We start from the raw sequence: 288,358 nt of genomic DNA on the forward strand, positions 1-288,358 counted from the left end.
AAATAGGAGCACTCACAATATCTGTATGACGCAGGGGATATTGCCCCCTGGACTGATCTCACCTTAGGTGCGTGCTGGCAAGGAAGCAGTGTCAGCATTGTCCCACTTGTGCAGCATGGGGACTGAGGCTCAAAGGCGTGGCAGCTCGCCTCTGCCTGTCCATCAGATCACAGAGAGCAGGAAGCACCCCGTAAAAAATCCCCTGTGCACAGCCCACAAAACGCTGATTCAGCCCAGCAGTTACTCTCAGCGGCGTCCTGACACTACAGGCTTTTGCAAGCTGCTAGCTGTCTTGAGTCTGGGTGGGAATCCTCATCTTGCCACTCCGATGAGCCAACAACCCCTTTCACATGAGAAATCTTTACCTTTTCTCAAATAGATCATCAGGGAAGGTCTGTGTGGCTGATATTGTGGTGAAACCCCTCCCACAGTGTGATGTCATGACCATGGTCCTGACAGTGTGCTGTCTGTGAACCTCCTTGCATTGTGGGAACAGTGTTGGTATAACAACGGCAAGCAGCATCTCCCTCTGTGCATAGAACTCTCAGTAACGAACATTCCGTACACATCTCCTGGCAGAACTAAAGATGTTACCACCACCACTGTGATACATTTCAGAATGTAAACCAGGGAGAGGAAAGATTTTACAACGGGCAAACACTGACTAAATAATCTATAAATAAATATTGTAAAAAAAAAAAAAAAGCAAATGTATTCTTTATGTTATTTTCACTACAGTTCCTCTTTAAAGAGACTCTGTAACAAAATGTTCAGCCTTATTTCTTCTATCCTATAAGTTCCTATACCTGTTCTAATGTGGTCTGGATTACTGCAGCCTTTTATAGATGCATTTTCTCTCCAATATATCTAATCTTCTTTCCTTTGTCAAGCTTTGTCACCCCAGAGAGGAATGACCTGCCTCTGCTGTGATAGGGAGAAGTTATGCACGCCCCCTCCAGGCTCTGTGTGTGTGCTTTGTTTATCCCTCACAGACAGGTCTCTGTTCTCTGTTTCAGCTAGTCTGAGGGGGGGAGGGAGCTGCCCATGCAAAGAATCCTCTGACTAGAGTGCAGATAATTCACTATGTAATGAAAACTTGTAGTATATTGTAACATGATATATAAACACATACATCACTTCCTGGTTAGCGGCAATTTTTTTTGTTTGTAAACACTGCCTAAAACTGGCGATTAAAAGCCAGGATCGCGGCGGGGAGCGGCGGAAATGGAGAAGAGGGATCCAGGAGGTCACAGTGACTCGATTGGTATGTTTTTCATTGTACAAATCGGACAGTACAGATTCTCTTTAAAGTGTATATAACCCAGTATTTCTTCTTTGCTCTAAAAGATTATTTACAGCATATAATATATTAACACAATGGTTTTTTTTTAGTAAAACAGCATTTAAAGGGTTACATCACAGGACTGACTTTTTCTTCTGCAGGGGCTGCCTCATCCGAACTGGTGATTAGCTTATCTTCTGTATACATTCTTTACTTGATACAATTAAGTAAACATTCTCTGGCTGTGCAGAAACTTATGCTAATGAGTCCTGGAGTGAAACACAGGTCAGAAATCACTGATGGCAGCATTTACAACCAAATTCCAACAGTTATGAATAAAATGCACCAGCAGCTTTCAAAGTAAATAAACTGAACTTTGGGAAGTTATAATTTATAAATGAATTATAATACTTGTGCCCAAAAGCAAATATGATAATTGTATGACTAATGGATGTACAGAGGCACCAACAGGATAAAAAGTACTAAAATGTTTAAAATATTCGGGTGGCGGCGGTGGACCGGCCACTCAGAAAAAGGACTTGACGCTGTCACTTGAGAAACAAAACAATTTATTCACATACTCCACGAACAATATCGCAACGCGTTTCACGGGCACAATCCCGCTTCATCAGGCATTCAACAATGGGAGTATTACACATGTGCAGGTCCAGTAAACGCTTGGCACCTCTGTGATGAGACTCTGTGATCTAGACAGAGGTGCCAAGCATTTACTGGATCTGCACATGTGTAATACTCCCATTGTTGAATGCCTGATGAAGCGGGATTGTGCCCGTGAAACGCGTTGCGATATTGTTCGTGGAGTATGTGAATAAATTGTTTTGTTTCTCAAGTGACAGCGTCAAGTCCTTTTTCTGAGTGGCCGGTCCACCGCCGCCACCCGAATATTTTAAACATTTTAGTACTTTTTATCCTGTTGGTGCCTCTGTACATCCATTAGTCATACAATTATCATATTTGCTTTTGGGCACAAGTATTATAATTCATTTATAAATTATAACTTCCCAAAGTTCAGTTTATTTACTTTGAAAGCTGCTGGTGCATTTTATTCATAACTGTTGGAATTTGGTTGTAAATGCAGCCATCAGCTTAGAAGACAGAGTGTGACAGACTGTCACGTTATGATAAAATGTTATAAATAAAGCTATATAACTGAAAATAAAAATATGACACTCTTTTACTTTGCTACTAATGTCCTATTTCTCATGCGGTACAGACTAACCAGCAAGCTCATGGTGACCCAGAACTCATTGGAGTGTGTGAGGGACTACAATGGTCCTAAAAGCCCCCTTACTAAGATGTTAAGAAAAACAAAAGTTTGCTTTCCTAAAACAGAAAGAATTTGCGATAATTCAGGTTAGAGTGAGCTCGAGATGTCTCCCAGGCACCACTGCTGAATATATGCAAATTAACCATTCTACCCTTAGAAGCTAAACACACCTCCAGAACCGCTGGAATGCAATGATGTGTCAGCTTGTTAAATTGTACAGAGCCATAATAATCCAACATGCATACAGACTGTTTCGGATTGTTTGATCCTCATCAGTGCATGGCATGGATTAATTTGGCTCTATGGAGTAGGGCTTGTAAACCGAGAGGTACAGACTAACCAGCAAGCTATTTCTCATGCATTCATAAGTTTTTTTTCACTTCAGGTTTACTCGAAGGGCCCTCTATCCCTTTTGTCTCCTTATGCTGTGTAAGGGCTGGAACCCACAAGAGCGGTTTTGTGAGCATTTCTGGAGCGATTCAAAACGCTAGCATTTTGCCAAAACGCTCAGCTAATGTTAATGGATGGGGCAACTTCCACTGGAGCGATTGTGCTTCCTGAAATCGCAAGCGCAGGACATGCAGCATTTTGGGAGCGTTAGCACTTCAATGTTAAGTATATCATCGCTGGCGTAATCGCTCATCAAAACCTGCAGGGAGCGATTTTGCTAGTGTTTTAAAGTTACTGCACACTGTAACAAAATTAAAATTAATTGAACAAACCAATCAGACTTTAAAACGCTAATCGCTAATCGCTACACAACCGCTGGCAAATTGATACACTTTGTAAAATCACTTCCTAAAACGCTCATGAAATCACTTATAAACTGCTCATACAAAACGCTAGCGCTTGCGATTAGCGATAGAGTTTTGCAGTGGGTTCCAGGCCTAAAGCCGCATCTACACCATACAATTTTTTCTCCGATTCGAATCAATCTGACATGTCCGAACGGAATTCGATTCGCCATTGTTTTGCAATGGCAAATCGAATTGAATCGAATCCCGATCGGACATGTCAGATTGAATCGAATCAATGAATCGAATCAGACAAAAAAAATTGTATGGTATAGATGGGGCTTAAAGCCTGGTACACACAATACAATTTACCGTCAGATAAATGGGTCGAATAGATAATTTCCGACAAATCCGATCTGATTTCCGATTGTTTTTCTGATCAATTTACATAGAAGTGTTCATAAGATCGGAAATCCAATTGGATCTGTTGGAAATTATCTATCGACCCATCAATCTGATGGGAAATTGCATAGTGTGTACCAGGCATAATGGATACATTTCTCCCACCACTATGTAAAATCTGTACTTCCATTTATCAATTGAATCGACTGTAATCCACCATTGTCTTGTATTGTTAATTGCTGTATCGTTTATATTGTTTTGTTATACATTGTATTCTGTTGTACAGTGACAAGGAAGATAATGGTGCTATACAAAATAATAATAATAAGCATTAAACAGAGACGGAAGTCTGGCAAAATACATATTTTTCTTTTAAAAACCTCTTTAACATCAATGCTCTAACTGAAACCAGTGGTGGGCCGAAATTTCACATGTGCGAAATTTCGTATCAAAATTCGCTATTATGCATCGTAGTCGTAATGCAAAATTTCAGATAAAATCGTAATTCATTTCATAAGTAAAAGTAGCATTTCAAAATTGCGCGTAATTTTTCATGATTTTTTTCCATTTCTATCTTAAATTTCCTGTTAAGATGGATTTAAAAAAAAAAAAATTCTTAGCAAAATGTACTACCCAAAGAAAGCCTAATTAGTGGCGGAAAAAACAAGATATAGATAAATTAATTGTGATAAGTAGCGATAAAGTTATTAGCGAATTAATGGGAGGTGAACATTGCTCTGATGCATAAGATTTTCAACGCTGTAGGCTGAAGTGGTTAAAAATGCAAAGAAAAATATTTTTCAAACTGTAAATTTTCTAAGTTTAAAAAAACATTTTTTACTTGCATTTTTAAAATCGAGTTTCTCAAAAACTATAAAGTCTTTTTGGCAAAATTCATTTTTTGACTTGTACCCACAATTCTCCTTTTTGGTGTCAATAGCATGTATGGGGGCTTTGCTATTCACTGCTAAAGTCGGCAAGAAATTATGCAAAATTTCGAGAAATTTTATGCGGAATTACCAATGACTACAAAAATGAATTTAATTTGCAAATTGTAATTACGTATAAGCGTAATTGCGAAAATGTACGTGAAATTTAGCGAAATCGTAATTAGTTCATTACGATTATCACTAACTGAAACGCTGCATCCCTGCGGCTGAACACTCCATAAATCCCCCCCAAACTCCCCGGGGAACATTGCGGGGAGCGCTTCCGTATAGAGGCAGAGCTTTGGGCTGTAGCTCTGCCTCTACACGCGTCCATCAGTGCGGATCTCCGCCTCTCCCCGCCCCTCTCATGCTTCTTTCACTGAGAGGGGCGGGGAGAGGCAGTAATCAGCACAGATTGACATGCATGGAGGCAGAGCTACAGCCCAAAGCTCTGCCTCCTTAGGGCAGCAAAATCCACAACCAGGAAAGTCGTGGATTTCTGCCCGGCAGTTTGGGGCGATTTATTGAGTGTTCAGCAGCGGGGATGCTGCGTTTCAGTTAGGGCAATGTGGTTAAAGAGACTCCGTAACAAAAATTTCAGCAGTATTTCTCCTATCCTACAAGTTCCTAAGGCTGTTCCATTGTGCTCTGGCTTACAGCAGCACTTTCTACTTACACCATCTCTGTAATAAATCAACTTATCTTTCCCCTGTCGGATTTGTGGCTGTGTCTGGAAGGCTGCCAACTCTTCAGTAATGTGAACAAGTTAACTCCTTCCAAGCCCCTCCAATGCTCCTGTGATGATTTTTCCTCACAGACAATGTCCCTGCTCTCACTTTCAGCTTGTCTGCTATCTGTGAGGTTGATAAACACAGACTGATAAACTATGCAATGGGGAGAAAATAAAATGGTCGCGCATCTAACCAAGATGCACCTGATAGGTACTCACTGCATAGGGCTAAAAAGCCTCTCAAAGGCACAACTGTGCTCATAGCAGTGAAACAGGTGCATTAAGAACTAATGCATCTCACAATACAAATAATGGAAGCAAATCCATGCGTTACACATTATCCGGGGGCCTTACCCTTCTCTTATTGAGAGAGACATCTGTTCCACGCTGCAGAGCATGTTAGCAGGGACGGCTCGTGCAGCCTTCTCTCGGGGTCCCCATTGCATAGTATTGTATTTCTTTCGCTTTGGATTGGGTTGTGGTTGTGGGTGGTGTCCCTGGGCAGTGAGAGTTCCTGCGGCGCCGCCCACGCCACACCCCTTCCCTTTATATGGCCTGCTGCTCCCAAGTCAATGTTGCTAGCATGTTCCCATAATGTTGGGTGATTTTAAACTTAGATAGGGTGGGGACCCCGAGAGAAGGCTGCATGAGCCGTCCCTGCTAACATGCTCTGCAGCGTGGAACAGATGTCTCTCTCAATAAGAGAAGGGTAAGGCCCCCGGATAATGTGTAACGCATGGATTTGCTTCCATTGTTTGTATTGTGAGATGCATTAGTTCTTAATGCACCTGTTTCACTGCAATGAGCACACTTGTGCCTTTGAGAGGCTTTTTAGCCCTATGCAGTGAGTACCTATCAGGTGCATCTTGGTTAGATGCGCAACCATTTCATTTTCTCCCCATTGCACAGACTGATAAACTGAACAAAGAATAGCTGGCTGAGGAGGAAGCTGCCTGGCAGGCTAACACGACTCCAGGCTCTAACACAGCTTGTCATGCTTCATTGTCACAGAGCTCTTTCAAAACTTGCACATAACCTCTGGAGACTGAATTCAATGTGTAACTCACTGAATTCTCTGTGTACTCACTGTGTATTAACTGAGTTCACTGCTCTGCTGATGTACTTCCTGTTTTGGTGGCCATCTTTTCTGTTTACAAAACAGTTTATAAAACAGTTTTTTTATCCTCTTTATTGCAGCGGAGAGCAGCAAAAATATTACAGAGAGGGCTAGGAGATGACCCCAAACAGGCAGGGATGTTTGTTTATACTTCATTTTGTGAATACAGATTCTCTTTAAAGAGGTTTTTAAAAGAAAAACTTGTATTTTACGAGACTTCAGAGTCTCTTTATATAGCATCTCATTGTCATCGATTAATTTTTACTTTCAGGCTGCTTTCACAGTGGGATGTTACAGGCGCACGTTAGAGCAGCCTATAACGCAGCCCAACTCACAGTAATGTAAAATCAATGGGCTGTTCACAGTGCCCACGTTGCGTTACATTGTAACGCTGCTCGTTTAAATAAAGTGCAGCATGCTATGCGTTCTACGCGGTTTTAGCCGCGTTACACTGTGTGCACATGCTCAGTTATTTTTTTTTGTTATTTTTTGGGCTGGAGAAGAGGCGGGGAAAGTCCACTATTGTAGCCAGCCACATGGCTACTTAATATTCACTGCACTGCAGTGTTTACTTCCTGGAGCGGCCGCTGATTGGCTGGTGGGGCCACGTGATGCGGAGTGCTCCTATCACGTGGTCTCTGCAGCGCATAGGACACAAAAGGCGCACCAAGAGCTGCATAACGCAGCTCTAGGTACCGTCCTCCTCCAACACCACCAGGCGTTGCATTAGGGGCACGTTATGCGACCTATAACGTCCCCTAAAACGCAACAGCCTGGTGGGAAAGAGGCCTTAAGTCACTTTTAGATCACCCTTCCACACATGGTTATTTTGCAGTTTTTTAGGGTTTATTTCCACGTCACACCGCATCGCTCCGCCAGAAACAGGCCTTCAGGGAGGACTGCGTTAGTATGCAGTGTTCCCTGTCTGGCCACAAGCCAAGCAGGAAGTGACACGTGCTTGCGGTCACTTCCTGCTTCGGGGTATGCGAAAGTGCATGGAAGCGTATTGCAAAAATACGCTTCTGCGCTACAACATTGTGTTGATAATTGTTTGAAAATCCACGTGTCGCCATAGGCTAACATGACTTGTAGGCCAATGCAGAGCAACGCCCGAAACCGCGCGGTAACATAGTTTTGGACCTGCGATGGGGATGTTGCAAAAACATCACTTCCATCGCATCGCGTCGTAAGGTCAAAGTATGAAAGTCTCCATAGACTTTCATTGCATGGCAGTTGGATGCAGTAAAAATACCGCACCACCCCGGTGTGAAAGGGCACCTTAAAGTGAACCACAGATGAAACACCCTCATGTATTTTACCATATATATCAGTGGGAACATTGCAGAAAACACCTACCCTGCTCTCTGTTTCATCCTTCACTGCTCAGCCTGCCTGTTTTCAGCCCTGATAAAATCCCAGACTGAGCATTCAGTGTGGCTTTGCTCAGGAATCATTTATAGCTGAGTGTCTTCTCTGATGTCTTTTCAAGCCCAAGCCTGCTCCCTTGTGGCTCTGCTATAATGACTCAGCTATAATTATTCCCTGCAATGCCAGACTGAATGCTCAGTGCAGGATTCTTATCACAGCTGTAACAGACACTTTTAGCAGTGAGGATGAAACAGAGAGCAGGGTAAGTGTTTTTTCTAATGTTCCCACTGATTTCTATGGTAAATACATGAGGGGGCTTCGTCTCTAGTTCACTTTAAGGCCTATTTCACAGTGGCACGTTAAAGGCGCAGGTTATAAAAAATTATAACGCAGACTAGCGCACAGCAATACAAAGTCTGTGCGACACTCACAGTGCTCACGTTGCGTTGTGTGTAACGTGTAGCAATATTTAGATAGTGCTGCATTCTGTGCGTTTAGCAATACATTTGCTGCGTTATGTGTGTTGCACATGCTCAGTAATGTTTTGTTTTGTTTTTTTAAATGTAACGCATGCGCCGTTTTCGTTCCATCAGTATGCGACGAAAGCGGCGCACCAAGAGACACATAACACAGTGCAAAATAACATCCAATTTTATTACCTACATGCGCTGCGTTATAGACAAGTTGTGCGACTTTAACGTCGCATCAAACGCAATGTCCCACTATGAAAGTAGCCTAAGGCTCTGCCTCTGACACAGACGACCTGGGTTCAAATCTCAGCTGTTCCTGTTCAGGTAGGCCTGGTGCACACTAGCAATAAAAATAGTCCGATCGCAGTTCGTAACAGAACAGGTCCAATGTTAACCTATGGATCTGTTCACATTTGTCCGTTCGAAAGGATCCGTTGCACAGGCTCCTCTGTACGGACTGCAAGTTTGGTGCTGCAGCAAATTTTCCGGACAGCAGAGCCCAGTGGAACGGAAAAAGTGCTATACAAATATAGGAATTATTATTATTAAAGGTAAGACATATAAAAATGATAATGGTTAAAAAAATAAAAAAATCAAATAAGTCAGTCAAGATAAAGCCAGTTCTTTATTCAAGTTGCTGTAAAAATAAGTAAAGAGATTATTTCTCGGGGTTTGCTATTTTGGCGAAAAAGAGCACGGTTTTGCTGGCGTGGTCGTACACAGAGAGAATAAAGGGGTGATTAAAAGTAATAGTAGGAGGCAGGCTCATCGGAATGGCTTCCACCACTGTAGTTGCTGCAGCCTCTGTTCCTTTCTCATCAATGCTTATTTTAGCTTTGTGTATGGCCTGTGGAGGAGAAAGATCACAAGATTCAAATGTGGCCTGATTCAATTAAAAAAAATACTACAAATGGTGCATTTCAACTTAAAGGACAACTATCAAAGTTAAAGAGGAACTTCAGTCTAAACAAGCATACTGCCATTAACCCTCCTGGCGGTTTGCTAAAAATCCGCCAGGGGGCAGCAAATCTTTTTTTTTTTATTTGTTTTTTGTTTTTTCATGTAGCGAGACAAAGTCTCGCTACATGATAGCCGCTGCTCAGCGGCATCCCCCCAGCCCCTCCGATCGCCTCCGGCGATCGGCGATCAGGAGATCCCGTTCAAAGAACGGGATCTCCTGGAGGTCGTGACGTCAAAGGGGATTCCGATCCACCCCATAGAGCTGCCTGGCACTGATTGGCCAGGCAGCGCACGGGGTCTGGGGGGGGCGGCTGTGGCGCGACGGATAGCGGCGGATCGGCGGGTAGCGGCGGCGATTGGGCACTGCACGCAGCTAGCACAGTGCAGCAAAAAAAAAAATTATGCAAATCGGCCCAGCGGGGCCTGAGCGGTGCCTTCCGGCGGCATAGCCCGAGCTCAGCTCGGGCTTACCGCCAGGAAGGTTAAGTTACATTAGTTATGTTAATTAAAATTGATAGTTAATATAACCTCTTACCCACCCTGTTTTAAAAGAACAGGCAAAGCATTGTGATTTCATGCTGGCAGCCCATTTGAAAGGAGGTGACAATGAGCATGAGACACAGTTCCAACTGTCCTGTGTCTTGATCACCCCTCCCAGCTGCTAGGCAATGAGAACAACAACATCAGGCATCCCATCATGCTTTGCACAGCAGCAGGGGAAGAATACCCGGGCAAATGTCTTTGATGGGGAGGAGCTTAGCTTCTGTGCAGCTAAAAATGATGCTTTGGTAAGAAAAACAAAGTTCTGATGCTGTGAAAAGAAACACTAAGACTTTTCAGTGCTGCTGAGTAGATTTTTAGTCTGGAAGTTCACTTTAACTAAAATACTAAATGCCACATATATTTCCAGTAATTACTTGCCAATAGCAATACAAAGGCTTTTTTTCATCTTTTCATGTTTTATGTGAAGAAAAAAATGGCATTTACAGAGAACAGTTTTCACTGTGGGTGTTACTATTGAGGACCGTGTCCAGCACATCCAGCATACAGAAACAATCTTCACTGGCTCTAATACTGTGAGTAAAATGTGTTCAGAATGATAGAAAGCAGAAATATAGCTTCAAATGTGTGTAAATAATCAGCTGCAGCTCTGTGCTTCCGACCCTATGTCTCTCTCTCTGCCACGCAGTGTAAAGTAAACCATTTACAGCCAGGGAGATCTCATTCTAAATGGTGGGGGAAGGAGGGGCATTCAATTAAGGAAAAAGTACAGGTCCTTCTTTTCAGACCCTTCTCTATATCTAAAAATACCCCAGCTGTTCTCATATGATCTGTGAAAAAGCAGGCAGGGCAGAAACAAACAGTAAATAATTCCTCTGTGAATAGTGACATAAGTGAAACCTAGCTACATGGTATAGCTCTAGCCACACAAATTGTTACAAACAGCTGGCAAACAAGGCATTTTTTGCACAGGTTGTGATGTGAGACCTCTGAAAAGCTTTCTAGTGTTGCTGGCTAAAACCTCTATAGGTATGTGGGGTTTACAGAAGAAACGTTTCTTTGAAAGTTGTTCTAAAGAACAGTGGTCTGAAACTTAGCATTTCTTCTTTGCTCTAAAAGATTATTTACAGCATAAAAACTACTACCACAAAAAAAAAAGCATTCAAACAGTTAAAGGACAACTGAAGTGAGGGGGTAAGGAGGCTGCCATATTTATTTCATTTAAAGCAATACCTCTGCCTCTAATACTTTTACCTATAGACCCTGAACAAGCATGCAGAGATCAGGGGTTTCTGACATTATTGTCAGATCTCACGAGATTAGCTGCATGCCTGTTTCTGGTGTTGCTCTGACACTTCTGCAGCTAATAAATTAGCAGGGCTGCCGGGCAACTGGTATTGTTTAAAAGGAAATACATAGGGCAGCCTCCATACCCCTCTCACTACAGTTGTCCTTTAACCACTTAAGCCCTCAGTAATTTTCACTTTATGCATCCGAGCAATGTTGCTCACCTCCCATTCATTAGCCTATACCTTTATCACTACTTATCACAATGAACTAATCTATATCTTGTTTTTTCTGCCACCAATTAGGTTTTCTTTGGGGGGTACATTTTGCTAAGAGCTACCTTACTGTAAATGCATTTTAACAGTAATAATAAGAAAAAAACTGAAAAAAAATCATTATTTCTCAGTTTTCGGCCATTATAGTTTTAAAATAATACATGCCTCCATAATTAAAACCCACGTATTGTATTTGCCCATTTGTCCCGGTTATTTCACCGTTTAAATTATGTCCCTATCACAATGTATGGCGACAATATTTTATTTGGAAATAAAAGAGCATTTTTTCCGTTTTGCATCCATCACTATTTACAAGCTTACAAAAATTAAAAAAAAAAAATCATCTTTACAAAGATATTTAAAAAGTTTAGACCCTTAGGTAAATATTTTTTTTTTTATTATTGTAATGTTTTTTGTTTTTTTTTATTAAACATTTTATGTGGGTATTTTTGGGAGGGTGGGATGTAAACAGTGTTTGATTTGGGGAAATATATGTGTATTGTAATTTTTTTTTACTTTTAGATGTAGTTTTACTTTTTGTCCACAAGATGGCAACCTTGAGTTTGTTTACATGACGTCACTCTAAGCGTACAATGTACGCTTAGAGGGACATAGGAGTCAGAAAAAGCAAAGTTTCCGAGAGAAGCTGTCACTTTTTCTGCGGGGGAGAGGAATCAGTGATCGGGCACCATGGCCCGATTCATTGATTCCTGGGCTAACGTGGCCGGGAGTGCGCGTGCACGCGCTCGATCGGCCGAAGGAGCGCGCGGGAGCACACATGTCCTCCTTGACATTTTTATACATCTAGGAGGACAAAGGGGTTAAAGAAACACTGAAGCGAAAAAAAATATATGATATAATGAATTTGTTGTGTAGTACAGATAATTACTAGATCAGTAGCAAAAAAAAATACTGTATTCTCATATTTTTATTTTCAGTTATACAGCTTTTTTATAACATTGCATCATTCTCTAATATTTGCAGTTTACACACTACTCAGCATTCTAAATGATTTTACAGAGAGAGCCCGTTTCCACTAACGCGAATCCGCATGCAGACAACGCATGCGGATTCGCATAAGCAATACAAGTGGATGGGATTGTTTCCACTTGTCAGTTTTCATTTGCGTTTTTGTGTGCAGGATTTTTCTGCACGGTAGACCCTGCAGAATTCATCTGCGTGTGGAATGCAGGCGAATCGCAGACAATGTATTTAATAGGGAAATCGCATGCATTTTTTGCATGCGTTTTTCCCGTGATTTCGCGTGCGATTTCGCATTGAAAGTAATGTAAATTGACACAGGCAGTGACATGGTTAAAATCGCATATACCCTGCCTATGCGAAATCGCGGCAAAAAACGCATGCGGAATCGCATCCGCATGCGATTTCGTCAGCGGTGATATGCGGCGATTCTGCACCGCAATAGTGGAAACGGGCCCAGAAGGCCAGTGAACTTTTGACCTGTCCTGAACTGTTCTCTGCAGTTCAGATAACAACCTTCAGAAAACAGCTCTCTGCAACTTTGAAAGTCATAAAGCTCAATGGTAATTTGCATAGATAATAACTGGAGTTTCTTAACTCTTCCTGTACTGGAAACAATATTCGACTTATGTCTCTGTTCCTAATGCTTTATTTCGTAGCTGTACTACACAACTAACTCATTGTATCATCATTTTTTTTCGCTTCAGTGTCTCTTTTGCTGCCGCATCCATTATCTTCCCTTAACATTCCTTTGTCTGCTACAATTAGTATACATTCCTAGCTGTGCTGTAGAAGCAGAGAGAGCTGAGAAGGGATAACTAGAAAGATTTTAACCTCCCTGGCGGTATCATTAATTCTAGATTTTATTATCTAAAAGCGGTACAATTTTTTCATGAGCTTGTAGACACTAAAAGTCATACCGCTATGAAGTCATAGATCTTGCGGCAGCCCTGCACATTACACACCTCCCACGGTCCGTAGATCAGGTAGAAGTTAATATATAAATACAACAACTTTGCTATGAAATGCAATGGCAGCTTTCAGAGCAGATAAACTGTACTTTGGGAACTTGTAATTTGTAAACAGACGATATTACTTGTGCACAAAAGAAAATATGGTAACTGTATATGGGTAATAAAAACACTTGTTTTATTGAATGTTATGTCAGAGTTTTACTTTAAAGAGACTCTGTAACATCAAAAAGATCCCCTGGGGGGTACTCACCTCGGGTGGGGGAAGCCTCCGGATCCTAATGAGGCTTCCCACGCCATCCTCTGTCCCACGGGGGTCTCGCTGCAGCCCTCTGAACAGCCGGTGACAAACCCGACTGTAATTTCAATATTTACCTTTGCAGGCTCCAGGGGGGGGCGCTGTGGCTGCTCTCGGCTCCGAACTACACGGAAATACCTGATCTCAGTCGGGTCCGCTCTACTGCGCAGGCGCCGGAGACTTGCTCCTGCGCAGTAGAGCAGACCCGACGGCGATTGGGTATTTCCGCCTACTTCGGAGCCGACAGCCGTCAGAGCGCCTGTGCAGGAGCCGGGAAGGTAAATATTGACGTCATCGCTGCACGGAGGGCTGCAGCGAGACCCCCGAGGGACGAAGGACGGCGTGGGAAGCCTCATTAGGTTCCGGAGGCTTCCCCCACCCGAAGTGAGTACCCCCCCAGGGGACAGTTTGATGTTACAGTTCCTCTTTAAAGGGGAACTGTAGAGAGAGGTATATGGAGGCTGTCATGTTTATTTCCTTTTAGACAATACCAGTTGCCTGGCAGCCCTGCTGATCCTCTGCCTCTAATACTGTTAGCCATAGCCCCTGAACAAGCATGCAGCAGATCAGGTGTTTCAGTGGTTCAGACTTATAAGTCTGATCTGACAAGACTAGCTGCATGCTTGTTTCTGGTTTTAATCAGATACTACTGTAGAGAAATAGACCAGCAGGGCTGCCAGGCAACTGGTATTGATTAAAAGAAAATAAACATGACAGCCTCCATATACCTCTCTCTTCAGTTCCCCTTTAAGGAGAAAATTTAACCCAGGATTGATCTTCATCCCGATCAGTAGCCGATACCTTTCCCACGAGAAATGTTTACTTTTTCTTGAATACATCATCTGGGGAGGTGTGTGTGTGTGTGTGGGGGGGGTCTGTGTGGCTACTATTGTGGTAAAACCCCTCCCACAGTGTGATGTCAGAGAGTACCTGTGTTCCTGCCGAAAGACTCCCAGTGCTATGAATTTAGCCACTTTAGGATCCTTGATACGCATATCTACGCCCCTTTAAACTTCATGTGCGGATCAGAGGGGTAGATATGCGTATTGCTGCCTTACCATCGCGTTCACGATCCCCGCGCCGTTGTCGGTCGATGTACCGTGGCAGCCCCCTCCATCTGTGATCAGGATGTGAGAATCTTTTATTCTCAATCCCGATCACCGTTCCCGTGTCCTCCAAGAGCTTGATTAGGTCACACAAGCTCTCAGACCAGACACTTCAGAGTTCTCCCGTGTTCTATTAATAGAAACATGGTCTCAGTAGCACCATCTTGTGGCCAAAAAGTAAAAATACACCTAATTATGCCAGTATACTGCTTTACATAGAAAGTTTAATATTTTTTGTAATTACATTTAACCCATTCCAACCCTGCCCCACAGTTACAGAAATAAAATACTTGTTTAAAAATGATGTTTTTTTTCATTTTTTTTAAACAAGTATTTTATTATTACAAGTATATATTTTTTTACATAAATAGTTACCTTAGGGACTTTTCTAATATGGATGTCATGAGAGTAAATTACTGTTAATTTAGCAAAAAAAAGTCTTGTAATAAGTGAAATAGTATTAAAAATCCCTAAACGGAAAAATGCTCCTTTATTTCCAGATAAAATATTATCACCATACATTGTACTAGGGACACAATTTAAACGTTGTAATAACCTGGACAAATGGGCAAATAAAACAGGTGGGTTTTATGTATCTAAGCCCATTTTGTTTTAAAACTATGATGGCTGAAAACTGAGAAATAATCTTTTTTTTTTCTTTTTTTTCCTTATTATTCTCTTTACAATGTATATCAAATAAAATAATTCATAGCAAAAACTACCACCCAAAGAAAGCCTAATTTGTGGCAAAAAAACAATATATGGATCATTTCAGTGTGATAAGTAACAAAGTTATTGCTGAATGAATGGGAGGAGCGCTGAAATGTGAAAGTTGTTTTGGTTTTCAAGGGAAAAAACCTGTGATCCTGAAGTGGTTAACATTTTTTTTCACGAAAATTAATGCAAAATGAATATTGGCGTGTGGTGTGTGTGTGTGTGTGGGGGGGGGGGAGGGGGGGGGGACGAACTGCCACAAAAATGAATTTTAGCGTTCAATGCATTTTTTTTTCCTTTACTCTTAAAAAAAAACACTTTCATTTTCGTTTTGTCTTTTATAATCAGAAAACTCTAAAAATCAAACTTAGCAAGGGAATAGAAAAAAAAAATCATTCTCACCTTTGAGACCTTCAGATTAGGCGCCCCAGTGACACCGGTGAGATCGGCGCTGTCGGAAAATAGATCAACTATTCCAAGTTTCGCTAACACGTCTTTCAGCTCCAGGGACCCAGAGATAGAAAACCTGGGGATTTGTAAGCCCACAACCCTGTGTGGAAAACATGGGAAAGGGTTAGTGATAAATCCAAACAAACATAATTATCAAAGGATAGGTTTAGGATGGCAATGGACTTTTATGCTGTTACTATAAAAAAAGAAGTGTTGAATCAGGATGATACAATTTATTGGCAAACTGAGAGGTAAAAAAAAATAGTAAGCTTTCGGGGCAGCATGGTAGCGTAGCAGTTAGCGCTCTCGCCTTGCAGCGCTGGGTCCCCGGTTTGAATCCCAGCCAGGTCAACATCTGCAAGGAGTTTGTATGTTCTCCCCATGTCTGTGCAGGTTTCCCCCGGGCACTCTGGTTTCCTCCCACATACCAAAGACATACAGATAAGTTGATTGGCTTCCCCCCTAAAATTGGCCCTAGACTACAATACATACACTACACAATATATGTAGATATATGACTATGTTAGGGACTAGATTGTGAGCTCCTTCGAGGGACAGTTAGTGACAAGACTATATATATTCTATACAGCGCTGCGGAAGATGTCGGCGCTCTATAAATACTAAATAATAATATGCCTTCTTCAGAATTAGATGGAAGTCTGAAGAAGATATATTAACCGAAAGCTTACTTTTTATTTATCTCTAAGTTAGCCAATAAATTGTATCAGCCTGATTCAAAATGTCTTTCTGATGGCTAACACGGTATAATACTCTACTGCTTCTACTATAAAAAAAAAGAAGGAAACCTTTAGGGCTGGAACCCACAGGAGCGCTTTTGGCAGCGTTTTGGCAGCACTGTGATACGCTAGCAGTTTGCCAAAACGCTGGGCTAATGTTAATGGATGGGGCAACTTCCACAGGAGCGTTTGCGTTTCCCAGAAACGCAAACGCAGGACCTGCAGCATTTTTGGAGCGTTAGCGCTTCAATGTAAAGTATTGAAACGCTAGCAGAAACGCTCAGCAAAACCTAAACTGAGCGGTTTTGCTAGCGTTTTGCGGTTCATCACACTGTAACAAAATGAAAAATAATTCACAGGACCAATCAGGATAAATCAGGAAAATAATATTTCTGCTGGTTTCCATCTTTACTGCCAAAAGTGGCATCACTGCTGCCGGATTCTTTTTAACCCAACTCAGTGATCATTTCCCCTCCCTACTGCCAGACCTTACACTTCCAACAAGCCCGCTGGCACTGCACCGTTCCTGCTGTCAGGGCAGGCGCTACCATTAAGGCAAAGGAGGCAGCTGCCCCAGGGCCCCAGAGCTTGTAGGGGCCCCCAGTGGCTACAAGAGGAAAAAACATTTTTCAAATCGGCCTTATAGTTTTTGAGAAAATCGATTTTAAAGTTTCAAAGGAAAAAAAAAACACATTTAAAAACCTGCCGACTTTAATGGTTAATAGCAAATCCACCTTAAATGCTAGAACCCCTAAATTTGCTGGATATGTTAAGGAGATCATTAGGAATAAGAGGAAAAAACAATTTTCAAGACCTTATAGTTTTTGAGAAAATCGATTTTAAAATTTGGAAGGAAAAAAGTATAGTTTTAAATGCGGTAAATGTCACTTTTAGTAGCAAACCTAACGGTAGTGTAATTTTACATGCATCAAACGAAAGCGCAATAAATTTCCTGACAGGGTTTCCAGGGGGTCTATACGCAGCCGCAGCGCTTTGGCCAGGGATCGCTATACAGCCGCAATATGGCTGTATGAAGATCCCTGGCATTTTTTCCTATTTTCCCAATTTTTTTTTATGTTTAGAGCGTGGGAATTAAAAAAAAAAAAAAAATATGTGGGGTCCCCCCTCCTGAAACTTTTTAACCCCTTGTCCCCCATGCAGGCTGGGATAGCCAGAATGTGGAGCTCTGATCGATTGGGACTTCACACCCTGACTATACCAGCTGCAAAAAAGGTCCCCTAATGCCGATTTTCGTTCCGGGGTATATGTTGGGGGGGGGGGGCCCCCCCAGGTTTATTTTGCCCTGGGGCCCCATTGTTGCTTAAACCGGCCCTGCCTGCTGTTAGGCAAAGGCAATGAGACCAAGAAAAAAAAATAGTGACATACTGGGGCCAATTTTAGAAAAAAAAGGGTTTACATATTTTTGGGGGCAGTATTTTTTGGATTTTTTTTTAACTTCTGGATGATTCAACCCCTATAAATACTTGTGGGGGGGGGGTTAAAGGTTACGTGTGGGAGGATGCGGTTAAGGTTAGACAGAGGGATCGGTTAAGGCTAGTCACATGGAGGATGGTTAAAGAAAACCTGAACTGAAAATTAAAAGTCAAAATAACCATACACAAGTCATACTTACCTCCCATGTAGTCTACTCCTCAATCTATTTTTCCTCTCATGCGTCCAGTTTGTCCACTGAGATCAATGGAATTCTCTGTCCTCCATTTTGAAAATGGCCATTACCCCATAACAGCTTCCTGGTCAGCACACTGCTAAACTGTAACATCGCCCACTTGAGCGATAGGGAAACATGGACATTACCGGGCACATCAGTTGTCCACTCAGCTATAACTGACAGCAACTGATGTATAACTGACAGCAACTGATATATTTCATTTCTGACAAAATGTTGTCAGAACGGGAAGGGATCACTGTCAGCAGAAAATGGTGAGCTTCTGAGAGGAATGGATGGCAAGGTAACTATGCAATGTTCATTTGAAGTTACCTCATGTGTTTATTTTAAATAATTTTACGCAGTACAGGTTCTCTTTAAGGATAGGGCGTGGGGGAAGGGGGTTATTTTAGGCATCCAGGGGGTGTTGCTTAAAGCGGAATATAACCCTACATTTCAACTTTGCTCTAAAACATTATTTACAGTATATTATATGCAACCAGCATTTTTTTTTTTTTACTAGACCAGCATTGGAAGGGTTACACAGGGCTTTAAAGTTCCTTTAGATTTCTGCAGACGCATCCGAAGCTGAAATAGATACATTTTGTTTACATAATGTATTAGTGTTGAATGTGACTCATCTCTCTGACTGAGAAGGAACTTGGAGGACAGCCAAAGAGTGTGTAACTGCTTATCAATAGATACATGTAACTAAATAGAATGTATCTATCTGAACTTCTGCATATCTCTCCAGGACCTCTGTGTTTAACCCTTCCAATGCTGGTCTAGTAAAAAAGAAATGCTTTTTGCATATAATATGCTGTAAATAATATTTTAGAGCAAAGTTGAAATGCAGGGTTATATTCCGCTTTAGGTTAGGTATCATAGAGGGAGGATTCTGTGTGAGAATAAGGTGAGGTTTTGCTGTGGTAAAATATCTGTAAATATATATATATATATATATATATATATATATATATATATATATACACAGTATAAAAAAATAAAAAAGTACAACTATTAAATTAGTAGAATATCAGTAAAATACACATTTTCTACTACTACTAATTTCACGGCGCCTCTATTTCATGCATGTCAGAAACTAGAGAGGGTATAGCAGTTCTGAAGCGTTTTTTAAAACGCTTGCAGGGGTAAAACCGCTTGGCTAATGAAAGTGAATGGGATGGTGCACACCAGAGCGGCTCACTTTTTCCACAATTGCAAACTCGGGGGCTGCAGCATTTTTTAGATTTCTGAGGCGTTTCTGCCTCAATGTTGAAGTGTAGGAGAGTGGAAAACCGCTCTGAAAAACGCTAGATCAGAGCGGTTTTCCAGGCGTTTTTGTTACAGAAGCTGTTCAGTAACAGCTTTACTGTAACAATATATGAAATCTGCTACACAAAAACGCTCCAAAAAAACACTAGGCATGTTTAGAAGATCTCTCTAAACATGCCTAGAATCGCTCTGTAATCTGCTTCAAAAACTTCTAGCGTTTTGCAGATCTGCTAGCGGTTTTTGGGGCCGGTTCACATTACAAAACGCGGACGGCCACGCATGCGGAACGCAACGCGTACAAAAGCATGCTATCCGCGTTTGTATGCGTTGCGTGGCTGATCCCATCACTGAAAAGTGAATGGGACAGCCGCGCATTTTTGCAAAATCTGCGTGCAGCATGCGTTCCCGGACCGCACAGGTCCGGAACGCATGCAGTGTGAACATCAGACAGTGCACTCTATGCACTGTCTGATGTCGTGCGTGTCGGGCCACCCGCACGCGTTTCCAAAACGTGGCTGGAAACGCGTGCAGTCTGAACGGGCTCAAAGTTGGTGTGCACTGGCCCAGACAACTAAATTCTAAGCAAAAAGAGATTTTCATTTTAAATAAGACAGGTTCTCTTACATTTTCCTGTTCGACTTTTTATATTTCTTCACGGTATTTTGAAAGTGTCCTTCCACTTCCTTAATTTTCCCGTCTTTGGGTAAGATAAACAAGGCAGAGGCGTTCCCCTTGTAGGGCAGATTTACCACCGTAGCATCGCCCAAGAAAGCCACCTGGTAACGGCCGGTTCTGCTCATGAAAGGAACCTTCACCGTAACTTTGTCACTAACGTGAAAGTCTCCCTCGCTGGTGTACTCCTCCTCAAAAGGAACTTCCCACTTTCCTGGAAAACAACGAATAAATAATTATGTGAAATATACCCTCACTGGACACTTTATTATGAATACCGGTACACTCACTGATTCATGCATTTATACCAAGCCAATCACGCAGCAGCAGTGCAATGTATAAACTCAGGTAGATGCAGATCAGGAGCTCCAGTTCAGGTTGTAGTGAGTACATCTTTCTCTGTTGGTTTGCTGGATGTCTCAAACACGGTTGAACGTTTCTTATAGTGATCCTGAGCTGAAGCTCAGGTTCAAAATCAGATACTTACCCTGAAGAGAAGAAAAACTTAGAGTCCTATTGAGGCTTCCCTCGCTAGTCTGATGCCCCCCATAGCAGAGTGCAGCCCCCCTTCACATCGGGGCTGTGCAGCTCCATTTCCTAGCTCAGTAGCCACGCAAGCCTGCCCACGCATGCGCAGTAGAATGGAGCCCGTGGTGTCGGCTTACTGCTCAGGTGCAGACGGGCTCAATTGGCTATTGCACGACCATGATTCAGGAAGAGGACCTGCGTGGCCACGATGTGATTAGCGACAATGCCTTGTTGCTTATCTTCTGGGGGGCCGAGCTCAGCGCTGGAGGACAACAGAGTAGCGAGGGAAGCCTCAACAGTATCCTGAGGCTTCTTTCTATTAAGGTAAGTATCTTATTTTGTACCCGAGCTTCGGCTCCAGTACACTTTAAAGCAACTGTACAAACACCAGACTAACTCAGCAGATAAAGAGCGCCTTGACCTAGAAGCTAGCATGTGTATGGGAGCCCACCAACATTGCCTAAAAACCCAGCATGCTAGATCTTTAGCAACGTCCAATGTCTGAGACCACTGTTCTCCTCACTCACTCTCCACGCCCACTGACTTTCCTCCGCGTGAATGCAAATACAATGGGCGGCGGAGATAGCTGCTATAAAAATAGTGGCACATTTTAACACTATTTTACTATTGCCTAACCTGATCCCATACTCACTTCAACCCTCCCTCCAGTGGCATAACTATAAATCATGAGACCCCCCCAGCAAAATTCTGGCAGATTCTTTCGTAACTTTACTATACTAGCCAAATATCGCTCCCTACGTAATGCATGATGCAACAATAAAAGCTTTACAAAGCACTTAAACTAAAAAAGAAAAACAAATAGTATGCTAGACTTCCATTAAACAAGTGTCTTAGTAACATACCTCTGAAATAAATAAAATTCACAAGAAGCAAAGCTGCCTCCTTGTCCACACTGCTCAGTACATCAGTAAGCTTGCCATTGGTCTTCTTCTCAATATAACTATTAATTTGTTTCTTGGCCCCTTCATTATCCTGAAAGTCTACCGTGAAGCCTTCCGAGGCATAAAGGTTTTTGGCGTCATCAAGAAACTTGTCAAGGAGCTTCCATGCTTTGCTTATAAAGAGGCCATTTCCAGTATCAAGATGCAGGCCACTCTCATCATTATTCAGAACATCCAAGAGGTGGTGAAAGCCATCATGGATTTCCTTTTCAGAGATCTCAGAAATATTAAAACCAATGCCTTCTATGATCTGGTCATGGGTGTTGCCCCGGGCGCCAAGTGACAGGAGAGCCAATGCTGTTGATATACTTATCGGGGAGATGACAACGTTCTCTGATGGATGGTCTGCTGTCACCTGACGGAATATTTCAAAAGCAAACTGGAGGTTTCCCGCAGCCAGTTTATGGCAGGCCCATGTTTCGTTAGAATGGTGGTGGTCCTTGTGATCATGGCCATGGTTGTGGTGGTGGTGGTGATTTCCTTTTTTGCTGTGGTCAGGTTCATGATCATCTTTCTTCTTATGGCCGCCTTTGCTGCTGCCTTTTTTTCCATGGTCACCATGATGATCTGCAAAGACCAAGGAGCATAGCAGCGCTACACTCAACACCAAACACAGGAGGGCCCTCATCTTACTTAAAGAAAATAAGGGGAAAAATATGTGAGAGTCATCAATAAAAGAGAATGAAGACGTAACAGAAGTATAACATTTGCAAGCTTTTTCAATATTACTGCACTGAAAGCTTTAAATGGAAAAACCCTGATCATTAATACAGGTATAGTGGACTAGCTATGGGTGGGCAAGAGGGGACACATGTCCCTGGGCACAGCACTGGGAGGGCGCTCAGCACCCCCACATATGTGACGGGCAGCTTACTGGCCATCTGAAGTGCTACCGCTTCTCTCCTTCCCTCCCTCTGCAGAAAAGGGTGTGCCGGGTCCTCGGATTAAATCCCAGCTGGCGCACTATCTGCATGGAGTTTGTATATTGTCCCTGTGTCTAGGTGGGTTTCCTCCAGGTACTGCGTCTTCCTCCCACAGCCTAAAAAACATACAGATAAGTTAATTGGCTTCCCCACAAATTGGCCCTACACTACAATACATGCACTACACGATACATACATAGACACATGACTATGGTATTGGTAGGGACTATATTGTGAGACTCTTTGAGGAAAACAGTTAAGTGACATGACTATGTACTCATTACAGTGCTGCAGTAGATGTAACTGCTTTATAAATACATAATAATAATAATAATAATAATAATAATAATAATAGGGTAGGACATTAGACTATGTCTATGGTAGGATTAGATTGTGAGCTACTCTGAGAACAGTCAGTGACATGACTATGTACTCTGTAATGTGCTGCAGTAGATATCAGTGCTATATAAATACATAATAATAATATGGTAGGACATTACACTATGACTATGGTGGGATTAGATTGTGAGCTCCTCTGAGGACAGTCAGTGACATGACTATGTACTCTGTAATGTGCTGCAAAAGATGGCAGTGCTATATAAATACATAATAATAATATGGTAGGACATTAGACTATGACTATGGTAGGATTAGAGTGTGAGCTCCTCTGAGGACAGTCAGTGACATGACTATGTACTCTGTAATGTGCTGCAGAAGATGTCAGTGCTATATAAATACATAATAATAATATGGTAGGACATTAGACTATGACTATGGTAGGATTAGATTGTGAGCTCCTCTGAGGACAGTCAGTGACATGACTATGTACTCTGTAATGTGCTGCAGAAGATGTCAGTGCTATATAAATAAATAATAATAATATGGTAGGACATTAGACTATGACTATGATAGGATTATAGTGTGATCTCCTCTGAGGACAGTCAGTGACATGACTATGTACTCTGTAAAGTGCTGCAGAAGATGTCAGTGCTATATAAATGCACAATAATAAATAAATAAATGGACATGGTTGTAACACCTACACAATATTACCTCTGGATTTGTATATAAAATATATTTTTGTACAACAATATTTATTTTATTGCATCGTTCATACCTGTACCTGCATAGAGATCTTACTGGTGTACAGCCCCCTGCTCCAGCCACCATCATATCATTTCCAGCCTCCTCCCCTTTCCCATTTCTTCCCCAAGTTCCTTGTTTGTATATTTATATTGAGCTGATGAATAAGTATTTTTGTATTATTTTATTATACATGGGATGCAATGTCCCACTGTGAACCTAGCCTTAGGCCCCATTCACACCTAAAAGCGCAAAACGCCGGCAATTACCACGGGAAAAGCACTGGACACTGCAGTGATTTTTTTAGCGATCGCGTTTAGCGCTTCTATAGCATTGAAACGCGATCGCCAGGAAATCGCCTGAAAATGGTGCAGGCTACACATTTGCGTTTGGCGATTTGCGTTAAAAGCCGGCCATCAACGCAAATCGCTCAAGTAAGAACGGGCCCATAGGGTATTATTGCACTAGCGCTTGAGCGTTTTGCCGAAATCGCCGGCAAAACTCTCTAGTGTGAATGGCCCTAAGGGCTGGCAGCCTAAGGGCAAGTTCACAGTGTACAGGTTGCATTGCAGAATAATTCTGCATGCCGACTCACTGCCCATAACATTCTTTGGCCCTGTTCACGACTCTGCATGGTTATGGATCGCGTTATTCTAACTTCCCGCATAAGGGCTCTGAATTAATGTCCATGTCCAGTTTCCATTGCAAATCACACACTTTTCATGCTTGCAATCAGAGCAGGATCATCCACAAGGCAACCTTGGCAGTTTCCTAGGGCCTGGAGAGAGTCTAGGGGCCTGATGGATGCTAGCCCCCATCAAACCTTACCAAAAATGTCACGTGAGCATTATAATAATAATAATAACAATACAAACATTTGTATAGCGCTTTTCTTCTGTTGGACTCAAAGCGCTCAAGAGCTGCAGCCACTGGGACGCGCTCAAGAAGAGGCCACCCAGCAGTGTTAAGGAGTCTTGCCTTAAACTCCTTACTGAATAGGTAAGACCCTAGCCAGGATTTGAACCCTGGTCTCCCATGTCAAAGGCGGTGCCCTTAACCAGTACACTATCCAGCTACTGCATTACCAGTGGGAAAAACTGCTATCTTGCCCTATCTAGGTCCCTATTTCACCTTAAAGTGAACCTAAGGTGGAAATAAACTGATGAGATAAACAATTGTATTTATCCTCCTACTCCTAAAAATGATGATTTTAAGATATCCCAGGAGTTTATTTTATTTTTAAACATTTAGAAAGTAGATTGAATGTTTTGTTGTCTCTGCTCAGTTGCAGTCTATTAAGTGTCCCTAAATGAAAATACATGAACGATTGACCCTTTTCTCTCTCCCTTTGCTCTCAGAAATATGTAGAAATTAATATATTCTGCCAGGAAAACTTGTATGGCTGTAATTTGCTGATCAGTGATGTTTACTATATTCCTGACAAGGTACTGACAGAAGCTGTCACTTCCATTCTTAAAAATTAACTCTTTCAGGCAGCACAATAAAACAAGTAAAACACCCTGGTTATTAATATGTTTAGTACTGTACATACACATGTTTACCTCATCATGTCACATGCCACCTCGGATACATTATAATCCGTCTCTGCTTGTAATATGCAACCCATAACTGTGAATCTAGCCGCAGTCGCTCGTGTTTTGTAGTGGTGCTTTGTAAGCGATTTTAGAAGTGATTTCCGTGATCCAATACAATAAATAAGAGCAAAAACACTCACAAAATGCTGCATGTTCTGCAGTTAGGTTTATTTCTAATCGCAATCTAGGCCAGGGGTAGGGAATCTATGGCTCGGGGGCCAGATGTGGCTCTTTTGATGGCTACATCTGGCTCACAGACAAATCAGTAGGGGTTGATTCACTAAAGGCTCATACACACATCAGACTATAGTCTTTGGAAAATGAAAGATCACAGACCAATCTTACCACCCTTCATGTAGTACGAGAGCCATACTCTACACAGTCTTTTCTATGGAGCTGAACTCCACATCAGAAAAAAATCTTTGCAAGATGCTGCACACACAGATGCTGTACAGACACAAAAGATCAGTATCTGCAAAAGATCTGTTCCTGCCAAAAATCCATTCCTGCAAATTGCAATGATAGTCTATGAGATCTGCAGATCATCATACACACATGATTTAACTGACATTCATCTGCAGATCAAGCAATCATCTGCAGATCTGAAAATCCATCCTGGTGGATCTGATCTGCAGATGAATGTCAGTTAAATCATGTGTGTATGATGATCTGCAGATCTCATAGACTATCATTGCAATTTGCAGGAATGGATTTTTGGCAGGAACAGATCTTTTGCAGATACAGATCTTTTGTGTCTGTACAGCATCTGTGTATGCAGCATCTTGCAAAGATTTTTTTTCTGATGGGGAGTTCAGCTCCATAGAATAGACTGTGTAGGTGTGGCTCTCATACTACATGGAAGGGGGTAAGATTTCTGTCTGATGGGGAGATCAGCTCCATAGAATAGACTGTGTAGAGTATGGCTCTCATACTACATGGAAGGGGGTAAGATTTCTGTCTGATGGGGAGTGCAGCTCCATAGAATAGACTGTGTAGGTGTGGCTCTCATACTACATGGAAGGGGGTAAGATTTCTGTCTGATGGGGAGTGCAGCTCCATAGAATAGACTGTGTAGGTGTGTCTCTCATACTACATGGAAGGGGGTAAGATTTCTGTCTGATGGGGAGTGCAGCTCCATAGAATAGACTGTGTAGGTGTGGCTCTCATACTACATGGAAGGGGGTAAGATTTCTGTCTGATGAGGAGTGCAGCTCCATAGAATAGACTGTGTAGAGTATGGCTCTCATACTACATGAAGGGTGGTAAGATTGGTCTGTGATCTTTCATTTTCAAAAGACTATGGTCTGATGTGTGTATGTGGCCTAAGATACAGTGATCAGGCAGCCCTGCTTAGTGTGGCGGCACAAGTAAAAAAATTTTACTCACGCTCCCCCTCAAAACAAACAGCTGCTCCAATTGTTCCACCCTGGATCCTGTCAGGTCCAGCGACTTTATAGGATGAGATCCCCGCACTTTCCTTGGCCTAATAGGCTGTCTGTCACCTAACAGGCAGCCTATTGGGCCACAGTGCGGGGATCTCGTCCTACAAAGTGAATCGACCCCCAAGTCACCTAGCTAATTGTACAAGTTGTTAGTCTGTATTTCTCCTGCCTGGCTCTCTGAGGAAGTGCTGATGTTGGTGAAACCCAAGAGAAGCTGAAGACGTGTCTGACACTTCCGCTGCCAGGAGGATCAACCGTCTACACATCACCATGGCAACAGGGACATGAGCCCTCTGCTGCGCATGCGCACTCACTGTGCCAGTTTGAAACATATTGTATGGCTCTCACGGAAATACATGTTAAAATATGTGGCGTTTATGGCTCTCTTTTAGCCAAAAAGGTTCCTGACCCCTGATCTAGTGGGTTCACCACTATCCACTTTCATTGTCAGCGATGCAAAAACACTCACAAAAAAACTACTGGGTCCGAACCAAAAGAGAGCATTGCTCCTGGCTCATAGCCCACCAGGTTTACTACTACATGATGCAAGGTCTGGCTTCATTTGATTGATATTACATCTGAGAAGGACCTCTTCCCCTAAGGATGTCCCACAAACACTCCTGGTAACTAATACAGAGATATGATGGTAAGGTTTGCTCCAAGGAAAAATTAGAAACTGTTACTTACTTGCCAAGAGTCCAGGGATCCCAAAGCGTTACTGCCAAGAGTTCAGAGATCCCAAAGCGTTACTCACTGCCAAGAGTCCAGAGATCCCAAAGCATCATGAGCTAAGTCCACCCTGGTCACTTTTATAGAACTGGTCTGTAGGCTATTGTGAAAGCAACAAGCCTTGTAAACATTAACCATATGACCTTAGGGCCAATAGCTCATTTGCAGAAGAGTAAATATTGTTGGAAGTGCATTTATTTGGCTTCCTAGTGCTGCTTTTGATTTTGGATATTAAATTATACTACTTTTTGGTTTTACAAATGTTTTGGTTTTGAATGCATCATCATCATCGGGGCTTATAAAAAACCGAACTCTTCCAGATAGCTCCAAAACTCACATTTACACCGGAGTTTGTAATTCTGATAGTTTTTCGTAATGGAAACGAATCTGAATTTCGTGCTTAACGCTGAATTTGACCGTTCTCGAAATTGTGTACCAGCCCAGAATCCCAGTGACGTAGTTCCTGCTCAGCAGTCAGCAGGGAATATGTCAGTGAGGGGGGGGCGGAGCTATGCATATGACCCTGCCCTGACCAGTATGTCACTGAGCATATGACCCTGTTGCCGCACAGTGGTGGGATAGTGTATTGGTTAAAGGATACCCAAGTAGAGATGGCCAGAACGGTTCGCATGCGAACTTACTCATGCGATTTTCGGTGGTTTGCGTTTGCGGTGAACCGCGAACTATGTGCGAGTTTGACCCGCCCCCTATACTACATCATTAGGGTCAACTTTGGCCCTTTACATCACAGTCAGCAGGCACAGGGTAGCCAATCAGGCTACACTCCCTCCTGGAGCCTCCCCCCCCCCCCCCTTATAAAAGGCAGGCAGCATCAGCCTTTTCACTCACTCGTGTGGCTGCAGTAATTTGAGAAAGGAGAGAACCTGGCTGCTGACATAGGGAAAGCTTAGTTAGGCTCTTGTGTTAGGCTTGTTACGTTGCTCCTTCTTGCTGATCTTATTGCTAAAAAAAAGCACTCCTCATCCTCAACAGCTCTTCTAAGAGGTAATGTTGTTCTTGTGATCTATTTTTTTGTGTGTGTGTCCCACAGACACTTGTGTTGCATATACAGCCCTGTCTGTCAGTCGCAGCTGCTGGACCTTGGCCCCTTGGTAATTCCTACTATGCCACTGCCAGGCCCAGCACATTCAGTGACTACCTGTGTGTGACAGCTGCACATTTGTAATGCCAATCACTGCATACCCACCTGCTCAGTGCACCTACCTACCCACATGAGCGCACACAGTGTCAATGCACCTGTTGACAGTACCTGTGTGTGTGACAGATGCACATTTGTAATACCAATCACTGCATACCCACCCCTTCAGTGCACCTACCTACCTATGTGAGCGCATGCAGTGTAACTGCACCTGTTCACGGTACCTGTGTGTGTGACAGGTGCACATTTGTAATACCCATCACTGCATATACCTACCTGTTGTTCAGTGCACCCACCTTCCTATGTGAGCGTACGCAGTGTCACTGTACCTGTTCGGTACCTGTGTGTGTGGCAGGTGCACATTTGTAATACCCATCACTGCATATACCTAAATGTTGTTCAGTGCAGTGCACCCACCTACCTACGTGAGCGCACGCAGTGTCACGGTACCTTTGGGTTTGACAGGTGCAAATTTATAATACCAGTTATTGCATAATTTTTCACAGTACCTGTGTGACCGCACGCTGTGTAATATACCACTGCATATTGTATTGCAATACCAGCCACTGCATACCTTTCACTGCACCTGTGTGACTGCACATTGTATTAGTCAAGTCAGTGCATACCTTTCACTTCATCTCCCCCGATATGGACAAAACAGGTAAAGGCAGAGGCAGGGGCAGACCCAGAGGCAGGCCACTCAGCAGGTCTGTTCGAGGTCGTGCTCACGTGATTTCGTGCGGCCCTGGACTAAAGTATAGTGCTCAGAAGAAGGCACCTCCCATCAACTCTCAAGGTTGTCAGGACGTGGTTGACTATTTAACACAGAACACCTCATTTTCTGCAGCCACCAGCGCTACTACAGGCACCACATCCGCTGCATTTGACACTTTGCATGAATTATTTGGTGGGGAATTAACTGATTCACAGCCATTATTGCTACAACAAGATGAAGGCGCTAAGCAAGTTACACCACCTCATATGTCTGAGTTAGGCGACACTATGGACGTATCGTGTGAGGAGGAGGATGATCAAGCACCTGCTGTTGGTGCAGTTTGAGGTGTCTGAGGCAAGCGAAGCTGGGGAGGATGATGATGACAAGGATACGGATGCCACGTGGGTTCCAAAGAGACACAATGACCAAGGGGACAGTTCAGAGGGGGAGTCAGAGAGGAGTAGGAGGAGACGAGTTGCTGTTCTCCCTTGCACCTTCACAATCACAGCCTCCCTCCTCCACTCCGCCTCTAACCTTGAGCGGTTCCTGCTCCTCTGCCCACAGCAGCAGCCAGGTGTCCGTGAGGGAAAACTTTGAGCGGAAGAAGCCAATGTCTGCCAGTCACCCCCTTGCCCGGCGTCTGACAGCTGACTTGGCGGAACTGATATTCCGCCAGCTGTTACCTTCCGAAAATTTGTGGCCATTAGGACACCGCAGTGGAAGATACCAGGCCGCAATTATTATTCCAAAAAGGCGATACCCAAACTGTACCGTGAAGTTGAGAGGCAAGTGGTGTCATCTCTGGCACACAGCGTTGGGTCAAGGGTCCATCTGACCATGGATGCCTGGTCAGCCAAGCACGGTCAGGGCAGGTACATTACTTACACAGCCCATTGGGTCAACTTGGTGACCACTGGCAAGCAGGGAGTACGTGGCTGTGCAGCAGACCTAGTGACACCTCCACGGACTGCAGACAGGCCTACTGTCACCTCCTCTCCTCCTGCTACACCCTTTTTGCTGTCCTCCTCCTCCTCGGCTGAGTGGCAGTTCAACTTTACTGGTGCTGCGATCTCCTCTCCAGCTCCCCAGGGACTATGCTGCATGCCAGGTACGATGGTGTCACGCCATCCTGGACATGTTTTGCCTCAAAGCGGAGAGTCACATTGGAGCAGCTCTCCTGGCTGCACTTAACAAACAGGTGGATCAGTGGCTGACCCCGCACCAACTGGAGATCGGCAACGTGGTGTGTGACAACGGCAGCAATCTCATTTCGGCTTTGAATTTGGGAAAGTTGACACATGTACACTGCATAGCACATGTGCTGAATCTCATAATTCAGAGATTTGTGTCTAAGTACCCAGGCTTACAGGATGTCCTAAAGCAGTCCAGGAAGGTGTGTGGGCATTTCAGGCGGTCTTACACGGCCATGGCACGCTTGGCCGATATTCAGCGGTGAAAGAACTTGCCGGTGAGATGCTTGATTTGCGATAGCCCGACTCACTGGAATTCAACCCTCCTGATGTTCAACCGCCTGCTACAACAGGAGAAAGCCGTCGAACAGTATCTCTACAACTACTGTCAAAGGACACAGTCTGGGGATGTTCTGGCCGAAGTACTGGACACTCATGCGAAATGCCTGTAGACTCATGCGGCCGTTTGAGGAGGTGACAAACCTGGTGAGTCGCAGTGAAGGCGCCATCAGCGACTTGATCCCATATGCTTTCTTCCTGGAGCGTGCCGTGCGTAGAGTGGTGGATCAAGCTGTGGAGGAGCGTGAACAGGAACAGAAGGAAGAGTTGTGGGATCAATTCTCATAAGAAGAAGATGTTTTCTCAACATCTGCGGCAGCACAGAGGGGGGAGGAGGAGGAAGAGTCATGTGGGGAAGAGGAGGAAGAGTCGTGTGGGGAAGAGAAGTCATATGATGAAGAAGGTGTTGTTTTTGAGGAGGAGGCGGACGAACAACCGCAGCAGGTGTCGCAGCGGGCTTGTGCTGCTCAACTTTCCCGTGGCATTGTTCGTGGCTGGGGGGAGGAGGAGAACTTAGCTGATATTACTGACAGCAAGAGGAGATGGATAGTATGTCTGCATCCAACTTTGTGCAGATTACGTCTTTCATGCTGTCCAGCCTGTTGAGGGACCCCTGTATAAAAAATCTCAAGGGGTGCAGTGCGATCCATGGTTTTTTTCCCAGACCATAAGAATCGTGTTATAGCTTGTTCCAAGTCTTTAACGTCAGAGTGCTTTAAGGGTAAAGGGATTGTCTGGAGAGGATACAGCAGTAGTGTTGGGCAAACAGTGTTCGCCACTGTTCGGGTTCTGCAGAACATCACCCTGTTCAGGTGATGTTCGAGTTCGGCCACATGGCCGAACTAAGAGCGCATGGCCGAACGTTCCCCGAACGTTCGGCTAGCGCTGTGATTGGCCGAACGGGTCACGTGGTTCGGACCCGAACGCGCTCTGATTGGCCGAACTGTCACGTGGTTCGGGTAAATAAATACCCGAACCACGTCATATCTCCGCCATTTGTCTGTGGGTTTAGCTTTGGGTAGGCAGGCAGGGTAGTTTGCGCTCCAGCCACGCTAGCCAGGGTCCCCCCAGTCATTGTGTCGCTGCTGGGAATAGTAGTACACCGCTCGCTCAGTCACACTATATAGCATTCGGTTTACTGCCACTCTGTGTACCTCGCTCAGCCACACTATATAGCATTCTGTTTACTGTTCTGTGTCTGCTGGGAATAGTAGTACACCGCTCGCTCAGCCACACTATATAGCATTCTGTTTACTGCCACTCTGTGTACCTCGCTCAGCCACACTATATAGCATTCTGTTTACTGCCACTCTGTGTCTGCTGGGAATAGTAGTACACCGCTCGCTCAGCCACACTATATAGCATTCTGTTGACTGCCACTCTGTGTACCTCGCTCAGCCACACTATATAGCATTCTGTTTACTGCCACTCTATGTCTGCTGGGAATAGTAGTACACCGCTCACCCGCCACTGTATAGCATTGTGCTCTGTGTCGCTGCTGGGAATAGTGGTACACCGCTCAGCCACACTATATAGCATTCTGTTTACTGTTCTTTGTCTGCTGGGAATAGTAGCACACCGCTCGCTCAGCCACACTATATAGCATTCTGTTTACTGCCACTCTGTGTACCTCGCTCAGCCACACTATATAGCATTCTGTTTACTGCCACTCTGTGTCTGCTGGGAATAGTAGTACACCGCTCGCTCAGCCACACTATATAGCATTGTGTTTACTGCCACTCTGTGTACCTCGCTCAGCCACACTATATAGCATTGTGTTTACTGCCACTCTGTGTCTGCTGGGAACAGTAGTACACCGCTCGCTCAGCCACACTATATAGCATTGTGTTTACTGCCACTCTGTGTCTGCTGGGAACAGTAGTACACTGCCGCTCACTCAGTCACCCCATTACTATATAGCATTGCTGGGATCTGTAGTACTCTGCTCACCCACCCATACCATTGTACTGCCAGTCACTGTGTATATTGCTGGGATCTGTAGTACTTCACTCACCGTCAACCACTATATAGCATTGCGTACTCTGCCAGTCAGTGTGTATATTGCTGGGATCAGTAATACTTCACTCAACGTCAACCACTATATGAGCTCACCATGAGTTCCTCAGAGACCTCCGCTGTGAGCAGCACTCCCAACAACAGCAACAGCCAACGCCCCACGCAAGCTATAACATCCACCCCAGCAGCCAGTGGTCAGCAGCAGCCCTCCCCGGAGGAGAACGTTGTGTCCATCGGTCCGGCGCCAGAGCGATTATTGAGGGCTGCCATTGAGGAGATGATGGGGCCTGATGTGGAGGAGGAGGTCGGGCTCAGGCCAGCATCCCAAGTTAATGTTGAGGACGATGAGGGGTCTGTGTCTGGGGATGTTGGGGTGGCAGAGGTGGTGGGTGGGTCAGACTCAGGAGAAGAGTTGTATGATGAGGATGATGATCGGGACCATCTGTATGTCCCTCAGAGTCCGACCCCGGAAAACATGTTGTATCGTGTGTTTAGGTACTAAAATCTGCGTTCCCACTAGTTCCCAGTACTGCCCGGGTCCACGGATGCATATAATTTTTTGGGCAGCACTATCAAACTGTGGTACTATGAGTGAGTTGCCATGGTCCTTCTGTGCTGTCACACTCACCGTCTGTCTGCAGATGGATTGTTCAACACAGCTACGCCATTTGACATGTAGTCCTTGACCATCTTCTCGAGGCGATTGGTGTTGGAGGACGTGGAACTGCCCGATTGCTGTTCTGTGGGCTGCTGCATGGGTGTCAGAAAATGTTCCCACTCCAAGGACACTGCCAATACCATTCCCTTTTGGGCACTAGCAGCAGCTTGTGTTCTTTGCTGCCCTCCTGGGTTTGCTGAAGTCAGTCTGTCGGCGTACAACTGGCTAGAGAAGGAGGAGGATGTCAATCTCCTCTCTAAAGTCTCCATCCTCAAGGGCCTGCTGGAATTGTTCCATTTTTGACCTGTCTGACACTTTCTTCAATCAGTTTTTTAACATTGTGTTTGTATAAACTGGGTATAAACCCAGTAATTGGTGTTGTCCAGAATAATGAATAATAATGAATAATGAATAATGCGCGGGCCGCGTTCAATGCAGTCTAGCATGAATTGAGCCATGTGTGCCAGAGAATCCTGCCAGACTCCTCTGTCTTCATGTTCTTGTGAGCGTTGTGATTGTTGTGATGCACCATATTCGTCACCAGCATCACTTTCTTCCTCTTCTGCTGTCCATTCCCGCTAAATTGTGGAAGTCCAACGTGCACCGCTCTGTCCCTCGGCAGTGGGGGCATCCAATTCCTGCTCCAACTCCAGCTGTTCCTCGTCCTGTTCTTTGTCATAGCTGGGACCAGCGTTTCCTGAGGCAGGTTGCCTGATGTTGGTATCATCACGCTGATAGTTTTCATCTTCAGATTCTCCCACTTGCATCATGCCAGCAGTTTCCATCTTCAACAATGATTTCTTCAGTAAACACAGCAGTGGTATTGTAATGCTGACTGTAGAGTTGTCACTGCTCAGTCATAAGCAACGTGGATTGCTCAAAATTTTGGAGGACTTGGCAGAGATCCAACATGGTGGCCCAATCAGATCCACAGAAGCTTGGTAGCTAGCTGCTGGAATGCGCCTCGGCACTGCGCAAAAGCGTGCTAGCATGTGCAGCGTAGAATTCCAGCGCGTAGGGAGGGACATCACCCAGCGAGCGATGGTGCGCTAGATTGAAGCGCTCCTGCATCTCTTGGTGAGTCCTTCAGAAGCGGTACTGGACTTTTAAAAATGTTTTTTTTTTTCCTTCAACAGAAGATCTGCCACGTTGGAGTGAGGAGGACGCCGCCGACCCCGACACCAAGCTGAACCCCGGCGAACTCCAAGCAGAGGATCTTCAGGAACCCTCAAGGCTTTGAGCAAGCTGAGGAGGATCAGCAGTCCCGACGAGACCTCTCCTCATATGTGACTGTGTGCAGTGGAGTAGAGCTCCCCAGAACAACCTCTCACTTGTCACTTTGTCACTGGTCACTTTGTCACTTGCCACTTTGTCACTTTGTCACTTGTCACTTTGTCATTTTGTCAGTCACTTTGTCACTGGTCACTTTGTCACTTGTCACTTGGTCACTTGTCCAGATGATCTCGGTACACCTCCTGCGATTCAAATTCCTGCACACATTGCTCTGGGATTTGGGTGTGATGAATGATGCATCTAACTGGCCACCGGAGGCAATTAAGGCCTTCAAAACATTGAAAGCAGCTTTCTGTTCCGCCCCCATTTTGCGTCATGTTGAGTTGTTGACGTCATGTTCATCCTCGGCCTCGCCTTGCATTTCAGTGCGAGGTGCATTTTCCACAAAAAAAGGTTGTGAATCCGGGCACAACATTTGTGGCTGTTCCATTGACCTTTCACAGGTAGAAGATTGTGGGGGTGGGAATAGCTCCTCCGAATAGCCCATTGTGTCCTGAAAACTACTCATTGCATTGCTTTTTTTTGTCCTCATGCAAGGCCTGAGTTGCGCCTGAAAGCGTGGCCTTCTCCTCCTGCGCCTCCTCATGTTCCATCACGTCTCCTGCTGCTGGGTTAGCGTTGCCGGTCCCTGTTTGTGGAACCTCTTATCTTTATTACATTTATGACTGCATGGCGGTAAAAAGCATGCTATCCGCACGCTTCTTGTCCTCATGCAAGGCCTGGGTTGTTGTGTCTCAAAAAGCGTGGCCTTCTCCTCCTGCGCCTCCTCCTCCTGTTCCATCACGTGTGCTGCTGCTGGTGCTGGGTTAGCGTTACCGGTCCCTTTTCCTGGAACCTCTTCTCTGTATTACATTTATGACTGCATGGCGACAAAAAGCATGTTACCTGTGCAAAGAAACATGACATTTTCCACATTTAAAAGACAGTTTTTCCTTTGAAACTTTACAATCAATTTTCTCAAAAACTATAAGCTCTTTTTCAAATATATTTTTTTCCTCTTGTACCCACTCCCAAGGTGCACATACCCTGCAAATTTGGGGTATGTAGCATGTAAGGAAGCTTTACAAAGCACGAAAGTTCGGGTCCCCATTGACTTCCATTATGTTCGGAGTTCGGCGGCGCGAACACCCGAACATCGCGGCGATATTCGGTGAACGTTCGCGAACCCGAACATCTAGGTGTTCGCCCAACACTATACAGCAGCTTTCCAAATGTTACTGAGCGATTCAGATCTGTTTTCACCATAAGATTGATGGGTAAGTGTTTCCAATTTAGCAATTACTGTTTCAAATTTTGTAAAAGCGGAGGATAATTCAATGTGTATATAGCTGAAGAGTCTCTGGATATATCAATGCTTAAATATTTTATTTTTGAGGCTATTTTCACTCCTGTCTGCAAAATTTGGGGGAAAATTATGGATCTAGCCTCCTGAGATAAATCCTTACTAAATCATCAAAAGTGCTGCTTAAGATGGCGAGGCCTAGTGCTAGAGATCTATTGCATACGAGAGCCAATGTAGGGATGGCAAAAAGAACCACCCGGCAGGGCAGAAGAAAGGGGAGTAGAAGGAGGCATGTGGTAAGACGATCAAGCACACGGCGCAGAACATCAACCAGGCGACGCAGTGTCAGTGTGGTAAGAACACCAACCAAGTGTGGTAGGAAGAAGACGCACTAGGCGGCATAGAACACCAAACACACGGCGCAGAACATCAACTATGCGGCACAGAGCCAGTGTGAAAAGAAGATGCACTACACGGCGCAGAACATCAATCATGTGGCGCAGAGCCAGACAAAACCTTCAACTCCAGCATTAGGAATGTCCTCCCGAATGGACACGTTTCTGCGTAGGAACTGAAAAAAGTCAAACAAGCAGCATTAAAAAAAACAAAAACATTTTAACTGTAAATGCTGGTCTATAAAATAGGACAACAATTTAAAAACAGTCACATACACAAATTTGGATGCTTGAAAGGTAGCTTCACATTTGTATTATGCTTTATTACTATGGTTTATTACATCCTTTGTTACAGCAAAATTATAAAGTTGTGAAAAAGTTGTAGACAGTAAGTTTGTTTTTTGTTTTTTATTATTATTATTACCATGATCTTATTATGTCATGATTTTTTATAGAGTTAAAGAAACAGCATTCAATTAAAGCGGAATGAATTCCAGCATTTCTTCTTTGCTCTAATAGATTATTTACAGCATATTATATACAACCAGCATTTTTTTTTTACTAGAACAGCAGTCAAAGGGTTACACACAAGAATTAGAAGTTCCCTACCAGCAAAGCTGGACGCATCCGAACTGGAGATAATGTTATCTTGTATTTAACCACTTCCGGATTCCGGGTGGTTTGACTGATCTGTGCTGCGGGGGTTCTTCAGCCCGCAGCACAGATCAGAAATCAGGCAGGGCGATCAGACTTCCCCCCTTTTCTCCCCACTAGGGGGATGTCCTGCTGGGGGGGTCTGCTCGCCGCCACGCTGCTGTGCCCAGAGGGGGGGGCTCCTCAAAGCCCCCCTCCGCAGCGCTAGTCCCCCCTCTGCCTCCTTCCCTCCCTCTCCCGTCCCCTGTGTGCGGCGCAGGACGGAAAGCCGTCCTGCGCCGGATAGGATAGGCTTTAGCCTATCAGATGCCGGCGATCCCCGGCCAATCAGAGGCCGGGGATCGCCGATCTCCTCTACGGCGCTGCTGCGCAGCAGCGCCGTATATATGTAAACACCGGGGAAGATCTTCCCCGCGTGTTTACATTTACCCTGCGAGCCGCGATCGGCGGCTCGCAGGGTGTTCACGGAGACACCCTCCGTGAACTGACATGGAACGGCTGCTCATACGAGCGGCCGTTTCCATGGAAACCACTTCAGGATTCAGGGGCGTAGTTAAGCGTACGCAGAATCCTGAAGTGGTTAATTGTATCAAGTGAGGAATGTAAACAAACACTTCTCTGACACTGCAGACTCTCCTGAAAACAGTCAGACAATCAGAAAGCATTTCTGCTTACGTTAGAAGATGAATAAAGCAGTTATTAATAAAATGCAAAGTCAGCTCTCAGAGGAACATATCATTTCTAAATGAATAATAATACTTATGCACAAAAGCAAACATGATAACTGTATGGCATATACAAAGTAAGAAAACATGTTTTTATTGAATATTATGTCGGAGTTTTATAGCGCTTTAAGACAAAATTTAACAGTAGACATTTTACAAAATGTGATATTACCTTTAAAGAGACACTGTAACATCAAAAAGATCCCCTGGAGGGTACTCACCTCGGGTGGGGGAAGCCTCGGGATCCTAATGAGGCTTCCCACGCCGTCCTCTGTCCCACGGGGGTCTCCCTGCAGCCCTCCGAACAGCCGGCGACAGACCCGACTGTCAATTCAATATTTACCTTTGCAGGCTCCAGCGGGGGCGCTGTGGCTGCTTTCGGCTCCGAACTAGACGGAAATACCCGATCTACGTCGGGTCCGCTCTACTGCGCAGGCGCCAGAGACTTGCACCTGCGCAGTAGAGCAGACCCGACGGCGATCGGGTATTTCCGCCTACTTTGGAGCCGACAGCCACCAGAGCGCCTGCGCAGGAGGCGGGAAGGTAAATATTTACGTCGCCGCTGTACGGAGGGCTGCAGCGAGACCCCCGAGGGACGGAGGACGGCGTGGGAAGCCTCATTAAGATCCCGAGGCTTCCCCCACCCGAGGTGAGTACCCCCCAGGGGACATTTTGATGTTCCAGATTCTCTTTAAAATTGTTGATAGAATGTAGAAAGCATATACTTTTTTTCTGTTTATTACATAAAAAAAAAAAAACATGATGTATGGACTACATAATAGATCCTATGAGTTGAACCGTGCACCGACTTAACTATTTAGATTGTAAGCTCGCAAGGGCAGGGCTCTCACCTTTTCGTGTCATGGAATGTTATTAATTTAATTGCTTGCACTCTGTTATACATTTTAGTCATCATGTTAAATTTGCTATTATAATCACCTGTTCTGTATTTTGTACCAGTGTCCATATTTGATGTATATCATTGTCTGTGTCATCATGTATCTCTTGTTTGTTTTCTTACATTGTACAGCGCCACGGAATATGTTGGCGCTTTATAAATAATAATAATACCTATTGTACAACAAGGCAGCGTACACTGTCCTTGCAAAATAAACGGATTAGTAATAGGCCAGAGTTGTTTTTTTTTTGTTTATCAACTGAAATAAAGAAGATCACATTCAATGACAAATAGGGTTGTGTCTATTGGTTAACCTGCCCATACATGGCCTCAATGTGGAGCGTAAAAGAACAAACAATTTTGACGGTTATTATTTATGGTTTCTTATTTTTTTATTTATTAACCATTTCAGCCGCTTGGATGCGATTATCATGTCCAGGCGGCTGCTCTGCTGCAGTAGAGCGCTCCCGCGCGCGATCGCGTCCGTGTCACCGTGATGTTCCCTGGTAGCCAAGAGATCTAGGTCTCCAGTAGAAAAACCGACGGTCTCTTATAAGAGACCGCAGTTTTTCTAAAAAAAATGTCCCCGTCCTCCCTGTGCTTCCGGGAAGAGAGAAGCGCAAGGAAAAAAAAACTAAAACTCAAGGTGGTCATCTTGTGGCCAAATAGTAAAACTACATCTACATACATTTTTTCAAGCAATTTACACACATTATGACATTAAAAATTAACTGTTTATTTCCCAACACCAAAAAATTACCCAAATAATTTTTTTATTGGAAAAACAAATTACAATTAAAAAAACAAAAACAAAACATAAATAGTTACCTAAGGGTCTGAACTTTTTAAATATGCATGTGAAGGGGGTATACTACAAATATGTTTTAAATTATAAGCTTGTAAATGGTGATGGACGCAAAACTGAAAAAATGCACCTTTATTTCCAAATAAAATATTGGCGCCATACATTGTGATAGGGACAAAATTTAGAGACAAACGGGCAAACAAAATACATAGGTTTTAATTATGGTAGCATGTATTATTTTAAAGCTATAATGGCCGAAAACTGAGAAATTATGATTTTTTTTCTATTTTTTTCTTAATATTCCTGTTAAAATGCATTTATAAAAAAATAATTCTCAGCAAAATGTTTCACCCCAAAAAAAAGTTTAATTAGTGGCGGAAAAAACAAGACATAGATCAATAAATTGTGATAAGTAGTGATAAAGTTATTAGCGAATGAATGGGAGGTGAAAATTGCTCTGGTGCATGAGGTGAATAATCCCGGCGGGCTGAAATGGTTAAACAAATTTCTGATTAACTGGACAATTCGATTTATACCATGAATTCACAAATGAGATATATTCTATAAAACTTTTATTTAGTTTAATTAATATAATTTTTTTATTTACCTATTCCTCCAGATTGTTCTGGAATTGCTGTGGATAAAGTGCCAAATCCCGCTTATATACATATATGCCACTTCAATCCAATGAAAATGGGTGTGAGAGAACTTGTCAATAATTTTATGCCAATAATGTTTCTACTTATATTCTTTACCTGCCGAAAGTCCCCCCCCCATCTCCTTTTATTTTTTCGGTTTGTTTTATTTATTTAACCAATAGTGGTTAAATAAAAATATGTTTCTCAAATGTAGAAAGCTATCTGCAGTTAATACAAGAGAACATCTTAGGGTTCGCGCCCTTTAACCACTTTCCCACCACGGTAGTGTGTATCTACGCCCCTTTTAACATCCTTTCCCCACCAGGGGCGTAGATACACGCACCACTGCCGCTGACCGCACTCCCACGCTCCTGTACGCTGCCGCCCGAAAAACATTCACGTTTGTTGATCTAAGCCCCCCAGCAATGATCTGCTGCTTCTATCAGAAGCAGCGCGATCATTGTGAAAAAAAAAAAGTTTCCCAGCTTCCCAGTTTCCCAGCCTCATTGCACTTCCTGTAAGCGCACTTCCTACACTTACAGGACACATGCACAAAAAATTACTGTGGCCATCTTGTGGCCAAATAGTAAAACTACATCCAAAAACATTTTTCATATATAAATATAGTTTTATATTATAAATTAACTCATTATCTCCCACACTCCCCAATTTTGTTATTTTTGTAATAAAAAGAAAAAAGTTACAATAAAAAAAAAAAGTTACCTTAGAGGTTGAACTCTAATATTTATGTCAAGAGGGTATAACACTGTTACTTTATAAATTATGGGCTTGTAATTAGGCATGGACGCAAAACTGAAAAAAACGCACCTTTATTTCCAAATAAAATATTGTCACCAAACATTGTGATAGGGACATAATTTAAACAGTGTAATAACCGGGACAAATGGGCAAATAAATGTCATGGATTTTAATTACAGTAGCATGCATTATTTAAAAACTATGATGGCTGAAAAATAATGATTTTTTTCACATTTTTTCCTATTTTCCCATTAAAACACATTTAAAATAAAATAATTATTGGTATAATGTCCCACCTAAAGAAAGCCTAATTGGTGGCGAAAAAAACAAGATATAGTTCATTTAATTGCGATAAGTAATGATAAAGTTATAGACGAATCAATGGAAGGAGCGCTGAAAGGTAAAAACTGCTCTGGTGCCCCAGGGGTACAACCCCTCAGTTGTGAAGTGGTTAAGGTGACACAAAGTTGCTGCTCCACAAGCCTTCTGGGATGATAGGCAAAGGAATCTGGAGAAAGAAGTGGAAATGGAGCGCTCAATAGTGTATCAAACCTTTTATTCAGCAGAAAATAATTAAAATTGCACTTAAGAAAGTTGCAAACATCATTGCACATTACTGTGCTAGATCAGGGTCTCCTTCTGGCACTTCACTACGCACTACGCGTAATTTCTTATTTTAAGGTGTAGTTACGAAATGCCTCTGTAGTTGAAATCTGATTACGTAGTCGCAGTTCCGCTTGCGGAAAACTATGTGACGTTCCAGCATAGCGTAGTTTGCTTACTACGATCATCCTGGTCTGACAACCCGTAGTTTGTGAAAATCAGATGTGTGTAAGAAGCTTAACCCTCACCTATTTACCAAAGTAGTACATTTAGAACTTTCCCCACCCTTATCTTTGGGTATCCGCAATCTACGTGTGAAAACCGCAATCGTGTGAAAACCGCAATCGTGTGAACTCTTGCAAACATGCGCACGAGCACAGCGACCGTCACCACTACACAAATATTGACGCCAAGAGTACTAACATTTACATCCTCGAGGGATCAACTACTAAAAACAATTATTCACTGACCTGACATCACTAACTGGCCCTAACCCTTATACTACCTGATCAGCGTGTACACGCCGACGTTTGAAAGCACTTTCTTACACAAATTTAGAAATGTGATTTCTGATAAAAATTCAACTCAGTGTAAAGTACATATATTTTGGTGCAAATTTGCCATGTAGTCCCCTCCTGCCACTGTACAGGTTTCAGAACCCTTTAAACAACAACTCTTACATCAGGTTTTGTGGCCAAAAAAAAGTCCCTATAGGATTTAGCATTCATCTCCCCATTGAAGTGTATGGCAGCGTTGGCCGGTTCGTGAACTGATGCGGGATTGTTCGTGGACCACTGCCGAACCAATTTTTGGGAAGTTCAGCCATCACTGGAGTTACATAATACAGACAATGGTATGCACCAAATAGACATTGATACATAAAACAGGAATTGGTCATTAAGGTGACAAATGTAAAATTAAGAGTGAGAGAGCCCTGCCCTTGCAAATTTTGAAGGACATTTTTACACCAACTGCATTCCAATTAGCGGACGGGACACATTTTTTTCACAATGCGAGGTATCCCTCAACATAGGAATCATGTTTGTTTTGACTGCATATTTTTGCTTGATTTTTGCTTGCATAATTTTTGATAGTAAGTTTGTTTGACTGCATATTTTTGATTACATACAGGGAGTGCAGAATTATTAGGCAAGTGGTATTTTTGAGGAATAATTTTATTATTGAACAACAACCATGTTCTCAATGAACACAAAAAAACTCATTAATATCAAAGCTGAATATTTTTGAAAGTAGTTTTTAGTTTATTTTAGTTATAGTTATTTTAGGGGGATATCTGTGTGTGCAGGCAACTATTACTGTGCATAATTATTAGGCAACTTAACAAAAAACAAATATATACCCATTTCAATTATTTATTTTTACCAGTGAAACCAATATAACATCTCAACATTCACAAATATACTGTACATTTCTGACATTCAAAAAAAACAAAAAAATCAGTGACCAATATCAGCCACCTTTCTTTGCAAGGACACTCAAAAGCCTGCCATCCATGGATTCTGTCAGTGTTTTGATCTGTTCACCATCAACATTGCGTGCAGCAGCAACCACAGCCTCCCAGACACTGTTCAGAGAGGTGTACTGTTTTCCCTCCTTGTAAATCTCACATTTTATGATGGACCACAGGTTGTCAATGGGGTTTAGATCAGGTGAACAAGGAGGCCATGTGATTAGTTTTTCTTCTTTTATACCCTTTCTTGCCAGCCACGCTGTGGAGTACTTGGACGCGTGTGATGGAGCATTGTCCTGCATGAAAATTTTCTTGAAGGATGCAGACTTCTTCCTGTACCACTGCTTGAAGGTGTCTTCCAGAAACTGGCAGTAGGACTGGGAGTTGAGCTTGACTCCATCCTCAACCCGAAAAGGCCCCACAAGCTCATCTTTGATGATACTAGCCCAAACCAGTGCTCCACCTCCACCTTGCTGGCGTCTGAGTCGGACTGGAGCTCTTTGCCCTTTACCAATCCAGCCACGACCCATCCATCTGGCCCATCAAGACTCACTCTCATTTCATCAGTCCATAAATCCTTAGAAAACTCAGTCTTGAGATATTTCTTGGCCCAGTCTTGACGTTTCAGCTTGTGTGTCTTGTTCAGTGGTGGTCGTCTTTCAGCCTTTCTTACCTTGGCCATGTCTCTGAGTATTGCACACCTTGTGCTTTTGGGCACTCCAGTGATGTTGCAGCTCTGAAATATGGCCAAACTGGTAGCAAGTGGCATCTTGGCAGCTGCACGCTTGACTTTTCTCAGTTCATGGGCAGTTATTTTGCACATTGGTTTTTCCATATGCTTCTTGCGACCCTGTTGACTATTTTGAATGAAACGCTTGATTGTTCGATGATCACGCTTTAGAAGCTTTGCAATTTTAAGAGTGCTGCATCCCTCTGCAAGATATCTCACTATTTTTGACTTTTCTGAGCCTGTCAAGTCCTTCTTTTGATCCATTTTGCCAAAGGAAAGGAAGTTGCATAATAATTATGCACACCTGATTTGGGTGTTGATGTCATTAGACCACACCCCTTCTCATTACAGAGATGCACATCACCTAATATGCTTAATTGGTAGTAGGCTTCCGAGCCTATACAGCTTGGAGTAAGACAACTTGCATAAAGAGGATGATGTGGTCAAAATACTCATTTGCCTAATAATTCTGCACTCCCTGTATATCTGGACCTATAGAGAGTCTATTGTTGCTAGAGAGTTTATGTGGTACAACATATATTCTGCGTTTTTTATAATATGCTCCTTTGTATATTTTTATTCTAGTTGTTCCTTATTTTTGGAGTAAGAATTAAATGTCATTTGCATATTACACATTATTGTCTTTTGTGGGGAAGCAAGTCAACCATTAAAGGGAACCAGAGACGCCAGGAAAAATATTTTATACATACCTGGGGCTTCCTCCAGCCCCATACGCACGGATTGCTCCCACGCCGCTGTCCTCCGCTTCCTGTATCAGCCAGTTCCGGGTTCCGTAGTTTCCGTCAGTCGGCGTCAGCACGCGGCCAATTGTCCACATCACCGGTGCTCCCAGCATACCATTACGCGTGCGGCTGCATACTGCACAGCCGCACGCGTAAGGGTATGCTGGGAGCCCCTGTGATGCGGACAATTGGCCGCATCGGCCGGAAGTGACGGGACCCGGTACCGGCGGATCCAGGTAGCGGAGGACAGCAGCGTGGGAGCGATCCAGGCTTATGGGGCTGGAAGAAGTCCCAGGTTTGTATGAAATCTTTATTTCATTTTCTAAGTCCGGCGTCTCTGGTTCCCTTTAACTCCCCCAATTTTAAACAGTTTTTTATTTTATACTTCATTGGCGCCTTTGTTCCTCAAAGTGATAGGAATCATGGCAAGTATGTCACATCAGAGCGTTTCAACCTGAATCAAAGGGCAGACGGTGCCTCTGCTGCATTTGTCTTGCATTCAGTATTTATACGTATTTGTAGAAAATAATGCAAATGCCCCCCAAAAATTGCATTTGAATGCAATTACTACTAAAGGCTCTTTATATTTGCCTTCAAAGACCGGACAAAAACTAACAACATTTTAGGAGCAATTTTTGATTACCCAGTCTTATGTTTCTGGTTTGTATTTTCTTTTGCTAAAAATACAGGAGTTTTTTTTTTATGCATTCTAAGCACAGATTTCCATTACATGTTTGGCCAAATGTTGCCAAACAGATTCTACTGTTCAATGCGCAATCTGAGCCTTTGTAGGCAGGAGAGAACGAAAAAAGGTGTTTTCAAAATGTAGATGAGATTTATGTTACGTTACGTTTTTACGGAGAATCGTTCCAATAGATGCCTTCGATAGATAAAATTCCGACAAGTCCGATTTTCTGCTCTTTTCTTTTCCGCTCGATTTCTCATAGAAGCGAATGGAAAAAAAGATAAGAAAAACGAGCGGAAGATAAGAGAATTGAGCAGAGAATTGAATGGCTAATAGATCGTGCAGAGGATCGAATGCAAAAAACGTAACGTGTATTCCCAGCATTGGATTAATACTTTGCCCATTTGTCAAGAGCCAACATATGACGTACAAAGTGCACATTTATCTGCCACCTAGGTGAGTTTTATTTAAGATTTAAATGGAACCAGAGAGGAAGGATAGGGAAAAAATAGCAAAAGGTTTTACACATACCTGGGGCTTCCTCCAGCCCCATAAGCAGGGATCACTCCCACGCCGCAATCCTCCGCTTCCTGGATCGCCGGAACCGGGCCCCGTCACTTCCGGCGGACGCGGCCAATTTTCCGCATCACAGGGGCTCCCTCCATATATGGCAATGACGGGACCCAGTACCGGCGGATCCAGGCAACGGAGGACGGCGGCGTGGGAGCGATCCAGGCTTATGGGGCTGGAGGAAGCCCCAGGTATGTGTAAAACCGTTTCCCCAACGTCTCTGGTTCCCTTTAAGGGAACAAAAAAAATCTTCTCAGCTTTTAAACAGTAAACACAAATTTTTATATGTAAACTAATACATTTCACCCACATTCCACTCAGCCTCACTATCTACAGGGGTGCCCAAACTTTTTTGGCTTGTGAGCTACTTTAAAGGACTCATGAGGTGACATGTGACATGATGAGATAGACATGGGTAAGTACAGGGCCTGGCACACATAACTAGGCTGTGTTCCTTTTTTTTTCTTTCTCTGCCCGAAAAAGTCAGATATGTAATTGGCAGTTCCTGTCCGGGTCGGACTCTAGCTTAACCCTCACTGATGAGGAATTGCAGCCATAAAACACTTTTGTGACAGTAAATGGCTTCTAAAAGCAGGAAAGAGATAAAAAAGGTCAATAGTTCATATATTTTAGCCCTGGCATACCTGAATGAATGCGTCATTGAGAAAAGGCCATGAAACAGTAAAAGCTTAAAAAGTTGATTCAAATATAAAATAAAACTGCGGGATAATTTTAAAAGTCATTTTTAGAAGGAGGACGACAGATACAATTGTTTATCTCAGTTTCTTTTTTCGCCTCGGATGTCCCTTAAAAAATTAGCAAGTCAAAATGATCTACCTATGTACAATATTAGGAGCACATTTGTATATACATAATGCAAACTGTAGTGGGGTCGGGATCTGCCATGAAGTCCTTCGTGATCTACCTAATGGGCACGCCTGTACTAGGAGCTATGCTGGAAATGGGTCGTTATTTCCGATTTATTTTTGGGGAAAAAATATGCAACTTATCGTCTGTACTTGTAAAAAAATAAATAAAAAAAAAAGTGGAAGGTAAGTGCAACCATAACTAATAAGTGGCCATAACTAATAAGCCTGTGCTCTGTCCTTGTGATGTACTTAATTCCAAGCCCCATGTACATGTATTATTTTTAATTTGTATTTTTTTTTATTTTTTTAAATAAAAAGTTTTCTACTTGTTCAGTACATAAAAAGCAAAATATAACAGATTCCCAGATATAAAACAAAACAATAAAAAAATAAAACATCTGTTGTACAAAGAGGAAGGTATATGCAAACATTTACACAGCAGTGCTGGACCATAACTAATAAGGGCCGGTTCACACTTGCGGTTCTCTGCCAAACGGACCGGATGACCTGACCGGATCCGGATCGGATGCGGATCGGAACCGTACGGTTCTGATCCGGATCCGTTCCGGATCCGTTCAGGTTGCATCAGGTGTTCATCAGGATGCGATCCGGATCCGTTTGGCAAAAGATAGTAGAAATAGAATAAAAATGTTGGGGTCTGGGAGGTCAGCAGAAGGTGGACCTGTGGAATCAGGCCCTCCGCTGTTTAGCACTCACCTCCACCTCCGACATACTGCCAACATCTCCAGCACGTTTAAAGTCACTGCTGCTCCACTCCAAAATGCTTGCCCATGTGTCCCCATCCAAAATCGCCGCTACAATACGCATAGGAAGTGGGGTAGAACATCCGGATTTTTGGCCAATGTGTTGTGCGCTCTCCGGTTCTCATTGGTTTGTATTGGCCGGATGGTGCAGTCCGGCTCCGCTCCGGATACGTCTGCTGGAGGAGCCGGACCAAAAAATAGCGCATGTTGGGTCTTACGCCGGAGTCCGGATCCGTCCGTTCTGCATGCGGTCCGGCTCCGGCACGGCGATTCCGGACGGCGACCGCTAATGTGAACCGGGGCTAAGAAGTGGATCTCTGTCCCTCCGTCCTTGTGATGTACGCAATTCCAAGCCTCATGTAGATGTGATTTTTTTTTTTTTTTTTTTTTTACATAAAATTTTACAGAAAAAAAGTCAGTTTTCTACTAGATCAGTATATAAAGCAAAATAACACGATACCCACATCATTTTTTTTTTTAAGGTTTTCATTTTTACTTCTACATAAAAAAAAAAGTTTTCTACTTGTTCATAGTAGTACATAAAGCAAAATAGAACAGCTACCCACATACAAAACAAAACAAAAAAATAGATGCTATGCCACTAAACAAAGAGGTGGAAGATGCAAACAATGACACGGCAGTGCTGGACCATAACTTTTGTGCCTGAGCTCTGTCCTTGTGATGTACGTAATTTCCAAATACAATAGTAGACAGTGTTGTTTACATTTTGAATAAAGTCTTTCTATTTTGAATTTGAAGCAGGGTCTGTCTACTATTGTATTTCCAGTTTTACTTTTACAGTCCTATGCTCCCACCTAGTGGTTTTTCATAATGACTATACCTGTTGTGTTCCAGGAACTATCTATTTTCTTGTACGTAATTTCCAATCTTTTTTTTTACAGAAAAGTTTACCCCCTCCCCCCAAGTGTTTCCAGCTGGACTATGCAATCTTACAGTCAGTCCTCTTGTGGATTACAACAGTCTATTTGGACCTATGACACTGTATTGATACCAAATCATTAGCATGATCTTGTTTTGTTGTGAGTTTCCTGTATGTCCTACCTTGTATGGTAACCCATTTATCTCTTGTGCAGCGCTGCGTAATATGTTGGCGCTTTATAAATACAATAAACAATAATGGTCCCTCCTCTGTAACTATAAAAATATGCTGCAGTGCTTTACACAGTACATAATCCTATCACTGACTGTCCCCAGAGGGGCTCACAAACTAGTCCTACCATAGTCATACATTATTATTATTATTCAGTATTTATATAGCGCTGACATCTTCCGCAGCGCTTTACAGAGTATATATAGGCTCGTCACTAACTGTCCCTCAGAGGAGCTCACACTATAATCCTACCATAGTCCTATGTCTATGTATATATATCGTGTCTAGGGCAAATTTGGGGGATGACAATTAACTTATCTGTATGTTTTTGGGGTGTGGGAGGAAACTACAATGCCCGGAGGAAACACTGAATCATATGGCAATTTTTTTTTATTCTTTTTAGGGGAAAGCCTAAAAAACTGATGTGGAGGGCGATGAAGAGTGCCTGGGGGAAACCCACGCAGGCACATCTAGTATATTAATGACTGCCCCCAGTGCATCAATGCGACCCCCTCTGAATGGCAGATAATTATCTCATCCCTGCCTCCTGTATAAAGTATACATGGCTTCCTCCTCTGTACTGTGATATAAATCACTGCCCCTGTACATAATTCTACACATGGCCTATAAGCCTGGAATACAGTCAGAGTAATGAGGGGGGTTATCAGCAGAGATAATCAGTAATATGTCCATATACTGATGGAAATCCTCTGCATGTCCTGCATTCCCTGTCTGTGCTGTGTGTATCTCCCCTCTCTATTACACAATCACATGTATATCTCTGTATTATATCTCCAGCCTGTGCTGCTCTATACACCCCCAGCAGCAGCAGCTTGTCTCCCCAGCACTGTCCCTCTACATACAGGCAGTAACAGCTCCCAGTGTGATCCCCCCTACATGCATGCGTCCTGCCTGGTCTCTATACACCCCCAGCAGCAGCAGCTTGTCTCCCCAGCACTGTCCCTCTACCTACATACAGTAACAGCCCATAGTGTGATTCCCCCCCCCCCCCCCCTGCATGTGCTCTGCCTGGTCTCTATACACCCCCAGCAGCTGGTCTCCCCAGCACTGTCCCTCTACATACATACAGGCAGTAACAGCACCCAGTGTGATCCCCCCTCCCTACATGTGCCCTGCCTGGTCTCTATACACCCCCAGCAGCAGCTTGTCTCCCCAGCACTGTCCCTCTACAGACATACAGGCAGTAACAGCGCCCAGTGTGATCCCCCCTCCCTACATGTGCCCTGCCTGGTCTCTATACACCCCCAGCAGCAGCAGCAGCAGCTTGTCTCCCCAGCACTGTCCCTCTACATACCTACAGGCAGTAACAGCCCATAGTGTGATTTCCCCCCCCTCATGTGCCCTGCCTGGTCTCTATACACCCCCAGCAGCTTGTCTCCCCAGCACTGTCCCTCTACAGACATACAGGCAGTAACAGCCCATAGTGTGATCCCCCCTCCCTACATGTGCCCTGCTTGGTCTCTATACACCCCCAGCAGCAGCAGCTGGTCTCCCCAGCACTGTTCCTCTACATACCTACAGGCAGTAACAGCCCCCAGTGTGATCCCCCCTCCCTACATGTGCCCCGCCTGGTCTCTATACACCCCCAGCAGCAGCAGCTGGTCTCCCCAGCACTGTTCCTCTACATACCTACAGGCAGTAACAGCCCCCAGTGTGATCCCCCCTCCCTACATGTGCCCCGCCTGGTCTCTATACACCCCCAGCAGCAGCAGCTGGTCTCCCCAGCACTGTTCCTCTACATACCTACAGGCAGTAACAGCCCCCAGTGTGATCCCCCCTCCCTACATGTGCCCCGCCTGGTCTCTACACACCCCCAGCAGCAGCTGGTCTCCCCAGCACTGTTCCTCTACAGACATACAGGCAGTAACAGCCCCCAGTGTGATCCCCCCTCCCTACATGTGCCCCGCCTGGTCTCTATACACCCCCAGCAGCAGCTGGTCTCCCCAGCACTGTCCCTCTACAGACATACAGGCAGTAACAGCCCATAGTGTGATCCCCCTCCCCCCCTGCATGTGCCCTGCCTGGTCTCTATACACCCCCAGCAGCAGCAGCTCGTCTCCCCAGCACTGTCCTCTCTACAGGCATGCAGTGTTGTCCGGATCATGAACGATTCGGATCTTTGATCCGAATCTATTTTATGAGTCGATCATCCGAATCATCAAAATGAGTGATTCGGATCGCAAAAGGGGCGGGGCCAGGAGCGACACGCCCCCTCTCAGCGGGCAGCGGGGTCCTGGAAGCAGGGATCGCTCTGTTGGATGGGAGGCAGCCTTGCAGGGAGACAGGTAGATAAGAGAGAGGGGACATGGGTGCCACTGCCAGATATGTGTAGAGCACACATACTGGCTGCAATGTGCTGCTCATTATAGGCTGGCTGTTCCGTAGTGCTGCACAGTGATCACATTGGAAGCTTTTGGCTCAGCACAGCTCAGTAACTTTGCAGGCACTGTGATTGCTGGGCAAAATAATCCTCCTCCACTCGGCACTAAACAGCTGCACTTATCTTCTGGGAATGCTTTCCTTCACTGTGTGACGTTTGCATGGAAAGTACACAGATGAGCATATAGGTGAAATACATGTAAAGCATATGATTGCAGCATGTGGGAATTGTGTGCACAAACATTTCTGCTCTCTGCTCGTCCCTCCTCCCTTCTCTGTCCACTCCCTGCCCTCTGTCCATCTTCTCCCCTTCTCTCTGTGTGTCCACCCCCCTCCCCTTCTCCTGTCCACAGCAGGGAAAGACCTGTCCTGCTAGTCATCTCACCCCGAATGCTTCGGTAGTAAAATGATCCGAGATTCGGATCAAAGATCTGGATCTTTTCAATGATCCGATTCGAATCATCCGGATCATTGAAAAGATCCGAACTTCCCATCTCTAGAACATTCCCCACTCTGAGCTTCCTCTCCAAGCATCCCCTGCCTCACCCTCTGCTCTGTCCACCCTCTCCACCAGCACTAGAGCTCCCTCTGCTGCCTCTCCTGTGCAGCCAGGCCGGCCGCCATCTTGCCGAGGACCGGAAGTGCCATGCATGGCTATGGGAAAAGCCCTGTGACTGCAGACATCTCATAGAACAGCATCCCCCACACGCTGCACAGCCAATCAGCGAGCCCAGATCATGTCAGCTGACCTCAGTCATCACTGCATAGAGGTGTGTGTGTATGTAATATATCTAGATAGATAGATAGATAGATAGATAGATAGATAGATAGATAGATAGATAGATAGATAGATAGATAGATAGAAACAATCACTATGCATTACACTGAAATCATAAAATGGACATGACGTAGCTGCAAATAAAAATTACATACTAACCTCACTGTCAGTTCCTCTCAGAAGCTCACCATTTTCTTCTTACAGTGATCCCATCATTGTCAGAACCGAAATATACCAGTTGCTGTCAGTTATATATCAGCAGCTGTCAGTTACAACTGAATATGCAAGGTAATCTCCATGTTTCACTTTGGCTCAAGTGGGTGATATTACCATACCTCCCAACATTTTAACATAAGAAACCGGGACACTGGCCACACCCCTAACCACACCCCCTAACCACACCCCCAACACGCCTACCATCGTTTTTTGAAGATTTTTTTTAATTAAATATTTATACCCTTATATTTTGCCAGAGACAGTGTACGCGTGCATTAGCGGTAAGAGGACCCGACTGCCCGCTCCGCTGCGCTCACTCTGCCTACAGGAAGGGGAGGGGGGCACACAGACATACACAGGGGGGTATTCAGAGAGGGAGGAAGCAGTGAAGCTCCCGCATCCCTCATTACCACGGCTGGAGCCTCGATCAGTTTTTCCGCCTCCATTATCTGCCCAGCCGGCCGGGATTCAAGAGGGGGGGCCCGGGACCCCCCCCCCCCCCCAAATCGGGAGAATCCCGACCAATCCGGGACGGTTGGGGGCTATGATATTACAGTTTAACAGTGTGCTGACCATGAAGATGTTAGGGGGTCAATTTTTAAAATGGAGGACAAAGAATTCCATCAATCACAGTGGACAAACAGGACGCAAGAGAGGAGAAAGAGATTGAGGAGTAGAATACTCAGGAGGTAAGTATGACCTGTGTATGGTTGTTTTGACTTTTTATTTTCAGCTCAGGTTCTCTTTAAAGGAGTCATCAGGCTAAAATATGAAAAACCAGCTTTACTCACCTGGGGCTTTTTCCAGCCCATATCAGCCGACTGTCCCAAACCGTCACCTCCGCTCCCTGCTGCCGTCTCAGTTACGGTGACCATACGTCCCACTTTACCCGGGACGCGTCCCGCTTTCAGGGGGCGCTGTCCCAGGCTGCATGAGGTCCCGGGAAACGTGACGTCCCGCTTTTAGCAGCGGGACGTCCCGGCCTCGGGACTCTGGCCACCGTACAATGAAATAGCCACAGTGTCTCCTAGACGCTGCGCTAGTTCATTCCCCTCAGCCCCGCTCCAGCAGCCTGCATTGTCCTCCTCCGGCAGGCACAGGCAGAGCAGGGCTACGGGAAGATGGCATCCGGAGGTGGAGCCCTGTACTGGAGACTATTTGTGTCTCCAGTACAGGGCTCCACCTCCGGACGCCATCTTGCAGTAGCCCTGCTCTGCCTGAGTGCCTGTGAGCCCGGGGAGCTGCGCACACACACCAGAGGCCGGCCGGCTGGCTGACTGACTTATGTCAGGTAAGTAAATGCTTTTTTTTTTCCAGGTGAAATGTTTGCCCACATTGCGTACATTTTGTATTGACATGTTGCCCGCAGTGCGTTTATTTTGTACGGACATGTTTGCCCCCATTGCGTTAATTTTTTACTGACATGTTTGCCCGCAGTGCGTTTATTTTGTACTGACATGTTTGCCCGCAGTGCGTTTATTTTGTACTGACATGTTTGCCTCCATTGCGTTTATTATGTACTGACATGTTTGCCCGCAGTGCGTTTATTTTGTACTGACATGTTTGCCCGCAGTGCGTTTATTTTGTACTGACATGTTTGCCTCCATTGCGTTTATTTTGTACTGACATGTTTGCCCGCAGTGCATTTATTTTGTACTGACATGTTTGCCCGCAGTGTGTTTATTTTGTACTGACATGTTTGCCCCCATTGCGTTTATTTTGTACTGACATGTTTGCCCCCATTGCGTTTATTTTGTGCTGACATGTTGCCCGCAATGCGTTTATTTTGTGCTGACATGTTGCCTGCAATGCGTTTATTTTGTGCTGAAATGTTGTCCGCAATGCGTTTACGTTGTGCTGACATGTTTGCCCCCATTGCATTTATGTTGTACTGACATGTTTGCACCCATTGCGTTTATTTTGTACTGACATGTTTGCCCCCATTGCGTTTATTTTGTGCTGAAATGTTGCCCATTGCGTTTATTTTGTGCTGACATGTTGCCCATTGCGTTTATTTTGTGGTGTCTGGGGTAACTGTTGCTGCATTTATTATTTAATGGTCATAGTTGGCTGTGTTTGCTGCTTTGGAGTTATGGCATACTATTAAATAGCATCACACAGTTTCTGCACACCCATGATGTGAATCCTCGTTAGACCATATCATGGCGTAAACACTGCTTTCTTATGCCTCGCTGTTGCATCATTATGTTAGCTCCGCCCATAGAATGTTATGGCCACGCCCATTTTTACATTACAGTAAAAATCTGCCGATTTTAGCGGTTAATAGCAAAGCCCCTGTAAGTCCTAGAAACACCAATTTTTTAGGGTTTATTAAACAGAATCTTCTGAACAAGATACAAAAAAAGTTTTCAAAAAGACCTTATAGTTTTTGAGAAATTCGATGTTAAAGTCGGGCGGAATTTCCACGATTTCCGGCGGAAATCCGCCTACCACACTTGCATTATCGATTTCCGCATTCCGATGCGGAAATGCAATTTCCGATCGGAATTTCGGAAATTGCATTTCCGTGGAATCCGAATGAGCATCCCTAATTTATACAGAATTATATAGATCAGTATCCTAAATCCTGGTTTTGTCTAGTGCAGACACACCAGCCTTTTGTATGTGGGCTTCTGGTTTACCAACATCTTCTGTAGCGCTGCACATAGTACACAACAATATATTAGAGAGCATAGGCACATGAGAATCTCAAAACTGAACAATCAGGACTTCATCAGCAAATCGGGTGGTTTCGGCCGCCTGGACTAATGCAGTGGCTGGATAAGGACTCTTCCTCTGACACAGGTGACCAGGGTTCAAATCTCGGCTCTTCCTGTTCAGTAAGCCTGCACCTACTCAGCAGGAGACCTTGGGCAAAACTCCCTAACACTGCTACTGCTTATGAGCGCGCCCTAGTGGCTGCAGCTCAGCCAGGAGAAAAGCGCAATATAAATTTGTCCTGTCTATAGTGTGCACCCATCGCAAGCGTAATTTGGGGCAGACACTAAATTACTTCTTCCTCCGAGTTGCTACGACTCAGAGGGGGAATAGTATTTACCGTGGCTGCAGGGTGAGGCGTCATTCCGCTCGCTCTTCGCTCAGCTCACTGACGGTGACGGTGTACTAATATGTACGCTCCAGCAGCTGGTGTGTGAAAAGACAAAAAGGGAAATCAAGAACCCACGATTGTGTAATATGTTATGATCTGTGTGGTATGAAATTATACGCTCATTAGTACGATACTGTTAAGGCACCACTGTAACGGCAGGTGGGAAGATTAGACCCAACCCCACTCGGGTTAAAGGGCAACTGAAGTGAGAGATACATGGAGGCTGCCATATTTATTTCCTGTTAAACAATACCAGTTGCCTGACAGCCCCGCTGAGCTATTGAACTGCAGTAGTGTCTGAATAACACCAGAAACAAGCATGCAGCTAGTCTTGTCAGACCTGACAATGTCAGAAACAATAGACGTAATCTCTCAGCACTGCAACCCAGTGTATTCCAGAACCAGGGAGTCAACCAGTCGACACCCTTATCCACCTAAGGGCAACTTTATGCAAACAGGGGAAAAGGCTGGGGAGAAGCTGCATCAGTTCCTGCCTGTCTACCTGGATTTATGGCCTGCTGGCCAGTTTATTATAAGTACCACAGTAAAAAGCACAACGTTACAACCGGTTGGGTCCACTTGATAAAGACCCCACCAGCTTTTTACTGTGGTACTTATAGTAAACTGGCCAGTAGGCCATAAATCCAGGTAGACAGGCAGGAACTGATGCAGCTTCTCCTTCAGCCGTGGGTCTAGCATCAGGGTGATCCAGATGTCCTCCCGAGCATGCATCTGCTTCACCCATGGGTCTTTGCGCAGGCACTGCAGCATGTGCGCTGCCATGGGGAAGAGGGCTGCCATCTCTGCTGACCCATCATCTTCTGCCCCGCTGACAGCGCTGTCCTCCTCCTCTGATTCCTGATTCTCCTCCTGCTCTCTCCGCCCCTGCACCACTGCAGCTGCACTCCGCTATGCCCCCTCCTCTTCAAGGTCAGGGACCACCAACTCCTCCAAGTCCTCAACCTCCTCCTCCTGACGCACAGAGGTGGACTGTGCAGGTGGCTGCTGCTCCTGCTGGATCAATGCTGCCTCTCCCACTTCCAGCAGAGCATCGAGGGCCTTGTCCAGCATGCACACCATGGTCACCCATTCCCACAGCGACGCATGGTCCCGGCTGACCATGTTGGTGGCCTCCAGGAAGGGTGCCAGCACCAAGCACACCAGCTGCATTTTTCCCCACTCAGCAGGGTGGATGATGTCCAGGAGGGGGGTGTGCCGGCCCCGGAAAAGTTGGCCTCCATGGTGGCTTTGGCCAGGTAGAGATTGACAGCCCGCTTCTGTTCAACCAGACGTTCCAACATTGCCAGGGTGAAATTCCAGCGTGTTGGAATGTCTATGATTAACCGGTGCCGTGGGAGGTTCAGCTCCAGCTGCACGGCTTCCAGGGACGCTGTGGCACCACCCGAGCAGCGAAAATGACCCAAAAGAGTGTCCATCTCCTGGTAGGTGTGCAGGAATTTCTGCACCACCAGGTTCAGGACGTGGGCCAGACGGGATGTGGGTGAGGTTTCCCCGGTGGATGGCGGCAACCAGGTTGGCCCCATTGTCGGACACCACCTCTCTGACTTTCAGGCCTCTGGGGGTCAGCCAACTCCTCTCCTGCTCTCGGAGTTTGGCCAGGACGTGGTCTGCCGTAAGTTTGTTCTTCCCCAGGGTGACCATCTGCAGCAGCACTTGGCAGTGGCGGGCCTTCACGCTGCTCCTGAGGGGGGGGTATTTGGCGCGGGTTTGCCGGAGGATGGAAACGGATCAGAGCTGGAACCTGCTGCACGTCCCCTGACCCTGCTGCGGGGTGGCACCACCCACTTGGGTGATGATGCTGCTGTCCCCTCGTCACCCCCTTCCACCAAACTGACCCAGTGTGCGGTGAAAGAGAGGTACCTGCTTGTCCCAAACCGGCTTGACCATGAGTCCATGGTCACATGGACGCGGGCACCCACCACATGATCCAGCCCACGTTCCACGTTGGCCTTCACAAACCGTCGCAGTGCTGGGATGGCCGTCTGTGCGAAGTAGTGCCGGCTGGGGATTGGGCAATCCGGCACTGTGCACTGCAGGAGTGCATGCATCTGGCTCCCCTCCTGCACAAATGAGTACGGGAGGACCTGGGAGGACATGGCCCGTGTAAGCAAGCCGTTCAGCTGGCGCATGCGACGGCTGCCGGGAGGCTTAGCCCTGACCACGAAGGACTCGCACAGCAGGGTCTGGTGGCGTTTTTGGCTTGCCGAGGAGGGAGCAGAGGAGACCACTGAGGAGGACAGGCTGCCTGAACAGGCCTCAGTGTTGGCAGGAGTGGAAAGAGGGTTATGGTGCTCTGACCACTGCAAGGGCCAGTGCCAGCTTCCTTCAGCCTCTTGAATTCCTCATGCTCAGGTTTGTGCTTATTGGCCAGATAATTTATGAAGCTGGAGGTGCCATAGTTGGAGGGGTTAGACCCTCTGCTCATCTTCACATGGCACACATTACAAGTCACAAACTTGCTTTCAAGTGAGGGCAGATGAAGAAACTGCCATAGTGAGGATTTCAATTTGCCCTGCCCCGTACGTCGTCCAGAATGGAATGCTGCTGATGATTTTTTTCTCCCAGTGGTGGTTCGGGGTGGGGCCTGGGGTTGAGTGGTGCGGCTGGTGGTGGTAGTGGCAGATGAAGCAGCAGGCTGTGGGTCACGCATTCCATGCCCACTGCTGCTCCTGCCAATCCCTGCAGTGCTGACCCTCCATGCCAGACCCACTGAATCATCCTCCTCCTCAGATTCAGAGCTGACATGATCCCCCTCCTGTACATGGTAGTCCTGGTCCTTCATCTCGTCATCATCAACATCAAACTCCCCCTCCTCAAACAACTGCTGGGATGATGAGTCCGCCCCAAACTCCTCTTCTGCTGACACATCATGGAGGAAGGACTCCCCCCCCACACCAACAATTACTATCAGCATCTCAGACTCTTCCACAAAGCCCATTGCATCCAGAATGTGTTTTGTAGGGCTGGTGGTGGTGGTCTGCTCGTCATCCATCATCAGCTGCATCACAGGCGCTGCGTCTTTCTCCTCCAATTTGTGCCGCTGACCCTGCTTGAAAATGGCCGCTACACACTGCTGCGTCTTTGCAGCGTGACTCCCCCTAACAGCTGGACGGCCAGTGGGTAGTGGCGGAATGGAGACTGATGCGGCAGAACTGCTGACGGAGGCCGCAATGTTGCTTCCTCTCCTCTTGGCCTTGCTGACCCTCCCCCGGCTGCCAGTGCAAGACATAGTACAAGTTATATGTGATGTCACAGATGATGTGTGGGGTACTTGTACTTTATTAATAAAGCGGGCTTGGACTGTGAATCAGTACGGAGTGACAGACAGCAGAGTAGAACAAGACACACTGACACTGCTCAGTCAGCAGCACTGCAATAATCTGTAGTAGCTAACACAGTACTGCTCTGACTCTCTAACAACTATAGCACTGCAGCCAGTAACTACACAATAACACAGTAATCCTACCTACCTATACTGTAACGGGTCCATCTGAAAATGGCGCCTGAGAATAATGGCGCATGGTGTTGCCGCTAATCCATTTGCCGCTTATCGCTATTTATCGTTAAAGCCTTATTGTTATTTAGCGTTAAAGCCTTATTGTTATTTAGCGTTAACACACAGAACCCTCTCTGTACCTACCCCTAACCCATAAACCCCCCCCTGGTGGGGCCTAACCCTAAGACCCCCCTGGTGGTGCCTAACCCTAAGACCCCCCTGGTGGTGCCTAACCCTAAGACCCCTCTGGTGGTGCCTAACCCTAAGACCCCCCTGGTGGTGCCTAATCCTAACCACCCCCCTGGTGGTGCCTAACCCTAAGACCTCCCTGGTGGTGCCCAACCCTAAGACCCCCCAGTGGTGCCTAACCCTAACCTTGACAGTGTTACATTAAATCCATTCACCGTTTTGCAGTTAAATAACGTCTGCAGTTTGGCTTATGTAGGGCGCTATTGATAAATAACGTTACTGTGCACAATAACATCTGCTGTTTGGCAAATGAACGGCACTATTGATAAATACCGTTAGTGTGTGCCGTTTTTCTTCTTTTTTCCCTGTGCGCCATTATTATGCAGTACTAACGATAAATAGCGATAAGCGTATCTTTTTAATGCGGCGCCACTCTTATGCATAGGCGCTGTGCGCTATTATTCACTGATCCGACTGTAACTACTAGCTAGCTAGGGCTAATAGCAGGCCAGCCAGCAGCAGGAGGCCTGGACTGTGTGCACAGCACACACAGACCCAGGACCTAACTAGCAGGCAGCTTCTACAGCTCAAAGTCTGACTGACTGACACTAACAAATTACACAGACTAGCTAACTACAACACAATATAACAGTAGTGTAGTGAAGGTGTTTATGTGTAAAAACGCTGGGTTTATCACTGTGCTAATGCACTTGCTTAGCCAAACACACTGGAGTTGTCTCTCAGTGGCAGTCACAAAGCAAGGACGAGATTCTCATCATGGCCCCCCTCCTTATATACAGGAGGGACTGGCCAAAGTTCCCCTCTGTGATTGGTTGCTTGGGCTTAGGCTGGGAGCCCTCTGATTGGCTCAATGACGTCACGGACGTCATCTCCATGGTTACAGTACCCGGATTCGGATATCCGACTGGTATCCGCGGATATCCGGGTATGCAACCAAATATCCGCGGTTTGCTATACGGATTTGGGCCCAGGTATCCGGAATCCGAATCCGGTCGGATAGCTGAAAAAGTTCGGATTATCCGGGTTACCCGGATATCCGGAATCCTGATGAGCAGCATTGTGGGACACACACACACACACAAAAATAGATCAAAAGAACAAGATTATCACTTAAAAGAGCTGTTGGGGGGTGCTTTTTTTAGCAATAAGAATCAGCATGGAGCAAGCTAACAAGCCTACAAGAGCCTAACTAATCTTTCCCTATAGGTCTCTACACAGCAGCTCTCTTTTCTCTAATTACTGCAGGCACACAAGTGAGTGAAAAGCCTGACGCTGCCTGCCTTTTATAAGGGGGGAGTGGCCCCAGGAGGGAGTGCAGCCTGATTGGCTACAATGTGCCTGCTGACTGTGATGTAGAGGGTCAAAGTTGACACTCATGATGCCCTATGGGGGCGAATAGAACTTCCGGAAAAGTTCGCGGTTCTCCTGGAAACGCGAACCACGGAAGTTCACCGGGAACTATTCGCCGGCGAACCGTTCAGGCCATCTCTAGTCATATGGAGCTTTAAATAACAGGGGGTTATTTAATTTGGGCACTTTACTCTTAGTTAGTTTAGTCATTCGATATTACACTTGGATGGCACGGTGTCAAATTGGGATACATCAGAAAGTCCTCCCAGTCCAGGAGGTGGTGCATGACATCTTGGGTGAGGATGGGAGAATTCAGGGTCTTGAGGAGGGGAGGTTGAGTCAGGAGGAACGGCATCTGTTTTGGCAGAATATCAGGCCTCCTTGATTTGACTGAACTTTCTTATGGGTGAGCTAACTATTTCTCTTGTTCACTCTAGTTAGATTAACTAAATGTGTGGAATGGCTTGCAAGCATGGGAGGTGAGTGATTGTTTAGTCTTTCTTACTGTAATTATGTAAATATTGTAATTATTTTATATAGTGTGTATAGTGTTAATAGTGTATATATCCTCTTTCCCTGAAAATAAGACCTACCCTGAAAATAAGCCCTAGCGGAAGTTAAAGAGGAGGAAGAGGCAGCCAGCAAGCGGGGACACAGCGGTGCAGTGCCGATTGGGTACCGGTCCTGTCATCCCAGCACACAGCAAGCTTACCAGCTGTACACAGGGATGACAGGGCAAGTGCCTGATCAGTACAGAAGCATACCTTCAAATCCATGAACATCACAGTACAAAGGAACAGGAAATGTTCTGCTGGGAGACACTTCCTGATAGAAATATAAGACACCCCCTAAAAATAAGCCCTAGCACATCTTTTAGAGCAAAAATTAATATAAGACACTGTCTTATTTGGTAGTATAATTTAAAGCTGAGAAGGCTTGTGTTTGTGTCTTTCTTTTGGATTTCTTTTTTCCAGACAGATGGACTTTTTTATTTTGATATGGACTTTTCGATAAGGCAAAAACCTAAGATTTATGTTTTGTTGTGATTATTTATTTTGGTTACTTTTATAATTTTGTATAAAAGATGCTGAACTTTTAATAAAAGAATTTCTGCTGCCATGTCATTGCTATGGCTGCAAGAAATTTTTTTTTTCAAAAACCTCTCTGGGTGGTTTTGTGGCATTGTCCACTGTGATTGCTTTCCACGTTTGAAACCAATTATTACCAATTAATAGCCACATTTAAAGTGTTAATTTAGCTTTAACTTTCTGAGCGTTACGCCGCTCAGGAGGTTTTTGCAATTTTTTGCCCGCCAGCCCCCCCTCCCCAGAGATCCCGCAGCCGAAAACCCTCTAGCTAGCACTAGGCTAGCTAGTACAATTGCCCGGCACCCTCTGATTGCCGCCGCTCTCCCGTTTATACATTACCCCGCCTGGATCCAGCGATTGGCCCAGCCTCCCCAGACTGCTCTGGTCTTCACTATGGGGAGGATCGCATATGACGTCATGACATAATGCGCAAACCCGATCCTCCCCATAGAGAGACCGGAGCTGCGGCGGGAGGCTGCACGATCGCTGGATCAAGGGGGGGGGGGTATAAACGGGGGATCGGGGGGGATCGCAGAGGAGCGGCGGATGCCCAACACTTGAACTAGCTAGCCTAGTGCTAGCTAAAGGCTTTCAAGTCATTTGGAACAAAAATGTTATCATGGGGGACTCCTGGGGCCACAGAGCAGTATGCCCGACACAGTCTCGGGCATACCGCTAAGGAGGTTAAAATCGATTTTTTTCAAAAACTACAAGTTCTTTTTTATTTCTTTTTTTAAGTTGTAGCCCCTATTCACCCTTATAATCCATGCAATTTTAAAGGATTGTAGCATGTATGGGGACTTTGCTATTAATGTTTAAGTCTAATCCGTGATCGTGGCCGTGATTGCGGATATTACAGGCAATCATGGCAAAAATCCGCATCGAATTCGGAAGTCCGTTTCAAATACGGATCACAATAACGGCTAATCCAGATTTTGATTCCGCAGTGGCCGGATTTACTCAAATCCTTGATTGGCGGTATCCGAGCACCACTAATCCAGATTTCCCCAGAAGTGCCATTTTGAAAGCACTCCGTTGAAGAGATAGGCAGATTTGGGCTGGTTGAAAAAGGCTCTATTCCAGGAAAGATAAGACATATACAATGATGATGGTTAAAAATAGATAAAAAAAAAACTCTAATAAATAAGTCAATCAACATCAAGTTAGTCCTTTATTGGTGGAACTGTAAAATAAGTAATACCTAATACGCACAATGAGATTTTCTGGCAGATTTCTTGCCAGATCGCTTGTTTCCAGAATGTCTGAACTAATTTTCCAACTGATTTTCCATAGAAGTGAATAGAAAATCGTTCAGAAAATCGTTCAGAAATCAAATTGGACATGCTGGAAATAAACGATCTGGCAAGAAATCTGCCAGACAATCTCATCTTGTATATTAGGCATGAGAGATTATTTCTCTGGGTTGAAACATTTGCCGACAAATAGTAGGACTTTTCTGATCTCGTCATATACAGCGACAACAAAAGGGCGAATAAAAGTAATAGTAGGAGGCTGGCTCATTGGAATGGCGTCCACCACTTTGGTTGCAGCAGGCTCTGCTCTTCTGATACTTTTCGATTCTTTCTCATCAATACTTATTTTAGCTATATGTATGACCTGTGGAGGAGAAAGATCATAAGATTAAAATTTGGCCTGTTCCATAATATACTTAGGCCTCTTTCACAGTGGGACGTTGCGTTTGATGCGACGTTAAAGTCGCAAAACATGCCCCTAACACAGCGCATGTAGTTTATGAAATTGGCGTTATTTTGTACTGCGTTATGTGTCTCTTGGTGCGCAGTTTTAGTCGCATACTGATGGAACGAAAACGACGCATGCGTTACATTTAAAAAAAATAAAAAAAAAAACCATTACTGAGCATGTGCAACACACATAACGCAGCAAATTTATTGCTAAACGCACAGCATGCAGCACTTTCTAAATATTGCTACACGTTACACACAACGCAACGTGTGCACTGTGAATGTCGCACAGACTTTGTATTGCTGTGCGTTAGTCTGCGTTATAATTTTTTGTAATGTGTGACTTTAAAGTCCCACTGTGAAAGAGGCCTTAAAGGGATACTGTAGGGGGTCAGGGGAAAATGAGATGAACTTACCCGGGGCTTCTAACGGTCCCCCGCAGACATCCTGTGCCCGCGCAACCACTCACCGATGCTCCGGCCCCGCCTCCGGTTCACTTCTGGAATTTCAGACTTTAAAGTCTGAAAACCACTGCGCCTGCGTTGCCGTGTCCTCGATCCCGGTGATGTCAATAGGAGCATACTGCGCAGGCCCAGTATGGTCTGTGTCTGCGCAGTACGCTCCTGGTGACATCAGCAGGATGGAGGACATGGCAACGCAGGCGCAGTGGTTTTCAGACTTTAAAGTCTGAAATTCCAGAAGTGAACCGGAGGCGGGGCCTGGAGCATCGGTGAGTGGCTGCGCAGGCACAGGATGTCTGCGGGGGACCATTAGAAGCCCCTGGTAAGTTCAACTCACTTTCCCCGACCCCCTACAGTGTCCCTTTAAAAGTGAACACGAAATGAAAATGAACTAATGAGATAAACAAATAGATCTGTCCTCCTACTCCTAAAAATGACTTTTTTTTAGATATCTCAAGTAGTGATGAGCAGAAATGATTCCTATGTGTAATTACACATCATAATTCGCATTTAAGCATCATAATGGGAAATTTTAGGGAAAAGCGTAATCAATTTAATATGTAATTGAAGGCATTCATAATTACGCATGATTTTGTGCATAATTTATGTGTAATTTTGTGCCGACTTTGGCAGTGAATAACAAAGACCTTGTGGTTTTTGAGAAAATCAATTTTAAAAATACAAAGGAGTTATCAGCTAAAAATAAAAAAATGAGCTTTTGCTCATGCGTCTGCGCAGTGCACCGCGGACCGCATGGCGATGATTGACAGCAGCGGTTCGCGCAGGCGCAGTAAGGCCGACCCCGCGGTCGGCCTCTGCACTGTGCAAGGAGCCCGGAATGGGGGCGGAGAGTGGAGTGGTCGGCGTGGGACAGTCAGCAGCAAGGGGCTGGAGAAAGCCCCAGGTGAGTAAAGCTCTTTTTTTTTTTTTTTCGGCTGATAACTCCTTTAAAGTGTAACTGTCCTGCATAAAATCAAAAATCAATTCTTTATTTGTATCTGGTAAACAAGTAATTAGTATGCTAACCAGGCAATCCAAAAGTTAAAATCTCTATTACTTTTCTTGTTGATAAATTGTTTACCTGAGTCTTATTTGGTACACACAAACTTTGGTACACAAAAAGGAAGTTGCAGGGCATGCTGGGTCGTCATCTTTTGCTTCTCTACTTCTACTTCTCTACTAGAGAAGCAAAAAAGGACAACCCAGCATGCCCTGCAACTTCCTTTTTGTGTACCAAATTTTTGTGTACTAAATAAGAGCCAGGTAAACTGGGGAATGATCATTCATCAACAAGAAAAGTAACAGTGATTTTAACTTTTAGGTTGCCTGGTTAGCATTCTTATTACTTGTTTACCAGATAAATATAAAGAACTAGCCGACCCGCGTCGTAGCATACGCCGCATCTTCTATCTATCTAATAGTGTACGTGCCTCAACCTTCAAGCAAGAAGAATAAAGGTGGGTACACACATCAGATAAAAGTCTTTGGAAAATCAAAGATCACAGACCAATTTTACCCCCTTCCATGTAGTATGATAGCCATACTCTACACAGTCTATTCTATGGAGCTGCACTCCCCATCAGATAGAAATCTTACCCCCTTCCATGTAGTATGAGAGCCATACCTACACAGTCTATTCTATGGAGCTGCCCTCCCCATCAGACAGAAATCTTACCCCCTTCCATGTAGTATGAGAGCCACACCTACACAGTCTATTCTATGGAGCTGCACTCCCCATCAGACAGAAATCTTACCCCCTTCCATGTAGTATGAGAGCCATACCTACACAGTCTATTCTATGGAGCTGATCTCCCCATCAGACAGAAATCTTACCCCCTTCCATGTAGTATGAGAGCCATACCTACACAGTCTATTCTATGGAGCTGAACTCCCCATCAGACAGAAATCTTACCCCCTTCCATGTAGTATGAGAGCCACACCTACACAGTCTATTCTATGGAGCTGCACTCCCCATCAGACAGAAATCTTACCCCCTTCCATGTAGTATGAGAGCCATACCTACACAGTCTATTCTATGGAGCTGCACTCCCCAATCCCCATCAGACAGAAATCTTACCCCCTTCCATGTAGTATGAGAGCCATACCTACACAGTCTATTCTATGGAGTTGATCTCCCCATCAGACAGAAATCTTTCCCCCTTCCATGTAGTATGAGAGCCATACCTACACAGTCTATTCTATGGAGCTGATCTCCCCATCAGACAGAAATCTTTGCAAGATGCTGCACACAAAGCTGCTGTACACATGCAACAGATCAGTATCTGCAAAAGATCAGTTCCTGCAAAAGATCAGTACCTACAAAATACATTCATAGTCTATATCTGCAGATCTCATACACACCTTGTTTAACGGACCATCATCTGCAGATCAGATCAACCAGGATGGATCTTTGGATCTGCAGATGATTGTCTGATCTGCAGATGAATGTCCGTCAAACAAGGTGTGTATTATGCTGGGCATACATGGTACGTTTTCTACCGTTTTCTACTGTGTAATCGAGCCGCTGGCTCGATTCCTGCTCGTCCCCGCGGGAGCCCGGATCGATTCCCGCTCGTCCCCGCGAGCGCTTTCTTTTTTTTTTCACTCGTTTCTTCTTTTGTCCTGCCCGCCGGTAGCGAGCGCAGAATCGATCCGGCGGGGTATCGGACACGTCGGAAATTATCAATCGAGTCATCAGCGGCTCGATTACATGGTAGAAAACATACCGTGTATGCCCAGCATGAGATCTGCAGATATCATAGACTATGAATGCATTTTGCAGAAACTGATTTTTTTGCAGGAACAGATCTTTTGCAGATACTGATCTGTTGCATGTGTACAGCATTTTTGTGTGCAGCATCTTTTTATCTGATGGGAAGTTCAGCTCCATAGAATAGACTGTGTAGGTATGGCTCTCATACTACATGGAAGGGGGTAACATTGGTCTGTGATCTTTCATTTTCCAAAGACTTTTATCTGATGTGTGTACAGCGCCACGGGGAGGCTTCCCAATACCCCCTTTTTACACAACCCGGGGGAACCACGGGGTCCCAGGCTCTCTCACTGCCTGGGAACCACAGCGGCATCCCCCGCAGTTTGTATCCTTTGGAGGCAGGTGGTGGATGGCTTGCTCCGGTGGTGTGAGCCCTAGAGTTAGTTGTCTGCGCTTGTCCTCCCCCCCCCCCCCCCCCCCCGGAGTGTTGTATGTGAGCCAGCCCTGAGCTCTAAAGCTCGGGGTGACCCATGCTTCTCTCCTTTCTCATGTGGTGCCCCCAAGTTAATGCACATGTAGCAGAACGCAATGGACATTAAGGTAAGTGCCTGTTTTTAATATTGGGAGGTGGGTGCGGACAGCTCTCCCCGGTGCTGGCCACGCTTGGGGGGGGGGGTCGCCTGCACCACCTAGCCTCCCCCTCCGGGGTGCCTCTGTGGTTCCCAGGCAGTGAGAGAGCCTGGGACCCCGCGGTCCCCCCGGTTGTATAAAAAGGGGGCATTGGGAATCCTCCCTGTGGCGCTCCTGGATAGTGCTAATGTAGCATGTAGCAGTGTTGCTTGCAAATTTTTCACCTAAGTCATTTTCGCATCGAAAATTACGTTTTTGTTTTTGCCGAATTTTCACGAAAATCTTCAGAAATATTTGCAATTTCGACCAGCATCGAAAATTCATTGTATGCGGATATTTATGCCCTTATGCGGAAAAATGTCCACAATAATCCGCATGGAAATTCAGTCTATGCGGACGTTTATACGGAAAAATGTCCGCAATAATGCGCAAGAAACTTCTCTGAATGCGGACGCTAATGCCCTTATGCGTAAAATGTCCGCAATAATACGCAAGTAACGCGAAAATGACTGGCATTAGGCGAAAATTAACGCGAAAAAATTGGATGGAAAATTTGCCTGTCAAAACGAAATTAGGCGAAAATTCGGTAAAAATTTGTCAAAACAAATTTTTGCATTTTCGCTCATCACTGGCATGTAGCAGGGCGACCGCTTTGCGGTATTGTTTTTTTGACCCTGCATAGTTTGGCATGCAAAAGCAAATTTGCATGAGCATTGCCTCATGAATAGCCAATTAGGCCAGATTTGCAAAGCCAGACTTGCTAGGGTAGGCCTCTTTTCCACGGACAGTTGATAGGCAGTAAAATGCCTCTCAAACTCTTACAACTGCTCACTACTGCCTGGTAACAGCTTGCTGCTGCCTGGTAACAGCTTGCTGCTGCCTGGTAACTGCTTGCTGCTGCCTGGTAACTGCTTGCTGCTGCCTGGTAACTGCTTGCTGCTGCCTGGTATCTGCTCACTGATGCCTGGTAACTGCTTGCTGCTGCCTGGTAACTGCTTGCTGCTGCCTGGTAACTGCTTGCTGCTGCCTGGTAACTGCTTGCTGAGCACACAGCTCAACAGTCCGTGGAAAAGAAGCCTTAAACTTGGTGTTTGAGCACGCATACATTTTCTCATGCAAAGTACTTCTTCTTGCTCGAAGGTTGAGGCACTTACTCTATTATATATATAGATTGATTTTTTATTTTATGCCCGACAGTTACCCTTTAAACTGTCATTTTTGTGATTTTAATAAATATTTTTCTTTACATTTTTAAAATTGATTTTCTAAAAAAATACAAGGGGCTTGATTCACAATAGGGTGCTAACTTAGTTAGCACGCCTAAAAGCCCCTTAGCACGCCTAAAGCCCTTTAGGACGCGCAAAGATTAGCGTGCTAAGTTTAGCGCTGCGTGGTGCATTGCGAAACGTCGCACCTGGTGCGACCAAAACATTGCATCGGGTGCGCCTAAAACGTCGCACTGGGTGTGCCGGAAACTTTTCGGTTTGGTCGCACCCGGTGCAACGTCTCGCACGCACCGCGCAGCGCTAAACCTTGCGCGCGAACTGTAACTAACTGCTTAGCACCCTAGTTAGCACGTCCAAAGCTATTAGGCATGCTAACTGAGTTAGCACCCTTTTGTGAATCACGCCCCAGGTCTTTTTAAATCTTTCATCTCAGATCCGCTTTAAAGTATACGTCCAGAAAAAATATAAAGATCCACTTACCTGGGGCTTCCTCCAGCCCCTGGCAGCCGTCCTGTGCCCTCCCCGCAGCTCCGGCTGACCTCGCCAGGTTGGGTTCCTGGTTGGCTTTTTCTGCGCGCTTGGGTCATGTGGTCTCGCTGACGTCATTGGGACAGTACTGCACAGGTTCAGAACCACAACTACTATAATATAGCCAGAAATATCAAAACACACAGCAAAGAAGCAGAGAAGTGTAAGTGCTACTTTGGGGGTAAGTTAGTGTAGTGTTGGTGGTGGGGGGAGGGGTGAGGGTGATGCTATGCATAGATAAATAAGGGCGTGTTAGTGTAAGATTAGAGTTATATTGGGGAATTATAGAATATTGGTATAATTACCCATATTCTACTATCCGTTTTACTGTACGCCCATTTTACCGAGTGCCTGTATTAGTTGTACACATGTGGGGGGCATTCAAATTAAATGGGTTGAATCATCAAAATATAAAAAAAATGCCAAAAAGTAGTTAGTGCCCCAAAAATATATGTAACCCCCCCCCCCCTTTTTTTCACAAATTGGTCCCTAATGTCCCACAATTTTTTTTTTATTTGTCTCATTGCCTTTGCCTAAAGGTTCGTATACACGTCCGATAAAGATCGTTCCCAACGAACGATCTCTGACGTATGCACGATATTAGAATGAGACATGATTAGTCCTCAGTAACAAATGACTTCGTACATATGTGAATGATTTTAGAAGAACTAGTTAAAAACGAAAAAACACAGGGACACCAGGAGCACAGTATCGCGTACTAACGTCACTAAAAGATGGCTGACGTATACAAAATTATACTCACAATTGTGGGTTGCTTGTGAGAGCAACCACTTTCAGTGTATGTGGAGAAGTACCGTCTCCACTCGGACTTTCGGTCGCTGCTCCTCAAAAAAGCGCTCTGTGTTTCCGTAGAGGCGCTACCCATGGTAGTATCCAGGGGTCAGTAGTTACTGGATCATGCGGTGGGAGGCGCCCATAAAGTATATGTTAATCCACAAGACAACAATATATACAGGTAAGAATGTAATTCCTTACCTGCTATCAAGATCGGTAAAGAGTAACAGTAATTTATTTAACACCTCGACAACGCGTTTCACGACGTACAGTCGCTTCCTCAGGTCATGTAAAGTGCTCCAAAATTCAGAGACAGAAGAAAGAAGTACTGAACGACGACCGTTAATGTATGCATGCGCAAACAGAAGTGACGCAAAAATATATCCGACCACGTAGTACACACATACAGATGAATTTTTACAAATATAACGATTTCTGAGTTTTCATAATTTACATTAGTGGGAAGTACGTTATTTAACATTTGTATATAAATTGGGATGGGATGGGGTTAGTGATAAATTCAAATAAACTTAATTATGAAAGAAAAAATTAAATGAAAATGTATTTTTTTTTAAGTGATCAGAAAACTCTGAGAATCACACATAGCAGAAGAATGAGAAAAAAAAAATATCTCACATTGGAAACTTTCAGATCAGGCGCCCCAGTGATGCCGGAGAAATCGGCGCTGTTGGAGAACGCATCAACTATTCCAAATTTAGCTAATACGTATTTCAGATCCAAGATCCCAGTGAGAGAAAACTTGGGGATTTGTAAGTCCACAACCCTGTGTTGAAAAACATGGGATAGGGTTAGGGATAAATTCAAACAAACATAATTATCAGAGAATACAGTCCAGCTCAAAGAAAGCCAATGCACAGGATACCAATAAACATAGGAGTGCAGCTCACCAAGGCTATGGTTGTATCATCAAGAGGTAAGGCAAAAGCACTGGTGCACATCCAGCTAAAAAAATCTCTCTTATTTCTTTCATTAACCTCCTTGCCGGTTATCCCGAGGTCAGCTCGGGGTAACCCGCCGCGGAGGATTGCTCTGGCCCTGCTGGGCCGATTTACATCATTTTTTTTAAATCACGCAGCAAGCACTTTGTTTGCTGCGTGTCACCTGCGATCGCCGCCGATTCGCCGCTACCCGCCGCGTTACTGCCACCCCCCCCCCCTTGCCGAAACCACCTGCGCAGCCTGACCAATCAGTGCCAGACAGCGCTGAGGGGTGGATCGGGACTCCCGCTGACGACACGACGTCGGTGATGTCATCGCGATTGTCGACGATGGCGACGGGGGAAGCCCTAAAGGAAATCCCATTCAGAATGGGATTTCCTTATGGGCGAGTGCGCCAGCGGCGATCGGAGGGGTGGGAGGGACGCCGCAGGGAGGGGGACATCATGTAGCTAGCGCCAGGCTAGCTGCATGATAAAAAAAATGAAAAAAAAGTTCCCGGGGCCGCGGGAATTAGACCGGCAAGGAGGTTAAAAAGGTTAACAACTGCATGGCATATTCTTACATTAAATGGAGAGAGGTACGGGCAGCCTGAGGTCTACAGCCGTTTCGTGCCGTATACAGTGTGGCGCATCTTCAGGACAACCCGCCCAACACCCTGTCTCCCCTTAAATAGTATCTTATCCAAGGAGGCAGAGGACACACATCCTGGCGTTCCCGGGCATCCCGTCCTCTGAAACGCACGCCGAGCGTGTAATCAAACGCGCTTCCTGTATCGTGGGACGCACTTCCGGGTAAATTAGCGTCACATCCGGGTCACGCATATAGTGCAACCGAAAGGTCGCATGAAACTGGCATCATACTGCCACACTATGCGATGCAAACGTCGCGCCATGAGACAGAAACGTCGCATCAATAGTGTTTAATACAGCCGCGGCCCGAGACGTAACCAAACATGCGTCCAATGCTATCCCATGCAGACACTGCCAAACATGCGTAAGATACTATTTAAACCACTTAAAGGGACACTTAAGTCAAACAAAAAAAATGAGTTTTACTCACCTAGGGCTTCCAATAGCCCCCTGCAGCTGTCCGGTGCCCTCGCTGTCTCCTCCCTCCGATCCTCCTGGCCCCGCCAGCAGCCACTTCCTGTTTCGGTGACAGGAGCTGACAGGCTGGGGACGCGAGTGATTCTTCGCATTCCCAGACACATTAGCACCCTTTATGCTGCTATATGGTATATGATATATGCTATAGCAGCATAGATGGCGCTATTGTGGCCAGGAACGCGAAGAATCACTCGCGTCCCCAGCCTGTCAGCTCCTGTCACCGAAACAGGAAGTGGCTGCCGGCAGGGCCAGGAGGATCGGAGGGAGATGGCGAGTGCACCGGACAGCTGCAGCGGGCTATTGGAAGCCCCGGCTGAGTAAAACTCATTTTTTTTGTTTGACTTAAGTGTCCCTTTAAGGACCGGGCTATGTTCAGCTGATCTGTGCTGCGTGGGCTCTCCAGCCCACAGCACAGATCAGGAATCAGCCTAGGCGATCAGGCTTCCCCCCCTTTTTTCCCCACTAGGGGGATGTCCTGCTGGGTGGGTCTGATCGCCGCCGGCTGTATTTGCTTAGCGGGGGAGGCTCTTCAAAGCCCCCCTCCGCAGCGTTTTCCGCCCTCTCGCCCGTTCCCTCCCTCTCCCTCATTCAATGGGCTGCGCAGGACGGATGGCCTAGGATAGATGCCGGCCTATCAGAATGCGGTGATCCCTTGCCAATCAGAGGCTGGGGATCGCCGATCTGCCTTACTGTTTTGATGTAAACAGCGGGGATTTCTTCCCCGCGTGTTTACATTACGTGTGCGAGCCGCGATCGGCGGCTCGCACACTGTTCACAGAGACACCGTTCACGGAGCGGCCGTTTCCATGGAAATCCACTTAAGACCTGCCGACGCCTATTGGCGTTAGCTGGTCGTTGAGTGGTTAAGGGGAGACAGGGTGTTGGGCGAGTTGTCCAGTTGATGATTCGCCACACTGTATACGGTACGAAACGGCTGTAGACCTCTGGCTGCCCGTACCTTTCTCCATTTAATGTAAGAATATGCCACGCGGTTGTTAACTTTTTTAATGAAAGAAATTAACGTGATTTTTTTAGCTGGATGTACACCATCGCTATTGCCTTACCTCTTGATAATTATCAAAGAATATGTTTATGATTGCAATGGACGTATATGTTGTTATTATAAAAAAATAAAAAAATACCTTGAGGCCGGGTACACATGGCAGAAACGCTTGCGGAGCGTAAAATGCTGCGTTTTATTCAGCAATGGAAGTCTATGGGCGGCAGGAAAAAAAACGCATGTAAAAAACGTGTATGCGTTTTCCATGTGTATTTACAGTAAGCGTTCTGCAAACGCTTGCAATGTTGCATAATATGCAGACTGGCTGCCAAACGCACACAATGAAAGTCTACGGGAACGCATAAGTGTTGCAGGTTTTTTTACACGTTTTCTGCTGCGTTTTTAATTATAAACTAAGGATTTCTGATGTTTTTCCGCTTCCTGTTGTCTTCCTAATGAGTTGCATATATTTAAAAGTAAAAACGCATAAAAAACCTGTGTACAAAGCGCATATGCGTTTTCATACATTTAAAAACCGCAAACGCACCAAAAACGCGAAACCAAAACGCATCCGCACCCGCAGAGAACGCCAGAAAAAAACGTTATGTCATATGTGAACCCGGCCTTGTGGAGCAGAACTCGTGCACAGGAGGACAGGAGGGAAACATAGAGAAATGCACCCTGTATGTATTTAGAGAGTTCAGACTAATCTAATTCCCACTCCTCTGTGACTAATCACAAGTTGTAATTTGATCTCTCCGCTGTGTCAGCTGACTGCCATGGCATAGAGCTAATTGGTAAACACAGGATGTTAACATTATGGGTTCGACTCACAAAAGGGCGGCCGGTAACTCAGTTAGCATGCCTCAAAGGTTTGGGCATGCTAAATAGGGTGCTAAGCAGTTACCACGCCTAAAGCTTTTACTGATCGTGCGCAAAGTTTAGTGCTGCTCTGTGCGCGCGAAACGTCGTACACTGCAATGCTATAAGCTCTTGCAAGCTCTCAAATGCATTTCTGCAAGCTTGCAGAAAAGCATTTGAATGAGATGCGGCGGAATGCCTGTCTGAAGCGGTGTTAGGTGTTGTTGTGGGGTTATTTATATTTATATGATGCTTCCTCCAGCCCCATTAGCTGCGTGGGGTCCATTGCCACCCTCTCCAGCCACTCAGTTCTCTAGAACCCCCCCCCCCCAGTAGTGTCGGGCGAACACCTGGATATTCGGGTTCGGGAACGTTCGCCGAACATGGCCGCGATGTTCGGCATGTTCGGGCCGAACCCCGAACTCCCCGAACATCCCGCTTTTGGGGGCCCTATGGGGTCGCAGGCATAAGGGGGGAGCATGCCCCGATCGTGGGGGGGGGGGGGGTCGGAAATTCCCCCCACCCCCTCCGCTAGCACTCCCCCCTCTGCCCGCTTCCCCATACAAAAGTTTGACGAAAGTAAAATAGTACCGGTGGTAGTGGCTGGCAGTGGCACTGTGAAGTGATTGAGGAGGAGGAGTCCGGAGAGTGACGCGTTGAGGGAGGCCGGGCAGCGGGCGGTTCAGCGGTAGTACCCTTGTGGTACTTCCGCCCTTTCTCTGACCTCACGTCCTCTGCATACGAGGGTACGCGTCACGCGTACCCTCGTATGCGTCATCACGCAGAGGACGTGAGGTCAGAGAAAGGGCGGAAGTACCACAAGGGTACTACGGCCGAACTCGAACATCACCCGAACAGGGTGATGTTCTGCAGAACCCGAACAGTGGCGAACACTGTTCGCCCAACACTACCCCCCGGTAATCTGGCCGGCCACACTCCTCCCCATTGCGCTGCATGGGAGCATTCTGCGCCTGTGCAGCAGTACTGAGCAGGAGCAGTACGCTCCCAGGCAGAAGCGCACGACTGACTGGAATACTGGGGGGGGGGGGGAGCAACCGGAGAGGATAGCCAGGGACCCCACCCACCTAATGGGGCTGGAGAGCCTCAGGGAAATATAAATAACCACTTCAGCCTACAGGCCATTTTACCTTAAAGCCATTTCACCTGTCAGTGCTCCTCCCATTCATTTGGCCATAACTTTATCACTGCTTCTCATACCTTATATACTCACGTATAAGCCTTGTTTTTCAGCACAAAAATGTGCTGAAAATGTACCCCCTCGGCTTATATGCGAGCCAATGGAGCAGAACAGATGGTGGAGCAGGTTTTGTTACTGACAGAGAAGCGTAAAGATCCTGCACTAGTCACGAGTTCACTAGATCCTACTCTTGCCAGCTGGCTCCCTGCTGTGTCTGTTGCCCCCATCCCCTGCAAAGGTGTGCAGAGTGTGCTGCTCATGACTACCTGTGTCCCCTGGCTTGTGGAGGGGAGCGTGCAAGCAATGTGTCAGCGGTGCAATGATCGGGGATTCTTCCTGTGTGGCAATCGCCATGTATCATATCTATGACTCCATCTAGTGGCATCTTGAGACACAGCTGTATCATCCTTGGGGGTACATCTGGCTGTGAGGGGACTGACTTGTACTGGGGATACATCTGGCTACTGTGGAGGGGGCTATACAGGGGAGAGGGATTATACATGAGTCAATCACTTTTTCCTAGTTTCTAAGGGACAACTCAGGGGTACCTCAGCTTATATGCGGGTTGGCTTATATGCGAATATGTATGGTACTTGAATATCTTGAATATCTTGGGGTTTTTTGCCACAAATTAGGCTGTTTGTAGGCGATACTTGTTTTCAGCAATTACTTTATTTTTTATGCATTTTAAAGGCAAACACAAGAAAAAAAAAAGAAAAAATACACTATTTCTTCATAGTTTAAAAATAATTAATGCCACTATGAAACCCACCCAATGTTTTTGCCCATTAGTCCCTGCTATCACAAAATTTTAATTACGTCCCTAGTACAATGTGTGGCGTCAATACATTATTTGGAAATAAAGGTGTATTTTTTTCTGTTTTGGAGTTTTCTTGTGTCCTGTCAATTGTAAACCCTCATGTACTAAAATAACAGTAACATACCCTCATGACATACATATTTAAAAAAAAAGCTGAGTACCTAAGGCAACTATTTATGGATTTATTTTTTTTTACTTTTTTTAATGAATTATTTATTAATGAATTATTAATTTTATTGCTTAGTTAAAACTTTGTGGTGTCTGTAATTTAACTTTTCACCACTAGATGGCACTAGAAACACAATCCTGAATTACCAGGAAGTATTTACATATTTTTTTCACATTACGTTTGTTACGTTATTATGAACGGGATGGGCTTTCGAGTCCAGGAGGACTCGAATTTGGAATTCAAAAGAAGTCAAATGACTTCAGCTGTGAACACAGGCAGCGAGGCGTTATCTTACCCAGAAGTCTTCAGGGACATTTGAGTTCCATTACGCTTCATAGGCGCAATGAAAGCCGCATTCCATGACTCACTATTGCGCTTCCTCTTTTAAGCCGGAAGGAGGAAGCGCTTTAGTGAGTCATGGAATGCGGATTTCATTACGCCTATGACGTGTAATGGAACGCAGACATCCCCAAAGACTTCTGGGTAAGTTAACTCTCCGCTGCCTGTGGTCACCGCTGAAGTAGGCCCAGAGGCCCAAGGGCCAAAAGCTTACTCTTTTATATATACTTTTTAGTTAGCCAATACATGGTATCATGCAGATTCAAAACTTCTTGCTCTTACTCAGCTGAAGTAATTATACTTCATTTGAATTGCGAATGAGAGTCCGTCTGGACTCAAAAGCCCATCCCTGATTATTACAGGCACTGTGATTGGTTTGGGGAAGCCTCGCTTCCCTTCCCCAATCATTGAGACAGAAATACAGCAGGGTACGAGCGGCGGCTGTGCTCACATACCCGCTGCTTAAACACTGGATGTGAAAACGGATCCAAAGTTGTAATAATTGCAAGACTCCATACTTATCTGGGGCTTCCTCCAGCCCCATAAACATGTGCGAGTCTCTCACCATCCTCTTGCGGTCTGCAGTTCAGCCAGGATCAGCCCCGGTAACAGGCTCAGTCACCTCAGTTGTGGTCTTCTGCGCATGTGCGGGAGGTCCGTGCATGCGCAGAAGATCGTGACTGAGTCAGTTACCGGGGCTGATTGCGGCTGAATGTCAGACAGTGGAAGGAGGGTGAGGGATTCAAACATGTTTATGCTGCTGGAAGAAGCCATGGTTAAGTATCGAGTCTTGCATTTATTACAGCTCTGGTACACTTTAACTCCTTGCCAACCGCGTAACGTGATTGGCATGAATGCGGCGGCAGTCCCAGAACCGTTCCAAACCAAAAGCCCCTGGGGTTGGGTTTTGCAGGAGATCGCGCGTGCCAATGCGCGCCTGCATGAATGACGGAGCTCCGCTGTGCCATCGGTCTCCCATGCAAAACACATAGGCTGAAGCCTATAACAGCCGATCGCCCTGATTAGCTGGCGGGGGAGGAAGGAAGGGAGGGAGGGAGAAAAAAAATATTTAAAAAATAGTAAAATTTATTACAGAAAAAAAAATAATATTTATATAAAAACAAATAATGCAGCGATCTTAGCCCACCTACAGAAAGCTCTGTTAGTGGGCAGAAAAGGCAGGGGGAATCACTTGTGCGCTGAGCTGTACTGCCCTGCAGAGAGCCCTTAAAGCTGCAGTGGCCTTAATTGTAAAAAATAGCCTGGTCACTAGGGGTGTTTAACACCGTGGTCCTTAAGAGGTTAAGCAGCGCCTATGTGGACAACTATACACCATCCAGCAGTGATGGATGGTGTAGCAGTGCTGGATAGTGTAATGGTTAAGGGCTCTGCCTCTGACACAGGAGACCAGGGTTTGAATCTCGGCTCTGCCTGTTCAGTAAGCTAGCACCTATTCAGTTGGAGACCTTGGGCAAGTCTCCCTAACACTGCTACTGCCTATAGAGCACGCCCTAGTGGCTGCAGCTCTGGCGCTTTGAGTCCGCCAGGAGAAAAGCACGATATAAATGTTATCTGTCTTGTCTTGCCTATAATCGCCCAGATAGGCTGAAGTGGTTAACTGGCTCTTTTGTTAATGGTTGTGCATCCTATGCACAGGAAAAAAAGCAAGCTAGCTGAAATAACGTTTCTCACATATTCTTATAACATATGGAGATAAACTCGAAGCAGGAAATTTGGGCCCCTGCTGGCGGCTGAAACTTGGACGCCACCATAGGTGCAATTGTAAATAGCGGCTACACTGTGAAATTTAGTTGCCCACAGCACCCATTAAACAGTGGGTGCCAGGGCCGTCCGCAATGCAAAACACAAAATGTATCATATTGTGCACGATACAATATTTATCGTACTGTACATTGCAAATTTCACAGTGCAGTTGCTATTTATAATGGTGCCTATGGTGGCACCCCAAAATTATCGTTTTTGTGTCAGATGTCAGTTAAGGCTAGGTGTGCGGGAGGGGTGGTTAAGGTTTCGGCGTGGGGGGGGGGGGGAGGTTAAGGGCAGCTGTGGGGGATGGTTAAGGTTAGGTGTGGTGGGGTAGTTAAGGTATGCCGTGGGGGGTGGATAAGTTTAGCTTTTGCTGTAGTAAAATATCTGTAAATATAAAAAATATTTAAAAAAAATCCCACTCTGAAATAGTAGAATATCAGTAAAGTACCAATCTTCTACAATCGGCTATTCCTAGGCAGCCATATTTCATTGCACCTCTATTTCATGCATGCGAGAAACTGGAGGGACTGCTAAATTGTAAGCAAAGATAGACTTTCACTTTAAATAAGACAGGTTCTCTTACATTATCTTGTTCCTCTTTTCAAATCCCCTCATAGTATTTAGTACATTTCTTTCCACTTCCATCATTTTTCCATCTTTGGGTAAGATAAACAAGGCAGAGGCGTTCCCCTTGTAGGACAGATTTACCACCGCAGCATCGCCCAAGAACGCCACCTGGTGGGGGCCGGTTCTGCTCATAAAAGGAACCTTCATTGTAACTTTGTCACTAACGTGAAAGTCTCTCTCACTGGTGTACTCCTCCTCAAAAGGAACTTCCCACTGTCCTGAAAAACAATGAATAAACAATTATGTGAAATACTAGGCCTAAGGCTCTTGCTGCATAAGCTGTGCACGTGCGCCGTCACACATGCATCATGCGCACACGCCCCCACCCTCCCCCCCGGCCCCGTCCTCCTCCTGTCCCAACGGCTACACATGTGCAGTAGCCAAAAAAAAACGGACACAGGGACAGGAGGATGACGTAGGGTCACATGGGGTTTTATTATATAAGATACTCTCACTGCACTTTATTATGAACACCAGTACACTCACTGATTCATGCATTTGTAATAAGGCAACCATGCAACAGCAGTGCAATGTATACATCATCATCATGCAGATGCAGATCAGGAGCTTCAGTTCAGCTTGCTTTTAGTACTTCTGTAACTGTTGGTTTGCTGGGTCTCTCAAACACAGCAATTAATCACTAGATTAAACTCAGCAGAGGTGGCTGATAAAGAGAGGCTTGGCCAAGACTTTAGCACGTGTATGGGAGCCCACCAACATTGCCTAAACACCCAGCATGCCAGATCTTTGGCAACATCCAATGTCTGACCAAGACTACTGTTTTCCTCACTCTCCACGCACGCTGTCTCGCCTCCTCTTGCAGGGCAGTTTCTAGGCTAAATTTCACCCAGGATGAGGGTATAAAGATTGTGTGTCCTCAATCCCTCCACCCCGTCGACTTGTGAATGATGCAGTATTTAGCCTCCCAGTATAGGTAGCCAGGCATAGGTTATTCAGGTATAGGTACCCGCAGTATAGGTAGCCAGGTATAGATGTCCCCAGTATAGGTTGCCAGGGATAGGTCCGCACTTCATAGTAAGACAGGCATAGGTGCCCCCTGTATTGTAAGCCAGGCATAGATGTCCCCACTATAGGTAGCCAGGCATCGTTCCCCCCAGTATAGGTAGCCAGGCACCGTTCCCCCCAGTATAGGTAGCCAGGCATAGTTGCCCCCAGTATAGATAGCCAAGCATAGTTGCACCCAGTATAGGTAGCCAAGCATAGTTGCCCCCAGTATAGATAGACAAACATAGTTGCACCCAGTATAGTTAGCCAAGCATAGTTGCACCCAGTATAGGTAGCCAAGCATAGTTTCCCCCAGTATAGATAGCCAAACATAGATGCACCCAGTATAGGTAGCCAAGCATAGTTGCGCCCACTGAAGGTAGCCAAGCATAGGTGCACCCAGTATAGGTAGCCAGGTATAGGTGCCCCCAGTATAGGTAGCCAGGTATAGGTGCCCCCAATCTAGGGGATGGAGGGAAAGCCACAGCCACACTGGGACTCAGTCGAGAGGAGAAGGCCTGCCTCCCCTCCCCCCGTCCATCCATGCTCCCCCCTCTACTGAAGTGTGTTATCCCACTGGGAGACCTGTAGAAATAACTCACCTCTTTTCAGGCTCCGTGCCACGATCACTTGCAGCCAGGCTCCTCTGCCTGCAGCTAATTACTCTCACTACTTCCGCAAATAGGATCAATAACACTTCAGTAGATGGGGGAGCACGGACGGGGGGCCCAGGGAGAGGGAAGGAGAAGTTGTGCCCCCTTTCCTGCGACTGAGTCCCAGTGTGGTCCTGGCTCCCCCTTCATCACTGTGCCCCCCCCCCCCCGTTCCTGACTGCGCCCTGGACAGACACCCACCTTGTACAACCTTACAAACTGGGCGCCTAAGATAGCTGCTATTAAAATAGTAAAATAGGGGTACATTTTAACAATATTTTACCATCGCTTAACCTGACCCCATACTCACTTCAACCCTCCCTCCATGGCCATAACTATAAATCATGGGAACCCCCAGCAAAACTCTGTCAGATTCTCGCATAGCTTTATTATACTAGCCAAAAATCACTCCCTACATAATGCCGAGATCAACCCCAATCTCTTGCTCTGGTGAGAACTGTAAAATTGTGGAATTCAGAGACACAATCTTATATAATAATTTCCAAGTGTCTCTGCATCCCATGTCCCTGTTTTAGTGCTTTTGCGCTACTGCACACTAAAAGACGCTGGAGCAGGACGGGCCATGGGGCGGGCCGGGTGGGCGTGTGTGCCCGTGCACAGTGGGCGTGTGCACTGCGAGCACGCAGTGAGTCCGGGTGCGCACTAGCTAGCTGTAATGCTGCGGTGGAGGTGGTGACGGGCCTAGAGCCCATTTTTAAACAGGCTTAGGTCAACTAGTACAACAATAAAAATCTTAGAAATTGTATTTTTAGCAGCTTTACGAAGCACATAAACCAGGGGTCTCAAACTTGCGGCCCGCGGGCCATTTGCGGCCCTCGGTACAATATTTTGTGGCCCGCACCAGCAAAAGAGACACCGAAGCGAACTATTTTTGCCTATTTTACCTTATAGTTCGCTTCAGTGCTCCCAAGTAATCCGCCGCATCCCCGCCGCTGAACGAGGGCTGCAGAGCCCCCAAATCCCTCGGGCAAACATCCACGACTGCACTGAGGGGCATAGCTTCCAGCTGTAGCTTTGCCCCTCTTGACGTCAATCGCCGCACAGATCGCCGCCTCTCCCCGCCCCTCTCTGTGAAGGAAGAGTGAGAGGGACGGGCAGAGGCGGCGATCCGCCGCGATTGACGTCAAGAGGGGCAGAACTGAAGCTGAAAGCTCTGCCCCTTCCAGGAAATGCCGGCGGATTGCCCCCCCGGGGGATTTGGGGGCTCTGCAGCCCTCGTTTTGCGGCGGGGACACGGCAAATTACTTGTAATGGGAGCACTGAAGCGAACTATAAGGTAAAATAGGCAAAATAGTTCAGACTCTTCATGTTCAGAAGAAATAATTAAAACTGTTAATAATGACATTTGAGGACTTTTTTTGTGAAATCCCTTATGCGGCCCAGCCTCATCCTGACTTTGCCTCCTGCGGCCCCCAGGTAAATTGAGTTTGAGACCCCTGACATAAACTAAAAAAAAAGAAAGAAGTAGTATGTTAATCAAGTGCCTTAGTAACGTACCTCTGAAATAATTGTAATTCACAAGAACCAAAGCTGCATCCTTGTCCACACTGCTCAGTACATTAGTAAGCTTGCCATTGGTCTTCTTCTCAACATAACTATTAATTTGTTTCTTGGCCTCTTCATTATCCTGAAAGTCTACCATGAAGCCTTCCGAGGCATAACGGTTCTTGGCGTCATCACGAAACTTGTCAACTATCTTCCCTGCTTTGCTTATGAAGAGGCCATTCTCTGTGTCAACATGCAGCTCCCTCTCCTCATCATTCAGACTATCCAAGAGGTGCTGGAAACCATCATGGATTTCCTTTACAGAGATATCAGAAATATTAAAACCAATTCCTTTTATGATCTGGTCATGGGTTTTGCCCCGGGCGCCAAGTGACAGGAGAGCCATTGCTGTTGATATACTTATTGGGGAGATGACAACATTCTCTGATGGATGGTCTGCTGTCACCTGACGGAATATTTCGCAAGCAAACTTGAGGTTTACCGCAGCCAGTTTTTGGCCGGCCCATGAGACGTGGTCATCTCCTTTTTGGCTTTGGTCAGGTTTCTGATCATCTTTCTTCTTATGACCGCCTTTGCTGCTTCCTTTTTTTCCGTGGTCGCCTTGATGTTCCGCAAAGACCAAGGAGCATAGCAGAGCTACACTCAATGCCAAACACAGGAGGGCCCTCATCTTATAAGAAAACAAGTAAACAAGAAGAATATGTGATAGTCATCAATTAAAGAGAAGTAACAAAAGTACAAAATTTTCAAGCTTTTTTCAATCTCACTGCACTGAACGTTTTACAAAAAAAAAATCCTGATAATTAATTAATACAGGTATATTGCACCTAAAAGGAGATATTACAGACGGCAGAGCCCAATTGTTCGCAAAGAGCTCTAAGCAGGACTAGATTAGAGGTTTTCACAGCCCAAGGCCAGTCATCACCAACACCCCCCCCCCCCCCCACCCCAAATCATGGGAGATGTGGAAATCATTTTTAGAATTTGTTATTGAAATAGTGCCAGCGTCTTCCATAGAACTTTACATATATATCTCACTAATAATATACATGTGAAAGTTTGGATGTTTGTTACTCGATCACGCAACAATGGCTGAGGGGATTTGAATGAAATTTGGCACACACATAGTACATTACCTGGAATAACATATCGGATACTTTTTATTCCCATAACCAAAAAGTGGGCGGAGACAAATACAAATTTCACTGGGAAAAATTTAAACTGCAGCCATTCTTACACTGTTTAGACCAAGAGCTTCAACTTGTGTAACTTGCAAAAAAAGTCAAGGCATATTTACAATCAAAATGTTGTAGTGGCTAGATAGTGTACTGGTTAAAGGAGTACTGTAACCTCATCAAACCCCAAACAATATATGTACATCTTCCAAATGCTCCCCTGATGATCTTCCTTCATATTTCTCCGCTCTTCATCCCCATGCAGCCTGTATTTTTCCCCGTTTCTCCTGTCCCCGGTTTTACAAGATGGCCGCGACCCCCTGATCTACTTCCGGGGCCTTGCAGAGTTCCGGTGATTCAGGTACTTCCCCCAAGCGCTGTGCACGAGAGGTCGTCAATATCACGCATGCGCAGAACGTCCTCTCGTGGACTTCAATAATCTCAGAAGCTCAACATTTTCTTCTTACAGTGATCCCTTCCAGTTCTGACAATATTTTGTCAGAACTGAAATATACCAGTTGCTGTCAGTTATATATCAGCAGCTGTCAGTTACAACCGAATGTGCACGGTAATGTCCATGGTTCCCTATGGCTCAAGTGGGCGATATTACAGTGTAACAGTGTGCTGACCAGGAAGCTGTTATGGGGTAATGGCCATTTTTAAATGGAGGACGGAGAATTCCATTGATCACAGTGGGCAAACAGGATGCAGCAGAGGAGAAAGAGATTGAGGAGTAGATTCCCCGGGAGGTAAGTATGACCTGTGTGTGGTTATTTTGACTTTTTATTTTCAGTTCAGATTCTCTTTAAACTCTCACAACTGCTTGCTGCTGCCTGATAACTGCTCACTCCTGCCTGGTAACTGCTCAATGCTGCCTGGTAACTGCTTGCTGCTGCCTAATAACTGCTCACTGCTGCCTGGTAACTGCTCACTGCTGCCTGATAACTGCTCACTCCTGCCTGGTAACTGCTCACTGCTGCCTGGTAACTGCTTGCTGCTGCCTAATAACTGCTCACTGCTGCCTGGTAACTGCTTGCTGCTGCCTAATAACTGCTCACTGCTGCCTGGTAACTGCTCACTGCTGCCTGATAACTGCTTGCTGCTGCCTAATAACTGCTCACTGCTGCCTGGTAACTGCTTGCTGCTGCCTAATAACTGCTCACTGCTGCCTGGTAACTGCTCAATGCTGCCTGATAACTGCTTGCTGCTGCCTGATAACTGCTCACTCCTGCCTGGTAACTGCTCAATGCTGCCTGGTAACTGCTTGCTGCTGCCTGATAACTGCTCACTCCTGCCTGGTAACTGCTCACTGCTGCCTGGTAACTGCTTGCTGCTGCCTAATAACTGCTCACTGCTGCCTGGTAACTGCTCACTGCTGCCTGGTAACTGCTCACTGCTGCCTGATAACTGCTTGCTGCTGCCTAATAACTGCTCACTGCTGCCTGGTAACTGCTTGCTGCTGCCTAATAACTGCTCACTGCTGCCTGGTAACTGCTCACTGCTGCCTGGTAACTTCTTGCTGCTGCCTGATAACTGCTCACTGCTGCCTGGTAACTGCTTGCTGAGGACACGATTCAACTGCTCGTGGAAAAGAGGCCTAACACAGGAGACCAGGGTTCAAATCTTGGCTCTTCTTATTCTGTAAGCTAGCACCGATTCAGTCAGGAGAACTTGGGCAAGACTCCCTAACACTGCTACTGCCTGCCGAGTGTGCTCTTTGAGTCCATCAGGAGAAAAGTTTGATATAAATGTGGTCTAGTAGTTATTGCAAGAGTTACTTGAAAAGTCATGAAAGCGAACTTCCCTTTTGCATGTAACGCTTGTGCTCCTCGCGGTTGCCAGGGAACTGAATTGGTTGAACTTGCAAAATTCAAGCTCAACACTGCTTGCTGTACTCACCAGTCAATGCACCACAGCTGCACAAAGGCATTCATTTATTATATCTAGAAATTCATCGTTGATTGTAAACTGAACTTTAAGGCCACAGTCACACTTATTTGAATTGCATGCGTTTTAGAATACACATATAAAAACGCACATAATGATAGTCTACGGGCCACACGAAAACCACATGCGAGTGTCACTGTTTTTTTAGATGCGTTTTAAAATGCTCAACAAGTTCATTCTTTCTGCATACTGTACGCAGAACGCATGTGTTCTGCATGCAATGCTTTCCTATTGAAAAAAACGCATGTGTTCTGCATGCAATGCTTTCCTATTGAAAAAAACGCATGTGTTCTGCATGCAATGCTTTCCTATTGTGAAAAAAACGCATGCGTTCTGCATGCGTTTTTGCCCAAATAGGGTAAAAACTACATTTGATAATTATTTAAATGTACTTGTTATTATATATTATTACTAACTGATGACCCGGCGTTGCCCAGGTATGTATTTGGCTGGTGTTGGCGCTTAGGCAGTTTGGCGCTCAGGCATTCCAGTCTTCATTTAAGCACCTGTACTTGACCTGAGGAAGCGGTTTAAGCCGCGAAACGCGTTGTCTTTAGTGCTAATAAAACTTTCAACTCTTTATCAAGTGGAGTTTCTGTACAAAAAGCAATCACTGAACACATCACAAAGGGCGCCTCCTATCCTCCTCGTAATACGACGTCAAACCTGGTACAGTTGGTCATTGGGTCACTGGGGTTCAAATTCAGAAAAGGGGACAGAGCCACAAACGGTGAATCAGATTTGTTTCATTTCATGGGAAAATACAAATTATTGATGCCAAGGACCCCAGAGCTCACAAACTTGGTCATTGAGTAGTGACTTTGTTACAAAAAGTGAGCGGAGCCAAAAACAAATTTCACTGGGAAAGTGTAAACTGCAGCCCTTCTTACACTGTTAATGGCAGGGTTCACAAACTTTGCCCAGATGGTAACTGAGTGACTGAGATTAATATTCAGGGAAGTGGTAGAGCCTATAATAGCCAATCAAAATTCACCTGTTGATTTTCAAGTGGAATATTTAAATTGCTGCCATTTTTACACTGTTAATAGCAGATGCCTCAAACCTGCTATAGTTGGTCATTGGGTGACTGGGGTTCAAATGCTGGAGAGGGGCGGAGCCACAAATGGCCTATCTGATTTGTTTAATTTCTATGGGAATATACAAATTATTGATGCCAAGGACCCCAAATCTCACAAACTTAGTCATCGAGTGTTTGTGCGTTAGGGTTAGAAAGTGGGCGGAGCCCACACCAGTCAAATACATACCCGGGCAACGCCCGGTCATCAGTGGGTGGAGACAAATACAAATTTCACTGGGAAAATGTAAACTGCAGCCATTCTTACATTGTTAATGGCAGGGTTTTTAAACTTTGCACAGATGGGGCTCGATTCACAAAGCGGTGATAACCCAGTTATCACGCCTAAAAGACTTTAGGCGTGATGACCTTTTCACCACTGAGTTATCACCGCTTTTTCCTGCTCTTCGCGCGAAGTTACCGCGCGTACGCGCGTTCGCGCGTGAGAGCGCGCGCAAAGTCCCATAGGGCTTAATGGGAGCTTCGCGCGAAGCGGGGACGCTGCGCGCGCACGCGCGCGGTTGCGCGCGCAATACTTTGCGCGCGGCAACTTCGCGCGAGTTTCTTCTTATCATGCCTAAAGTGACTTTAGGCGTGATAAGGGCCTTTTCACCACGGTGCTAACACTTTGCACCGCTTGGTGAATCGAGCCCATGGTTACTAGGTGATTGGGATTAATATTCAGAAAAGTGGGTGGAGCCTACAAAATTAGGCTCCACCTATTGCTTTTTAAGGGGAATATTTAATTGCTACCATTCTTGAACTGTTAATGGCACAGGCCTCAAACCTGGTACAGTTGGTTATTGGGTGACTGGGGTTCAAATTCAGAAAAGGGTGTGGAGCCACAAACAGCCAATCTGATTTTTTCATTTCAATGCAAATTATTGATACCAAAGACAGCAAAGCTCACAAACTTGGTCATTAAGTAATTGTGTGTTAGGGTTAGAAAAAGTATGCAGAGCCAACACCAGCCAAATACATACCCGGGCAACGCCGGGCAATCAGCTAGTATATAATAATATTAATGAAAAACTGCAAACATGAACGCATGAGAAAAGGAAAAACGCATGCGCAGAAAAAAATGCAAACAACACCCATAGCAGAAAACTGTTGGTTTTCCGTATGGACAAGTGTGACCTTAGCCTAAATGTAGTTGATAATTTTACAAAAAGGTTTAGCACTTTTTTCTCCCCAACAAACGAGTAGTTACACTTTCAACGCGACTATCAGAGCGACAATACGTCGGACATGTGTATGTCTCATAAACCAGAAACGCTGTCTGTCTGTCACTTTATAACAGTCTAATTCCACCACTGATAACACCTCCGAACTCGCTCTGTAAACAGACGCCCCCCTCCAAAACCTGACCGTTTCCAATCCTGCGCACTCTACAAACCGCGTCTGGGGGGCCGTATAACCGCAGGTAATGCAGTTTCAGGAGTCTCAGTTGAGCGCCATAAAGTTTAGTTGCTCAGCTGTTTCTATGTTAATAGGGAACAGGTGGTACTAATTCCTCCGCTGCGTTGCAGCAGGTTTTTCTGAAGAATGCGATCTGGCCTCGAGTCCCTGAGAAAAGGAAGCAGAGGAACGGAATACAAAGAACAGAGCCCACTCTGGGAAATGCAAAGCCAACAGGCAATTTTTTTTAACATACCAACCCGATACCACATGCTGTATAGTAAAGAGAACAAGTCACAAATACTTTTAAAGAGAATCTGTATTGTTAAAATCGCACAAAAGTAAACATACCAGTGTGTTAGGGGACATCTCCTATTACCCTCTGTCACAATTTCGCCGCTCCTCGCCGCATTAAAAGTGGTTAAAAACAGTTTTAAAAAGTTTGTTTATAAACAAACAAAATGGCCACCAAGACAGGAAGTAGGTTGATGTACAGTATGTCCACACATAGAAAATACATCCATACACAAGCAGGCTGTATACACCCTTCCTTTTGAATCTCAAGAGATCATTTGTGTGTTTCTTTCCCCCTGCATCTCTCATGCACTGAAGTTTCAGGCTGCTCGTTTCTTCCTGCAAACAGCTGTGCCTGTATGTAATTCCTCAGTATGTGAAAGCCCAGCCAGCTCAGAGGACGATTTATCCAGCTTGTAAAAGATAAGAGAGCAGAGAGAAGCTGCACTAATCTAAATATCACACAGGCAGTGTGCAGAGAGGGGCCTGAAAGGGGGAGTTCATATCAGAACCACAACACTGAAGAACTTGGCAGCCTTCCAGACACAGGCTGACAAGTCTGACAGGGGAAAGATACATGGGGCTTGATTCACAAAGCGGTGCTAACAGTTAGCACGCTGGTGAAAAGCCCTTTATCATGCCTAAACTCAGTTTAGGCATGATAAGTTTAGGTGTGATAAGTTTAGGTGTGATAAGTTTAGGTGTGATAAGTTTAAGCGCCAACTGCGTTAGCACCGCAGTGCACAGCTGATCAAAAATTTTACGCTAGCAAAGACTGGTGCACTTCGTATAAAGTTTAATGGCGCTGCTTTGCGTGCGGGACTTTGCAAGCGATCTAAACTTATCTAAACTTAGCATGCCTAAACTTATCACACCTAAACTTAGCATGCCTAAACTTATCACACCTAAACAGGCTTTTCACCAGAGTGGTGCAATGGTTATCATGCCTAAAGTCTCTAACTGGGTTAGCACCGCTTTGTGAATCGAGCCCATTGATTTATTACAGAGACTGTGATAGTAGAACGTGATGCAGTAAGCCACAACACATTAGAATAGCTTTTGGAACTTGTAGGATGATAAAAAACAGGATGCAATTTTTGTTACGGAGTCTCTTTAATAACTATGAAACTAAAAGAAATAAATGTACAGTAAGTAGCCTTACGGCATTTTTAAATTACAGTCGGCATAATATACAATAAAATATACAATATAAAAAACTTGTCTTCAAACTCCTTTATACAGTTCTAATACCTGCCTTTGGACTCGTGAAAATGGCAGTCTCCCCAACTCCACCCCATTTACGGCACCAAAAGCTGGATGGAGCCATCTTCTGTAATAATGTCATATCCAGTTCAACCAGTAAGCACAACTCAGCCATTTTCCTACAGCGTTCTATCACTTTAGCTTGCACACAAAAGTTCCATGCTATAAATTAGCCTTATTTTCTGTTAATAGAAATAAAACAAAAAAAAACCCAAAAAACTCTTGTTGGCAGGCCGGAAAGCTTAGTGACTGATAAGGCTCTTGTAAGAAAATAAACTTATAGTAAACCTTCTATACTTTCAGGCCTTGTTCACATTGCGTTCGGCTCACGTATCCGTCCGTGTTGGGCAGTTTTTGAAGCGTGGTTTTTTTTCCGATGCCCGGTTCTTGGGTGGGCGATTCGTTTTTGTGCTTAGCGGTTTTCTAAGCGTTTTTTCCAAGCGGTTTTGCGATTCACTCCCTGACACAAGTCAGGAAGTGAACTCTATGACACGGAAAATAATAAATACAAGGGGCCTGATTCACAAAGCGGTGCAAACTGTTAGCACGCTGGTGAAATGCCTTTTATCACGCCTAATCTCAGTTAGGGGCCTGATTCACAAAGCGGTGCTAACAGTTAGCACCCTGGTGAAAAGCCCTTTATCACGCCTAAACTCAGTTTAGGCATGATAAGTTTAGGTGTGATAAGTTTGGGTGTGATAAGTTTAGGCATGATAAGTTTAGGTGTGATAAGTTTAGGCATGATAAGTTTAAGCACCAACTGCGTTAGCACCGCAGTGCACAGCTGATCAAAAGTTTTGCGCTAGCAAAGTCTGGTGCACTTCGCACAGAGTTTAATGGCGCTGCTTTGCGTGCGGGACTTTGCACGCTATCTACACTTATCTAAACTTAGCATGCCTAAACTTATCACACCTAAACTTATCACACCTAAACTTATCACACCTGGGGCTCGATTCACCAAGCGGTGATAACCCAGTTATCACGCCTAAAGGACTTTAGGCGTGATGACCTTTTCACCACTGAGTTATCACCGCTTTTTCCTGCTCTTCGCGCGAAGTTACCGCGCGTACGCGCGTGAGAGCGCGCGCAAAGTCCCATAGGGTTTAATGGGAGCTTCGCGCGAAGCGGGGACGCTGCGCGCGCACGCGCGCGGTTGCGCGCGCAAAACTTTGCGCGCGGCAACTTCGCGCGAGTTTCTTCTTATCATGCCTAAAGTGACTTTAGGCGTGATAAGGGCCTTTTCACCACGGTGCTAACACTTTGCACCGCTTGGTGAATCGAGCCCTTAAACTGGCTTTTCACCAGTGTGGTGCAAAGGTTATCATGCCTAAAGTCTTTTAGGCGTGATAACTGAGTTATCACCGCTTTGTGAATCGAGCCCTAGGGGCTCGATTCACAAAGCGGTGCTAACCCAGTTAGAGACTTTAGGCGTGATAACCATTGCACCACGCTGGTGAAAAGCCAGTTTAGGGGCTTGATTCACAAAGCGGTGCTAACAGTTAGCACGCTGGTGAAAAGCCCTTTATCATGCCTAAACTGAGTTTAGGCATGATAAGTTTAGGTGTGATAAGTTTAGGTGTGATAAGTTTAGGCATGATAAGTTTAGGTGTGATAAGTTTAGGCATGCTAAGTTTAAGCGCCAACTGCGTTAGCACCGCAGTGCACAGCTGATCAAAAGTTTTGCGCTAGCAAAGTCTGGTGCACTTCGCATAGAGTTTAATGGCGCTGCTTTGCGTGCGGGACTTTGCACGCTATCTACACTTATCTAAACTTAGCATGCCTAAACTTATCACACCTAAACTTATCACACCTAAACTTATCACGCCTAAACTGGCTTTTCACCAGTGTGGTGCAAAGGTTATCATGCCTAAAGTCTTTTAGGCGTGATAACTGGGTTATCACCGCTTTGTGAATCGAGGCCTAGGGGCTCGATTCACCAAGCGGTGCAAAGTGTTAGCACCGTGGTGAAAAGGCCCTCTTCACGCCTAAAGTCACTTTAGGCATGATAAGAAGGGCTTCGCGCGAAGTTTCCGCGCGTAAAGTTTTGCGCGCGCTCCCGCGTGCGTGCGCGCGAAGCGCCCCGCACTTCGCGCGATGCGCCCATTAAACCCTATGGGACTTTGCGCGCGCGCCTGTGCGGGTGCGCGCGCAAAACTTTGCGCGCGATAACTTCGCGCGAAGTGCAGGCAAAAACGGTGCTAACTCAGTGGTGAAGAGGTCATCACGCCTAAAGTCCTTTAGGCGTGATAACTGGGTTAGCACCGCTTGGTGAATCGAGCCCTAGGTGTGATAAGTTTAGGTGTGATAAGTTTAGGTGTGATAAGTTTAGGCATGCTTAGTTTAGATAAGTGTAGATAGCATGCAAAGTCCCGCACGCAAAGCAGCGCCATTAAACTCTATGCGAAGTGCACCAGACTTTGCTAGCGCAAAACTTTTGATCAGCTGTGCACTGCGGTGCTCACCCAGTTGGTGCTTAAACTTATCATGCCTAAACTTATCACACCTAAACTTATCACACCTAAACTTATCATGCCTAAACTTATCATGCCTAAACTGAGTTTAGGCATGATAAAGGGCTTTTCACCAGGGTGCTAACTGTTAGCACCGCTTTGTGAATCGAGCCCATCATGCCTAAACTGAGTTTAGGCGTGATAAAGGGCTTTTCACCAGGGTGCTAACTGTTAGCACCGCTTTGGGCTCGATTCACAAAGCGGTGCTAACAGTTAGCACCGTGGTGAAAAGCCCTTTATCATGCCTAAACTCAGTTTAGGCATGATAAGTTTAGGTGTGATAAGTTTAGGTGTGATAAGTTTAGGCATGATAAGTTTAGGTGTGATAAGTTTAGGCATGATAAGTTTAAGCGCCAACTGCGTTAGCACCGCAGTGCACAGCTGATCAAAAGTTTTATGCTAGCAAAGTCTGGTGTACTTCGTATAAAGTTTAATGGCGCTGCTTTGCGTGCGGGACTTTGCAAGCGATCTAAACTTATCTAAACTTAGCATGCCTAAACTTATCACACCTAAACTTATCATGCCTAAACTTATCACACCTAAACTGGCTTTTCACCAGAGTGGTGCAATGGTTATCATGCCTAAAGTCTCTAACTGGGTTAGCACCGCTTTGTGAATCAAGCCCAAGGGGCTCGATTCACAAAGCGGTGCTAACCCAGTTAGAGACTTTAGGGCCTCGATTCACAAAGCGGTGATAACCCAGTTATCACGCCTAAAAGACTTTAGGCGTGATGACCTTTTCACCACTGAGTTATCACCGCTTTTTCCTGTTCTTCGCGCGAAGTTACCGCGCGTACGCGCGTTCGCGCGTACGCGCGTGAGAGCGCGCGCAAAGTCCCATAGGGTTTAATGGGAGCTTCGCGCGAAGCGTCGGGTGCTGCGCGCGCACTTACTCGCCTACGCGCGAACGCGCGTACGCGCGGTAACTTCGCGCGAGGCCCTTCTTATCATGCCTAAACTGAGTTTAGGCGTGATAAGGGCCTTTTCACCACGGTGCTAACACTTTGCACCGCTTGGTGAATCGAGCCCTAGGCATGATAACCATTGCACCACTCTGGTGAAAAGCCAGTTTAGGGGCCTGATTCACAAAGCGGTGCTAACAGTTAGCACCCTGGTGAAAAGCCCTTTATCATGCCTAAACTCAGTTTAGGCATGATAAGTTTAGGTGTGATAAGTTTAGGCATGATAAGTTTAGGTGTGATAAGTTTAGGCATGCTAAGTTTAGATAAGTTTAGATCGCTTGCAAAGTCCCGCACGCAAAGCAGCGCCATTAAACTTTATACGAAGTGCACCAGTCTTTGCTAGCGTAAAACTTTTGATCAGCTGTGCACTGCGGTGCTAACGCAGTTGGTGCTTAAACTTATCACACCTAAACTTATCATGCCTAAACTTATCACACCTAAACTTATCACACCTAAACTTATCACACCTAAACTTATCATGCCTAAACTGAGTTTAGGCATGATAAAGGGCTTTTCACCAGGGTGCTAACTGTTAGCACCGCTTTGTGAATCAGGCCCAAGGGGCTTGATTCACAAAGCGGTGCTAACAGTTAGCACGCTGGTGAAAAGCCCTTTATCATGCCTAAACTCAGTTTAGGCATGATAAGTTTAGGTGTGATAAGTTTAGGTGTGATAAGTTTAGGCATGATAAGTTTAGGTGTGATAAGTTTAGGCATGCTAAGTTTAAGCGCCAACTGCGTTAGCACCGCAGTGCACAGCTGATCAAAAGCTTTACGCTAGCAAAGACTGGTGCACTTTGTATAAAGTTTAATGGCGCTGCTTTGCGTGCGGGACTTTGCAAGCGATCTAAACTTATCTAAACTTAGCATGCCTAAACTTATCACACCTAAACTTATCACACCTAAACTTATCACGCCTAAACTGGCTTTTCACCAGCATGGTGCAATGGTTATCATGCCTAAAGTCTTTTAGGCATGCTAACTGGGTTAGCACCGCTTTGTGAATCGAGCCCAAGGTGTGATAAGTTTAGGCATGCTAAGTTTAGGCGTGATAAGTTTAGGCGTGATAAGTTTAGGCGTGATAAGCTTAGGCATGATAAGTTTAGGCGTGATAAGTTTAGGCATGATAAGTTTAGGTGTGATAAGTTTAGGCATGTTTAGTTTAGGCATGATAAGTTTATGCATGATAACTATAGCACCAGCTGGGTTAGCACCGCAGTGCACAGCTGATCAAAAGTTTTGCGCTAGCAAAGTCTGGTGTGCGAAACGTCGCATAGAGTTTAATGGCGCTGCTTTGCGCTTGGGACTTTGCGATCTAAACTTATCTAAACTTATCACGCCTAAACTTATCACACCTAAACTTATCATGCCTAAACTGAGTTTAGGCATGATAAAGGGCTTTTCACCAGCGTGCTAACTGTTAGCACCGCTTTGTGAATCAAGCCCTTAAAGTCTTTAACTGGGTTATCACCGCTTTGTGAATCGAGCCCTATGTATTTATTCTTAAAAACACGAACTCAATCGCTGCACAAAGAAATTTTGTGAGAATTTTGTGTTTCTCCTATACTTTCCATTGAGGCAGAATCGCCTCGAAAATGGTACTTACCGAGATAGGTAAAAAGGGCGCTAGAGATTTGGGCGCCGCCATAGACTGTACTGTGAATTACGGCTATAGCGATGCTCGGAGGGTAATTTGGGCACTGGCAAAAGACGGAGCCCAAATTACGAAAAAAAAAAAAAAAAAAAATGTAAGTGTTTGTGTGTATGGTATGTGTGTGTAGGTGTGTTTGTATGGTGTGTGTGTGCGTGTGTGTAGGTGTGTGTGTGGTGTGTGGTGTGTGTGTGTGTGTCTGTATGGTGTGTGTATAGTGTGTGTGTGTGTGTGTGTGTACAGTGTGTGTGTGTGTGTGTGTGTGCGTACAGTGTGTGTGTGTGTGTGTTCGTGTGTGTGTGTACAGTGTGTGTGTATGTGTACAGTGTATGTGTGTTTGTATATACTGTGTGTATACTGTGTGTATATGTACAGTGTATGTGTGTGGTGTGTGTAGGTGTCTGTGTGTGTGTGTGTGTGTGTGTGGTGTGTGTGTCTGTATCGTGTGTGTATGTGTGTACAGTGTGTGTGTGTGTGTGTGTGTGTGTACAGTGTGTGTGTTCATGTGTGTTTGTGTGTTTGTGTGTGTGTGTGTACAGTGTGTGTGTGTGTGTGTGTGTGTGTGTGTGTGTAGACAGTGTATGTGTGTGTACACTGTATATGTGTGTGTGTACAGTGTATGTGTGTATACAGTGTGTGTGTGTGTGTGTGTGTGTTTGTGTGTGTGTGTTTGCATCGTGTGTGTGTGTGTGGTGTGTGTGTGTGTGTGTGTGTGTGTTTGTGTGTGTGTATACAGTGTGTGTATATGTACAGTGTGTGTGTGTGTGTGTATACAGTGTGTGTGTGTGTGTGTGTGTGTGTGTGTGTGTGTGTGTGTGTACAGTGTATGTGTGTGTGTATGTACACAATGGGCTTGATTCACAAAGCAGTGCAAACTGTTTAGCACGAGTGTGCTAAACAGTTAGCAAGTGAAGTGCCATTCGTGGACTTTTGCACGCGCAAAGTGCCGCGATTCGCTCGATCGCGGACTAATCGCAGCAAATTGCGCGCACAAAAGTCTGCGATCGCGCAAATCGCAGCAAATCGCGCGCCCAAAAGTCCGCGAACGGCACTTCACGTGCTAACTGTTTAGCACACCCGTGCTAAACAGTTTGCACTGCTCTGTGAATCAAGCCCAATGTGTGTAAATGTACAGTGTGTGTGTGTACAGTGTATATGTGCGTGTGTGCGTGTACAGTGTATGTATATGTACAGTGTGTGTGTGTATATACAGTGTGTGTATATGTACAGTGTGTGTGTATACAGGTGTTTATATGTACAGTGTATGTGTATGTACAGTGTGTGTATATGTGTGTGTATACAGTGTATGTGTATGTACAGTGTGTGTATGTGTGTGTGTGTACAGTGTATGTGTGTGTATACAGTGTGTGTATATGTACAGTGTATATGTGTACAGTGTATGTGTGTGTGTGTGTATATACAGTGTGTGTATATGTACAGTGTGTGTACAGTGTGTGCGTGTGTGTGTGTATATGTACAGTGTGTGTGTATGTGTGCGTGTGTGTGTGTATATGTACAGTGTGTGTGTGTATATGTGCAGTGTATGTGTATGTACAGTGTGTGTGTGCATACATGCGTGTGTGTGTGTGTGTACAGTGTGTGTGTGTGTACAGTGAGTGTGTGTGTACAGTGTGTGTGTGTGTATATACAGTGTGTGTGTGTGTGTGTGTGTGTGTGTGTGTGTGTGTGTGTGTGTGTGTGTGTGTGTGTGTGTGTGCGTGCAGTGTATGTGTATGTACAGTGTGTGTGTGCCTACATGCGTGTGTGTGTGTGTGTGTGTGTGTGTGTGTACAGTGTGTGTGTGTGTGTTGGTGTGTGTACAGTGTGTATATGTGCAGTGTATGTGTATGTACAGTGTGTGTGTGCATACATGCGTGTGTGTGTGTGTGTGTGTACAGTGTGTGTGTGTGTACAGTGAGTGTGTGTGTGTATATACAGTGTGTGTATATGTACAGTGTGTGTGTGTGTGTGTGTGTGTGTGTATGTGCAGTGTATGTGTATGTACAGTGTGTGTGTGCCTACATGCGTGTGTGTGTGTGTGTGTGTGTGTGTGTGTGTGTGTGTGTGTGTGTACAGTGAGTGTGTGTGTGTATATACAGTGTGTGTATATGTACAGTGTGTGTGTGTGTGTGTGTGTGTGTGTATGTGCAGTGTATGTGTATGTACAGTGTGTGTGTGCCTACATGCGTGTGTGTGTGTGTGTGTGTGTGTGTACAGTGTGTGTGTGTGTGTTGGTGTGTGTACAGTGTGTATATGTACATTGTATGTGTGTGTGGATAGTGCATGTACAGGGGGGGGCACACTTTGTTATCTCTGCCTCGGGTGCTGGGATGTCTTGTCCCGGTCCTGCCTGGCGGTGCTTTATCTCAGCTGCAGGCTTTACAGAAGCAGGAAAAGGAGATACTTTATGATAGATAAATACAGCAGTTATGCAATAAATGCAATGGCAGCTTTCAGAGCAAATAAACTGAGCTTTGGGAACTTGACATTTGTAAATAGAGGAAGTTACTTACTGCTCAAAAGCAAATATGGTAACTGCATGGGTAATTAAAGTAGCAAACTACATTTTTATTGAATGTTATGTCAGAGTTTCATCCTGCTTTAAAGGTCATCCAAGGTGAAAATAAACTAATGAAATAAACTTTTGTATCTATCTTCCTTCTCCTAAAAATGACTTTTTAAGATATTCCAGTTTTATTTTATGTTTAAATCTACTTTTTAGGTTTTAACTGTTTTATTGTTTTTGCTCAATGACCCATTCATTGAAGTGTGCCAGAGCTAAAATCTATGAACTATTGACCCTTTTTATCTCTTTCCTTCTCTCAGAAGCCATTTTCTGCTAGGAAAATGTTTTATAGTTGGAATTTCTTATCAGTGAGGGTCACACTGTAGTCACTTCCTGTCTGAGTCAGGACTGAGTCAGCCACTTACATACCTGATATTTAACTCTTTCAGACAGTGCTAGGCACTGTACATACCCATGTCTATCTCATCATGTCACATGTCACTTCGGGTATCCTTTAACTTCTCTAGGTAGCCTTCAGTCTCTCAGCAGCGATCACTGCTCGGATTCTGTTAGATGGCGAAACCGCCTCTTCTAGTTACCCAATGACAGGACAGTGCAAGAGTAAGGAGGTCCCAGGATACCCTAAGGACCCCTGGGAATCGGGGAAACACTATGAAGGAGACATTGGAATGTTAGGACATACTATACTTGGGAATGTAGGGGGGGGGGGGGTGTCAGGGCTGAGATATTCTGTGTGGGCAAACACTGGAATGCTGGAATATTTGGAATATTAAAACATTATAGTACACTATTAGGTAGCCAGAGGTAATCCCAATCATTAGGTAACCAGTGGTGCACATTAGATAGCCACTAGCTAGAGGTACCTCCCAGTATTAATAAGCAGTAGTGATGACCGTAATCTGCTAATTAAAAAAAATGTGCACAAATTTTCACAATTATGCCTATACATAGTTACATAGTTTGGTTGAAAAAAGACTTCCGTTCATCAAGTTCAACCAGAAAAAAAGAAAAAAAAAACACCCTCCTGAACCAGCACATATCCCAGTTGATCCAGGGGAAGGCAACAAAACGTACTAGGCCTGGGCCAATTAACCTTAAAAGGGAAAAATTCCTACCCGACTCCAGATGGCAGTCAGATAAATCCCTGGATCAACTCTTCTGGGACTTACCTAATAATTATAGCCGTGGATGCCCTTCAATGCAAGGAAAGCATCCAAGCCCTCTTTAAATACAGATATAGAGCTTGCCATAATTACTTCCCGAAGGTAAGATGTTCCAGATTTTAACCACTCTCACTGTGGTTAAAATAGATGACAAAAACGTTTTTCTTCCATACGCAGATCATGTCCCCTTGTATGTCGTACAACCCCAGGGACAAAAAGCTCATCTGCCAAGCTTTTGTATTGCCCTCTGATGTATTTATACTTGTTAATCAGGTCACCTCTCAGTCGTCCTTTTTCCAAGCTAAATAAGCTTACATAATTACGATTTGTAAGTTCAATTGATTTTGTGTAATCCTTCGTTTTGTGCCAACTCTAGCAGTGAATAGCAAAATCTCCCATACATGCAATAATTCTTCAAGAAGACCTTGTAGTCTTTGAGAATATCGATTTTAAAAATGCAAAGATAAATGTTTTTTAAACTAAAAAAAAAAATGTTTAAAAAGACTTTGTAGGTTTTGAGAAAATCGATTTAAAGAGAACCAGAGATGAAGCACCCTCATGTATTTTATTACATTTATCAGTGGGAACATGACAGTAAACACCTACCCTGCTTTTAGTTTCATTGTTATCTGCTTAATTAGTCTATTAGCAACTGTGATAAGAATCCATCGACTATTCAGTCGAGGTTTGACCTGGAATCATTATAGCTGAGTCACTCTTCTGTGGAGTCCTTTCAAGCCCAAGCCTTCCCCCTCCTGGCTTAGATCTTCTGCTTTGCATACTGAGAGCTGTGATGACTGGGAGGGGCTGCTGCTCCTGAGAGAGAAGCTCTGTGGCTGTAATATGATCCCTGTGTGCTCTGTGTGCACTAGATACGCATAGGAATGAAACTGCAGTTATTATCAGTGACACTTCCTACAGGCAGTACATCATACCAAAATGAAAGCACATAGATGAAAGGCTGCATTTAGCCTAGATAGCAGCATAGTCTCATATAGCCTAGACAGCACATCCAGAACAACTCATATAACCCGGAAGGAGAAGGGATATGAGCCGGCGGCCATATTTGATATTTCCTGGAGCAATAATGGATAAAAAACACTAAAAAAGGCACACCAGAGCGGCAAAATTATCAGGTAGAGCATTTATTCTTTACAAGCTATCAACTGATATGTTTATTTTGTGTGAAACGTTCATCTCTGGTTCCCTTTAAAAAAAAATTCTGACTCGTACCCACGATTCTCCTTAACCTCCCTAGCGTTCAACTTCTGCAGGATTTCTGTGCAAAAAGTGGTTCAATTAATTTTCGTGACATTTTTGCTTGCAACTTACTAAAATCCATCAAGCAAGGGTCTAGTATCCATTTTGAGTATGATAAAAGTTTTGAAACAAAATCATGTCACAAATTACATTAAAATTTCGAAAATAAACGTTTTAATCACAAATAGAAAAATCCTCCTCAAATATGGATGAAGAAATAAATCTACAGATGCAAAAATAAATACCGTCCAGTGTTTACCTAAAACATCTGTCTTGTGTGGTACAACAACTAAGGGCCAGTTCACACGTACACTTGCACATCATTTGCCGCTGTTTTTGCAAAAGCAACATTTTGATCTCTTTTTTTCCACTATCTGGAAGCAGCAGGGTCTGGTTGTTCTGGGGTCCATTCCTGTGTCCCCCTGCGGGATGAAAAATTACGCTTGCAGAAAAGCATTTGGATGAGACTCTGGGCAGGTGATTGACACATCCGCCTGAATCAGCCCTAAAGGTCCATACACACGCTGGTCTGAACCCTGAGTGGTGCACCATAATGACTGCCATGGCGGGGGTGGTCATTAAGTACTTGTACTATAGTGTGTGTACTGGTGTGCTGTAATGTGTGTGTGTGTGTGTGTGTTGTAGTGTGTCTCATACTTGTGGTGTAGTGTGTGTACTGGTGTGCTGTAATGTGTGTGTGTGTGTGTGTGTGTGTGTGTGTGTGTGTGTGTGTGTGTGTGTGTGTGTGTGTGTGTGTGTGTACTGGTGTGTTGTAGTGTGTCTCATACTTGTGGTGTAGTGTGTGTACTGGTGTGCTGTAATGTGTGTGTGTGCGTGTGTGTGTGTGTGTGTGTGTATGTGTGTGCTGGTGTGTTGTAGTGTGTCTCATACTTGTGGTGTAGTGTGTGTACGGGTGTGCTGTAATGTGTGTGTGTGTGTGTGTGTGTGTGTGTGTGTGTGTGTGTGTGTGTGTGTGTGTGTGTGTGTGTGTGTGTGTACTGGTGTGTTGTAGTGTGTCTCATACTTGTGGTGTAGTGTGTGTACTGGTGTGCTGTAATGTGTGTGTGTGCGTGTGTGTGTGTGTGTGTGTGTGCTGGTGTGTTGTAGTGTGTCTCATACTTGTGGTGTAGTGTGTGTACTGGTGTGCTGTAATGTGTGTGTGTGTGTGTGTGTGTGTGTGTGTGTGTGTGTGTGTGTGTGTGTGTGTGTGTGTGTGTGTGTGTACTGGTGTGTTGTAGTGTGTCTCATACTTGTGGTGTAGTGTGTGTACTGGTGTGCTGTAATGTGTGTGTGTGTGTGTGTGTGTGTGTGTGTACTGGTGTGTTGTAGTGTGTCTCATACTTGTGGTGTAGTGTGTGTACTGGTGTGCTGTAATGTGTGTGTGTGCGTGTGTGTGTGTGTGTGTGTGTATGTGTGTGCTGGTGTGTTTTAGTGTGTCTCATACTTGTGGTGTAGTGTGTGTACTGGTGTGCTGTAATGTGTGTGTGTGTGTGTGTGTGTGTGTGTGTACTGGTGTGTTGTAGTGTGTCTCATACTTGTGGTGTAGTGTGTGTACTGGTGTGCTGTAATGTGTGTGTGTGTGTGTGTGTGTGTGTGTACTGGTGTGTTGTAGTGTGTCTCATACTTGTGGTGTAGTGTGTGTGTGTACTGGTGTGTTGTAGTGTGTATAGTACTTGTACTGTAGAGTGTGTACTGGTGTGCTGTAGTGTGTACGTGTGTGCGCGTGTGTGTGTGTACTGGTGTGCTGTAGTGTGTACGTGTGTGTGCGTGCGTGTGCGTGTGTGTGTGTGTGTTCTGGTGTGTTGTAGTGTGTCTGTACTCAGGGCCAGGGATCTGGGTGCAGCGACGTGAGAGCGCATTCCTCTCTACTTTTTCTCTCCCACTGGCCCGTTCCTCTGTCCCAAGTAGTGGGGGCAGAGGTGCACAGTTAATGGCGAGTCCAGCCACTGCAATTAACACCCAGAGCCCACTCTCTCTCCCTGAGTAGCTGAGAGCGATCACATTTGAGTCCTGTTGATGGCCACGCCCATTTTCTTGCGCAGTGCGCTAAGCAGGACTCCAGTGGAGGTGGGGCGCAAAAACTGATATTGTCCCCGGGTGCTCAGAACCCTAGCTACGCCTCTGCTTTTTAAATGACACACCTGAAACAAGCATGCAGCAAATCTTGTCAGATTTGTCATAGACCTCGGTGCTGCGCTGGCTCCCCCGTTCGCGTCCGCCGCCGCAGGGACTTCGGAGGACTTTTTTATTTTTAAATTGGTAAACATTCACTTTAAGGTACTATACTAGGTACACACGATGCAGTTTTCTGACAGATTACTGTCAGATCAATTTTTTTCTAACATATCTGATTTCTAATTGATTTTTTTTATTTCCATTCACTTCTATGAAAAATCATTCGGAAAATCGATCAGACATCAGATCGGATAATGTAAATAATCGATCTGATGGTAAATCTGTCAGAAAATTGCATCATGTGTCCCTAGCATTAAATTGGATCCGAGATAAACTTTTACTCATTGCATAATTGTGCCCCTTACATACAGTTTATAGGTCATTCCTCAAGCCAAATACTTTTTTGTTTCAATACCCTAATTCCCTATAAACTAAACAAGCCTCGCCCACACCTTCTCCAGCGCCTAGGCTTTCTGAGTTCCTGTAGCAAGTGCTCATGGGAGCTCATTCTGGGGAGGAGAAGGCTTTTTCCCAAAGGAGAAGGAGACGGCATTACCAGCCAGAGATTTCAGAGGCAAGGGGGCGGAGAGGGGAGGAGAGAGGAGGACAGGGGAGTGAAGTTTCTACAGGCTGAGGGGAGGAGATGCAGAGCAGCTTGCCTGTGTGATGACAAGTAGAATATGGCTGCTCTAATTGTATCACAGGAAGAAATAATCATATACTGTTGAAGCTGTCTGCAGCTAGGTTTGCTGTGTAAACTATCTAAACTTTATATAAGATATATACAGTAGACAAGTTACTTGTTATAGTTAGTTTTTCATCTTGGATCCACTTCAAAGGCAGAGGATCAGCAGGACAGCCAGGAATATTGCAATATTTAAAAGTAAATAAACAAATCCCTTTCATCTCGTGTTCCGTGTAAAGCTCATTACATTCAGCCAATGGAAGCTTTGTGGCACAATGTGACATTTAGCCTTCTGGCTCCAGTTATGTTTGCTTAGAAGGCGTTTACTGTTTATTTACTCTTGGATTTATGAGGTTAATAATTGTATAATTACTTCTTCAATGAGTATTGATGTCAGAGATGTGGATTCCTTACGTTTTATCACTGCTGTTTTGTACGTGCAACTTAAGTTGAATAAAAAATAAATTGAGAAGCATACGCTACATTGAAAGGATGCTTCACTGGCACTGCGTTATCCGCTAAATTTACAGCCTGCTGTTGTTACTCCGAATGAACCTGCCGCACTGCATCCGATGGGAATGTCCCATAGAAATGTTATTGCATCACACTGGGATGCGGTTATATTGTTAGTTGCGAATTTGAGAAGTAGTGCAATGGACAAAGTGTGAAAGAGCCTAAATAAAAGCTATAGGTGGCTGACAAAAGAGAGAGATGGGAGTCAGTTCAGTGTGAAAGAAGCCTTATATCCTAGTATCTAGGCTTCAAAAAGTCAGGATATAAGAACGGGGGACAATACTGGGAAGCTATTGGCCTTCCTGATTGGAAAAGAGAGACATATTTCCCATATTTCTTCAGTTTTATCACTGCTGTTTTGTACGTGCAACTTAAAGGGACTCCGAGCAGTGCAGAAACTATGGAAAGATGCATATCATTTTAAAGCCCTCTTTCTCCTCTTTCCAATGATATATAAATCACCGCGCTACGCCTTTTAGTTTTTCGATATTTTCGCAATTGAAATTGCCGCGGCCAAGATTTCAATCGCGAAAATAGAGAAAACTAGAAATCGTAGGGCGACGATTTAGGGGTCGTCAGAAAGAGGAGAAAGAGAGCTTTAAAATGATATCCATCTTTCCATAGTTTTATTGTATTAAGCAGGGCGACTTTTTCTCAAAGTCAGCAGCTCCATTCAGCAGAAAAAGTCGCCCTGTGTAATACAATATAACTATGGAAAGATGGATATCATTTTAAAGCTCTCTTTCTCCTCTTTCTGACGACACCTAAATCGTTGCCCTACACCAGGGGTGTCAAACTCAAATACAAAGTGGGCCGACATTGTACTCGGGAACCTAGTTGCGGGCCGACCTCAGTGTCTACTGGCCACCTTCATCCCTTATAAAGTTCCCAGGTGGCCCCCCTCCATGCCCTATACAAATTCCTGGTGTTTAGTGCTTTCCCCCTCCCTCCCCCATATGGCTTCCCAGGTGTTTAAGGGCATCACCTCCAGTATAGCTTCCCTGGTGGTCTAGAGTGGGCCAAACATAATGCAAAGTGGGGAAACCACTTGAGGGCCAAATTTAATGGCTGAGGGCCAGATTTGGCCCACGGGCCGGAGTTTGACATGTATGCCCTACACCTTTTAGTTTTCTCTATTTTTGCGATCGAAATCTCGGCCCTGGCAATTTCAATCGCGAAAATAGCGAAAACTAAAAGGTGTAGGGCGGTGATTTATATATCATTGGAAAGAGGAGAAAGAGAGCTTTAAAATGATATGCATCTTTTCATAGTTTCTGCACTGCTCGGAGTCCCTTTAAGTTGAATTAAAAAAAAATTGAGAAGCATACACTACATTGAAAGGATGCTTCAGTCGTGTTGTGTCTGCTTGGAGGAGGTAAGTCCACCACTGCCTCCTCTAATAACCACATTTTTGGCTTTTAAGCTCCTTTAAAACCCCTTTTATCCTTTTGGCGCCTCTGTTCTCTCCTATCTGATATTGCCTCCTGATTTTGTACCTTCGCTCATCTGACCTGTTGCTGACTTTTTGCCTGTTTATCACTACGCTTTTGCCTGACGACTCTGTACTGCCTCCTGACTAATCTGTTACCGATATTGCCTGTACGACTACTCTACCTAGTGATAGTCCCAACAGCCAAGGGCTATCACATAGGAGTACTCCTGTGTTACTGTGCACTAAAAACACATGTGATCACACTCTGAATAAAGTACTGACTATCGTGCTGTTAAGAGCTGTTACTGATCATTACAACAGCCTGCTGTTGTTACTCTGAATGAACCTGCCGCACTGCATTCCGATGGGAATGTCCCATAGAAATGTTATTGCATCACACTGGGATGCGATTATATTAGTTAGTTGCGAATTTGAAAAGTATTGCAATGGACAAAGTGTGAAAGAACCTAAATAAAAGCTATAGGTGGCTGACAAAAGAGAGATATGGGAGTCAGTTCAGTGTGTAAGAGGCCTTAAATCCTAGTATCTAGGCTTTAAAAAGTCAGGATATAAGAACGGGGGACAATACTGGGAAGCTACTGGCCTTCCTGATTGGAAAAGAGAGACATATTTCCCATACTTCTTCAGAGCTCAATATCGAAATCTGGTTCATAACTTCATACCCCTAACCAGGGCCGGATTTAGGCCTAGGCCACCTAGGTCCAAGGGCACCAAAGCAGCAGGCTAAACTGGTGCAGCATCTGCAATATTGCAAATGCTGCAATACAGGGAGATCAGGCGAGCGCTGCCTACTGCCACCCACCTGTGCAGTGGCCACCTTGCTCTCTGTGCATGTTGGCGTTGTGGTGGGCAGCTAAGGACTTGGGCAGCATTGGAGACAGAGGGAAAGAGGAAGTCTCTGCACTGGAGACGAGCGGAGAAATGAGTGACACTGATGGCTGCTGCGGTGTGAAGGTGAGCTGACTACCTATACTGAAAGGTGGGTGGGAAATGGAGGGATTAAGGGAGTCGTCTGGCTACCTATACTGTAGGACAAGTGGGGAAGAGTCATCTGGCTACCTATACTTGTGGGGGGGGGGTCATCTGGCTGCCTGTATTGGAGGGAAGAGGGGAGGGGTCTTCTGGCTACCTATACTGGGGGGTTCATCGGGCTACCTATACTGGAGGAAAGGGGGGGGGGGGGGCATCAAGCTACCTATACTGGAGGGAAGAGGGGAGGGGTCATCTCGCTATACTGAAGGGGAGCGGCTGGCGACAGTGGCCTAGGGCGGTAAAGAGTACAAATCCGGCCTAGGCCCTAACCAAATAAATAAAGCCTTCCAAGATTACTATTCTCACTTATATGAATTGAAAATTGACTACTCGGTGGAACAACTAAATTCGTATTTAGACGGCATTGTCTTTCCCCAACTTAGCGATAACAATAAAAAAAAGTTTTGGAGGGGGACATCACCAGAGAGGAACTTGAAACAGTAATGAGCTCTATTCCGTCAAACAATCCGCAGACACTGAGGGACTCCCTATAGATTTCTATAGAAGATATAGTGAGACGCTGTTGCCGAGGCTACTTCAATTATTTCAACTGGCTCAGTTAGGAGAAAGTCTCCCTAAGTCTATGGCTGAAGCTTTGATAGTGGTTATTCCCAAGCCAGGTAAAGACCCTGTCGAGTTCTCCTCATATCGACCAATTTCACTCCTTAACCAGGATTGCAAAATTTTAGCCAAAATCCTTTCAATTAGAATAAACGCGATTATAACTAAGCTCATTCATCCCAAACAGTCGGGTTTTATACCTGGAAAAGGTACTGATCTTAACATTAGACGTCTTATGCTGGGAATACACGGTTCGTTTCTGCCGTGCGTTTTTGCTCTCGGTCGTTTTTGCCGCTTGATTTTAGCTCTCAATTCAGCTCTCGATTATGTGGAATGGCTATATCTGTGGGAAATTCTCCCTCATGGTTTCAGCCCTAAATTTAGGAAAAAATAACCGGTACACCGGGAGCCCAATCTCGTGTAATATCGTCAGGTCAAAGTTGGTGATGTATAGAAAGAAGTATATATACTCACAAAGGTAAGTTGCAAGCAAGGCAACCACTCGTACTGGGCTGGCATGTAATGAAGTACCGTCCCCAATCTGCCTTTATGAGAGGATAGTCTAGCAGTCGATGCTCCAAAAACAAAAAAGGGGGGAGTCTTTAGACCTTCAGGAGGTCTGGGACTCAGTACAGTCCTCTAGGGGAGCGTCCTAAATATGTTAGGCGAGGGTAGGAGGCGTCCAAGGTATAATAGTTCTAGTGGATCCAGGTTGTTGATGCATTATTTTTGGCCCCAATTGACTTATTCTACGGGCGATCCCCCTTTTATTAACGTATCGATATTACCTTTTATGTTCACTGCTGGATTTACATATTTTTTATATATTTTTTATCTTTTATATGTTTTTTTTATATATGTATATTTTCTATATGTGTATGTTTTGGGGATATAATGTCATGCTATTATGTTTTAAATGTGGATTGAGTCCTGAGCTCCTGTCAATCCTCTTTTAAAGAGACACTGAAGCGGAAAAAAAAATGATGACATTATGATTTGTTTGTGTAGTACAGCTAAGAAATAAAACATTAAGATCAGATACATCAGTCTAATTGTTTCCAGTACAGGAAGAGTTGAGAAACTCCAGTTGTTATCTCTATGCAAAAAAGCTATTAAGCTCTCCGACTAACTTAGTCGTGGAGAGGGCTGTTATCTGACTTTTATTATCTCAACTGTAATTGAACTGTTTACTTTTCCTCTGCCAGAGGAGAGCAGTGGTGCTCACCGCCAGGTCGTGATCACGCTTACACGTGGATTCACGACCATTTTGACGCATTCCGCCTCGGACACGAAAATCCGTGAATAGATTTTCAACCACGAAAATCTACTTCGGCTTCGCGTGAATCCGCTTCGGCTTCGGACAGAAATCCGCTTTCACGCTCGTGAAACCCGGTGCTGAAGTCGTGGTTTGCGGAAATGCGTCAAACAATGCGGAAGTGACACATTGCAGGCCAATCAGAGGGCCCCAGCTCTGTCTGTCAAATCAGAAGGAACCCCATTGGTCTGCTAAGGACCAATGGGGCTCCTTGGAGCCCAAATACAAAGATGCTTTTGGCCCGCCGGGACGCGGACGAAAATCCGTATGCGGCGGGGCCGAATGCGGATTTTTTTTTTCAACCACGCGGATTTCCGAATTCGTGGATGAGGCACATCCGAGCATCACTAGAGGAGAGTTCATTAGTTCACAGACTGCTCTGAAAGACTCATTTTGAATGCTGAGTGTTGTGTAATCTGCACATTATAGAATGATGCAATGTTAGAAAAAACACTATATACCTGAAAATAAAAGTATGAGAATATTTTCTTTGCTGCTAATCTTCTAGTAATTATTCATAGTACACAACCAATTCATTATATCATATATTTTTTTTCGCTTCAGTGTCTCTTTAAGGCACTTGAACTTGACCTGATGAATCGGTTGTAGCCGCGAAACGCGTTGTCTAATGTGCATAAAAAAACTTATATGTCTAACAAAAACCTTGCATTCTTGAAATTGGTATAACTTAGGTAAGATTTTCTCCTCCTACCCTCTCCTAACTATGTTATGTGTGCACCTACCCTAACTGGGAGAAATCTCTAATCCTTCTTTTAGACTCCATATCTCCTCCCAGGGGGTCCTCTAAGTACACTCATATGTGCAACTGAGATAAAATATCTTGGAATATGGTTCACTACTAATATCCATGATTTAATTAAACTGAACACCTGCTCCCTGCTCTGGATACACTCAAAGCTAAATGTAAAGCTTGGCAACGACTTCCATTGTCCCTTCTAGGCAAAGCTAATGCAATCAAAATGAACCAAAATCAAAATGAAATGTTTTTTTTTTTGAAAAACACCCATGTCCATTCCTAACTCTGCCTGGAATAGTATTGACACACACATCTTTTCCTGTTTGTGGAATTCCAAAATCCCTAGGGTAGCTCTCAAGACCGTACAACTTTCTAAGGATGAGGGAGGAATTGCACTACCAATATTTAAACTTTACTACTGGGCTGCGGTGTTAGTAACCACTCAATCAATCTTCAAAGAACCCCTCCAACAAAATAGAAGCAGCAGTAATAGGCTCCTTAAATGCCCTGGCTAGCCTTCGCTTTAGAGCAGGGGTGCCCAATAGGTCGATCGCGATCCACCGGTAGATCGCGACCGCTTATTTTGGTCACATTCAATTTTGCAGCCAGCAGTAGTATAACTTGGCTACGTCTCGTCAGACTCTGCTGGCCAATCGGGGGGCAGGTGAGGCGGTGCAGCTGAAGAGAAGGAAGCCGCGACTTTATGGCTGGGGGCGGCGCCGGGCACAATGCATCCACGCATGCTGCCGGCCGCCCCCTTCGACCGCCGGAGCGTTCCCTCAGCAGCGTCTGAAGGAGGGGAGACAAGGACGAGCCCCAGACACCGCCGTTGGAACTGGAGGGAGGTAAATGGCCAAGGCACCACTACCTAGCTATCTTTACTGAAGGCCCCTACACCTAACTACATTATAGCTGGCATATGACTATGGTAGGGATTAGATTGTGAGCCCCTCTGAGGGACAGTTAGTGACAAAACAATATACTGTACAGCGCTGCGTAATATGTCAGCGCTATATAAATACATTACATAAATAGCTGGCTGCTATGCATGCTGTACTAATCAAGTCTGTTCCTCAAACTACATTTTTTTGAAGTGAGAGATTTAAGCCTGTTGATCCTTTAAGATGTTTTCCATTTATTACGACAGGTTAAATTTCACAGGGCTCGTTGCAAGTCGCAATAAACAAACCCGTCATATCAAAGTCCGGCCCCATCACACTTTGTCAGCAAGGCCACCAAAAAAAAAAAAAGGTGAACTTTCTCTTTTTTTTTCAAAAATCTCATACTCTTCCTCCCCTCGCCCTCTCACTTCCCTTTTGCTGAAATGAACTCGGAACGCTCTTTTTTTTCACATCTGGAGAAACAAACTGACGCGTGATTCAATCACCAGATTTTATATAAACTTGTCATTTAGCATTAAACCCCGCGACCGGGCTGACGGCCCTGCCTGGCTGTCAGCTCATTACAAAAATATATAAAGAATCAAGTCTAATTAGACGTTTAGGAACAGATTAGCTGGTATTACGCATAAGCTGGTGACTCTTCGCTTCCCCGAGGTTAATAATGGGAGGGCGACGCTTAGCCTGACTTCCACTCTACCGCTGGCCACATTCTGTCAATTGTTTATTTAAAAAAGAGAAATCAAACGACCATGTTTTTACATTGAAACAGAGAGGTCGGTCTTAAAGAGGAACTTTAGCGAAAAGGGGAAGAAAATAAATGAATACATTGCAAAGCGAGAAATTAACAAATAGACGAGAGTTCAAGAAATGATTGATATTCACTATGTAATTTGTTCTTATTGTTTGATCCACAATCAGCTTGCAGATTATCATCTTTACTACTGGCGGACATGGAAAAAAAAGCACTAACTGCTATTATTCATAACCACACCCCTAACAATGCAATAGGCTAAAAGGTTGGGAATATATATATATATATATATATATATATATATATATATATATATATATATATATATATATATATATATATATATATATATATATATACACACAGAGGGAGATATTAGTTGCTTGGCAGTTGGAGAGAACAGTTATTTCCCACAATGCAAGAATGTTTCCATAGTGTGATGTCAGGACCTGAATCATGACATCACACTGTGGGTGGAGTTTCACCACAATACATAGACCCCCTGATGATCTATGATGAAAAGGTAAACAATGTATTAAGTGATAAAGATGCTAATCCTGATTCCTGCATTCAACACTTTCAAAACTTTTTCTGCTGTTATAGTTTGGAGTTATCACATACCTTAGGAGCACTGGCCCTTTAATTGCCATTGCCATCTGCTGGCAAAACAGATACATGCTGGGGGATCTTTTTATCTATAATATATCCCTCCTCTTCCCATTATTTCCCCCTCCTTCTAATGACATAAGACACTGCACTTATTAATATAGACCTCAGTGGGAGTGTCTGAAGACTCTGGGAGGAGGGCTGGTAACAAATTCACAATTAGCAAGAAGTGAAAAAAAGAGTGTGGGAGGAAATGATGTCAGGATTAGCTTCATTCAAATGTAACCAAGATGGAAACTGCCTAGAATAGGATGCTCTGTTTTTCCTTTATAAAATTCACAGGAATCATAATGTGGACAGTGCAATACATCTGTTATGTAAGTAGAACTAGTATTTATCTACTTATATCTGTGTTTTTTATTTCTAGGTTAGCATTGGTGTTAGCATTGGATTATTTGCACTGTTTTCTGATTGTTTTGCTGCTATGATGAATCTTTAACGTGTGCCACTGTCAGTAACAGTTTGGTTACCTCTGCAGCAGGAAGCGGTACAGCCGCCGCTCTCGCGTCTGACGTCACCACGGCTGCGGCCAGGTCCTCACGGGCGCCTCTTGCTCCTTCCGGTAGAACAGGCCTCTCTCCATTGCACCAACGTAGATCAGCTCGCGCGCACCAAGCTGCAAGATCTTTATGCGCTGAGGAGGCGGGTCAGCTGATCTGTCGGTCAGCTGACCACTGCTCGCCGCTCCTCAGTGCTGATTGATTGACTCGCTTAGGGAGGGTCATTTGGGGCTGCTTGTCGGTATTTAAGCTATGAGCTGTCAGTGGCTCATTGTCTGTTGTTGATGAAACTTCGCAGTGAAAGCTCTCAGACCTTAGTCAGATCCTTGTGTGCTTGAACCGGCAGGACCCCGGGGATTCGCACTTAGCTTAGGATTATTATTATTATTATCATTGTATATTGATTATTTCTGTGTATGACCTTTTGCCTGTACCTCTGATTACTCTCTGTCTTACGATTCTGTACCTCTGCCAATCTGATCTGTTGCCGACTTCTGCCTTAACACTCACTCTGATCTATTCTTACGTTTCTGTGCCTTTGCCCGTCTGACCCGTTGCCGACCTTGGCCTGTATACTCACTACGATTTTGCCTGACGACTCTGTACTTCTGACTGTCCGATCTGTTACCGACTACGCCTGTACGACCACTCCTTGTGAGTGATAGCCCCTGTCACTCAGGGCTATCACTCTCCAGTGCTCCTGTATGTTACTGTGCACCAAAACACTTTGAATAAAATACTGACTATTGTGCTGATAGAACTCATTTTGATCATCAGATATATCACTGATCATTACAGCCACGTATGTAACGCTACTGTGCTTTGCTCCATTTTTTATATGTGTGAACTGAAGTGTGTTACTTTTATGGGGGTTCCACCGTAGGGGCAAAAGAACCACTACTATTGTAAAAATGTAAAATACATGTGTACACATACATATAGAGAAGTGCACCATATTTGTTTTTCCCCCAATGTTGTTACTGCCAACAGTAGGCAGTAAAACTTTGACAGGTTATGGCGTACATTTTGAAATGGCCACGGCCAAATTTCGGCATAATTTGAAGCAGAAAGACACGGCTCACCCTGCTGCAGGCAAACTGCTAGGTGGCATTAATGCTTATTTACCCTTGTCATGACCCGGGGGAATACATAATTTGGGCATCGGCAATGGCCAGTGGCCGAAATAGCTCTAAGCACCACTATAGCTGTAATTCTCATTATGGCCTATGACGGCACCCAAAGGGCTGTGCTGAAATTAGCTGGTTTGAGGTTATTGACTAGTCCACGTCCTCATGGGGAATTCTCTGGGTTTCTTTTATTCTTTACAAAAGCACTTCCTGAAACAAATCTATGCATGGATGCCAGATACTTATTCATACCTCACAGCTTTTTAAGATGAAAAAGTAGGACACTTTAAGACAGCCCCTGCCCCACCTCTTAGCACACCCCTACCACACCCTTCACCATGCATACCACTATAAATTCATAAGCAAAATATACTAGCTGATGACCCGGCGTTGCCCGGGTATGGATTTGGCTGGTGTTGGCTCCACCCACTTTTTCTAACCCTAACGCACATACACTCAATGACAATGTTTTGGAGTCTTTGGCATCAATAATGTGTATATTCCAATAGAAATTAAACAAATCAGATTGGCTTTTTGTGACACCACCCCCTCTCCTCCATTTGAACCCCAGTCACCCAATGACCAACTGTAGCAGGTTAGAGGCATCTGTTAATAACAGTGTAAAAATGACAGCATTTTAAATATTCCCCTTGAAAATCAACAGGAGAATTTTGATTGGCCATTATAGGCTCCACCCACTTCCTTGGATATTAATCTCAGCCACCCAGTGACCAGCTGGTAAAAGTTTGGGAACCCTGCCATAAACAGCGTAAGAAGGCCTGCAATTTACATTTTCCCAGTGAAATTAGTTTTTGGCTCTGCTCACTTTTTGTAACCTGGACACGAAGTCACTACTCAATGACCAAGTTTGTGAGCTTTCGGGTCTTTGGCATCAATAATTTGTATTTTTCCAGTGAAATGAAACAAATCTGATTGGCTTTTTTGTGCCTCCACCCCCTTTACTGAATTTGAGCCCCAGTGACCCAATGACCAACTGTACCAGGTTTGAAGCTTGTGCCAGTAACAGTGCAAAAATGGCAGCGATTTTAATATTACCCTTGGAAATCAACAGGTGAATTTTGATTAGCTTTTTTAGGCCCCACCCACTTTTCCGAATATTGATCCCAGTCACCCAGCAACCAACTATGCAAAGTTTGAGAACCCTACCATTAACAATGAAGGGCTGCAGTGTACATTTACCCAGGGAAATCTGTTTTTGACTCCACACAGTTTTTGTAACCTTGACACACAGTCACTCAATGACCAAGTTTGTGAGTTTTTGGGTTCCTGGCATCAACATTTTGTGAATGGAAGCAGTTTATCCAGCAAAGAAATCTGTTTGGCTGTTTGTGGCTCTAGCGAATTTGAACACCAGTCTCTTAATGACCAACTGTAGCAAGTTTGAGGCCTCTGCCATTAACAGTGTAAGAATGGCAGCAGTTTCAATATTACCCTTGAAAATAAATAGGTGAATTTTGATTGGCTGTTGTAGGCTCCACCCACTTTTCTCAGTATTAACAACTGTGAAGTTTGAGAACCCTGCCATTAACAGTGTAAGAATAGCTGCAGTTTACATTTTCCCATGTAAAAAGTTATTTTTGGCTCCGCCCACTGTTTCTAACCTTGACATACAGTCACTCAATGACCAAGTTTATGAGCTTTGGGGTCTTTGGCATCAATAAGTTGCAATTTCCCATTGAACTTAAACAAATCTGATTGGCTGTTTGTAGCCCGCCCCTATCAGTGGTTTGAATGTGCTTATCTCAGTTGTGCTGCTCTGCCCTCCATTCCACAAAGAAACAGTGGATGCTCTGTCCACTCACGCTCCCTGCAATTTGCGCTTCTGCCCAAATGTGCACAGCACCCGATAGTGTTGTAGGCATGCATACTTGAGAACTGACAGTGATGTATGACCGGTACTTGTCAAGAATAAACAACAATGTCCGTCTTCCCTCGGGCTGCTGTGCACATCCGGAAAGGAGCGGGAAATTGCAGGGAACGCGAGTGGCCAGAGCATGCGCTGCTTCTTTGTCCTCTGTTTGCGACTGGCTGCAGTCGGAGCCACAAACAGGGGACAGGGCAGCGCAATGGAGAAAAGCTCATTCAAAACAGAGAACAGGTAAGCAGCGAACGTCCTGTCAAGTCCCCCTTTGGATGTTGTAATTAAAGCAGGGATGAGCAGAAACTACGCCAGTGCGAATTTACTCATCATAGTTCGCATTCACGCATCTTAGCTCATAGGCGAAGTTTCTAAACTACGCTTACGAATTTACGTGTAGCGAAGTACGCCCGCTACGCGTAGGTAACATGTGTATTGCGAAGTAAACTACGAATGCGTTACTCGCTCCTATTTTTCTGCATACGATTACGATTCGATGCAAAATTACGCAATGGAAAAGGTAATGTACGCATAGAAGAGTTCCCGGTATAAGCATTTAGAGAGGAATTAATGCGAAATTTTTCCGCATAAGGACATCAGTGTCCGCATCCAATACTCTTCACGCATAATTGCATATTTTAAGGCGTAGTCTACTAAATGCATACAAAGCGATTATTTGATTTCGAAGCCGTAGTTTGGCGAAGCGTAATTGTGTAAAAATACGCGTAGTTCCAGCGTAGCAAAGTTGGCGGACTACGACCATCCCTGAATTAAAGCATCTAAAGGACATTTTTTTTTATTTGCAGAAAAATCTATGCATCTCTTTGGAATGTTGAATGTCCATATAGATGTGTGCTCTAACTTATTGTCAGCATACAGGATCAAAGTCTGAAGAAAGTTTACTCTTTTTCTTTTAAGTCGAATCATCCTGATTCAAAACTTTCTGCTTTTGCTGATGGCTAAGATGGTAAAATGCTCTACTGCTGCAGGAAAGTAGAAAGATCCCAAATTACACACACTGGCATAGATATAGTGTCAGCTCAGATATCCTTGAAACAATGACATATAAGTGGCGTGGTGGTTAGTGCTCCCGCCTTGCAGCGCTGGGTCCCCGGTTTGATTCCCAGCCTGGTCAACATCTGCAAGGAGTTTGTTTGTTCTCCCTGTGTGGGTTTTCTCCGGGCACTCCATTTTCCTCCCACGGCCCAAAAACATACAGATAAGTTAACTGGCTTCCCCAAAAAATTGGCCCTAGAGTATGATACATGCACTACACGATACATACATAGACAAATGACTACGGTAGGGATTAGAGCGTACATCAAAAAAGGGCGTCGGAAAAAAAGGGCGCGTGGTGTAAACGATAAACAGTATTATCGTTTATTGAAATATTGTGTAGAATTTCGTTTACAAAGAGTGTTTTAAGAATTTATAAATCACTGAATAATGGGTATGAGATCGGCAATTCTTAAAACGTTAATCTTCCCTATTTGTAAACTGAAACTTATATTTACGTTTGTTAAAAACCCTCCCTGTACCTATCCCTAATCCCTAGACCCCCTGTTGGTGCCTAAACCTAAGACCCCCCTGTTGGTGCCTAAACCTAAGACCCCCCTGTTGGTGCCTAAACCTAAGACCCCCCTGTTGGTGCCTAAACCTAAGACCCCCCTGTTGGTGCCTAAACCTAAGACCCCCCCAGTTGGTGCCTAAACCTAAGACCCCCTGTTGGTGCCTAAACCTAAGACCCCCCAGTTGGTGCCTAAACCTAAGACCCCCCTGTTGGTGCCTAATGCCTAAACCTAAGACCCCCCTGTTGGTGCCTAAACCTAAGACCCCCCTGTTGGTGCCTAAACCTAAGACCCCCCAGTTGGTGCCTAAACCTAAGACCCCCCTGTTGGTGCCTAAACCTAAGACCCCCCTGGTGGTCCCTAAACCTAAGACCCCCCAGTTGGTGCCTAAACTTAAGACCCCCCTGTTGGTGCCTAAACCTAAGACCCCCTATGGATAATAATGTTTTACAGACATTAATAAATAAAAAATGTAAATAAAAAAATGTAATTCATTTTTTTGGGTGGATATTAATGTTTTAGAAATGTTTTAGAAATAGTGATTTAGTATCTTTAGAAACGTTATTCGTCACGGGCTCATTTTGTAAAGTTAAATCGTCACAAACATAGTTATAAATCCTTAAAAATCTCCAGGCGCCGTTTGTTAAAACGTTAATAATCTCCGGCGCCTTTTTTTCCCTGTTCGGCGCCCATTAAACGATATTTATAATGGGAGTGAATGGGGCGCCCTTTTTGTCCACTTGTCTCATGCGTCCAAATCTCCTGCTTCCGGGATTAGATTGTGAGCTCCTCTGAGGGACAGTTAGTGACGAACCTATAGATACTCTGTAAAATGCTGCAGAAAATGTCATCCCTATATAAATACTAAATAATAATAATATAAGCACTGAAAGAAAGCAATCAGCATTTTTCCCTGCAGTTTGTCCTGGTTTCTAATAGCTGTAGGAGATGAAAGACAGACCCTAAAATGAGTCAGGAAAGAGTTAACTAAAGCAGAGATCACTGCTGGCTAGCTGGGGTCAGTCTGACAGATGTAGGAGAGGGGGAGAGCAAATTAGCAGAGCTGATATTTGTGAATGTATGCATTAAAACCCATCCAAACTCAGTTCTGTCTGCTCTGTACTGTAAATCCTTGGTATTTCTAACAGCAGCTTATATGTCCATCATACAGAAGACGTGATCATTAGGTGACAGCAGATGCTGACTGTCCAGTCACTAAACACACCAGGAAGTGAGAAAAATGCCATGATTGAGGAATTCTGGAATTCAGGCATCAGTGGAGAGCTGGGCACTGTGCTGTGGACCAGAAATTCTTTACATTGACATATGGCTTCTCTCTCCAAGTCCTTCTAAAATATCTGATTTTATTGTGCAAGGCCATGGCCCTTGTGGCCTTTCCAGAAATAAGTATTTGATTTTGTACCCAAGGTTCACCCCAGGTACACTTTAACGAGGCCCCTTTTACGGTAATTGTTCTTGTTCCAGTGTTGGAAACCCTTCCTATATCTATATATTGCTGTATATTGGGAAGTAAACCCCCCAGCCCCCCCCCCCCCCCCTGCACTCCCTTTTCCTCCCAGTGCACTCTGGGAACCAGGTGTTGTTTTTACTCACTTTGGAACACTCAACAAGCAAACATTCCACAGTGATGATCCATGTCAGCAGTAAACAGGTCACCACCTGTGATAAATTTAAGAATGTAAATCGAGGTGAGGGAAGCCTTTACAATGAGCATTTTCTGTCTTCCTTTTGGTTCTGTTGGACATGCTGGATGTGTGGCTGAAGAGAGACCCCATTGGTGGAATGTTAAAAGCCGGTAAGTAACTTCTCCATGCTACGCTCAAAGCTCTGTATTGGGGAGGGTGGGGCCAAATCTGTCACCTGTACTGAGATAACTTCCTAATGTAACACATAAGCTACAGATATGTCCGGCACTGGGCAGGTCGAGGTAGGGATTAGAGAACAACACTACCAGGCAGTATAATAGAGTCTCACCTGTCTTCCTGCTGAATACACCGCTTCGCCTGGGCGTGCTCACTTAGAACTCAATGAAGCAGATAATCTAATACTAAACACCGTCCAAGTTACTATTTATTTAAACAAGCCCTGTTAGTACAAGCAATGACATGGAATTAGGATGTTCCCGCCTCCTTTCACCTGCCACATCCTGGTTCATCCTCATGGCTCGTACTAACCGTTTTGTTTGAATAAGCAATAACTAGGATAGCGGCAGGATCCTGTCTTTACTACAGTATTTAAGGAATACTAAGTAAGTTTTGTAAATGCTGTGTGTTAGGGCACACATTACCACAAGTACTAGGAGCAGTTTTCTTCCTCACACAGCTCTGTCTTTCTGCTATAAAATCCTCCATCAGTTTTAGATCTCTTAGAGGGCTAGACCATGTTCCTGCACAGGGGGGCTGCTGTCAACTCCTCAGTGTATAATTTATTAATCACCCAGCTGAAAGCATCTTATTCAGATGGTGGTAAGGGGTTAAAGATTCCAGCATTGTGTGTTGCTTGTCTTCTGTTCTCTGACTGATAAAGATCCTGATAAAGCCTTCATAAACAGTATCTCTCCCTCTCATAGCAGCCTAGGAAGTAAATGCAGCCTGGAATGTCACATGCAAGCCAGTCAGTCAGGAATAGTGTATACACATCTCCCTGCTAGTAGAGTTGGGCCGAACCTCCGATTTTAGGTTCGCGAACCGGGTTCGCGAACTTTCGCGGAACGTTCGGTTCGCGTTAAAGTTCGCGAACCGCAATAGACTTCAATGGGGATGCGAACTTTGAAAAAAAAAATAATTATGCTGGCCACAAAAGTGATGGAAAAGATGTTTCAAGGGGTCTAACACCTGGAGGGGGGCATGGCGGAGTGGAATACACGCCAAAAGTCCCCGGGAAAAATCTGGATTTGACGCAAAGCAGCGTTTTAAGGGCAGAAATCACATTGAATGCTAAATGACAGGCCTAAAGTGCTTTAAAACATCTTGCATGTGTATACATCAATCAGGTAGTGTAATTAAGGTACTGCTTCACACTGACACACCAAACTCACCGTGTAACGCACCGCAAACAGTGGCGGGTCCACTGAACAGAACAGGTATACAGTGGCGGGTCCACTGAACAGAACAGGTATACAGTGGCGGGTCCACTGAACAGAACAGGTATACAGTGGCGGGTTCACAGAACAGGTATGCAGTGGCAGGATCACTGAACACAATAGGTATGCAGTGGCGTGTTCACTAAACAGGTATACAGTGGCGGGTCCACTGAACAGAACAGGTATACAGTGGCGGGTTCACTGAACAGGTATACAGTGGCGGGTCCACTGAACAGAACAGGTATACAGTGGCGGGTTCACAGAACAGGTATGCAGTGGCAGGTTCACTGAACACAACAGGTATGCAGTGGCGGGTTCACTGAACAGGTATACAGTGGCGGGTCCACTGAACAGAACAGGTATACAGTGGCGGGTCCACTGAACAGAACAGGTATACAGTGGCGGGTCCACTGAACAGAACAGGTATACAGTGGCGGGTTCACAGAACAGGTATACAGTGGCGGGTCCACTGAACAGAACAGGTATACAGTGGCGGGTTCACAGAACAGGTATGCAGTGGCAGGATCACTGAACACAATAGGTATGCAGTGGCGTGTTCACTAAACAGGTATACAGTGGCGGGTCCACTGAACAGAACAGGTATACAGTGGCGGGTTCACTGAACAGGTATACAGTGGCGGGTCCACTGAACAGAACAGGTATACAGTGGCGGGTTCACAGAACAGGTATGCAGTGGCAGGTTCACTGAACACAACAGGTATGCAGTGGCGGGTTCACTGAACAGGTATACAGTGGCGGGTCCACTAAACAGAACAGGTATACAGTGGCGGGTCCACTGAACAGAACAGGTATACAGTGGCGGGTCCACTGAGCAGAACAGGTATACAGTGGTGGGTTCACAGAACAGGTATACAGTGGCGGGTCCACTGAACAGAACAGGTATACAGTGGCGGGTTCACAGAACAGGTATGCAGTGGCAGGATCACTGAACAGGTATGCAGTGGCAGGATCACTGAACAGGTATGGAGTGGCAGGATCACAGTACAGGTATGCAGTGGGCTGAGGGCTCACTGAACAGAACAGGTATGCAGTGGCAGGATCACTGAACAGGTATGGAGTGGCAGGATCACAGTACAGGTATGCAGTGGGCTGAGGGCTCACTGAACAGAACAGGTATGCAGTGGCAGGATCACTGAACAGGTATGCAGTGGCAGGATCACAGTACAGGTATGCAGTGGGCTGAGGGCTCACTGAACAGAACAGGTATGCAGCCAGGAAGAAGTTAAGCCTAACTAATCTTTCACTATATGAGAGACTGCAGCAGCTCGCCCTACTCTCACTAATGCAGGCACACGAGTGGCCGTAATGGCCGCCGCTGCCTGCCTTATATAAGGGGGGGTGGGGCTCCAGGGGCTAGTGTAGCCTAATTGGCTACACTGGGCCTGCTGACTGTGATGTAGAGGGTCAAAGTTGACCCTCAGTGCATTATGGGGCGAACCGAACTTCTTCCGCAAAAGGTTCGCGTGCGGTACCCGCATGCGAACCACCTACGTTCGCGCGAACCACGTTCGCCGGCGAACCGTTCGGCCCAACTCTACCTGCTAGTTATATTTCAGCAATATTACAGCTCATCTAGTTAACTCTTGCCTCCTCAGATCAGCCTCCTCCTCATGGCCTATATGCTGAGTTTTCTCCTAGGTGAAATGTTCAAACTTGTCAATAAGATGCCTTTTAAACCACCAGCAAGCAAACAAATACTCAAAATAAATTTAATAGTACTTTTGTACCTACTTTTTGGTACTTTTTCAGTTGCAAAGTGGTGAAAAGTTATTTTAAATAAAAGATGAAAAAAATGACCTCCTAGGAGAAAACTCAGGAGTAAAAAAATAATTGCATAGAGGCCCATGGCCCATATGCAATTCATTTTTTCTCCTGACTTTTCTTCCAGGAGATAATTTTTCATCTTTGATTTAAAATAACTTTTCAGCATATTTCAACTAAAAAAGTACCAAAAATTAGGTGCAAAAGTACTATCAAAATTATTTTGAGTATTTTTTTTTTTGCTCTCTGGTGGCTTAAAAGGCATCTTATTAACAAGTTTAAAAATATCACCTAGGAGAAAACTCAGGTGAAAAAGTGTGGCCCCCAGATGCAATTCACTTTTTCACCTGAGTTTTCTCCTAGGTGACAATTTCTCATTTTCTATTTAAAATAAATTTTCAGCACTTTGCAACTGAAAAAGTACCAAAAGGTTGGTGAAAATGTATTATCAAAATTATTTTCAGTAATTTCTTGCTTGCTGGTGGTTTTAAATATATTTTACTGACAATTTTGAAAATATCTCCCAGGAGAAAAAACTGGAGAAAAAATAAATTGCATATGGGCCCATGGGGCCATATGCAATTCACTTTTTCACCTGAGTTTTGTCCTGGGAGATAATTTTTCATCTTCGATTTAAAAAAGTTTTCCAGCACTTTTTCACCAAAAAAGTACCAAAAAGTAGGTGAAAAAGTTAGATAAAATTATGTTGAGTATTGTCTTGCTTTCCGGTGGCTTAAAAAGCATTTTATTGACAAGTTTAAAAGTATCACCTAGGAGAAAACTCACGTGAAAAAAGTGAATTGCATATGGGCCCATGTCTCCTGCATGCTTTGACACAGGGCCAAATGCAATTAATTCTTTTCACCTGAGTTATCTCCAAGGAGATCATTTTCATATTCTCTTTGCTATGTGGGGAGGATGTGGGGATATGTGTACTGTTATGGTGGGAATTTATTTATTGTCATTTTGTGATTTGCAAGTATTTAATAAAGTTTTGTATGTATATTTTTTTCACTATTGGTTTGTACTTAATCAGGTCATACCCCTCCTTTACTCTATCTCAAAGTTTTTTTACATATTCTCTTTAAATTTACTTTTCAGCAATTTAGAATTGGAAAAGTATCCAAATGTTGGTGAAAAAGCGCTATTAAAATTATTTTGAGTATTATCTTGCTTGCTGATGGTTTAAAATGCATTTTATGAAAATATCACTTTGGTGAAAAGGCCCAGGTGGTCATATGCAATTCACTTTTTCACCTCAGATTTCTCCTAGGAGATCATTTTTTCATCTTCTATTTAAACTAATTTTTCAGCACTCTGCAATTGAAAAAGAACCAAAAAGTTGGTTAAAAAGTACTATTAACATTATTTTAAGTGTTTTCTTGCCTTCTGGTGGTTTAGAAAGCATTTTATTGAACAGTTTGAAAATATCACCTTGGAGAAAACTCAGGAGAAAAAAATAATTGCATATGGGCCAGTGAAATATACTTGTGAGCTGTGTGAGGAATGAGGGATGATTTTTAAGCAGGGGGAGAGGGAGAGAGAACTGGGTGAGTAAATAAAGTGCCCCTAGCACTAGTTGTAATTTGTACCCTAATATAGAGTATTAAAAAAAAGTTGTTTTAATTGATAGTGTTCCTTTAAATGTACAGTAACTTGTTAATACAGCAAGACCCCTGGTATCTGGCACAGGCGGGGCCGAGGATTGCTTGATGCCGGATTCATGTGCTTGCCGGTTGCTTGACTGGCCAAAAAAAAGCACAAATCTCCAAACCCCCCCCCCCCCCCCCCCCAGTGTAGCTGAAAATACTTACTGCACCTCCAGTCTTCTACCCGTCCTCTAGCTCCTAGCGGCTTTCTGGTGTCCTCTTTGAATGGCTCCCGCTGGGTCACCTGACCTGCATCGGATCATGTGACAAGGCGGAAGCTGTGCATGGATGCCGGACAGCCGAGGGGAACTGCAGGAATGGTAAGTATTTTCTGGTCTGCAAACCCCCCAAAGCACTGTTCCAGTTATTCCCCTCAGGCATGCTGGTTAGTTGAGACTTCCGGTTGCCCGAGTTCCAGATAAAGGGGAATTTGCTGTACTTGGGGCACATCTGCTACCTGAACTTGGGCCAACCTGATACTGGGCGCACCTCTGTCTATATATACAGGGAGCAGGGACTACTTGGAGCACATATTGTATTATATACTGTATATCCATACAGGAAGCTACTTAACCATTTAAGCCACCTGGATGCGATTGTTACGTCAAGGTGCCTGCTGCGCGCGATCGCGCGTGCGCTCCTGTGCTGCTATAGTTCTCATTCATTGATGTAAGTCCTCGGTAGAATGACCAATTTTAATGAAAGTGAATGGGAGCAATTTTTAAAAATCATTCAGAAAGTGCTAATCAATATCAAGCACACAGAAAACCGCGTATAGTGTGGCTGAGCCCTAACGGTGTATTTTGGAGGGCAGGGCCAGTTCTAGTAGCAATGGGGACTACAGGCAAGATTAACCTGGGCCCCCGACAGACCTCCCCCAGCTAAAAAGTGTCATTAGGGACTCTTTGTTGCAACAAAATTTACCCCCAGGGCCCCTGAGCCGACTACTCCCTCTCACCAGATCACATCCCAACTTAACTGTGTCTTCTGGGCCCCGGCAGAATAGCTTCATGCCTTTCCCAACAGGCATAATCCTTTGTCAGTCCTTCATTGCTCCACTGTAGGGTTCCTGGGGAGCACAGGTAAGTTGGGGGAGGAGACACTTCAAGGGGCCCCTACTGGCTTTAGGACTCTGGGAGAATGGCCCCCTTTGGCTCTATGGAAGTGCTGGCCCTGTTGAAGGGCATTCCCATCAGGATTTGTGATCCAGATGTAGGAGGTCAGAAATGTGGTGCCTATAGGCCCCTATAAATCTAGGCCTGAGTATTGAGCAAATATTTTTTGCAAATCTCTTTGCCAGAATTGGCAGGAAAATGTACCTGTTTTTGCAAAGGCAAGAATTTTCCAGGCATGGATCAAACTGGGTGTGGCGTGAGAAAATGTATCCTTGCAAAGATATTTGTTTTGCTACAATTCTATGTAATTTCATGAAAGGTTCTCTTTTGACCCCCCCAAAAATTAGCAGATTCATCCTTAAGGCAGTTTCAGACTACTAACTGACGTTGTAGCTGTGCTGTGGTGCGATGATCGCATCACACGGCAATGCTAAATATAGACTTCGGAGAATTACCGCAGCAATGCGCGGTAATCTTCCTTCTGGCTGCAGACCCATCGCCTGGTATATGGGAGCATCGCTTGGGCTTTCGTCTAAGTAATGTTCTCTAACGATCGGCCATCGCATAAGTGAAACTCAGCAATAGGACTGGATGGTAATCCTCGTGCAGTGGCCACGTGATATACGTAGCTCACATCTGCAAGCTACTTATCACCTCGAATAGGATATGGCCCATACTGTGAAAGCAGCCTAATTAACATGAAATTGACTACCCTAAATATGACCCAGGTGAGAATGCAAAAAATGTAATTCATAGTTCATTTTATTCTGGAAGAAATGTAAATTTATATGTATGAATTTAAAAATTTACACAATTTTCACAATAGTTGTCCTATAAAGTGGTCCCAAGCTCTTGCAAAGAACAGACTGAAAAGTGTTCATTGCGCATAGAAATGCTGTAGAAATCAGCTGCACTGAGCTGTATTTGTTTATTTAGCTACAGTTGAGTGTAACAAGTGTGTAATCAGTAGGAATGACTCACAATGCCTGGGCGCTGGCAGTGCTGGCTGTACAGGAAAAAACAGATGCTTTAACCATTCATTTGCTCCCTGAAAGTTCATCCAGTAAATTGTCAGGGCTTTTGGAGGGATTTGTGTGCATTGTTTGTAAGAAAGATATTTTTTCCCTGATTGTTTTCATGCTGTGCCTAATCTTTTAGGCTGGTTTCACAGTGGGACGTTACAGGCGCACGTTAGAGCAGCCTGTAACGCACCCCCACCGCACAGCAATGAAAAATCAATGGGCTGTTCACAGTGCCCACGTTGCGTTACTTAGTAACGCTGCGCCATAAGACAACGTACTGCATGCAGTACTTTATAAGCGGCAGAGCCGCGTTATACTGCTTGCACATGCTCAGTAATTTTGGGGAGGAGCGGAGAGTGGCCAGGCACATGGCTAATTAATATTCACTGCACTCAGTGATGTGCAGTGTTTACTTCCTGGTGCGGCCGTTCTGTGCGGCGATTGGCCGGCGGGACCACGTGATGCCGCATGCGTCCAAGAGTGCGCATCACGGCATCATGGACGCCAGAGTGAGCTGCACAACGGGGCTCACTCTGACGTCCACATCAGAGAGCACCAGGCGTTGCGTTAGGAGCACGTTATGCGACCATAATGTCCCCTAAAATGCAACGTCTTGGTGTGAAACCAGCCTTAGAACAGAGAGGAAGTTCTGAGCTTAGATCCACTTTAACTAGCCCATTAATTAACATACTGTAGGTTGTCAGCTCCAAGGGCTTATTCACAGTACACAACATGTGCATAAACATGATTTTGTGTGCGCTTTTTTAGATGCATGGCTAGTGGGGTTATAACCAGTGCTGCTTGCCACTTTTCACCAAAGTCATTTTCGCATCGAAAATGCTTTTTTTCGATTTTGAGAAAATATTTGTGAAAATACACTGTATTTTTGCAATATGGTCAAAGGAAACACATTTTTCTTTCTGATGCAGAAAAATTTGCAAAGAAACTTGAAAAATCGTTATTTTTACTGCGAAAATTCTTGGAACGTGCGAAATGGTTTATTTTCCGCACAAAATACGCAAAAATGCGAAAGATCACAAACTTATTACAAAATGATTTTCGATGGCATTTTCACTCCAAAGTCAAATTAAACATTATTTTCATGAAAGAATATCAGCATTTTCACTCATCACCAGGCATTGGCTCAAATTCGGCTTCGGGTGATCTGGATAGTTACTATCCGGATTTCACCCAGTAATGCTGTGCGGGCTGGGCGGGGGGGTCAAGCTTATCTCTCTGACGTCTTCTTCGCTCATCCCTCGGCGCCTCCCATGATGCGGTCCACGCAGCGTCACGTGACTACAAACACTTCCTCCTTCAACCTGGAAGAAGGAAGTGTTTGTAATCACGTGACGGCGGATTGGACCGCATCATGGGAGGCGCCGAGGGATGAGCGAAGAAGACGCCAGAGAGGTAAACTTGACCCCCACCGCCCAGCCCGCCCAGCATTACTGGGTGAAATCCGGATAGTAACTATCCGGATCACCCGAAGCCGAATTAGCCCATGCCTGCTCATCACTGGTTATAATGAAGATGTTGGTGGCAACAATAAAATACGTCTGATGGAAAATCACATGCGTCATCCAATGAAATGACCCCAGACACATTGAGGCCTTGTTCACATCATAAACTGCAATCACTGACGCCAGCATTTTGCGATTTCATGCGCAATTTTTTTAGCGCCTCCCGGTGCTTACCTGCGTGTTAGCGTTTTTTTGTACAGTGCTTTTCTAAGCGCTTTTGCAGAGCAATTTGTTTTTTCACTTCCTGGCTAAACAGAGGAACACCAAGAGCCCCAATAGTGTAGTATGTATTGACAAAGGGGGTAATGACAAAGAGTAGTAGTTGTTATACTCACAACTTTGGTCACCAATAGGCAACCACTGTAAAGGCAGGTGGGGAGATTATCCTGACCCCACTCAGGAATAAGAAGTCGCTCTCTGTAGATAGTAGAAAGGGTCGCAACCCTCCACCAAGGGTGGATACAATATTATATAAGAGAGAACAGAGGCGCCAAAAGGATAAAAGGGGTTTTAAAGGAGCTTTAGGCAGAGGCGCTGAGTGTCGTTTGTTTTGCTAGATGCTGTAACTCCTTTTTCTATTGCCTGAGGAAGCGGGCACTGACCCGTGAAACGCGTTGCTTTGTTTTATCTGGAGTTCGTTGATAAATAGACTGAATGTACAGTCGTGTTGTGTCTACTTGGAGGAGGTAAGTCCACCACTGCCTCCTCTAATTACCAAGTTTTGGCTTTTAAGCTCCTTTAAAACCCCTTTTATCCGTTTGGCGCCTCTGTTCTTTCACTTCCTGGCGTTAGTCAGGAAGTAAAATCTTTCACCCGTAAAAGAATAAATACATTATATTTATTCTTAAAAATGTTCGGGAAAACGCTATACAAAGCGCCTTTTCAAGTGTTTTACGTTTTTCCCATACCTTCCATTACAGGCAAATCGCCCTGAAAATGGCACATGTATAAAGATGGCTCAAACCTCCGATTTTCGGTTCATGAACCTCAAACGCGAACTTGCGAAAAAGTTTGCGAACCGTTGAGCATCGCGAACTGCAATAGACTTCAATGGGCAGGCACACTTTCACAACTACAAACACTAATTCTGGCCACAAAAGTGATGGAAAAGATCTTTCAAGGAGCGGGGCATGGCGGAGTGGGATACATGCCTAAAGTCCTGGGGAAAATTACGGATTTGACACACAGCAGGGTTTTAAGGGCAGAAATCACATTGCATTGCTAAATTGGAGGCATAAAGTGCTTGAAAACATCTTGCGTATGTATACATCAATCAGGTAGTGTAATTAGTGTACTGCTTCACACTGACAGACCAAACTCACTGTGTAAAGCACTGCAAACAGCTGTTTGTGTAGCAATGGCCGTGCTGGACTGGTGCGCACCATGGCCAGAGTGCAGGCCATGGAGGTTCTCAAGCCCAGATGGTCGGGTTGCGGTAGCTCAATGACAGAACAACAGTGACTGTCCAGCTGATCGAATTTGGTCAGTCCACAATGAAGCAATGACATTATCATCTTTGGTGTCCCTCCCCAACCCCCCCCCCGAGACACAGCCATATAGCCGGCAGTCATTGCTTCATTGTGATATGCAAGCCCCTTCACCGCGGCAAGGTAATGATCACGAAGGGGAATGGGCACATGTAAATGCCTTTTGTTTTGTTGCAGAGAAGTGGAGGTAAACCTCTCACTCCGTCCAGGACAGTGCCAGGACCAGGACAGCCAATCCAAAGGTAAACGTCAAACAGGAAAAGGTCCGCACAATGTCCATAAAAGACAAGTAATTTTATTATGGACGTATCCAAATCACCACATCATGCAACTAGTTGACGTTTACCTTTTGTTTTGTTGTTGCAGCCCCAGTGCATCCAGAAAAATTAGGCAGGCATGTACACGCACCAGAAAAATTATTATTCTTTTTGTTCAGGAATCCACCTGGAGTCCTGGACCCTGTTGGTGGTGGTGGAGAAGGCAATCAAGCGGCCTGCAGGCAGAGATGCTGTGTGGGGACTGAATTAGTCTTGGGGCAGGCAGTCACACGGCGTGCAGGCAGAGATGCTGTGTGTGTGGGGACTGAATTAGTCTTGGGGCAGGCAGCAGCGGCCGGCAGGCAGGCAGAGATGCTGTGTGGGGACTGACTTAGTCTTCAGGCAGGCAGTCACACGGCGTGCAGTAGCCCTCCAGGATCTATGCCTCATTAATTTTAATAAAGGTGAGGTACTGAACACTTTTTTTGACCTAGACGACTTCTCTTCTCACTGACAATGCCTCCAGCTGCGCTGAAGTTCCTTTCTAGGACACTTGAGGCAGGGCAAGCCAGAAGTTGGATGGCAAATTGTGACAGCTCTGGCCACAGGTCAAGCCTGTGCACCCAGTAGTCCAGGGGTTAATCGCTGCTCACACTGTCGATGGTTCTTTCTCTACCATTGTTAAAGAAAGGGTGCGGCCGGGGAATCAGGGTTCGATTTCGGTCCGGAGTGGGAGCCTGAGAAACGGCTACTACCACACATCCAAGGAAGGCAGCAGGAGGTAGTGACGAAAAGTCGGGGAGGTAGTGACGAAAAATAACAATACGGGATTATTTCGAGGCCCTGTATAATGATGAGTACACTTGAAATCCTTTAACGGGAATCTTTTATGGAGGGCAAGTCTGCCATTCATTCAACTGTGTGATAAACTCTGAAATTGGAAGAGAAAATGACAGTACCTGGCACTAAATGCAGCAGGGCAGACACACCGGAGCTGGAACACGGAGTGTGCACATCCGCAGACTTGTAGTATCCAATGGAGTAGAAGATAAGACGGGGCACCACTTCTCTAAAATTCCTTTATTCCGGTGGGGGAAATAGCAGGTACATAGCAGTGGGGGTAAAAAGTGCCTGACAGCTGTTTCACTGGTTAAAACCAGCTTCTTCAGAGGCAGAATGTACCACTGCTATGTACCTGCTATTTCCACCACCGGAATAAAGGAATTTTAGAGAAGTGGTGCCCCGTCTTTCCTTCTACTCCATGTGATAAACTCTCTTTGGTACTTTCTGCACCATGATGACCATGGGTAATGGCCGGGGAATCAGGGTTCGATTCTGGTCCGGAGTGGGAGCCTGAGAAACGGCTTCCACCACACTGTATAAGTAATCTACCTGCCCAGACCGTGCTTTGCAGACCAGGCATCTGTGGTCAGATGGACCCTTGACCCAACGCTGTGTGCCAGAGATGTCACCACTTGCCTTTCAACTTCACAGTACAGTTTGGGTATAGCCTTTTTAGAAAAATAATTGTAGCCTGGCTGACTGCTGGTATAACACAATGTGTAGTCACACAGGTGCAGTGAAAGGTATGCAGTGACTGCTGGTATAACAATGTGCAGTCACACAGGTGCAGTGAAAGGTATGCAGTGACTGCTGGTATAACAATGTGAAGTCACACAGGTGCAGTTGAAATGGATGCACTGACTGCTGGTATATAAAACAGCGTGCGGTCACACAGATGCAGTGAAAAGGTGTGCAGTGACTGTTCTATAACACAGCGTGCGGTCACACAGATGCAGTGAAAGGTATGCAGTGACATTATAAAACAATGTGCAGCAGTCACACTAGGCAATGAAAGTGCTGGGCCTGGCACAGTATAGCAATTAGGAAGGGCCAGCTGCGACAGACAGGGCTGTATATGCAGTGTCAGTGGGCCACACAATAAAAAACACATCACAAGAGCTCAAAAAAGAGCTTTTTTTGTGGTGCTTTTCATCAACCAATATCAGCAAGGAGCAAGCTAACAGACCTCCTAACTATCTCTTTCCCTATCTCTCCAATGTCTCTCCCTTCTCTCACTAATACAGCAGCTCACAGAGTGAGAACATGGCCAACGCTGCTGCCTTATATGTAGGGGGCGGGGGCTCCAGGAGGGAGTGCAGCCTGATTGGCTGCCATGTGTCTGCTGACTGTGATGTAGAGGGTCAAAGTTTAGCCCAATGATGTAGTATAGGAAGCGGGTCAAACCACCTTAAAGTTCGCGATTCAACGCAAACCCCCATTGTTTGCGCGAACAAGTTTGCATGCGAACCGATCGGGCCATCTCTACATATGTAGTGCTTTGGTGAGCGGATCGGAATCGAACCACTCACATGTGAAGAGTCTCATAGGGAATCATTGCACAAGCGCTTTAAGGGCGATTTCTGAAATCGCCTGTGCTCAAATAACACCCGAAAACGCCCTTAGTGTGAACAAGTCCTAAAAGCCATGCCACGGGATAGCACATCTGTTCTTACAGTAACATGAAAGTCAATGGATTTTTATTTTAACATGGGCATCTCACACCATGGGCTTGATTCACTGAACTGTGACAACTCATATCACGGCCATTTTCCCGCACATAGTCGCGTTTGTGCGCAATCGCAAATTTTCACGCGAAGCTGTGGTCGTTTTCGAGTGACAATTTGCGATTGCGCACGCAAATTCGTGATCGCGCTCAAATGCGAAAATGCGTGCGAAACCGTCCATGATATGACTTATCACGGTTTCATGAATCAAGCCCTATGTGTTGTGCGCCATAACTGACTGTATCGCACATACATAGTGTGAATAAGTGCACCAGAGATGAATGCTTAGGGGCAATTTAGAAAAAAAAATGAAAAGGGCGCCTCCATAGACATGAAAGTTATTTCTGAAAATATCAGCTACGTGGCTACGTTCGGCTTTGTAACCGATATTTTGATTCATGGGTGCAGGGGAAGGGGGGGGAGGGGTTAGGAATAGGCATCAGAAGCGGGGGGGGGTCTTAGGGTTAGACACCACCAGGGGAGTCTTAGGGTTAGGCACCACCTAGGAGGTCTTAGGGTTAGGGACCATCAGGGGAGTCTTAGGGTTAGGCACCACTGGGGGTCTTAGGGTTAGGCACCACCTGGGGGGTCTTATGGTTAGGCACCACATGGGGGGTCTTAGGGTTAGGCACTACTGGGGGGGGGGGGGTTGGGGTTAGGGTTAGAGGAAGGTCCTGTGTGAGATTAGGGTGAACTTAGGTCATAGTAATCACCAGGGGCTGTCTTAGGGTTAGGCACCACCAGGGAGGGGATAGGGTTAGGCACTACCAGGAGGGGTTAGGGTTAGGCACCATCAGGGGGGTTAGGATTAGGCACCACCAGGGGCATTTTTTAAAAAAATCCGGATAGCTATCTGCGGATATTTGGCACATAACCCGGATATCCGCGGATATTGCGGATATCCGGATCCGAAATACAGTAACTTTGGAGATGACGTCCTGGAGCCAATCAGAGGGCTCCCTGCCTAAACCCTGGCACCCAATCACAGAAAGGAACACTGGCCAGCCCCCCTGTATAATACACTACTCCGAAACCCCAATCTGGTCATCAAACCTGTGGACAAGGGCGGTGGTTTAGTTATTCTCAATAAATCTGATTATCTTGATAAATCCCTCAGACTTCTTAATGATCGCAACCACTACAACCGACTCACTTCCGACCCCACAACAGCCCTTAACAATATTCTCAAACAGTTCATCAATCAGGCCTTCTTCCAGAACATCATTACAAAAAACTAACGCAATTTCTTCATTAACCAACACCCCGCTACCCCCTTTTTCTATCATCTACCTAAAATCCACAAACAGCTACATAAACCGCCCGGAAGACCCATCATTTCCGGTATTAATTCCATGACCAGTAATCTCTCCCGGTTTATTGATAAACATCTACAACCACTTGTCATCAACCTCCCATCCTATTTAAAAGACTCTTACCACCTCACACAACTATTATCCCAGATCACCTGGTCCTCTGAATACAGTTGGTTAACCTGTGACATTACATCCTTATATACAAATATTCCACATCAATTCGGCCTTTTTGCTATTCAATATTATCTCACCACTATTCCCAATATGCCCCCCTTACAACAACAGTTCCTTCTGCAGTGCATTGAGTTCATTTTGTACAACAACATTTTCACATTTAATGACTGTATTTATCATCAGGTTAGCGGTACAGCTATGGGGAGCTCCTTTGCACCCTCGTACGCTAACCTGACCATGGGATTGATTGAAACAACATTACTCAACAATGATCACCCGTTCAAAAACAATATAATCCTATATAAACGCTATATTGATGACCTATTTTTCATTTGGAAGGGTGATACCACCCTCATTCCTGATTTCATATTATTCCTCAACAGTAACAAAGCCCGACTCAATTTTACTGCCCAACACCACCCTACCACAATCAACTACCTCGACCTTACTATTTCCATAGATAACAACTCCATACAAACCAAAACATACTTCAAAACAGTAGACTCCAACAATTTCATTCATTTCAGCAGTTTTCACCACCGCCCTTGGACCCAGAATACCCCATATAGCCAGTTTAAAAGGATTTTTAGAAACTGTTCCGATATCAATGACTACAATACTCAATCCGATATTCTTGCAAAAAAATTCTCTGAGAGAAAATACCCCAAGAAGCTGATCCGCGATGCACGGCATAAGGCCAAAATCCAACCATGCACTACTAAAACCATCCCCAATCCTACCACTGACAATAACCCTCAATCTAGATTCATCACAAAATACTGCAAAGAACACTCAATCATTAGATCTATTTTACATAATCGCTGGGAAATCCTGCTCCAGGACCCCTACCTTAAACCCCTATTACCTACCCGACCGCAAATCACCTATAGGAGAGCACCCAACCTCCGCGGCCTGTTAGCTCCCAGTAAACTTTGCAACCATCCTCCCTCCGCCTTTTCCAGTACACTTCCCCCCGGCTCCTGGGCCTGTAACCACACCCGCTGTTTAGCCTGTCCTTTCATTACCAACACCGTCAGCTTCAGTTCTCACACCACAGGTACTCAATACCAAATAAAAAAACATATCTCATGCCATTCCAAATTTATCATCTATCTCATTTCCTGTTCTTGCCGTCTCCAGTATATTGGCAGAACCACACAAGAAGCCCGTAGTAGGATAGGACAACACAAAAGGAATATCCTCAAACACTTCCCTTTGCACAGTGTCTCACGTCACTTTCACCACGCACACGACGGCACCCCTGACACCTTCACCATCACTCTCATTGATCAGATCAACGACAGTTCCCCGGCGGCCTCTGTTACCCTAAAAAAACTGGAAATGTATTGGATACAGACCCTCAGGACTTTGGTTCCTGAGGGTCTTAATGAAGTACTAGAAAAAATACATTAAGCACTTTACCTAATCCGTTCAGTCTTTTAATAGTCCTCTCTTTTATCCTTCTAATAATGTATATGTTTATTCTAATTTTATGATATACAACTTTTATTTAGATTTTTATACATTTTATGCATTTTACATGTCTTTCTACCATTTTTATGTTGAATACTTGTATATTTGTTTGTTTTTATCATTGGTCTTACTCTGTTCAGTACAATGCAACTTTTTACATCCCCCCTCATCCATTCTAAAGCGGTCAAGCATACCTTTGAGACTTCCATCAGTTCGAAACTAATTTTTCTAACCTTTTCCTCTTTTTTTTTTTTCTTCCCCAACTTTATTTACAAAATTTACAAAGTATACACACATGATGGCCCCGCCCCCCTATGACACACTTCCGCCCGGAAGTACTCTCACATTCCTCATACTAATCCATGCTACTTAATGAACTCAGGTGTCCTCTGGCATTACAGAGGCGCCGAACTCGCTGATATAATACAGATGGTAAGTCTGCCTTCTCCTTATACTCTTGTTTACTTGCTGCCTAAAACACCCCACCTGTTTTTTAACCATTCCAACACCCTCCGTTCCTCCTCCTCCTCTAGACCACGTCAACCCTTTCTCCCAATCTCACCCACTATTCACTGTTGTTCTGCATGATGTCCACAACAACCGGCAGCAAACCCAGCCAATTTTTACTTCGAGTATTTGCATATTTGTTTGTATTTATCATTGGTCTTACTCTGCTCAGCACAATGCACCTTTAACATTCCCCCTACCCATTCTATAGCTGCCAAGCATACCTTTGAGACTACTATCAGTTTGAAACTAATATTTATAACCCGCGCACAACTTGTCACTAAAATGTAATGCAAAATGTAAATTTACGTATTCATATCAGCACTTTGACGATTTTATGCCTCTGGTTGTCTGTTTGTGTATTTTCTGCAGCTGTGACTCCTACTGTATTTTGCCTGAGGAAGCGGGATGTATGGCCCGTGAAACGCGTTGCATTGTTTTTTGGAGTTCCGAATAAATTGTTGACTGTCTGAATCGCAGTCCTTGCCTGTGTCTGTTTGGAGGGGGTAAGACCACCGCTGCCTCCTCTGTTTAACCAGTTGGTTTTTTAAGTTCATTTAATTACCTTTTATTCTTTTGGCGCCTCTGTATCTTGTACACTATATTGAGTCCACCCTGGGTGGAGGGTTGTTACCCTATTTTCCTGTCTACAGAAAGCGACTTTTTATTCCTGAGTGGGGTCAGGATTGTTCTCCCCACCTGCCTATACAGTGGTTGCCTATTGGTAACCCTGGTTTGTAAGTATAATTTTAACTTCTCATTTATTTTGTTGTCCCCAAGACGAATTACACTATTGGGGCTCTTGGTGTCCCTCTGCTTTATGTATAATAAGGAGGGCTGCCATGATGAGACATATTGTCTAAGCTTGCTGAATGCTCACTGAGAGACATGCTCCAGTGCTGGTGGCCTAGCAAGGGCTGTACGCAGTTGTAAACATGAAGCTGTTCAGTGATTAACCCCTTCACTACTATCACTACACTATTGTTAAATCATTAATTAGCTTGATGACATTTGTGTGACAATCAGAGTGTGTGCTGCAGGCAGCTGCTATGTGTCTGTGTGTGTGCTGTGCACAGGCCAGGCCAGCTGCTGCCTGCTGGCCAGCTATTAGCCTTAGGTATAGGTTAGGTTAGGGATTAGGGGATAGGATTACTGTGTTATTGTGTAGTTAGTACTGTAGTACTGCAGTCAGTGTGCTAGTAAGTTAGAGTAGTAGTACTACTGAGCTAGCTTTCTACAGAACTGCTGTGCTGTGAGCAGTGCCAGTGTGACAGTTAGTGTGCACTAGTGTCTTCTCCTCTGCTGTCTGACTGTCACTCGGCACTTGGCTAATGCCACGTGACACGTGGCAAGTGACACGTGACATATGCCAAGTGACACGTGCCAAGTGACACGTGCCAAGTGACACGTGGCAAGTGCCAATTGCCACGTGCCACGTCTGGCATGCAGTGGTGCTCACCGCCAGGTCGTGATCACGCTTACGCGTGGATTCACGACCATTTTGACGCATTCCGCCTCGGACACGGAAAGCCGTGAATAGATTTTCAACCACGAAAATCTGCTTCGGCTTCGCGTGAATGCGGACAGAAATCCGCATTCACGCTCGTGAAACCCGGCGCTGAAGTCGTGGTTAGCGGAGATGCGTCAAATTATGCGGAAGTGACACATTGCAGGCCAATCAGAGGGCCCCAGCCAGGCCCTAGCAACCAATCACAGGAGGGGAGCTATGCCCTCCCCTCCTGAATATAAAGCGGCGGCCATGATGGAAAAGCTCTGTCCTTGCTAGACTGTGGTGCTGAGAGGATTATCTCCAGGCCATTGTTGTTTGAGCAAGTGCATTTATTGTGTTAAAAACAAAGCGTTTTTTTTGCTAACACTGCTCTTATACTGTACACAGTTAGCTAGTCAGTGAGTGATTGCCGTAGTTAGTTGTAGTCAGTGTAGTGTAGTGGGAGTGTGGGAGTCTAGTGATTATTTAACTGTGTGTAGTGCAGGCAGGTTCAGTGCTGCAGTGTAGTCAGTGTAGTGGGAGTGGGGATTATCTGTGTTTAGTGCAGGCAGGCAGGTTAGTGCAGCTGCAGTGTTCACTTGTATATTCCAGTGACAGTTATACACTTGTACTATTTGCAGGCAGCCAGTCACACCGCCGGCGCCGCCACTCTCTGCCAGCGCTGTTCATTCATTCTGTCAGTGACCTTGTGCCGTGCCCAGTGCCCACTGCTCGCTCGCTGGCATATAAGCATCTCATTACACAGTGTGACATCCTTGTGTGCCCACTGCATCCTTCAGTGACCTAGTTGTATATCCAGTGCCCACTGCTGTGCCCACTGCATCCTTCAGTGACCTTGTACTGTGCCCACTGCATCCATCAGTGACCTAGTTGTATATCCAGTGCCCACTGCTGTGCCCACTGCATCCTTCAGTGACCTTGTACTGTGCCCACTGCATCCTTCAATGACCTAGTTGTATATCCAGTGCCCACTGCTGTGCCCACTGCATCCTTCAGTGACCTAGTTGTATATCCAGTGCCCACTGCTGTGCCCACTGCATCCTTCAGTGACCTTGTACTGTGCCCACTGCATCCTTCAGTGACCTAGTTGTATATCCAGTGCCCACTGCTGTGCCCACTGCATCCTTCAGTGACCTTGTACTGTGCCCACTGCATCCTTCAGTGACCTAGTTGTATATCCAGTGCCCACTGCTGTGCCCACTGCATCCTTCAGTGACCTAGTTGTATATCCAGTGCCCACTGCTGTGCCCACTGCATCCTTCAGTGACCTTGTACTGTGCCCACTGCATCCTTCAGTGACCTAGTTGTATATCCAGTGCCCACTGCTGTGCCCACTGCATCCTTCAGTGACCTAGTTGTATATCCAGTGCCCACTGCTGTGCCCACTGCATCCTTCAGTGACCTTGTACTGTGCCCACTACATCCTTCAGTGACCTAGTTGTATATCCAGTGCCCACTGCTGTGCCCACTGCATCCTTCAGTGACCTAGTTGTATATCCAGTGCCCACTGCTGTGCCCACTGCATCCTTCAGTGACCTTGTACTGTGCCCACTGCATCCTTCAGTGACCTAGTTGTATATCCAGTGCCCACTGCTGTGCCCACTGCATCCTTCAGTGACCTTGTACTGTGCCCACTGCATCCTTCAGTGACCTAGTTGTAAATCCAGTGCCCACTGCTGTGCCCACTGCATCCTTCAGTGACCTAGTTGTATATCCAGTGCCCACTGCTGTGCCCACTGCATCCTTCAGTGACCTTGTACTGTGCCCACTGCATCCAGTGATTCATTACTAGCAACATGTCTGGCAGGGTTTCGCGGGGTGAGAGGAAAGGGAGTTCAATTGCCTCAGCCACTTCTGGGACTGCTCCACGTCCAGGGAGAGGACGCCCAGCTGTACGTGGTCGTGATGCAGCAGAAAGGGGGGCAGCAAAGCTTGGGCCGAGTCAGCGGACGCCATTGTCCAAATATTTTAAAGTTTCTGGTCCCCGTGTGGTGGTTAAGCAAATGGAACCTGACGTACTCATGGACATCATGACTTCCTCCCAGACCTCTACTGTGAGCACCACTCCAAGCAGTAGCAGCAGCAGCCAACATCCCACGCTTGTTGTGACATCCACCCCAGCACCCACTGGTCAGCAGTCCTCCCAGGATGACAGCGTTCTGTCCCTCAGTCCGGCATCTGGGAACCTGCTGATGCAAGAAGCTCAGGACTTACTGGGGACTACTAGTCTACCACCAGTATGTTGCCATGGTCCTTCTGTGCTGCTGAATTGACCGCCCGCATTGTCCTCGTCCTCCTGACTCACTCGCTTCCACCAATGTACTCTGTCTGCGTTCACACTGCCCGGGTCACCGGGTGCATTTAATTTTTTGGCCAGCACTATGACGCTGTGCTGCTACTAGTACTACCAGTATGTTGCCATGGTCCTTCTGTGCTGCTGAACTGACCGCCCGCATAGTCCTTCTCCTGACTCAGTCGCTACCACCACTGCACTCTGCGTTCACACTGCCCGTGTCCACTGACTGACAACTCTGCTGCAATGTCATTGCTAATTGCTGCTGCTGCTGCTGCAAAAAAAAAAAAAATTACAAAAACCTCTCTGGGGCCTTTTTGGCGTTAGCCACTCATCCTCCTCCAGCGGTACCTTCGCCGCCAAGTGCCATTGGAACTCGCCTTCACCTCTTTGATTGCTTAACGCGTATATCCCTTTTTAAAACCACGTATTACCAATTAATAGCCCCATTTACAGTGGTGATTTGTCTTTAAAAGCCATTAAAAAAAAAATGTTGAAGTTATGTTGCCCCTTATCACCTCGATTATCCATGCAATTTGGGGGATTGTAGCATGTATGGGGGCTTTGTTATTAACGTGTAAAGAAAATCCGCCTCCGGGCGGGAATCCACGTGTGATTACGCCATTCACGGCAGAAAATCCGCGTGGTTGCGTGGACGCGGACGAAAATCCGCATGCGGCGGGGCCGAATACGGATTTTTTTTTTTGCAACCACGCGGATTGCCGAATTCATGGATGAGGCACATCCGAGCATCCCTGCTGGCATGCTCCTGGCACACGTTACACCTGCTGCTGCTGCATTGTCCTGCTCCTGCTGCCTGTGCAGCTCCCACCGCCAGGCCAGTGTTTTTGGAGGTGTCTGGGCTGAAAACTGTCATGTCCCAGTTGTGCGGTTGGACTTTGGACACAATGTGGGCTGCACGACCGCTGTCTGGAACCTAGGCCTGATGTTAATTGACAGCCATTTTTTTTGGGGGGGGGGGGATTTTAAGTCCCCACATCATCAATTAGTGTTCCCCTTTAAAAAATAATGTTGCTACATGCCTCATTTACCCTAAAAAAAGTTTTTAAAGCAATTTAAAGGGCTCTTCCGCTTTTTCTATCCGGATATCCGAATCCACCCGGATAGCCCGGATAATGCGTTCGGATATCCGCATTAATGTGGATATCTGAACGATCGGATTCAGATATCCGATCCGGATCCGGATATCTGGGTATACGGATCCGGATCAATTCGGATTTTGAAAAGGGATATCCGAGCACCCCTGCCGGGCACCTTTTGTAGCCGAATTTGGCATATGGGCTGCACCAGGTGCCCTTTTTGTAGCCGAATTTGGCATATGGGCTAAACTAGGCATCCTTTTTATAGTCGAATTTGGCATATTCGGGCTACACCAGGCGCCATTTTTTCCAGGGGCCCTTTTCAAATGGACGCACAATTTATACTTACCTGGTGCGCCCCATGTGGACTGCGTGCTCCTTTGCCGTCCTCCTGGCTACTCCGTTTGCCCACGATTGCCTCCGGTATCTTCCAAACTTGGGGCCAGTCCTGGTGTTCTGCACTTGCATGGCCCAGCCACGCTTGCACCCCTACGCCTGCACAGTACTATTGCGCAATTGCAGAACGATCCCAGCCACGGGGGTGACTGGGGCGCACATGCGGACGGGCACCGCAGGTGCAGAACACCGCTACTAAAGGGGATACTGGAGGGCATCTGGGGTAAACGGAGTGGCCGGGGAGGACAGTGAGGGAACCCACGATCCTCATGGGGCTGGAGGAAGCCCCAAGTATAGTATAAGTATACATTTACCCTAATCGTTCATCTTAGGTTCTCTTTTTTTAAACACGTTTATTGAACAAATGCACGGATAATAAGCCACATACTTCAATCATTTTGCAAGTATAAATTATAGAGTCCAGTACAAAATGTACATCTGGCATAACAGTGGCGTCCATGATGACAAACTGTCAAATATTGTACGGTTAATCCATAGAGATTACTATACTTTTTAAGGTGCGATACATGTGAATGGTATCATCTTTTACATACATCTGAGAGTTATCCAAGAGATATTATATCCATCTTGTGTAGAGTAACTGAGCCATCCACGCAATGTTCAATTATTGAACAGTTATTTTAAACATAACTTATAACTAAGTAACATATAACCTTATATCCTCTTGTGCTGGTCTCCCCCCCGCCCACCCCGCCCACTATCTATGTTGTAATGACCTGAGCTATGCACCCGGTACTGCCAATAATACAGTGTTTATCACAGCTACTTCTTTGAGCAGAAGTGGAAACAGCCAAGGGTTTTATTCGGATCCAGCTGTTAAAGAGGAACTCCAGTGAAAATAATTTAATATAAAAAGTTGCTTAATTTTTACAATAATTATGTATACATGATTTAGTCAGAGTTTGCTCATTGTAAAATCTTTCCTATCCTAGATTCACATTCTGACATGTATTACATGGTGACATTGTTACTGTGGGCAGATTATGTAGCTGTTCTGGCTTTAACAGACAGCTATAAACAGCCATTTCCTGTGTGTGTCATTGTTACATTGTGGCAGTTTGCCCAGAGTACCGTACGGTACCAGAGCCTCTTGTGGGAGGGGTTTCAGCACAAAATCAGTCATACAGCACCCCCTGATGGTCTGTTTGTGAAAATCATTATATTTTTCATGTAAAAGTGGGTATCAGCTACTGATTGGGATAAAGTTCAATTCTTGGTCGGAGTTTCTCTTTAAGGGCGATCTCAGCCATTCAGACCAAACTGCCATATATTTATCAGGACAACCTCTGTGCAGATATATTAACCGCCTTAGCGGTAACCCCGTGTGTGACACGGGGTAAGCCGCCGGAGGGTGCCGCTCAGGCCCTGCTGGGCCGATTTAAATAATTTTTTTTTTGCTGGACGCAGCTAGCACTTTGCTAGCTGCGCCAGCACACTGATCGCCGCCGCCCCGCGCTCGATCGCCGCTATTAGTTGCGGCGCGCGCCCCCCCCAGACCCCGTGCGCTGCCTGGCCAATCAGTGCCAGGCAGCGCCGAGGGGTGGATCTGGAGTCCCAATGACGATTGTGTGGTGTCCAAGGATTGAGTGACGTCATCCCGCCCCGTCGCCATGGCGACAGGGGAAGCCCTCCATTGGATCGGAGATCGCCGAAGGCGATCGAAGCGGGCGGGGGGATGCCGCTGAGCAGCGGCTATCATGTAGCAAGCCCTGGGCTCGCTACATGATTTTAAAAAAAATTAAAAAAACTGCTGCGCTGCCCCCTGGCGGAATTTTTCATACCGCCAAGGGGGTTAACTTATGGAACGGTAAGACCTGGTTTAAAAGTCCCATCCATTGTTGAGTTGTAGGATATGTACCAGCCATCCAATGCAACACAACTGCCTTCCGAGCCATAAATAATGTCTCTTTTAGAAATATCTTCTGGAACTTGTTGCCAACTCCCTCCTCACAAATACCCAAGATGCAAAGTTATCTTAGATTCTCTTTAATATGTTTTTGCATCACATTTTTCACATGTTCTCACAAAATTGACCAAACACAACTGGGACAGGAGTGCCCAAACACTTGTGTATGACTCCATAAACTCCTGAGGTGAAGATATCCATATGGAACACTAGATGGCACTAAAAGGTAATGAGAAAAAGGAGTCTGAAAAAGTTGCTTTTCCCTCTAACTGAGAATAGTTCATGTAAACATTTTCTTTTTTGGCCAAGTATAAAAAAAACAGCCCTGCAGAGTTATATGTTAAATCAAAGGCATCCTATCCACCTAATAATCACAGGCAGCACATTCTAAACCCAGATTGTCTGGCAGTATAGAGAGATCATACACAGGGCTATTGTGCTAGTTTAAAACAGCCCATAAACAGTACAATCTCCCAAGAGATCGACCGCACGATCGATCTGATCAGGTGCCATTAATGGTGCTTATCAAAGACAGATCCGAATTTTGGAATATTTTTTTTTTAGTCTGATGAATTGCTTATCATTTTCCCCTACGTTGGTGGGCCCAAACGATTTTCTAATTTATTGCAGTGATTGGATTGGACATCAATAGTTCAGGAAGTTGAATCGTTAATTGGCACCTTAAGAGTCCCGTACATGCCCTACGTCAAACGCGGCAGTGGCCGATAAAGAACGTTAGGGATGGTCTGAAATATCAATTTCCGATTCTCGCTCCATTACGATTTCTGCCAATGGTGATTACCGATTCTGTTGCGATTTTCGATTTCTGTTTTCTGATTCCTGAGGAGTTGGTTTTTTTTTCTTTGGGGGGGGGGGGGGGGGGTATTATTATTTATTATTATTATTGATTTATAAAGCGCCAACATATTCCGTGGCGCTGTACAAAGTAAGAAACAAACATTGGGGTACATAATACAGACAATGGTATACACCAATATACAAGATACATAATTAGTGACAAAATACAAAGAATGATGCAAAATATAGAATTGGTAATGACAGTGATAAAAGTAACACGTTGAATAAAACGTATAATGATTTCCAAGACACAATGGGGGAGAACCCTGCCCTTACGAGCTTACAATCTAAAGGGAATGGGGGGGGGGGGACAAGAGGAGGGGTAGTATACAACCAATATATAAAGGCAGTGTGTTTTAGGATACCTAGTAGGAGTACAATTTGGTCTTAGGACAAAGGGAAGTGGCTTAAGGCAGCGCATATGCTTGTCGGAACAAGTGTGCTTTTAGAGAGCATTTAAAGGTAACACAGGTTGGCGAGTGACGGATGTGTTGTGGGAGGGCATTCCAGAGGAGGGGTGAAGCGCGTGCAAAATCTTGTAAGTGTGAATGTGAGGAGTTGATTCTAGAGGAGGACAACAGAAGATCATGTGCTGATCTGAGATTGCGATTGGGTTGGTATCTGGAAATTAGTGAGGATATGTACCGGGGAGAGAGATTGTGGAGAGCCTTTGTCATTTTTTGTATTCTGTGATTAGCCAAATACTGATTCTTCATTCCCTGATCGGTCGATGCTTCCGAGTTCTGTGATTGGGCTTAAATTCCAGAGTTGCAGTAATGCGATATTTCGGCAAAATCCGAAATAGAGGAATTTCATTTCCGCAAAATCCAAATGAGCATCCCTAAGGGCTTGTTCACACTAGGGTTGTTTTCAAAGTTTTTTTCAAGCGCAAGACGATTTTTAAAATCACCCACAAAACGCGATGTGAAATTAATCTCTATGAGAAAGTTCATATCAGCGCGGTGCGTGCGCTGTGCGTTCAGCATAGCGGTGCCTGTACCATTTTTGGGGCTCTTTATGCGGCGATTGCGTTCACTTTTTTTAGAATACAAACATTGTATCTATTCTTTTCCGGGTCAAAGAGTTCACTTCCTTACTTGTGTCAGGGAGTGAATCTCAAAACCGCTCTGGAAAAGCACTTAGAAAAGCGCTTTTACCAGAAGCGCAGCACAAAGTGGAGCGCCGGGATAGGGAAAAAGGCGCACAAAAACACAAAATGCTTACGTTTTTTATTTTAGGTGTGAATGAGGCCTCAAGACCGCCTCTGCTTTACCCCAACTCGGTAATTGTCGCCCAATCACTGGACTCAACAGCAATGGACCAATCAGAGAATGTAGAATTTTTACGGATTACCGCAAAATTTCAGACCAGTCACAAGACTTATTTTCCGATATGTTTTGTCATTTTTGTATTTTTTTTTGCATTCGCTGAAAAAAAAATCCAAATAAAATACTCCCTGGGAAGCGGAAAATTAGAAATCAGAAAGAAAAATGGAAAATTTGGAAATTGGCATTCGGCGAAATCGGAATTTTTCTTGGAATCGAAAATAGGTATTTCTGACCATACCTACCCATCAGCGATTTCACTGTGAGGAGTTCTTCAAGACTGTTGTAAACCAGTGTAAGAAGTCTGAGCTAAAGATGATAAAAGTCCTTGTAGTATAAAGTCTGAAATGATGGGATTTTTGTTGCCCTTTTCTTTTTTTCCTTCTTACGACCAAAAAGTGGAAGTTACCTTTAAAGAACAGCCCCGTAATTCCTAACACTAACTACATAAGAAACCCCAAATCCATAGTTATCCTTAGAGGACACGCGATCCACCAACAAATGTTTTGCAATGACTGGTCGGAGGAACAGACACGTTTGGTTAGTACCAAACCTCCGAGCTTAATTGTTCCAGAAGCCTATATGGAAAAAGTGCAGCCTCTAGTCCAGACATTATTCATTTTGTAATAAAAACATCAAATATACGTTCATGACTCATTATATTAGAATACATATGGCTGGACCATCTCCCAGATGTTTCCCCTCTTTCTGTTCTTTTCTTCTTTCCCTTAAAGTTCACGTTCAGGAGAAATTAGAGGTTTTAGAATGATTAAAAGCTAATGTGTGAATTATGGCGTTTAATATTCTGTTAATGCCATTTAATCTATCCGATTTGTGTTCCTGACATTCAGCTATCTCCTCTTGCAACTCAAGGTCCACATTAACCTCTTCTCAATCTAATGCTCTACTGGGCATGCCTTGTCTTATCAACTTTATTTAACGCTTTAGCAGCCAGTTTATTTAGAGGCTTTCAAATGTTGCATGCTAATTTATTTTAGCACTTTTTTATGTATTTGTTACATTTCCTTGCTTCTAATTAGTACTGCTGTAATGTGTATGTATGGCATTTTGTCATTAGGGGGCAGTGTGAGACAATAACAGAGTTATTGCTTTCAGTTTCTTTATTTTCTGCTAGTAGAGAGACATCAAAGCATTCCAAGAATTTACAACACAAGGAGTTCTGCCAGCTGAGGTCAAAAGCAACGCACTGATCTCACACAAGATAACTCTATTGAAGCTGCTAATGGGTTGAAGGATTCCTGGAGTAATAGGAGATGTATTTATGTTTTCCTAATTTGCGCCAACAAGAGTAAAAGCGATTAAAAAATGTTTAAAGTGGAACTGTAGATATAAAATAAACACATTGTTTCACTTACCTGGGGCTTCCCCAAGCCCCCAGCAGCCGTCCTGTCCCGCGTCGCTTCTCGACGAGCCTCCTTTCTCCCGCCGCCAGCTACTTTCGGTTTCGCCGCCGGGCTACTGCGCCTTTGCGGCTCTGGCCACACGTATCCTTTCTTCGCGTTCCCCGCTATTGCAGAGGGGAACACGAAGAAAGGATATGCTTGGCAGGGCTGTGCTGGCCTCAACTTACAAGTCGAGGTACGGGACGGAGCGGCGGCGGGAGAACGGAGGCTCGGGCAGGACAGGACAGCTGCTGGGGGCTTGGGGAAGCCCCAGGTAAGTGAAACAATGTGTTTATTTTATATCTACAGTTCTGCTTTAAAAGGGGGAAGTTGGTGGACTCATCTCCCTCGTAGAAAAAAATGGACAATGGGACATTACTCACATACATAGTAACTTTTATTAAAAGCTCCAAGATTTGCAACGCGTTTCACGGGTCACTAACCCGCTTCATCAGGCAATAGTTTGGAGGGTACACAGTCGGGTCAATATCCTGGCTAAGCGCCTCTGTGACAGGAAATTGACCCGACTGTGTACCCTCCAAACTATTGCCTAATGAAGCGGGATAGTGACCCTTGAAATGCGAGCTTTTAATAACAGTTACTTTTGTATGTGAGTAACGTCCCATTGTCCGTTTTTTTCTACAAGGGAGGTGAGTCCACCAACTTCCCCCTTTTTAGCCTTTTTTAATTGCTTTTACTCTTGTTGGCGCCTCTGTTATACTGTTTCACAAATCAACTAGTCTATCCCTGTTGGAGGGGTGTATCCCCTTTTTCCTATCTACAGAGAGCGACTTCTTATACCTGAGTGGGGTCAGGTTATAATTCTCCCCGCCTGCCTATCCAGTGGTTGCCTTTTGTGGCAACCTATACTTGTGAGTATAACCAGTGCTTGATTACACACTTTATCATCTGCTACTAAGGTACTACACTATATTGGGCTCTCTGTCTCGCTTTGTGTTTTTCAAGTTATTCTTTCTTAAAGCAAACCTGTGATGGAGGAGAGGGGATACAATTTAGATACTTTAGATACTTCAATATTGGGAAGCCCCTGGATGGTCCAGAAGCTTTGGAAACTTCTTTGAGCCCACTGTGCCCCCTGAACAGTATCCTCGTAATCTTCTGGCCATGTTTGAGTACATCCAAACTGCAAGGTATGCAAGAATAAAAAGGTGTTGATTTTTTCTTGATGTGCTAATAACATAGTTGGTTTGAAAAAAAGACATCTGTTCATCAAGTTGATCCAGAAGGAAAAAATAAACAAAAAACAAAAACAAACAAACCATTCTGAACCTGCACATATCCCAGTTGATCCAGAGGAAGGCAAAAAAAGCAAAAAAACATACAAGGCCTTGGCCAATTAGGAAAAATTCCTTCCCGACTCCCGATGGCAGTCAGATAAATCCCTGGATCAACTCTCCCGGGAATTACCTAATAAATATAGCCGTGGATGCCCTTCAATGCAAGGAAAGCATCCAAGCCCGCTTTAAATGCAGATACAAAGTTTGCCATATTTACTCCCTGAGGTAAGATAGTCTCGATTTTAACCACTCTCACTGTGAAGGACCTCTTTCCAAATAGATGGCAAAAACTTTTTTCTTCCACACACAAATCTTTTCCCCTTGTCCATCGTACAACCCTAGGGACAAAAAGCTCATCTGCCAAGCTTTTGTATTACTCTATGTTGTATTTATACATGTTAATCAGGTCACCTCTCAGTCGCCTTTTTTCCTCGCTAAATAAGCCCAGTTTGTCCAACCTTTCTTGGTACGTCAGATTCCATCCCTCTGATTAAATTATTTGCTGTCTTTGTACCTGTTCCAGAAGGTCAATGTCCTTTCTACGGTGTGGCGCCCAAAACTGTTTCGCATACAGATGTGGCCTCACAAGTGATTTATACAGAGGGAGTAGTGTACTAGTATATCAAGATTTTATTTCTCATTTTATGCATCCCAGAATTTTATTAGAAATAATAAAGATAAGCAAATTCTCCCTGGCATCTAATGCTGGGAATTCACCATAGGTTTTTCCGCTCGATAGATGGGTTCGATAAATACATTTTCTCAAAAACTACAAGGTATTTTAGAAAGATTTTTTTTTCCTCTTGTTCCCACTCTTCTGCTTAAGGCCTCTTTTCCACAAACTGTTTCTAGGCAGTGAAATGCCTCTCAAACTCTCACAACTGCCTGGTAACTGCTTGTCGCTGTCTGATAACTGCTCACTGCTGCCTGGCAACTGCTTGCTGAGCACACAGCTCAACAGTTCGCGGAAAAGAGGCCTAACAGACCCTGAACATTTGGTGCTTCTACCACCTACGGGGGCTTTGCTATTAACCATTAAAGTCGACGGCCATTGACTGCAATGTAAAATGAAGAAAATCTGCGTTACCGATATGCTGTATCCCGCCCACTTTAGAGGTTAATAGCAAAGCCCCCATAGGTGCTAGAAATCAGTAGCGGAAAGAGGAATCGGTAGCGGAAATTGGCAATATTGGAAAGCGGAATCACTAGCGGAAGCAGAAATTGGCATTTTCGACCATCCCTACTTGCTTGTTCTATGTATCTATGGCTAAAAGTATTAAGGTATGTACACACATGCAACTTAATACACGACTAACTGCCCAGCATGAGGAACCGCACAACTTGTTGTTTGCACGACCATAACGAACAAACGTGCCAACCAACTAAAACAACCAACTCATTTAGATATCGCGCACGCGCCATATCCACGTTCACTAAAACAAGTCGATCAAACGACTTGTACACACGGGGCCAACCTGCACCATAGGTGGTCAGTTGATACGCTAGTTGGATCGGGCAAACCTCTTCTTATCAGTCTCTCGTCTACACATGCCCCACCTATCGTCCAACAGACTAGTTTGACCGATAGTTGAGCGGAAAAGCACATGTGTGTACGAGACTTTAGAGACACAGGATCAGGGGGACAGCCAGGCAACTTGCATTGTTCAAAAATAAATAAATATGGCAGCCTCCATATTCCTCTCACCTCAGGTCCCTTTAAGCACAGTCTCCTCTTCCCCGAGGATCCGGTTATGTTCCCGAGCTTTGTGACTTCACTTCCAGAGCTCTCCATGCTACCACATTTTCTTAAAGGACACCCAAAATAAACAAATGAAATAAATGAGTGTATCTATCTTCCTTCTCCTAAAAATGACTTTTTAAGATATTCCACAATTTTATTTTTAAATCTACTTTTTAAGTTTTTACTGTTTTATTGTTTTTGCTCAATGACATGTTCATTGAAGTATTCCAGAGCTAAAAATCGATGAACTATTGACCCTTTTCATCTCTTTCAAAGACAAAATGACTTATATCGCGCTTTTCTCCTGGTGGACTCAAAGCGCCAGAGCTGCAGCCACTAGGGCACGCTCTATAGGCAATAGCAGTGTTAGGCCAGAGCTGCAGCCACTAGGGGGTGCTCTATAGGCAGTAGCAGTGTTAGGCCAGAGCTGCAGCCACTAGGACGCGCTCTATAGGCAGTAGCAGTGTTAGGGAGACTTGCCTAAGGTCTCCTACTGAATAGGTGTTGTCTTACTGAACAGGCAGAGCCGAGATTCAAACCCAGGGCTCCTGTGTCAGAGGCAGAGCCCTTAACCATTACACTATCCAGCTCTCAGAAGCCATTTTTTGCTAGGAAAGTGTTTTATAGTTGGAATTTCTTATCGTTGAGGGTCACACTGTAGTCACTTCCTGTCTGCGTCAGGACTGAGTCAGCCAGATACCTGATATTTAACTCTTTCAGGCAGAGAAAGATAAAAAGGAACACAGCCTAGTTATTTGTGTGCTAGGCACTGTACATACCCATGACTATCCCATCATGTCACATGTAACCTCAGGTATCCTTTAAAAACAGAATTATAAGTTAAAAGATATGAAGAAGAAATAGAAGCTTGCAGCAGGGATCCAGAGTGTTTGCTCTCGGTGGCGTTCAGTCAGTGGAATGCATTCGCCTGTAATTGAGAAAATTCCTTTTCCTAATTCCTAGCGCAGATACGTTTTGTGTTTTCTGTTTTTTAATTTCTTTCCTTTTTTTTTTTTCATTTGATGAATGTGCGTGCCACTCCAAAACCAAGTCAAAGGGATGTCAGAGGACAGCGCAACACTAAGCAGACGCTCGAATGGCGAGCAGCAACACCCCTCAACTTTTCCACTGGGTTTAAGGGATTGGCGGAGCGCGTAGTAGTGCGAGGGATGAGGACAGGGCCAAACGCAGCCAGATATTAACTCAGAAACAACAGCTCCAGCCTCCAGGTCATGGCCGGAGTCCAGGGTAACACGCTCGGAGGGAGGGACGCACTGGGAAGGGTGAGAGGCCAAAACGTGATAAATATAGAATCCGCAACTCCCTCGTTTGTAGGTCTCCAGTTTCTCCATGTTTAAGGAAGTGTCCTGAAATATTAAAGGTGAAACAGCTGTAAACAATAATCAGGATTATTCCGTAAGATTGTATAAATGTCACAAATGCGTTGTAACGAAAGCGTAAATATAAATAGCCCAGAGGCTGCACCGTAAATCTGTGAAGTTCTTTCCTGGGTCAAACATTCATCTAAAATAAACGGGGAGTAGCTACGGGTTAGGAGGCTCCCATAGAAAAATATTGTTGGGGCGGAAAAGGGCTTTTCATGAACTTTCAAAATGTAATACTGAATTAAAATCTGAAGAAAAAAATCTTAGATCGGTTTTACACTTGGCCATTGCGTTTACGGTGTGAGGCTCCGCCCCCAATCCCACCACAACGCACAAAACATACTTTGTATGACTCTGCGGCAGAGTGCGCTGACAGAGCTGATAGTGCCATAGCATGCCCTTCGCTCGCTGCTCACATGCCCCCACACGCCCTTCGCCGCCCCTTGCCATGTGATGTAAGTAATCCCTGCTGGACAGGAAGTATGTCACTGGAGTTCCGGAGTTTCCTCTTTGTGTTCCCTTGGTTCCGCACATGTGTGCCACACCGCTGCCGCCAACATATTTAAAGAGGATCCGAGATGAATTTTTACCCATTGCATAATTGTGTTCCTTTCATATAGTTTATAGGGCATTACTCAAGCCAAATACTTTTTTCTTTTAATACTCTAATTCCCTATAAACGAAACAAGCCTCGCTCACAGCTTCTCCAAAACACCAAGGCACTCAGACCCATGTAGCTTATGGGAGATCAGTCTGGGCAGGAGGAGGAGGGGGTTACTAGGCAGAAATTTCAGAGGCAGATGGGAGGGGGGAGTGACTTTTTCACAGGCTGAGGGGTGGAGATGCTGTTGCAGATTACCTGTGTCAATTCAAAACAAACAGGAAAAAGATCCGGGCACCAGCTCTGCGATGATTCAAACACCTTTTATTGCATCCCCAGCATCCCCATACACACAAGTGAAAATAAGCCTGACAGCCGTTTCGCAGGCTAGATGGCCCGCTTCTTCAGAGGCTGTTACAGGTGCCCGGATCTTTTTCCTGTTTGTTTTGAATTGATATCCGGCTATCTGGAGGCACAGCCTGTTCACCTTCTACCCCTGGAGCCATCCATCATCTAGTGCCGATCTCATTTTCTTTTGTTATTGTAGATCACCTGTGTAATGATGACAAACAGGACATGGCCGCTCTCATTGTATCACAGGAATAAATAATCATAAACTGTTGAAGCTGTTTGCAGCTAGATATGCTGTGTAAACTATCTAAACTTTAGATAAGATATTTAAACAAGTTACTTGTTATAGTTAGTTTTTCATCTCAGATCCGCTTTAACATTTCTGCGTCACCCACTGACTTTCAATACTTCCACCACCATTATGTCGCCACAGAAGTTCGGTAATGCGCGGTTGTTGCACTGTTGTCGTTGCGTTACCCTGTGGTAAAACACTTGCAAGGCAAGAGTAAAAGGGACCTGAAAGGATACCTTCTGCCACCTAAAAAGAAAAAAAGTTTCATACCTAAAAAAGGGAAGGCTTTGGATCCTATAGAGCAGCCTTTCTCAACCTTTTTCCCTGGAGGAACCCTGCAAATACTTTTTGGATCTCAAGGAACCCCTCGATTTATTTTGCAGGAGGCATGGTCATTAAAAGCTGGTGTGGCCATTTATGCCATATTACAATGTCCTTTATAATGTCTCTTTATTCTAGTGGTTTTTATTAATGTGTTCATTATGAAGCTATGTACCCACCTGGCGATTTTACCGATGACCGGCCATTTTTACACGACGTCACCTGGTGGGTACAGAAGCAAATTTGCGAATGTCGCGCGATGACAACATAGCAGATCGGATGACACTGCTCAAAGTACTGCGATTGCTAGAAGTCTCGCTTGCGCTGTCGTGTATGTCGCATGACCTCACATTTAACCCGCCAACAGTATTCAGGATGCAAAAGGGGGGGGGGGAGGGGGAAGTTAAAGCCCAAACCTTTCTCATCTCAGTTAAAAAAACATGTTAGTCAATAGTGTTCCTTTAAAGAGAAACTCCGACCAAAAATTGAACTTTTATCCCAATCAGTAGCTGATACCCCCTTTTACATGAAAAATCTATTCCTTTTCAAAAACACACCATCAGGGGGTGCTGTATGACTGATATTGTGGTGAAACCCCTCCCACAAGAAACCCCTCCCGCAAGAAAAGTACATACTTTTTTTTGGCAGTTTCCTGTCTGGGAACCTTGCTGCATTGTGGGAAATAGCTGTTACAGCTGTGTCCAACTGCCAAAAACCATGCAGAGCTACATCACCTGCCAACACTAAAATGTTCACTGGAGTTCCTCTTTAAGGTATCCGTACACCTAGTGATGATGGACAGATTCGACCAAGAGACAAACTATCTCTGATTGAATTTGATTAGAGAGACATCTGTTGGCTGCCCAAACATCGCAGGCTGATTCCCAATCTATTTTAGCATGAAATCTCTCGGGGATTGCCTAAGCCCGCCGCCTCCTTCGCCTTGCCGCTGTTCCCCTAGTATGTAAATGTATATCTATGTGTATTTATGCTTTACCTGTCCTGTGTCGCAGTGCCCATCCATCTTCCTTATCTGCCGCTCTTCTCTATACACGTCGGCCAGCGTAGTGTATGAAGTCACACGCGCTCTGGTGTGCTATGCGCTGGCAGCGTGTATGGGAAGTGTAACAGAGAGCGGAGGTCTCAGGCACATAAGAGAGGTGATGTATAAATGCACATAAATATACATTTAGGGTGGCTAGATGGTGTAATGGTTAAGGGCACCGCCTTTGACATGGGAGTTGGAGACCAGGGTTTGAATCCTGGCAGTGCCTATTCAGTAAGGAGTTCAAGGCCAGACTCCCGAACGCTGCAGCGTGCCCTCTTGAGCGCGGCCCAGTGGCTGCAGCCCTTGAGCGCTTTGAGTCCGACAGGAGAAAAGCACTATACAAATGTTAGGATTATTATTACATTTATACATTAGGGGAACAGTGCCGGTGGTTTTGTTGCCCGTCCTGCTATCGCTCACTGCTACCGCTGCGCACCCAACCGACATCTTGCAGCATATCCAACCAATTAATGTGACTAATTGGTGGCATTGTCGATCCGGCATGCAGTTGGCGGCACCGATTTTCATCTGATTCGATTATAATAATCAGAATCATACGGTTGATTGGCTGCTAAGTTGCTTGATGTATGATGCCTGATGACCTTTAGGGTTTGATGTTTGACTTGGCTGGTCACTATGCAGTGGGTGATAGAGCGATGGAACGAGGGCAGAGCTGGACAAGGTCCTCCATTAAATTAAGTAACTTTTGCTACATTTGGCCAGAAACGGCCAGAAAACACATTAACCACTTCACCTCCCTTGCTACGCTTATCTACTCCCCACAAAACTTTACTTGAAGCTCAGGGGAGTAGATAGGCGTACTTGTGGTAAACAGTGTGCTGTATGCCCAATAAGCTATCTGATTATGTATATAGGGTATCATTTTAACCGTGACAAGTGAGAGAATAGATTTTGTGGTGTTTGACAACTGAGGGATAAGTCATGTGATTTTTTTTACCGGAAAACTGAATGAAAAGCAATAAAACTGTTATTTTCATGTACTCTATACCCCTAAATAAATACTTGTAAAAAAAAAACAAAAGTGACAGCATTGAAAAGAGAATACATAGTTACCCTAGGGACTTAGCTTTTAAAATAAGTATGCCATAAGAGTGTATTACTGTTAATCATGAAGATAAGGGCTTTTAATTACTGATAGAGTACAATGAGAAAACAAAAAACACAAACCAGAAACTAATATATTATCGCCATACATTGTACTAGGAACATTATTTAAATGTTGAGATAACCAGGACAAATTAGCAAATACAATGTGTGGGTTTTACCTATGGTAACATTGTTTATTTGAAAACTATAGTGCACGGAAATGGAGAAATAGCGTATTTTTTCTCTTTTTTTCTCATTTTCCCCTTTAAAATGCACAGATAATAGCATAATTACTAAAAGCAAATATCACCCTCAGAAAGCATAATTTGTGGCAAAAAAACCCAAGATATAGATCATTTACATCTGATGAGTAGCAATAAAGTTATTGGTGAATGAATGGGAGGAGCGCTGAAATGTGAAAATTGCTCTGGTTTTTAAGCAAAAAACCCTGTGGTGCTGAAGTGGTTAATCTTCACAGCGAAACATTCCATTTCTAACATTGGCCACACTTCGGGTTCTGGCCGTAACATATACATCAATCAGGGAGTGTAATTAGAGTACTGCTTCACACTGACACACCAAACTCACTGTGTAACACACCGCAAAAAGCTGTTTGCGTAGTCACGGTTGTGCTGGACTGGTGCGCAGCATGGCCAGAGTGCAGGCCATGGCGGTTTTCAAGCCCATATGGTCGCCGGGCTGTGGTAGCTCAATGATAGAACAACAGTGACTGTCCAACTGATCAAATTTGGTCTGTCCACAATGAAGCAACGACCCTATTATCTTTGGTGTGCCCAAAGAGACACTCATATAGCCAGCGGTCATTGCTTCATTGTGATACGCAAGCCCCTTCACCGCGGCAAGGTAATGATCACGAAGGGGAATTGACACAGCCAGAAAAATTAGGCAGGCATGTACACGCTCCAGAAAAATTATTATAGCGGCCGCTGCTAGGAATCCGCCTGGAATCCTGGACCCTGTTGGTGGTGGTGGAGAAGACAGTCAAGCGGCCTGCGGGCAGATATGCTGTGTGGGGAGCGACTCAGTCTTGGGGCAGGCAGTCACACGGCGTGCAGGCAGAGATGCTGTGTGTGGGGACTGACGTAGTCTTTGGGCAGGCCTGAGCGTGCTTTGCAGACCAGGCATCCGTGATCAGATGGACCCTTGACCTAACGCTGTGTGCCAGAGATGTCACCACTTGCCTTTCAACATCACGGCACAGTTTAGGTATCGCCTTTTTTGAGAAAAAATTGCGGCCTGTATCTTCCACTGCGATGTGTGGCTTTGCTTTCCCATTGCAGTTTGTGCTTTGTAATCATGTGCCTTCGTAAGGTAGTTGTCCCTGAGCGGGTCTTGATCTTTCTACGGCTCAATTCTCCGTGGCAGAGGAGTACAGATGGCATTGCTCTCATCTGAGGCAGACACACAAAAAAATGTCCACACCACTGAGCCCTGGGGTGATGTTACTTTGGTGGTGGCGGCCGACTGAGTGTTAAGTGGAGTGCCAGAATCAGAGCAGGAGGAGGAAGATATGTCACGCTTTCATGCGGAAGCTAAGAAAGATAAGGTGTTCTGTGTTAAATAGTCAACTAACATTGGGGGTTGATGGCACTTGCCTTCTTCTGAACACTGTACTTTGGTCGAGGGCCGCACGACACCACGACAGCGTGACCTCGAACAGACCTGTCAGGTGGCCTGCCTCTGCCTTTTGTTTTGTCCATATTGGGGGGGATGAAGTGAAAGGCATGCACTGACTTGACTACTACAATGTGCAGTCACACAGGTGCAGTTAACAGGTAAGCACGCAGTGGTATATCACACTGCGTGCACTCACGTAGGTAGGTGGGTGCACTGAACACAACAGGTAGGTATACTGTATGCAGTAATGGGTATTACAATGTGCACCTGTCACATACAGACAGGTAGCAGACAGGCACAGTGACACTGCGTGCGCTCAGCTCACGTAGGTAGGTGGGTGCACTGTGAACAACAGGTAGGTAGGTATATGCAGTACTGGGTATTACAATGTGCACCTCTCACACACACAGGTAGTCACTAAATGTGCTGGGCCTGGCAGTGGCACACACACAGTATGAATTATCAAGGCTGTCTATGCAACACAAGTGTCAGGGGGACACACCGAAAAAAAAATAGAATAAGATTAGCTCTCAAAAGAGCTGTTGTGGGGTGCTATTTTAGCAATTAGAAAATCAGCAAGGATCAAGCTACCAAGCCTACAAGAGCCTAACTAATCTTTCCCTATGAGAGTCTGCAGCAGTAGCAGCAGCAGCTGTCCCTTCTCTATTTACTGCAGGCACACAAGTGAAAAAAATGGCCGGCAATGCCTGCCTTTTATAAGGGGGAGGGAGTGGCTCCAGGAGAGAGTGTAGCCTTATTGGCTACAATGTGCCTGTTGACTGTGATGTAGAGGGTCAAAGTTGAACCTAATGGTGCATTATGGGAGCGAGCCGAACTTCCGCAAAAGTTTGCGGTTCTCCGCGATCGCGAACCCCCGGAAGTTCGCCGGGAACCGTTCGGACCATCTCTACTTGCAGAGAGAGATTTCTGGCAGCATTTTAAACACACTGCAGTGTTTAAATAGAATTTGGTTTTGTGGCTGACAATCCCGCTTTAAAACTATAATGACTGAAAACTAAGAAATACTGTTTTTTTTTTCAATTTTCAATTTTTCTTATTATTCGCATTAAAATGCATTTAGAATCAAATAATTCTAAGCAGAGAGTACCACCAAAAGAAATCCTGGTGAAAAAAAAAGCTATAAATCATTTCAGTGTGGTAAATAGTGATAAAGTTATTGGCGAATGAATAGGAGGAGCGTTGAAAGGTGAACATTGCTCTAGTCTATAAGGGGAACACAAACTGTAGTGGTCATTGGTCAAGTGGATAGAATGTACAGTAACTGTCATAAAAATTAGAAACTATGGAATTTCTTTCTTCTGAGCGGCCACACTTACAAATTTAGCAGGAAATCAAATAATTATTTCCTATTGTGTAGTGATAGCTAATTACAATAACGCACATTTTCACAATTTCCAGTACACGTAATTACGATTTGTACATTCAATTGATTTTGTATAGTCATTCGTTATTTTGCATAAAATTTCGCATAACTTGCATGTAATTTTGTGCCCACTTTGGCAGTGTATAGCAAAGTCCCCATACATGCTATTGACACCAAAATTGCTACATATGTTAAGGAGAATAGTGTGGGTACAAGTAAAAAAAAAAAAATTTCCAAAGACCTTGTACTTTTTGATAAAATCAATTTTAATAATGCAAAGAAAAAATGGTTTTTAAACTTAGAAAAATGACCATTTAAAAACAATTTTTATTTGCATGTTTAAAATTGATTTTCTCAAAAACTACAAGGTCTTTTTGAAAAACTATTTTTTGACTTGTGCCCAATATTCTCCTTAACATATGTAGCAATTTTGGTGTCAATAGCATTTATGCGGGCTTTGCTATTAACCACTAAATGCAGCACAAAATTATGTGAAATTTCGTGAAAACTATGCAAACAATTATGCGAAATTATGAAATATTGCAATTACATATGAAATTAATTACGATTTCCCCTGAAATTTTGCATTACAACTACGATGTGTAATTGCGAATTTCGATGCAACATTTTGCATATGCGAAATTTCGGCCCACCAATGCTAGTGTGCATATTTTAGAGATTTTATGCAATAACAGCTAATCTTCTAGCTTCTAGAGTAGTTTCTATTTGGTGTTTTAGAGACAGGCCAGCACATGTTTGAACCTGGACAGTGTATTTCGTGACAGTCCCCCCCCCCCCCCCCCCCCCCCCCGAGGTGGTCTACACTTACGATGGCCTCGCGGGACCAGGAGCATTTCACAAACAATAGCAGAAATTGTTGCTGATTTAAATAGCTCTCCATCAGCCCCTTAGCAATCATGCAGTCAGACCGCAGTCACACACACGAAGGAGACTTTTGATAAATAACGTAAAGCAATACGGCTGGAAGAAAAATTGTGTTTTGCAAGTGTGACATCGCTTCTCTCCAAACATATTATATTTTAAATATGCAGCATTGCTCCTCTCCATCTTGCACACGTGACATTATTTCCAGGACTATACAGTAAAAATTCAGCCCAGTGACATTAGCGTCGCACAACAATTGGTTGTTCTGAAAATGTAAAGGTTTTTTTTCTTATTTGAGCATAAAACCTGATCGATTTTCCCATTTTTTTTCAATGTCATGCTGGGCCGCTCGATTTTGCTGCTCGATTCTCCCGCTCAATTCTACAGGCGATTCTCTTAACTTCCACTCGTTTTTCTTATCTTTTTGCATTGTCTTCAATGCGGAATCGAGTGGCGTAACGATCGGGCGGGAGATCGGACATGTCTGAAATTATCTATCGAGCCTTCCGATACATTCTTAGCAAATGGTGTATGAGCATGATTAGGGGCAGACTCACCATGAAGGCAACTAAATCATGTGATTTGAGTGGCAAAATCTAGAGGGTGGGGTTTGGACAAACAGTTTGGGCCACCTGACACCTGCCTCCTCTCCACTCTCCCGCCCGCCATCCTGGCACACACACTGCCCTCCTCATCCACGCATCCCAGAATCCTCCTCCTCATTCGATCGGAGACACCTGCTGTAAACCAATTACGAGGGGGTGCTGGCACTAAACCAGCCAATCACCGCCACCCGCTGATTCTTTTGCTAACTGGTGCTGGCTGATGGTCTTGTAGACAGCACAGTCATTGGGCCAATCACTGCATTAGATCAACAGTGACCTCTGCTACTGATCGAGTGCAGTGATTGGCCCAAAAACAGTGCAGTGGTCCCGACCAAACCATCAGTACCAGCTACAAAAAGGAGCAGTGTGCAGCTGGGATTGGCCAGTCTGGTGCCAACAAGGAGCATAATTGGTCGCATTCCAAAACTTCCCCTCTGACTGGCCATGGCGATCTCTAGCTGGTGATGGAGTTTATATGGGGGGTATATATGATATATATATACAGTATATATATATATATATATGATATATGATATATATATATATATGAGATATATATATATATATATATATATATATATATATATATATATATATATATATGAGATATATATATATATATATATATATATATATATATATATACTATGTGTCCATGGTTTTTGGCTACTGCGTAAGTGTAGCTGACAAGAGGATGACGCGGGCAGCCGTTGGAGATTGCTGACGTGCGCGGCTTATGAGCAAAGCCTAGGGCTGGTTGTCAGCTCATTCTCCAAAAATTGCTACGGGCAGCAGAAGGTCTAGAACCGGCCCTGAGCACCACCATACTGCGCATGCATTTGTAAGGACCATACTGCGCATGCATTTGTAAGGACCATACTGCGCATGCGCAGTACCACCACATTCATACATGGATGGGAGTGTGATGCAAAGAAGAACAAAATCCTGGGCAGCAGAAGTAGTTTCAAGAAGTAATTCCAAAGACCGCACACCACTGTCCAGCAGAGGGGGTAGGTGGAGGACCAAGTCCATGCAAGTATCCAAAGAAGATCCTTTTTATTGCTCCATCACCATATACACACAATCGATCGTAAAACCAACTTGTGGTTTCAAGAAGGACATGACAAACCTCAGCACCATGCCATGCCTTCCAACTTTTTGTGATGTGAAAGAGGGAAACTTAAGCAACGCCCATGCCACACCCCTGATCATGCCCCCATCGCACCCCTAGTCACGCATACCATAAAGATTTCATAAGAAAAATATGTTGTTTTATAATTCAAGTCACACTGGTACTTTCTATCCTGGTTCATTTTCCTTCATATTAACATTTTACAATTAGTAATATATCAATGTAACGGTTGGGAATAAAGTTTAGAGTCAACCAAACACATTTTTAGTAGAGAAATATATATATTTACATAGAAAGAGGGACAAAGTCCTAAAAGAGGGACAAATGAGGAGGGAAGAGGGACAGAGGGACAGGGCTCCCAAATAGGGACAGTTGGGAACTATGCCATTCAGAACTTTCCCACAAATTAGGTAAGTATCTATTTTATTATAATATGTTGAAATAAAGTTTGTCAAGGTTTTTTCACTTAACGAATGACATATGGCTGACTTCTATATAACATATAAAAATTACTGTTAATTTTCCCCTAAAAAGTCCCAGAGACCCACCAATAACGCAACTAAAAAAAAAAAAGTCAACTGAAAAAAAGTGTGTGTTTTGTTCTCCATATAATTCCCAGAGACCTTTGCTGACAAACACAGACAGATGTTTGTTTGGGGCAGGCAGGCCAGCCGTCACTGTAGTGAAGGCCCTTTCCCCGCACTAGAGAGGTTAATCCGCTGTGACCTGCTGTGTATATCCCCAAACCGCTGCAGATTAGGAAAATTGTCACCAGTGGAAATCTGATAATTCCCGGACTGAAGAAGATGAGGCGAACTAGCAAAGGCAATAGGGGGAGAGAAGAAACATACGCTCCTCTGCCTCTAATCACCGCTGGAGACGTGAGTGAGTGCCATTCGCAATCACCCGGGTCCTGCTTTCCCTGACAATTACCCAGAGCAGCCAGCAGCGCACACTCACGGCGTACAGTCAGCTCCCATCAGAGCTCAGCCAGTCCTACAATGTCCAGCGCTGGCAAGTACCAAGAAGTCCTCAGTAATTACCTCGATGAATGCAGACATCCCCTCCAGCCAAAGCCTGATGTCACCCCCCTCACCCCACCCCCATCCTCAGCCCAAAGTACAAAGATCAATTTCACAAAAATAAAAAGAGAGAAGGGAAGAGACTGCCCAGAGAGCCAGGGGTCCTGATTCTGGGATATATGGCTGTACTATGTGTAAAAGTAGACCTAAACCCAAGGACTGAACTTTGCATGTATCATCAGCATCAAAATCAATTTCAGTAGGTAGGTAGGTAGGTAGGTATAGGTGCCCCCTGTATATGGTAGCCAGTATAGTTACCCCATTATAGGTAGCTAGTATATTTGCCCCCAGTATAGGTAGCCAATATTGTTGCCCCCAGTATAGGTATCTAGTATTGTTGCCCCCTGTATAGGTAGCTAGTATTGTTGCCCCCTGTATAGGTTGCCAATATTATTGCCCCAAGTATATGTATCCAATATTGTTGCCCCAAGTATAGGTAGCCAATATTGTTGCCCCAAGTATAGGTAGCCAATATTGTTGCCCCAAGTATAGGAAGCCAATATTGTTGCCCCAAGTATAGGTAGCCAATATTGTTGCCCCAAGTATAGGAAGCCAATATTGTTGCCCCCAGTGTAGGTAGCTAGTATTGTTGACCCCTGTATAGGTAGCTAGTATTGTTGCCCCTTGTATAGGTATCCAATATTGTTGCCCCAGGTATAGGTAGCCAATATTGTTGCCCCAAGTATAGGAAGCCAATATTGTTGCCCCAAGTATAGGTATCCAATATTGTTGCCCCAAGTATAGGAAGCCAATATTGTTTCCCCAAGTATAGGTAGCCAATATTGTTGCCCCAAGTATAGGAAGCCAATATTGTTGCCCCCAGTGTAGGTAGCTAGTATTGTTGGCCCTTGTATAGGTATCCAATATTGTTGCCCCCAGTATAGGTAGCCAATATTGTTGCCCCAAGTATAGGAAGACAATATTGTTGCCCCAAGTATAGGAAGCCAATATTGTTGCCCCCAGTATAGGTAGCTAGTATAGTTAAGCATATCCACCATCAGATAGTGCTTCTTCGTTAATTTACGGTCAATCAATCATCAACACCTCCACCAGCTTCACCCAATGAGATCCACACTAACCAACAGCGGTGGGCCAGGATTACAGTGGCCTTTCAGCATCTCTGGGGCATTAACAGGTTCCCCACACCTTAGAGCAATCCTCTTTGGTTTTCTCCACAGCAGCACTATATCTTTAATCACCACAGGCACATTGTTCCATACAAGAGTACCTCAACCTTCATTGTGCAGCTTACTTGTACTTTAAAAAACTTTATCAAAACTTTACACTCACATGTACAAGGATTAGATACAGCATGCAGAGTTGTTTCAACGGGCTTGACCATGTGCGGCCTCCCTGGCTGACCGCCATTATAGATGGTAATCCAGGGCTCAGAGCTCGCCGCCACCGCCACTACGCTACCCTCTCCTCCACATGATCCAGCTTCCGCATATAGCTCCTCCCCTCCTCCCTAATATTGGATAAGTTCCTTGTTAAAGCCACACAAAACAAATGTTGGGGCAAGCGATAGCAATGATTGTTAGTTATAGTGAAAGTCTTTTTTAAATGTTTACTTTCTACAGTACAGTACTTTGTATTAAATATTTTTAGCCATGGAACAGCGTTGATTGTCCACAAGAGAGGAGCGGCGTGCATTTGTGCACGTATATTTGACCTGATGAAGCGGCTGCGACCGTGAAACGCGTTGTCGATGTGCACAAATAAATTCTGAACTTCTCTTATACGGTTTGATTACTACTAATAAGGTAGGCTATCTCTACAAATTTAGAACTGTGATATCAGTGTGCACATACACGCATACAACCCAGGGACCCTATCATAAGCCCACCCGATCCTATACGGGCGCCTCCAACTACCCCTAAACTTTCTACAGTACAGTACTTTGTATTAAATATTTTTCTATAAATGTTTTTGGATTGCGGAACAATTAATTTCCATTAATCCTTATGGGGAAATATCCTTCGAAATAAGACCGGTTTGGATCACAAGCATGTTTCCGGACTGAATAATACTCACAAACCAAAGGTGCGCTGTATATGGATTTTCACGTCAAACTTTATTAGTATTCACAGAAAAATACCAATGTACGTTTTTACATACAAAAAAAATGAGCATTTGTATGCAAAAACATCTATGAAAGTTTTTACAAAAAAAGAAAACAAAAACGCAGATGCAGAATCCTACATGTGGAAAATTACGTATATAAAATGCTCGGAAAAGCATGAACGTGAGAAATCTCTTGTCTTGTGCTCTGCCAGCCCATGCAGGAGCTATAGATATATGTAAACGTTTCAGGTTTGGGCATCTGGTACATCTCTCTTCCAACTTCCAAGTGATCACTCCACTCTGGCCCAAAATATGGATTTACATATTTGAATTGATGTGCCCACCATTAAAGCTGATCAGAGTTATCCAAACCCCCTTGGGAACAAGAGATTAAAGATTATGGGAAGCAGCGGCGAGATAATACCTCTTGTCCAAAGCCAAATACGTTTATAATGAATACCAGCTATCTCCACTCCTTTTATATTTGGGTTATTCTGGATGGCATTATCTCCAGGGGCAAAAGGGCCCTTTTACACTTAAAGGAAATCTTAAGTGTTAAAAAAAAATGAGTTTAACTTATCTGGGGCTACTTGCAGCTCCCTGAAGTGATCCTGTTCACACGCCGTCCTTCTGAATTCCCCCCGGCCAGCGCCAGGGTTTTTAACCTAACGGACAAGAGCGATTTTCACCTTTCAGTGCTTATCCCTTTCATTTGCCAATAGCTTAATCACTATTTAATCACAACTAATATATCTTGTTTTTTTTACCACCAATTAGACTTTTTGGGGTTGATATTTGTTTTCAGTAATTGCTTTATTGTCTATGCATTTTAAAGGGAAAAACAAGTATATCCTACTTACTAAAGTGCCTGGTTTCTGCATCTGTGCATGTGTGTGTACCGCACTGCACAGACCCCGGGCCATGTAGTGTGTGTGTACCACACTGCACAGACCCCGGCCATGCAGCGTTTGTGTACCGCACTGCGCAGACCCTGGGGCATGCAGCATGTGTGTACCGCACTGCGCAGACCCCGGGCCATGCAGCGTGTGTGTACCGCACTACGCAGACCCCGGGCCATGTAGCATGTGTGTACCGCACTGCACAGACCCCGGACCATGCAGCGTGTGTGTACCACACTGCGCAGACCCCGGGCCATGCAGCGTGTGTGTACCGCACTACGCAGACCCCGGGCCATGCAGCGTGTGTGTACCGCACTGCGCAGACCCCGGGCCATGCAGCGTGTGTGTACCGCACTGCGCAGACCCCGAGGCATGCATCGTGTGGGTACCGCACTGCGCAGACCCCGGGCCATGCAGTGTGTGTGTACCGCACTGCACAGACCCCGGGCCATGCAGCGTGTGTGTACCACACTGTGCAGACCCCGGGCCATGCAGTGTGTGTGTACCGCACTGCGCAGACCCCGTGCCATGCAGCGTGTGTGTACCGCACTGCGCAGACCCCGGGCCATGCAGCGTGTGTGTACAGCACTGCGCAGACCCCGGGCCATGCAGCGTGTGTCACGTGAATGTGGGGCGCATGCACACGGGTGGTGGCACATGTGGGCATGCCACTTTTCCAGCCCACTACCTAACAGGCTGGAATGACTAGTAATTTATAAATAAATATATTGTGAAAAAAAATAAGCAATTTTATTCATTACATTATTTTCAATAGAGTTCCCCTTTAAAGGGAACCTAAACTGAGAAGAATATGGATTTTTCTTTTTAAAATAATATCAGTTGCCTGACTCTCCTGCTGATCCTGTGTCTCTAATACTTTTAGCCACAGCCCCTGAACAAGCATGCAGATCAGGTGCTCTAACTGAAGTCAGACTGGATTAGCTGCATGCTTGCTTGTTTCAGGTGTTATTCAGCCACTACTGCAGCCAAGAGATCAGCAGGACTGCCGGGTATTGTTTAAAAGGAAACATCCATATCCCTCTCAGTTTAGGTTCCCTTTAAGGTTTCCTTTAAGCAGGGGCATAACAATAGACCCTGCAAGGGATGCAGCCACAGGGGGCCCAGAAGCCACAGGGGGTCTTGTCCTGAGAGACTGACAACTAAGGGCAAGGAGAGAAAAAAATGTTCTGCTCTCTGCACAATTGTTCTAATGACTGCATCTGCTCGGCCACTGATAACGAATCATACAAAGTTTTGTAGACAAAGATTTGAAGACAGTCCCTATTCAGTGTGCAGGGGAAGGGGGCCCCATCCAAAGTACAGAACAGAATTAACGGCCTTGTAATAGAGGAAAACTGTATATTGGCATCAATAGATGTCGAGAGGTTGTACACTTCCATTCCTCATAACATAGGACTTGAAGCCCTAGAGTACTCGCTGTTTGAGAATTTCCCACTCCATGATGAACATAATTCATACTTGGTGGATCTTATGTCCTTTGTCCTGCACAATAATTATTTCATGTTCGAGGGCAGATACTACCATCAGTTGAGGGGGACGAGCATGGGGGCGGCATGTGCTCCAGCGTACGCCTGTTTACATCTTGGCGTATGGGAGGAGCAGGACGTTTATCCGAGTGGAGGGTTCCGTGGGGGTGTGTCCCTTTGGTTGCGTTACATCGATGATGTGCTGGTCGTGTGGAGGGGTACGGCGGAGGGCTTCGCAGACTTTGTGTCAGCCTTAAACTATAATAGGCGAAATATACGCCTGACCTTTGTTACAGATTCTGAGAGGATTACATTCCTGGATCTGGAGATAGTAAAGGAAGGAAATAGGCTGACAACGAGGACTTTTCGGAAGCCGACGGCGGGTAATTCTTTGCTCCACACGGCCAGCCATCATCCGGTGTCTGTGATCGGGGGGATCCCCACGGGGCAGTTCCTTAGAATTCGGCGTAACTGCTCAGATATTGAGCAGTTTAAGCGTGAGGCAAGGGAGATGCATAGAAGGTTCCGTGAGAGAGGGTACTCAGAAAGAACCTTGCGTCGGAGCTACAATCGTGCGTTACATACCGATCGTGAATCTTTACTCCGCCCCCGTGCTCGTCCCTCCACTGGTGGAGATAGTGGAGGATACACTAGAGTTGTCACTCAATTTAATTCGCATTGGGGTGCTCTGAATGAAGCCCTCAGGGGATGCTGGAGGGTGCTACAGCTAGACCCTAAGATAAGGGAGATTGTGGGTCCCAGGCCTCTGATTACTGCACGACGGGCCAGAAACCTACGGGATATTCTGGTCCATTCGGAACTCCCAATGAAAGAGGGTGGTACATGGCTTGATCGTGTCCCCCCCCCCTGTTGGAATGTTCAGGTGCGGGTCCTGTAAGGCCTGCCCCTTTGTCATGCGTACTAGCAAGTTCAAATCCCAAGATCAAACCAAAGAATATAAGTTGAAGAGTTTTCTCAACTGTAACTCGACTTGGATTATATATTTAATCATCTGTCCATGTAATAAGTATTACGTGGGCATGACGACACGCGCCTTTAAGACTAGACTCCTTGAGCATCTAGGTAACATCACCAGCGGAGAGAACAAGTCACCAATTGCAGAACACTTCCAGGAAACACACAATAGCTCGATAGTTGGACTTAGGGCAATGTGTATAGATAACCTGGAAGTGTCAACGCGAAAAGAGCGGACAGAAGCAATGTTGTTGCAACGGGAGGCGATGTGGATGTACCGATTAAGATCGAGGCACCCGCAGGGCCTGAATGTGGATTTCTCTCTCAGGAGCTTTTTATAGATCTTGATAGATCTTACTCCCTGGAGTCCTCCTCATTCGGGCACCCATTCAGTAATGGTGCTGTCAAAAAAGGAAGGATGCAATAGCAGTAGTGATAGTGCTTTTATTGGTGGGGTGTTGAATCCGGATAGATTGGGTCTGTCCCTAATGTGAAGAGTTGAACTCTAAAATATACATTGTGCATTAGCCCTCATTAACCTGAATCCCCTTCCCCCCCCCTCCCAAAATAACCCCCCCCTCCCCCTCTCCCCTCCCCCCCCCCCCCCCAACACCCCCCCCCCCCCCCTCCTCCATGACCCCCCCCCCCTCCTGGAACCCATCCCCCCGCCCTCTACTCCCCCTTCCCCCCACCTCTTCGTTTACCAGTCATTTCCCCTCCCCGCCCCCCCCTTCCCCCCTCTTAGTCCCTATGCCACTCCATAGAGGGAGCGTATAGATGGTCAAAGACTGAACAGATCAGTGCAAACTGTGCCTCTTGAATGAATTTTATAGTGAGCACTCAGCGGGTCTTATTGGTGAGTGTTCCCCCTTGCTGTCTCTCCTCACCGGCTGGGTTGCAGTGCTCTAGTGACAACGCTGCAGTGGAACAGAAAAGCCAGGTCAGGGTTCCCTACCCGGACAAATATGTCAGTAACACCCTTTGGAATCAGCGTGCGACGGGAGGAGCAAGAGGGATATTTATTATCGGCCCCCCCTAAGCAAGCCACGCCCTGATGAAGACCGGAAGTAACGGTCGAAACTAGTCGGCTCAACTGTGTCCTGCCGCCTCCCGGACTTGCCACGAGTCCCTCTCGGGGCTCCCAGCACATGGATTGCGACATGGCCGGATAGTAGAGGTGGACAGGCTGTCTACCCGCTCGCATGGTTCTTTCCCACAAGCCTGAAGCGAAGCTGCAAAACCGGATCCTCATTCGTCATCGGATGATGGATGCACGGGGGCGGTGTGTGTTCCAGTGCCCGGAGTTTTAAAAGCATCAAGCAGCTGGCAGTGTGGGCATGCTTGGCGGATCGGGGATCGCAGTCCCATTGCTGTGAGTGTGCCAGAAGAGAGGTGACCAAAAGCGCTGACTACACAGGGGCCCCTGATAGATGCAATATAAGGATGGGACTTCTCTATCACCAGGAATGATCTAAGACTGTGGAGTCGTGAGTATGCATGGGCTCTGATCAAGTGCAGCTGGGGAGACGGAATTGCTTTGCATGTGCACGTGTACATCTATGCTTTACTAACTCCATTGCATGGTACAGGACTGGCTTAATGCATGTTACTGACATCGATCTTCAATGTCTTGAGTTCAAACCAATCCTACCTGGGTGTAGATGGAGTCCATGTTAACTTTCCTTGTGCTCTCAGGTTGAACTGTGTGGGTGTGTCAGCAATGTGGTGAGTTTGGTGGGCGCCCTGACGTATATGTGGACAACAGCGCTGTTGATTTTAAATTGTGTCCTGCACACTGTTTTTATGCTTTGATGAGTCACACAATCAATAAATTATTACCCTTTTTCACGGCAACTAGGTCACGGCTAATTTATTGATGTACAATTGTGGCAGTTGGGTTGAATACTGAGCGAAACTGGGAATTTAATCAAATGTCTGTCCTCCCCTCCCCCTGGCCCCTTTAGACATGGATTAGCTGCATGCTTGTTTCAGGTGTTATTCAGCCACTACTGCAGCCAAGAGATCAGCAGGACTGCCGGGTATTGTTTAAAAGGAAACATCCATATCCCTCTCAGTTTAGGTTCCCTTTAAGCAGGGGCATAACAATAGACCCTGCAAGGGATGCAGCCACAGGGGGGCCCAGAAGCCACAGGGGGTCTTGTCCTGAGAGACTGACAACTAAGGGCAAGGAGAGAAAAAAATGTTCTGCTCTCTGCACAATTGTTCTAATGACTGCATCTGCTTGGCCACTGATAACGAATCATACAAAGTTTTGTAGACAAAGATTTGAAGACAGTCCCTATTCAGTGTGCAGGGGAAGGGGGCCCCATCCAAAGTTTTGCAGGGGGGGGCAGTGATCTCTAGTTATGCCCCTGCCTTTAAAGGATACCCATAGTGACATTTGACATGATGAGATAGACATGTGTATGTACAGGGCCTAGCACGCAAATAACTATGCTGTGTTCCTTTCTTTCTTTCTCTGCCTGAAAGAGTTAAATATGAAGTATGTAAGTGGCTGACTCAGTCCTGACAGGAAGTGACTACAGTGTGACCCTCACTGATAAGAAATTCCCCTTTTAATCTCTTTCTTGCTCTCAGAAGCCATTTTCTGCTAGGGAAGTTTTTTATAGTTGGGATTTCTTATCAGTGAGGGTCACACTGTAGTCACTTCCTGTCTGAGTCAGGACTGAGTCAGCCACTTACATACCTGATATTTAACTCTTTCAGGCAGAGAAAGAAAAAGGAACACAGCATAGTTATTTGTGTGCTAGGCACTGTACATATGCATGTCTATCTCATCATGTCACATGTCACTTCGGGTATCCTTTAAGTATCTGAATAAGAGTGAATACTGGCCATACTACAACACACATTTTAAAAGATGAATTGCAAATAATCTTAGAGCCACTAGAGGGCATGACAACCAGATCAGATCAGAAAGTGAAAGTCTTTAATATCATTTTCAAGTATCTGTAAAAAAAAGTTTCTACGCGAAAACACCACACATAAAAGGAGCAATGTACATGTTGAGTTTACACCGTTATTTGCACAAGTTGCGGAACGCTCGTTGAATCCTACATGCACTCATCATCAGCACAATGTAAAATTAACATTCTTTTGTGAATAACCCTTCTTTGTGAATGTCAGATCTGACAATAATGTCAGAAACACCTGATCTGCTGCATGCTTGTTCAGGGGCTATAGCTAAAGGTATTAGAAGCAGAGGATCAGCAGGACAGCCAGGCAACTGGTAATGCTAAAAAGGATATACCATCCGTATATACTTGCATATAAGCCGACCCCAGTATAAGACGAAGTACTACCAACTTTTCCCTCAGAAACCAGGAAAAAGTGATTGACTAGTGTATAAGCCCCCTCCCCAGCATAGCCCCCTCCACAGTAGCCATATGTGCCTCCTGTACAAGTCAGCCCCCCTCCCCATAGCCAGATATTCGCCAGGATCATACAGCTGTGTCTCAAGAAGCCACTAAATGGCGTCATAGACATGAGATACAGTGATTGCCACACAGGAAGAATCCCAGATCATTGCACCGCTGACATGTTGCTTGCACGCTCTGCCCCACATGCCAGGGGACACAGGTAGTCTTGAGCAGCGCACTCTGCACACCATGTTGCAGTGATTGGGGGGCATGGACACAGCAGGGGCCCACTGGCAAGAGCAGGATCCCTAGTGCAAGATACTTACACTCCTCTGCCAGTAACAAAACCTGCTCCGCCATCCGTTCTGCTCCACTGACTCGCCTATAAGCCGAGGGGTAACTTTTCAGCACATTTTGTAATCACAAGCTGTTTTTCCTGATCACTAGGTCAGATTCAAATGTCGTGATTGCCTCTCGATCACGGATTCAGTTCCGCATGCACTCGTGATCGTGGTCCAAATGCGGCTCGTGATCACTTATTTAGCTGATACCACGGCCATGATTATTCTGTGTTTGATGACCTCCAATCTGGATTCCGCCCCAGCCACTCAACCGAAACTGCCCTACTTAAAGTAACAAACGACCTGGCGAATGCTAAAACTAAAGGCCTCTAGTCTATTCTTATCCTCCTAGACTTCTCTTCCGCTTTTGACACAGTGAACCACCCCCTACTTCTTCAAATCCTCTCATCCATGGGCATTCAGGGTTATGCTCCCTCATCGCTTTCCTCATACCTCTCAGATAGGACCTTCAGAGTTGCCTACTCCGGCACCACCTCCTCTCTACGTCCCTTCACTGTTGGAGTTCCCCAAGGCTCAGTCCCCAGATCTCTCCTTTTCTCCATCTACACATATGGTCTTGGTCAACTCATCAGCTCCTTTGGTTTCCAATATCACCTATACGCTGACGATACCCAGATCGACATTTCAGCACCTGACTTGGACACCTTAACAGCTTGTGTCCCGGATTGTCTCAATGCAATCGCCTCATGTCCTACCATTTCCTTAAACTAAATATGGACAAGACTGAAATAGTAGTCTTCCCACCTCACAACTCAATGCCCCTGCCAGGCATCACTATTTATGTTGATGGCACCTCCATAACACCTGTCCCCCAGGCTCGCTGTCTAGGTGTAATTTTGGACTCAAGTCTCACATTCAAACCACACATTGACAAACTATCCTCCTCTTGTCACCTCCACCTAAAAAACATCTCCCGCATCCACCCTTTTCTAACACAGGACACCACCAAACTTTGGGGTGCAGGGCGGAGCTCTAGGTGCAGGGAGAAGCTCTAGGTGTAGGGCTGAACTCTAGGTGCAGGCCAGAGCTCTAGGTGCAGGGAGGAGCTCTAGGTGTAGGGCTAAGCTCTAGGGGCAGAACGGAGCTCTAGGTGTAGGGCTGAGCTCTAGGTGCAGGGAGGAGCTCTAGGTGTAGGGCTGAGCTCTAGGTGCAGGATGGAGCGTTAGGTGCAGGGCTGAGCTCTAGGTGCAGGGAGGAGCTCTAGGTGTAGGGCTGAGCTCTAGGTGCAGGATGGAGCGTTAGGTGCAGGGCTGAGCTCTAGGTGCAGGACGGAGCTTTAGGTGCAGGGACGAGCTCTAGGTGCAGGGTGGAGCTCTAGGTGTAGGGCTGAGCTCTAGGTGCTGGACGAAGCTCTAGGTGCAGGGCGGAGCTCTAGGTGTAGGGCTGAGCTCTAGGTGCAGGACGGAGCTCTAGGTGCATAGCTGAGCTCTAGGTGCAGGACAGAACTCTAGGTGCATAGCTGAGCTCTAGGTGCAGGACAGAGCTCTAGGTGCAGGGTGAAGCTCTAGGTGTAGGGCTGAGCTCTAGGTGCAGGGCTGAGCTCTAGGTGCAGGGCTGAGCTCTAGGTGCAGGGCTGAGTTCTAGGTGCAGGACGGAGTTCTAGGTACAGGGCAGAGCTCTAGGTGTAGGGCTGAGCTCTAGGTGTAGGGCTGAGCTCTAGGTGTAGGGTATAGCTCTAACGGCAGGGCAGAGCTCTAGGTTCAATTTTGGTGATTGTTGTAGCATGTATGGGGGCTTTGCTATTAACGTTAAAGTAAAATCCGTGATCACGGACGTGATCACGGATTCTACATGTAATTACGGCTAAAATCTAAGTCTAATTCAGAGCTCCGATTCAAAGTTCCCTGCGGCGGGGGATTCAAACGGGGGGCTGCTGCTGCAACGAGGGGACTGAGAGAGGAGCAGGAAGGCTCTTTAGGACCCAGAGCCTTCCATCTCATTAGGTATCTGGCTGATTTTTTATTTTTTATTTAAGTTATCACTGACTGACTTACTCTAAAATGGCAATCCTAAACTCTGTTCACTTGCATAAAGATTTGGAAGACCTGTTCTGAATGACATTGAATTGCAGTTTAGTCATAGCCACAAAACTGTGCACTTTTGGTGCTGTTCTCCACCAGCCAAGTTAGCCAACCTGGACCTACCTTTTTTTCATCTCCTAACTGAAAAAAAAGTAGCTCTAGGTGCAGGGAGGAGCTTTAGCTGCAGGGAGGAGCTCTAGTTGTAGAGCTGAGCTCTAGGTGCAGGGCTGAGCTCTAGGTGTAGGGCTGAGCTCTAGCTGCAGGGAGGAGCTCTAGTTGTAGGGCTGAGCTCTAGGTGCGGGACGGAGCTCTAGGTGCAGGGCGGAGCTCTAGGTGCAGGGCTGAGCTCTCTGTGCAGGGCGGAGCTCTAGGTGTAGGGCTCAGCTCTAGGTGCAGGGAGGAGCTCTAGGAGCAGGGCATAGCTCTAGGTGTAGGGCTGAGCTCTAGGTGCAGGGAGGAGCTCTAGGTGTAGGGCTCAGCTCTAGGTGCAGGGAGGAGCTCTAGGTGCAGGATGGAGCTCTAGGTGCAGGGCGGAGCTCTAGGTGCAGGGAGGAGCTCTAGGTGTAGGGCTGAGCTCTAGGTTCAGGCCGGAGCTCTAGGTGCAGGGAGGAGCTCTAGGTGTAGGGCTGAGCTCTAGGTGCAGGGAGGAGCGCTAGGTGTAGGGCTGAGCTCTAGGTGCAGGACAGAGCGTTAGGTGCAGGGCTGAGCTCTAGGTGCAGGATGGAGCTCTAGGTGCAGGGTGGAGCTCTAGGTGCAGGACGGAGCTCTAGGTGCAGGGCGGAGCTCTAGGTGTAGGGCTGAGTTCTAGGTGCAGGACAGAGCTCTAGGTGCAGAGCTGAGCTCTAGGTGCAGGACAGAGCTCTAGGTGTAGGGAGGAGCTCTAGGTGCAGGGTGGAGCTCTAGGTGTAAGGCTGAGCTTTAGGTGCAGGACAGAGCTCTAGGCGCAGGGCTGAGCTCTAGGTGCAGGATGGAGCTATAGGTGCAGGGCTGAGCTCTAGGTGCAGGATGGAGCTCTAGGTGCAGGGCTGAGCTCTAGGTGTAGGGCTGAGCTCTAGGTGCAGGGAGGAGCTCTAGGTGTAGGGCTGAGCTCTAGGTGTAGGACAGAGCTCTAGGTGCAGGGCTGAGCTCTAGGTGCAGGATGGAGCTCTAGGTGCAGGGCAGAGATCTAGGTGTAGCGCTGAGCTCTAGGTGCAGGGCAGAGCTCTAGGTACAGGGCGGAGCTCTAGGTGCAGGGCGGAGCTCTAAGTGCAGGGCAGAGCTCTAGGTGCAGGGCGGAGCTCTAGGTGCAGGGCGGAGCTCTAGGTGCAGAGCAGAGCTCTAGGTGAAGGGCGTAACTCTAGATGCATGGAAAAGCTTAAGGAGCGGGGGCGTAGCTATAGGTGCAGGGCTAAACTCTAGGTGCAGGACATAGCTCTAGCGGTAGGGCAGAGCTCTAGGTGCAGGCCGGAGCTCTAGGTGCAGGGCAGAGCTCTAGGTGCAGGGCGGAGCTCTAGGTGCAGGGTATAGCTCTAGGTGCAGGACATACCTCTAGGTGCAGGGCAGAGCTGTAGATGCAGGGCATAACTCTAAGTGCAGGGCATATCTCTAGGTAGAGAGCATATCTCTAGGTGCAGGGTGCTGGTTTAGGTGTAGGGCATATCTCTAGTGCATGGCGTATCTCTAGGTGCAGGGCATATCTCTAGGTGCAGGATGTATCTCTAGGTGCAGGGTGCAGGTTTAGCTGCAAGGCGGAGCTATACATGCAGGGTGTATCTCTAGGTGCAGGGTGGAGCTGTAGGTGCAGGGTGGAGCTGTAGGTGCAGGGTGAAGGCAGGGGCAGGAGGCACACCGCTCACAAGTTGCAAAGCTACGCAAGACCCCCAGCTTTACAGTCACAAATATGCTGGAATTCACTTTAGGCTGGTTTCACATTATAAACCAGTGTTAGCGATGTGGTGCATTGCGCCCATCGCACCGCATCGCACTGCCAAACACAGGCCTTCAGGGAACACCACGCTATTGCTATTATCTGGCCACCATCCAGGTCCATTCGGGCATGCGAAAGCATATCGTTAAAATGCGCTTTTGCGCATGCATGCCGCAATGTTTAAAGAAACACGCATCGCCATTGACTAACATGACTTCCAGGATGACGCAGGTGGACGCAGCACCGCAGTGGTAATGTAGTTCGGGCCCTGCATCGGGGATGCGGTGAAAATCACGTAACGTGGCAGGATGAAAGTTTCCACAGACTTTCATTGCCCGGCGGTGGGGTGCGCTCCGCACCGCCCCAGTGTGAAATGGCCCTCTTGAGGTCCAGGACAGAGGAGGGCTTCAGGTAGCCACAGATCACCATCTATTTACAGTACAGCAGGGATGCTCATTCTGAATTAGTGGAATTGAAATGTCCGAATTTCCGATCAGAATTCGGAAATCGGAAAATGGAATCACAGAACTCGAAATCAATGGACCAATCAGATAAAGCAGAAACAACTCGGAAGTATTTGGCCAATCAGAGAATGCAAACAATGACAAAAAAAACACTACTCGGAAATCGGAAACCAATCGGAAGTCCGTGGTATCGGTAATTGGCATCGGTGGCATTTCTGTGAAATCGGAACTCGACATTTCCACCTATCCCTACAGTACAATAGTGATTTGAAATATGTATTTCTGACAACCAGCTGATCGCCCCTTTGTACATCAATCCCTGAATGTTCTTTTTGCTTTTTTCTATGTTATTTGCAATAATAGTAAGTGCTTTCCTGTAACCCTGGCATGCCTCAAGGCTGCTGAAGTTTGATTACGGACAGATAAAGCTCGTCTCTGCCAAAGTTTGCAGGAAATGGTCAGGATTAGAGATCTATAAGCCGGCATTGAAAGAATAATCCGTAAATTATTATTATTTCAGGAACGCAAGAGTGAGGCGGAGTCAGACCTTGGAAAATCTGGGCAGGAATTGATTGAAAAAACACGTATGACTGCAACATGTGTCCAACACATTACCTGTGTATTATACATTTCTCCGGGCTGAGACCTTCGTGAGATTTTCCCCGACACTCAGTGCTTATCCCCCGAAAGCGAGACCTGCACCAAATCGAGAGAGCTATTTACGGGAGTGCGCATAAATCAAACGCTCGCAAACTCGGGCAACGTAGGCTGAGATATTGCCTTAAATTAAACTGGCCGTTGTTTGCAGCCAAAGCCTTAATTCATATTTTGCAGGATTTCCTCAAAAACGATCCTGCGAAAAAAGGAAAATGAAAAAGGCTCCCGTTGTATTCCCTGACTGCCCGATCTTTTTTTAGAATGAGATTTCTACTCTTAACATCACCAGGGAGATGATGTGCCAAAGTTCTCCTGAAATAGTGAACAACACTTTAGAAAATAATTGACCTAACAAAGTTCACATCCTTCCCTTGGGCCATCTCAGCGTTTAGTTTTTTTTTTTTTTTGAAAGGTTAGTGTGAATTAGAGTTTGTGCTATTTCAGTCACATGCAGCATCCAGCACAAGAATGTTTTTTCATAGCAGTCCAAATCTAAAGTTCTAATTCACTCTACCAAATTTTTTGTAGTTAGTATAGGTAAACAAAAACCCTACACCATCACTCAAAAAGTTTTCAGATTTGATGCAGCTGTTGCACGGCAGTTCCATTTGAAAATGTCAGTCACATGACCCAGGAACCATTCACAAAAAAAGACCTTTAGTGATAGCGTCAGGTGAACAAATCATTTTTTTACTGGTTGAGACCTCCAGGACATAAAGGTTAGTCCTCTCGCGGCAATCTTTGTGTAGTGGTGTGCAGTGGCCACCATGCTTGTGCATGTGTTAGCGGGAGTGCAGACAATCACAGTTTTTCAGCTCCTATGGGCAGGCTGCGGTAGTTCAATGATGGTTAAGTGATCAAAAAACACAGATTCTGCACCGAGGCCTTATACAGGGGGGCAGTAGTGGATACTAGATGCCAGTAGTGGTGCTGGACACTCCGTTTTTTTTTTTTTTTTTTTTTTTTTACTGAATGTCACTTCACGCTGGTCAGGTGACAGATTTATGCTATGTTCAACAATCATGTCAAAATATAGGCCCTGCCTGTGAGGTCTTATGTAGGGCAATAGTGGATACTAGATGCCAGTAGTGGTGGTGAAGGATTATTGGGTTATGGTCGGTGCACTACTAGGACCAGCAGACCTGTCTCCAACAGCTAAAATGTTCCCTGAAAACACAGAACTGCAATATAACAATATCGAGAAAAACAACAACAGCCCTTTGGGTGAACTACTGTAGCACTGTAACGAATGTGGAATTCTCTCCGTGATAAGCGCACAAGGCGTGCGCTGACACGGCGGAAATCCTCCACAAGCGTATAATTTGCGGGAACCCAGCAAAAGGTGCAACGCACCTGTGGAGGGAAATTCCTGTCGGCAGGTGGAGCTGTGGAGTGCAGAGGAACAGCTCCTCTGCCCTGCCACAGACGCCAGACAGGAATTGTATGAAGGGAAGAAACGCAGGGCAAGATAGCCCTGAAAGAGAGAAATCAAAGCGACAGAGGGTATGTGTGTCCACCAATCTAGTCGCCACCCTGCGACGATGAACACACAACCATGAAGATAAAGTGAGAAGGCAATCGCCAGAGATGGCGATTGCTAACAGCGACACAAGACCGAATAAGCACAGATGAGGAATGTATGTATGCCCACCAATCTAGCCGCCAACCTGCGTTGGTGGACACACAACAGAAGAAACCGAGTGAGAACGCAATCGCAAGAGAAGCGATTGCGGAAGAGAATGAGCACAGGGACAGAATGTATGTATGTGCCCCAATCTAGTCGCCAACCCGCGACGGTGCACATACAACAGCAGATATGAAGTAGGAACGCAATCGCGAGAGAGGCAATTGCCAGAGGTGACACAAGGCTACAGCAAGGCAGAGCACGAGAGAAGCAAAGGCACAGCAAATCATGCAATGAGAAGTTAAGGAAACTAACAAACGCTAACTAAACGCGAACACCGCACTCATTCGCAACAGTGCACGCGTTTATGCGCGGTCTCCGCGTGTTAAGCACAACAGAGACAAGCACGCCTAACTAACCACCGACAGACAAACATGAAACAGAGGACGCGAGCGCTTGCTTAATGGTTACCTCACCGAGCCTCCAGCAAGCGTTTGTAGCAGACAAGACAGATACACGAAAACAGGAATAAGAGTGAGATAGGATCCACAGCAGTAGCGCAAGAGGCTAGTGCAATCCAGGAAGACAGAACAGAAGGATCCACAGCACTAGCGCAAGGCGAGTGCGATCTAGGCAAGACAGATCAGATGAGATAGCTGGTAGCAACCGCTGCTCCAGCTATACTCCAAGAACAAAGATCAGAACGACTACCTGTCGACGACCGCTGGGACAGGACAATCGCAACAGACAAACAAAACAGATAAGCAATCCTAACTGCACTAGGGAACCTTCCTAGTGCAGTCCCAGGAATTACTCTAAGCTAATCTTAAACAATGAGCAAGGCTGACACTCCAGGAATGTTTCACAGGACAAACCCTTACGACCAGCCCAGGTCTGTGATATCACATGGTATATATAGAGCAAGCCTACAAAGGATGTGGCTAGGCAATCTGCATGACAAACGTATGCAAATTCCTCAGCAGCAAGCTGCAAAACTGACAAAAGGTCTCTCTTCCAGAGACCTGAAGAATGTAGACCTGAACAGTGGTCAAAAGGCAGCCGAGCGGATCCTCACAAGCACTAAGCACTGACTGCACCTGTCTGCAACAGCTAAAGTGCACTGTGTGGACACACTGAACAGCAATATCACAAGAACAAAACACAGCCTTTAGAAGGGCTCTTGGGGTTATATAGATGGTGAATTGGTACTTTAGCAGCAAGAAATTCCATTGGGGACACAGAACACAGGCCTAACTAACGCTTTCCCTAATAGCCGCACAGCTCTGTCCCTAGTCTCCTTCATAGCAGCTTCAGAAAGAGTGTAAAATGGCTGCCGTGCTGGTGTTTTTATACGGGGGGGGGGGTAATCAGGAGGGAGGGATAGTTGGCTGCCATGTGCCTGCCGACTCTGGGGTGAGTGGTCAAATTTTGGTTTCACGATAATGTATGGGGGGGCGGGTCGCACACGCCATGTGTTCGCCTGCTGACGTGAACGCGAACACCCAGGCCATCTCTACTCTGAGGGCAGTCAGTGACATAACTATGTACAGGGGCGTAACAATAGGGGCTGCAGCTCCTGCACCTCTGGGGCCCGCTCAACGCTGTTTTGGGGAGCAGGAGGTGTCACAGCATGAAGACAGAGCATGTCCGCACATCTGCAGGGAGGGAGGACAGTCCCCCTCATCACCTTGGGCTCTCCCCTCAGCGTGCTCCTCTCCTGCAATTATCAGTGGCAGTAGCGGCGGGCAGGAAGGAACACATACCTCCATGCGTTCCACGAGCCTGAAGTTCCGCTCTCTAAGTGTCTGACGCTACTTCCTGCTTGTATGTGCTGCTGCCGCCGCTCGCTGCCACTGATGATTGATGCAGGAGGGGTGGACACTGAGGGGGGAGGCTGAGGTGAGGGGGGGAGTGTCCCCCCTCCCCTCCTATGTGCGGCCATGCTCTATCCTTATGCTGCGGCCCCTCCTGCTCCCCAAAATGGCCCTGGAGGAATTTATTTTTTTGCAGGGGGCCCCGGTGATTTCTACTTACGCTCCTGAGTCCTGACTATGTACTTTGTAATGTGCTGCAGAAGAGGTCAGTGCTATATAAATACATAATAACAATATGGTAGGACATTACACTATGACTATGGTAGGATTAGATTGTGAGCTCCTCTGAGGACAGTCAGTGACATGACTATGTACTCTGCAATGTGCTGCAGAAGATGTCAGTGCTATATAAATACATAATAATAATATGGTAGGACATTAGACTATGACTATGGTAGGATTAGATTGTGAGCTCCTCTGAGGACAGTCAGTGATATGACTATGTACTCTGTAATGTGCTGCAAAAGATGGCAGTGTTATATAAATACATAATAATAATATGGTAGGACATTACACTATGACTATGGTAGGATTAGATTGTGAGCTCCTCTGAGGACAGTCAGTGACATGACTATGTACTCTGTAATGTGCTGCAGAAGATGTCTGTGCTATATAAATACATAATAATAATATGGTAGGACATTACACTATGACTATGGTAGGATTAGAGTGTGATCTCCTCTGAGGACAGTCAGTGACATGACTATGTATTCTGTAATGTGCTGCAGAAGATGTCAGTGCTATATATATATATATATATATATATATATATATATATAATAATAATATGGTAGGACATTAGACTATGACTATGGTACGATTAGATTGTGAGCTCCTCTGCGGACAGTCAGATGACTATGTACTTTGTAAAGTGCTGCAGAAGATGTCAGTGCTATATAAATACATAATAATAATATGGTAGGACATTACACTATGACTATGACAGGATTAGATTGTGAGCTCTTTTGAGGACAGTTAGTGACATGACTATGTACTCTGTAAAGTGCTGCAGAAGATGTCAGTGCTATATAAATACATAATAATAATATGGTAGGACATTAGACTATGACTATGGCAGGATTAGATTGTGATCTCCTCTGAGGACAGTCAGTGACATGACTATGTACTCTGTAATGTGCTGCAGAAGATGTCAGTGCTATATAAATATATAATAATAATATGGTAGGACATTAGACTATGACTATGGTACGATTAGATTGTGAGCTCCTCTGTGGACAGTCAGATGACTATGTACTTTGTAAAGTGCTGCAGAAGATGTCAGTGCTATATAAATACATAATAATAATATGGTAGGACATTACACTATGTCTATGACAGGATTAGAGTGTGAGCTCCTCTGAGGACAGTTAGTGACATGACTATGTACTCTGTAAAGTGCTGCTGAAGATGTCAGTGCTATATAAATACATAATAATAATATGGTAGGACATTAGACTATGACTATGATAGGATTAGATTGTGAACGCCTCTGAGCACTGTCAGTGACATGTCTGATTAGAACTGGCGGTAAAGCCACGAAGCAATACCATCTGCTTTGAAGTGGCGAAAAGCATGCAGAGACTGAGAGTAGTCTGTACTGGGAGGGTGACTCCCAAGCAGAGGCAGAGGCAGCTGTGACTGACAGGAGCAGGGAGCCAATAGAAACAGCCCCTGTTCTCCTGCAAGTCTGAATGATGGAATCTGATAGGACCCGCAGCCTTCTCAGATGGGACAAGCTTTTAACCCCCCCCCCCTCCCCGAGGCAGCAGCAGAGCGAGAACAGAGCAAAACAGGTTTCCCCTGAACACCTTAGGCTGTGTGTCTGTTTAATCTCTTGGGTACCTGTTAGAAGCTAGTGGGGAAAATCACCTAAGCAGGGCATGTGTAAAGTTTCTTGGAAGTTAATCTAAGCTGTGGCAATTAAATAGAATGTTAAGAAAGACTAATAGACAGATTCCGCGCAGATTCAGAGCAAGCAGAGGCAGTATAACAAAACATGTACATCTGAAGGGATGTCGGGATGCCTCGCAATGCCCTCACTGCACAGAACAGCTTGTAACGAGCTGTTACCGCAAAGGTTTTTGTCAATGGGCTTAGGTAATTTACCACACCTCTATCTCACCTGCGAAGTTTTTTATGAATTAGCACACAAAAGTCTGAAATACCGAATGCGGTATTTTCCTGACCAGATATTTTTTTACCGCACAGATTTTTATGAATCGACTCCATGGCATACATAGACTGTAAAAACAAAACCGCAACTCTTCAATGACTCCAATAAAAATTCCACTTTTATTTGTAAGCAAAACGGGACAAACAAATTGGCTGACGCGTTTCAGACAACAATATGTCCTTACTCAATGTGCGCAAAGATTTTATAATGCACATTACACTATTTGCATAACATGTTCTATACCAGTAATGCACGTTACGTAGATAGCGTGAATTGCGCTATGTGCGCAATGTGCACTAGGTTACGTGTGTAAATACATGTGCCATGCGCACAACAATTTTACTGCTGTTTACTGAATGAATATACTTAGAGGACACACAAACCTTAGGGCACCATTAACAGGGGTGCATCCACTGCCTATTATCAGCTCCAGTGGTTTTGTAGGTTGATTGTTTGTGTATGGCAATTTCACCAGACATTAGTGAATCGGGGCCCATAGTGTTAGCTCCTAAAAGTGTCATATCTTCAGGGAATTTGTTTATGAATAGGGAGGAGCTTCTGAATTCCGCAGAGTTACGAGATTCCGATTGGAAAACGGCTTTTTGCAATGGAAATCGGTATGTGGAAATTGATATGCAAAAAATTGGAAACCCATGGAAATCCGAGACTCTGAAATTTTAATTAACCTCCTTGCCGGTTTTCCCGACCTGAGCTCGGGGTAGAAAAAACAAGCTATTAGCGGTGATCCCGAGCTCAGGTCGGGGTATGCATTGCAGAGCCTTACTTGTGGTTGTGGAGTCCCGCTGCACAGCGGGACTCCAGCCTCTCTCCCCGACAGTGTGGGGTCTTTCCCTGGCCGACGGGATCCCCCATGTCCCCGCTATTCTTCCGGGGACCCGGCAGCCAGTTGGAGCAGCGCAGCTGTGGTGGTGGCAGCAGAGCGATGGTGGCAGCGTGACGTCGTCGGGGGCGGGGCTAATATTGAAAACTAACTTCTCTATATTAGAGAAATATAGAGAAGTTCGTTTATATGTATATTAGCGCCATCTTGTGGACAAAGAGAAAACTGCAGCACAGGAGCCCAGGAAGGTACATTTTTTTTTATTTTGCTGCAGATCTCACTGCCAGAATGATTTTTTTCAGGTTTTAGGGTCTGAAAGAGTGAAAAAAAAATTGCACCGCTTTTAGACCCTAAAATCTGGAAAGAATCAGACCGCCAAGGAGGTTAAATCAGGAGAGACTCGAAAACATTAAACCAATCAGAGAACACAGAATTTTTTCAGGGGACCATTGGATTAACACAGAAATTTTAGGCCAAGTAGAGAATGCAGCATTTTTCCATTACCGTATTGGATTACCGTAGAAATTTTAGGCCAAGCAGAAGACTTCCGAAATATTAGTATTATGTAGAAGCTTTCAGAGGCGCCAATAGAATAAAGTTCACTTAAACAAGCTTAAAACTGATGGGGCAGTGGTGGACCTATCCCATCCATGCGGACAAAGCAAACAAAGAAAGGACTGTGGCAACAAAAGTCAAACAACAATTTATTTATACTCCACAGTAAAAATAGGCAACGCATTTCACGGGCTCAATCCCACTTCATCAGGCCAATCAAAAAGGAGCATACAGCGTATCAGCATCAAAACCACACTGAGCGCCTCTTTACAAATTGTATTTACGTAGAGGCATAATTGTGGAAATTTGCGTGAAATTTCATGCTGCTCATGATTAGTGTTGGGCGAACATCTAGATGTTCGGGTTCGGGCCGAACAGGCCGAACATGGCCGCGATGTTCGGGTGTTCGACCCGAACTCCGAACATAATGGAAGTCAATGGGGACCCGAACTTTTGTGGTTTGTAAAGCCTCCTTACATGCTACATACCCCAAATTTACAGGGTATGTGCACCTTGGGAGTGGGTACAAGAGGAAAAAAAATTTAGCAAAAAGAGCTTATAGTTTTTGAGAAAATCGATTTTAAAGTTTCAAAGGGAAAACTGTCTTTTAAATGCGGGAAATGTCTGTTTTCTTTGCACAGGTAACATGCTTTTTGTCGGCATGCAGTCATAAATGTAATACATATAAGAGGTTCCAGGAAAAGGGACCGGTAATGCTAACCCAGCAGCAGCACACGTGATGGAACAGGAGGAGGGTGGCGCAGGAGGAGAAGGCCACGCTTTGAGACACAACAACCCAGGCCTTGCATGAGGACAAGAAGCGTGCGGATAGCATGCTTTGTACCACCATGCAGTCATAAATGTAATAAAGATAAGTGGTTCAATAAACAGGGACCACGCGGCAACGCTAACCCAGCAGCAGCACACGTGATGGAACAGGAGGAGGCGCAGGAGGAGAAGGCCACGCTTTGTGAGACACAACAACCCAGGCCTTGCATGAGGACAAAAAGCGTGCGGATAGCATGCTTTGTACCGCCATGTAGTCATAAATGTAATAAAGATAAGAGGTTCAATAAACAGGGACCACGCGGCAACGCTAACCCAGCAGCAGCAGCAGCAGCAGCACACGTGATGGAACAGGAGGAGGCGCAGGAGGAGAAGGCCACGCTTTGTGAGACACAACAACCCAGGCCTTGCATGAGGACAAAAAGCGTGCGGATAGCATGCTTTGTACCGCCATGTAGTCATAAATGTAATAAAGATAAGAGGTTCCATAAACAGGGACCGGCAACGGTAACCCAGCAGCAGCAGCAGCAGCAGCAGCAGCACACGTGATGGAACAGGAGGAGGCGCAGGAGGAGAAGGCCACGCTTTGTGAGACACAACAACCCAGGCCTTGCATGAGGACAAAAAGCGTGCGGATAGCATGCTTTGTACCGCCATGTAGTCATAAATGTAATAAAGATAAGAGGTTCCATAAACAGGGACCGGCAACGGTAACCCAGCAGCAGCAGCAGCAGCAGCAGCACACGTGATGGAACAGGAGGAGGCGCAGGAGGAGAAGGCCACGCTTTGTGAGACACAACAACCCAGGCCTTGCATGAGGACAAAAAGCGTGCGGATAGCATGCTTTGTACCGCCATGTAGTCATAAATGTAATAAAGATAAGAGGTTCCATAAACAGGGACCGGCAACGGTAACCCAGCAGCAGCAGCAGCAGCACACGTGATGGAACAGGAGGAGGCGCAGGAGGAGAAGGCCACGCTTTGTGAGACACAACAACCCAGGCCTTGCATGAGGACAAAAAGCGTGCGGATATAGCAGCAATGCTTTTTGCCGCCATGCAGTCATAAATGTAATACAGATGAGAGGTTCAATAAACAGGGACCGGAAACGCTAAACCATCCCAGATGTTCATCGGTCATGTTACTTGGTTGGGGTCCAGGAGTGTTGCGTAGTCGTTTCCAATCCAGGATTGATTCATTTTAATTTGAGTCAGACGGTCTGCATTTTCTGTGGAGAGGCGGATACGCCGATCTGTGATGATGCCTCCGGCAGCACTGAAACAGCGTTCCGACATAACGCTGGCTGCCGGGCAAGCCAGCACCTCTATTGCGTACATTGCCAGTTCGTGCCAGGTGTCTAGCTTCATGCCCGGTTTCAGGTCCAGCGGTGCCAGCCACAAATCCGTCTGTTCCTTTATTCCCCTCCAAATTTCCTCCCCTGTGTGCTGCTTATCCCCAAGGCAGATCAGCTTCAGCAACGCTTGCTGACGCATGCCAACAGCTGTGCTGCACTGCTTCCACGATCCTACTGCTGCTGGTGCTGGGTTAGCATTTCCGGATGAGGTACAGCTTTGAGATGCGTTGGAGGAGAAGGAGTCAGAGAGGTAGGTGCTGCTGTTGTTATCCAGCTGTTTGCGGCGTGGGCAACACCCGCGCCGTAGCAGGTGAGGAATCGCTGCCAGGCTCCACAAGGTTCACCCAGTGCGCGGTAAGGGAGATGTATCGACCCTGGCCGAACGCACTCGTCCAGGTGTCAGTGGTGAGGTGAACCTTGCAGGCAACGGCATTCTTCAAGCTTCGGGTTATTTAGCTGACCACGTGCTCATGCAACTCAGGCACTGCAGAGCGCGCAAAGTGGTAGCGGCTGGGAACCACGTAACGTGGGATGGCCACTGACATCATGCCCTTGAAGCTGTTTGTCTCCACCACTCGATATGGCAGCATTTCGCAGGCCAGAAGCTTGGCTATGCTGGCTGGCTGTTACTGCCACGGCCCGGGGGTCATTTGCTGGCAATTTCCTCTTGTGCTCAAACATCTCAGAGACAGACAACTCAACCGTAGCGCTGCACACCGAAGGGCTGTTGGTTGTTGTGTTTGATGAACACTGGGAGACCTCAAGAGCACTAGTCCGGAAAGTGACAGTGTCAGCATCGTCTGATGTTTGTGAATGTTGTGAACCACGCAATGGCTGGGCTACTGCTGCTGCTGAGGCGGGTCTGGTGGTGAGTCTGGTGAACCCAAGGGAGGCAGTGTTGCTGGTGGTACCCTGTCCTGCCGCGTTTGCCCACAGAGTGGGATGTTTGGATAGAATGTGGCGGCTCATGCTGGTGGTGGAGAGGTTGTTAATACTTTTCCCCCTGCTCAGGCGGGTCTTGCACACCTTGCAAATCGCCATGGTAACATCCTCAGTGCAGTCTTCAAAGAAAGCCCAGACTTTAACTGGCTGAGGACTCGGACCTCGTGCGTGATGTGCTGGTGCTGCTTAACCCACTGCTGGACGCTTGAGAGGTCATCCAAGTAATTATCTGGTCCTGTTCTTTTGGATCTGTGAGGGTTGTTGTCCTGGACAACATGGGCAGTATTGAGTGGGTTTTCTTGGGTGCTCCCCTGTGGCCTGTACGTGAACCGTCAGGGGAAACACCTCTTCCCTTGCCCCTCCCTCTTTCACCGGATTTCTTCCTCATTTCACTTATCCTTAAAGTACACGCTGACTGGCAGCAGTACAGTGGCAGTACAGAAATGCTATACAGTGGTGGGTGAGCGGTGTACCACTATTGTCAGCAGTGACACAGAGCACAATGCTATACAGTGGCGGGTGAGCGGTGTACTACTGTTCCCAGCAGACACAGAGTGGAAGTAAACACAATGCTATATAGTGTGGCTGAGCCGTGTACACAGAGTGGCATTAAACACAATGCTATATAGTCTGCTATATAGTCACCCCGAACAGGGTGATGTTCTGCAGAACCCAAACAGTGGCAAACACTGTTCGCCCAACACTACTGGGAGGGAACGCAGATTTTAGTACCTAAACACACGATACAACATGTTTTCCGGGGTCGGACTCTGAGGCACATACAGATGGTCCCGATCATCATCCTCATCATACAACTCTTCTCCTGAGTCTGACCCACCCACCACCTCTGCCACCCCAACATCCCCAGACACAGACCCCTCATCGTCCTCAACATTAACTTGGGATGCTGGCCTGAGCCAGACCTCCTCCTCCACATCAGGCCCCATCATCTCCTCAATGGCAGCCCTCATTAATCGCTCTGGCGACGGACTGATGGACACAACGTTCTCCTCCGGGGAGGGCTGCTGCTGACCACTGGCTGCTGGGGTGGATGTTATAGCTTGCGTGGGGCGTTGGCTGTTGCTGTTGTTGGGAGTGCTGCTCACAGCGGAGGTCTCTGGGGAACTCATGTTGAGCTCATATAGTGGTTGACGGTAAGTGGAGTATTACTGAACCCAGCAATATACACACTGACTGGCAGAGTACGCAATGCTATATAGTGTGGCTGAGCGGTGTACACAGAGTGGCAGTAAACACAATGCTATATAGTCTGGCTGAGCGAGCGGTGTACTACTGTTCCCAGCAGAATCAGAGTGGCAGTAAACAATGGTATATAGTCTGGCTGAGCGGTGTACACAGAGTGTCAGTAAACAATGGTATATAGTCTGGCTGAGCGAGCGGTGTACTACTGTTCCCAGCAGAATCAGAGTGGCAGTAAACAATGGTATATAGTCTGGCTGAGCGGTGTACACAGAGTGTCAGTAAACAATGGTATATAGTCTGGCTGAGCGGTGTACACACAATGCTATATAGTCTGCTATATAGTGTCAGTAAACAATGGTATATAGTCTGGCTGAGCGAGCGGTGTACTACTGTTCCCAGCAGAATCAGAGTGGCAGTAAACAATGGTATATAGTCTGGCTGAGCGGTGTACATAGAGTGTCAGTAAACAATGGTATATAGTCTGGCTGAGCGAGCGGTGTACTACTGTTCCCAGCAGAATCAGAGTGGCAGTAAACAATGGTATATAGTCTGGCTGAGCGGTGTACACAGAGTGTCAGTAAACAATGGTATATAGTCTGGCTGAGCGGTGTACACACAATGCTATATAGTCTGCTATATAGTGTCAGTAAACAATGGTATATAGTCTGGCTGAGCGAGCGGTGTACTACTGTTCCCAGCAGAATCAGAGTGGCAGTAAACAATGGTATATAGTCTGGCTGAGCGGTGTACACAGAGTGTCAGTAAACAATGGTATATAGTCTGGCTGAGCGAGCGGTGTACTACTGTTCCCAGCAGAATCAGAGTGGCAGTAAACAATGGTATATAGTCTGGCTGAGCGGTGTACACAGAGTGTCAATAAACAATGGTATATAGTCTGGCTGAGCGGTGTACACACAATGCTATATAGTCTGCTATATAGTGTCAGTAAACAATGGTATATAGTCTGGCTGAGCGAGCGGTGTACTACTGTTCCCAGCAGAATCAGAGTGGCAGTAAACAATGGTATATAGTCTGGCTGAGCGGTGTACACAGAGTTTCAGTAAACAATGGTATATAGTCTGGCTGAGCGGTGTACACAGAGTGTCAGTAAACAATGGTATATAGTCTGGCTGAGCGGTGTACACAGAGTGGCAGTAAACACAATGCTATATAGTCTGGCTGAGCGAGCGGTGTACTACTGTTCCCAGCAGAATCAGAGTGGCAGTAAACAATGGTATATAGTCTGGCTGAGCGGTGTACACAGAGTGTCAGTAAACAATGGTATATAGTCTGGCTGAGCGGTGTACACAGAGTGTCAGTAAACAATGGTATATAGTCTGGCTGAGCGGTGTACACAGAGTGGCAGTAAACACAATGCTATATACTCTGGCTGAGCGAGCGGTGTACTACTGTTCCCAGCAGACACAGAACAGTAAACAGAATGCTATATAGTGTGGCTGAGCGAGCGGTGTACCACTATTCCCAGCAGACACAGAACAGTAAACAGAATGCTATATAGTGTGGCTGAGCGAGCGGTGTACCACTATTCCCAGCAGACACAGAACAGTAAACAGAATGCTATATAGTGTGGCTGAGCGAGCGGTGTACCACTATTCCAAACAGACACAGAACAGTGAACAGAATGCTATATAGTGTGGCTGAGCGAGCGGTGTACCACTATTCCCAGCAGACACAGAGTGGCAGTAAACAGAATGCTATATAGTGTGGCTGAGCGAGGTACACAGAGTGGCAGTAAACAGAATGCTATATAGTGTGGCTGAGCAAGCGGTGTACTACTATTCCCAGCAGACACAGAGTGGCAGTAAACAGAATGCTATATAGTGTGGCTGAGCGAGGTACACAGAGTGGCAGTAAACAGAATGCTATATAGTGTGGCTGAGCAAGCGGTGTACTACTGTTCCCAGCAGTGACACAATGACAGGGGGGACCCTGGCTAGCGTGGCTGGAGCGCGAACTACCCTGCCTGCCTACCCAAAGCTAAACCCACAGACAAATGGCGGAGATATGACGTGGTTCGGGTATTTATTTACCCGAACCACGTGACCGTTCGGCCAATCAGAGCGCGTTCGGGTCCGAACCACGTGACCCGTTCGGCCAATCACAGCGCTAGCCGAACGTTCGGGGAACGTTCGGCCATGCGCTCTTAGTTCGGCCATGTGGCCGAACGGTTTGGCCGAGCACCGTCAGGTGTTCGGCCGAACTCGAACATCACCCGAACAGGGTGATGTTCTGCAGAACCCGAACAGTGGCGAACACTGTTCGCCCAACACTACTCATGATCATCACTGCTCATAGAACAAGTTCTCCGGCTATGCAGTGTTGTAAAAAAAAACGGAGGACCTTCTGAGACAGAAGTACTCTTGATCTCTTCTAAGGTTGCAGAAATTTTGGTTCTCAAATATAGATAATTGAAATGAAATGTCTCACCTTAAATCTGCTCTTTTTAGAGGAGAGGAGGAAGCAAAGGCGGAAAAACATTGGGAAGCTGTCCGCAAGCTTTAATAGGAGAGTCATGATTGGTCGGCTCTTTGCAAAGCTCTCCTGAACGCTCCTACACGTTTCCCTACCATCCTCCACGCGCAGACATGATGCAATGGTAATTAAAAGGCGCTTCCAATTTCGCGGTTACCCTAGAACTTGTTCCTCCTATTGGAAAATCCCTGTGTCTTTGCAGATATTTTTAAAATTTGCAATATTGTTTCAATGACAAACGCAGACTCCCCATGCAATAACCAAGCAGCCGTGACTCCATTTTTTTAAGCCCCGCAGACTGTTAATTAGCCTGGGGCGCAGGAAGCCTTTAAATGGCTCACCAGCCCTCCGTTCTTGGCAGGCAGTGCCGAGCGGAGTGTGTTTAAAACGCTCGCTAGCCTTTCTGCCGCGCTATCATTCTTCAGGGACCTCTCTGTTTAATAAGACGCTGTCTGTTGTACTTGGAATGCATTAAAGGCCCGCTCACATTTTACCGGTAGTAAAATGGCACATTTGCTGAGCCGTAAATCAGAGGTCTTGTCTCTCTGGCTCGGCAATTCAGCAGATGCCTTTTGGTCGTGGGCGAAATGGAACGGACAGAGAATAAGGACTGGCTCTGGGCATGGCGGGGTTAAAGTGTACCTGTCACCTACTCGCTGTGAGGAAGCTGACCGTTATAGGCAAATAAGCAGAAAAATCCCAAGAGATACAACAAGAAAGGTGTTGCCACTGTTTATAGTTTGTCTGTGTTGACCTAAGTTTAGCTTGATAGAATGTTGACAATAATAAGGTGAACATTTGTATAGTGCTATTCTCCTTTCGGACTCTGAGCTGCAGCCACTAAGGTCATGTTCAGGAGGCCACCTTGGAGCATTAGGGAGTATTATCCACAGATCTTACTGAAAAGCTACTGACTCCAGAAACAGGAAAATTGCATGCCTTTTGGAAATGGGCAATTTAGGTGCCGCCATTGGACCTAATGTTGATTAGCACCAAGCAGGTGCCCAAGCAGAAATATGGCACCTGGTAAAATGTACCGTTAATCTTATTGTTTATAGTTAAAATTAATGAGCGGGGAGATGGTTAATGTTAGGCATCGGGTTTTAGAAAAGGGGTTTGCACGAGTGTGTGTGTGGGGGGGGGGGGGATAGGTATGTCTCATATCCATACAGGGTTGCAGGCTGGACAGAGGGAATCATCAGGTATTCATGAATGCTAGACTAAACAGGGGGCTTTTTAGTTTGGACCTAAATTGTGCCTGGGATGGAGCTGTCCCGATTGGGTGTGTCCAAAGTGCAGGGGCAGCATGACAGAAGGCTCTTTCTCCAAATGCCAAATGTTTTGAGGTGGACTCTAGGGATGATCAAGTTATAAGACCCCATTTGATGTAAGATTTGAAGGGGGGGGGGGCTGTGTGATGCACATGTGGCGGCATTCTGAATGCCTTGTGGCGGCATTCTGTACTAATTGCAGGCGGTGCAGGTCTTTGTTTAGAAGGGCTGTATAGAGAACATTGTAGTAGTCCAGCCATGATGTGATAAGGGAATGAGCTAGTGTTGGAAAATACGCTGGAGGTATGAGCTGCTTAATATTTGCAATGTTCCTTAGGTGAAAGAAGGATTGTGAAAAAAGATGTGGTCCGCAACAAGGTCTCAACACAAAAACCGTAATTTATTTAGGACATATCCTCAAGCAGATAAAAAAAGTACATAGCCTATGTACTTTTTCTATCTGCTTGAGGATACGTCCTAAATAAATTACGGTTTATTGTGGAGAGTCCTTGTTGCGGACCACATCTTTTTTCACATTTGTTTCAATATCCGGGCCTGGCTGCCTTGGGTCCAGCACTGCTCTGCACAGTGCAGTTGAGCGGTAGAGATGGGCCGAACCTCCGATTTTAGGTTCGCGAACCGGGTTCGCGAACTTTCGCGTAACGTTCAGTTCGCGTTAAAGTTCGCGAACCGCAATAGACTTCAATGGGGATGGAACTTTGAAAAAAAAATAATTATGCTGGCCACAAAACTGATGGAAAAGATGTTTCAAGGGGTCTAACACCTGGAGGGGGGCATGGCGGAGTGGGATACATGCCAAAAGTCCCGGGGAAAAATCTGGATTTGACGCAAAGCAGCGTTTTAAGGGCAGAAATCACATTGAATGCTAAATGACAGGCCTAAAGTGCTTTAAAACATCTTGCATGTGTATACATCAATCAGGGAGTGTAATTAAGGTACTGCTTCACACTGACACACCAAACTCACCGTGTAACGCACCGCAAACAGCTGTTTGTGTAGTGATGGCCGTGCTGGACTGGTGCGCACCATGGCGAGAGTGCAGGTTTTGGTGGCTTTACAGCCCATATGGTCGCCTGGCTGATGTAGCTGAATGACAGAACAGTGACTGTCCAGCTGATCAAATTTGGTCTGACCACAATGAAGCAACGACCTTATTATCTTTTGTGTGCCCCCCGAGACACTCATCTAGGCGCCGGTCATTGCTTCATTGTGATACGCAAGCCCCTTCACCACGGCAAGGTAATGATCACAAAGGGGAATGGGCGCATGTACATGCCTTTTCTTTTGTTGTTGCAGCTGCCCGCAGTGCAGCCAGAAAAATTAGGCAGTCATGTACATGCACCAGAAAAATTATTACAGCGGCCGCTGCTAGCAGCGGCCTAAAAAACTCACTGAACAGAACAGGTATGCAGTGGCGGGTTCACTGAACAGTACAGGTATACAGTGGCAGGTTCACTGAACACAACAGGTATACAGTGGCGGGTTCACTGAACACAACAGGTATACAGTGGCGGGTTCACTGAACAGGTATACAGTGGCGGGTTCACTGAACAGAACAGGTATACAGTGGCGAGTTCACAGAACAGGTATGCAGTGGCAGGTTCACTGAACACAACAGGTATGCAGTGGCGGGTTCACTAAACAGGTATACAGTGGCGGGTCCACTGAACGGAACAGGTATGCAGTGGCGGGTTCACTGAACACAACAGGTATGCAGTGGTGGGTTCACTGAACAGGTATGCAGTGGTGGGTTCACTGAACAGGTATGCAGTGGTGGGTTCACAGAACAGGTATGCAGTGGTGGGTTCACAGAACAGGTATGCAGTGGTGGGTTCACAGCACAGGTATGCAGTGGTGGGTTCACAGAACAGGTATGCAGTGGTGGGTTCACAGCACAGGTATGCAGTGGCAGGTTCACTGAACAGGTATGCAGTGATGGGTTCACAGCACAGGTATGCAGTGGCAGGTTCACTGAACAGGTATGCAGTGATGGGTTCACAGCACAGGTATGCAGTGGTGGGTTCACAGAACAGGTATGCAGTGGTGGGTTCACAGAACAGGTATGCAGTGGCAGGTTCACTGAACAGGTATGCAGTGGTGGGTTCACAGAACAGGTATGCAGCCAGCCAGGAACAAGTTAAGCCTAACTAATCTTTCCCTATGAGAGACAGTCTGCAGCAGCTCGCCCTACTCTCACTAACGCAGGCAGCACACAAGTGACCGTAATGGCCGCCGCTGCCTGCCTTATATAAGGGGGGGGTGGGGCTCCAGGGGCTAGTGTAGCCTAATTGGCTACACAGGGCCTGCTGACTGTGATGTAGAGGGTCAAAGTTGACCCTCAAGGTGCATTATGGGGCGAACCGAACTTCCGCAAAGGTTCGCCAGCGGGACGCGAACGCGAACCACCGAAGTTCGCGTGGAACCGTTCGCCGGCGAACCGTTCGGCCCAACTCTATTGAGCGGTGGTCCCAATCCTTATCCTTGAAAGAAGGAATGTTTTACAACAGCTGAGATTTGATTCCTGACATTTAATTTAATTAAAGATGTTTCCTGTGATACATTTCAAAATGTAAATCAGGGACAGGGAGAAGAAAGATTGTACAATGGGCAAATAATAAGCAAATAATTAATAAGTGGATATTGCAAGCAACAAATTACTAAAAAATTAGTTTGATATTACTTTGTTTTAACTACAATTTAGAACTTTTATAATTGCTAAGTACTGAAAACTTATTTTTTAGATATGTTGAAAAATGATCTTCTGTGAGAAAACTCAGAAGAAGAGTGAATTTAATAAGGGTCAAGGGCCCATATGCAATTACATTTTCTCCAAATTTTTCTCCTAGGAGATAATTTTTATATTATCTTCAAAATAATTTTTAAACGTTTTAAAACTGAAAAAGTAGATAAAAGTTAGTGAAATAGTACTATTAAAATTATTTTGAGTATACTCTTGCTTACTGGAAGTTTAAAGGGCATTGAAAAGGGCCCATATGCCATTAACTTTTTCTATTGAGCCTTCTCCTAGGTGATAATTTCAGACTTGTCAATAAAATTCCCTTTAAACCACCAGCAAGCAAGAAAATACTCAAAATAAGTTTGATAGTGCTTTTTAACCTATTTTTGGTACATTTTCAAATGCAAAGTGATGAAAGGTTATTCTAAATAGATTTTGAAAAAGTATCTCCTCGGAGAAAAAGTGAATTGCATATGTGCCATTATGTTAAAATGGATCGGAGATAAACTATTACTCATTGCATAATTGTGTTCCTTTCATATAGTTTATAGGGCATTCCTCAACCCAAATACTTTTTTTTTTTGTTTTTTTTTTAATAATCTAATTTCCTATAAACTAAACAAGCCTCACCCACATCAAAGACAAAAACAAAAGACCGAGAGCCCAAATGGTGTAGTATTTCAAGGCAATAGAGAGACAATTAGTCGAAATAGATTTATACTCACAAACATAGGTTGCCCCTAGGCAACCACTCCATATGCGGGTGGGGAGAATTAGAACCTGACCCCACTCAGGTGTAAGGGCCTGTACACACTGCTGCGCTTGCGTTGCGTTTTTAAAAACGCATGCGTTTTTAAAAACGCAAGGTCTTTTGAAAAAGAATGAAAATCGTGATGACTTGTACACACTGGTGCGATGCGTTTTTAAAAAAACGCAAACGCAGTGCCTGCTGCGCTTTTTTAAGCGCAGCGCATGAAAAACGCATTAAAAACGCATGCGCTTGCGTTTTTGCCTGCGTTTTTCAGAAGTCCGTATCCCAGAAGACTCTGCAATGTCCTGATTCCTGTTGAAATGTAAACTAGAAAAAAAACAAAGGATTCTTTAGCCAATCAGCAATTACAAGAAAAACGCAAACGCACAAAAAACGCAGGCAAAAGCGCATGCGTTTTTAAAACTACAGGCACTTTAAAAACGCATGCGCTTGCGTTTTTGCCTGCGTTTTTCAGTGTGTACAGGCCCTAAGATGTCGCTCTCTGTAGAAAAAATTAGGAAAAATCCTTGCCACCACAGGTGGACTGCATTCTGACTAGGATAAGGACCAGAGGCGCCAAAAAGAGTAAAAACAATACTAGGTTTAAAAGCTTGGGGGGAGACGTACTCACCACCCTTTCAACAGACCAAAAGCCAATGGAAACCACAATATTTGGTCAAAAAATTCAACAATTTATTAGTACTCCCAGGTGCTACGCGTTTCACGGGATTATCCCGCTTCCTCAGGCAATCAAACAGGAGTACAAGCAATTGGGGGTCTGGAACGAACTAGAGCGCCTAGTCTAGAGGCTTTTGGTCTGTTGAAAGGGTGGTGAGTACGTCTCCCCCCAAGCTTTTAAACCTAGTATTGTTTTTACTCTTTCAAGCCTCACCCACAGCTCCTTTTGTGCCTTGGCACTGTAGCAAGGGCTTATGGGAGCTCAGTCTGGGCAGGAGGAGGAGGTTACTACCATTTATTTCAGAGGCAGAGGGGAGGAGGAGAGGGGACTGAATTTACACACAGGCAAGCTGATAGCATCTCCAGCCCTCAGCCTGTGATAATGTGACAAACAGAACATGGCTGCCCTCATTGTATCGCAGGAATAAATAATCATAAAATGCTGAAGCTGTTTTCAGCTATATATGCTGTGTAAACTATCTAAACTTTAGATAAGGTATATAGACAAGTTACTTGCTATAGTTAGTTTTTCAACTCGGATCCGCTTTAAAGCAAAACTAAAGTGAAATGAACTTATAGTTTACGGAATTGCATCTATACAATTATTTCTAAGCAGAATTTTCCTGGAGTCCTGTGTTCTTATTTTGGTTTTAAGGGTTGAAAATCTAAATTTGAAGTTTGAGCCGTAATTAACATCACACTCATATTACTGCTGGTTACTCGGCTCCCACACAGAGAAATGATGATGACCTGTTGAAATTGTAATACCGTATATGCTGACGTATAAGGCGACTGGGCGTATAAGACGACCCCCCAACTTTGCCAGTTAAAATGTAGAGGTTGGGGTATGCTCGCCGTATAAGACTACCCCATAGTAGGAGTGTCAGGGTGCCGGGTATCAGGCAGAGCTGTAATTACCTTATGCTGCAGTCATCCGGTAATAAGAAAGATAGATTGCGTTCTCAGTTTAAAAAATAACTTGTTGTAACAGCTTCTTGCGAGCAGCCGCTCGCACAGGTAGCAGTGCAGCTTCCTGCGTCCCATGACTGGTGACGTGTGCGCTCCACTGATGAGGCTCACGCCGGAAGAGATTGCCGGGCTGTATTGTGGAGCGCACACGTCACAAGTCAGGTGACGCCGGAAGCTGCACTGCTAACCGCGCGAGCGGCTGCTTGCAAGAAGCGATTACAACAAGTTATTTTTTAAACTGAGAACGCAATCTATCTTTCTTATTACCGGATGACTGCAGCATAAGGTAATTACAGTTCTGCCTGACACCCGGCACCCTGACCAGACCTGACATTCTGACACTCAGCGTATAAGACGACCCCAGACTTTTCAGAAGATTTTTCAGGGTTAAAAAGTCGTCTTATACGCCAGTATATACGGTAACTATTCTAGGCTCCCTGCACACTGTATGCGATTCCGATTTTCAATTGGATTCTACATCCGATTCCGATTTTTAATCGTTACTGTATGCTGCGTTTTTTCCTCTGTTTTTCTGTTGACTGCATTCAGGGAAAATTGGATTTGCAAATCGGAATCGCAAAACAGATTTGCAGTGTGCAGGGAGCCCTACTATGATAAATGTAGCAGTATATAGAGCACTATAAATGTACAGTAGAAATAATATTGATATTATTATTATTATTATTATTATGACATGTTAACATGTTTTCTATAGAACCACATACACTTTTTCTCCTAGGGGATATTTTCACAACTTGTCATAAAATGCCTTTTAAGCCAATAGCAAGCAAGAAAACACTCAAAATAAATTTGATAGTACTTTTTCCACAACTTTTTTAATTTAATAAAAAAAATAATTTTTCAATTGTAAAGTAAGAATTAGTTTAAAGAGAAGATGAAAATTATCTCCTAGGAGATAACTCTGGTGAAAAAGTTAATTGCACACGGGCCTTTTTTCTCCTGACTTTTCTGCAAGGTGATATTTCCTCACCTTGTCAATAAAATGCATTTTTAAACCACCAGCTGTCAAAAAAATACTCACAATAATTTGGATGGTACCTTTTCACCTTTTTTTCTACTTTGTGGTACTTTTTTAAATTGCAAAGTGCTGAAAAGATATTTTAAAGAGAAGATGAAAAATTCTCTTCTAGGTGAAAACTCAGGAGAAAAAGTTATTTGCATATCAGAATCTATTTTATTTGGACAAATAAGTTAACCCTTACAAGGAATTTGACGTGCAGTTGTTTAAAGGACGCAGACAAAACTATACAAGGACACACCGTGTAGAAATTACCAGTCAAGGACTGTGTATAAGTTAAAGTGGTAATAAGCAGGATGAGAAGCAGGGGCGTATCTACCATAGGGCAGCAGGTGCTCACAGCACCGGGTGCAGCCATGGCTAGCGGTGCCACTGTGGTGCTCAGTCACTGTGTTCTTCCACCTGAGACCTTTTTTCATAGTTTGGGCAACGTTCCGTAAAAGAGCAGCAAACAGTACATGGGACTCTCTACACACAGCCTGCAGTGAGGGAATATGCAGAGCAGCAGGGTGAGTAGAGAAAATGATTGCTGTGCTGCAGCTGGGACAGTAGCAGTGAGAGGTGGCAGGATGTGTTTAGTGCTTCAGACGTTGCCTGTCATTAGTAGGCATGTGCATTGGCTGCTGTAATATCAGAGTGCCTGGACTATTGACTGTTTATCCTGATCAGAGTAATTAATCAATAATGCAGGGCAGTCTGCTGTTATAGACGCCAGTGATACCGGTGCTGACAGCCGACTTCTATAGTGAGCAGAGAAAAAAGCACAAGCCAGTTTAAATTAGTTTCATTCCCGGTACTCTTATCTCTTTTCCCAGTTCCACCTCTCACCCTGTTGTCTTCCCCCATGACCCTTTCCTCTTTTCAGTTGTTAGTGGATTCTTTTAACAGTATGTCCCTGCCAAACAGCACTGGTGATGTCTGCAGTCCTGGTGAGGGGTCTTCCTGCTATTTCTGCTCTCCCACCAGGCTCTCTGTCTTGTGCCTCTTCCTCTTTATCCCCCATAGGCAAACGCAGGGGGGATTACAGCTGCCCAGAATCCCCCCTCAGACTAGGGCTGGTGCAGTGTCTGAGACAGGCACAAGTTTAGACACCAGAATATCTGCAGGCATCCTGCAGCTCACAGCACTGCCCCTTTTCTTTCCCTGCTACAGTTGACTTTGTTTTCAAAACTTTTTATTGAGTGCAATTGCTTACAGTATATGCATTGTTGTATCAAATATCACTCTCTTTTTTTTAGTAAATAATAGGTGGTACTTTTCCGTTAACAGGGCGCAACTGAGCTAAGTAATGTACCCGATTCATGTTTTTACTGGCCGTCTCGCTGCGGGCCAAATGTATCAAAAGTGAGTTAATTTTAATTAAATTAAGCCGGCGGCAATGTAACAGATGAAGGCGTCGGCTTTGGCTCTCTCTCCTCCCCCTGCCTCTCTCCTATGCAAAACTAGCAGCATTTGTCGCGGCAGGGAATCCTTGCCGTTCGTTCTTGCAGAGCGGGTGCTGGCAGAAGCAATGTCTGCAGCCTCCCCACTCTGCTTGTTTCTTGCGAAGAACGCCTCTGGGGGGACACGCGTGTCCCCCAGCTGCCAGTGTTCTATAGGAGAGAGGCAGGGGGGAGGAGAGGAGGCAGAGCCGAAGCCCGCGGCAATGTAACAGATGAAGCCGCCGGCTTTGGCTCTGCCTCCTCTCCTCCCCCCTGCCTCTCTCCTATAGAACACTGGCAGCCGGGGGACACGCTTAATTTAATTAAAATTAACTCACTTTTGATACATTTGGCCCGCAGCGAGACGGCCAGTAAAAACAAGAATCGGGTACATTACTTAGCTCAGTTGCGCCCGGCTAACGGAAAAGTACTGAATAGGTAGATAACAGGTAAATCTCAACCAAGTTAACTCTAACAAATGACCATATTTTCAAATATTTAGCCCGGTATAAAATACAGAACATAATAATAACAGTTAAAACAAATCTTGTTTAATGTGCTATAATCCACTATGGAGCAGCAGCATGTGTACAGAGCATGGAGAAGCTCTGGGGAACTGAACAAAGTCAGGTATGAGCCATGGGCGTAGCAAAAGGGGGTTCAGAGGTTGCGACCGCATCTGGGCCTTTGAGCCAGGGGGGCCCGAGGGGCCCTCCCTCAACTTCAGTATTAGCTCTCTCTCTATTGGTCCTGTGCTCATAATAATCACTTCTATAGATACAGTACTTGGAATACTGGTAATCATTAAAGGAATACTATCGATACCCAAGTGTTGTAAAATGACAGTGTGCAAATAATGTCTAAGTAGCTGTGTAAACATTTTCCTATGTTTCATGTTAAATATCAGAGGCAAAAACTGTAATTTATTGAGGGTAGGATTTAGCTATATTGGGACAAATCAATTGCAGAAGGGGTGTCTGCTTCAATGCACAGCCAGAGTTGCATATCAGACTACAGAAAGCAAATATCAAACATATCAAACTCTGAAAAAGCAAACACAGTATGAAAAGCTGTGACAATTAGTTACATTTCTTCTGCTCTCTTCAGACAGGTCAGTCAGAAACACAGGACACAGGAGCTGCAGCTGTTGGGACTTGGGAGCTCTCTCTCTCTCTCTCTGTCACACACAGAGCTACACATAGAGTTAACTGATCAAGTGTGAGGGGAATTTCCCCTCTCCTCATGGCTCAGTCAGCCGTCAGTTTTGTCAGTAAAGTTTTTAAATGTATTTTGATAACAGTAAACAAAGAAGTTGCTACTAAAATGTATACACCAGTACTTAGCAGCACTTCCCAAACAATTCCTGTGTCAATTGAAAAAAATATGTGAATCGATAGTATTCCTTTAACAAAGTGCTAACAAAGTGCAGATCCTGTCAGTTGGATGGGAAATTGCATTATGTGTACCCAGCATGATGTCCTACCATATTATTATACTGTATTGTGCATGGCTGAGGGAGACCTTTTATGAATCCCCCCCCCCCCTTGAAAATCCTGGCTTTGCCCCTGCCCCCCTCCCCCTTTTCTGCCTGTCCTCAGAGGAGCCCACCATCTAAATGTACCATAGTCATAGTCTAATATCCTACCATACTATTACTTTGTATTTATATAACACTGACATCTTCTGCACCACTGTATAGAGTACAGAGTTGCATAACGGTTAGCTACATCCACTTCCTGATGACTCCTTTTCCCCAACAAATTTTCAGCGACACGCTCGGCGCCCCAACCTGTCACCCCTCCCATCAAAAAAAATAGGGGGGGGGGGAGGTGTATGTAAATAATCAGCACCGGGTGTCAAATTCCGTAAGCACGCCACTGATGAGAAGTGTTCATTTTCAGTTCTATGCTGTAAGGATTTCCAGTCCTAGCAGCTCTAGCGCGGTTCTGCATTAAGCATGGCTACCACCTGAGTGAAGAAGCTGTTCCTGTGCCTGGAAGTTGTTGTTGCCACTGAACGGTATCTCACTCCAGAAAGCATAAGTTGGAAGATGGAGCATAAGCCAAACTAGACAGTCATTGGTGATGTCCTGATGGTTTCGATTATTGCAGTATAGAACTGCACCATTTGTTTTTGTGGTTAGCGTTTGTTTTTGCTTTTTCTTGATGATGGTGACGGTATTGTTATCCCATTTTAAGTTATAGTCCATAGAACCAATGCACAGTCTCTTACCGGCCTCTTCCCCAAGCCCACTGATTGGCATCGGGACCAGCGGGCTTTACTCATGTGACACTTAAAAAGCTGTAAGCCGAGCAGTTAGACGGTACCTTGAAAGTTGTGAGTCTGTTTTAAAAATGATTTGAAAAAAAAAGTTAATTAATTTATATAATAATAAAATAAAATAAAAAAAATAAAAAGTTAGTAAAAAAAAAAAATGATAGCCACTGTGAATTTGCACCTTTCCTGCAAATGACGTCCCTTCCCAATTAGGATGCCAACAGGCTGCTTCTCTGCAATTTCGGGGAGAGGGGCCAAAGAAAATGGAAGGGGGAACATTGAGCAGCACAAAGAAGACACAAAATTTATGTGCTTGCTAGCGGCATAATTTGGGCACCACCATAGAAACGCCCATTCGCGCCCATTGAAATAGCAGTGTTTGAAGGGAAATTTGGACACCTGATGTTTAGCAGGTGCCCAAATTACCCATCAATGCCGCTATTCCAATGGGTGGCAATGGAGTTGCCCAAAAAATTGTTGTTTTTTTGTGGCAATTTGTGGCTGGGGGCTGGTTAAAGTAAGGTGTGGGGGGGATTAGTTGTGCCTTGAAGGTTTGGTGCATGGAGGCTTGGAGCATCATGCACAGACTATGGGAGAGTGTTCCAAAGAAGAGGTGACACTAGTGAGAAGTCCTGGATGTGAAAGTTAGAGGAGGTGACCAGGCTGGATCATGAGGCTCCTGGAGGGTTGATATCTGGAGATTAATTAAGAAATGTATAGGGGGATAGCTTATATAGAGCTTTGTATGAGAGTGTTAATAATTTGAATGGATCTTTTGGGCGATTAGCAGCCAATGGAGGGATTGGCAGAGCAAGAGAGTGGGTACCTCAGAGAAGTATGGGGAAGAGGTGTTTTTTGGTAGGGTGTTACAGTAGTCAAGACGGAAAGTGATTAGAGCATTTACAACCATTTAAGTAGCTTCTTGTGTAAGGAAGGGATGAATTCTGGAGACATTTTTGAGATGGAAGTAGCAGGAGGTGGTTAATGTGTTATAATGTGGTTTAAATGAGAGGTCAGAGCCCAGAGTTACACCCAGACAGCGAGCTTTATTCTGAATGATATCTTTATCTGAATATTTTTCTGGTCTTTTGAACAAAGGGCCAAATTTATCAAAGCATTACTGACAGTTTTTTCTTCTGAAACTGTTCTAACCAGCAGATGAAATGTTCTGCGTGATAATAAGAAACTTCTCAAAACTGCTGCAGAGTAAGAATTCCTTAATAGCAATTCTAAAGATAGTGCCGCAGTGCAGGCTAGGCATGATTTGTGAAGGCCTCCCCTCCCCCAACTGATGAATCCTGTGAAGCTGTTTTGTGCTTAAAGAGGAACTTCAGCCTGAACAAACATACTTTCATTAAGTTACATTAGTTATGTTAATTAAAATAGACAAGTAATATAATCTCTTACCCACTCTGTTTTAAAAGTACAGGCAAATGTTTGATTTCATGATAGCAGCCATCTTTTTGGTTGAAAGGAGGTGACAGGGAGCATGAGACACTGTTCCAACTGTCCTGTGTGCTGATCACCCCTCTCAGTTGCTATGCAACCAAAACAACAACATCAGAAATCCCATCATGCTTTGCACAGTATCAGGAGGAAAATGTCCAGGCAGTTTTCTTGATGGGGCGGAGCTTAGCTTTTGTGCAGCTACAAAATAAGGCTTAGGTAAGAAAAACAAAGTTCTGATGCTGTGAAACTGTTAAGAAAACACCAAGCCTTTTCAGTGCTGCTGAGTAGATTTTTAGTCTGGAGGGTCACTTTAACCCAGTGGTCCTCAAAATAAGGCCCGCGGGCCAAATGTGGCCCCCTGAGGCTTTTTCACCAGCCCCCCACACACAAAATGTATTATAGATGTGGTCAGCTACATCTTAAATATTGGTGGTCTGCTTATAGAATGAAGCCAGAAAGCAGTAATTCGCTGGTTTCCAATCAAATTCCACATCAGGTGACACTGCTGTCCAATTGGATTACAGGTTGTCACCTGGGTATGCTTCACTGTCTGGCCCGCAGACTTCTACATCATTTTAGGTATACTCCGGCCCCCCAGCAGTCTAAAGTATGTTGACCCGGCCCTCGACCCAAAACGTTTGGGGATCCTTGCTTTAACCCTTCCAGTGCTGGGCATTGATGCAATACAGCAGATGTATTGGTTACCTCAGCAACAGCAATTTCCCTCACACACTGCACTTTGCACACAGAGACCTTCCTAGCTCCTCCTATTCCTAACAGTTTAATAAGGAATCTGCACTATTTAGTGATTTCTTAGGATGTCTGAGACAGTTCTGCATGTATTTCTAAAAACCTACTAATATTTTGTCTCAGCCACGCTTGATAAATGTTCCCCAGAGAGGGGTGAGAAGAAGGCTCTGACATTGGCTCGGGTCACCGGTTATATTATTTTCAGAGTAACAGGCAGATTTTTCCTTTTTCTCTCTCTGGATAATCTCCATAAGTGAGTGAGAAGGAAAGTCGCCAGAGACGGCCGCGTTTTCCCTTTTACTCAGAGTTTGAGGGGTTTTAGATGGATTAACCTGGCATGTCAGACGGCCTTCGGGTACTAATTATACAAGAATCGGATTTCGGCAGCCAGGCTCCTACATCGAGATACAGCAAATATTATTTGTTTAATGGAAAGCAGCAATACAGTGCAACATTTTTAATACTGTCCAGGGGTACGTCGTATTATTACACGAAAATTCCAGCAGCTTTCCGAGCCAAGATCGGGGAAACAGAACTTTGCCTCGGTTTTTAGCTAGTTAAAGCAGATTTATATTTTCCTTGTAATTTGCTGCTTCGATAATAACAAAAAAGTCCTTTATTGCCTCACATAACCTTGCCCACCTCCTAGGTGTCTAACACTACTGAACTCCCACACAGTTCCATCTCCTCCCCATCTCCACTTCCAAAAGTCTAATCGTGTAGCTTAGGACATGAGCACCGCTTCCAAATGACTTTATCCAAGATAAGCACAGCCGAGGTTACTCAGATAATTGTGGAATCTTAATGCAGGTGGGGTGGTCAGTGCTTAGTTGCAGGGCCACCTTCAGGGCATCACAGAGGGTACTGCTGCATGGGGCCCAAGTGAATCTGTGGCCCGGTGAACAGATAGTCGGAAATGCCAATTACCGATTTCACGGAAAATCTGCATTCCGCCATTGCCAATTACCGCTACTGCTACCGATTCCGCTTTCCGCTACCAATTTCCGCATTCCGATGTGGATTTCCGCTGGAAATCACAGAAATTTCAGCCGACTTTAACATCGATTTTCTCAAAAACTATAAGGTCTTTTTGAAAACTTTTTTTTCACCTTGTTCACAAGATTCTGTTTAATAAACACAGAAAATTTGGTGTTTCTAGGACTAACGGGGGCTTTGCTATTAACCGCTAAAGTTGGCGGATTTTTACTGTAATGTAAAATGCAGAAAATCTGCATTATCTGATATGCGGCAATTTTAAGCCAATCCGAAGACACAGAATGAATAAGCCAATCAGAGAATGTTGAAATTTCTGCCTAAATCCCCATTCTCTGATTGGTTTATTCATTCCGAGTCTTCTCATTGGCTTAAAATTACCGCATATCGTATAATGCAGATTTTCTGCATTTTACATTACAGTAAAAATCCACTGACTTTAGTGGTTAATAAGAAAGCCCCCATAAGACCTAGACACACCAAATTTTCAGAGTTTATTAAAAAGTTTTCAAAAAAACCTTGTAGTTTTTGAGAAACTCGATGTTAAAGACGGCTGGAAATTTCCGCAATTTCCGGTGGAAATCCGCGAAAATCCGCCTACCGCACTTGTATTACCGATTTCCGCATTCCGATTCGGAAATGCAATTTCCGATCGGAAATGCGGAAATGCAATTTCCGTGGAATCCGAATGAGCATTCCTACACACAGGCCCCAGCTGCAGTCTGTGTCTGTCCACCTGGCTGTTCATTAATGTAGCGAGAGGTATCGGGAGGCTCATCTAGGAGTTACCTTAGTCAGTTAGTGAATAAAGTAAACCTGAGACAAATAGATTTTTACTTATCTGAGGCTCCTTCCAGCTCCTTGTGATCCGACCATCAGCTCCCTCGATACCCTTTCTGTCCCATCTGTTGTGCTCCTGCGAAGTCCACACAATACAGCTGGGTTGCGGGGCACTGCACATGCACTGTTCTGGTTTGCTGTAGGTGGGAACATTCCATGCAAGCACAGTTACGGCGGATGCACGGACGTTAGTGTGTTCAGGCTTTCAATGATTGTGATTTGCCATGTGGGGGCAGAGGAGAGTGAGGGGGGCCAGTAGGTTTGCCCAGTATGGGGCCCAAAGAATTCTGATGGCAGCCCTGCTTAGTTCTTCTCTGAGGCTGGTTTCACACTGCATATTGGGGGTAGTGGTGTGGCAACAAAAACAGGCCTTCAGGGATTACCGCGTTAGTACGCAGTAATCATCGTCTGGCAGCAGGCCAAGCAGGAAGTGACACTCACTTCCTGTGACTGAAATGCAGAAATCTAAAATTGTAAAACTTGCGACGGTCAATTTAAAAAAACATGTGTCGCCATAGACTTACATGACTTCCGGTCTGTCACACTTCACTGCGGGCCGTGCACTCGCATTAGATAGGGTCCTTTCGGCGCACCGCATGCAATGTGAACTATCCATAGTCTGTCATTGCCGTAGCGTGAGGCTTCGGCAAAATGCCCCACCGAGCCAGTGTGAAAGGCTTCTCAACCTTTCAGCAAGTCCTACTTTCTATCAAAAGTACTTACTATACTGTTGTGTAGAGATGGCCCGAACTGTTCGCCGGCGAGCAGTATTCTACGTACATCCGCTGTTCACATTTGCGGCAAATAACGAACATTTGGTGTGTTCAGTTCGCCCCCTATACATCATCATTGAGCTAAACTTTGACCCCTTACCTCACAGTCAGCAGACACATGGCAGCCAATCAGCTAGCACCTCTTCCTGGACCCCCCACCCCCCTATCAAAAAGCAGTTGCGGTGGCCATATTGGATTAATTGTCTACTGGTTGCTGACTGTTAGTGAGAGCAGGGTCGGACTTGCTGCAGATAGGTAGGGAAAGCATTAGCTAGGCCTGTGTTCTTGTTCCTCACTTGCTGTGAAAGCACCCCAAACAGCCCTTCTGAGGGCTAGCACATCGGTCTTCTGTGTTTTTTTTTGTGTGTGACACTTCAAAGCCCACTGACACCCAGAGCTGTGCATAATGTGATTCCTGCCCTTTAGGGATTAAAACCCGACTTTGCGCCAACTCTGTAATTTTTGGTGAGACTTTTGTCATGGATCCCCCGCCGGCATGCCATAATCCAGGTGTTAGACCCCTTGAAACTACTTTTTCATCACTTTTGTGGCCAGAAACAGTCTTTGTAGGTTCTAAAATTCACCTGCCCATTGAAGTCTTTGGCGGTTCGCCACATTCGCCTGTTCGTGAACATTTGCGGAAGTTCGCGTTCGCCGTTCACAAACAGAAGATTCTATGTTCGCGACATCTCTATTCACAAATGTTATTGTTTTATTGATGATGAGCTAGCATTGCAACAGTTAAAAATATTTCACCATTAGTGTTAGGAATGAGGATTTATGAGGCTTCAAAACCCGCCCTGGTCTGTTTAATTTCCATAGCCGTCCAGTTCCAACACTCAGGAGTTCATATTTTTTTCTAGGGAAGCACATAATCTTAATGAATAAAACCTTAATGGCACAGCTGATGAGTCACTAAGAATGAAAATAGGCTTCAGACTTGATGGCTTTCCCAGGTCCGTTCTGTGCAACGGGCTAAGCAGATGGACACGGCAAAACTAATAAGTACCAATAAAAAGCAGCACTGAATGCCGGTCTGCAGAGCCCGGTGTAAAGTTCAACTTCAAGAAAGGATACTTAGCAAGATAAATTACCATTAGTAATAGGACAGTGGAGAAAAATATGTGCCTGGTCTACTTGACCTTGTGTTCACCGCCTGACCACCTGATTTCACCTCCCTAATGTGGCTACCCTATTAAAGAGGAACTTCAGCCTAAACAAACATACTGTCATTAGGTTACACTAGTTATGTTAATTAAAATAGTTCCGTAATATAATCTCTTACCCACCCTGCTTTAAAAGAACAGGCAAATGTTTGTGATTTCATGAGGGCAGCCATCTTTTTGGTTGAAAGGAGGTGACAGGGAGCATGAGACACAGTTCCAACTGTCCTGTGTCCTGATCACTCATCCCAGCTGCTAGGCAATGAGAACAACAACATCAGAAATCCCACCATGCTTTGCACAGCATCATGGGAAAAATGCCCGGGCAGTTTTCTTTGGTGGGGCGGAGCTTAGCTTCTGCGCAGTTAAAAATGAGGCTTGGGTATGAAAAACAAAGTTCTGATGCTGTGAACCTGTTAAAGAAACACCAAGCCTTTGCAGTGCTGCTGAGTAGATTTTTTATCCTGGACCTTCCCTTTAAGGTGTTATAATTACGTCTGTGAATGTTCTCTCTGTTCAAATTAATTTCAGAGGAATTAAAGAGACTCTGTAACAACATTTTCAGCCTTATTTCTTCTATCCTATAAGTTCCTATACCTGTTCTAATGTGGTCTGGATTACTGCAGCCTTTTCTAGTTGCACAGTGGCTGTATTATCTCTGTTATATAATCTAATGGTTTCAAGAATTTTAGGCTTCCAATTTGTAAGTCATAACTCCCCAAAATATGTCAGAATAAAAGCCTGGTAGACATTCATTTTTTTTTTATTTTTTTATTTTTTTTTGTATGTAGAACAGAGGCGCCAGCAGGATAAAATTGTGGTGGGCTTACCTCCAGAAAGCAGACACGAAATACTGTCTTAATAATCATAAACAGATTTATTATACGATACCCCAAAAAATGCAACGCGTTTCGCAGGCAAAGCCTGCTTCATCAGGCAAAAAAGACAACAGAATTTCATCAGTAGTGGGTCTAGCACCTCAGTGACATTCTGCATATAAATAAAAGACTGGAACACAAAATTGTTGAAGTAATTTATTTTATGAATAAACTTAAAAAATTGTGAAACTGTACAAATAAGGCAGGCAGAGAGTAGTCAAAAGACAGGCAGATGTCGGTAACAGGCAGAAGCACTTATCTCAACAGCAGTTGGGAACCAAATGGCTATATTGTTAACATCCTGTGATTACAAATGAGCTTATCTGCCATCTCTGCCATGGCAGTCTAGTGGCACAGGGGAGATGTTAAATACAACTAATGGTTAGAGACAAATGAGGAGGAATTAGACAGGCAAATCTCTCTCTCTCTCTCTCTCTCTCTCTCTCTCTCTCTCTATATATATATATATATATAGACATGTATATACATATATATGCAGAGATCAGCGATCAGGCAGGGCGTTGGGTCCACTTTAATTTTTTAACCCATCCCCAATGATGCCACGCCGCCCGACATCACGCCGCACTGCCGCAAACCGCCGCAAACCGCCGCTCGGCTTTCCTGATTGGCTGCCAGAGATTCCCGAAGAAGAGGGAAGCAGAAGGGGATCCCAGCGGCCCGGCGGAAGATGCCTGGGTCCCGCTGGAAGTGCCGATCGCGCGCAGGACCCAGGAAACTGCAGTGTGCAACTGTTCTGCACCAGCCCAAGCTGAGCTCGGGAATACCGCTCTGGGTAAGTGAAACTCAGCCCAAGCTCAGCTCAGGAATACCACCAGGGGGTTAATAAAATTATCTAATAGGCTGCTCAATCGGGAGGTAGATGTATGGGCTTCTTAAGACGGTTAATTAAGAAGCTTCTCACTGCAGTGGCTTGGATTACATACTGAGCTCATTTAACTGGAGCACTTGAGCCATGGCACTGAAATAGCAAATCGTTGAGCTGAAGCTGCAACTCACAAAGCCGTTCCACTTTGATTACTCTCATTGGCTGCAAAGTAGGACTTTTGGCTTAACGGAGTATTTAAGGGTTTTGGCCGGTTAGCGAGGCAAAATCTAAGGGCTGGCTTAGTGTGACGATAGAGTTTGAAAAATAAATAATATAACAACATGTATTTTGGACAGAAAAAAAAATCACAGGACCTACAACGAGTAAGTCATGAACAGAGAAAAAGGGTTCTATACTTGTCCAAAGGCACAATGCCATCTGAATTTTTTTTCAACAGAGCAAAGTGGAGGGAAAAAAAGCTTCCCACAAAGAGAAAGTATAACTTTTATCTATAGGTTGGTTATATTTTCTCTTTGAGGGAAAGTATGAGATATCTATGCAGATTTCAGATTCCAATGGAATTTGACATTCCATCTGTAATTTGCGTAAATCTGAATTTACAATTTCTGATTTCAGCAGAATTATTTTTTTGTTATTTTCGTCAATAAAGTTACAGTAGTTCATTGTAAAAAAAAAAAAGACAACAGCGGTCTACTTCCGAGGTTCCGCAGTACACATTCTCGGATTGGCCTAATACTTCCAAGTCTTGTGATTGGCCTAAAATTTTGAAGTCTCGGTAATGCGGTATTTCCACATAATTCTGGTTTCCGTATACTTATTTCCACTGCGGACAGCCTATTTACGATCAGAAACTCAGAAATCAGAATTCTGCGGAAATCAAAATCTCATCCCTAAAGCTATCTATAGGATGTTAAAAAAAATAATATATATATATATATATATATATATATATATACATCAGCATAGTTTAATAATGTATTCTATTGTTTTAGTCTTAAAGGGGAACTTCAGCCTAAACAAACATACTAAGCAAATTCGATAAAGGACCCAATCCGGACTCAACCTTCACATATAGATTCTTCAGGAATACATATTTATTTGCAGCGGTTATACAGCATAAAAACAGCACAACGTTTCGGGCGTGAGGCCCTTTCTCAAGTGCTCGATCACCTGGTTCCCATCTCTGTAATATATAACCTGCTGTGACCTAGACACACCCTTCTGACAAATCAGTGGGCGGGCACATACTTCTATTCACAGATTAACCCTATCCATAGAGGGCAGCTACAAAAACATTCATAAGAAACATTTTAGACTAAAGTCCTCGTTAAGGCCATATGGAAGTTGCGTGCCCAATCGGTCCATCCACCATGCCTCCCTTCTCAGCAATACAGTTCTAAAGTCTCTTCCTTCTTGTGTTTGCACAACTTCAAGGACCTGCCACCTAAGCTGACTAACACTATGTCTCATCTCAATGAAGTGTCTTGCTAAGGGGTACCCTCTCTTTTTACCCTTTTCCTTTTCCTCCTTTTCCATCCTTTCCCTCAGAGCATCAGGGTTGCGTATATGGCACCTGTGCTCATTTAATCGTGTTTTTATGTCCCTAGAGGTCTGGCCCACATAGGCCAGACCGCATGGACACTTGATGACATAAATCACCCCCCTAGTGTCACATGTGGCAAAGTCCTTTAAGTAAATAGGTTCCCCAGTCATAGGGTGATTTACAATGGGCCCCTTGATGATGGCATTACAGTGTTGGCAACTCAAAAAAGGGAATGTACCTTTCTTAGGTTCCCCCAGAAATAACTGTCTAGCTGGTCTGGATCTACCAATATCTGCCCTCACCAGGGTGCCCTAACTGATTTCGCCTTCCTATATACAAATCTTGGGGGTGACCTGCATGTATGGGCCAACTGGGCATCCGCCTCAACCAAAGGCCAGAACTTCAAGACTGTATCACGTAAAGCACTAGACTCCCTGCAATACGTGGTCACAAAATTAACATCACTCTCAGCCTCCTGCACATGCTCCTTATACGTCCTCAATGTTTCTCTCGGTATCTCTCCCACCTCTCTCGCATAATCCTCACATAATTTTTGATTATAACCCCTTCTCACAAAATCCTGAGTCAGGAGCCGCGCCTGCTTCCAATATAGAATGTCACTTGACGTAATGCGTCTTAATCGTATGTATTGACTTTTTGGAAGGCCATTCAATAAAGGCCTAGGATGGCAGCTGCTAGCCAGCAAGAAGCCGTTTTTATCCGTGTCTTTGCGATACAAATCGGTATCGAAACCGTTTACATTTTTAATTATCTCTACATCTAAAAAATGCAAGATCTGTCTATCGAATTCCATCTTAAATTTCAATGTAGTATGTTTTTCATTCAATTCATTGAAGAACAAGCGCAGCTCCTCCTCCGACCCCGTCCAACCAAAGAACAGGTCATCGATAAATCTGCAGTACCCCCGGATGCCAACAGGAGCCTCCGCGCCCAAAAATTGGACCTTTTCAAAATCAGACATAACGATATTAGCCACCGTAGGGGCATAAGGGGCCCCCATCGGCACCCCGAGGCACTGCAGATAATACTCATCCCCAAACCTGAAATAGGAATGGGAGAGGCAAAATTCCAGACATGACATAATGAACATAAGCGTCTCATTAGAGATCCTTTCTTCACTCATGAGTCTCCCTTTAACAGATAGTAACGCCTCCTCATGGATTATGTTATTATATAAATTGACCACATCCATGCTGACCAAATAATGTATCTCGCCAGCATCCATGTGGTTCAATACATTCAAAAATTGTGTAGTATCCCTCAAACAGCGTTCATCAGCTTTAACTATGGGCTGAAGCCATGTGTCAACAAAGATGCCGAGGGGTTCCAGGAGGGAATCTACTGCCGACACTATAGGTCTTCCGGGGGAGTGATATAAATCCTTGTGCACTTTCGGTAATGTATAAAACACCGGGGTTCTTGGTGTGTCTTTTTTCAGGGCTATCGCTAGATCCCTAGTTATTAGCCCTGTCTCAACTGCATCATCTAATAAATTATCTATCTCCTGTTTAAATTGTAGAGTGGGATCCCTAGGTAATGTTTTATACATATTTGCATCGCCCAGCTGACGTTGGATTTCACCAATATAGTCCTTGCGATTCTGTATAACAATTGCACCCCCCTTATCCGCCTTTTTAATAATTATCGTCGGATCCCTCTTTAAATCTCTCAGAGCAGCTTTCTCTGCTCTCGTCAGATTCTGCTCCTTTGATGCCCTTTTCCCCTTTACAGCTTTCTCCGTCTCCTTCAGCACCAATTTCTCGAATAAATCCAATGTGCTACTGGAGAATGGCGGATCAGTCTTACACCGTGTTCTAAGTCTATTGGGTATCTCAATAATATCCACTGGATGAGTTACAGGACCCTTCTTAGGTGTTTGCAAACTATGCCACACACGCCACTTCACATTTCTGGTATATTTATACAAGTCTGTCTTTACATTAAACATGTTGATACTACTCGTGGGCACAAATCCTAATCCCTTGTCAAGAATTGAAAGTTCAGCAGGAGACAATGTCCGGTCTGAAATGTTAATAACCCTCTGATTCCTGTCAGTGAGCGTTGTGCTATTAGAATCAGCTGACCATATTAAAGCACAGTTGGAAGCAGCAATACGCAAGGAAGTGACATTATCACTACATGCATCTACACTGACTGAGTATATAAAGGTTGACAGAATCCCCAGGGGATTGAGAATCGTCCTCTCACCTTTACTTTGCAAAGATAATCCAGACTTCCTCACTAAGTGGTATGGCATTTTGAATAAGTGCTCTCAAGATTTGATGTTACTGACTGTACAATATTTACATCCCCAAATTATTGAACAACAAAAGGAGATAGAACGCTTAACATCTGAATTATTGGCTAAAGATACTATTGCTGCCTATAATACCTTTAAAGAGCAGCTTGATGTGACTATTGAAGAGTTGAGGAACAGCATCCTGAAGGGAAAGCTTGATAAATTCAAGAGAGATACCGCGGATTACGAGAAAAATCGGGTATACAGTTGGAGATTGATCCGGAGATTTGCGAGGCAATTGAAAAAGAACCCCCCACCAGCAGAGGGAGCATCAGACTCTGACGTCAGTGAACCTGATTACGCCACCCCTTTTTCCTACGACCGGCCCCCAGATACATGGGGGGGACGTGGTGGTCGTGCGAGGGGAGGAAGGGGCGGGGCCAGAGGCGGCGGCGGAAGAGAACGCGGAAGAGGCGTAGGGGGAACACAGAAGTCGCAAGTTACTCCCCAGCCGAATCGGCCAGCCACCCGCAGCCAACAGTAAAAATGTGTCGCCCGGGAGCAATTGCTACACAGCGGGATGAAGCGACAGCCGCCGGAGGTAAGCCACTACAGAGAGTCATACTTGGTGCGGGGGTTGAAGAGGTGGATATGCAGAATGTTGTATGGGATGATGTGATGGACAGCCATAACCAACAAAACCCTGCTGATTCTAATAGCACAACGCTCACTGACAGGAATCAGAGGGTTATTAACATTTCAGACCGGACATTGTCTCCTGCTGAACTTTCAATTCTTGACAAGGGATTAGGATTTGTGCCCACGAGTAGTATCAACATGTTTAATGTAAAGACAGACTTGTATAAATATACCAGAAATGTGAAGTGGCGTGTGTGGCATAGTTTGCAAACACCTAAGAAGGGTCCTGTAACTCATCCAGTGGATATTATTGAGATACCCAATAGACTTAGAACACGGTGTAAGACTGATCCGCCATTCTCCAGTAGCACATTGGATTTATTCGAGAAATTGGTGCTGAAGGAGACGGAGAAAGCTGTAAAGGGGAAAAGGGCATCAAAGGAGCAGAATCTGACGAGAGCAGAGAAAGCTGCTCTGAGAGATTTAAAGAGGGATCCGACGATAATTATTAAAAAGGCGGATAAGGGGGGTGCAATTGTTATACAGAATCGCAAGGACTATATTGGTGAAATCCAACATCAGCTGGGCGATGCAAATATGTATAAAACATTACCTAGGGATCCCACTCTACAATTTAAACAGGAGATAGATAATTTATTAGATGATGCAGTTGAGACAGGGCTAATAACTAGGGATCTAGCGATAGCCCTGAAAAAAGACACACCAAGAACCCCGGTGTTTTATACATTACCGAAAGTGCACAAGGATTTATATCACCCCCCCGGAAGACCTATAGTGTCGGCAGTAGATTCCCTCCTGGAACCCCTCGGCATCTTTGTTGACACATGGCTTCAGCCCATAGTTAAAGCTGATGAACGCTGTTTGAGGGATACTACACAATTTTTGAATGTATTGAACCACATGGATGCTGGCGAGATACGTTATTTGGTCAGCATGGATGTGGTCAATTTATATAATAACATAATCCATGAGGAGGCGTTACTATCTGTTAAAGGGAGACTCATGAGTGAAGAAAGGATCTCTAATGAGACGCTTATGTTCATTATGTCATGTCTGGAATTTTGCCTCTCCCATTCCTATTTCAGGTTTGGGGATGAGTATTATCTGCAGTGCCTCGGGGTGCCGATGGGGGCCCCTTATGCCCCTACGGTGGCTAATATCGTTATGTCTGATTTTGAAAAGGTCCAATTTTTGGGCGCGGAGGCTCCTGTTGGCATCCGGGGGTACTGCAGATTTATCGATGACCTGTTCTTTGGTTGGACGGGGTCGGAGGAGGAGCTGCGCTTGTTCTTCAATGAATTGAATGAAAAACATACTACATTGAAATTTAAGATGGAATTCGATAGACAGATCTTGCATTTTTTAGATGTAGAGGTAATTAAAAATGTAAACGGTTTCGATACCGATTTATATCGCAAAGACACGGATAAAAACGGCTTCTTGCTGGCTAGCAGCTGCCATCCTAGGCCTTTATTGAATGGCCTTCCAAAAAGTCAATACATACGATTAAGACGCATTACGTCAAGTGACATTCTATATTGGAAGCAGGCGCGGCTCCTGACTCAGGATTTTGTGAGAAGGGGTTATAATCAAAAATTATGTGAGGATTATGCGAGAGAGGTGGGAGAGATACCGAGAGAAACATTGAGGACGTATAAGGAGCATGTGCAGGAGGCTGAGAGTGATGTTAATTTTGTGACCACGTATTGCAGGGAGTCTAGTGCTTTACGTGATACAGTCTTGAAGTTCTGGCCTTTGGTTGAGGCGGATGCCCAGTTGGCCCAGGCATGCAGGTCACCCCCAAGATTTGTATATAGGAAGGCGAAATCAGTTAGGGCACCCTGGTGAGGGCAGATATTGGTAGATCCAGACCAGCTAGACAGTTATTTCTGGGGGAACCTAAGAAAGGTACATTCCCTTGTTTGAGTTGCCAACACTGTAATGCCATCATCAAGGGGCCCATTGTAAATCACCCTATGACTGGGGAACCTATTTACTTAAAGGACTTTGCCACATGTGACACTAGGGGGGTGATTTATGTCATCAAGTGTCCATGCGGTCTGGCCTATGTGGACCAGACCTCTAGGGACATAAAAACACGATTAAATGAGCACAGGTGCCATATACGCAACCCTGATGCTCTGAGGGAAAGGATGGAAAAGGAGGAAAAGGAAAAGGGTAAAAAGAGAGGGTACCCCTTAGCAAGACACTTCATTGAGATGAGACATAGTGTTAGTCAGCTTAGGTGGCAGGTCCTTGAAGTTGTGCAAACACAAGAAGGAAGAGACTTTAGAACTGTATTGCTGAGAAGGGAGGCATGGTGGATGGACCGATTGGGCACGCAACTTCCATATGGCCTTAACGAGGACTTTAGTCTAAAATGTTTCTTATGAATGTTTTTGTAGCTGCCCTCTATGGATAGGGTTAATCTGTGAATAGAAGTATGTGCCCGCCCACTGATTTGTCAGAAGGGTGTGTCTAGGTCACAGCAGGTTATATATTACAGAGATGGGAACCAGGTGATTGAGCACTTGAGAAAGGGCCTCACGCCCGAAACGTTGTGCTGTTTTTATGCTGTATAACCGCTGCAAATAAATATGTATTCCTGAAGAATCTATATGTGAAGGTTGAGTCCGGATTGGGTCCTTTATCGAATTTGCTTTGTATATGGAGGTATGATGGAGCCTCTTCCCTGTCTGTGACTCCCAACAAAATCAAGCATCAGCTGAGGCCCGCAGGCTATGTGTTTTATTGCTGTAAACAAACATACTGTCATTACGTTACATTGGCTATGTTAAGTAAAATAGATAGGTAATATAATCTCTTACCCACCCTGGCTGTTTTGAAGGAAAAGGCAAATGTTTGTGATTTAATGGGGGCAGCCATCTTTTTTCATGGGGGCAGCCATCTTTTTGGTTGATAGAAGGTGACAGGGAGCATGTGACACAGTTCCCGTGTCCTGATCACACCCCCCCCCCCCCCCAGCTGCGCGCTTGTCTTCAAATCTCCAATTCAAAATGTTAAAAAAAACTAAATTTGCACCAAAACTGCAGAATGAGAACATCCAAATCCCATCATGCTTTGCACAGCATCAGGGGGAAAATGGCCAGGCAGTTTTCTTCTGTGCAGCTAAAAATGAGGCTTGGGTAGGAAAAACAAAGTTCTAATGCTGTGAAACTGTTAAAAAAAACATCAAGGCTTTTCAGGGCTGCTGAGTAGATTTTTAGTCTGGAGGTTCACTTTAATGGTGTACACCGTTTTAGATAGTTTACTATCAACTTGCTTAGTTGCCATATTAAAATCTAGAGTCACTGAAAGATGTTTTTTTTTTATATTTTTGAATGTCTTTTATTATCACAAAAACATCCCAGCAACACCCGAGATTATCCAGGCTGTAAAAATACTTAGCAATAAATGAAACCAAAACAATAACTTGGAAAGAGGCTAATGGCCGTTCTGTGCTGAGTTTCGGTAATCAAGATAAATAAGGAGAATTGATGCTCGTGACATTGTATATGGCGCTGGTTATAGCAGTAGAGTGTTGCTATAATTGTCTAATGTGTTCAACCACTTTGCTATTGTGAGCACCTGCAGAGAGTTATTCGCGACCCCATCTGTCAGAGACAAGTGAAACGTGTTGTGATTATATGTGTTTTAACCTGGCTACAACAATTAATTTAGCTAAAAACTGGCATTAGAAAGCACAGCTGTGCAATCCATTCTACAAGAGCTCCAGTTTGGGCCAGTTGTGACAAATATTCATACCAAAGATTATACACTGCTCAAAAAATAGAGGGAACACAAAAATAAGACATCCTAGATCTAAATGAATGAAATATTCTTATATAGTACATAGTTGAATGAGCTAACAACGAAATCAAACAAAAATTATCAATAAAAATCAAATGTATCAGTTCAGGGAGTTCTGGATTTGCAGTCACACTTAAAAATGAAAGTGGACAACAGTCAAAAAACAATACAGGCTGATCCAACATTGATTTAATGTCCTTAAAACAAGTCAGAATGAGGCTTAGTAGTGTGTGGAGCCTCCACGTCAGTGGTGGGACGAAATTTTGCATATGTGAAATTTCGCATCGAAATTCGCAATTATGCATCGTAATCATAATGCGAAACTTCAGAGAAATTGTAATTAATTTAGTATATAATAGTAGTATTTCAAGATTTCTCATAATTATTTGCATAATTTTCGCGGTATTTCGCATCATTTTGTGCCGACTTTAGACCAACATTGCTACATATGTTAAGCATAATACTGGGAATAAGTAATAAAAATAATTTTTCAAAAAGACTTTGTAGTTTTTGAGAAACTCGATTTAAAAAATGGAAAGCAGGGATGGTCACAGTCAGCCAACTTCGCTACGCTGGGACTACGCGTAATTATACGCAATTACGCTTCGCAAACTACAGCTTCGAAATCAAAAGATTCGCTACGTATGCATTTCGTAGACTACGCGTTAAAATCCGAAATTACGCGAAGTGTAGTGTATGCGGACGCTTATGCCCTTATGCAGAAAAATGTTCACATTAATCTGCCAAATATGCGCATGCATGAACTCTTATATGCATACATTCCACCTTCCAATACGGAATTGTATACGCATAGAAAGGGCAATAATATTTCTGGGTACGCTTAAGCAAAAACAATGATCCGTACGCTGATAAATAGACGCGTTTACCGCACGTGTAGTTGACTTCGCAATACACATGTCAACTACACGTAGTGGGCGAAGCTTCGCATAGCGGTGCTACAGCTACGCGTAAATGCGTAAGTGTAGTTTTGAAACTTCGCGTATGAACTACGATGCGCAGATGCGGAACTATGACGAGTAGATTCGCACTGGCGTAGTTTACGAGCAACCCTGATGCAAAGAAAAATGTTTTTTCAAACTGCAATTTTTTTAAGTTTAAAAAACATTTTTTACTTGCATTTTTACAATCGAGTTTCTCAAAAACAATAAGGTCTTTTTGTAAAATTCTTTTTTTGACTTGTAGCCACAATTCTCCTTAACATATGTTGCAATTTGTTAAGTGTGGTGTCAATAGCATGTATGGGGGTTTTGCTATTCACTGCTAAAGTTGGCAAGAAATTACACGAAATTTTATGCGAAATTATGAATGACTACATGAAATCAATTAAATTTGCAAATCGTAATTACGTATAAGCATAATTGCGAAAATGTATGCGAAAAATTTAGCAAAATCGTAATTTGTTGATTACGACTCATCACTACTCCACGTGCCTGTGAGACCTCCCTACAACGCCTGGGCATGCTCCTGATGAGGTGGCACATGGTCTCCCGAGGGATCTCCTCCCAGACCTGGACTAAAGCATCTACCAACTCCTGGACAGTCTGTGGTGCAACGTGGCATTGGTGGATGGAGCGAGACATGATGTCCCAAATGTGCTCTATTGGATTTAGGTCTGGGGAACGAGCGGGACAGTCCATAGCATCAATGCCTTGCCAGTTGCCACACACTCCATCCAAATGAGGTCTAGCATTGTCTTGCCTTAGGAGGAACCCAAGGCCAACCGCCCCAGCATATGGTCTCACAAAGAGTCAAGGCTACCTCTGGTGTGCACATGGAGAGCTGTGCAGCCCCCCAAAGAAATGCCACCCGCACCATTACTGCCAAACCGGTCATGCTGGAGGATGTTGCAGGCAGCAGAACGTTCTCTGCGGCGTCTACAGGCTCTGTCACATCTGCCATATGTGCTCAGTGTGAACCCGCTTTCATCTGTGAAGAGCACAGGTCTTGGAGTTACATTGTGTTGTTTAAGTGTTCCTTTTTTTGAGCAGTGTATGTTCTCTTAGAAGTAGAAGAAATCTTGGTTCATCATCACACATCACAATTCCAAGACCAGAGGCTGTCTACGAGCCATCAAAGAATTACAAGGGGATTACAAGGAATAGATACAGAATTGTGGTGTCAGTTGTCTCAAGTCACCGACCGACCATGGCTTTGGGATGGAAGGGGTTACGTTTTTTTCACGAGTGACCTGAAACGCGATAGCTGACCGCCTGCAGAAAATAAATGAAGTTTGTCGATGCGGTCTGATTTTTAGGCAAATAAATATGAAAATGGCATTCATTCTCACCAAACAAGCATTAAAACCTTCAGAAAGCAGAAAGGGCCTTGATTATTTTCATAGGTGTTTTTTGTTATTTCGTTCCCGTGTTGTGAACTTTGCTCAGTGTTGTTTGGCTGGAATTCCCAGCTTCAGCAAAGAAGGAGAAGAAGGAGGGGAAATGTAGAGAGAGAGAGAGAGAGAGAGAGAGAGGATGCATACTGAGCTACAGAGCATACTGAACTACAGATGTATGGCATTATAGTTTGTTCTGCCAAACCAAAGAAAATGTCTAAGTAATTGGATGTTTCTCCATGGTTATACGAAGCCTCGAGGGATAGAGAGCATACAGAGGGGTAGGAAAACTCAAAAGGCAAAAAAATAAGTAAATAAATAAAAAGATTAAGCATATTTCATAGTCTGCTGCTATATAATATAAATATGTAATCAAGCTGGTTTGGACATGAAGGAAGATGTGTAAATGACTTACAGATGACCCATGAATCACCCATAGCTAAGGAAGAGCACCGCTGAAAAAATATCAACACAAGATCTAGGCTGCTTTGGTTTCCATTCATGAGGAATGGACAGAAGAGAAGTATAGCCATTGGTAATATTAAAAAAAACAAAAAACGTGGGTCCATATCCTATTCCATTGAATAAGTAGCTTGCAGATTAAAGCTACTTATCACCTTGCCATCGCATGAGGGTTACCGGCAAATTCTACTGCCGTTTCCCTTGGCGTTATGGCTATGATGAGCGTAATGCCGTAATTACGATTTCGCGAAATTTCGCGTAATTAGTGTAATGACGATTATGGCCGTAAGTACATAATCGTAATGAAGAAGGATTTCGAGAAATTTCGCGTAAGCGTAATTTTCACGTAATTTTCGCATTACAGTGGGTATTACGAAATTAATGCGTATGGACATGCTCCCAAGCGGAAAAGTTGACGCATGGATCAATGTTAGGTAGCCGCAGACTTTAAGGGTTAATAGCAAAGCCCCCTTAAATGCTAAGAGCCTCAAATTTGGAGAATATATTAAGGAGATCAGAAGGAATAAGAGGAAAAAACATTTTGCAAAAAGACCTTATAGTTTTTGAGAAAATCGATTTTTACGTTTCAAGGGGGAAAATGTCTTTCAAATGCGGAAAATGTCCATTTTTTTTGCACAGGTAACAATAGTGTATTATTTTCATAGATTCCCCCAAGTGGGAAGAGTTTTACTTACTTCGTTCTGAGTGTGGGAAATATAAAAAAAAAAAAACGACGTGGGGTCCCCCCTCCCAGACCTCTTTAACCCCTTGTCCCCCATGCAGGCTGGGATAGCCAGAATGCGGAGCACCGGCCGCGTGGGGCTCCTCACCCTGACTATACCAGCCCGCATGGTCCATGGATTGGGGGGTCTCGGAAGGGGAGGGGCAGCCAAGCTTTCCCCTCCCCCTCCAAGCCCTTGTCCAATCCAAGGACAAGGGGCTCTTCTCCACCTCCGATAGGCGGTGGAGGTGGAGGCCGCAATTTCCTGGGGGGGGGGGTTCATGGTGGCATCTGGGAGTCCCCTTTAAAAAGGGGTCCCCCAGATGCCCACCCCCCCTCCCAGGAGAAATGAGTATAGAGGTACTTGTACCCCTTACCCATTTTCTTTAAGAGTTAAAAGTAAATAAACACACAAACACATAGAAAAAGTATTTTAATTGAACAAAAAACATAACCACGAAAAAAGTCCTTTAATATTCTTAATTAACCATTAATACTTACCTGTCCCTTTAAATAAATGATCCCTCGCAATAGCCTCGGAAATGTTCTATCAGTTACAATGTAACAAAGTTATTACAATGTAACAACTTTGTTACATTGTAACTACGCCGCACCCGACGTCACTCGCCACTCAGCCGCCGCATACGCGTCCTGCACGGACCCGACAGAGCTCTGAGCTATATAGCTCAGAGCTCTCTAAGCATCTTTGTATTTAGGCTCCAAGGAGCCCCATTGGTCCTTAGCAGACCAATGGGGTTCCTTCTGATTTAAAGGAACCCCATTGGTCTGCTAAGGACCAATGGTGCTCCTTGGGGCCCAAATACAAAGATGCTTAGAGAGCTCTGAGCTATATAGCTCAGAGCTCTGTCGGGTCCGTGCAGGACACAGGGGCGTAGCAATAGGGGGTGCAGAGGTAGCGACCGCATCGGGGCCCTTGGGCCAAAGGGGCCCCGAAGGGCCCTCCCTCAACTACAGTATTAGCTCTCTATTGGTCCTGTGCTCATAACAATAACTTCTATAGATACTTTGAATAGTGTTAATAATTAACAAGCTGTCCCCTGTCCCCTTCTTGCACCTCGGACACTGTATTTGCCATTGACAGGTTTCGGCGCGCCGTATCATTTGTTATTTATACAGTGCTTGGGGCCCATTGTAAATCTTGCATCGGGGCCCACAGCTCCTTAGCTACGCCACTGGCAGGACGCTAAGTCCCCGCCGGCTTCCGCTGCCTTCCCCGCCTCTCCCACATGTCACCCACATGTCACCCACATGTGGGTGACATGTGGGTGACAGATGTGGGCGGGGTGGACAGCGGGGGCCGGCGGGGACTTAGCGTCCTGCACGGACGCGTAAGTGTATGCGGCGTCTGAGCGGCGAGTGACGTCGGGTGCAGCGTAGTTACAATGTAACAAAGTTGTTACATTGTAATAACTTTGTTACATTGTAACTGATAGAACATTTCCGAGGCTATTGCGAGGGATCATTTATTTAAAGGGACAGGTAAGTATTAATGGTTAATTAAGAATATTAAAGGACTTTTTTCATGGTTATGTTTTTGTTCAATTAAAATACTTTTTCTATGTGTTTGTGTGTTTATTTACTTTTAACTCTTAAAGGAAATGGGTAAGGGGTACAAGTACCTCTATACTCATTTCTCCTGGGAGGGGGGGTGGGCATCTGGGGGACCCCTTTTTAAAGGGGACTCCCAGATGCCACCATGAACCCCCCCCCCCCAGGAAATCGCGGCCTCCACCTCCACCGCCCATCGGAGGTGGAGAAGAGCCCCTTGTCCTTGGATTGGACAAGGGCTCGGAGGGGGAGGGGAAAGCTTGTCTGCCCCTCCCCTTCCGAGACCCCCCCCCTCCATGGACCATGCGGGCTGGTATAGTCAGGGTGCGGAGCCCCACGCGGCCGGTGCTCCGCATTGTGGCTATCCCAGCCTGCATGGGGGACAAGGGGTTAAAGAGGTCTGGGAGGGGGGACCCCACGTCGTTTTTTTTATATTTCCCACACTCAGAACGAAGTAAGTAAAACTCTTCCCACTTGGGGGAATCTATGAAAATAATACACTATTGTTACCTGTGCAAAAAAACCTGACATTTTCCGCATTTGAAAGACATTTTCCCCCTTGAAACGTAAAAATCGATTTTCTCAAAAACTATAAGGTCTTTTTGAAAAAATTTTTTTCCTCTTATTCCCATTGATCCCCTTAATATACCCTGGGAATTTGGTGTTCCTAAACTTTAAGCAGGCTTTGCTATTAACCGTTAAAGTCGGCGGGTTTTTAAATGTATACATTTTTCCTTTGAAACTTTAACATCGATTTTCTGAAAAACTATAAGGTCTTTTTGAAAAAAAAAAATTTCCTCTTATTCCTTTTGATCTCCTTAATATATTCTCCAAATTTGAGGCTCTTAGCATTTAAGGGGGCTTTGCTATTAACCCTTAAAGTCGGCGGCTTTTTTATACGGGAAGCGTTACGGTTTAATGTGAAATTACGGTATGAACGAAACGCGAAATTACGCGTTGAAAATTACGCTTACGGTATTTTCAATTATGATTTTAATGGCAATTACGCTACCGTAATTTTGCATCGTAATCGCAAATTTCGCATGCGTAATTATAGTAATGCGAAATTACGAAAATTTCGGCTCAAATCTAGTTATGGTCGATCGTCAGGGAGCATTACTACGGTGAAAGCCTGAGCGATGCTTCCTTTACCCAGCCAATGGGAAGTGAGGTTAAGAGCTGTGGTGCTGTCCTTCAGCACCACCACACTGCTTTCTCGCGCCCCAGAGATGTGCGCACACCCGCTGAACATTCACTGCTATCTTCCACTGCTCCATCTGGGGGTCTACTAACGAGATCCCCAGAACTCCCCGCGGGGCCACTGCACATTGCCGGTACACTTATCTTATATATGGTACAAGTGATATACTACACCAGATTGGGCTCCCGGTGTCCCTAACATACATGCAAAAAGAGCGCCCAGATATTTGGGCACCAAGAAATAGCTGATAATAGAATAGCGGTAAACTTACCAATATTCTATCCTTCCACCAATGCCTAACCATCCCCTTCCGAAGCCTAACCTTAACAACCCCCCCTCTAATGTCTAACCTTAACTTTCCCCTCATGCCTAGACTTAACCATCTCAGATGCCTACCCCTAATCACACCCCTCTAATGCCTAACCTTAACTGCCCCCCACCCATGCATAGACTTAACCGTCTCAGATGCCTACCCTTAACCACTCCCTTCTAATACCTAATCTTAACTTCCTCCCCACCCATGCCTAGACTTAACCATCTCAGATGCCTACCTCTAATCACCCCCCTCTAATGCCTAACCTTAACTTCCTCCCCACCCATGCCTAGACTTAACCATCTCAGATGCCTACCTCTAATCACCCCCCTCTAATGCCTAACCTTAACTTCCTCCCCACCCATGCCTAGACTTAACCATCTCAGATGCCTACCCCTAATCACCCCCCTCTAATGCCTAACCTTAACTGCCCCTCACCCATGCCTAGACTTAACCGTCTCAGATGCCTACCCTTAACCACTCCCATCTAACACCTAATCTTAACTTCCTCCCCACCCATGCCTAGACTTAACCATCTCAGATGCCTACCCCTAATCACCCCCCTCTAATGCCTAACCTTAACTGCCCCCTACCCATGCCTAGACTTAACCATCTCAGATGCCTAATCTTAACCACCCCCCTTTAATGCCTAACCTTAACTGCCCCCTACCCATGCATAGACTTAACCATCTCAGATGCCTAACCTTAACCACCCCCCCCCCCTTAATGCCAAACCTTAACTGCCCCCCTCCCCATGCCTGGACTTAACCGTCTCTGATGCCTAACCTTAACCCCCCATACCTAACCTTAGACACCCCCCATGCACTTCTAACCTTGACCCCCCCCCCCCCCCCTGCCCTGGCGCCACAAACCTGCAGCCCAAATTTTTGCCCATAGCTGATATTAATATGTGACTAGTGTTGGATCACTCTATGGTGATATCCCCAATATCTGGTGACACATAAATATAAAGAGTAAATCAGGAGAAGACCTTTTCTTTGTATGTTATCACGGGTTCTCTTGTGGTTTTGAGCAAGAAGATAATGGTAACTATAGTGATGAGCGAAAATGACAATTTTTTTTTGCATTAATTTTCACGAAAATAATGGTAAATTCAACTTTCAAGTGAAAAATGCCATCGAAAACCATTTTGTAATACATTTGTGATTTTTCTCCTATTTTCGAGCAAAAATAAAATATTTTTTTGTGCTAAAACAAAAAGTTTTTGCGTTTTGATGGTATAAAATGCCGATTTTTCTGCCTTTCGCAAATTTTCGCCATATTGCGTAAATACACAATGTGTTTTCACAAAAATGTTCTCAAAATCGAAAATGAGTGCCGAAAATTAGCAATTTACACTGGTAACCATCAGTATCTCCATAAAGTCCAACCTCCAAGCCCCAGTGCCTGACACATGAATTACAAAAACAGCGCCTAAGTATCTGACATTGCCCGCCCCTTTTATCCCATGAGGTCAGACATAATAAGAATTTAAAATAAATAAATGCAGAATTGTTAATTAAAACAAACATACATATATCCAGGCACATCGCCTCTAGTTAGGACATTAAATAAATTATTAGGGAAAGGGAGGTGCTGAAGGGGGTGTGGCTAGAAAACAGCAAAAATCTATTAACCCTTCGCACACTCACATGCAAATGTTCACACAATTGCATTCACAGATTCACTCATCCAGGCACAACTGTTATCCCTACAGCTAAATTAAAAGCCAGGGTTTTAGTTCACAGAAGAATGCATTCTTATGCTTAATCACCTATACTGCGCAGAAGTACCCAGGTAAACATAGGTGTCCTAACTCTGGCCCTGTAACAGGCATAGTGCAGACATGCAAACACATTCATTGCATCAAACCTATCAATGGATTAGGAGCACACGTCCTAACTTCCTCTCCTGGGAAAGACAGTGCATCTTACCAATCGCACAAGGGAGCTAATGTTATGTGTCCATGTGCACAATGCGCATACACCAGCATAAGCTGTCTGCATGCTGACAAACATACAGGGGAAGGGGGAGTGCACCGAATTGGACCCTAATGTCCTAACTAGAGGCGATGTGCCTGGATATATGTATGTTTATTCTTATCATTGACCCCTGTGGCTAGGGTCCAATTCGGTGCACTCCCCCTTCCCCTGTATGTTTGTCAGCATGCAGACAGCTTATGCTGGTGTATGCGCATTGTGCACATGGACACATAACATTAGCTCCCTTGTGCGATTGGTAAGATGCACTGTCTTTCCCAGGAGAGGAAGTTAGGACGTGTGCTCCTAATCCATTGATAGGTTTGATGCAATGAATGTGTTTGCATGTCTGCACTATGCCTGTTACAGGGCCAGAGTTAGGACACCTATGTTTACCTGGGTACTTCTGCGCAGTATAGGTGATTAAGCATAAGAATGCATTCTTCTGTGAACTAAAACCCTGGCTTTTAATTTAGCTGTAGGGATAACAGTTGTGCCTGGATGAGTGAATCTGTGAATGCAATTGTGTGAACATTTGCATGTGAGTGTGCGAAGGGTTAATAGATTTTTGCTGTTTTCTAGCCACACCCCCTTCAGCACCTCCCTTTCCCTAATAATTTATTTAATGTCCTAACTAGAGGCGATGTGCCTGGATATATGTATGTTTATTCTTATCATTGACCCCTGTGGCTAGGGTCCAATTCGGTGCACTCCCCCTTCCCCTGTATGTTTGTCAGCATGCAGACAGCTTATGCTGGTGTATGCGCATTGTGCACATGGACACATAACATTAGCTCCCTTGTGCGATTGGTAAGATGCACTGTCTTTCCCAGGAGAGGAAGTTAGGACGTGTGCTCCTAATCCATTGATAGGTTTGATGCAATGAATGTGTTTGCATGTCTGCACTATGCCTGTTACAGGGCCAGAGTTAGGACACCTATGTTTACCTGGGTACTTCTGCGCAGTATAGGTGATTAAGCATAAGAATGCATTCTTCTGTGAACTAAAACCCTGGCTTTTAATTTAGCTGTAGGGATAACAGTTGTGCCTGGATGAGTGAATCTGTGAATGCAATTGTGTGAACATTTGCATGTGAGTGTGCGAAGGGTTAATAGATTTTTGCTGTTTTCTAGCCACACCCCCTTCAGCACCTCCCTTTCCCTAATAATTTATTTAATGTCCTAACTAGAGGCGATGTGCCTGGATATATGTATGTTTATTCTTATCATTGACCCCTGTGGCTAGGGTCCAATTCGGTGCACTCCCCCTTCCCCTGTATGTTTGTCAGCATGCAGACAGCTTATGCTGGTGTATGCGCATTGTGCACATGGACACATAACATTAGCTCCCTTGTGCGATTGGTAAGATGCACTGTCTTTCCCAGGAGAGGAAGTTAGGACGTGTGCTCCTAATCCATTGATAGGTTTGATGCAATGAATGTGTTTGCATGTCTGCACTATGCCTGTTACAGGGCCAGAGTTAGGACACCTATGTTTACCTGGGTACTTCTGCGCAGTATAGGTGATCAAGCATAAGAATGCATTCTTCTGTGAACTAAAACCCTGGCTTTTAATTTAGCTGTAGGGATAACAGTTGTGCCTGGATGAGTGAATCTGTGAATGCAATTGTGTGAACATTTGCATGTGAGTGTGCGAAGGGTTAATAGATTTTTGCTGTTTTCTAGCCACACCCCCTTCAGCACCTCCCTTTCCCTAATAATTTATTTAATGTCCTAACTAGAGGCGATGTGCCTGGATATATGTATGTTTATTCTTATCATTGACCCCTGTGGCTAGGGTCCAATTCGGTGCACTCCCCCTTCCCCTGTATGTTTGTCAGCATGCAGACAGCTTATGCTGGTGTATGCGCATTGTGCACATGGACACATAACATTAGCTCCCTTGTGCGATTGGTAAGATGCACTGTCTTTCCCAGGAGAGGAAGTTAGGACGTGTGCTCCTAATCCATTGATAGGTTTGATGCAATGAATGTGTTTGCATGTCTGCACTATGCCTGTTACAGGGCCAGAGTTAGGACACCTATGTTTACCTGGGTACTTCTGCGCAGTATAGGTGATTAAGCATAAGAATGCATTCTTCTGTGAACTAAAACCCTGGCTTTTAATTTAGCTGTAGGGATAACAGTTGTGCCTGGATGAGTGAATCTGTGAATGCAATTGTGTGAACATTTGCATGTGAGTGTGCGAAGGGTTAATAGATTTTTGCTGTTTTCTAGCCACACCCCCTTCAGCACCTCCCTTTCCCTAATAATTTATTTAATGTCCTAACTAGAGGCGATGTGCCTGGATATATGTATGTTTATTCTTATCATTGACCCCTGTGGCTAGGGTCCAATTCGGTGCACTCCCCCTTCCCCTGTATGTTTGTCAGCATGCAGACAGCTTATGCTGGTGTATGCGCATTGTGCACATGGACACATAACATTAGCTCCCTTGTGCGATTGGTAAGATGCACTGTCTTTCCCAGGAGAGGAAGTTAGGACGTGTGCTCCTAATCCATTGATAGGTTTGATGCAATGAATGTGTTTGCATGTCTGCACTATGCCTGTTACAGGGCCAGAGTTAGGACACCTATGTTTACCTGGGTACTTCTGCGCAGTATAGGTGATTAAGCATAAGAATGCATTCTTCTGTGAACTAAAACCCTGGCTTTTAATTTAGCTGTAGGGATAACAGTTGTGCCTGGATGAGTGAATCTGTGAATGCAATTGTGTGAACATTTGCATGTGAGTGTGCGAAGGGTTAATAGATTTTTGCTGTTTTCTAGCCACACCCCCTTCAGCACCTCCCTTTCCCTAATAATTTATTTAATGTCCTAACTAGAGGCGATGTGCCTGGATATATGTATGTTTATTCTTATCATTGACCCCTGTGGCTAGGGTCCAATTCGGTGCACTCCCCCTTCCCCTGTATGTTTGTCAGCATGCAGACAGCTTATGCTGGTGTATGCGCATTGTGCACATGGACACATAACATTAGCTCCCTTGTGCGATTGGTAAGATGCACTGTCTTTCCCAGGAGAGGAAGTTAGGACGTGTGCTCCTAATCCATTGATAGGTTTGATGCAATGAATGTGTTTGCATGTCTGCACTATGCCTGTTACAGGGCCAGAGTTAGGACACCTATGTTTACCTGGGTACTTCTGCGCAGTATAGGTGATTAAGCATAAGAATGCATTCTTCTGTGAACTAAAACCCTGGCTTTTAATTTAGCTGTAGGGATAACAGTTGTGCCTGGATGAGTGAATCTGTGAATGCAATTGTGTGAACATTTGCATGTGAGTGTGCGAAGGGTTAATAGATTTTTGCTGTTAATTAAAACAAGTATGATTTAATCCCAACCCCAATCTAAACACAAAGTCAAGAGATTTGCATTAATATCAGTATTGAGCCTGCTGTTTCCACCCCTCTTTCTCCAGCCTATGGGGGAAGCTCGTCAGTAGCAGTACATTATCAGCTTATGATGTAGGTCTCCGTTAATTACCAGATTCCCAAGAGGAAACTGGCTGCTGCTTTAAATTCTGGTTAATATATCATATTTTTTTTTTAATTACTACACCAGGCTGCAATGAGCGGAGATGGGAAATTAGGGTGCCTAAACTTCCACAGCGCCCAATTTTTTGTGGGTTTTGTGACATTCTTACAGTAAAAGCAGCACGAATATCAGTGGGGAGTACCATAAGGCTACTTTCCCACCAAGACGTTGCGTTTTAGGGGACGTTATGGTCGCATAACGTGCCCCTAACGCAAGGCATGGTGGTGTTGAAGTTGGACGTCAGATTGAGCCGCGTTATGCAGCTCTCAAAGCAGCCGCTCCAGGTTAGTGATAGGAAGTCCGGATCTTTTTAAGGATTCGGATCATTTGAATCGGATCATTGAAAAGATCCGGATCTTTGAACCGAATCATTTGAATCATTTTACTAGGGAAGCAGACTGGGGGTGAAATGACTAGCAGGACAGGACTTTCCCTGCACTGTACATTCTGTATGTTCCTGTTTCTTCCAGACAGACATCCACTGTGAACCGAATCTTTCATTGTGATGATCCGGATGATTCGACTCACAAAAAAGATCTGGATCAAATGAACAATTCGTTCATGATCCGGACAACACTACAGTCCCACCACGAGTCACCACAGTGCAGTGAATATTAATTAGCCATGTGGCTGGCGGCAGAGGAGGAGGGGAGACCTCCTCCTCCAACATTACTGAGCATGTGCAAGCAGTCTAACGCTGCTTAGCCCAGTATAACGTACAGCATGCAGCACTTTGTTTAAACGTGCTGCGTTACTATGTAAGGCAACGTGGGCATTGTGAACAGCACATTGATTTTACAGTGCTGTGAGTTAGGCTGCGTTACTGGCTGCTGTAACCTGGGACTTTAACCTCCCACTGTGAAACCAGCCTTAGGGTTAGGCTTGGGTGGGGGATCAGTTTCAGTTAGGCATGGGTACAGGGTCGATTAGGGTTAGGCATCAATGTGGAGGGGGGGTCAGTTAAGGTTAGGCACCGGTAAAGCGAAGGCTCAGGTGAGAATAGGGTTACGTTTAAGGTTGCCACACACCATATAATGTTCTATATTTCTCTTCAATCTGAGAATTCCTATCACTTTTTCTGATTGATTGTAACATTTTAAAAATCTGGCCAAAGTATCACTCGCATGTGTTCAATTTTTATCCAATTATCAGGGCCGGATTTACCATAAGGCACCGTAGGCACATGCCTACAGGCACCAGATCATGGAAAGGCGGCTCACTCTCCTCCCTGAGCGCCTCCCTCCCTCCCTCCTTCCCTATGCAGAGTCCTGATGAGAGTGTAAATAAGAGATTACACAACCTGCTCTCGGTCTCGGCATTCCACTGATGAGATTTCCCTTCAGTCAGAGGCACCTCTAACTACCAAATACTTGGGGACACCTCTAGCTACTTAATATTGAGGTTCCTTTAGCTACTTAATACTTGGGTGAACCTCTAGCTACTTAATATTGAGGGTACATCTTGCAACCTAATACTAAGGGGCACCTGTAGTTATCTGTGCCTATAGGCTCCGCCTCTGAGGTAAATCCGGCCCTGCCAATTATGATAAAAATGATTGAAAACTTTTGCATGGGTCTATGCATCAAGGACCTGGCATATAAATAAATATATATAAATGGTATAGCCATTAAATTTTCAGAAAAACTGATCAGAACAATCTACCACTTCCAATCAACTTAATTTGAAAAAGAATATTGGGAAATTTGATCAGATTTCTCAATTGAATAATAAAAAAAAGTTTGATTTTTCAGTACAACTAAATCGTTTTTATTGAATTGGTGTAAAATTGGATCTTTTTTTTTTTTTTTTAACAAATTCTTTATTTATTAGAAATGTTTCCAATGCCATAAAAAACATCCACTCTTATTACTATAAATATACAACCAGGTATAATCACAATCATCAAAAATGTATACGCTAAGCTCCGTCATAGGTCATAATCTACTAATACAACTTCATATCCACTTCTTTTACCATTACCCAACTCCAACTCCTTATTAAATTTCACAGCCTGATATCTTATGGTGGCCATACACGGTACAATAAAAACGTTCGATTTTCCCGTTTTTTCGATCTAAATGATCGAATTGAATGAAAGTTGAAAAAAAAAATGTTTTTCGATCAAGAAATTCGAACGATTATCCCATTTTTTCGGAAAAAATGATCGGACATGCTGGAAAAATCTTTATATTCGATCTAACGGAATAATCGAACTAAATTATCTAATTGAAAAATTGTACCATGTATGGCCACCATTACAACCAGTTTCGGAGCTTTTTCCTGTATCCTTTTACCATATATTTCATGCCCATTTTCACTACTTACAATTTTTCATCCACATATCCCATCCACCTATCATTCATCCACATCCACACCCACATGACCTTTCTTTCAATTTACTTCTCTATTCATCTTTTTCCCGTAAAATTGGATCTTATTGTATGGTGTGTGGCCACCTTTAGTGTTAGTGAAATATTAGAGCATTGGTAATTTTATCGATATTTTACTAGTGGCTATTTCCAGTGCACCCATGTCCCCAGCATGCATTTTGCATTTATGCGCAATGAGCACAGAGATTGCGTATTCCAGGCCCAGTTTTATGTTAACATCAATTTATAAACTCAGAACTTGGATCTTCTTCTCCCCGGGGCTATAAGGATATGCACATTACCACTTGTATACGTCCCATCTTTCACCTTCACTGTAACCGAGGTTATTCTTCATGAATGGAGACCAGTAGTTGATTCGGGGGCTTAGCGATAGAGGTTGCATCGAGGCCCATAGCTCCTTAGCTACACCACTGAGTTGATTGTTTATGGACATCATACTTATAATCACATTACCATGGATGCTTTAACCACCCTGGCGTTCTGATTAAATCGCCAGGGTGGCTGCGGGAGGGTTTTTTTTAAATAAAAAAAAAACTATTTCATGCAGCCAACTGAAAGTTGGCTGCATGAAAGCCCACTAGAGGGCGCTCCGGAGGCGATCTTCCGATCGCCTCCGGCGCCCAGAATAAACAAGGAAGGCCGCAATGAGCGGCCTTCCTTGTTTTGCTTATATCGTCGCCATAGCGACGAGCGGAGTGACGTCATCGACGTCAGCCGACGTCCTGACGTCAGCCGCCTCCGATCCAGCCCTTAGCGCTGGCCGGAACTTTTTGTTCCGGCTACGCTGGGCTCAGGCGGCTGGGGGGACCCTCTTTCGCCGCTGCTCGCGGCGAATCGCCGCAGAGCGGCGGCGATCAGGCAGCACACGCGGCTGGCAAAGTGCCGGCTGCGTGTGCTGCTTATTATTTCATTAAAATCGGCCCAGCAGGGCCTGAGCGGCAGCCGCTGGCGGTGTTGGACGAGCTGAGCTCGTCCAGACCGCTCAGCTGGTTAAAGGGACTCCGAGCACCTATCATGGGCATGCCTTTAAGACCCTGACCACTAATGCAAAATACTTAAAGATGCGTACCTTTCTCTAGCTTGTGCTCTTCTCTTTCATTTGATACCTGGATCACCGTTTTACACCAAATTGTTTTTGTTCAATTTCAATAAAAAAAATTGTGGCTGCCATCTTGGAAATGTAATAACTTCCGGGTCACCCCTGTCTTCTCAGTTAGAGAAGTGTATCACTGAATGAAGCAGGAAGAGGAAGTGACACGCATGGCCATTGCAAGTGGCCCCTCCAGAGGGGTCATAGCACGATTTTGTCATTTGGCGTAAAGGCATGCCCATGAGAGGTGCTCGGAGTCCCTTTAAAGCTCTTCATCACTTGGTGGATTTATGAACTTTTAGACTTCTCAGGAAGTTGTAGAATCCACATCAAGCAATGAGTGCAAGTTTATTTAGTTTTTTTCACCTAAGGGCCAGTGCTCACACATGTGACTCTGCTCTCCACTCTCAAACCTATGCCTACGGATGCACAGCAATAGTAGTAGTGTCACAGTGTTCCCATATTTTTCACCACCACGTAGTCTACACTAGGGTTGCTAACTCATCCCTTTAAATACTGACACATCTAAGTTATACAGGTTCTGGGGCTTCTCACACATAATCAGTGCCTAAACTGCATCTCTCTAGCCACAAGACATATATAATTCATAAGCGTCCGTATTTAAAGGGATGAGTTGGCAACACTGGTCTACACACACAGCAAACTCAAGATCACTACCATCCACTCACTAGATACACCTGCCGGTCCAACACAAACCAGCAATATTGCTTGTTTTGAAATGGCGTTATACGTTCCCATCAGTGCTCCCCATTCGCCATTCACTACACCAGCACACCAGAAACGCAAAACTTAGTAATGCACACACATTATTGGGAAAAAAACTGTTTTGACAACTTTTTTTTCAGTAGTCATGTCTGTGCCCGACCATGTTGGTTTTTGTCTCTGAAGCTGCTTCATATGCATTTCATTCTCTATTGGACACATCAGGGTACCTGGCAGGGGCGTTACTAGGCCCCACCAGGCCCCCCTGCAGAAATTCTGAGCGCCCCCCCCGGGACCCGCTCGGGGCCGTTTGGGGGGCTGGAGGGGTCGCAGCATGAGGGGAGAGCTATGGCCACATTCGGTGGGGAGGGGGGACAGTCCACGGGGGCAGGGGCTGCAGGCCCTATTGTTACGCCAGTGGGTCAAACCAAAATTAATTATGAGAAAATATGGACATTTTCAGTTACGGTAGTTAAAAAAATGTACACCTTTTTTTTCTTTTTTTTTATAAATTTGGCGAACCACATTGAAGTCAGTGTGGAGTGATTAAAAGTATGTTTGTGAAAATCCCAATTTTTGCAAAAAATTTTATTTTTGAGAAAAATTCCAATCGATTTTTGAAAAAAAAAAAAAAAAATATCAGCTTTTGTGAAAATAAAATTTTTGTCACAAAAATGCACTATCATCCCTTAGGCCTCGTTCACATTGCATTCCGATCGCCTTAGCGTTTGCGTTGGACATTTTTGGAAGCAATTTTTTTTTTCCTTTCCCGGCGATTTTTGGACGTTCTTTGGACGTTTTTGGTAAGCGTTTTTGTAGGCGTTTTTGCAGAGCCATTCTGTTTTTTCCCTTCCTGACATTAGTCAGGAAGTGAATTCTTTGAAAATAATAAATACAATGTATTTATTGTTAAAAAAATGCGAACGCAATCGCTGCACAAAGCGATTTTGTGAGCGTTTTGTGTTTTTCCTATACCCGCCATTGTAGCAAAATCGCCACAAAAATGGTCCACGCAGCGCTTCTCTGAGCCAAAAGTGGACGGATCGCCCTAATCTGAACTAGTGCATAGGATAGCGCATAGGATAGCATGGTGTAAGCGCTTTCAGGGCGATTTTGAAAAATCGCAGGCGCTTAAAAAAATCCCAAAACGCCTCCAGTGCGAACGAGCGCTTAGCGATCTATATCAATGTTTACTAAAACTAAAGACTGTGCTATTGAAGTCACATGCTGCACCTGTATCAAAAAAAGGCATCTTAAATAAATCCAGGAGAGCTTGTATTAAAAAAAAGAAAAAGAAAAAGAAAAGGATTCCCACTGCTTCACTTGACTGCAGTAACACAACTGCAAATTTAGTAACTTCCACCAATCCCCTTGCCTCATGGTATGGCCCAAGATGACGGTTGCAAACTTTTGTCACCTAATGGCAGCCAACTGTTAAAAAATATCTAAACCAGGAGTGGCTGAACATTTATGTCCTCCACTGTTTTCCAACCTTAGTAAATCAACCGTTCAGTTTTCCTTCTGTGAACAAACTTACTAATAGCAGCTTCACCTCTGGAAGGCCTTGCGTCTTTCAGCTGAACACCCGGCACTGCAAACTTGCTCTGGATAAGCAATTAAACATCATTAGGGCCAAACCATCAACTACAGCAACAGCTCCAGTGGAAAAGAAGTGGATTCTGCAAATAATTGGTTACTGGGAGGACTTAGCTGCGTAACATTCTTGGCAAACACCGTTGTGGACAAAAATGACACAAAGAGGAATGCTTTCTCCACCATGATCTATTTTTTATTTGCTGTTGACTCCATTAGGTAAAAGTGAATTTGTGATTTATTTTTTTAGATGCTTTAGATATAGATATGCTGTATGTATAATATTAAGTGGTGAATTATTTTATCATTGTGTGATGTCATGGAGAACATATAAAACAGCATGTGCAACAAGGTGGTGTAGTGGTTAGCGCCTTCGCCTTGCAACGCTGGGTCCCCCAATTCAAATCCCAGCCGGGGCACATTCTGCACAGAGTTTGTATGTTCTCCCTGTGTCTGTGTGGGTTTCCTCCGGGCACTCCGGTTTCCTCCCATATCCCAAAAACATACAGATAGGTTAATTGTCTTCCCCTTAAAAATTGGCCCTAGACTACGATACATACACTACACAATATACACACAGACAGATGGCTGTAGGTAGGGATTAGATTGTGACCTCCTCTGAGGGACAGTTAAGTGACAAGATAATATGTACGCTGTACAGCGCTGCATAAGATGTCGGCGCTATATAAATACTAAATAATAAAAAATAATAATAAACAACATAATATATGGGCAGCACGGTGGCATAGTGAATAGCACTCTCACCTTGCAGAGCTGGGTCCCCGATTCAAATCCCAGCCAGGGCACAATCTGCGTAGAGTTTGTATGTTCTGTCCCCATGTCTCTGTGGGTTTCCACCGGGCACACCGGTTTCCTCCCACTTCCCAAAAACATAAAGATAAGTTGATTTGCTTCCCCCTAAATTGACCCTAGACTACAATACATGCACTACACGATACATACATAGACATGTGACTATGATAGAGATTAGATTGTGAGCTCCTCTGAAGGACAGTTAAGTGACAAGACATTGGCCTCAATTCACTAAGCTTATCTCCTGTCTTTATTAACTCTTCTAGAGTTGTTACCATGGTGATAAGGCATGTAGTATTCAGGAAACATTTTACCTCAGGCAAACCTAAAGTTAACTCTTCTGTCTTTAAGTTAACTCTTTAATCCTTAAAATAACTCCAGAGTTAAAGACAGGCTGTTCATTAACTGCGTGTGAAAATAACTACAGAGGAGGTAACTACAGAGGAGGTAAATTAACTACAGAAGAGGTAACTTAAGGAATGAAGAGATAAGATAACTCTCTTACTGTGTGGAGGTAAGTTTTCTCTTGCCTTATTATCTCCAGCATGATCTTAGTGAATTGAGGCCAATATACTTTGTACAGCACTGCGGAAGATGTCGGCACTATATAAATAATAATAACCTTTATTTTGATGCTATGATGAGTGCAGTAATACGGCTCCAATCTACTAACTTATAAGAGAAGTGAAAGGAAACCCAAGTGAACTCTACAAGAACATATAAACCATATGAAGTAGTGTCCTTAGTGTCCATTAAATCCAGTATACGAGTGCAGCTAACCACGTGTCGGCCATCTTTAGGATTTTGCAAGATTAATTATTTACCGTAAATGTAATACAGTAACAAACATATAAATAATGGCATGCCCGTGTGAATTTTACTAGCATCTCTCCGATGCCTCTTAATATGCTTTCTAATTGTAATTCTGGAAAACATTTCAGTCTTTCCTTTATCCCATTGAGTTTTTCATGAAAATATGGGGTGAATGAAGACGCTGCCATATTTCAGAAACGACAGGAGGAGCAATTTGAGAACGCGAAGCATTCATATATTTGTAGGTCGCAAGTCGTTTATCAGCGGCTTCTGAGAAACCCCATCACTCAGCCAGACCCCTGAAAATGAAGGAGCTGTAATGTTGGCTTACGTCTCGGCTGTTTTCAAGGACTCCGGCCAAGTGACCTATGCTAGTGACTCTCTCGTGCTACTCCCAGAATGTAGGGAAATATCAAACCACAAGATGGACATTTATATTATGATTCACTCTTCAGTTGCAGGGCATTGTGACACATCTTGGGGCGTTTTTGCAGATGATGTGGTTTCTCGTTGTATCGTGTGGCATAGCGGCCACGGTGTTGCTCGCGACCTTTCGCCAAAGTCATTTTCACATCGGAAATGCTATTTTAGCTTGCGAGAAAATATTCACGAAGATAGATTGTATTTTTGGAAAATGGTCAAAGGAAACAAATTTGCAAAAATTTGCTTATGCATGAAAAATCGTTATTTTTTAACTGCAAAAAGCACAAAATCGTTTATTTTTTAGTGCAAAAATTCATGAGAGATGCGAAAAAAAAACACAAACTTATTTCAAAATGATTTTCAAAGCCATTTTACGCTCAAAAGTCGAATTTAACATTATTTAAAAAAAAAAAAAAAAATGAACCACTTGAGGACCGCAGTGTTAAACCCCCCTAAAGACCAGGCCATTTTTCTGTAAATGGGCCACTGCAGCTTTAAGGCCAAGCTGCAGGACCACACAACTCAGCACACAAGTGATTCCCTCCCACCCTCCCTTTTTTGCCCACCAACAGAGCTCTCTGTTGGTGGGCAAAGATCGCTTGCAGGATGTTTGTTTATTGTATTGTAAATATTTTTCTTATAATTTTTGTATTAAATGTGTGGGATTTTTTTGGTTTTCTTTTCCCTAGCTCCCTCCCTCCTGCAAATCACTGTGAACGGCTTTTATAGGCTTCAGCCTATGACAGCAGATCACCCCTGAGCCTCTGGAGGGGACCGCCGTGTCACACAGCTGTCCCAAGTACAGCACTGCCGTAGATCGCAGCACTGTACAGCCGTAAAAGACGGCAGTTTCGTCTAACAGTCTCCGAGCAGCAATCGCCGCTGCGAGACTGAAGGCGGAGCTCCATCATCCAAGCGGAGATGCGCGCGCATCGGCGTGCGCAATCTCCTGCAAAACACTCCCCCAGGACTTTACACCGATCGGCATTAGGCGGTCCCAGGGGAGCCACCACGTGCAAGCCCTTCGGCGTGACGCGATCTTAAAGTGGTTAAAAGAATATCAGCATTTTCACTCGTCACTGGCGGCCAGCAATGAGCGCTTTATCATATTACTGTGCAATGTACACATCAGAGAACATGCGTAAAAAACATTCACACGCATTACCAGTGTGGCTCAAACCAAAACATGTATGTCCCTTTCATTTAGGACCACGCCAATTTTTTCACTACTGCTTTTCCTTTAGGCCAGTTATACACTGGAAACGTAAAACGGGCGTTAGCGGTGCTAAAGTTACCAAATGGCAGTGATGCGTTTTTTTTCCGTGGAAATCAATTTCCAATTAGAAATGTGGAAATTTCTATACCACAGAATCCAAATGAGCATTCCTACTAGGCCTTACCATAGTCCTATGTCCATCATACTCTAGGGCAAGTTTAGGGGGAAGCCAATTAACTTATCAGTATGTTTTTAGGGGGGAAACCAGAGTGCCTGGAGGAAACCCACATAGACATGGGGAGAACTTACAAACTCCATGCAGATAGTACCCCAGCTGGGATTCGAACTGAGGACCCTTGCTGCCCCCATAACATTTAAATATAAAATTCAGTAGTAATAACTAGCTTTAGTGCAGCTTCCCAAGACCTCTTAAAGGATACCTCAACCGAAAAAAATGATAGCTGCAGTGTGTTGGGGGTTAAAATTACAAACCTCTCATCCTCCTGCCCCCCCCCCCTCCGTCTGCCGCCGTTAGTCTAATATTCCTCCCGGTGTCCGGCGACTCTCATGACCCCCACCCGGACATACTGCGCCCTGTGTGCGCACAGTATGTCCTCCCCTGTTCACTTCTGGCTGGCGCATAGCGAGCGGCTCAGAAGCACGCTGATCCCTCTGTCTCCTCTGGGCTGCGTGTGCGCTCCACTACACCAAGCGTCACATGATTAGCATCACATGATTAGCATCACATGATTAGCATGTGACGCTTGGTGTAGTGGAGCGCACACGCAGCCCAGAGGAGACAGAGGAATCAGCGTGCTTCTGAGCCGATCGCTATGCACCAGCCAGAAGTGAACAGGGGAGGACATACTGCGCACACAGGGTGCAGTATGTCCGGGTGGGGGGTCATGAGAGTCGCCGGACACCGGGAGGAATATTAGACTAATGGCGGCAGACGGGGGGGGGGGGGCAGGAGGATGAGAGGTATGTAATTTTAACCCCCAACACACTGCAGCTATCATTTTTTTCGGTTGAGGTATCCTTTCTTTAAGTACATACCACATTACAGACCCCTCCCATGGTTAAGGGGTTATCAGCTACTGATTTGGATGAAGTTCAATCCTTGGTTACAGTTTCAGAGAAACTGTAACCAAGAATTGAACTTCATCCCAATCAGTAGCTGATACTCCCTTTCCCATGAGAAATCTTTTTCGTTTCTCAAACAGATCATCAGGGGGCTCTGTATGGCTGATATTGTGGTGAAACCCCTCCCACCGTGTGATGTCAGGACCATGGTTCTGACATCACACTATGGGAGCCTTGTTGCATTGTGGGAAATAACAGCTGTTTACAGCTTTTTCCAACTGCCAAAATAGCAAGCAGCATCTCCTTCCGCTGACATCACCTGCCAGCAGTAAAAATGTCACCGTGTGATAAATGTCAGAATGTAAATCGGGGAGAGGAAAGATTTTACAATGGGCTAACACTGACTAAATCATTTATACATAATTATTGTAAAAATGAAACACCTTTTTTCATTATGTTATTTTCACTGGAGTTCTTCTTTAATTTCCCCAGCCAGGACAGAAGGCCCAGCAAAATAATCTTTTCTTCCTTCTTGGCTCCACCCATCATTTCCCTCTTTTGGGACCTCTGTGATTGGCTGAAAGAATGCTTTTAAGCAGATTTAAAGAGGAACTGTCACGAAAATCCTAAAAATCCTAAAATTTAAAACACATACAATTAAGAAGTATGTTTCTTCCAGAGTAAAATGAGCCATAAATTACTTTTCTCCAATGTTGCTGTCACTTACAGTAAGTAGTAGAAATCTGACATTACCGACAGATTTTGGACTAGCCTATTTTCTCATAGGTGGGCTCTCTGAGTTTTCTTAATTTTAAAAGCACTTAGTAAATGGCAGTTGCTCTGTCCAACTGCCAAAATAGTGTGCAGTGAGCAGGGAGGCTGGCCAGCATCTTTGTATTGATCATTTTTAGAGAATGTCTTTATAAAGAATAAAGGCCACACTGAGAATCTCCTATGAAGAGATGGACTGGCCCAAAACCTGTCGGTAATGTCAGATTTCTACTACTTACTGTAAGTGACAGCAACTTAGGAAAAAAGTAATTAATAGCTCATTTTACTCTGGGAGAAATGTACTTCTTATTAGTATGTGTTTTAAATTTCAAGATTTTGGTGGCAGTTCCTCTTCAACCACTTCCCTACCACGCTATTTTGTGCAGACTTCCCCCCTTTTTTCCCCACTAGGGGGATGTCCTGCTAGGGGGGGTCTGATCGCCGCCGGCTGCTTGCGCTTGCGGGGGGGGGGCTCTTCAAAGCCCCCCTCCGCAGCGCTTCCTGGCCTCCTTCCCCTTCCCTCCCTCTCCCTCCCCCTGTGAGCGGCGCAGGACGGATTTCCGTCCTGCGCCTGATGGGATAGGCTTTAGCCTATCAGATGCCGGTGATCCCCGGCCAATCAGAGGCCGGGGATCACCGATCTCCTCTACGGCGCTGCTGCGCAGCAGCGCCGTATACATGTAAACACCGGGGAAGGTCTTCCCCGTGTGTTTACATTTACCCTGCGAGCCGCCGATCGGCTCGCAGGGTGTTCACGGAGACACCCTCCGGGAACTGACATGGAACGGCCGCTCATACGAGCGGCCGTTTCCATGGAATACACTTCAGGATTCAGGGGCGTGTATATACGCTCCGAGAATCCGGAAGTGGTTAAACAGCAAGTCAGGATATCAGGAAGTGGCTATTGTCCAAGTCCATGTGTTTAGAAGTAGTGATGCTCAAATACCCCTTTTTAAAATTCGAGTTTGGTCGAATTCGAATAGTAAATTATTCGAGGTCAGTCGAATATTCGAGTCGAATAATTTTTACTATTCGATTCGACCTCGGACTTCGAGCTCACTATTCGAGTCGGTATTCGAGCTCACTATTCGAGCTGACTATTCGAATTGGCCTTAAATAGCTTCCAACACTTGTTTTGAGGGTGAATGATGCAAGAAACATCTTTTTTTCCAAGTAACAACAGCAAGTGATTATGTGGGGATGTTCCTTTAAAAAAAAATGTGGAAAGAGAAGTTGTGTCCTAAATTTTGTTCAGTAGTGTTACTGTATATACTTGTTCTTCTTCTTCTTTATCGTTCTTCTTCTTCTTCTAGATCTTCTTCTTCTATATCTTCTTCTTCTTCTTCTTCATCTTCTTCTTCTTCTTCTTCATCATCTTCTTCTTCTTCTTCTTCATCATCTTCTTCTTCTTCTTCTTCATCATCATCTTCTTCTTCTTCTTCTTCATCATCTTCTTCTTCTTCTTCATCATCTTCTTCTTCTTCTTCATCATCTTCTTCTTCTTCTTCTTCATCATCTTCTTCTTCTTCTTCTTCATCATCTTCTTCTTCTTCTTCTTCATCATCTTCTTCTTCTTCTTCTTCATCATCTTCTTCTTCATCTTCTTCATCTTCTTCTTCATCTTCATCTTCATCTTCTTCTTCTTCTTCATCTTCATCTTCTTCATCTTCTTCTTCTTCTTCATCTTCTTCTTCTTCTTCTTCTTCATCTTCTTCTTCTTCTTCTTCATCTTCTTCTTCTTCTTCTTCATCTTCTTCTTCTTCATCTTCTTCTTCTTCATCTTCTTCATCTTCTTCTTCTTCTTCTTCATCTTCTTCTTCTTCATCTTCTTCTTCTTCATCTTCTTCATCTTCTTCTTCTTTTTCATCTTCTTCTTCATCATCTTCTTCATCTTCTTCTTCATCTTCTTCTTCTTCATCTTCTTCATCTTCTTCTTCTTTTTCATCTTCTTCTTCATCATCTTCACGTATTTCTCTTTTCAATTTTTTTTTAAAGAAATGCAGCTATTTTTGAGCGTAACAAATAGCTAGTGGGCGCACGCATGTTGGAAGCGCCATTGTATGTGCTCCCTGGCAGTGGAAACACAAAGACAGCAGGAGGTAAATTCAGCAGCAGGAGGAGGAGGATGAGTGTGTGGCAGCAGGCAGTCAATGAGGCAGGCAGCTCGCCGTGACATAATAGCCCTGGTACCTAGCGGTGATACCAGGGCTGTAAATAAACACAACAGGAGGTCCCAGACAGCGGTCGTGCAGCCCACATTGTGTCCAATACACAACTGGGACAACACAGTTTTCAACCCGGGCACCTCAGAAAAATTAAACCTTTTTTTTTTTTTTTAATGGTTTGTTTGGTTTTGGTTTTGCAACCAATATAGCTATTGTTTGACGTAATAGCTGGTGGCAGAGTGGCAGCAGAAGGTAATTCTGTGTACCCTGGCAGTGGGAAACACAGACAGACAGCAACAGCAGCAGGAGGAATGGAGGAGTAATGTGAGCAGCTATTGTTTGACGTAATAGCTGGTGGCAGAGTGGCAGCAGAAGGTAAATCATCTGTGTAGTGTACCCTGGCAGTGGGAAACACAGACAGACAGCAGCAGCAGCAGCAGGAGGAGGTATGGAGGAGCAGTGTGAGTGTGGCAGCAGGTAGGCAGCGTGACATAATAGCCCTGGTACCTAGCGGTGATACCAGGGCTGTAAATAAACACAACAGGAGGTCCCAGACAGCGGTCGTGCAGCCCACATTGTGTCCAATACACAACTGGGACAACACAGTTTTCAACCCGGGCACCTCAGAAAAATTAAACCTTTTTTTTTTTTTTAATGGTTTTTTGGTTTTTGGTTTTACAACCAATATAGCTATTGTTTGACGTAATAGCTGGTGGCAGAGTGGCAGCAGAAGAAGGTAATTCTGTGTACCCTGGCAGTGGGAAACACAGACAGACAGCAGCAGCAGGAGGAGGAATGGAGGAGTAGGCGAGCAGCTATTGTTTGACGTAATAGCTGGTGGCAGAGTGGCAGCAGAAGGTAAATCATCTGTGTAGTGTACCCTGGCAGTGGGAAACACAGACAGACAGCAGCAGCAGCAGCAGGAGGAGGTATGGAGGAGCAGTGTGAGTGTGGCAGCAGGTAGGCAGCGTGACATAATAGCCCTGGTACCTAGCGGTGATACCAGGGCTGTAAATAAACACAACAGGAGGTCCCAGACAGCGGTCGTGCAGCCCACATTGTGTCCAATACACAACTGGGACAACACAGTTTTCAACCCGGGCACCTCAGAAAAATTAAACCTTTTTTTTTTTTTTTAATGGTTTTTTGGTTTTTGGTTTTACAACCAATATAGCTATTGTTTGACGTAATAGCTGGTGGCAGAGTGGCAGCAGAAGAAGGTAATTCTGTGTACCCTGGCAGTGGGAAACACAGACAGACAGCAGCAGCAGGAGGAGGAATGGAGGAGTAGGCGAGCAGCTATTGTTTGACGTAATAGCTGGTGGCAGAGTGGCAGCAGAAGGTAAATCATCTGTGTAGTGTACCCTGGCAGTGGGAAACACAGACAGACAGCAGCAGCAGCAGCAGGAGGAGGTATGGAGGAGCAGTGTGAGTGTGGCAGCAGGTAGGCAGCGTGACATAATAGCCCTGGTACCTAGCGGTGATACCAGGGCTGTAAATAAACACAACAGGAGGTCCCAGACAGCGGTCGTGCAGCCCACATTGTGTCCAATACACAACTGGGACAACACAGTTTTCAACCCGGGCACCTCAGAAAAATTAAACCTTTTTTTTTAATGGTTTTTTGGTTTTTGGTTTTACAACCAATATAGCTATTGTTTGACGTAATAGCTGGTGGCAGAGTGGCAGCAGAAGAAGGTAATTCTGTGTACCCTGGCAGTGGGAAACACAGACAGACAGCAGAAGGGCAGTACACAGCAGCCCACTGTAGGTGTAAAATGTGTGGCTGCAGGCGACGTAATAGTCAAAGTGAACCAGGCTGGCTTAGTGAGCAGGAGCCAGGAGGTGGTAAAGGGTGGTAAGGCACATTAACGATGGTTCCGGCAGCCAGTTCATGTCCCCCTCTCGCCGACAACAGGGGCCAGGAACTCGCCTTCCACCCACGCCTGGTTCATCTTGAGAAACGTCAGTCTGTCCACAGACTTGTGAGACAGACGTGAGCATTTCTCGGTGACCACGCCACCAGCTGCACTGAAGCAGCGCTCGGACAGCACGCTGGAAGGGGGGCAGGACAGCACTTCCAGGGCGTACTGCGCCAGCTCGCTCCAGATCTCCATGCGCTTGACCCAATACTCCATGGGATCAACAGGGGCATCGCTGTCAAGCCCGCTGTACGACCCCATGTAGTCAGCCACCATGCGGGTCAGGCGCTGGCTGTGACCGGAGGAGGATGCTGCTGCATGCATCTCCTCTCTAGTCACTGCTGCCGGAGCCTCTACAGTCCTGTAGAGCTCGTGGCTGAGAGACAGCAGGTCTGTGGGGCGCTTGCTGCTGCTGGATGCAGGCACCTGCTGCTGCCTCTGTGCTGGCTGCTGGACAGTGGGGGTGGAAGGCTGGGGGAAGGCTTCCTCCAAGCGCTCAACAAGGGCCTGCTGCAAGCTCCTTATTTGTTGCGCTGGGTCTCCTCCTGCAGGCGGCAGGAACTGGCTCAACTTCCCCTTGAGGCGTGGGTCCAACATCATGCTGATCCAGATCTCCTCCCTCTGCTTCATCTGGATCACCCTGGGGTCCCTGCGCAGGCACGTCAGCATGTGCGCTGCCATTGGGAAGAGGCGGGCCACGTCTGCTGGCACATCGACGTCAGTGCTGTCCTCATCCTCCTCCTCTGCCGCCTCATCCTCTCTCCACCCCCGCACCAACTCAGCTGCGCTGTGCTGATCCCCCTCATCAGCAGCCAGGTCAGGGACCTCCACCAAGTCCTCCTCCTCCTCCCCCTCAGAGGTGGACTGCGCAGCTGGTTGCCGCTCCTGCTGGTCCAAGGCTGCCGCTCCCTGTTCCAGCAAAGCATCGAGGGCCCTGTTCAGCAGAGAAACCAGGGGCACCCACTCGCAGACCATAGCATGGTCCCTGCTCACCATGTTTGTGGCCTGCAGGAAGGGAGCCAGCACAAAGCACACCTGCTGCATGTGCCTCCAGTCATCATCGGGGACGATGGACGGGATGTTGCTGGTCTTGTCCCTTCTCTGAGCTGCGGAAACAGTGGCCAGGGCAAGGTACTGTTTGACAGCGTGCCTCTGTTCAACCAGACGCTCCAACATCGCCAGGGTGGAGTTCCAGCGAGTCGGAACGTCAAGGATCAGCCGATGGCGTGGCAGATCCAGCTCCTTTTGCACATCTTCCAGGCTCGCACAGGCTGCAGCCGAGCGCCGGAAGTGACGCACAACATTCCTTGCCGTTTCCAGCAGTTCGCCCATCCCCTGGTAGGTGCGCAGGAACTTCTGCACCACCAGGTTCAGCACGTGGGCAAGACAGGGGATGTGGGTCAGGTTTCCCCTGTCTATTGCGGCAACCAGATTGGCCCCATTGTCGGCCACCACCTCTCCGACTCTGAGGCCTCTGGGGGTCAGCCAAATCCTCTCCTGCTCCTGGAGTTTGGCCAACACATGGGTTGCCGTCAGCTTGGTCTTCCCAAGGCTGACCAAGTGCAGCAGCGCTTGGCAGTGGCGGGCCTTCACGCTGCTGCTGAGGCGGGGGGTTTGGCCAGGTGTGCCGGAGGATGGCAGAGGATCGGAGGAACCTGCTGCAGTTCCCCTGACCCTGCGGGGTGGCACCACCCACTGTGTTGCTGCTGCTGCTGTGCCCGCTGCTGCTCTCCCATCCTCACCCCCTTCCACCAAGCTGACCCAGTGGACAGTGAAGGACAGGTAGCGGCCTGTCCCGAAGCGGCTGCTCCAGGAGTCCATGGTGACGTGGACCCTTTCACCAACCGCGTGCTCCAGCCCTCGCTCCACATTGGCCATCACAAAGCGGTGCAGTGCAGGAATGGCCTTGCGGGCAAAGAAGTGTCTGCTGGGGAGCTGCCAGTCTGGGGCTGCGCAAGCAAGCAGCGCACGAATGTCGCTCCCCTCCTGCACGAGCGTGTACGGCAGGAGTTGGGAGCACATGGCCCGTGCCAGCAAGCCGTTCAGCTGCCGCACACGACGGCTGCTGGGAGGCAGAGCCCTAACCACCCCCTGGAAGGACTCGCTCAAAAGGCTCTGGCGTGGCCTTTTGCTGACACGGGAATCAGCAGACACAGCAGAGGAGGCCACTGAGGACTGGCTGCCAGAACAGGCCTCAGTGTCGGCGGCAGGAGTTGCAGAGGGGGGAGGAGCAGTGCGTTTCCGCACTCCTGCTGGTGCTGCTGGAGGAGCAGGAGGGCGGGTGGCTGCTGTTGCTGCTGCTGCTGCTGAAGGCTGTGCAGTGATGGGTGTGGTGCCACTGCCAGCACCAGATGCCTTCAGCCTCTGGAACTCCTCATGCTGGTGGAAATGTTTAGCCGCAAGGTGGTTGATGAGCGAGCTGGTGCAGAACTTTAAGGGGTCTGCACCTCTGCTCAACTTCCGCTGACAGTGGTTGCAAGTGGCGTACTTGCTGTACACAGTGGGCATGGTGAAATATCGCCAGATTGGTGACTTAAACATCCCCCTACGGCATGGAAGCGCTGCTGCCTGTCTCCCTGTGGTGGTTGGGGGGGGGGCTTGGGGGGCTTGGGTGCGGCTGGTGGTGGTACTGGCAGATGCTGCTGCTGCTGCTGCTGAGCTTGAGACACCAGCAGGCTGTGGGACCTGCCTACTGCTGCTGCCAATGCTTGCAATGATGCGCCTCCTTGCAAGGCCCACAAGAGCATCCTCCTCCTCCTCCTCAGAGCTGCTGAGGACGACATCCCCTGGAGGTGGTGGCACCCAGTCTCTGTCTGTCACCGGGTCATCATCATCCTCCCCCTCCTGAAACATGTCCTGCTGGGATGAGGACCCCCCAAACTCCTCTCCTGATGCATGGATGGGCTGCTTGACTGTCGCCACAGTCTTGCTGTCCAATCCCTCATCCCCCAAAGTGCCCATCAGCATCTCCTCCTCAAGATCGCCAACAACAGCAGACAATTTACTCATGATGCCTGGGGTCAAAAGACTGCTGAATGACAGGTCGGCGAGTGACGGTGAACTGGCCTCCTCCCCAGACCCTGCTGGGCGGCTGCTGCGAACAGGGGTGGTGGTGGTGGTGGTGGTGAGGGTGGAGGCCTCGGATGCAGAGCTGATGGCGGGCTGCTCATCCTCCGTCATGAGTTGCACCACAGTGTCTGCATCCTTTTCCTCAATGGGACGTTTCCGACCCGGCTGGAGGAAAATGGGAGCAGGTGCTACACGCTGCTGCTGCTGTGTCTCTGCAGCGTGAGTTGCAGATGCTCCTGCTGGGCGGCGCCCAAGGCGTCCACGGCCAGTGGCTATGGGAGGAATGTTAGCCACTGACGCTGCTGCTGCTGCTGCGGAACTGTGCATGGTGGCGCGCCCGCGGCCGCGGCTTGCCACAATGCTGCTCCCTCTCCTCCTGATTCCCTTGCTGCCCTTCCCCTTGCCCAAACCGCGCTGGCTGCCACTTCCAGACATCTTCAATGTTTTGGGCGTATAGAGAAAAGTTTTTTAAAAGGGCGGCTGAAAAGTGGGGTACTTTAATGGAGTGGGTTGGTTGGTGAGGTGACTGAGTGAGTGTCCCCTAGTACAGTAAGTAAGTAGTAACAGTCAGGAAGTACAACTAGCAGTTACAATAATCAGTAGTAATCACAAGTAAATTTAGTGTGTGTACACTCAGACAGTGAGTGCACGCACGCAGGAGCTAGTAGCCTATGGACAGTGACTGAGTGTCCTAGACTCCTAGTACAGTAAGAGTAAGTAGTAACAGTAAGTAGAACTAACTAATTACGATAATCAATCAGCGATCAGAAGGAAATAGAGTGTGTGTTGTGTGTGTACACTCAGACAGTGAGTGCACGCACGCAGGAGCTAGTAGCCTATGAACACAGTGACTGAGTGTCCTAGACTCCTAGTACAGTAAGAGTAAGTAGTAACAGTAAGTAGAACTAACTAATTACAATAATCAATCAGCGATCAGAAGGAAATGGAGTGTGGGTGTGTGTACACTCAGACAGTGAGTGCACGCACGCAGGAGCTAGAAGCCTATGAACACAGTGACTGAGTGTCCTAGACTCCTAGTACAGTAAGAGTAAGTAGTAACAGTAAGTAGAACTAACTAATTACAATAATCAATCAGCGATCAGAAGGAAATGGAGTGTGGGTGTGTGTACACTCAGACAGTGAGTGCACGCACGCAGGAGCTAGTAGCCTATGAACACAGTGACTGAGTGTCCTAGACTCCTAGTACAGTAAGAGTAAGTAGTAACAGTAAGTAGAACTAACTAATTACAATAATCAATCAGCGATCAGAAGGAAATAGAGTGTGGGTGGTGTGTGTACACTCAGACAGTGAGTGACCGCACGCAGGAGCTAGTAGCCTATGGACAGTGACTGAGTGTCCTAGACTCCTAGTACAGTAAGAGTAAGTAGTAACAGTAAGTAGAACTAACTAATTACAATAATCAATCAGCGATCAGAAGGAAATGGAGTGTGGGTGTGTGTACACTCAGACAGTGAGTGCACGCACGCAGGAGCTAGAAGCCTATGAACACAGTGACTGAGTGTCCTAGACTCCTAGTACAGTAAGAGTAAGTAGTAACAGTAAGTAGAACTAACTAATTACAATAATCAATCAGCGATCAGAAGGAAATAGAGTGTGGGTGGTGTGTGTACACTCAGACAGTGAGTGACCGCACGCAGGAGCTAGTAGCCTATGGACAGTGACTGAGTGTCCTAGACTCCTAGTACAGTAAGAGTAAGTAGTAACAGTAAGTAGAACTAACTAATTACAATAATCAATCAGCGATCAGAAGGAAATGGAGTGTGGGTGTGTGTACACTCAGACAGTGAGTGCACGCACGCAGGAGCTAGTAGCCTATGAACACAGTGACTGAGTGTCCTAGACTCCTAGTACAGTAAGAGTAAGTAGTAACAGTAAGTAGAACTAACTAATTACAATAATCAATCAGCGATCAGAAGGAAATAGAGTGTGGGTGGTGTGTGTACACTCAGACAGTGAGTGACCGCACGCAGGAGCTAGTAGCCTATGGACAGTGACTGAGTGTCCTAGACTCCTAGTACAGTAAGAGTAAGTATTAACAGTAAGTACAACTAACTAATTACGATAATCAATCAGCGATCAGAAGGAAATGGAGTGTGGGTGTGTGTACACTCAGACAGTGAGTGCACGCACGCAGGAGCTAGTAGCCTATGAACACAGTGACTGAGTGTCCTAGACTCCTAGTACAGTAAGAGTAAGTAGTAACAGTAAGTAGAACTAACTAATTACAATAATCAATCAGCGATCAGAAGGAAATAGAGTGTGGGTGGTGTGTGTACACTCAGACAGTGAGTGACCGCACGCAGGAGCTAGTAGCCTATGGACAGTGACTGAGTGTCCTAGACTCCTAGTACAGTAAGAGTAAGTATTAACAGTAAGTACAACTAACTAATTACGATAATCAATCAGCGATCAGAAGGAAATGGAGTGTGGGTGTGTGTACACTCAGACAGTGAGTGCACGCACGCAGGAGCTAGTAGCCTATGAACACAGTGACTGAGTGTCCTAGACTCCTAGTACAGTAAGAGTAAGTAGTAACAGTAAGTAGAACTAACTAATTACGATAATCAATCAGCGATCAGAAGGAAATGGAGTGTGGGTGTGTGTACACTCAGACAGTGAGTGCACGCACGCAGGAGCTAGTAGCCTATGGACAGTGACTGAGTGTCCTAGACTCCTAGTACAGTAAGAGTAAGTAGTAACAGTAAGTACAACTAACTAATTACGATAATCAATCAGCGATCAGAAGGAAATAGAGTGTGTGTTGTGTGTGTACACTCAGACAGTGAGTGCAGTGCGCACACGCAGGAGCTAGTAGCCTATATGAACAGTGGCAGTGAGTGTCCCTACGGGTACAGTAAGAGTAAGTAGTAAGTAAGTACAACTAAATAACAATAATCTATCAGTAATCAGAAGGAAATAGAGTGTGTGTACACACAGACAGTGAGTGAGTGCACACACGCAGGAGCTAGCTAGTAGCCTATAAACAGTGACAGTCAGTGAGTGTCCTACTCCTAGTACAGTATAACTACAATACTATTAGTAAAGGACAGCAGAAATACTGGTATAGATGAGAGAAATAAACAGAGGACAGCTGCCCACAGAGGCAAGGCCCCCCTGAGGCCTAAACCTGTAAGCTTGCAGCAGCTGCCTGTCTCTAATGTAACACACAAGCTACTAACTAAAATACAATGTCTATCTAACTAACAACAATATAGGTGTATATGGCAGGTGTAGGTGAGCAAAAACGCTAGGTAAATGATCACAATAGAGCACTTGCTAAGCCAAAGCACAAAGGAGCAACTCTCTCTCTGTACAAGTCTCAGGCAAGCATGGAGAAACGGAACATGGCGGCCGCTATTTATAGGGTAGGGGCTGGCCAGGGTCCCCCTCTGTGATTGGCTGCCGTCAGAGGGCCTGGGAGCCCTCTGATTGGCTCTAAGGACATCAATCTGGGCTATGACGCTATTCGAGCTCGGTACCGAGCTCGAATAGCGCCGGGTTGCTCGAATAGCTCGAATAGTGAATGGGCTATTCGAGTGTACTCGGATAGCCCATTCGAATAGCTCCAGCTATTCGGAGCTCGAATACCGAGCTCGAATAGCTGAAAAAGAGCTCGAATATTCGAGCTACTCGAATATTCGAGCTCTGCTGAGCACCACTGTTTAGAAGTAAAAGGGCTGCCGAACCAAAGCAAGTTGTGGGTCAAATGCAGCCCATTGTGTACACTAAGCTGTGTCCTTTTTTTCCCCCTCTCTGTAAGGTTAAGAATATAGGTACGTAATTGTAACTTTCTCTTCAGTCTGACTAATGGTGGCCACTAATGCTCCAACCTTTTCAATCCAATCTTACCATTTCTATCTAATAGGAGGGAACTGCCTAATTATCCATTCAATATATTCACTCAATTTACCATTATACTACATAGATTTGGATGAAAAAGATAGGATCATTAGTGGCCACCTTTAAAGTGACGCGAGGTGAAAATAAACTGATGGCATAAACAATTATATTTATCCTCCTACTCCTAAGTATCCCGGGGTTTTCTTTTATATTTAAACATTCACACAGTAGGTTAAATGTTTTACGGTCTATAATCAGTGGAAGACGAAGAAGTGTCCCCGAGTTAGAAAAAAGTCAATAGTTCATGTATTTTATCTCTCCCTGGCCTCAGTTGTATTCTGCCAGGAAAACTTTTATGGCTGTAATTAGCTTATCAGTGATGTTTACTATATTCCTGACAAGGTACTAAAAAGACAGAAGTTTCCACTTGCCTAGAAATTAACTCTTTCAGGCAGCAAAACAAAATTGGATGTGTGTAGGCACCCTGATGGTACACACTACAGAGTACTTAATTGATCAATGCTATTTCTGTGCCATCAAGATCTCTATGGAATTCTTTCAGTGGCAATACAGAATTAATTATTTTCACCTGCATACAGCAACTATGGGATAAGTTGACAACTGCCTAAGTCAGAAACTTTGTGTGTTTCCAGCGGGTTACAATATTCAGTGGGAAGTATGTTTTTAGACAAGTTGGTTTGGAGTTGTCCATTGTCCAAAAATTACTGCTTACTTCTTCTTGCACAGTGCTATAAGCTAAGTACAAGATTTTCACTACAGAGAAGTTTTTGAAATGTAATATCGTATGTTCGGATGCCTAAGAAACTTTGTCAGCAGTCCTGTACTCTCACAATTTTGGGAAGTTTCATACTTTAGAGCACTTGACTCCGACATCCGGCAAGTCAGTAATTTTTTTCCATGCTTGTAAACAATGGCGTTCAAGACCTTTTGTCAGTAAGTGCTCTGATATAACGACAGTGAAAGAGTACGGAGCTGTCTCCAACAGGCATTCTCCAACAGGCAGTCTCCAACAGGCAGTCTCCAACAGGCATTCTCCAACAGGCAGCCAGTCTCCAACAGGCAGAGCTCCAACAGGCAGATCTATTTCAAGAAGCATTCAAAGCCAAAGAAGATCCTTTCATCAGTCGGCAATGCCCAGGCCTATGCCTTCTTCACGTGTGGCTGCTACCACTTCATTGGAGCCAAAATTCAGCTTGGATACAAATCTGCTTTTTTTGTCCCCCTGGAGAAAAATTTCCTAGATTCTTCCAGGAACCTATTTTTTTTTTTCTACTACTATTATTGGGACACTGTAAGGAAACTGAAAATTCACTTTTCAAAAGTAATGATATCTATATATGTTATTGTTTCGGAAATAATAGCACATAATAATTGTAAACCAAATACCAATCCTTCATACAAAAAAAGCACATTTTATTTTTCTCTCTTTTCATGTTGGCTTTGGAAATGTTTCTGCCAAGAGAATAGGTGTGTCCCAGACATACCATATATGTGGAAAAATTCCAGGGAATTTGAATTTTAACGTCTTTTCCAATCTTTTTGATAATAAAAATTTACTCCCAACTTGTTTATAATCATAACAATGTAATTTGGAAATCTACTTGTTTGGTTTTGATTCATGTGTTTATATATTAAGGCATTTTAAGTCACTTGGTTATGGTTGCAATAAAAAAATATCTATATCTATATCTATATCTATCTATCTATCTATCTATCTATCTATCTATCTATCTATCTATCTATCTATCTATCTATCTATATATGTATATGTATATATATATATGTCCAGAAAGTAACAGTCATTTGCTTTTATCTGCCACACAAAGTATTCTTGCTGTGTAATTTAATTTGCTTCTGTCAGGTTAACCTATTCACTTCCTGCACCAGTTGTCAAATGACTGCGGAATGCCAGTAACTATCTGTTTAGCAGCATTAACATGAGACCTCCACCCAATCCTCCAACTCATATGTGAGGATTGGTTTACTACTATAAGGGCCGGTGCACACCAGCAGCAGTTCTGAGCATTTTTTAAAACGCTTTCTGGGGAAAAACTGCTTGGGTAATGTTAGTCAATGGGCTGGTGCACATCAGAGCGGCTCGTTTTTCCCCCAAACGCAAACTCAGGTCCTGCAGCATTTTTGAAATTTTTGAGGCGTTTCTGCCTCAATGTTAAGTATAGGAAAGTGGAAAATCGCTCTGAAAAGCGCTAGATCAGAGCAGTTTTTCAAGCGTTTTTGTTACAGAAGCTGTTTAGTTACAGCTCTACTGTAATAAAATATAAAAAAATGCTACACAAAAATGCTAGGCATGTTTAGAAAATCGTTCTAAACATGCCTAGAATCGCTCAGGAAAACCTCTTCAAAAACCGCTGGCGTTTGTGGATCCACTAGCGGTTTTTGGTATGCACTGGCCCTTACAAAAAGTCTTAAAAAGACTCTGTAACAAAATTTTGAGCCTTATTTCTTCTGTCCTATAAGTTCCTATTACTGTTCTAATATGGTCTGTCTTACTGCAGCCTTTCCTACTTGCATTGTCTCTGTAATAAATCGTATCTCCTTTCCTCTGTCGTGTCTGTCGGGCTAAGGCTGGAATGTGTGGAATGTGCAGCACTGCTTGTCATTGGCAGAAGCTTTACACACCCTCTCCAAACTCTGCATGAGTCACACCAGATAGCTGTTCACAGCCTATGATACTCTGGTTAGAAGCCATGTCATTTGTTTGTAAACATTGCATAAAACTGGCAATTACAAGCCAGGATTGCAGCAGGGAGTGGCAGAAACAGCACAGAGGGGCCCAGGAGAACATAATGAATAGAATGGTATGCCTTTTTATTGTAAGAATTTTAGAGTACAGATGCTCTTTAAAACCTTGTAAAAAGATATGATAAATGCTTAAATATAAGAGCTGGTTATATGGATATATTAGAATCAGAAGATACAGAGGGCCTTACTCAATTCACTTTCCCTCCTATGTTTTTTTCTAGGATATCATTTTTCATCTACTCTGTAAAATAGCTTTTTCTCCTGAGTTATCTCCTAGGAGATCATTTTTTATATTCATTTTAAAATAACTTTTAAGCATTTTACAATTGAAAAAGTATGTAAAAGTTGGGGGAAAAGTACTACGGAAATTATTTTGAGTATTTTCTCCCTTGCTGGAAAACTCAGGAAAAAAAGAGCATTGCATATGGGCCTGTGTGTCCAAAATAAAATACATAAAATGTTTCCAGCTGCCAAGAAGCCAAGCATGCCATTTCTTCAAGGCCATGTTTGCTGGTGGTTAGAATTGCCGAACTTCAGATCGTAAAATGTCAAACTCCAAATTATTGTAATTTATTGCAAATTTTCACCTTGTCATCACTCGAGCATGCTGCTCAAGTGCTCAGTAGACACCAGCATGCTTACAGCAATCCACGAACATATTTTGTTTTGTTTTTTCTGTTTTTAACCTATCTGTCTGATTCTAGTGGGAAAGCATGGTTTAAGACCACATGTGTGGAACTCCAGGCCTGGAGGGCCAGATCCATGCCAGTGTTTAGGATGGACTGAGAAAGAGAAGAATGTGTTCTACCTGATGGGCCACACCTTTCCTGACTCAGACACATCAATTAATTTGAGCTGTGTCAAAAATGTGTGAGGACCTCTGCCCTCAAAGGACCGGTTTGACATCCCTGTTTTAGACTGACTAGGAGGAGGGAATGAGCAGAGATCTTGAGTTTGCTTTGAAAATAAGTAGCTATGATCTGGTACAGAAGGTTCTTTCTTTTTTAATTTAGAAAAAACGGTAGCAGGAAAAAAGGGTGCCGGCTAAGGGTGGACAAAAAGGGAACCGCCATAGACCTTAATGCAATTATGGTTAATGCGGCAAAAAAAGCTGAAAAAAGGGTGCCTTGATAAATATCGTTAACAACATTAGAACATTAAAGTTTTTGAAGTACGTTATCATTTGATAAGCTTGCAACGTTATAGTTTTTATCATATTATTTCGCTATCAGGACACCACCCATCATGCAAATAGATACACCCACCTAAGGGGCATCACTAGCTGGAGAAGCAACACCCTCTCGCCTGGCAGCTACCAGATTTTGAAGAGTTTACTAGATAGTTAATCCAACTTATATTAAGCTGTTTTGGGGTATTTACTCCTTATCAATATAAATGTGAATTACTCTGTGTCCGGTGAGCCTTGCTGGAGCAGGAATACATGGTTACCAGTTACATATAGAGATCCAAAGCTACCAGATTTTTATAGAGTGGACTAAAAGGAACTTCGATATTCTCTGCCAAAAAAACCTGTAATGAAATTTGGTAACTGAAAGCAGAAGAATGCCTAGATTTGTCTGTGTAAAATAAAAACTAAAAAAAAATCTGAAAAGGAACATGTGTTGTGTCTTTTTTTGCCTAGAAAATGACATCTTTGAATGTTATATATAGTGAAGCAAGGAAATCAGTTGAGCCAGGGCTGTGGTGCATTGTGGGAATTGGAATACCCGCTGCCTACCGTTTAAAATTCCACACTTACAACACAGTTCTTGTCCATCAAATGCTGTAATTTCCATCCCGCGTTTGATTTTCAGCTCCATAAACACTAAATGTGCCTTTCATTTACTTCTTTCCACACGCTACCTTCATCTGTTCCAGCTTTAGGAAATAGGTTCTGCAGGGTCCAGCGAGGAACATATCCCGAAGGCCAGGAGCTCTGCGTTCTCCTAGCTCTGTCATATATTTGTAACAGAGCACTCAGAACTCGACAAGGAAATCTTACAGCCTCTGGGCCGTGAAGGAACCATCTTGTGAGGACATCGTGTTGAGATATTAACTAAGGGTGGCTCCATCCACACGCAGTCAAACTGTTGACTATCAGAAGATTTGAATTTAATCTACTTAACCGTATAAATAGTTTCGTTCTGTAGCATAAACAGGTTAACAATTTTAGAGGCTGCAATTCTGTCAGTGCAGCTTCTTGTTGTCAACACTTCGGATCCCATTGAAGAAGATCATATTTTGTGAGATCTTTCTTAACTGGTGTTTCCCAAGCCTGTACTAAAGGCCCCAAAACAGTGTATGAACTGCAGGTAACTTCATCTGTGTATACAAGACAGTTTGTAAGAACAGAGGCGCCAGATAAGTGTAAAACTAATTAAAAATGTTAAAATGGGGGGTAGTGGTGGACTTACCTACCCAAAACAATCTCGAACAATCCAAATTCACTGTAATTCAAAACTTTAATCAAATAACTCCCAAAAAAGTGTTCCACGTTTCACGGGATGCAACCCACTTCATCAGGCAATGGTAGGAGTAACTGTGGGCAGTCATAGCTAGTAGAAGCACCTTCGGAGGCAGGCAGTGGTTGTTATGGGGCAACCCCCTTTTGTGAGTATATTTCTACTTGTTTTTAATGAGTTTATTTTACATTCCACAGAATTAGGGTTCTCGATTTCTTTTGACTTTCTGGATCCATCTGTGTACAGATGGAGTAATTGGCCTCTCTGGATGAATTACTACAAGGATGGAGGTGGAAGAGTGGTTTCGATTCAATTACTTTCTAATAATGGAGTCCTTATCTTATCTGAAATTGGAAGTTTCTGCTATTTGCATTTTGAGATAAGCTTGTTACTGTAGAAGTACAAAAACAAACAAACAAAAAAAACTTCCCACAATTCTGTTGCTACTGGAAAAGTTCGGCAGAGTTTGGTAAAATTACACAGTCCAGGTAAAAAGAATAAAAATAAAAATTAGGGGACATATAGGGACCTATTTTAGAAAAACAGGATTAACATATGGATGTTACAACCCCCTTTAAACAGTGAGAGACGGCTTGAGATAAGGTTTCACTGCAGGAAAGTTCAGAGGGTCACTTCTTTTTTTTTGTTTTACAGTTTAAAAGACAGAGGGTGGATTCTAAACTGCAACTGTGATAATCTGATGCAATGTAATGAATAAAGCTATATAACTGAAAATAAAAATGATACTTTTGTCTTTGCTACTAATGTTCTATTTATTATCCATACTTCACATACTATTCATTAATGGCCCTTATTTAGTCCAGTTTTTCTCCTGCATTTCTCCTATGTGATATTTTTACACCTTATCAGTAAAATACCTTTTAAGCCACCAGCAAGCAAGACATCACTCAATATGATTTTGCTAGTTCTCTGTCATCTACTTTTCAGTACTTTTTTAGTTGGAAAGGGCAAAAATGTTATTTTGTAGAGAAGATGAAAATGATCTTCTAGTAGAAAGCCAAGGAGAAAAATAAAACTGGACAAGGGCCTTTATCTCATAAGTTTATTTTCATTTCACATTTTGCTTTAAAGAGTAACTGTCAGGCTGCAGAAGCTAATTTAAACCTCTATTCTCCTGTGTTAAACAGTTTAGAAGGAAGCCATAAAGCAATTAGTGAAGATAAAAATCTCAGTTACCTTTGATGTGTGCTTATCAGAAAGGCTGTTATAGAACCATAAGGACGCAAGCCGCATACTAAACTGCAAAGCATTCTGGGGCCCTCCCCTCGGCTGCTAATGAGACGGTACAGGAGCTTCTAATCAGTCCAGCGCGTAGCACTGATAAATCTCCGGGCAGAGTACACTGCAGGAGTCAGCTATTGTTCCTAGCCACATGGCTCATTAATATTCACTGCACACTGTGTTGTTCAAGTAGGAGCTTATCTGTGATCAGGAAGCAGGCAGGACATGACGACACATTTGACAGAAAAACATGGAGCCTGCCATGAGCTGTCAGGAGCATCTATCTCTGCATATACTATATACAAATTCTGTGAAATCCAAACGTGGACAGTGAAATGCATATGTAATGTAAGTACAGCCAATCTTTAGCTACTGATATATGTGTTTATTTTCTCTGAGACCTTATACCTAACAGCTCCTCTTTAAAGAGACCTGAACTCAGAACTTCCCCTGTGCTCTAAAAGTTAAGCAACAGCATAATAATCTTTAAAGAAAAACATTTCTTTGTTACAGCTGATACAAATCCTAAAATAAATCTCCAGTGTCTCTACTTCCAGCTTTGATTGGAAGCAGACATATTGTTAACATCCTGCGCTTTTAAATGAGCTTATCTGCCATCTCTGCCATGGCAGTCAGCTGACACAGGGGTGAGATCAAATTACAACTTATGAGGGGGAATTAGACAGGCTAAACTCTCTAAATACATACAAGGTGCATTTCTCTCTGTTTTTCTTCTGTCCTGTGCAAGAGTTCAGGATCTCTTTAAGATCTTGTCGTTTAGGTCACCTGTGCTGTGGTGGTAAACATAATATCTTAAATGGTGGGCCATTGTGATGCGCTGAAGCAATAGTGTTGAAAATGTGCTTGTCTTATGTGTATTTATAACACAGTTATTTTAACCAGTTCACCCCCAAGGGTTTTTACTCTAACGGACCAGAGCAATTTTCACTTGTCAGTGCTCCTCCCTTTTATTCCCTAATAACTTTATTTCTACTTATCACAATAAAATGATCTATACCTCGTTTTTTTTCGCCACCAATTAGGCTTTCTGTGAGTAGTACATTTTGCTAAGAATATTTTTATTCTAAATGTGTTTTAATGAGAAAAATACAAAAAAAAAGAAAAAAATCATTTCTTCTCAGGTTTTAGCCATTATAGTTTTAAAATTAAACATTCTCCTGTGGATAAAACAAACACATATTATTTGCCCAGTTGTCCCGATTATTAAACCATTTCAATTATGTCCCTATCACAATGTACGGCGACAATATATTATTTTGAAATATAGGTGTTATTTTTCTGTTTTTTTTTTTTTTTTTGTTCTGGCCATAATTACCAGCCCCAATGTAATAAATTAAAATTAATTTTCCCCCATAAAATATAGATTAAAAAAAGCTGAGTTCATAAGGAAACTATTTATTTATTTATTTATTTTAAGCTGAATTTTTTTTACAAGTGTTTTTTTTTTGGGTGGGAGGGTTGTAAGTGTAATTTTATTAATGATGTGTATGTAATTGTGTATGTCTGTATTTTGTATGTGTAATATACTTTTTGGCCATAAGATGGCGCTAGTGAACACTGCGTTATAGGAAGTGATCACTTTTTTTTTTTTACACTTTATTGAACAGTAACAATTTCCTGTTTTTGTGAATGGACGTAGGCGCTGTTCGCGGTCACGTCCATTCACTCCAGGCACTGCGATTGGGTAGAGGACTGTTCGGTCCTCTTCCCCAATCACTCAGCACGGGATTCCGGCGGAATTGGTGGCGGTAGCGGCGCACACACGGCGGTAGCGGTGGCGGGAACGCGCGACGTATTAAAACGTCATGTTGCTGTTAATAGGGTAAAGCATGACGTTTTAATACGTTAGGGTGTCATTAAATGGTTAAAAAATTTTATATTTTTTATAAACTAAAGAAATTGTAGAATTAGCATAATATATACTTTTATTTAGCAACATAAGTAGTAATAATAATGATAACAATAGTAATAACAATATGTAAAAGGTTGCTTTCATTACTATCACTGCTTTTATTACCAATAATAATCGGTGTTCACCACTATCACATAAATACTAACACAACTGCTACAACCACTAAAAATGACATTAACATAAAACTTTTTGTAAGATTGTAAAATTCCTATAGCTTTAACTTTTGATTCCATAGAGATTTTTAAAATTGTTGTACTCAAAAAAATATATCTGCACCTTGTATACATTCCTCCTCTTACTCCTTCAAAAAATGTAATATTCCATTTTAGGATGTCTACTTCCAACAGATCCTGCTTCTCCTTAATTTATAAAGATACGAGTAGACTTTATGAACGTATAAAACAAGGGTTACATTGGAACGTAGGCAGTAAAGTCTTCGGCTGGTACGCAGCACAGTAACTCCATAGGAAGCACTGTGATATAACCGACACAGGCTCTTTCTCGGGGAAAAGGAATTGGTTACGTAGGGAGAACCAATTTTCCATGCAATAATGGGGCTTATAAAGTCTCTTTCAAACTTAAAAAATGTCATTATATTAGAACATTTTTTTTCAGGTACAAAACCTTGAAAACCGATTTTCCAGATGGGAGCATGAATGCGCAAATGAAAAGTTGGTTTGTTGCAATTTCGACTGAAAAAAAAGTTAATTTGCAATTGCCGTAAACTGGCAAACAGACATTTACTTCCAGGCAAGGAAATTGGAAAAGGTCGGAACCAAATAGTTTGGCGCGCAATGTTTATACACGTATTATACAGCATATACGCACGCATTACAGCTAATTGCCATAAATAAATTGAACCAAATGAGCGCTTGGATGCTGAGAAAATTTTAAAAAGAAATGCAGTCTATTAAAACTACGGGAAGGAAAAAGAAGAGGAGTGAGTGAATGGTTGGAGAGGGGTGGGCTGGAAGTGGGAAACGGGGAGAGACAGTTCAGAGATACAGAGGACTTACTTAAAGAGAGTCTGAAGCCTTAAAAAAATATATCTTTTTACTTACAATGCCTCTTCAGCATTATTGACAATAGCTGAAACGCCGCATTCCCGAGTCAGAACAATGCCTGTATACCCCCCAAATCCCCGGGGCAAAATCCGGGTATTGCTTCCTGTAGAGGCAAGGCTTTGTGCAGTAGTTCTGCCTCTGTTCACTTCAATCTGTCCCGACCACCGCCTCTCCCCGCCCAGGGCCGGTTTAAGCAACAATGGGGCCCCAGGGCAAAATAAACCTTGGGGGGCCCCCAACAGATACCCCAGAACAAAAATCGGCATTAAAGGGAAGGTTCAAGCAAAATAAAAAAATGAGTTTCACTTACCTGGGGCTTCTACCAGCCCCATGCAGCCATCCTGTGCCCTCGTAGTCACTCACTGCTGCTCCAGTCCCCTGCTGGCAGCTTGCCGACCTCGGAGGTCGGGGGCCGCATTGCGTACATTTTTACGCATTCCCGCTAGTGCAGGAACATTAATGCATACATTTTTACGCGTTACTGGTTCAATGCGTAAATTTTTACGCATTGAACCAGTAATGTGTAAAAATGTATGTGTTAATGTTCCTACACTAGCGGGAATGCGTAAAAATGTACGCAATGCGGCCCCCGACCTCCGAGGTCGGCAAGCTGCCAGCAGGGGACTGGAGCAGCAGTGAGTGACTACGAGGGCACAGGATGGCTGCATGGGGCTGGTAGAAGCCCCAGGTAAGTGAAACTCATTTTTTTATTTTGCTTGGACATTCCCTTTAAGGGACCTTTTTTGCAGCTGGTAAAGTCAGGGTGTGAAGCCCCAATCGGTCGGAGCTCCACATTCTGGCTACCCCAGTTTGCATGGGGGACAAGGGGTTAAAAGTTTCAGGAGGGGGGACCCCACATAATTTTTTTTTTGTAAAAAAATTCCCACACTCTAAACATAAAAAAAAATTGGGAAAATAGGAAAAAATGCCAGGGATCTTCATACAGCCATATTGCGGCTGTATAGCGATCCCTGGCCAAAGCGCTGCGGCTGCGTATACCCCCTGGAAACCCTGTCAGGAAATTTATTGTGCTTTCGTTTGATGCATGTAAAATTACACTACCGTTAGGTTTGCTACTAAAAGTGACATTTACCACATTTACAAGTATACTTTTTTTCTTCGAAAACTTCAAAATCGATTTTCTCAAAAACTATAAGGTCTTTTTAAAAAATTGTTTTTTCCTCTTATTCTCAATGATCTCCTTGACAGATCCTGCAAAGTTAGGGTTTCTAGCATTTAAGGTGGATTTGCTATTAACCAATAAAGTTGGCGGGTTTTTAAATGTGTATTTTTTTTCCCTTTGAAACTTTAAAATCGATTTTCTTAAAAACTATAAGGTCTTTTTGAAAAAACATTTTTCCTCTTGTAGCCACTGGGGGCTCCTACAAGCTCTGGGGCCCTGGAGCAATTGCCCCCTTTGCCTCTATGGTAGCGCCGGCCCTGTCCCCGCCCCCTCAGTCTTATTTCACTGAGAGGGGCAGGGAGAAGCCGAGATCCGCATGCAGATTGACGCAAGCAGAGGCAGAGCTACAGCGGAAAGCTCTGCCTCCCCGGGCAGCAAAATGCACAACTTTGAAAATTGTGGATGCTTGCCCCAGGATTTGGGGGTTGTAGAGGCCTCCATCTGCTGTGGGGATGCAGCATTTCAGATATTGGCATAATGCTGAAGAGGAATTGGAAGTAAAAAGAGATATTTTTTAAGGCTTCAGTGTCTCTTTAAAGTGTAACTGTTGGGCATAAAATCAAAAATCAATTATTTATTTTTATCTGGTAAACAAGTAATTAGGATGCTAACCAGGCAATCCAAAAGTTAAAGCGGACCCAAACCAAACATTTTTTTAATTCAAAATATTTAGTTGCACCACTCTGCACATACAAAGATCAATAAACACTCCTTTAATCATTTCAGTGCATACTTTTCACCCTTCTCTTTTCATAACTAGGGTTATACAGGTGGCAGCCATTACTTCTGAGCTTAGTAGGAGGTTTTAGATCATGGGTGTGTTTGTCATCATCTACCCTCCCTCACAGGGGCGTCGTCTATGTGAAATCTCACACAAGCTGAGATCACCTCCCCTGTGACATCATTAGTAGCAGCCTGTGTTTTTGTTTTTGTTTTTTATCTCTTCCACCGGAAAAAATATCGGCAATATGAAAGGAAGGGAAGGGTTCCTCCAATAAATGTAAAATATTTTATATTTGTCATCACGCAACTGAAAAAAGGCTGCTATTTATCATTATAATTTAGAAAATAGATTTAAAAAAGATGTATTAAAAAAAGATTTATTTCTGAAATCTTGTATTTTTAGTTTAGGTCAACGTTAAAAATCACTATTACTTTTCTTGTTGATAAATGATTATTCCCCAGTTTACCTGACTTTTATCTGGTACATCTGCCGCACAAAGGAAGTTGCAGGGATGCTGGGTTGTTCTTTTTTGCTTCTTTACTTTACCCTCAGAATTAACTAATGCAACCTGATTGGCTGAAGCCTCTTTCCCTCCTGTTTTCCCCTCCCACACCTCTGTTCCTCTCTGATTGGCCAATATTTCTCATGCTGAGACAATGCACTTCTATTACAGAGCTGGGTGGGAGTGCCTGAAGACTGGGAGGAGGGCGGGCAATGCATACACAATCAGGCAGAGGAGAGTACGGGAGGAAATAACTTTAGAATTGGCTTCAAGATAAAAACAGTTAAAATGGAGAATCTTAACCTCCTTGCCGGTCTAAAAAATCCGGCAAGGAGGCAGCGCCGCACAATTTTTTAAATTTTTTTTTTTTAAATCATGTAGCGAGCCAAGGGCTCGCTACATGATAGCCGCTAAGCGGCGGCATCCCCCCACCCACTCCGATCGCCTTCGGCGATCAGAGTATGCAGGGAATCCCGTTGAGAACGGGATTTCCTGCAGGGCTTCCCCGGTCGCCATGGCGACGGGGCGGGATGACGTCACCGACGTCATGGACGTCGGGACGTCATAGGGAATCCCGATCCGCCCCTCAACGCTGCCTGGCACTGATTGGCCAGGCAGCGCAGGGCTCTGGGGCGGGGGGGAGCGACTCGGCGCGGCGGATTGCGGCGGATCGGCAGCGAGCGGGCGGCGATCGGAAGTTACAAGCAGCTAGCAAAGTGCTAGCTGCTTGTAACAAAAAAAAATTATGCAAATCGGCCCAGCGGGGCCTGAGATATCCTCCTGCGCAGGTTACCCCGAGCTGAGCTCAGGATAACCGGCAAGGAGGTTAAGAAGGATTTTCTTTTTTTTTTACTATAGAGAAATCACTAAAATTAAAACATGGATAGTGCAATACATATGTTATGTAAGTCGAGCAAATATTTATCTACGTATACATGTGTTTTTTATCTGAGATAGTATGGCTGACATCTCCTCTTTCAAGTGAACCAGAGACGAAGCACCCTCATGTATTTTACTATATGTATATCAGTAGGAACATTAGAGAAAACAACCACCCTGCTCTCTGTTTCATTCTTCACTGCTCAGCCTGCTTGTTACCAGCACTGATAAAATCGCTGACTTAGAATTCAGTCTGGCTTTGCCCAGGAATCATTATACCTGACTCATTAAAGCAGAGCCAGTAGGGGGCAGGCTTGGGCTTGAAAAGACATCAGAAAAAACAGACTCAGCTATAATGATTCCTGAGCAAAGCTATACTGAATGGTCAGTTGGGGATTTTATCAGGGCTGATAACAAGCAGACTGAACAGTGAAGAATGAAACAGAGAGCAGGGTAGGTGTTTTCTGTAATGTTCCTACTGATATATATGGTAAATGCATGAGGGTGCTTCATCTCTGGTTCACTTTAAGGGGAGCTACGATTTAGCATAACCTCTACATACAAACATGTCTTTCATCTGCTTATTAACTTCTACATTTATGTAAACTGTTTCTATCCCAAAGTAACGTCATGCATGTAAAATCTTACATTTCCCCTGGTTACATGTGGTAAGCCATTTCATCTGGCATCAGGAGTGTTGTTAGTCCCAAAGATCAGTGTCAAATGCCCCAGATCTATTCTGGGGTAACCCAGATGTCCACCAGGCAGAGTCAGCTGCGGTGCCTCAATGGAGGGCATGCTGGGAGTTGAGGTGCCTTAATGTGAGGCCTGTGGGAGCATAGGAGGAGGTCCACTAGAAGGTCAGCGAATGCTATTGGGGAACAGCCAGATACCCTGGCAGTAGGCCAGCCCGCCCAGCAGACTACCCAGCAGCACAGAAGCCAGGTAACTCTGCCTAGTTATGTTTAAGTGGCATTCCTATTTATGTGATATGCTACATTTTTGTTTTGTTTTTTTGTATTAATGGAGAGGGAGGCTTCATCCAACATTTTGCTGGGCAGGCCTACTTAGACTGCTGTTAAGTTCATGTACATTTGGCTCCACCCATGACTACACCCACATTCTGGTGCATGGCCACACCTATTTTCCGGATAAAGTGCCCAAAAGGGCCCAGACCTTTTAGGATCCTAGCCACACCCCTGTCTTGCATAATATGCAGCTCCATATGTAAGCACCATGCTGCTAATTTTAGACTGCTTAGCTTTCTCTGCTCTCTGTACTATTCAAATGCTGTCTCTCTGATGCTCTCATCTCCTCCATTTAGTGATAAGAGAAGAGTATCAGGCCTAAAAAGCTCTAGACTGCAGCTTAAGCTATTTACATACTACAAGATATAATTGTGTAAATCGACCCATAGACAACCATTCCACCATCAAATACAGAAGATACAATATATACAATACAATAACATTTCTATAGCGCCTTTCTCCCATAGGACTCAAAGCACTTAGGCTCTCTCAGATTCAGTAATTGGTAGGAGGATGAAGTATTCACGCAACAAAAGCTATATTTCTGCAAATGCCAAACTGAACAGGTGGGTTTTCAGTCTGGATTTAAACACGTCGAGGGATGGAGCTGTCCTGATCTGCTGAGGTAAGGAGTTCCAAAACGTAGGAGCAGCATGACAGAAGGCTCTGGGACCAAAAGTCTCCAAGTGGACTCTGGGTATGACTAGATTATTAGAACCTGTGGATCTGAGAATGCGGGGATTGCTACGTAGCTGCAACATATCTTTCATGTATCCAGGGCCCAGATTATTCAGGGATTTAAATGTCAGTAGGCCGATCTTGAATAGGACCCTCCATTCTATAGGTAGCCAGTGAAGGGAGTGCAGGACTGGCGTTATGTGGCAGTGACGGGGTTGGTTGGTTAGCAGTCTGGCAGCAGTATTCTGTATCAGCTGTAGGCGGTACAAGTCCTTGTACACATCAATCAATGTGATGTGACAGCAGAAGAATGCAACCAAAATGCCAGATGATTGTTAACTGATAGGATCGTTAAACAATGCAGGATGTAGAGGAAAGTCCCATAGACTTTCCAAACACATAATTTATAAAAGAATTCATAGCTCTGTACACACTGCTGACAATGAACAATTATGTGCCAAAGTGATCCGTCCTGTCAGTCCTTCAAAATGCCTGAACACCATCATGGATCATTCGTTTATAGTTCCCTGAAAACGGGATTTGTGTTTTGGATTTTCAAAGATATCTGAAAGATGAGTCTTTTTAATTTTTTGTTACTAACAATAATTACTCCCCCTGTCGGGGCCAGTTCTCTTATGAAGCAAGGTGAAAAACTTGCATCAGGTGGCAGAGATTACAGGGGTCAGCTTGTTTGTACTGTGTGTTTACATTTACAGCATGCAGTCAGAGTAGGAGGAGAAGTGAGAGGAGAGCGAGGTGAAGAGGTCATCATTGGGTAAAAGCAGCTTGTTGTGCTGTGTGAGGAGTCTGACAGTGAGTGAGGAGGGGGGGGGGAGGCAGGAGAGCAGCATTGGAGAAAAGCAGCTTGTTGTGCTGTGTGAGGAGTGTGACAGTGAGTGAGGAGGGGGAGGCAGGAGAGCAGGATTGGGGGAAAGCAGCTTGTTCTGCTGTGTGAGGAGTCTGACAGTGAGTGAGGAGGGGGGAGGCAGGAGAGCAGCATTGGGGAAAAGCAGCTTGTTGTGCTGTGTGAGGAGTCTGATGGTGAGTGAAGAGGGTGAGGTAGGAGAGCAGCATTGGGGAAAAGCAGCTTGTTGTGCTGTGTGAGGGGTCTGACAGTGAGTGAGGAGGGGGGAGGCAGGAGAGCAGCATTGGGGAAAAGCAGCTTGTTGTGCTGTGTGAGGAGTGTGACATTGAGTGAGGAGGGGGGAGGCAGGAGAACAGCATTGGGGAAAAGCAGCTTGTTGTGTTGTGTGAGGGGTCTGACAGTGAGTGAGGAAGGGGAGGCAGGAGAGCAGCATTGGGGAAAAGCAGCTTGTTGTGCTGTGTGAGGAGTCTGACAGTGAGTGAGGAGGGGGGAGGCAGGAGAGCAGCATTGGGGAAAAGCAGCTTGTTGTGCTGTGTGAGGGGTCTGACAGTCAGTGAGGAGGGGGAGGCAGGACAGCAGCATTGGGGAAAAGCAGCTTGTTGTGCTGTGTGAGGAGTGTGACAGTGAGTGAGGAGGGGAGAGGCAGGAGAGCAGCATTGGGGAAAAGCAGCTTGTTGTGCTGCGTGAGGAGTCTGACAGGGAGTGAGGAGGGGGGAGGCAGGAGAACAGCATTGGGGAAAAGCAGCTTGTTGTGCTGTGTGAGGGGTCTGACAGTGAGTGAGGAGGGGGAGGCAGGACAGCAGCATTGGGGAAAAGCAGCTAGTTGTGCTGTGTGAGGAGTGTGACAGTGAGTGAGGAGGGGGGGGGGAGGCAGGAGAGCAGCATTGGAGAAAAGCAGCTTGTTGTGCTGTGTGAGGAGTCTGACAGTGAGTGAGGAGGGGGGAGGCAGGAGAGCATCATTGGGGAAAAGCAGCTTGTTGTGCTGTGTGAGGGGTCTGACAGTGAGTGAGGAGGAGGAGGCAGGAGAGCAGCATTGCGGAAAAGCAGCTTGTTGTGCTGTGTGAGGAGTCTGACAGCGAGTGAGGAGGAGAGAGGCAGGAGAGCATCATTGGGGAAAAGCTGCTTGTTGTGCTGTGTGAGGAGTCTGACAGTGAGTGAGGAGGGGGGAGGCAGGAGAGCAGCATTGGGGAAAAGCAGCTTGTTGTACTGTGGGAGGAGTCTGACAGTGAGTGAGGAGGAGGGGAGGCAGGAGAGCATCATTGCGGAAAAGCAGCTTGTTGTGCTGTGTGAGGAGTCTGACAGTGAGTGAGGAGGGGGGAGACAGGAGAGCAGCAGTGCTTCATTTAACTTGCACAGCAGAAGGGAGGAGCTGGCACTGCTGTGCTGACTGAGGAGGAATGGAGTGGCTGAGGGTGAGCAGTATGTTTGTCACAGACTCACAGCCAGCCAGTGTGCTATTGAGTTGAGCTGCAGCATGTCATGTGAGAACATTTAATGAAGCAAAGTAAATTGTCGGGTGCTGTGCGATCATTCCAAATCAGGGGGGAGCATCCTCAAAAGTTTGCCTCAGGCAGCAATAAGTCTGGAACCGGCCCTGCCCCCTGTGTGCGAGGATTTAGGACAAACAGTTCATTTACTGATGTGGCTGCCTGGGAAAATGAAACTAAAATCATTAACCCTTTCAGATATGAAAACAAGAGTTTGTACATAGAACTTAGACTAATGTGTCTCATCTATTGGCGCAGATGGGAAATTTTCACTGTATCTCCACTTTAAACAAGGCCAGCTCCAATATTTCTCTTTTTACTGGTTCATTTTAAATGCAATTTATAGGATTTAACATACATTTTTTGTACTCGTTTTTATGATGCTTAATACCATTTTTGAGATAATTATGTTTTAAAGTGTGTTTCCAGGGATGGAAATGAGACTACACAGCTCACTCTATATCCATGGTGCAATCCAATAACCTGTCATTAACTCTTTATTTGAAGCCTGAACTTGTGGTCTGAAATGTGCTGCAGACACTTCTTTTGGTTTACTCTCTAACAGTAACAGAACCGGGACAAGGTCCTCCGGCAGCCAAGGCTGAGACACCAAAGTGCTTAAAGGAATAAGAAACCCGCTGCCGCTAAGGGATATTGAATAGATAATTACCTTTATTGAGAATTAGAAAACCAATCACCATCCTACCCTAAAATCAATTAAAAATAATGCGGAGCGCTCCATGACCACCACACCTCTCAGCATACCCACACACATCCCATTCACTCTGGTACCGGTACCAATCCTCTAGTTTCCCCAGAGTGCTGGATAAAGTGGCTGCTGTATTGGCATAACTGGTAATGATCATAAGCCGTGACACGGCTCAGGCTGCACAGTTCCTCCCGACACTGTAGAGTATATGCTGCAGGGCAGCTGGCTCTTACCACCGCATCAACAGTCTGACTCGTCAGGTCCTCTTGTCCTGCTGTAATCTCGTCAGGTTCCTCCTATTTTCTTCGGCTCAACCCTGCTCGTGCCTCAGCGGGGAGCCTATACCTATCGGCTCGACCCCGGGTGGTGAGTGTAGGCGGGGAGCACACAAAGATCCAAGGCTCAGTTACTTGCAGCTCGGCCGGCCGGCTACTGGAAGACAGTGGAGACACCAAAGTGCGCCCCTCCATCCCTCCCCCCCAGCCGTCACACACTGATTGCTATTAGACTAAGAGGTGCCCCAGGGCTCCCAACACCTTAATCTCTAGTTATCTGGCTTGCAGTCACTGCCATGTATCCCCTTTTCTTATTTCTCTCTGCTTCATACACAATAGGAGAATGCTAGCTGAGTGAGTTGTGCACCCCCTCTTACACTGCGCCCTGAGGCCGGAGCCTCTCTCGTCTCTGCCTCGGCCCCGCCCTATGCCCCCTCCTACACTGCGCCCTGAGGCCGGAGGCATCAAGATTTCAGAAAACCTATCTTCCCCTTCTGTCTCTAGCTGTCCTTGTAATAACACATTGGAAGGTGACCTGTGGACGAAATTCAGGTGAAGAACTTCAGAGACCAGGAAGAAAAGAGACCAGAGAACACCAGGAGTGCCAATATAGTGCAGTATTTCCAGGGAAAGGGACACAAGTTTGAGACAAATACTACTTGCAAAGCTGTGTTGCTAACAGACAACCACACTATCAAGACAAGCATGGTGAGAATTATTCCATCTCCATGAAGAAGAGGATGTCTTTTTCCGGATATGATGATGGGTTGCACTCCAAGAAAAACAAAGAAAGGCTGTATATATGATCAGGGCCGGATTTAAGCCAAGGCCACATAGGCCATGGCCTAGTGCAGCACAGGCCGGGCGGGCAGCAAACTATACTAGGGAGAAGGGAAGGGTCAGCTGGCTACCTATACTGAAGAGAGCGGGTCATCAGGCTATCTATATGGAAAGTGGGGGAGGGTCATCTGGCTTCTTATAATAGAGGGAAGGGGGGAGGGGTCATGAGGATACCTATACTGGAGGGAAGGGGGGAGGGGCGCAATTAGGCTATATAAACTTGATGAGGGGAAAGGAAGGGCCATATGGCTACCTAAACTGGATGGAAGGGGAAGGGTCATATGGCTACCTATACTGGAGGGAGTAGGAAGGGTCATATGGCTACCTATACTGGAGGGAGGGGGAAGGGTCATATGGCTACCTATACTGGAGGGAGTAGGAAGGGCCATATGGCTACCTATACTGGAGGGAGTAGGAAGGGTCATATGGCTACCTATACTGGAGGGAGTAGGAAGGGTCATATGGCTACCTATACTTGAGGGAGTAGGAAGAGTAATATGGCTACCTATACTGGAGGGAGTAGGAAGGGTCATATGGCTACCTATACTGGAGGGAGGGGGAAGGGTCATATGGCTACCTATACTGGAGGGAGTAGGAAGGGTCATATATGGCTACCTATACTGGAGGGAGTAGGAAGGGTCATATGGCTACCTATACTGGAGGGAGTAGGAAGGGTCATATGGCTACCTATACTGGAGGGAGAGGGAAGGGTCATCTGGCTACCTATACTGGAGGGAGGGGGAAGGGTCATCTGGCTACCTATACTGGAGGGAGCGGGTCATCAGGCTATCTATATGGAAAGTGGGGGAGGGTCATCTGGCTTCTTATAATAGAGGGAAGGGGTCATGAGGATACCTATACTGGAGGGAAGGGGGGAGGGGCGCAATTCGGCTATATAAACTTGATGAGGGGAAAGGAAGGGCCATATGGCTACCTAAACTGGATGGAAGGGGAAGGGTCATATGGCTACCTATACTGGAGGGAGGGGGAAGGGTCATCTGGCTACCTATACTGGAGGGAGGGGGAAGGGTCATCTGGCTACCTATACTGGAGGGAGGGGGAAGGGTCATCTGGCTACCTATACTGGAGGGAGGGGGAAGGGTCATCTGACTACCTATACTGGAGGGACGGAGGAGGGTCATATGGCTACCTATACTGGAGGGACGGGGAAGAGTCATATGGCTACCTATACTGGAGGGACGGGGGAGGGTCATCTGGCTACCTATACTGGAGGAAGGGGGAAGGGTCATCTGTCTACCTATACTGGAGGAAGGGGTAAGGGTCATATGGCTACCTATACTGAAAGGGGGCAGCTGCTGTCAATGTCCTTTAGCGGTAAAGAGTACAAATCTGATTGCTATTAGACTAAGAGGCGCCCCAGGGCTCCCAACACCTTAATCTCTAGTTATCTGGCTTGCAGTCACTGCCATGTATCCCCTTTTCTTATTTCTCTCTGCTTCATACACAATAGGAGAATGCTAGCTGAGTGAGTTGTGCACCCTCCTCCTACACTGCGCCCTGAGGCCGGAGCCTCTCTCGAGACAAATACTACTTACAAAGCTGTGTTGCTAACAGACAACCACACTATCAAGACAAGCATGACGAGAATTATTCCATCTCCATGAAGAAGAGGATGTCTTTTTCCGGATATGATGATGGGTTGCACTCCAAGAAAATCAAAGAAAGGCTGTATATATGATCAGGGCCGGATTTAAGCCAAGGCCACATAGGCCATGGCCTAGTGCAGCACAGGCCGGGCGGGCAGCAAACTATACTAGGGAGAAGGGAAGGGTCAGCTGGCTACCTATACTGAAGAGAGCGGGTCATCAGGCTATCTATATGGAAAGTGGGGGAGGGTCATCTGGCTTCTTATAATAGAGGGAAGGGGGAGGGGTCATGAGGATACCTATACTGTAGGGAAGGGGGGAGGGGCGCAATTAGGCTATATAAACTTGATGAGGGGAAAGGAAGGGCCATATGGCTACCTTAACTGGATGGAAGGGGAAGGGTCATATGGCTACCTATACTGGAGGGAGTAGGAAGGGTCATATGGCTACCTATACTGGAGGGAGGGGGAAGGGTCATATGGCTACCTATACTGGAGGAAGTAGGAAGGGTCATATGGCTACCTATACTGGAGGGAGTAGGAAGGGTCATATGGCTACCTATACTGGAGGGAGTAGGAAGGGTCATATGGCTACCTATACTGGAGGGAGTAGGAAGGGTCATATGGCTACCTATACTGGAGGGAGTAGGAAGGGTCATATATGGCTACCTATACTGGAGGGAGTAGGAAGGGTCATATGGCTACCTATACTGGAGGGAGTAGGAAGGGTCATATGGCTACCTATACTGGAGGGAGAGGGAAGGGTCACATGGCTACCTATACTGGAGGGAGGGGAAGGGTCATATGGCTACCTATACTGGAGGGAGGGGGAAGGGTCATCTGGCTACCTATACTGGAGGGAGGGGGAAGGGTCATCTGACTACCTATACTGGAGGGACGGGGGAGGGTCATATGGCTACCTATACTGGAGGGACGGGGAAGAGTCATATGGCTACCTATACTGGAGGGACGGGGGAGGGTCATCTGGCTACCTATACTGGAGGAAGGGGGAAGGGTCATATGGCTACCTATACTGGAGGAAGGGGGAAGGGTCATCTGGCTACCTATACTGGAGGGAGGGGGAAGGGTCATATGCCTACCTATACTGAAAGGGGGCAGCTGCTGTCAATGGCCTTTAGCGGTAAAGAGTACAAATCGATATTACAGGGGATACCCCTTTATAGGAGGGGGAATACTATCTGAGGTGGGAGGAGGTGCCAAAAAAGTATATGCAAAAAATTAAAAATTGAAAATCTTACTTACCTCAGATTGAATATTTAAGGAAATCCAATTTATCGGGCACCAAAAAGTATGATGCGTTTCACAGGATCTTCCTGCTTCTTCAGGTCAGTAAGTACAGTATCTTTTTTCTCTACAGACATGGAGTGCAGCTACACAAGTAAGTCTGTGTTGGGTTTACCTCCCTCCACCTACCCTGGAATGCCTAAATAAGTGGAGTAAAAGAGGGAACCCACAAGCCTGAGGGCCATATGCAATTTACTTTTTCTCCTAAGCTTTCCCCAGGTGATATTTTCACACCTTAGCAATAAAATGCCTGTTAACCACTTAAGGACCACAGGCTTTACCCCCTCCCAACCTCCCCCCCCCCCCCCCCCTATTGACCAGGCTATTTTTTTACAAATTAGGCCACTGCAGCATTAAGGGCTCACTGCAGGGCCATACAACTGTGCACACAAGTGATTCCCCCCCCCTTTTCTGCCCACCAACAGAGCTTACTGTTGGTGGGCTCTGATTGGTGCTGCAGTGTTTATATATTTGTAAATATTTATTTGCTTTTTTTAAAATAAATTTTGCCTTTTTTTATATTTTATTTACTACCCTCCCTCCTTCCTCCCAACAGCCAATCCCAGTGATCGGCTCTCATAGACATCAGCCTATGAGAGCCGATCGCTCTCTGAGCCACCCAGGGGGACAGCCGAGTGTCACGGCTATCCCCAGTACAGCGCTGCCTTAGAACGCAGTGCTATACTATGTAAATAGGCACCGGTTTCACCGTCTAACAGTCTACTAGTGACGATCGCTGCTGGGAGACTGATGGCGGAGCAATCTCCTGCAAAACACGCTCCCTGGACTGCACGCCAATTGCCATTAGGCGTTCCTGGGGCCTGCCGCCGCGTCCACACCGATTGGCGTGGAGCGGTCTTTCAGGTAGTTAAGCCACCAGCAAGAAAGAAAATACTCAAAATAATTGGGACATTCATTTTTCAACCTACTTTTTGTGTACTTTTTTAGTTGTAGAATGCTTAAAAGTTATTTTAAACAGAAGATGAAAATGACCTCCTAGGAGAAATAGTGAATTGCAGATGGCCCGAGAATCTTATCAATGACAGAGGTTTTGGAAGGAAACACACAGGCCAGGTATTTTGGGAAGACTTGTTAATGCAAAAATAGACTATGCTAAAACATTCAATAATGATAATGTTGGGTGACAAAGAATTGTGTCTTTACTGAGTTGTAGTAAAAGAAATATCAGTACAGAAATTGTCTCATCACGGCAATTTGACTAAATATGAAGTTTTATTTTCACTGTTGACTTATCTTTGCCAAGCAGCAGTAAAACATGGGCCAAAATACTTCATTTGACATATTTCAGGTAAGGTGGCAGGTACCCCTGACAGGGAATGGATGGACGTTATCCCTAGGATCAGTGTGACCCTCACTGATAAGAAATCACCCCTTTTTACCTTTCTTGCTTTCAGAAGCCATTTTCTGCTAGGAAAGTGTTTTATAGTTGGAATTTCTTATCAGTGAGGGTCACACTGTAGTCACTTCCTGTCTGAGTCAGGACTGAGTCAGCCACTTGCATACCTGATTTTTAACTCTTTCAGGCAGAGAAAGAAAAAAGGAACACAGCATAGTTATTTGTGTGCACCTGGCTCTGTAGGGCTGCTATGGTGAGAAGGCAGGCACTAATCGCATGTCCCACTTGTGGCTGGGGACCAGGCTCTGGGCTCTGTAGTCATTGTCCTGTTGGGGTGGTGAATCTCTCAAGGAGATATCATGTAGCTATGTCGCAGCTGAAACGGCAGGTTATATCCTGATGAAGCATGGGTGAACCCACATTAAACGCATTGAGGCCCGTTCAGATCAGGTCACCAGGCCTCAGGCGATCTCTTTCATGTCGTTTGTCAGTCTTGGCTTCCCAAGTTTTATCATGTAAGAAGAGTTTGTCAGAAACAGTGGCATTGATATTTTTTTTTTGAAAGCCGGTTTCTATGAATTTCAGAATTTTTTTATTAATTGTATTTTCTTCCAAGCATGATAGTATGCTTTATTATCGATTTACAAAAATTTCTGCTAACATACAAGATTCAACTGATCCAGAAAGAGAAGATATGATCAGCCTATCAATGTAGCCTTATCAGTTTCCAGCAGCAGTAATAGGTTGAAGTATGTTTTACCCAGTTTACTGGAGATTTGATTTTTTTTTTTTTAATTTTTATATCAGACACCTCTCCCCCCCCATTTCTACAAATACCTAAAAGTCAAGAGAAAATAAGAAGTATGTATTTAATTAGACATAATTGAAAAGCGGGCTGCCTTTTGCTGATATCAACAATATTTCCAAATACACTATATACTAAATGCAAGAAATATAATATAGTAAGATAAGGGGACATGCTATTACAGTGTCAGCATCAATAGGAGGAAAGTAAGAACTAGGGATGGTCGGAAATGCCGATTTCTGATTCTGTGGAAATCCCAATTTTTCTGCCAATGCCGATTACCGATACCACTTTTTGTATTTTTTTTTTCTTTTTGCATTCTCAGAATTCTTCTTGGTCCAAGGCTTCCGATTTCCGTGACTAGGCTAAAATGACCAAGTTGTGGTAATGCAGTCTTTCCACGGAATTCTGATTTCTGATTGGAAATGTGGAAATTTCAATTCCGAAAAATTTGAATGAGCACTAGTACATTCTTGTTATTCTACCTGAGGTCCACGTTTGTGACATTATTGGTGGACTGGACTGAACGTCACTAAGTCATTGCCCCGATACAATGGAAATCAGTCAAAGCTGCTAAGAATTCACTTTCAGAGCGGAGTCTCTCAACATCACAGTCCAGTAACATCAGCCTCCGGTCAGAACGATTCAGGAATATTGTGGTATCAATGACACCTCCATACACAGCTTCAGCCATCCAAAATGGCTTTTTTTATGTTGGTCATGTTCACTTCCTATCCTAATAAGATTAGTTATTTGTTTTTTCCACTTGTGGAACATTTTGTTTCCAGTGCTGTTTTAGTCATTAACTTTTCATCACTCAATTGTTTTTGGGGGTGATTTTTTTCCCCCGAAAAAAATAAAGGTTTGGCTGCCAAACGGCAACTCCTTGGTGTACACGATTATGACTTGACTGTGAAACAGATAATAGTGCCAGAAGTCATCATGTCCCCAATGAAAAATGGTTTAAATGTCTTCTTTCAGGCTCTGACCTAAACCAGACTTGAACCCGGATCTCTGGAGGCGTTAGACTATCTGCTTATCCAGCTTTTCAGGCAATGCTGCTTCTGCTCCAAAATGACTTTATCTGAGCATGTGATTGAATTGGCCACAGTGTTTCCTTTGGGGCAATAAGGGTACATTTCTACGTGTTTAAGATGCTTGGAGATCCCTGTAACATCTCAGACTGCTCTGATCTAATGAAGTTTGGCAGGTCTGGTGGCTCTGTGTCCAGCACATCCTGAAGATGCTAAAGTTCTTAGGGTCTTTGTATTACATTTGAATAGAAACTATTCCATGTATTATAATTAGATTCTAGCTGTAAATTAAAGAGGTACAATGCCAATGAACTGCATGGCTATCAAACATTATGTTCAGAATGTGTTGACAGCTGAACCATGGGTAAAGACCGATACCGCTTATCTCATGTCCAATATCCATTGAAGATATCACATAAAAAAAATGTGAGTTAAAAAAAAAGTGAGTCCTGAAATGGCTGTGTCCAGCAGTGTTGCTCACCAATATTCACCAAAGTCATTTTCGTATCGAAAATGGCGTTTTTCAATTTTTAGAGCATTTTTGCAAAAATACATATAATTTTTGCAGTATGGCGAAAATTTGTGAAAACGTGAAACATCATTTATTTTAGCTCATAAATTTAAAAAATTGTTTAACCCATTCAGGTTCCGTCGTTTTCACGTGAGAAATGTTCACCTCCCATTCATTAGCCTATAACTTTATCACTACTTATCACAATGCACTGATCTATATCTTGTTTTTTCCGCCACCAATTAGGCTTTTTTTGGGGGGTACATTTTGCTAAGAGCCACTTTACTGTAAATGCATTTAAACAGGAAGAATAAGAAAAAAATGGAAAAATTCATTATTTCTCAGTTTTCAGCCATTATAGTTTTAAAATAATACATGCCTCCATAATTAAAACTCACGTATTGTATTTGCCGATATGTCCCGGTTATTACACCGTTAAAATTATGTCCCTATCACAATGTATGGCGACAATATTTTATTTGGAAATAAAGGTGCATTTTTTCCATTTTGCATCTATCACTATTTACAAGTTTAAAATAAAAAAAATATAGAAATATTTCATCTTTACATTGATATTTAAAAAGTTTAGACCCTTAGGTAAATATTTACATGTTTTTTTTTTATTGTAATGGATTTTTTTTTTTATAGTAAACATTTTATTTGGGTACTTTTGGGAGGGTTAGAGGTAAACAATAGATTTATAATGTAAATGTGTGTTAATTCTTTTTTTTTCTTTTTTTTTCAGGTGTAGTATTACTTTTTGGCCACAAGATGGCGGCCATGAGTTTGTTTACATGACGTCACTCTAAGCGTAGCACGCGCTTAGAGTGACACATCGGGAAGGGAACGGCCAGAAAAGGCGCAGCTTCCGAAAGAAGCTGTCGCTTTTTCAGCGGGGGAGAGGAATCAGTGATCGGGCTCCATAGCCCGATACATTGATTCCTTGGCTACCGAATCCGCGGCTGGGAGTGCGCGTGCTACGTCCAGGAACCAAAATAGGTTAACCACTTTTCCACAAGTCAGTAGATATACGTCCTCTGTGACTTCATCTAAGCCACGAGTCAGAAGATATATGTCTTGTAGCAGAATCAGTGCTGTGCAGGATTGGGCTTTCTGATGCAGCACTAATTGGTGAAAGGGAATATATGTTTCCTGAGCTAATGAGATGGATTTTTACCATTAAAAATACTTTTATTTTCTCAGTTCATAGTGAAAAATACACTCTGTAGCACTATTTCAGAATCAAATATCTTCACCATAAATTGTGACAGGAACATAATCTAAGTTTTGTGATAAGCAGTAAGAATAGCCAAACAAAATTTGTGTTTTTTATCTACAGTAGCACTTTTTATTTTTAAACTGGAATTGGTAAAACTGAGAAATGTTTTTTCTATTTTTTTTCTTTGTTTTCCCATTAAAATTCATAGAAAACAAAATTGTTTGAGGGAAAAAAATGGCATACAATGAAAGCCTAGTTTGTCTTGAAAAAAACAGTATATATTTCATTTTTGTATCATAAGTAGGGATAAAGTTATTTCTGATTAAATAAGGACATAGCTAAACTGTCAAAACTGCTCTGGTCAATAAGTGGGAAAAAAGGTCTGGATGTGAAGTGGTTAACGTAGCATGAAAATTCGTGAAAAATGTGGCGCATCGCGGACTTATTACAAAATTATTTTCAAAAGGTATTCTCATTCGAAACTTAACATTATTTTCGTGAAAACGAATGCAAAAAGAATATCGCCATTTTTGCTCATCACTGGTGTCCAGCAATTATAAGATCTTTGTTTATCTTTTTTAGGAACTTTACCAAAAGATAGTAATACAGGAAACAAAATAAATCAATTCATTACAAAGTGAGGGGTTTAAAAAAATAGAAGCTAGATCAAGAAATGATGGACACTCGCTGTGTAATTCGTTCATGTATGTTTGATCCTCTGTGAGTCAGGTCATCATCTTTATTGTTGGTAGGTATGAAAAAAAGGACAGCACCAACTGTCCTTATCTATAGTATTTGGAGACTAATAAATATTTTCTTGTATTATCTACGGCTTGATTTAGCCTGGTCATTTTTAGTGAGGGTAGTGGATCCACCCACCCCCTCCCTTTTAAACGGTTTTTAACCCATCTTATCCTATTTTGGCGCCTCTATTAACCATTTTCATTCTTATCTATAACACACCCACTAACAATGTGATAGGCTAGAAGGTTATACTGCTTGCTTGGCAGTTGGCAACAGCCGTTACCTCCCACAATGCAATGAGGTTTACAGACAAGAAACTGTCATGGCCATGGCAGTGACATCACACTGTGGGAGGGGTTTCACCTCAATATCAGCCATACAGACCCCCTGATGATCTATTTGAGACAAGGTAAAGGTTTTTTGTGAGAAAGGGGGTATCAGCTACTGACTGGGATGAAGTTCAATTTAGCATTAAAGTTCCTCTTTAAAGTTTATATACAGCTGGACCTGACTAATTTTGCTTACAAGCAGCCAAATCTGTTCATAGCTTTAGCATATGATACTTGGAGAAAGTGTGATTAATTTATTAATGTGCCATTACCTAATAATAACCCAGGAGTTAGGAAACAATACTCTTCCACTGTGAATGACTGACCTCTTCCTCTACCCTCTCCACGATATAGGTGGCTGTGATCACAGATATGCTCAGATTGTTAAGACCAAAAGTGGCCTGATTCAATTGCGTTTGAAGAAAAACTTAAAGGATACCGGAGGTGACATGTGACATGATGAGATAGACATGTGTATGTACAGTGCCAAGCACACAAATAACTATGCTGTGTTCCTTTTTTTCTTTCTCTGCCTGAAAGAGTTAAATATCAGGTATGTAAGTGGCTGACTCAGTCCTGACTCAGACAGGAAATTAATACAGTGTAACCCTCACTGATAGGAAATTCCCCTTTTTATCTCTTTCTTGCTCTCAGAAGCCATTTTCTGCTAGGAAAGTGTTTTATAGTTGGAATTTCTTATCAGTGAGGGTCACTCTGTAGTCACTTCCTGTCTGAGTCAGGACTGAGTCAGCCACTTACATACCTGATATTTAACTCTTTCAGACAGAGAAAGAAAAAAAGGAACACTGCATAGTTATTTGTGTGCTAGGCACTGTACATATCCATGTCTATCTCATCATGTCACATGTTATTTCTGTGTCCATTAAAGGACAACTGAAGTGAGAAGGATATAGAGGCTGCCATTTTTTTCCTTTTAAGCTGTTCTCCTGATCTCATGCCTCAAATACTTTTAGCCATAGACCCTGAACAAGCATGCAGATCAGATGTTCAAAAATCTGACAAGATTAGCCACATACTTGTTCCAGGTGTGTGATGTAGAAACTACTGTTGCATGAAAGCTCGTCAGGATAGCCAGGCAACTGGTATTGTTTAAAAGAAAGTAAATATGGCAGTTCCATATCCCTCTCAGCTCAGGTGCCCTTTAAATCCAGGAATAAACTTAATCCCGATCAGCAGCCGATACCTCCTTTTCCAAGAGAAATCTTTACCTTCACTTGAATAGATCATCGGGGGAGGGGGGGGAGGGGGTCTGTATGGCTGATATGATGGTTAAACCCCTCCCACAGAGTGAGGTCAGGGCCATGGGCCTAATAAGTCAAAGTATTGCACACCAATGAAAATAAGTGAAAGGTACAGTAGCCAGCAGAAATCCAAAGTTTGAATAAGAAGGGGCCACACACTGCAATACAGGAATTGTGTTTTATTGTTCCTTCACCATATACATTATCTGACTGACATAATGGTCAGATGATGTGTATGTAGATGGAACAATAAGTGTTAAAATTCACATGCTGTAGATATAATTTTGCACCAGCATTCGCAATTACAATGTGATATCGTAATGTGAAATTTTTGGAAAAATCATAATGAATTTTGTCTGTAATTGTAAACATTCATAATTCAGCGTAATTTATAGCAGTTAATTGCAAAACTGTCATTTTTCTGAGTTTAAAAACCATTTTTCCTTTGTTTTTAAAATTGATTTTGATGAGCAGAAACTACACCAGTGCAAATTTACGTGTCGTAGTTCGTAGGCGAAGTTACAAAACTACATTTATGCGTAACAAAGTACCGCTACGCGTAGTTTACGCCCGCTACGCGTAGTTAACATGTGTATTACGAAGTAAACTACGAATGCATTAATTGCATTTATTTTTCCTATATACGATTGTAAGCGTACAAAATTAGAGTTCCCAGTATAAGCATTTATAGAGAAATTAATGCAGAAATTTTTCCGCATAAGGGCATAAGCGTCCTCATACACTACGCTTCGCACTAAGCGTGATTGCGTATTTTAATGCGTAGTCTACGAAATGCATACTAAGCGAATATTTGATTTCGAAACCGTATTTTTGCGAAGCGTAATTGCGTAGTTCCAGCGTAGCGAAGTTGGCTGACTACGACCATCCCTGCTCTGGTGTGCACCAGCCCATTGAAATACATTACCCAAGCGGTTTTCACGCAGCTAGCGTTTTTAAAAACGCTCCAGAACCGCTCTGGTGTGCACCAGCCCTTACTGCTGATTGCCTATTTTTCCTTTTACCACGTAAAGATTGATACTGGTGAGCTGATCCTTTTGTGTATGGTACTCAAAAATATTATATAATGTTTCACATTAAAACATATAATATATACAAAAATAGTATTCCTTTAAAGGAAATGTATTATTGTACAATTGTTCTTTAAATGCACTTATTTTAAGCTAATAACTAAATCAAATTTTCATTAAGAAAATATGAAATATTGTGCGTGAATATTTTTATGTTTGCTATTTGCAGTTAATTGATGCCCAGGACAAACTAAAGTATTTGAGAACCCAGAGTTTTAATTTTACACATGCCTTTAGGAGATAAAAGATATCACACACAGCTAAATCAATTTTATAGGAAAGGGGCTAACCGTCCTCAGCCAGGTAATATATGTTTGTAAAGCAAAGTTTAAAGCGAAATATATCCTAGAATTTCTTCTTTGCTCTAAAAGATTATTTACAACATATAATATACTAACACAATGTTTTTTTTTAGTAAAACAGCATTCAAAGGGTTACATCACAGAGCTGACTCTTTATTCTGCAGGGAGAACCCGCATCCGAATTGCTTATAATCTTATCTTGTGTACACATTCTTTACTTGATACATTTATGTAAACATTCTCTGGCTGTGCAGGACTTCAGCTGATGAGTGCTGAAGTGAAAAACAGATCAGAAATAACTGCTGGCAGCATTTACAACAGAATGACAACAGTTATAAATAAAATGCACCAGCAGCTTTCAAAGTAAATTAACTGAACTTTGGGAAGTTATAATATCTAAATGAACATTAATACTTGTGCACAAAAGCAAATATGATAATTGTATGGGTTATAAAAAGTAGGAAAACACATTTTTGTTGAAAATGTTGTCAGAATTTTAAACCGCTTTAAGTAAAAAAATAACTAAAAACAGCATAAAACTTTAGTCTGTAAACGTACATACAGAATATTTTACTTTACAGTGTTAGCTTACTTATGCTTAAAGGAGTATGTAAATGAGAAAAAAAAGATTTAAACTTTCCTGAGGCTTCCTGCAGCCCGTTGGAGTATTCCTGTGCCCACGACATCCTGTGCCTTCCTCCAGTAAGCAGTGGCGATTCCCCCAAAACCAGACCATCGCCGTGAGTCGCACGCACTCTGTTCACGATCCCACAGCCGAGGGCACTCTGCGAATGTGCAGCAGCGATTTCTGCTCTCTCTGCCCTTCCCTCCCTCTAGCTATGGGCTGCGCAGGAAGGATATCTGTCCTGCGCTGCCTGGGATAGGCTTCAGCCTATCAGATGCCGGAAATCCCCGGCCAATTAAAGGCCGGGGATCGCCGATCTCCTGTACGGCACTGCTGCACAGCAGCGCCGTATGATGTAAACAGCGGGGATTTCTTCCCCGCATGTTTACAATTAGTCTGTGAGCCGCGGTCGGAGGCTCGCAGGCTGTTCACGGAGACACCCTCCGTGAACTGACATGGAACGGCCGCTCCATGGTAACACCACTTCGACCTGCCGACGCCTATCGGCGTTAGGCGGTCGTTAAGTGGTTAAAGTGAGCGAGCATGTACTGAGAAGGCTAATGGCAATTGTCCATCATTGTTTACAAGGAATAGGTATGGTAGCCTTTATATTCCTCTTACTTTAAGTTTTGAGCCACACCCCCGAACGATTTTCGATCCATTCACTTGCGTTAATCACTGGTCTTCCCCTGGGACGAGTATCTAAGCCCCTGCTTTACCTTGCAGAGACGTGGATACTCCTCCCACTCTCGGCAGCAAGGGAACTGGTTTCCCATTCATTGATCTAAGTCCCCGTGTAAATGACTGTGGCTGTCAATGAGACAGCGCTGTTATTCACAAAAAAAGATACTTACATGTCCATGCATTGCTTATAGTTGTTTTTGAGTCACACACCTGTAACAAGCATGCAGTCAGTGGCGTCAGACAAGAATCAAAGCAAGAAGTTTTGAATCAGGTTGATTCCACTTATTGTGTAACTTGAACAAATTTAAAAGTAAGCTTTCTGCTATTGTGCCTTCATCAGTCTTAAATCCTGTATGCTGACTAGTTGTTAAGAACTTAAGTCTATCTGGATGGGTATATCCATCTAGATAGACTGTGCTGCTGCAGCAGCGCGAGGCGCGCAATTGCGCACGCTCCCGCCACCTTCCGTGAGCACGGCAGTTTCCGTCAGAAAAGCCGGAAAAAAAAGTTTCCTGTCCTCTTTCTAGTTCCTGGAAGCAAGATTGTTCACTTCCAGGACTTTTTGACAGTGGCCATCTTGTGGCCAAATAGTAAAACTACACCCACACACATTTCTTATTAAATAAACACATTATATTACATTTAAAATTAACTGTTTACCTCCCACACCAAAAAATACCCAAATAAAATTTTTAATAAAAAAAAAATAAAAATTTACAATAAAAAAACAACATAAATAGTTACCTAAGGGTCCGAACTTTTTAAATATGCATGTCAAGAGAGTATATTATTATATATTTTTTTAAATTATGAGCTTGTAAATAGTAATGGACGCAAATTGAAGAAATGCACCTTTATTTCCAAATAAAATATCAGCGCCATAAATTGTGATAGGGACATCATTTAAATGGTGTATTAACTGGGACAAGTGGGCAAAGAAAATACTTGAATTTTAATTACGGTAGCATGTATTAATTTCAAACTATATTGGCCAAAACCTGAGAAATAGTTTATTTTTTCATTTCTTTCTTGATCTTCCTGTTAAAATGGATTTAGAAAAAAAACAATTCTTAGCAAAATGTACCACCCAAAGAAAGCCTAATTAGTGGCGGAAAAAAAAAAAGATATAGATCAATTAATTGTGATAAGTAGTTATAAAGGTATTGGCGAATGAATGGGAGGTGAAAGTTGCTTGGATGCATAAGGTGAACAACACTGTAGCCTGCAGTGGTTAATGTACACAGCTATAAATATGCAACATCAAAAAAGGATACGTTGATTATTTTTTTTTGGGGGGGGGACATAAATACATTATGATGCCTTCATTGAAGCAAGACATCCAAATAGGGTCTCGAAAGGATGTTAGTCGGTTTATGACAGATAGATAAGACCCTTTGTTTACTCAATCCTCACATAACTGAGACTCTGCCTGGCTGGCACACAAGCATTGTACATTTTAGGTTCAAGAGCTAGAAGCAAGCAAAAAGGACGCAGTTAGTGTTTAACACCTGAAGAAGGATGTAATATCCGTAACATGTAGTGTGTATACCTGCTCCTAATACAGCACATTTATTTGCAGCCAGTTGTGTGCCATCTCTTTCTGTGTTTGAACTGTTATTGTTTAGAAGGAAATAAATAAAGCAGCCTCCATATCCCTCTCACCTCTGGTTTCCTTAAACAGTTGTGCATGCAAAAGCAGTTATTTGCATTAACATAAATGGCCCATATGCAATTAAAGTGAACCTCCAGACTAAAAATCTACTCAGCAGCACTGAAAAGGCTTGGTGTTTCTTTAACAGTTTCACAGCATCAGCACTTTGATTTTCTTCTTTAAGACTAATTTTTAGCAGCACAGAAGAAAACTGCCCGGGCATTTTGCCCCTGATGTGGTGCAAAGCATGATGGGATTTCTGATGTTGTTCTCCTTCTGTTTTGGTGCACATTTTTGGGGGGATTTAAGTTTTGAAGCCCAGCTGGGAGGGGTTATCAGGACACAGGACAGTTGAAACTGTGTCTCATGCTCCCTGCCCCCATGAAAAAGATGGCTGCCCCCATGAAATCACAAACATTTGCCTGCTCTTTTAAAACAGGGTGGATAAAAAATTATATTACCTATCTATTTTAATTAACATAACTAATGTAACTTCATGACAGTATGGTTGTTTAGGCTGAAGTTCCCCTTTAACTTTGTTTTTCTCCTAAAAGATATTTTTTTGCAACTTCTTAAAATAACTTTTCAGAACTCTGCAATTGAAAAAGCACCAAAAAGTAGGTGAAAAGGTACAATCATTTGGTCATCTGATAACTTTAGAGTGTACCCAAGGCAAAGCCTGCAAAAAAACCCCCAGAACTTATATAGGTAGAGAAAAGTCTCTGGATCCCGCAGATGCTTCCCATGTCCTCCTGGCTCCCACTGTTGGACCCCCGAAAGAAATCCAACAAGAGCTTGTAAGATTTCTGACCGTGACCTCATGCATCTGCATGAGTATGGCCACACCCGCTCCGTGCTACTTTGCGGGTGTGGCCATTCTTATGCGGGTGCAGCACGGCTGCATTTATGCATGAAAAGGGGTATGGTAGCAATCTTCTGAAGGTTCCCGGGCAGCAGCGGTAGGGTCAAGGAGGACATGGGAAGCCAGTGCCCCTTACTTAATTCACTTTATCTGCTAAATTTTTTCCAAGGAGTTTTTCATCTTTTGTGTAAAATAGCTTTTCAGCACTTTGCAATTGATAAGTACCAAAAGTAGGTGAAAAAGTACTTTTAAAAGTATTTTCTTGGTGATTAGTTACTTATAATGCAATTTATAACAGTCTTGACATAACTTGACAAAAACGTGTGATTATTGCAAAGATATGCAAGTGATGATCATCAAACCAGAATGGTGACGGCTTTTGAGCTTAACCTCTATACGGCCGCGTCATGCCGATGGGTGTGATCGTGGTGGCTCCCCCACCGCCTAATGCTGATTGGCGTCAAGTCCTGGGGCATATTGCAGGAGATCACGCGCCGATGCATGCGCATCTCTGCTTAAATGACGGAGTTCATGAGTCTCCCAACGATCTAAGGCAGCACTGTACTGGGGACAGCCGTGTCACTCGGCTGTCCCCTTTGGAGACACGGGAGCGATCAGCTGTCATAGGCTGATGCCTATGACAGCCGATTGCTGTTATTGGCTAGTGGGGGAGGGAGGGCGGGGATAAGAAAAAATAAATAAACAGTAGTAAAATGTATTGGAAAACAAAATATACATAAATAAAAAAAACAAAAACAAACATCCCTGCAGTAATCAGAGATCACCACCAGAAAGCTCTGTTCTCAAGTTTGACCGCACCAGAAGGGGAGAGTGTGTGGCACGTTGGTGTGGTCATGACAGGATATGAGTGGAGCTAACTTTAATGTAGCAGTGTAAGGCAAAGACAGTGGGCCCGGGTTTTCTCCCAAAAACAGTTAGGCAAAGTGGTAATTTAACAATGTTTCCCCCATCCACAAACAGCAAATGGCAGAAGCCAGTACTCTTTGGCACCAAACAACACAGGCCCAGGAAAGGAAAGCAGACCCCCTCAGACAGTAAGACCCATAATTCAGCAGTGCTTCCCCCAAAATATTAATAATGTGGCAGCATAACCCCACAAAACACACATAATGTGGCAGTGTTTCCCACAAAATACACATAATGAGACAATATTCCCACACAATACACATAATGCGGCAATGTCCCCACAAAATACACATTATGTGGCAATGCTCCCACAACATACACTTGATGCGGCAATTTTCCCACAAAATACACAAAGTTGGTATAATTTTCCTATCAAAAATACCCATAAAAACGTGAGGCAGCATTCCCCCCTTAAAAACACATTGGGCAGGGTTCCTCTTCAATGTCGTTATTTATTATTTGTCCCAACCGTTCCAAGATTATTTACCATAATGTCCCTGCACCTGAAAATTAAAACAATCTGCTCACCTAGCAGGTGACTCTTGACTTCCAATGTCGCTCCCCGATCTTCATTGCTGCAAAACCTCCTGCGCTGATAGGCAGAGCTATGGGAAAACTGAACCCGAAGCCCAGTGCTGGAGACACAAATAGACTTCAGTGTTGTGCTTCGGACACCATTTTCCCGTGGCTCTTGTGCTGTCCTCAGACTCCAGCAGCCTGGAGAGGAGTTGCAGCCAGTAAACCACAACACCAGTTCACCAGCGGGGGGGGGGGGGAGGAGATCTGCGCATTAAATCCAGCCCTGCATGGGTGGGCCGAATAAAATAGCCAAGTGGGCCAGGTATGGCCTGTGAGCTGTAGTTTGCCCACCTTTGCTCTAAACTAAATCCAGAGGCTTCCCGTATCCTCCTCCACCAGACTGTTCCAGCTCTGCATACCCAGATGGATCGCTAACAAGTCCTGGTTGACAGCTCGCGCATGTGCAGTAACATGGACTTGATTGGGCTCAGGTTTTTCTGATGAAGCCCAGATGGGTCCATGCTACTTCACAGGCGCAGTTCCGCTGCCGTCTGTGAGCTTCGGGGTCTCAGCACTGGAACGGCCTGGGAGAGGAGGCTGGGGTAAACCTCTGGAGGATCCAGTGACTCCCCTCTCCCAAGGTAAGTATCTAAATTTTAGGTTTGAAAACCTCACCGGTTTTCTTTGCGTTTTGAGCTGATCCTACAGAGACAAGGGTCATGGATGGTCAAATCTGCAAAGGTGGGTTTTCCAGAACTTTGGAGATCCTCTTTAACCACAACATTATTATTATTATTTTCACTTTAAGTGTTTTTATTTCTTATTTTATTTGCGCTCAATATTTTGATAGGGGTAAACGAGAGAAGAAAAAAATAATGATAGATGTATTTTTATTAGTCTCATTACGGTAAATGAGATTGTGAGTTTTCCATTCACATTTTCTTGGGATACCTAATCTGTTTGTCCAAGTGGAACAGAACCGCCTTGCAGAAGGGGTCAGCGTGTATAATACCCTATAGAAATGCAGAATGCTTGCGCATATCCACTAATCTAGCAACACGTACTCCTTCGTAAAATGCAAATAGAAAGATTAATGACCTCCCTTTGACATCCAAGAGCCTTTTGGATGCTTTTAGGAGAAAAACACTTTATAAATCATTTTTAGAGCAAAGGTATTTTGCGAGTACTATTTAATCACATAAATTACAATAGAATACTGACAATATTTCATGTAATTTAATGTGCTTTAAATGGCTATTAGTAGGTCTGTAAATCTTGAGTTTCTTTACCAACAGTTTGCCCCAAAACTTGCCGTATTGTTGTATATTTTAGACCGTAAAAGTCTTCACCTTCTCCTTCTTTTTTTCCCCTCTAATGGTCTGATTTATGTGATAAGACCCAGAATTTATTAAATTAAAACCAGCCCCATTTAAATAAAATACACTGTAATTCAGCAAATGTCAGTCTAGTGCGTTTTTAATAAGAACGGTCTCTTATTTTTTATAAAGTGCTGACACATGTAGCCAGGCATACATTGAATTGCAGACATTGCTGAACTATGGCTGAAGAGCTGACAATCTGTACAATACATATGTATGTGCTTATGCACCACCGTGGTGAATGCAGGCGGTTTAACGCAAACCTCAAAGCGAAAAAAAAAGTATGAAAAAATGAATTGTATCTGTAGTACGGATAATGAATTGAACACAAGTAGCAAATAAAAAAATCTCATGTTTTTATTTTCAGGTATATTGCTTTTTTTATAGCATTGCATCGTATTGTCACAGTTTCAGTTTTAAAAGCACACTCTGTGTTAAGCTATAAAACAAAGCAGAAATAATGACCCTTTGATCTGTCCTGCAGTAAAACCTTATCTCAAGCAGCCTCTCACTGTTTATTGCCTGTTTAAAGAGACACTTAAAGAGACACTGAAGCGAAAACAAAATTATGATATTATGATTGATATGTGTAGTACAGCTAAGAAATAAAACATTAAGATCAGATACATCAGTCTAATTGTTTCCAGTACAGGAAGAATTAAGAAACTCCAGTTGTTATCTCTATGCAAAAAAGCCATTTTTCTGACTTTTATTATCTCAACTGTTATTGAACTATTTACTATTTCTCTGCCAGAGGAGAGGTCATTAGTTCACAGACTGATCTGAAAAAATCATTTTGAATGCTGAGTGTTGTGTAATCTGCACATATTATAGGATAATGCAATGTTAGAAAAAACACCATATACCTGAAAATAAAAATATGAGAATATTTTGTTTGCTGCCAGGGCCGGGACAAGGTCCACCGCCAATAGAGGCTGAGCTGCTCAAGTGCACCCCCCCCAAAAAAAAACACATTGCAATCGGTCATGTTTGAGTGTCGTTAATGATCTGACCTGGCAAGAACAATAGGTGGCCATTGTACACACAACAATTGTGGAATGAAGCCCCTTTTCATTTAATATAAAATAATGTTCTAGTTACCCTTTATATGGCATGAATTAGATTGTGAGCTCCTCTGACACGACTACATACTCTGGTCAAACTCTGTATAAGATGTCAGTGCTGTATAAATACATAATAATAAGGTAGGAATCGATTGTGAGCTCCTGAGGACAGTCAGTGACATGACTATGTACTCTGTAAAGTGCTGCAGAAGATGTTAGTGCTATATAAATACATAATATGGTAGGACATTAGACTATGACTATGGTAGGATTAGAGTGTGAGCTCCTCTGAGGACAGTCAGTGACATGACTATGTACTCTGTAATGTGCTGCAGAAGATGTCAGTGCTATATAAATACATAATAATAATATGGCAGGACATTAGACTATGACTATGGTAGGGACTAGATTGTGAGCTCCTCAGAGAACAGTCAGTGACATGACTGTGTACTCTGTACAGTGCTGCAGGAGATGTCAGTGCTATATAAATACATAATAATAATATGACAGGACATTAGACTATGACTATGGTAGGATTAGATTGTGAGCCCCTCTGAGGACAGTCAGTGACATGACTATGTACTCTGTAAAGTGCTGCAGGATATGTCAGCGCTATATAAATACATAATAATAATATGGTAGGACATTACACTATGACTATGGTACTACAGGGCTGGCTGGTAAACTGAACTGACTGACAGACAGAACTGTGAAGACATAGACATAAACTGTGAAGACAGACATACTGGAGTGTCCAGGAATCAGATGTGAGTGTGACAAGGTGGGCACTGGGCTCTGTGAAACATACTGCTGGGCTGTGGGCTCTGTCCTCCGTGTCACTCTGTGACTCCTTCAGACATGCTGGCTTATGTCTGTGTCTCTTCTCTCCCCCCTCCTGTCAGCTATGGCTCACTGATTCCTGTGCTTTAGAAGACACGCTCCAGCGCTGACATCTGTCCTCCTCTTGCCATCTATTGAATTCCGCGCTGGCCAGTGACGCTGCGCACCACGTGATAGACACATAGAGGAGGAGAGGAATCAGGAGGAGGGGCGGCCTGTCTAGATGCAGGCGGGCGGCTGTTGTCCTGTGGATACTTCGTTTCACAGGCCCTCCTGCGTCCCAGAAGTGTATCGCACGCTGCGCACAGCGGCACCTGGTGAAAACAGTGACAGGAGGCAAACAGCGGGGCATACACATAGCGCTCATCCTAATCAGCGCTCATAGGCTGGAGCCTCGCCAGCCTATGTGTCGGCCCGGCTCTGTTTGCTGCTAATCTTCTAGTAATTATTCATAGTACACAACCAATTCATTATATCATATATTTTTTTTCGCTTCAGTGTCTCTTTAAGCCTACGAAAAAAAATCAGTTTTACGCACCCGGGGCTTCTAGCAGCCCCCTGCAGCTGGCTGGTGCCATTGCAGTCACAATCGGATCCGCCTGTCCCCCACCACCAGCTACAAGTTGTGAAGTGCCGAATTGTAAAAAAAATGGGCTGGTCACTCGGGGGTATAAACCTCTGGGGGGCTCAAGTGATTAAACCACCACCAAGCAAGAAAATGCTTCAAATAATTTTCACCTACTTTTAGGTGCTTTTTTCAGTTGTAAATGCTGAAATGTTATTTTAATGAGAAGATGAAAATGATCTCGTAGGGGAAAACTCAGAATAAAAAAAAATTAATTGAGAAAAAATATTAATGAATATCCTATTAACATTTCTCCTGACTTTCCTCCAAGGTTTGAAAGAGATAGTTTTTAAACCTTACCAATAAAATATCTGTAAAGAGACTCTGTACTGAAAAAAACATCCCCTGGGGTGTCTCACCTCGGGATGGGGAAGTCTCAGGGTTCCAATGAGGCTTCCCCCTCCCCTGTAGCTGCATGCAGTCCAGCGCTGGCTCCACCAAAGTGTCCCGGAATCCTCCCTCGACAAGCCTGGCAATGCTTGCTATATTTACCTTCCCTGGCTCCAGCGGGTGGCGCTGTTGCGGCTCTCAGCACGGAAATAGATGGAAATAGCCAATGTCTGTCTGGTCCGCTCTACTCCTCAGGCGTAGGAGACTTGTGCCTGCGCAGTAGAGCAGTCCGACAGCGATCGGCTATTTCTGCCTATCTTCAAGCGGAGAGCCGATTTTGCGCCTGCGCTGGAGCCGGAAAGGTAAATATTTACATCCCCGCTGTTTGAAGGGGCACAGCGAGACTGACGTGGGACACAGGAGGATCCTATTGAGGCTTCCCCCACCCGAGCTAAGTACCCCCCAGGGGAACTTTTTTTAGTTTCAGGTTTTCTTTAAAGCTCCCACCACCACCAAGCAATAAATGACTCCAAATAAGTGTAATTTTTTTTTCAGCTGATTTGTAGTGCTTTTTAGATTGAAAATTGCTAAACATTTTTCTGTATGAAAAATTATTAAAATTCAAGAGAAAATTATTTGGATAAGGGCCTATGGGTTTTTTTTTTATCATGTTTAATGTAATTTGTATTCATAGATTATTTTGCTTAATAAATACATCTTGGTCAATTCTCAAACTCATCTTGAGTAATGTGAGCATTTTTGATTGGAGGATACATTTAAAATTGTAATGGTCCGCTCTGCTGTCTGCACAGACAGACAGCTTTTTGACCATTTTGTAGGTCTGAGTTCTGCAGGTCCCTGGAAAGGAGACCTGTCTTCACTCTGCAAGTTTCAGAGTTGCTCTGCTGGTAAGGAATTTTGCATCTACTTGTCATGCAAATTGCTTAGCTGCTTCCTTTGATGGCTTGCAGTATAAATACCCTTTGCTCCCAGAATTCCCTGCTGGTCATAGAGGTTTGTTCCTGCTAACTTACCTGGAGTCTCAGCCTTTGCTATTGTTTGCTAAGATTATCTTAGAGTAATTCCTTGGGAGTGCACTAGCATTCCTTCTAGCGTAGTCAGGTTGTAATTATCTATATTGCCTTGTCTGTCTATCTGTTGCGATTGTCTTGTCGCCAGCGGCGATCGACAGGAAATCGTTCTGTCTGTTGGGATTGCATTCGCCCTAGCGGTAGTGGCGGTGGTTCCTTCTGTACTCTGTCTTAGGGGTGCAAGCCAGAGCAGCGGTTGCTACT

General features: G+C 44.6%; 2 protein-coding genes across 6 annotated transcripts; both read right to left on the reverse strand.

The window, feature by feature from the left end:
* Positions 1 to 8,926: 8,926 nt before the first annotated feature.
* LOC137532175 (alpha-1-antiproteinase-like) lies at positions 8,927 to 51,912 on the reverse strand. 3 transcript variants are annotated; one of them, XM_068252400.1, is made up of 5 exons: positions 51,885 to 51,912; positions 21,605 to 22,335; positions 20,166 to 20,427; positions 15,816 to 15,963; positions 8,927 to 9,167 (listed from the first exon to the last, which is right to left on the reverse strand). In XM_068252400.1, exons 2-5 carry the CDS (start codon positions 22,329 to 22,331, stop codon positions 8,979 to 8,981), a joined length of 1,326 nt encoding a protein of 441 aa, XP_068108501.1. In that variant the 5' UTR covers positions 22,332 to 22,335; positions 51,885 to 51,912; the 3' UTR covers positions 8,927 to 8,978. The 3 variants fall into 3 exon arrangements, with proteins under 3 accessions (XP_068108501.1, XP_068108500.1, XP_068108499.1); XM_068252399.1 differs by lacking the exon at positions 51,885 to 51,912 and adding an exon at positions 51,494 to 51,531; XM_068252398.1 differs by lacking the exon at positions 51,885 to 51,912 and adding an exon at positions 27,434 to 27,539.
* A 10,645-nt stretch (positions 51,913 to 62,557) lies between these two features.
* On the reverse strand, positions 62,558 to 231,203 carry LOC137532176 (alpha-1-antiproteinase-like). 3 transcript variants are annotated; one of them, XM_068252404.1, is made up of 5 exons: positions 231,148 to 231,203; positions 81,297 to 81,975; positions 78,077 to 78,338; positions 69,908 to 70,055; positions 62,558 to 62,832 (listed from the first exon to the last, which is right to left on the reverse strand). In XM_068252404.1, exons 2-5 carry the CDS (start codon positions 81,973 to 81,975, stop codon positions 62,626 to 62,628), a joined length of 1,296 nt encoding a protein of 431 aa, XP_068108505.1. In that variant the 5' UTR covers positions 231,148 to 231,203; the 3' UTR covers positions 62,558 to 62,625. The 3 variants fall into 3 exon arrangements, with proteins under 3 accessions (XP_068108505.1, XP_068108503.1, XP_068108502.1); XM_068252402.1 differs by lacking the exon at positions 231,148 to 231,203 and adding an exon at positions 146,201 to 146,270; XM_068252401.1 differs by lacking the exon at positions 231,148 to 231,203 and adding an exon at positions 116,409 to 116,487.
* Between the last annotated feature and the right edge of the window lie 57,155 nt (positions 231,204 to 288,358).

This window comes from Hyperolius riggenbachi, chromosome 9 (assembly GCF_040937935.1).
Source record: "Hyperolius riggenbachi isolate aHypRig1 chromosome 9, aHypRig1.pri, whole genome shotgun sequence".
NCBI lineage: Eukaryota > Metazoa > Chordata > Amphibia > Anura > Hyperoliidae > Hyperolius > Hyperolius riggenbachi.

What these genes read in the sequence shown, in the direction of transcription:
- LOC137532175 (XM_068252400.1), bottom strand. Translation starts at nt 22,331, where the DNA reads ATGAGGGCCCTCCTGTGTTTGGTGTTGAGTGTAGCGCTGCTATGCTCC. An exon ending in AAAAAGTCGAACAGGAAAAT is followed by an intron (nt 15,964 to 20,165) that starts GTAAGAGAACCT and finishes TTTTCCACACAG; the next exon opens with GGTTGTGGGCTTACAAATCC. An exon ending in CTAATCTGAAGGTCTCAAAG is followed by an intron (nt 9,168 to 15,815) that starts GTGAGAATGATT and finishes TCTCCTCCACAG; the next exon opens with GCCATACACAAAGCTAAAAT.
- LOC137532176 (XM_068252404.1), bottom strand. Translation starts at nt 81,975, where the DNA reads ATGAGGGCCCTCCTGTGTTTGGCATTGAGTGTAGCTCTGCTATGCTCC. An exon ending in GAAAAGAGGAACAAGATAAT is followed by an intron (nt 70,056 to 78,076) that starts GTAAGAGAACCT and finishes TTTTCAACACAG; the next exon opens with GGTTGTGGACTTACAAATCC. An exon ending in CTGATCTGAAAGTTTCCAAT is followed by an intron (nt 62,833 to 69,907) that starts GTGAGATATTTT and finishes TCTCCTCCACAG; the next exon opens with GTCATACATATAGCTAAAAT.